Raw genomic sequence first — 279030 nt, forward strand, 5'->3', positions numbered from 1 at the left:
GTGTAGACTCTGGCTAACATGGCTGCAGGAGTCTGGGGAGGGCAGTTGCTTAGTTCAGGTTTGGGCACGTCGACCTGAGGCATCAGAAACAGCAGCCCATGGGAGGTTTCAGCAGAAGTCAGCTAGAGAGTAACTGAGTCCCGCTCGAAGAGGTGGAGGAGGCCGAGGAACCAGATGCTAGCAAGGGGTTGGGGAGTGAGGTTCCTGGAAGCCCAGGTGGGTCGAACAGGGCTTGCACAGAAAGTTCTGGACAGTTTTGGCATCAGTAAACCCACAGGCCACTGAGCCCCTGCAGGGTCAGGCATGTGGGGCTTGTTGGTGGGGTTGGGGGGGGTGCAGGCGTGGACAGGCAGGCTTGAGCCTGCAGCCCCCTTTAGAGACAAGAGTGTGTGTCCTTCCCTCAGCACAGTCCATGCCCCGGGATGGGGGTTGGGGTGCAAATGAGACTCAGCCTATTTCCCCTACCCTCTGAGGCTCCCAGACACCGCAGGGAATTACAAGGTGATGTGGTAAGTGCTTCCTTGGGCAGGGAGGTCAGCATGGTCAGGAGGGGGAGCACTTCAGACCTGTGGGCTGCTCACTGGGCAGGGGCAGAGCAGCTGCGGGCCTGGATGCTGGACTCAGGAGGGTTGGAGTCATGAGAGTGGCCAGCACTTACTGCAGCCCATGCACAACCATCTCAGTGAAGCTGCCCATAGCTGTTTTGATTATCCCTGCTCTCCAGGTAGAAAACAGAGGGCAGGAAAAGGAGACCCTGGGCAATCAGTGGCTGGGGTCAAATTTGAACTAGGGACCTAGAGCCCTTTCCCTTGGCCACCCTGCCATCCTGCCTCTGAGTCTGGGAATTGAACTTGGTCTACCAGGTGTCAGATCCGGCCCTGCTGCGAGACGTTCCCAGGTACTAATGAGCTGACATCTATGGAGGCCCACGCACTTGATGGTGCACCAGCTTCCACACTCACATCAAAGGCAGGTGCTGAAATGGGGGACCTGCAAATGGCTCCAGGGGATGTCAGCGAGGCTCTGCCTGTGCTGGCAATGGGCCAGAGCTCACTTCCCCAGCTCCTTCTAGGCAACACCAGCATATTTACTCAGCTGCCGGCTTTCTTCCTTCCCTACAATGGGGTCTGCGTAGCTCTGGCCAGGTAGCCTCAGGGCCTGGGGTGGCCCCTGCTCCTCCACTTTGTGGCCTCAAACAATGGGCAGGATGTGTGGCCAAGCCCACCTAAAGCAGGCCAACCCTCACAGCTCCAGAAGCTATATTGGAGCTTGACGTTGGGAAGAACTTGCCAAGCAATCAGTTTCGCTGTCTTTAAATGTAGTGAGTTCCCTGTCAGGGCAGGTGTACAGGCCAACCTTTTTAGGATGCTGGAGATGGGAGATCGGAGACCAAACATTTGAGATTCTGTGATCCTAAAGTTCATTAAGATTAAAGTTACGGTGCTTGGAGTCAAAGTCACTTTTGTTCAGCCCTTTTACCAAATGTCTCCTTGGTGCAAATAGCAGGGCACACAGAATGTTCTGGATATTCTCGGGTTTCCTGGCTGCCATTGGGCCCTGAGATCCTGTCCCAGGAGTTCTGATGATGCATCAGGTGCTGCCTGCATCCAGATCCCCTGTCCACCTGGCTCACTCCCTGTGAGGCTTGCGCCTGTTTTGGGATGTTGTGTCTCTGCCAGCGATGGCCCACCTAGGGCATGAGGCTCACCTGGCACTTCCTGGGGTTCAGGCACAGCCACTCCCAGGATAGCTGGGTGGGGCATGTCAGAGACTGCAACGAGGCACCACTTTCAGGAAGTGGACTGCAGGGCCTTCCCCAGGTCATGGGTCACTGTTCTGCCAAGTGGCTTTGAGCAAGTCCCTTCCCCTCTCAGACTGTGGTTTCCTGTGCCAGGAACACTCTTCTTGCCCCACCAGGTCCTGTTTTCCCAGTCACAGAGGTGGGGGTCGGCCTGACCCTCCAAGGACAGGAAGGGCCTCGGAGGACACTGTGGGCCCATTTCTCAGAGAGAAATGGGCCAGGTGCCCTGCCAGCCCCACCCCTGGACCAGCCCTTGAGCCTCCTGTCTGACCAAGGACCCTGGGCACTCTAGGTTGCTGGTGCCAGCATAGCAGGGGTGATTAGGAGATGAAAAGCTTCAGGATGGTGGGGAGACGCCTCCGTCTAAGGACACAGAGCACATCTCAGCCAGGCCCCAGCCACCAACGCTCCCTTCTTCCCACGCCCCAGCATGACTCCTGAACAGGTTGAGGAGCTAATGGTCACTCACCAGGGTCCTAATGAGTGAGCTGGGGTTAATGGGTTACCCAGCCCAGTGACACATTCACCACCTCCCCTCGCTCTCAAAGTCCAGACTCACTGGCCTGGTCTTCTGGGTCCGAATCCAGCCACTTTCCTTTCAAACGCTGATGCCTCAGGGCTCAGGAGGGCCCTGGGAGGTCAAAAAAGCTCCCGCACACCCACCCTGCTCCCGGGGTGCCTGCAGGACCCGGCCTCCAGCTCAGACAGTTCCCTCCACTTGGCGCCGTACGGCCCTTCCCAGTCCCTCCCATCCGGGCTCTGCTGGATGCCCAAGCTCTCCCCACCCACTCAGTGCCTGCTTCTCCCTAAGGGTCCTGCGCTCCTCCTTGGCCAATCACACTAGCTTATCTCCAATCTTGCCGGGGGCTCCTTGAGGGAAGAATCCAGATAGGCCAGGTTCCTGCTGGAAATGAATGAACGTAAGACAAGGCTATGATAGTGGTGGCAGATGTGTGGACCTCAGAGTCACAGGCAGGCTTGGGCCTGCCAGCCCTGTGGGGGCACCCACTCCATCTCATTCCATGGGGCAGAGCAGGTCGTGGCATGAGACAAAAGCCCCAACCCCTACCCTGGTTGCCCCATGTCCCCCATCAGCCTGCCTGCTTGTGACCCCAGAGAGCGAGGGGATGAAGGAAGGCTCCCCTGGGTCATGTGACCCCCTTCAGTCTTAGGGACCAGGGTCCTTGGAGTGACAACCTCCCAACACCCCACCCGTAGCCCCAACAGTCAGGGGGAAGGCAGGGTGGAGGGGGCACCTGTACCCTGGAGTCACAGGGAGAATCTGAGGCTTCTCGGGCATGGGGGAGCCTTAGGTGCTTACACTCCTGACTCCCAGCCCTCAGTGGTGCAGGCATCTGCCTGTGCCCCAGAGCTCTTTGGAAAGTTGGGAGAAACACACCTCTTCCCAGGGGATGCTCGGCCTGACCTGCTTCTGTCCAGAACTCAGCCTCATTCAGCCCCGCTGAGGCCCTCAAAACTCAGCTCTGTCGCTCAGGCTGTGGGACCCCAGTAGGCCCCAAGAGGCCAGCAGCTGTCCTGGGGCATGCAACCCTAGAGATGGCGCTAGGAGCCAGCCCTCTTCCCACCTGGAAAGGTTCCTGTGCCTTTAAAGCCTCCCCCACCCCAGGCTGGCAGGGGGAAAGAGGGGAGGAGCTGGATTCCCAGCTGGGCACTGGGAATCCAGCTCCTGCTGGAGAGCAGCAGGAGGGCCAGCCCTGGAGCCAGGTGAGCTGGGAGGGGAGTCTGGCTGTGCCCCAGTGCTGTGTGACCCCGAAGTGCAGCTAGCCCTCTCTGAGCTGCTGGTCGTCTTAGGTCAGGGGAACTCGGGTTTGGGGCCTCTCAGGAGTGTCTGGAGGGCAGGTTCCAGCCCCAGCTTGGCCGCGTGCTGGCTGTGGCTGGGGGAGTCCCAGCGTATGCACCTGTGTGATTGGGAGTGAGTTGCCCTTTGGGGTGAAGGGGGCGGGGCTTGTGTGGACGGATCCTGCCGCGAGGTTACACCGAAGGGCAGAGCCGCAGGCCCTTTGTCTGACCGGGTCTGGACCCGGGGCCCCTGTGGTTTTTGCCTGGTAAGTGGGTTGAACTGCCTGTCCAGGCTCACTGCCCCAGGTGTGGGGTGGGCGGAGGAGGGCTGGGTGGAGCTGCCTGACTTCTCCGAGGAAAACCTGGAGGGAGCCGCAGCCCCTCGGAAGTGGATTTCCTGGTATCAAGGAGAGCGGCAGGGAGAAACTGAGGCCCAGGGAGACCCGGCCGGCTGGGGCGGGAGGAGCCCCAGGGCAGCCCAGCCCTGGGGTGGGGCCGGAGCTGTGGTGGGGCCAAGGGCTCTGCCCTCTCAGGCCCTGCTCGCCCCTCCTGGGGCCCTGGTTTGCGGCTGTGGTGGGGGCGGGCCAGGGTCCATTTTGCAAGGAATCGTTGCACAACTCTAGGGGGCGCCCGCCACCTTGTGGTCACTACAGGCATATATAGCTATTTCGACAGGTTTCCTGCAGGTCGGGGCTATCAAGTTCTGGGGAAGGGGCCTTTTTCTAATTCTCAGCCATATGCCACCAAGGTGGGCAGCAAGAGAGACAGAGCCCAACTCCTGGTCTGGGTAGGGACAAGCTTCCCATCCGCGGGCGTGGGCAGGGCTGGGGGAAGCCTCGGGCAGCTGTGCGCTCACACCCAGGGGTGAATTCTCTCTGTGGGCTGGCAGTGGCAGGGCGGGAGGGGTGGGCCTGGGCCCTCCTGCTGTGCCTCCCGGGGTGGGGGGGCAGCTGAGCTCGGCCAAGTCGCTTCTACCTAAGCCTCAGTTTCCTGTCTGGGAATGGGTTTTGGGCTGTGTCCCAGTTTCACCCCTGTGGCTTTGGGGTTGTGGGGACACAGCCATTGAGCTGGGTTGGAGTATCAACTGAGAAGCTCCAGGCTGGCTGCTCTGACTTCTTGCCCATACGTCCCTCTCTGTTGCATCCTGGGAACCTGCTCCACTCAGCCTGAATCCAGCTTGTGTGTGCATGTGCGTGTGCGTGCGTGTGGGGGGGTGAGGGTAGTGCTGATGGCAGGGTCAGAATCTCTGGTGGGTGAGGCTGCATATTTCTGGGGATGGGGAGGTCACCACCTGTGTGCCTAGGACAGGAGCCCAGGGGCCCTGGAGGAGACCTCCAGCCCAGCTCGGCAGCCTTTCCAGGTGGGACGTGGCTTCCCAGGCCATGTGTGGGTGGGGGGCTGACCCGGGCAGAATGTGAAACGCTTAACACGTGAGGATGAGCCTTCTTTGTTCTGTACGTCATGCTTCCGTTGACACGGCCCTTGATGAGGTGCCTCCCTGCCTGTCCCTCTCCCTGGAACCTGCACTTGCTGCCGGGCTTTGTGCCCCGTAGAAGAAGCTCTCTGTCCTCCAGCCTGCCCCAGCCCGGGGCTCCACTGCGGGGGCCGCCCGTGGGGCCTGGGCCGTCCTCTGCCCATGCAGACATCCTCCCCCCCTGCTGCTGCTCATACCGCTGTCTCTCATGCCATCCTGGGCAGGCAGAAAACTGCTGAGCAGGCTCACCGTGGGGACAGAGCCCTGTGTCCCTGCGCTGCAGACCCTTCTGAGCTGACTGCCTTGCAAGGCTGCCACTAGGGGCCGGATCCCCCGATGATCCTGGCTAGCCTCCAGCCCCGGGGGGTAGGTGCCCAGCCTCTGGGCTGTGTCCAGGGAAAGAGCTCGGTTGTAGCGACCCCGTCCTGCGGCCTTCAAGGATTTCATGTGTGTGCCTCCGGTGGGTTCCATCCCGAGTCTGCTGCTCAAAGGCAGTGGGGGGACGGTTCAGGCCTGTTCTGGCTGTGTGAGCCAGGAGGGCCGCAATGGTCTAGTCAGCTGTGTCTCCTTGTGTCTATCAGACGGTGCAGCCTTACCGGGTGGCTGTGGATTCGGCGTTACCGATGGGGGTTTCGGGGACCCCAGGGCAGCTGAGACACAACTGGCCCTGGAGCAGGGGAGGGCGCCGCGACTCAAGAAGCAAGCGGCTGAACCTTGTTCTTGGCAGGCGAGGGCCAAGGGGCAGCGGGGAGCAGTGTCCAAGGTCCCGCCACACCTGCCGTTGCTCCCGCCCTGGTAGGCCGGTAGGTTGGGGACATGCAGTGACTGGGGGCAGGTGTGGGGGTCCAGCGTGCGCGGCTGGGCTGAGCTCTGGCCCACCCTGGGCCCAGCCTTTCCAGGCTGTTCACGTGGTTCCTTGGCCCTGGGGCATTAACATTCCCAGACAGGGGGTAGCTTGTTTGGATGTGAGGCTGCAGGCCCTGTTCCAGGGAGGGACCCTGAGGCCTCTCAGGTCCCGGTTTGGGTCCAGTCCTGGTAGCGCCTGTGCTGTACTGCCTCGGGAGCCTTCTCTGGGACACTGTCACTGGAGTTCAGATGCTCTGAGCAGCGCAGGGACAGCCAGTAAGGGACCCAGCCTGGGGCTTGCCAGAGGGGACCCCGCTCTTTGGACGGAACTGAGTCCCAGGAGGGGGACACTCTGCCCCTGTCCCACACCTCTCCTTCCCCATTGGGGTCACCCCCCTTGCCTGCTGCCACCTACATGGGGCACTGCTGCCACGTCCCACTCCTGCCCAGGGCCCTCCCAGGGCTGTGCAAACTTCAGTCACCTGCTGACAGGCCGCGTCACCGCGCCTCCTTGCTGCTGTGACGTCAGCCTCCGGGGCCGGCCTCCTGCCAGGCTGGACCTCTCTCAGAGGACTGCCTGCTCTCCACTCTTGTCAGACGCCTTCAACTGCCCCATGGGGATGCTGGGCACCCCCTGGCCAGCCTCTTGCCCCCTCTGGGACTAGGTGAGCATGTGAGTGCCTCCAGCCCCTTCTGGCCCTTTCCTGCCCTGCTCCCTGGTGCCCCCTTCCAGACCCCAATCCCAGTTCAGAGGTGCCCTGAGGTCTCTGTGGGGGGCACAGGCATGGCTCGGGGCCGCTCTGGGGTGGGGGCCCAGCGGCACTCTGGCTGAGGCTTTGCCAGGCACACTGGTCTGGCCATGCCTCGGCCCGGAGCTGTCCTCGATGAACAGTGGCTTTCTCGCACCCCTGCTGCCCTGGGGCCTCAGGTAGCCCGTCAGGGTCATGAGGAGTGGGGCTCGGATTTGAGGCCCAGCTCTGTGCCTGCCCCACCCTCTGGTCTTAGCTTCCTCTCCTGACACTGATTTGGGTGAGAGGCAGGCCTCCGAGTTTAGACATTGTTTTGGTGAGTCTTTGAGAAAAACATGGGGTGGGAGGCTGGGAAGCGGAAGCCCGGTCCCCAGCAGGGCGTCTTCCTCAGGCCTGGGGATGTCTGCCTGCGGGGGGCTGGGCCAGCACAGGCGGAGGGGACGTGGCCAGGCTGCATCCCTTACCCCACAGCCCCAGCCACCCGAGCCTCACCAGGTGCCCCTGCCCCTCGGGAGCCCTCCTGGGCCTCTGGGCGGATGGGTGGACAGACAGATGGACAGGCAGGGCAGGCTGGAGCGCCGACCTCGTGGGGTCACCGCTGGCTCGCCCCAGGGGCCGGAGGGGAGAGAGGAGGGCCCTGAGGGTGTCTCAGCTCATGGGACCAAGTCCAGGAGAGAGGGGCTATGCTCCCAAGGGGCCTGCGTGCCCTGGCCTGGCAGGTGGGAGCAGGGGCCTCCCTGGCAGGCGGGGCTTTGTCTGTGCCTGGCCAGGGACGCTGGCCCCTGTCCCGCCCTGCCCTGCACCACCTCTCCCTACCACACATGATGGAAAAGCTCTGCGTCTGGAGCAGACGCTGTGCATTGCTGGTCTCGGTCAGGAGGCCCTGCAGCCTCCCAGCACAGCTGCCTCCACCTGGGACACCGACCCACACCTGAGCTCCCTGCTCGGGCCCAGGGTGCGCCCCAAGGGCTGTCCTGCCCGGCCGGGGGCAGAGGGCAGGGGCTGTCCCCGCAGCGGTGGAGGGGGTGGGGCCTGGTTGGCACTCTGGAGAGAGCCCTCTGGCTGCTTCTCTGAGGACTGAAGAGCAGTCAGTGGGCAGTCAACTCCGGGAGGCAGGCAGAGGGCAGGGGGGCAGCTGTAGGAGTCCGGGGGGTGGCTGTGGGAGTCCAGTTGGAAACCGTGGCGCCTGGATTCGGTGAAGGTGGTCGCAGTGGACAGGAGGGGCCGGCTCGGGTCCCATGGGGTCATGGATCCTACTGCTGCCCAACCCCGCAGAGCCCTGGGAGGGGAGAGCCCTTCCCCACTGGGGTCTGGATGCCCCCCACACGGCCATGGGGTGGGGCTCCATTCCCAGACCATCTCAGGGACACTATGCAGGCCTGGAGTTCAGGTCCCCTGAATAGGCACAGGGTGGGCCAGAGGGGCTCCAGCCTGGAGCTCACTAGCAGACATCTGCCCTTGGAGGGAACTGCATCCTGGAGAGGGGGACCCCCTGCCTGTCACCACACTCTCCTTCCCCATCGGGGTCACACCCCTTGCCTCCTGCCACCATCATGGGGCCGCTGCTGTCCCTTCTTGCACAGCAGGGAAGGAGTGCACAGGAGCCCCGCCAGGTGCCCTGTGCCCCGAGTCCCCGAGCAGGGCATCTCCCTGCCAGCAGAGGTGACAATAGCCAACATTTGCCTAGCATTTCACGCTTTCCACCTCACCAAGTCTTCACAACATACCCAGCAGGGTGCCTCTGTCATTCCCACTGGACGAATGGTCAGCGACTTGCCAATGTCCACCCAGGTGAGGGGCAAGGCGGGGCCCAGTGGGGCCCCCCACCCCCTAGGCCCGGCTCACGCATGGGCCTCTCTGCTTTGTCACCTGAGCGCGTTTCTCCTCACCAACCCCGGGCTCGTGCGGGAACGCTGTGCCGGGCTTGGCCCTGCTCCGTGCAGATCCTCCCTGGGCTGTGCCCGGGGGAAGATCTGGAGAACTCCCACCAACACCAGCGGCTGGCAGCCTCCTCTTCAATTCCAGAGTTCCCGTGGAGGCAGAGAAACCTCGCAGCTCCCTGGGGAGGGCCGGCCAGCCTGCTTCAGGTGCACGCCCTCTCAGGTGCACCCCCTCTCAGGTGCACCCCTCTCAGGTGCACCCTCTCGATTTTCAGGAGAGCGAGGAGCGTGCTTCCCTCTGGAGCAGAGTCTGTCTGTGGTCACAGCCTCCTGCAGTGTGTGAGGGAGACTCCGCTTATTTTTCCAGCTGTTTCAGCCAAACACTCCCAGCTTTCGTGGCCACCTCCCCAGGCAAGGCTCAGGGCCCCCATCTGCTGAGGAAGGTAGGTCCCCACCGCATGGAGGCTGGCTTGATGATTTCAGCAGGGGACTGTGGGTGCCCCTCAGAGGGTACAATGGAAGCTGAACCCCGTGCTTTGCACAGGCCCCTCTGGGGGGACCCATGGACACTGCTGGGCTCTGGGCTGAGGGGGGGAACAGAAGGAATCAGCCAGGCTTGATCCTCCTGGGGCTCCCTGCCTGGCAGTGGAGGGTCCTCCCTAAGAGGAGATGGCTAAGCAGAGGGCATATGAAATCTGGGGCTGCGGGGGGCCCCTGCTGGAGGTGGGGTCCTCATTGGTGGGGTGGGGCCCCAAGAATAGGCAGGGAGATTTGGGGTGGCAGAGGTGGGGCCAGGAGCTCCTAGCAGAGGCAGCAGCCTGAGCACGTCTAGGGACTGAACAGCCTGCACGTTTTCCGGGTAGCTGGGAGGAGACACAGGGACACGTTTCTGAGGCTTGACTTTGGGGTGTGCCCTGTGGGGTGGGGAGTCCAGATGTGCCCAAGGCCAGGCCCGCAGCAGACCCTGGCCCTCGACCCCCTCCAGCAGAGCCATGAAGAAGTGGCACATGGCGGTGCTGGCCCTGGTGGCCGTGTCCCTCGTGCTCCTCATCGTCGGCCTCTGCTTCTGGCTGCCCGCGGCCTCCAAGACGCACAACCACGTGTACCCCAGGGCAGCTGTGGCCGCAGACGCCAAGCACTGCTCGGAGATTGGGAGGTAAGTGGCCAGGGCGTGGGGACACAGGCCTGGACAGTAAGCTGGCCCAGGCAAGACCCTTGCCACTCTGAGACTCAGTTTCCCCTCCTGTAAATGGGCTGCCTAGACAACGGGTAGCTGCTGTGTATGGAGCTGCCTGTTCTTTCCTCGGGGCTTCTCAGCAGCCTCTGGTGAGGGGACGAGGGCACAGCGACCCAGGCGCAGGCTGCAGGGCTCCCTGGGCCCGGCCTGGCCCCTGTGCCCCGTTGTAAGGGTGTCTGTCTCTTTGGATAAACTCTGCTCTTTTATGCTGTTTTAGAACCCTGTCTCATGTTACATACAAGATCAGGTTCCTGTAAAGACCAACAGAAAAGAAGTCACTAATAAAAAGTAACACTTCTTCATTTGTTTCTGTTATAAAAGTCACGTACATTTGTTTGCTTGAAAAAGAGGGACATCCGAGCCCATGGGTTTTAGAGTTAATTACATTTAAAAGAAACACGCCGTGGGCTCTGCTGCTGTCTTCCTCTGGCAGGGCAACCAGGCAGGGCGAGGTGGGCAGCAGGGTGCACGTGGGGGCTGGGAGCCACCTGTCTGCCCTCCTCACCGCGGGTCTCTGGCAGGGACGCGCTGCAGGACGGCGGCTCGGCGGTGGACGCTGCCATCGCGGCCCTGCTGTGTGTGGGGCTCATGAATGCCCACAGTATGGGCATTGGGGGCGGCCTGTTCCTCACCATCTACAACAGCACAACGAGTGAGCACCCATGGGGGTGGGCGGAGGGCTGGGGGTGCCCGTCCCATGCTGGGCTTGGGCTGGTGCAGGCCGACCTGGGGGGCCCCAGGTCCCCAAGGGGTGAGGGCTTGGCATTGGTCCAGCCTGCCCACCTGCTTCTGTTATCAAGCCGGCCAAACCCGGGTCTGCCAGCAAGTCAAATACTGGCATCGGGGTGAAGTGAAGGGAAGTAGGCGCCAGGAGAAGTGGGGAGAATGGCGGCTGACGCCCAGTCCCAAACTCTCCCACTGGCTTACAAGTGAGGGTTTTTAAAGGGAAAATTATGAGTGAGGGTCTCAGAACGTGTGATCGGCTCATGGGCATCTTTTGACTGGTTGAGCATTAGGCAGCCAGGAGGTGTTTTGGGGATCCGAATCATAAATCTTCCGGCTCCAGCTAGTCTGGAGTGTGTGCTAGGGTGAGTGTGTCTGTCCGGCGGGATCTCAGCTCCTGTAAAATGGCTCGAGGATGTGTGCCAAGACATCGTCTACAGCTCTTGAGGGGGAACTTCATCCTGTGCCCCTGATGACATCTGAGTGAACTGCTGTTACTCTTGCTGACCCTGCTTCCCCTTCATGCCCTCTGGTACCCATTCCCTGGTCATCACTGTCTCGTCCAAGCAGCACACTCTGGTTTGGGGGGCTCAGGGCCCGTGGTGGAAGGAAAGCCCGAGGGGCTTCGCCAAGGGGGCACCTGCTCAGTTTCACTTCTCCTTCCAGGAAAAGCTGAGGTCATCAACGCCCGCGAGGTGGCCCCTGGGCTGGCCTCTGCCCACATGTTCAACAGCTCAGAGCAGTCGGAGGAAGGTGAGGAGCCGGCCCAGGATGTGTGCGCAGCAAGGCTGCTGGGAGGGCGTGAGCGTGTGCCTGTCCTGGGCTGGGTCAGCTCTGCCCGTCGCCGGTGCCCGCCCCTCCCATTCCCTCCTGCCCAGGATACCCTCCCGTAGCAGACGGTCCCGTCCATCATCACAGAGGGTAACGGGATGGAGCTTCTGTCAGTTCTGCTCAGGCCCCTGGGGTCACCCCATGCACTAGCAGGCCCGCTGGGGCCGGCCCTCTCTCGGCCCTGCTCACGCGTGACGCTCTGAATCCTCCCTGTACTCGCAGCAGGGGGAATGCTGTGTTGATTTCTGTTTCACAGGTGGGAATGTTGAGGCCCAGAGAGGTCATACAAACTGGTTGAGGTCATACAGCTGGACTGGACGGTGGTGAGGACAGGATTGAGCCCAGGCCACCTAAAAACCCTGCTGAATTTAACAGACGTCCAAATCATTCATTCATTTGTTTGTCTATGGAGATATATCTCTGGAGTATGGGGTGGAGTCTCTCCTAACCTGGCCTCATGCTGAGAGGGGGCCCCCCAAAGTCTCCAGGCAGCTGAGGGGAAGCCAGTGGCCACCAGAGGGCGCCACTCCAAGGGCCCAAGTGGGCTACAGGAAGGGAGGCTGGAGGAAGGTGGTGAGGGTGCCTGCCACCCACTGCAGGCCTGACCCATCCTGCAGGCCCTGCCCCTCGGGCCGGGGCTTTGTGAGCCGCCCCTTGGGAACCCTTTCCGATGTACAGAGTCTTTGAAGTTTTGTACCCATTGGGAAACTCAGTATGCGTAGAAATGAAATGGTTCAGAGGCTGAGATTGCTAGAATCTGATAGACTTAACATCTTGCGAATGTTCTGGATTTGTTTCACCACGATTTACCGGGCACCTCCTAGAGTGTCAGGAGTTGTTCCCTAAGCTGGGGGACAAAACAAGGGCAACAGATGGAATCCGGGGCGCTGGTTTTCAGGTGGCACCTGTGGGGCAGACAGCTAGTCCTGTGATGGCAGAGGCCGGCGTGTACACTCCTCCCACCCTGCCGCATCCGCTCAGACATCTCCAGCCGATCACCCTCTCGTCTGCCTGGTCTGAAAATGACTCCGAAACTCCGTTTCCCTCCTAAGCCCATCTGCGGTCTGTGCCTGGCATGCCGCCCAGCGCAGCACCCCTCCTGAGGTCCCCTTCCTGAAGCCACTAGCCACGCCCCTCTCCCCCACAGGCGGGCTGTCAGTGGCGGTTCCTGGCGAGATTCGAGGCTATGAGCTGGCACACAGGCGGCACGGGCGGCTGCCCTGGGCTCGCCTCTTCCAGCCCAGCATCCAGCTAGCCCGCCAGGGCTTCCCTGTGGGGAAGGGCCTGGCAGCAGCCCTGGAGAGAAGCCAGGCTGCCATTGAGCGGCAGCCTGCACTGTGGTACGTGTGCGGGTGCTGGGTGGACATCGGGTGGACGGGCTTGAGGGCCCTGCAAGCTGTGAGGGGCTGGCAGTGCACCCAGGAAGCTGCTTTGATGGAGGGACAGGTCCCGGAGACAAAAACCCTCCCCACTGTGTGTGGGTGCACATTCTGAGCCTGAGGTGCAGGGTTCCTGCCCGAGCATCCTGAGTGGCAGGGGACCCTAGGAGGCATGGTCTGGACACCAGAGGACAAGCCCCGATGCCAGGGCCACCTGCCTGTGGACAGGCACCCACTATCCTTTGTCCTCCTGGGAAGGTGGGGGTAGCTGGCCAAGCCTGCCCTACCCCTGCCTCAGCGGAGGCCCCTCTGCCCCAGTGAGGTGTTCTGCCGGAATGGGAAGGTGCTGCGGCAGGGGGACAGAGTGACCATGCCACGGCTGGCCGACACGTACGAGACGCTGGCCTCCGAGGGCCCCCAGGCCTTCTACAATGGAAGCCTCACGGCCCAGATCGTCAAGGACATTCAGGCGGAGGGTGAGCTGGCTACCTTGGAGAGGCGCAGATGTGTTTGTAGTCAGTGACAGATGGCATGGATGCACAGTTCCTGGTTGGGGCAAAACCAAGGTAGCCCCAGAGGGAAAGCTCCCAGGGGGTACATGCAGGCATAGGCTGCAGAAACATGAAAATGCAGACCTGGGAGGACTTCCTGGAGGAGGTGGTCCCTGAGCTGAAAATAAGGTTGGATTTCACAGGCAGAGAGAAGAAGGGCATTCATTCCAAGAGAGTGGTTTTAATTCTCCACGAGGGCCCCAGGGGATGAGGTGGGTGGGCTTGGCGAGAGAGGCGTCAGAAGGGCTGCACGCAGGGTCCTGTAGTCAGGACCTTGTGCGACAGGTTCTGATGGACTCTGGCCTGGGAGCCCGGTGCTGCTGTCTCTCCCTGAGCTGTGGACTTGTTCATGCGTTACGTTTGTCAGTGCGTCTCAGAGGAGGGTGATGAGCATGTTGGCCTTTACCACTGACTCCAGAAATTCACCTGTAAATGTCTGGTCTGTCCGAAGCCATTTCCCTGGAGAGTTCCTCCTGGGAGGAGGGGGCTGAGTAGCAGGGAGATGGGAGCAGGTATTTCCGCTTAGAGAAGCCAAGGGGACGGAAGGCAGACCTGGAGGCCAGTGGAGCAAGTGGGTAGAGGGCTGCTGGCCTGGGCTTGGCCATGGGGAGATGGCGTCATCAGGAAGGACCGAGGGACTGGGGGTGGGCCAGTGGGGGGTGGAAGGGTGGGGGGCCCTCCAGAGAAGGCAGGGCTCCCAGCCTGGTGGCCCGTGCACCCCTCCAACTTTGCAGTCCTCACCCCATGTCCACCCACTGAGCTGCTGTCCCATCGCAGGGGGCATTATGACGGCCAAGGACCTGAACAACTACCGTGCCGAGCTGATCGAGGACCCGCTGAGCATCAGCCTTGGGGACGCGAAGCTGTACGTGCCCAGCGCCCCACTCAGCGGGCCCGTGCTGGCCCTCATCCTCAACATCCTCAAGGGTGAGCTGCCCCTCCATGGCCTGCAGGAGGCAGTGCACAGTGGCCAGGGCGTGAGGGGCGATGCTTAGGGGCTGCAGGACAAGAAGGAGCGGTTGGGCGGGGGAGAGGTGCAAAGCAGTGTCCCAGAGGTGGGCTGGGCTCAGGTGCAAGGGCTCAGGAGCTACCGGGTCTGGCTTGTCCCTGGCACCTGGTGCCAGAAGTTCATGTCCGGGGGCACCTGGCCCAGAGGGTCTAAGTTGTGTGCAACCATGTAGACTGGATAGCCTTCTAGCTGGGCATGTGAGGCCCAGGCCAGGGGTTCCCTTGCCTCATTCCAGCCTTACATTCCTCCGCCGTGACCACTGCTGCTAGGTATTAAATGTTCTTCTCAAGGTGGGCCAAGTGGCTCAGGCAGGGGTAAGCCCACACTGGGACAGCCAGCCATCTCCGCTGGGCTAGGATGTCCCAAGGGCCCTGGGGCCACCAATGTGTGCCTGGCTCTGCCCAACCAGGGTACAACTTCTCCCGGGCAAGTGTGGAGACACCTGAGCAGAAGGGCCTGACCTACCACCGCATTGTGGAGGCCTTCCGGTTTGCCTATGCCAAGAGGACCCTGCTTGGGGACCCCAAGTTTGTCAGTGTGACTGAGGTAAGGGGCAGGCACTGGCCTGTGATGGGTGGGGGGCGTTCCACAGAAGTGCCAGGAGGGTTCCTCGGGGCCACCCCAGCCTCATGTGTATTTTATTAATCCATCCCCACCACCTACTATGTGATGGGGTGGACTGGGGACCATGAATCTGGGCCTCTGCTCCAAGGAGCTCACAGTGTGACAGACTTGACAATGAATAATTAACACCCACCCCCCACACATACTCACTCCCACCTCAGGGCCTTTGCACGTGCTGTGCCCTGGGCCTAGAAGGTTCTGGACTGGTCAGTGCTGAGGTAAAGAATGCACAGGAGAATTGCAACCCTCAAAGGTGATGAGAAGGATGGGTATGGGTAGAGGAACAGTGTTCTACGTGGGCAGAGGCCTTGGCCACCTGCTCCTTGGCCACACCCGGAAGCTACTGTTCCCAAGATCTCCACCCACCTACTTACTGCCAGGCACTCCAGCTCCAGGCTGGGCCTCCATCAATAGCCCCATCATGTCCCTTCTTACCTGCTAGGATCCCCCATTTGGGGGTGGACCTGCAGGCCGCTCAGACTGACTTGTGCCTCCTGGAAGGGGCCGCAGCTGACCAGCAGCTTGTCTGCTTACTGGGTCTCTCTCTTCTCTTTTTCAATGACTGTTTTGTACCCACTCCCCACAGCAGCCAGTGACCTGCTGTCTTGTGTCCCCAAGGGGACAGAAGCCGTACACTGCACGCCTCACCCTCCCTCCTGGCTAAGGGTGACCCTGCGGCTGCTCCACCAGCTGCCTCAGTGCCCCTTCCTGCCATGCTGCTCCGCCTCCAGCGTTACCATTGTGCTGTTTCTGACGGGTCGTTCTCCAGAGGTGCGCTGGTGCCGGTCCAGAGCTTTCCAGCCGCTGCCCTTTCCTCTGTTACCTGTGGAGCAGCTTTGGCCGCCTCCGCTCTCTGCAGCCCTCACCCGTCAAGCCCCGCCCTCCTGCTCAGTTCACGCTGGGTCCCCCCCACCCTGCACCCAGCCTCCGCCTCCCCCTCGGGCCTGAGCGGCAGCAGGTCATAAAGTTCGCGGGCCCCTTCTTCCCTCCACTGCTTGTTTTGCAAAGTTGTGGGCATTTTGCCACATTTCGTTCCTCTTGCCCTGTCTCGGTTCATCTCTGTCAAGATGCACGTTTCTTTTCTGAATCGTTGGCCAGTAAGGTAGCAGATATTGCACTTTAGGTTGTATCTCCTGAGATTGAGGACCTCTACATGCTGACATCAAGGTGTCCTGACCCTTTAGGCCCCTGTGTCAGAATCTCCCCGAGGCTCCCTTAGGTCCAAGGGCCCACCCAGCTCACAGCTTGTGGTCGCTGCTATGTCTCTCCAGTCTCTTAACACCTTTGTTCTCTTGATCTTAAAGCCCAGGGCAGTTGTCTTGCAGAGCATCCCACACCCTGGATCTGAGGTTCTGTGTCCTTGGGAGTAGATTCAGGCTGAAAGGTCTCTGCTTGGAACCATCAGCGCATCCAAGGAGTGTTGCTGGGAATGGCCCATGTTCCCTTCGTGCGGCCCCCAGGGCCTTCCTCACCGGCTCCTCCTCTCCTCTCCCTCTGCGCCCTTACCGTCCTGGCCACCTGCTCAGGTCATGGCTTCAGGGAACCACCTGAGCCAGTCTCCCCATTTATCCCTCCGCCCAGCCTTGCCTATGACCCTCCCCCCACAACAGGCCCATCACCCACCTGTGACAGGTTCTTCAGTGTCCAAAGGGCACCTCTCCAAAATCAAGCTCCTGTCTCCAGCACCGCCCCTTCTGCAGAGTTCATCTTCCTGGTTAATGACTCCCCTGTACTCAAGATGTGGGGTCCATCGGTGCCTCTTCTCTCCCACCTGGGCCAGCCACCATCATCTCTCACCTGGTTCATGTCATAGCCTCCCAGCTGGGTTCTACTCTTCTCCTCCACATGGCCACCAGAGGGATCCTGTAACCCACCAGTGTGCGCATTTCTCTACCCCAGGCTGGGTAGCTCAGAGCAAAACCAAAGTCTTTAGGGGATTTATGAAGACCTATGGGCCTGGCCCCTGCCAATGTCTTCCACCTCCTCTCTCCTTAACCCCATTCATTCTGCCTGTCACTCAGACCTGCCTCAGGGCCTTTGCACTTACCATGTAGGCCTCACTGCAGATGTCACCTCCTCCCAGAAGCCCTCCCTGAACACTCCTTCCCATCCTCATCCCTCCTCATTCCCTTTGCCTGGCTTGTTCTTTCCAGCATGTCCCTGCTTGCCTTGGTCTTTCCTGCCATGAAGTCAGGGACATGCGTGTCTGTTCCCTGCTCATCCCATAGTGCTACGCATGTACTACAAGCTCCATGAATGAATGGCTGAATCCGACTAAAGTTAGGGTTTGGGGGACAGACAGACATTCAGAATTGCTGACTGCAACAGAAACGAAATCCAGAGAGAGGGGGTCAGCGGGCCCCTTGAGGTTTGGGGTGCAGGAGGGCTGTGGTCAGGGCCTCGGTTGGGAGCCTCCCGAGAGCTGCTCTCCCAAGCCTGTGCCCCTCCACACCTGCCCCCACCTCCTCAGGCCGGCTCTGGGGTCTCGGCAGGTGGTCCGCAACATGAGCTCGGAGTTCTTTGCTGCCCAGCTTCGGGCCCGGATCTCCGACGACACCACTCACCCGACCTCCTACTATGAGCCTGAGTTCTACACGCCCGACGACGGCGGCACCGCGCACCTGTCCGTGGTCTCGGAGGACGGCAGCGCCGTGTCGGCCACCAGCACCATCAACCTCTAGTAGGAGCTGCCAGCAGCCTGGGTGGGCCAGAGGGGGGCCCATACCCCCCTGCATGGTGGGAAACTGAGGCCCCATCTCGATAGAGTCCCTGGCCTCATGGGAGCAAGTTGGAGCTCCAGCTAGTGGGTGGGTGGGGGCCAGGTGGGGTGGGTACAGCGGCCTGACCAGGCTGGTCTGCAGCTTTGGTGCCAAGGTGCGGTCGTCAGTCAGTGGAATCCTGTTCAATGATGAGATGGACGACTTCAGTTCCCCCAACATCACCAACCAGTTTGGGGTGCCCCCCTCACCAGCCAACTTCATCAAGCCAGGTGTGGGGCATGGGGCTCAGGTGTGGAGAGGGCTGGTGTCCGGGGCAGCAGCTGACCCGCACCCCTGTCCCTGCCCAACTGCCGGCCACAGGAAAGCAGCCGCTCTCCTCCATGTGCCCGGCCATCATCGTGGGCCAGGACGGCCAGGTCCGCATGGCAGTGGGTGCCTCTGGGGGCACGCAGATCACCACGGCCACCGCGCTGGTATGCACCCCCGCTCCCACCCGGCCCAGTCCCCTCGGCCCCTGCCTGTCCCGCCCCTCACCCCGTGCTGACTCCGCCCCCAGGCCATCATCCACAGCCTGTGGTTTGGCTACGATGTGACGCGTGCAGTAGAGGAGCCCCGATTGCACAACCAGCTCCTGCCCAACGTCACGACGCTGGAGAAAGACATTGACCAGGTGGGGCTGGCAGGAGCGGGAAACCAAGTCACAGTTGGGGGTGCGGAAGCACAGGTTTCCTGGAATGGAGACTTAGGTTTCCTGAGTCCTCACGGAGTGGACGATAGCTGTTGTCCTCTGCCTAGGGCAGGTGCCCTCAGCCCCGCTGCCTGGGCCATCTTTAGTGCCGTGCACTGGGGGCCAGGCTACCTGCCCCAGGGACCCCCCTAGGCCCAGGTGCCCCCAATGTGCTCTTCTTGCCCACCCAGCCAGAAATGGCGCCACCTGGGTCTCTGAAGCCCATGACACTGGCGTGGCTTGGATGGTGTCCTGGGCCCCACTGAAGCCTTCCTCTCTTCTCCCGGAATCCAGGAGGTGGCCGCAGCCCTGAGGACCCGGCACCATGACACCCAGGTCACTTCCACCTACATCGCTGTGGTGCAGGCCATCGTTCGCACATCCAATGGCTGGGCAGCCGCCTCAGACCCCAGGAAAGGCGGGGAGCCTGCCGGCTACTGAGCCCTCAGGGTGCGCAGGCTGGGCAGCAGTCTGGGGATGAGACGCCCACTGGGGCCAGGAGCGGGACTTTGAGGGCTGTGTTTCCCTGTGAGTGGAAAAACAATGCAATAAATGAGGGCTGCAGGGCCAGGCTCTGGGCAGCCTTGCTGGCCTGGCTCCCAGCTCCCCGGCCTCAGCATCCTGTGTATGAAATGGAGCTGTCCGGCAGGGAATGGTGAATCTGGAGGTCTTCCCACCTTGGACACTGGCGAGAGCCCCAGCATTTTCATGGAGACCTGGCGGGTGGGAGGACCCAGGGTAGGTCCGTGCCAAGCACTGTCCTTCCCACCCTGAGCTCCAGGACCTGGGGCCAGGCCATCGCCTCCCTGGCTTGGGCAGTGGCACTTCCTAACGTTCGCCACCAGGGGGCGCCACGGCCCTGAGTTTACTTTCAGCGGGAGGCGGCGGAAGCTGGGAACCCCTGGAACCCCCCAAGACTGGCGGGTGTCTGGGCTCACACGCGGGACACAAAGAGGGAAACAGGTTTGGGAAGACTGGGATTGGGCAAGAGGCTGGAGCAAGACATCTTGGTCAGAGCCAGGCCTGGGGGCTTTCCTAGCACAAATCCCGGGAAACCCAAGCTGTGGGCGGCTCCAGGAGAGGCCAGTTCTCGGGGAACAGCGAGCTGGGAGAGGCCCCGGGTCCTTGGGGTCAGGGCTGGACCGGCAGGTGGCCGGGAACGTGGCCCAGTGGGGGGAGCTTGCGGGCAGGCAGCCCACAGGAGACACAGCACCCTGTCTCCTGCGCCCAGGCTGGGCCCTCCCGCGCTGGCCCAGGGCTGGATGGCTGCGCTCAGTTGAAGCGCCTGAAGTGAAGTGCTGGACTGGGCCAGGGAAGGCGGGTGGGGGTGTCACCCACGACCCATGGGCACGAGCTGGGGGCCCCTGAGGTAGGGGCCCAGAGGCCATGCGAGACCAGGCCTGGGCTCTCCTTCTTGAGGCTGGAGAACCTGGTGCTTCCAAAGTGCCCACGAGGAAATGGGGGTTTTGCGCTGGCAGGGTCTGAGGGAGGGCATGGCCTCTGGGCTCCCAGGCATAGGGGATGGAGACTGGGCTGTGGGGTGCGCGAGTCTCTCCTCACCCTCATATTGGCCCCAGAAGAAAGGCCATGGTCCCATTTGCAGGGGAGAAGACCGAGGCCCAAGGGGAGGGCCTCGTTCCAGCTGGAGGTGGGGCTGGTCACAAAGCTCCTCGGGCTTCAGGACATGGTCAGGGTGCACCCCAGGGCCCCGGGCCCATGGGGCTCACCAAGGGCTCCCTCGGCGTCCCGGGGGACAGGCTTTCCTCCCTCCTGCATCTCCTGGACGGGGGCGTTCAGGGCCCCCTGGGCTGGGTCTCTCCGGCCGGGCTCCTCTCCAGGGCCTCTGCTCTGGCAGTCCTTGCACCCCAGCATCAGCCCGACCAGCGTGGCTAGGAGAGGAGGGGCGCTGCCCAACCCTTGCCCCCCCCCCCCCGCCCGGCCCTGCTGTCCCTGCTTCCCTTGCCTTCCAGGGGGTGGGCGGGCCAGGCCCAGCCCGGGAATGCACTCTGATTCCTGGTTGAGCAATGTCACTGTGGCCGGGGGACAGTGGGGGGAGAGGCAGGCGCCCACAGCCCTCCCCACCCCATGAGGCAGCTCTGGTTACAGGCCTGCGGGATGGCCCGCCCCAGCCTCTCCTGCCCAGGCTGCCCAGGGACTTGGGTGGAGGGTGGTGTGGGCACAAGGGTCCTATCTGCATTCCTCACACAGACGTCCTAAAGTCCTCGGCATCTGAAGCAAACTGGGAAGCCAAGACCCCACCTGGTCACTCCTGGTGACCGACTAGGCCGCAGCTGAGCGGCGACTTGAACTCAGCTCCTGAGTGACCTCGCCTTGGGGCTCCCCTCCCGCTGTCTCTGCACCCTGAACACCCAGTGTCTGGCTCTGGCGGTGCTGAGGGGCACTGCTGCTGGCCAGGGCCCTGCCAAGAGGGCTGCCATTGCTGACCCCCCTTGCCTCTCTGCCCCTGACCTGGGGGCGGGGGCCAGGCGGGCCTCAGCCCTGCTGGCCTGGCTTTGTTGGGACCCAGGGGGCAGCCCTGGGGGCCCTGGGAATGCTGCCTCCCAGCTCCCCTGGGGACAGTGGACTCCACGTCCTCAAGCACTTGGGGTGGAGTAGCTCTGGTGTTTGTGGGTGGGGAAGGGGCTGTTGGCACATTCCAGGCTTGCAGGAGGTGGGCCTTGGCAGCAAGGAAGGAGTTAAGAGCTGAGGCTGGCTCCTCTCATGGGGAAAACTCCCCATGAACACGCTGCTTCTTGGCATCCTGCCGGAGCTGAGAGCAGGAGCTGGAAACTGGAAGTTCAGACATGTGGCCAGTCCTGCCTCCGTAACGGGCGCTCGCGGGGGACAGCGCTCCGATCACTGCTAGCCCGCCGCCTGCACACCCACGTGTCTGCCAGGTTGCGTGCTCTTCACCTGTAACCCATCTGTCTGTCCAGCATCGGTAATCCCGTCTCTGTCCAGTTGTCTGACCATCTTCTCTTACTCTCCTCTGTCCAGCAATCTGGCCCATCGGTCCTTTGCTTGTCTCCTGCTCCGTCTGTCTGTCTGTCTGTCCAGTCGTCTGTGAGTCACCGCACACCGTCTTGTGCACTGATCCTGCCTCCTGGACCCACCCGGTGGCAGCCATGGCCCGGAGCCGTGGGGTGGTGGTCGGTGCGGTCCTGCTGGGGCTGGGGCTGGCCCTGGCCGTCCTTGTGCCTGCTGTGCTCATCTCTCGCCACCAGGCCCGCTGCGGCCCCGCTGCCTTTGCCCACGCTGCAGTTGCCAGCGACTCCAAGGTCTGCTCAGATATTGGACGGTGAGTAAGAGGTGGGTGGGAGCTGGTGGTCCTCGGCAGCTGGGCCCTCCTGGGACTTCGTGACCGGTGTGGAGAGTGCGGAGGAGGTGCATGTGTGCGTGTGCATGTGAGCACCACGTGGGTTTGGGCTCCAGCAAGGAAGCAGCCCCAGGGCCCTTGCACAAAACAGGCAACAGGTGTGTGCATGGGGCAGACTGGGGTTTGGGGTGAGGACTGTGTGGGCTGAACAGAGGTGGTGTGTGTCCGGGAGTAGCTCCAGAGCTCAGGAGGCCCAGAGAGGGCACTGCCGCAATGTCACCAGTCTGGCCTCCACTGCCCCTGATGGGCAATGCTAACCCCTTCAGAGGGGCCTGTCAATTCTCTAAGGCCCCTCTGGTCTTCAACCAGAGGCCTGGGCAAGGGGGTTCAGGGGCTCTGAATGGGAGTCCCAGCCTGCCAGGGTGTACTTAGTGCTGCCTGAGACCCGTCTCCTACTTTGGCCCCTGCCTGGGCTGAGTCCCAACTTCTCCCCAACCCACCAGCTCCCCGGAGCCTGTGTCAGGGCCTGGGGCCAGCAGTGGGCAGAGTGACTGATGTCTGGCCGGTCAGAGCGAGGAGGGGTGGTTGAGGGTTGAGGTGGGCCCCAGCTGGCATTTCCTGGCCCTCTTCCAGGAAGCCCAGCCCACGGGAAGCTTCCCGGGCTGCCCGGCGGCACGTGGCGGGACGCCTCTGCCCCCTCCCCGCCTGGGCTTGTAGGAGCCTGAGCAAGCGCCCCGCCTTTGCTGCCAGCCTGGTCTGCTTCCCGGAGTATCTGCCTCTCTGACTGTCAGAATCAGAAATGCTGCCGAAGGGATCGGTCCCAGAGCAGGGGCAGTGTGGCCCCCCAGGGGCCGCTGGGCACCCGGTATCCCAGGCCCCTCACTGGGGCTTCCGCCTCCTGCGGGCTCTCCTGTTCCCGTCGGTCCTCTTTCTGTTCATTCTTCCTCCCTGCGTCTGCGAGCCTCTCCTTCCGGGACCCCTTCCCGACCTCGTTCCCTGGGCTGTTGCAGGGCTTCCTGCCCCTCCCTCCGGGCTCCTAGGATGGCAGTGGCCGACATGGCAGCCCAGGGACAGGTGGGGGGCTGGGGCTGGAGGACGGGTGGGTGAGCCCGCCCCTACCCCATGCCCTGGAGAACATGCAGAGGTGAGGGGTCAACCTGAACCCACAGTTGCAAAGATGTAAACAGGGCTGGGGGCTTCTGGCCCCAGAGACCAGAGGGGGACATGGACCCCGGAGCGGGAGGCTGTTCCCGTATGTCTCTGGGGAGCTCCCCGAGTCACTGTCGGGGTGGGGGGTCTCCGTGGTGTGCCCTGCTGTGTGCATGAGGGTCCCGGGTTGGGGCTCTGCTCCGAGCCCTCAGAGCTCCCTGCAAACCCCCTGGGTGAGGCTAGCGGATGTGGGATGTGGTTTCTCCCCAGGCTCCGTGTACTTGTCAGCCAGCACTCTCCACTTCCTGCTCTTGTTTTAAGAAGCCAGGAGTGGGAGGGGGCCTGGAGCTGTGGCCCCAGTTGCTGTGGAACGGGGGTCGCCTGACATGGGCTCAAGATCCCACCCTCGAGGGCCCCCGTCAGATTGCCGCGGATTCCGTGGGGGCTGCGTGCGTGCTGCCCACCCTCCCTCCCTCCCGTCTCCAGCTTCCCCGCCTTCTGCAGCCCCAGCCCCTGGGGAAGCGCTCCTGAGGTCTACACGGGAGACCCAGCACCAGGCTAGTGGACATACAGTGGATGCATGGAGGCAGTGAGGTCCCTTCCCCCCAGCCTGCCCTCTTGTGGGGGGATAGCCCAGTAGGCTAGGCTTGTGAGCAAACTGGGTGTTCTGAGGCCTGGAGTAAGTGCTTGCCGTCCAGGGAGACTGTGTGGGCTTCAGGGTCATTGGTGGCCTTTAGGCTTTGTGACATCTGTCTGCCGTGACCACGCAGAATGCCTGCCTCCCACGGGATCTTCAGTGGGATCCACTGTTCCACTTGATTTATGAGGAAACTAGGCCCGCACAAAGGGACCTCCCTAGAGTTGCAGAGTGGGCAGGCCCAGCTGGGGCCATGATTCTCCGCACCCCCTGCAGTGATGGAAACGCCCCAGGGCTGCTGGGGGGTCTTCCCAGAACCCTCACCCCGTGCCCGGGACCCCAGTGTCTGCCCAGCCTCTAGGCTCAGCCTGTAAAGGCCGGGGCTTTATTGGTCAAGCGCTTAGTTGAAGAGGAGGCTGGTGGGGCCTCAGAGCACTCCTGGGCGGGGGCGTCCAGGCTGGCACCGGGCTGCAGAGGCCAGGCTGGGGATGGGCCCCTAGAGAAGGGCCTTGTCAGCTGCCTCAGACGCACCCAGGGGTCTGTGGGTTGTGCTCTTGATGCAGAGGAGAGCAGGGACTCAGGATGGTCGCTGCACCTCGTAGGCCTCAGTTTCCCCCTCTGTGAAATGGGACTCGCATCAGCATTTCCCTCAGGGGGGTGCATGGGGCTCTCTGGGCGCATGGGACATGCTCCCTTGATGACAGCTATCTGCTCACCAACTGCCCCAGGGCTTGGAGCTGGCATCTCAGGACCTGCAGCTGGGTCCAGGGTCAGAGCAGGAACACTATTGGGGGAAGGTTCTTGGGGGGTTTGGGCATGCCCCCCCGCTCCTCCCAGTCCTTGTGGTTCTCTCTGTATTCCTGTCCAGCTTACCAGGGATTCCTCCTCTCTGGGGCTCAGGAGGAAACAGCCCATGTTCCTGGGCACTGAGCACCCCCATGTGTGAGCACCCCCATGTGTGAGCACCCCCATGTGTGAGCACATGTGTGCCTGTGCAGTCTGAGTGGGTGTGTGTGTGACAGCAGTGATGGTGACAGAAGCCTTCCAGCTCCTTGAGGAGAGGCACATTAGAAAGCGTGATTGTTCTACGCTGTGAGTGCTGCCAGAACTCTGCCAGTCACAGCCCAGGGGCCCAGGGAGCTCCCAGGCTCAGAGAGGCTGAGTTACATGCCTGGTGTCATGCAGCTGGTGAGCAGGAACTCCAGCCAGGTGGCCCTGAGCCCATGCCCTGTGCCTGTGCATGTGGGTGTGTACTGGGGTACAAGTCAGTGGATATCCTAGGTGTGTGAAGGCATAAGCATGCTTCTTTGCCTTCACCAAACAGGAGTGCAGCACCTGCTGGCTGTCAGCCATTGTCCTGGGGGCACAGTAGGAACACAGATGGCAAATCCTCGCCTTGGTTCGTGGGGGTGGGGGTGGGGGCCGAGAGACAATAAATAAATCCATACCTAATGCCATGGGGTTGGAAGTCTTCACTAATCATTCCCATATCCTCTTCTGTGAAGTTTCTATTAAAATCTTGCCCATTTTCCTACCAGATTATACATCAAAGACATGTTCTGCGTTATCACAACAATGAAATGAATTTTTCCTTTTAAGAAATGCAATGAATGTTAAACCGCCCTTGCATTCCTGCAACAAACTCCACTTGTTAACGATTTTAATATCATTTTTCTTTATCACTAGATTTGATTTGCTGATATTTTGTTTAGGATTTTTGTCTTTATAAGAGACATGCGAAATAATTGGTCTGTAATTTTCCTTTCTTGTAATATCCTCATCAGGTTTTGGTATCACAGTTACTCTGGTTTCATAAAAAGACGTGGGAAGTGTTCCTTCCTTTTCACGCTCTGGGAGAGCGGGTTCGGTCTTGTTGTTTCTAGTTTTTAAGATCGGTATTATTTTCTCCTTAAGTAACTGGAAGAATTTACTGTCTGTGCCTTCTGAGCGTGAACTATTTGTGCACATATGAAGGTCTTAACTAATGGATTCTATTTCTTTTATAAATCTAAGACAGTAACTTTTTATTTCTTCTTGTGTCAGTTTTAGTAAGTTCTTTCCAAGGAATTTGTATGGCTTCTACATATTGTCACATTTATTGTCATACTATTATTTATTGTCCTCTTAGTATCTTTTTGATGTCTGTAGGGTCTGTAATGAACCCTCTTTTTCATTCCTGGTATTGGCAATTAGTATTTTCTCTCTTTTGTCTTGATCCATCTTGATAGGAGTTTTTAAATCGATGTTACTGTCTTTTTGAAGAATCAATCAACTTTCGGCTTTGTTGGTTCTGTTTATTGTACATTTATTTCCTCTTTCATTAGTTTCTGCTTTTATCTTGATTCTTTTCTTCTACTTCCATTGAATTTAAGTTGCTTTTAAAAAAGAATTCATCTTGAGATATATCTTGGGAAGCACAAATTATAAGGTAGATACATAGTTTATTGATTTTTTTAATGAAAGTATCATTGACATACAATCTTCCGTTGATTTCAAATATATAACACACTCGTTAACAGTCACCCATATTATTAAATCCTCACCCCCTCTAGTGCCGTTGGTATCTATCAGTGTAGCAAGATGTCACAGAATCATTAACTGTATTCTCCGTGCTGTACTGCCATCCCCGTGACCACCCTACATTGTGATTGCAAATTATTGTGCCCCTTTATCCCCTTCCCTCTCCTCCACATCCTCCCCATCCTCTCCCCCGTGGCAACCACAAAAATAGGGAACACTTCACAAATCCGCATGCCGTCCTTGTGCAGGGGCCACACTGATCGTCTCTGTACCATTCCAATTTCAGTGTATGTGCTGCCAAAGCAAGCATGGGTTATTGATTTTTAAACTCTCTTTTCATCTATGAATTGAAAGCTATAATTTTCCCTCAAAGTTTGACTTAGCTGCATTCCACAAGTTTTTATTGTTATTGTTGCTGTTTTCCCCCTAAATGCTTTTCATTTTGAAAAAAATTTAAACCCACAGAAAAATGAAAAGAATACACATATACCCTTCACTTAGATTCACTAATTGTTGCTATTCTACCTCATTTTCTTTCTCTCTCTTCATATATTTATCTATCCACATTTTGGAAAGTAAGCTACATTCATCATGACATTTTACCCCTAAATTCTTTGGCATACATCTACTAAGAATAAGATAGTTCTCCTATATAACTTTAATTCCATTATCACACTGAAGAAATTAAACGTTGATATGATAATAGTGTCTAGTACCTAGTCCAATTCAAATTTTCCCAATTGAGCCAATAATTCTATCATCTATCTCTATCATCTGTCTCTATCTCTATCTATATCATTTATTATCATCTATGTTCTATCATCTATCTATCTAGTCACCTTTTTAGATCAAGTATCCGATCCATGATTGTCATGTTTCTTTAGTCTTATTTAATCTAGAACAATCCCCTATTTGGAAAAAAAATCAGTTGGGAGATGAATTTCTCTAGCCAGGTTGTTTCATCTCAGACAAACAACAGTTTTAAATATAGGCAGTCTTGCTCAGCATTAAAATCACACACATCTATTTGCACATGTATGCGTAAGTCTGAAGCGAAATACACTAAGATTATTAACAATGGTTATATCGGGTTGTGGGATTATGGGTAACTTTTAATATCTTTTCATTACTTTCTATGTATAGTTTTCAATAATACACTGAAGAATAACCTAAACCAGCACCAGCAGAACATGAGCTCCATGAGGCAGGTGCTCAAAAAAAAAAAAATCAGTTAGTCTTCTATGACATTAATGTTTTTAAAGAAGTCATTCCCATTTATCACAGCCTTTCTTCATCACAGTCTTGGTTTGTCTGGTTATTTGCGATCGGATTCCGGTTAAACAGAAGAGAGATGGTGGTCTGTCTGTTCCAGCTCATCAATAAGAGGGAGCAAAATGTTAGGTTCTTACGTTGTGGGGATGCTAGGCTGGCTCACTTCATAACGGTGGTGTCGTCCAGACCTCTCTTGTATAAGGGGTACCATTTTCCCTATTAAAACAGTAACACATGGTTGGATACTTTGAGAACAGGTGAATATTCTTGTCTCAAACAACATCATCCCATGTTTTGGCATCTGTTTTGATCCTTGTCTGAATAAATAAATCTGCGTCTGCAAAAAGGTGATTTCTAAACCTGTAATTTCTTCAACATTTGTGAGTTGACATTTGTCTGTCAAGAGGCCTCCCTCCCCACAACCCAGATATTTTTGAGTATCACTAGTGGCTCATGGGTTGTTTAAATTCAATATATTGAATATTATATTGAATCCACCAACATAATCCATCCTGATTATTTTTGATTCTCGAATTGTCACAAATTAAAGGGAGCCCTTTATGCCAACAACTATGTTCTTTTACATGAATCCAATAGTCTTAGAGAATTTTCTTGACTTCTCAGGCAAAATGTTCTGGAATCTACTTGTATATTCCCTCAGCTAGACCTGAAATCAAGAATTGGTAGACATTGGTATTTAGACACCAAGATCTGGGTGCAGAGAGTGCTCATTGCTACTGGAATGCCATCACTTCTACGTCGTGTCAATGCATAGAACCAGAAATGTTTAAATATCATGAGTCCACACTGATACCTCCAATTCAAATCCACCACCACAGAGGTCATCTCCGTTTTCTCCATCCCATCCTCGGATGTCTCGTCTGCCATGGTGAGAGAAATTCTCAACAGTGTCAAAATAGGTGGTGACTTCCACTATCCCCAAATATTCACAAAACAGTTCCAGAATTGCTCCCACAGTACTGCTATGAACAACAAATCTACTAAGTAAAACTCAAGATGTCTTTGCAGGGTTTTCATTTTGGTTTTGTTACGGTTTGTCCTTAGGATATATCCCACAAAAGATGTCCAGTAAATTAAATTCTTTTTCCTGGGAGGTCATGGTATCAGTTCACTATGCAATTAGCTTAGTTTTTTCAACTTGTATTCAATTTAGAGTTTTATTTTTTTCCTTTTTCTTTTAATTTTATTTTTGAATTCAAGTCAAAACTTGAATATATAAAAAAGTACTCAAAGGCCTCCCTCTCATTCTACAGAAAATCATTTTCATTTGTTTCTGATTAATTTTTTCCTGTGTCTTTTTTCATTTTAAAATGTATATATCTCTCCCCTTTATTTTCCTCCCCCACTTTATTTCTTATTTAGTAATTATTTCTGGGTTTCTTTGTGCAAAACAAGCAAATACATCACTTATTTTCTCTTCTTGGTATAGCTCTTTAGATCAAGAAAGGCTTGCATTTTTATTCTAATGATTATATTTATGTTAATATCTTTATTATGTTATATAGTATGTATATGTATGTACAATATGTACACATACATACAATATGTAAGTACAATATTAGATGTATAAGATACTGTACTCTTACTTTTTACTTTTATGGGATATTCTCTGTTGGCTCCTGTGGTGGTTGAATTTATATGTTAACTTGGCTATGTTGTGGGGTCCAGTTGTTTGGTTAAAAAATAGTCTCCATGTTGCTGTGAAGGTATTTTGTAGATGTGATTAACATTTACAATCAATCAACGTTTAGTAAAAGACATTATTCTCCAAAATGTGGGTGGGCCACACCCAATCAGTGGAGGGCCTAAAGAGCAAAACTGAGGTTTTCTGGAGAAGAAAGGACTCTGCCTCAAGATGATACATTAGAAATCCTGCCTGAGTTTCCAGTGCACTGGCCGGCCCTATAGATTTTGAACTTGGCAGCCTCCACAATAACATGAGATGATGCCTCACAATAAAAATCTCTCCGTGTCTAACCTATCGGTTCTGTTTCTCCGAGAACCCTGACCGATAGTTTCCTACTACAAGTAATGCCGACACTATCCGGCAGCCCCCTCTTCCTTCTGCCTTCCCCTCTCCCCGTGTGCGACCCAATGGGTTGTCATTTTACTCCCAGTTAATACGTATCACTCAATGGGCTTATTCTATTTCTCATATTTTCTCTCCATTCTCACCCCACCACCTCTTTTTACCCACATGACAGGCTCCACAGACCATAATAGTATTAGGAGTTTCCACCATTTTTCCAGTAAATTCTGCCTCTTCCCAGCAGATGATTTTCTGTCCACACAGCTAGTAAAAGGAAAATTTCTGCTGGTCCACGGGATGATCCTTAACATCCAAATTTGATGTGCAGTAACAGGCATCATTTACTTTTATCGGTACTGGGGCCCATAAAACCAAAGAGTGTTTTGTTTTTGTGTGTTTGTTTGCTTTTGTCATCTGGCTTGACCATAAGTAAAAGACAACAGCTGTGTCCTCGGAACAATATGCTCACCCCATTTGTAATGGTTGTACTGTACCTACATTTTCAGAACAGTGACCATAACGTTTCTGCACTATTTCCATTATAACCTTCACTTTTGGACTTTGTTCCACAGGTAAGTATAATTTTAATTCTTACTCCCACTCATGTCAATGTCTTTCCAGTTATTTTGATTGTCTGAAGTTTGTTTTTTATTGGATTCCTCAGGAAGTGTTTGTGGGGAAGATATTGATAGCTTTGTGGCCATTGTAGGTGAAGGTCAGTTTAGCTGCATATAAAATCCTTGGCTCACATTTTCTTCCCTTGAATATATTGATGATAACATTCCATTGTCCCTGGCATGAAACACTGATGTTGAAGTCTGATGACAATCTTCTTATTGAAGTCCAGTAGGCTTATTAGATTATGTCTCAGTATTGGCTGCTCTGAATTAATTTTCCCATGCAGTGGAATGCCCTTTCAATACAGAGTAAGTTTTTTTTTAATCAGAAAAATTATCTTGAGTTGTAGTTTTTCTTTATTATTCTATCCCAAAAATTTGGCTTTCCTCTTTGGGATTCTTATTTATTCGATCTTCTTTGCCTAACTTCTATATCTGCATTTTAAAAATCTCTTTCTTCATTTCTTTTTGATTAAAAATAAGTTCCCCCCTTTCATCTAATCTTTCTTTTAAGGAATCTCTGTAGGTATTTTTTCTGTGTTTATCCTTGGTTAGCCTTCATTTCTGGGAATTTTTTCCTTTATATTTCATTCTTTCCTGAGTTCTGTAATTTCATTTTTAAGTCTTCATTTTCTCCAGTTATTTCACTTTTTTTTTTTTTTGCAGTTTTTCTAATTCTGATGTAGGCTGTTGTTTCATAGCTTTTCTAATACTTGCAATTTATTCTAGCACATTTTGAAATATCAAGCTGCAGTTTACATCAGCTTTGTGGGCTTGTCTTTCTGGCACGCCTCTGTGGGACATTATTCTGCTCTTTAAAATCTGTTTTTTCCCTTATAACAACTCTAAATAGGGTGTGATTTCGACGTATTTTATTGTTCACGTTTAAGCAAGATGATTTTTCCTGTACTTTTAGGATGGACGGTGGGTCAAAATAGCTTTTATCGCTTCATGGCTCTTGGGTTCCTTCCACTGGTTTTATAAAATTATTTTAAAAATATACATGGTCTCCTATTTTCTGATATTTGTCCTCTCTTTCCTTTGCCTCTGTTGTTGCTGTCTTGTTCAATTCTAGAAACTTCTTGTCAGTGCAGGGCTCTGCCCTGAAGGAGAGCATTGCTCCTCTCCTTTCGAGAGTCCTCAGCATCCAGAACTCCTCAGCCTTCCCTGGGCCGCCGTCTATCCCCACACGCTGGAGACGCCAGACAGTCCTTGAGACTCGTCTGAGCGAAGGTTTCCAGGCCGACGGGCCTTCCAGGCGCCCCCGTGAGACCTGCAGCGGGAGTGGGCGGCCCCCAGAGCTGCTGCCTCCCCTCCCCTTCCTCCCGCACGGATCTGATGCCCCCACAGGGTTCGCTGTAGGGTATTTTCACGACACTTCGTTCAAAATACTTTCTAATTTCCACTGTAATGTTTTCTTTGTTTCGTGGATTTTTTTGTAATGGTTTTCTTGATTTCCAAATATATAGGAATTTTCTAATTAACTTCGATGATTTCCTTCTTTGAAACTTGTTGAGACGTGCTTTAAGGTCCAGCAAAAGATCAATGTTTATAAGTCTCTATGTGCTCTTGAGGAGGGTGTGTATTCAGCTGCGTGACTGTTGAGTACAGTGTTCCCTAAATGCCGCTTTGGTCCATTTATTCTAGTGATGTCACTCAAGTAGTCTGTAGCGTCATCCATTTTTTTCCTCCTTATTCTATCAGTTACTGAGAGAAGTGCATTGAAGTCTCCCAGTATATATATTTGTCTATTTCTTCTTTTTGTTTTGCCAATTTTTGCTTTGTATATTTTAAATCTGTTAAGTGATCACACATTCAGATTTTTGTATCTTCCTGTTGCTCTGGGCTTTGCATAATAATGCTCATTATTGCTAATAACACTTTTTTTTTCTTAAAGCCCACTTAGTCTGAAATTAATATAGTTATACAAGCTTGGTTGGTGTTTGCATGAAATCTTCGTTTTGTCATTTTTATCCCTATGTCTCTTAACCTATTTCTATATATTCCATTCTTTCTTCTCTCTGTGCTTAAATTTGGATATTCTGTATGGAATTCATCTTTTTAAAAAATTTGCATCTAATCTGTTGTTAATCTGCTGTCAGCACAGAGCTGCTAATTCCATGTTCTAGCTCTGCCAGTTCTCCTGAATTTATCTTGCCTTTTAGATCCTTGAACGTAGTTATTTAAAATCTGTGGTCTGACAATTTCATAATCTAGACATCCTATGGGTCTTTTTCTTCACTGTCTGTGATTTCTCTTGGGGTTTGTTTATGCTGTCTCAATTCCTAGTTTGCTTGTTTTTAAATTAGCACTGGAGAGTGTGTTTGAGAATTGTTAAAAAATAATTTTTAGAAAGAATTTGAGGCCTAGGCTACCAACATTCTGGGATCACCTTAATCCAATTTGATAATAGATTATTTGAAACTGGGCCACTGTTTCAAATCTGGGTGTAAGATGAATCCTAACTGCAGGACTGGCTGGTGAATGGGATATGGGCTGAAAGAACTTGACTGATCAAGGATGCTTTAAAGTTTACGGACCAAGCAAAGCGGTGGATGGTTGTGTTCTTTTCTAAGACAATGAGGACCAGGAGAGGAGCTGCTCTGGGGCAGAGGCGGGAGGGAAGTAAAAAGCACAGTTTATAAGAAATTCAGGTGGCCAGCAGGCACATGAAAAGATGCTCCACATCACTAGTCATCAGAGAAAAGCAAATTAAAACCACAATGAGATATCACCTCACACCAGTAAGGATGGCCACCATCCAGAAGACAAACAACAACAAATGTTGGTGAGGTTGTGGAGAAAGGGGAACCCTCCTACACTGTTGGTGGGAATGTAAACTAGTTCAACCATTGTGGAAAGCAGTATGGAGGTTCCTCAAAAAACCAAACAGAAATACCATTTGACCTGGGAATTCCACTCCTAGGAATTTACCCTAAGAATGCAGCAGCCCAGTTTGAAAAAGACATATGCACCCCTATGTTTATTGCAGCACTATTTACAATAGCCAAGAAATGGAAGCACCCTAAGAGTCTGTCAGTAGATGAATGGATAAAGAAGATGTGGTACATATACACAATGGAATATTATTCAGTCATAAGAAGAAAACAAATCCTACCATTTGCAACAACATGGATGGAGCTAGAGGGTATTATGCTCAGTGAAATACGCCAGGCGGAGAAAGACAAGTACCGAATGATTTCACTCATCTGTGGAGCATAAGAACAAAGAAAAAACTGAAGGAACAAAACAGCATCAGATGCACAGAACCTAAGAATGGACTAACAGTTACCAAAGGGAAAGGGACTGGGGAGGATGGGTGGGAAGGGAGGGATAAGGGGGAAAAAGGGGCATTATGATTAGCATGCATAATGTTGGGGGGGGCACGGGGAGGGCTGTGCAACTCAGAGAAGACAGTAGTGACTATAACATCTTACTATGCTGACGGACAGTGACTGTAATGGGGTATGTGCAGGGGACTTGATGATGGGAGGAGTCTAGTAACCACAATGTTGTTCAGGTAATCTTAGATTAATGATACAAAAAAACCCCAAAACGCCGTTTATGCCACGTCAGAAGGAAATGCCTCGTAGACATCCAGGGGAGGTATCTTGTGGATGGCCGGGGGTAAGGGTCTGGGGTTTGGGGGAGAGGGCCGGGCTGCAGACAAACGTCTGGCGGGCCTCAGCATGCAGTTGCACTTCAAGCCTGAATCAGCTCAGCTGGGAGCAGGTGCAGATGCCCACGGACCAAGGACTGAGCCTGGGAAGCAGGGCGAGGAGGGGAAAACCAGGGTTGGGGCGAGGGGGGGCCTCCTGGAGGCTGAGGGCACAAAGCACTGCCAGGAGCAGGGGGCAGTGGGCCAGGGGAGATAAGGCCTCTGTGATGGGGGTTTTTAAAACATTTCTTCTCCAGCTTGTCTTTTGTCTTTGTTCATGGTGTTTTATCTTCTTAACAATGTGCATTTCTCTATGCCTCAGTAGCAGTCTGGGTTCTCTCGGGCCTCTGGCTCCAAGCCCTGGTCCAGGGTTACATGGGCCCACGCGGAGCCCTTGGGTGCCCCCAGCAGGGACGCGCGCCTCAGGGGAGGGCGTGAGCCGAGGTGGAGCAGTCAGGCCAGGGTGCCTGAGCTGAGGGAGGGCACTGGGGTCAGAGGCCCCATGGGGCAGGGGAAGGGAGCCAAGGTCCACCTCCTTTGGGCCTCTGTTTCCCCATTTGTAACTGGGGTTTAAATTCTGGCTTCCTTGAGGTACTGGGGAGAATTTCTGGGTGGGAGGGGAGAGGCCACCTCCAGTGGGCTGTGCGGGGCTGGCCCGAGGACAGGGTCATTTCCCTGACCCAGGCCAGTGTGAGAAGCACCTCAGAGCCAAAGGGCCCGCCCCTCGCTGCCCATGGACAGATGTGGGATCTGAGGCCGGAGAGCTTCCCCATAGACACCGGGGCCCTGGGAGGGACTGTGGGACCCATCAGCCCACACCCCGAGCCCTGAGAGCAGGACAGGTGCCTGGGGTCACCTAAAATAGTCCAGTCTTTTTTAAATAATCATCTCTTTGTATTGAAATATAGTTTATATATAATATCATACTGGTTTCAGATGAACAACTTACTGATTCATCAATCATATACATTATTAAATGCTCACCCTGGTAAGTGCAGTTTGAAGAAGTCCAGTCTTAAAGGGGTTGGAGGCCAGTGTGTCCCCAGTGAGACGGGGAGTGGAGGGTACGCAGGGCTGGGTTCCTGGGGCTGCTGAGAGGGACGCGGGGCTGGCCGAGGCTTGGTTCTGCCTGTTGCAGATGAGCCTGGGCTGCTGACCTGGAAATAACGGCAGCAGAAACCATGCAAACTGAGAAGCAGCCTGTACGTATGGGGAGGTATAAATGGCATCACAATTTGCAGTGCAGAGAGTTGTGCACCTGTGAGCGGCTGGATGTGAGGGGGCAGCCCGGTGTTGTCTCCACCTAACCCGCGGCTGGTGGCTGCAGGTGGGCCAGTCATCTGTCCCCATTCCCCAGGGAATGCCAGGTTCAGGGCTGGGGCCGGGGAGCCGGGTCCCCCACTCTGTGCCGTGTTCCCTAGAGCCATCCTCCAGCAGCACGGCTCACCCGTGGATGCTGCCATCGCAGCTCTGGTCTGCACCGGGGCTGTCAACCCTCAGAGCATGGGCCTGGGCGGAGGCGTCATCTTCACCATCTACAACGTGACCACAGGTGAGCCCGATGTGCCCCCCTTGGGGGAGAGGGGCTCGTCCACAAGCGCTCACTGGTGATAGTGCTCATAAACGTCCTGAGTGCATGGCTGGGGCCACCCCGTCCACCTGGGCCCTCCCTGAGGCCTCCTGGGGCCCTCCCACCTCATCGGTGCAGAGCCTCCACAGCAGATGCCATCCCAGTGTTAGCACAGGCCAGTTCATGGGACAGACAGAGAAACTGAGGCCTGGGGAGGGGTCAGAGCTGTCGGAGGGCCGTGGTGTCAGATGAATCCTATTGGAGGCACCTGAACAAGTTTACACCCTGTCCTGACTCCAGGGAAGGTGGAGGTCATCAATGCCAGGGAGACGGTGCCCAACAGCTATGTCCCGGGTCTGCTGGACCAGTGCGAGCAGGCCCAGCCACTGGGCACAGGTGAGGCCCTGGGAGAGGCACCGCTCCCACCCCTCCAGGCCACTGGGGCTGACCAGAACACCCTCCTAGGGGGGCAGTGTGCCTCATGGACAGGCGGTGACACCCAGTGCCAGGGGAAAGCAGCAAGGGGATGCACAGCCCCCTTAGAGGTCCTGACCTGCTGAGGGAGTTTCCCGGGGAGAGGGGCTCCCTGAGTAAAGAGGGGTGATCCAGGCAGGGGGAGCAGCCTGGGCAAAGGCCATTGCCTTGGTGCAGGGGGTGGCGGTTCCTGGAGCCAGTTTTTGTGGGGGTCCCAAGGGCTGGGCCGTGAACTTGGTGTGGAGGGTGGTGGGAAGCCACAGGGGTTTTGAGCAGGGATGGGTGTGGTCGGGCTTGGCTCTAGAAAGCTCACTGCCAGGCTGGGGGCCACGTGTGGGGGTGATGGAGCAGGCCACAGGGCTGAGGACGGGGCCAGCGGAGGCAGGGGCATGATGCCACCACACATGCAGGGGCCCAGTGGGTCGGGGTACCCGGGGAGCTCCGTGGCTACGCCGAGGCCCACCGCCGCCACGGCCGCCTGCCCTGGGCACAGCTGTTCCAGCCCACCATCGCGCTGCTCCGAGGGGGCTACCGCATGCCCCCCATCCTCAGTCACTTCCTGCAGAATGACCTCCTGCGGCCTTCCTTGTATAAGTCGTCCTTGAGGTGAGTTCCACCTGTAGACCCCGGGCTGCCCCCCTCAGCTCCTGGGTTCAGGCCACGGCCTGTCTAGCCCAGCCCCCACCCTGACACCTCCTTGAGCTGGAGAGTTGACCCTGAGGGGTGTCAGGGGCCTGAAGCCAGCCGGTACTTTGCTGTCTCAGTTCACAGACTTCTGGGCTGTGCGGGGCAGAACCTGATCAGAACCTGATCAGAGGGGCGCAGGCCCAAGGGTGCTCACGCGAGTGACGGGGCTCCCAGGGCTTGAGCCTGGGCTCGGCTGCCCTCCGGTCCTGCTTGCTCCCTCCCTCCGGGCTGGCAGGAGGGCTCTGGCAGCCCACCCTGCCCACCCTGCTGGCCACTGCCCAGGTCCTCCCGGCGTGTCACAGGCCGCGCTTGGGAGCGTGCCCTCCCGGGGCAGGGTGGTGAGTGAGGGGAGGGTGTCAGGCCCACCCAGTCCCAGAGTCTGTCCCCACAGGCCCGCCCCTGCTGTCGGGACCTGGGCCAGGTGACCCCCTGTATCGCCCCAGGACCCCTGAGAGCCCTCCAGGGGGGTGGCTGCCCTCAGGACCTGATGCCACCCTGAGGCTGCCTGCATCCCCAGGCAGCTCTTCTTCAATGGGACAGAACCCCTGAGGCCTCAGGATCCATTCCCGTGGCCTGCGCTGGCCACGACCCTGGAGACTGTGGCCACAGAGGGCGCAGAGGCCTTCTACAGAGGGAAGCTGGGCCAGACACTGCTGGACGACATTGCCAGGGAAGGTCAGCCGTGCTGCGGTCCCAAAGCCCTGACCCTGCCAGAGAAAGAGCTGGGTTCTGGGCACCAGCCCCAAGGGCAGGCCCTGCAGGAGTGCGGCTGCCCCCAGGGTCGTGCACCCAGTCCTGAGGTCAAGGCCCCGGAGGCGCAGAGCCTCCTCCAGTTAGGGCCAGCAAAGGGGAGCCAGGTGGGCCATGGTGGGCTCTGGGCCTGGAGCTGGCCGCCCTCACAGTCCGCGAGAGGCCGGCTGGTCCTGCCTGTCCACCCCTCCTCTCCCCACCAACCTGCCTACCCCTGGCCTCTGAACCCATCCCTGCTTGGCTCCAGGCCCAGCCCTGAGACCACTGCCCGCAGACCCACTGTCACCCCTCCTGGTCTAGAAGGCTAAGGGGGTGAGGGGAGTCCTGCTGTGTGACCTGGGGTCAGCAGCTGTCACTCTCTGCCTCAGTTTCCCCCTCTGTACACGGCTGCCTCTGTCTCACCCCAGGCAGCCGGCTGACCCTGCAGGACCTGGCATCGTTCCAGCCAGAAGTGGTGGATGCCCTGGCAGTGCCCCTGGGAGACTATACCCTGTACTCACCACCACCGCCCGCGGGGGGCGCAATTCTCAGCTTCATCCTCAATGTCCTCAAAGGCAAGGCCCCTGGCCTCCCCCGGGAGTCCTGCCCTGCCGCGAACCAGCCGCTGCCTCTCCCAGCGTGGCTCGAGGTGCTGAAGCCAGGGCTGTGGGAACAGGTCAAGATGTGTTCTGGAGTCGGCCTCTGGCACGACCCACCCTGGCAGCTTTGCTGAGGGTCTGAGATCACCCAGCCCCTGAGTCCCCCCACCCTGGGGCCCAGGAGCAGGTGGGCTCTGCAGGTGGTGAGCTGCCCGTCCAGAGCGTGCATCCAGGGCTGAGGCCTGGCCCGCCTCTGGCAGCCTGCGGAGTGGTGAAGGGTTCCTGGCCTCGTCCGGGGCTGGGGCTGGGGCTGCGGCTGCCTGTGGCCAAGTGCATCTGCTCCCCACGGCTGCTGTAACAAATGACCACAAACCTGGAGGCTTAAAACAGAAATCTATTCTTTCATAGTTCTGGAGGTCAGAGGTCCAAATCAAATGGGCTGGGCCACACTGCTTCCAGGGGCTCTGGGGGAGAATCTGTTCTCTGCCTCTTGAACCAGGGTTCAACTTTTCCTCTGAGTCAGTGGCCAGGCCAGAGGGGAGCGTGAACTTGTACCATCACCTTGTGGAGACACTCAAGTTTGCCGGGGGACAGAGGTGGCGACTGTGGGACCCTCGCAGCCACCTGGAAGTGCAGGTGAGGCAGGCTGAGGCTGGTGGAGAGCTCCCTGCCCAGCCCCTGGTCAGCACAAAGGGAGGGCCAGGCCAGTAGCGCTCTGTCCTGGGACCCTAAGAGTCTGGCCAGGTGGGATAGAAGGATGTGTACATGGTTCTAGGGCAGTAGAGCTTGGCAGTGGCCCAGCACGGGGAGGGTACAGCGGGAATGGGGGGACAGTGGTAGCACATCTCAGAGGACCTGAAAGCGGGTGAGGTTTGGGCATAGCCTGGGCTCAAGGGAGGACAGATTGGGGAGGGGCCCCCAAGGGGACCCTCTGCTCCGTAGGCCCTGCCTGTCCCCTCCCTGACCCTGCCGCCTGCCCGCCCGCCCCAGAACGCCTCCCAGGACCTGCTGGGGGAGGCTCTAGCCCAGCACATCCGCCAGCAGATCGATGCCCGGGGTGACCACCAGCTTAGCCACTACAACCTGGCTGGGGCCGGGGGCCCCAGCACGGGCACAGCGCACGTGTCCGTGCTGGGGGAGGACGGCAGCGCTGTGGCCGCCACCAGCACCATCAACACGCCGTAGGTGCCTGCCTGGCCCTGGGTGCTACTTCTCCACGTGACCTACCAGCCCCGGCCTCCCGGGCTTGTCTCCACGGGGCGGCGCCTGGCTTCCCCTCCCCTTCTCCCTCGTCAGCAGGGGTCTAGACTCCCGACACCTCTGCCTGAAAGGGCTGCTGGCGGGTGGCCCTGAGCCCGACGCACCCGGGGACGGGCTTCACCCAGGAAGGCGCCCTGCCGGGGGCACGAGTGGAGCGCTGGGGGCGCTGCCCGGGAGAGGATGGGGCTCCAGCACGCTGGAGGGCAGCCACTGAGGTGGGGGGCTCCCCAAAGGCGGTGCGGGCGCCCCAGCCCAGGCTCTGCGTCCTGCCTACAGCTTCGGCGCGATGGTGTACTCGCCGCACACAGGCATCCTCCTCAACAACGAGCTCCTGGACCTGTGCTGGAGGCAGCGGCAGGGTTCTGGAGTGGCCCCGCCCCCCGGTGAGGCCTGGGCCCACCCCCGAGAGGAGGCCAGGGGGGCAGGCGGGGCACTCGCTGTCGCCCCCGGCCCGGCGCCCCACCTCGCCCAGCCCCAGTCTGTGCGCTGGTGCGTGGAGACAGAGGTGGAGGGCCGGCCCTGGAGGGCGCGGGGCTGCGGGTGACTCTTGCCCCATCCCCAGTTCCAGGTGAGCGGCCCCCATCGTCCATGGTCCCCTCCATCCTGGTCAATGCAGCCCAGGGGTCGAAGCTGGTGATTGGTGGGGCTGGGGGGGAGCTCATCACCTCTGCTGTGGCCCAGGTGAGTCTGGGGACTCCGGGCTGGAAGGGGCCCTCTCCGGGGAGCCCTGGGGTCCTGCTCCTGGGGCAGGGAAGGGGGTGGGGCAGTGGCTCCCTGAGGCCATCTCTCCCACAGGCCATTATAAACAAGCTGTGGCTGGGCTTTGACCTGCGAGCAGCCATTGTAGCCCCCATCCTGCATGTGGACGACAAGGGCCAGGTGGAATACGAGCCCGGCTTCAGCCAGGTGAGGCCCAGGCCCAGGCCACCACCAGGCGGGACACCCTGGTGGGTGCCGCTCAGAGCCCCTGCCGGCATCCCAGGCACTGAGTATCTCAGGCCAGGCACACCTCAGCTTTGGGACCATCAGTCCCGAAGCTCAGTGGGGGGGTCACCAGGCCAGCCTTGTGGCCTCCAAAGCAGAGAACAGGGTGATGCTTGTCCCAGGCAAAGTGCCTCTGCTCCTTGACCTCTGCACCTTGACCTGCCGCATCTGTGCTGTTCTCTCCGGGGCTGTTTTTCCTGGCTGTGGTCTCTCAGATTTCCCTCATGGTGGTATGTTTCCTTGTGTGATTTGCAGCTATTTTTATTTGCAAGTTTACTTGTAAAAGAGTTTATTATTCTTGGGAGAGTCTGCAGAGGGGCTTCCCTCGGGGGTTGGGGGTGCCCTGGCACTGGTTCTGATGAACCCTTTTTTCTGTTCTCCCACACACACAGGCCCAGGGAGCTGAATTCTCTCGTTGGCCCCCCTGCCCCCTGCACCCCACCCCACAGCTGGCCAGCTCCCTCTGGCTGCTCTGGCCTGGCAGATGCTCCCCTCTAGGACCTCACTGAAAAGACTGGCAGCTTTTCAAGGCTCTGAGCTTCGTGCCCAGGGCCAGTTCAGCCGGCTGGGCTTCAGGGTCCTCAGAGCCGCCTGTCCTCTTGTGGGCCTCTCTTGTCTCAAGGCCGCCTCCGTGGCCCGTAGCACTCTGAGGATCACAGGAGGGGCCGTCAGTCGAAACAGTCCCTGAGAACCTTGATCTTGGGACCTGGAGTCTAAGGGCTTCAGCCCATTGGCTCAAACTCTCAAGAGTCCGAGGCCCTGCCTCCCTGTACGGGCCGCCTTGGGGCAGGAGATGCCAAGCACCCCCTCGGGCCTCACCCTTCTCCTTGACCCTAGACTGCAGTTTCTTACTACGTGACATCCATTTTTCAAGGACTGTAGACACTGAAGGTTCAGAGATGACAGCCTGGAATCTACAGACCTAGGAGCTCAGGACCCTGGGAGATGTAGTGTTGGCCACGCAGGTCCAGGGCCTTGGAGAACATGCTAGACTCCAGGTGGAGATCTTGGGTCTCCAAGACCCAGGGATTGAGGTCAGAAGGGTCCTTGTTCCTCAGGGCCCTAGAGTGTGGCCACGGGACTGAGGAACAGACCCCAAGGCCTGCAGGTCCTGCTGTGGCCTCCACTGTGAGGACCTTGGTCTTCAAACCTAAGGACATCAGGCAATTAGTGCATCAGGTAGAGAAACTTATAACCCAGGGCACAGAGGTCCAGAGACCCCTGCCAGTGTGACCTCAGGTCAGGGGCCCTGGTTCTGGGGACTGCAGGGCATGGGGGTCTTTCTGCCTAAAGGTCTCTGGCATCTAGGGCCCTGAGGTCTACTGTCCTTGGGCTTGGTCCAAAATGCTATGTGGAAATGGGGGGCCCAGGGAGCACAGTTCCTGCACCCCAGGATCTGTGTAAAGGGTGTGGGCACCGTGCCCGAGGTAAGGCACTCAGTGTCTTAGAGGCCAGCCCTGGGGCCCTGACGCCATCAGGGCACCGTGTGCTGAGTGCCTCATGGCCAGGGCCACAGGTGCCTTCAGCCCGGAGCCAGTGTCCTTGGGCTCAAGGATATTCAGGGAAATGGGGTTTGAAGCCTTGGGTCTTTCTTCTAGCTGATTCCCCAACCAATGCGGCCCTAAGCTTCCAGGGCCTCTAGGGCCCCCAGTCTTCTCATGTGACTGTCAAAGTGGATGGTCCTATGCAGCCCGACAGTGCTGGCACCAGGGCCTGCCCTCCATGTCCCGGGGACCCTGGCCACCGAGCCCCCCGGCAGGTGGCCAGATGTTGACTGTGGCAGTTCCTATGTGTGGAGGACCTGGGGCTCCCCGCGGCCCAAGCCACCTTCTGAAAGACTTTACTTCCACGGTCCTCAGATTGCAGCCTCTAGGCTAAGTCCCCAGTAGCTCCCGTCTCCCCCAAAGCCCCTGGGTACCTCAGACGGCGCACTCGGACCCCCGGTGTCCGAGGACCCAGGGCAGGATGGGCTTGCATCTGGAGCTGCCGCCTGGGGAGTGGTCTCCCTGCAGGCTCCGGGGGGCCAGGCTTCTCCTCTAGGGTCCCTTGAGGGTGAGGCCCCCGACTCCATGCCCTGCGGACGGGGCCGCGTCCTCCTCTCCCGTCGTCAGCCCCCCTCGCCCAGCCCTGCCTTCTCAGTCCACTTCTCAGATCCCTGCCTGGGTCCCGGCCCCGTGCAGGCGGCCCTCACCTGGGCCTCTCTCCTCTCCAGGAGGTACAGAAGGGGCTCCAGGCCCGGGGCCAGAACCAGACCGGGAGGCTCTTCTTCCTGAACGTGGTCCAGGCCGTGTCCCAGGAGGGGGCCTGTGTGCATGCTGTGGCCGACCCCAGGAAGGGCGGCGAGGCCTCCGGCTACTGAGGTGCATGCCCGAGGGCCGGGGCCGGCCGCCAGCGCGCGTCCAGGCTAGCTTTGGCCATGAGATGAGGGTCTGGACCCTTTGCTGAGGGCCCCCCCCACTCGCTCTGTAGACCCTTGAGTCCACAATTAAAGAGAAGGCTGCAGCACAGCCTGCTTAGTGGGCTGGGTGGGGGAGGGGGGCAGCACAAGCCCGCAGCCCTGAGGTCCTGCCCAGGGAGCCGCCGCAGCCGGGGGACAGCAGGCCGGCCAGGGGCTATGCCCCCACTGCTTCTTTGGCTTGGCTGCATGGGGCTCACCCGTGGGTGGGGAGGCAGGAGTGTGGCTTGGGGGCCCCTGCCCCTGACTCACAGGGTGCTTGGCTGAGGCCTATCTCTGGACCTCGTCCTCCAGGCTAGGAGAAGGTTGGATGAAGGGGCACCTCAGCCCCCAGCCCCAACAACAGCCATGTTCTCGCTGTTGACCTTTGGGGTGGAACACCCATTGCTGGGGAGCTGTCCTCCCCCTGCAGGGTGCTGAGCAGCATCTCTGGCCTCTACCTGCGAGATGCAGCAGCCACCGCCCCCCCGCCCCCCGCCAGCAGCCACAGCACCCCAAGATGAGAACCACTGCTCTGGACCGACGAGCCTCCAACCACTGTGATGGGCTTTGCCAGCTCCTGCATGGGCCACCCTCCCTGGGCAGACCCCTCTGGACTGGCCTGGGCATCCTCGCCCACACTGGTTCCTGGGAGCATCTGATGTTCCCCAGACGTTCAGTGTCACAACGTCAGGATTCTGGGAGAAAGAGCCAGAAACATTCCCACTGCACGTGATGCTCCGACGGCTCGGCATCCCCAGGAGGGCTACACCTGGGGCGCTCGGCCTTCACCTTCCGACGCCAGCACTTCCCAGCGAGCTTTGTGGACTGTCTCGTACTGTAGCTTCTAGAGAAGAGAGAAGCACCGCTTAGCCAAGAACATCATGGCTCGTAAAATACACGTGGCCGGGTACTGCCTTCCATTCAACTATTTTAAGTTTGTTTTCTCACACTGAGTGCCTGCTGCTCCCAAATATGCAAGAATAACTTTTGCACTTTCCTCCTCCAACACTTGTTGATTGGCTTTGCAGAAATAAAGGTTTAAAATAAAATTAAAAACGAAAATTGAAATAATGAATAGTGAATGTATGGATGTGCCGTATCTGGCAGTGCTGAGAATTGGCTCCACTACTAAGCCACCGCCTCCCACTCTGCACAGGGGTTTGGCAAGCAGGATGCTGGCAGGTATTCATTTCCTATAGCTGCTGGACAAAATGCCATAAACTGCCTTAAAACAGCAGACACCTATACTGTCACAGACTAGGTCTTAAATCAGTGTCACTGGGCTGAAACCAAGATATAGGCAGGGCGGTGTTCCCTCCAGGGCCTCCCAGCCTCTGGTGGCTGCGGTTCCCGTGTGGTCACAGCCCTCCAACCCCTCCGTCTGTGGCCACACAGCCTTCTCCTCTGTGTGTGTGAAGCCTCCCAGTGCCCCGGGTGGGTCTGGGCGGCAGACACCCTCGGAGCATGTGTAAGGATGCTGTGGGCATGATCCGGGAGAACCGCCCCACCACAAGATCCTTCACTCAATCAGCCACTTTTGTCATATAAGGCAACATTCACAGGTTCCAGGGATCCAGGTGTGGGCACATTTGGGGACTGTTATTTAATGGGCCACATATAGGGAGACAGGTCCGCTTGGGGCCAGTCCCTGATCTGAGCTTGACCGGGAGGCGGAGGGGGCTATTCTGATGGCCTTCAAGGGAAATGCCTGGGGACAAAGGGCAGCCCACCTTGAAGTGGGGGGCTGCCTGCCCTCTTTGCCATGCTCCCCGGCTCTGGCTTTGGGAGGGAGCAGGCCGCAGGCTCTGGAAAGGGCAGGTGTGAGCTGGAGGTCAGAGATGCGGGGAAGGTAGGCTCACACAGACACGGGAGTGCGAGGGTTTCTGACCCAGCAGGCTGTGTGGCCAGAGAGGGCGTCGGATGGGGAGGGCTGCCTGGCACAGCTCTGTGGGGCCCATCCTGACGGCCGTCCCACACCCCATGGGGAGCAGGACGCTGCTTGGCACAAGCCTCAGCGCTCCTGCGTCAGGAGCCTGTTCCTGGGCTCCCAGACTGGCCCCGAGCCCCAGGAGGCTGCTGGAGCCAGCCAGGCCTGAGCAAGTCCCTCTACAGTGCTGCCCAGGGGCATCCATAGGTCACAGGGCATAACTGCCCCTGCACGCTGGCGGTGGGGGCCTTGGGGGCCCAGTCCCGACTCACCCTTGGCCATTCCTGGGGCTGTTACCCGAGGCTCGGTTACCGCAGTGAGCTGACTGGTCCCCACCCAGGCCCGGCCCAGGTTTCTGGAGCATCAGACCCACATACCACCTTCAGGGCATCTGGGATCCTCAGGCACCTTGGACTGAACACACCAAAACAGCAGCCAGCTCTGAGGCAGCCGGAAGCTCCCAGGTGCCCCCTCTACCCTCCCATTAGTTGCCCACGTGCGTGGCTCGGCCCTGCCTCCCCTCCTCATCTCCCCTCAGCTCCTTGCCGCCCCCACTGCCCCGATTCCTCCCCACCCACGGCGATGACAAGCACCGGCCTGTGCACAGGCTACTGCCCCGCAGCAGCACGGAGCCCCCTGGGGCCCCTGGAGGAAGCCCACTCCTCTGCCTCCGCTCATCCGCCCTGGGGGACTTGCCCAGCCCCTGCCCGCTTCCTGCCCGGACCCCCAGCAATGCCAGTCAACGTGCATTCCCAGCGCAGCCGGGGCCTCTTACAGCCGTCTCTTTATACATCTTGCCACACAGAGGAAATCAAAACCGAGACTGCACTACCTTCAAAATAACACTGACAGCAGTACAGATCAACCCCTGAGAACAGCTAACACAGGCCTCAAAAGAAAATTCATTGCCTTTAATAGGTCACTGAAGAATGCAGAGTAAGCGACAGAGGCGGACACTGGACAGACAGATGGACAATAGAATCATAAGAGTTAAAATTAATAAAGTATCTAACATAAGTTAGAAAAGGAATAATCGGAACAATCAGGAAAGTAGAAGCTTGCAGTAAAAACTGACCCAGAAATCAACAAATTTCAAATCAGAAAAATAGGTTTTTGAAAAAAATTAGAGAAGTCATTAAATAGCCAATGCAATACACCGAGAATTGCAGTACTCGGGACCCACTTATGCTCAAGACATGGTTGTTTATCTGAAATTCAGATTTAATTGGGCATCCCAATCCCATCTTTTTATTTATTAAATTGGAAAACTTAACTGTGAAGGACAAACAGATCCAAGAAGAGGCAAGGATCTAGACAGGTCAATGCTCATAGCCTACCTCAAACACCCTTCCAGAAAGTTCCACAGGTGACGCGTGTCCTGCCATTAAGACCGGAGGCCTCTGCGGCCGGTTAAGCTCCGACCGTGTAGGGCGAGGAAGAAAATGGCCACATTCGCGGTAGGAAGGTGGTGTAGCGCTGACTCTGAACCCGGCAGGGCGAACCACAGACCCGTTCTGTTTGTGCGACGATAGAAAACTCCTGAAAAAATTATCAGCAAGGAGAATCCAGCAACATATTTAAGAGAACAGCACGTCCTGCCTCCGCAAGCGGAGCCGACAGCAGCGCCGCAAGGCAGGGCTCCTCTTACTGTGCCCGTGAGGGCGCCTCTTACCTCTTCTACCAGAAGCGGTAAAAGCCACAGGGTCACCTCCACAGGGACTGAAGAGGCATTGGACAAAATTTAATAGCCATTCTTGATAAGAACAAAAAGACCAAAAAAAAAAAAAAACCCTAAATAAAATGGGTGAACGGATCCACGGGCTGGGTGCTATTATGTTGCTTTACACGTATCAACTCAGTGCATGTAATTCTCCCTAACGGGGTGGGGGGGGTGGGCGGTGAGTATCCCGATTTACAGACGAGAACACAGACGCGGACACTGAAGGGTGCAGAGTAAGCGCCAGAGGCGGACACTGGACAGACAGACGGACAAAAGGAGGCCTGACACCCTTCCTCACACTGGATACAAAAACGTGTTTGAGAGGAACCTCGGGCCTCAGTGGGGAAGCTGAAACAATTGCCTGGGTGACCGTTCCAGCATCATTTATTATAAAGACCTTTATTTTCCTCATTGAATTGCACTGGTGCCTTTGTGAAAAATAAAAAAAAGAACCAAAATCAAATAAACAAATCCATCAGATTTTAAAACAAAATATAAACTTGTATATAAACATATGTAGTTAAATAGCACATGAATAAACAAAAAAATCAATGACTGTACGAAATGTGCAAAGAGATGTAAACAAGCGTGGGGATTTTGTCTTTGCTAAAGGAGTATTGCAAGACAGCAGGACAGACGAATTGTTAACACTTGGCACTGGAACAAGTGAACGGCCCGCTGGAAAAATAATAAAATGGGATCTCTACCTTTTTATTTACATGAAGATAAATTGCAGTGGGATCAAAGAGTTAAGAGTTGAAACTGAAACCACATAAATATCAAAGTGAAACATGAGGAAAATTTATTTATAGCCTATTTGAAATAATTACTTATGTCTCTAATTATTTGTATACAAATTATTTACATTCTAAATTTTATTTTGACTGGGGAAGGCCTTTTTAGTCATGACATAAAATGAAGGAGCCATAAAAGGGAAAAAAATGAATACATCTGAACACACAAAAATTTCAATGTGGAAAATACCTTAAAGGACCAATGAAAAATTTGGGGGAAATAGTTTCAATATGTAATATGATATGGGCTGGTTTCTTTAATATTTAAGTACTTAAATATTTAATATCAGAGACCAAGCATCCACTAGAGAGAGGCACAGGGCCACGACTCATTAGCTCACAGAAAAAGAAACTACAAATGGCTGTTTTCAACATATAAGAAGTTGCACAACCTTAATTATAAATAAGCGTTGCCAATAAAAACAACAGTGAGACCCCCACAAGGACAAGTAAATAACCCCAGGCCTAGAAGGTCTTGCTTGGTGAATTCTTCCAAATGCTGGGGAGAGAAAAAACATCAGTCTCACACAAACTCCTCCAGAGAACAGAAAAGAAGAAACATTGCCCAATGCTTTTAATGAAGCTGGCACAATCTTTTGTTTTTTTTTGTTTTGTTTCTTCTAGGCTGACATAATCTTGCAAACAAAACCCAACAAAAGAAATTTCCAGAAGGAAAAGTAGAGGGTGATTTCCATTCATGTACAGAGACACAAAACTCCTAACCAAAAATACAAGCAAACTAAATCCAATGATACATAAAAAAGAGAAGTCATCACCACTAATGTGGGTTCGTTCTGAGCATGCCAGACAGGCTGAACAGTAGGAAACCAGGCAATGCAATTCCCCATGCTAACATCCTGGCAGAAGAAAGAAGAAAAATCACTGACAATTTTCAGTAAACACAGAAAAGCGCTTGATAAAATGTCCCAACTTTCACTCACAATAAAAATTCTCAGTAACTAGAAATGGAAGGAAACGTCCTTAATCTGATCATTGTGGCTACAAACCCTAGAGTTGACGTCATACCTCATGTCAAGAAAAGCACTGCTAGCTTTCATCATTTCCTTTCAGTAGCATAAGGTAAATCCTCTCCAGTGCAATTAGGTGAGAAAACAAAAGGCATAAGGTTGGAAAGGTGGGCATACATACAACTTTCGTTATTTGTAGCTACTCTACACATACACTGCTAGAAATAGGTGAATTTAATAAGATCACAAGAATCAAGGAAAATATAAAAAAAATCAATGCTATTTCCACATACCAGACACAAATAGAAAACACCTTTTTGAATTGAAATTATAATATCATAAAAAAAAATCAAACCCTAGAAGTAAAAAGTAACTCAGGTATGTTCATAGACTAGAAGCCTTAATATTGTGCAGATGCCAGTTCTCCCTCCATTCATCATCTACAGATTGAATGCAATCCTAATCAAAATCCTAACAAGTTTTTTTGTGTGTGGAAATTGGCAAGCTGATTCTAATTCATATGGGAACGCCAAGGACCAGGACTAGCCCAGGCAATCTTGAGGAAGAACATAATGGAGGACTCACAGTGCTAGATGCCAAGAACAAGCTATGGCAGTTAAGGCAATGCGGTGCAAAGATAAACAGACGATAGGGCAAGAATAGTGTCACCTGACCTCTAACGGGAGACACAGCAATGCAGTGCGCTGCCTTCAGCATGCTGAAGGTGCGCTATTTCAATAAACAGTCTGAGTCTATCACATATCCACATGCAAAATATGAATCTTGACCCCTACCTCACACAATGTGTAAAGATCTATTCCAGATGGTTTGCAGATCTAATGGTGAAATAATCAAGCAATAATACTTTTATAGGAAAACATAGAACAGCTTTGTGACTTTAGAGCGGGCGAGTGTTTCTCCAACAGGATACAAAAGAAAAAAATACATTGGACTATATTAAAATCAAGAACTTCTGTGCAACAAAAGACATCATTAAAACAGTAAAAAGGCAACTCACAGAATGGGAGAGTACTGGCAGTGCTTTCATGTGACCAAATTCTTAACCAGAATAAGGAACTTCTACAAATCATTTAGAGAGATCCAGATAGCCCAACAGAAAAGATCTGAATAGGCACCTCACAACAGAGGCACTCCAGATGGCCAATGCATATATGAAAAGGTGTACAGCTTCTCTAGTTGTCAGAAAAATGCAAAATAAGTCCACAGTCAGCCACTACTACACATCCATCAGAAGGGCCAAAATAAGAGACGGACAATACCAAGTATTGGCAAAGAGATGGCCAAGTGGAACTGTCAGACACTGCCCATGGGAATTGGTAGTCACTTCGGAAAACTGGGATTATCTCCTAAAGTTACCGCGCACAGTTCCCAGAAACGCTGCTCCTAGGAAATTACCCGACACAAAATCATGTATTTGTGCATCAAAAGACAAATCCAAGCATGCTTATGCACCAGCCATTATAGCTCCTAAGTGGAAACCACTCCAGTGCACCTCAGTAGGTAAATGGATAAACAAATTCTTTAGATGAAATAATACTCAGAAAAAAAGTAATTTACAGCCTCAATGTGGTTGAATCTCATAAAAATAATATGCGAAAGAAGCTAGACATGAGAGCTTCTATTCTACAATTCCATTGATGTAAAGTGCAAAACCAGGCAAAACTAATCTATGGTGTGAGAAATGAGTGGTTAACCTGGGGAGAAGGAGGGCAGGGATTGCTGGAGAAAATGGTGGGGGTGGTACTGCTCAGTTTCTTGACTTGAGTAGTGGCTCACCGGGCATGTTTGCTTTGAATTCATTCATTGAGCTGTGCCTTGAGCAGTGAACTTCCTTGCATACACCTTACATGTTCATTATTTATTGGTATTTCATCAGGCAAGCAGGACCTGCAACTGCGGGAGCTGGTCAAGGGGACTCTGAAGTCTGTTATCTTCCATCTGATGTTGCAACTTGAGATCCACGTGGCAGGGAGTTCAGAGGGAAGATGGTTATCAAACGGTGGGCAAGACCCAGGGCTGGCTGGAACCCCAAGCGTGAGTCGGAGCCCACGAGGATGGCCTGAAAACCGTGTGCCTTCTTGTTGCCAAGGGGACAAGGTCTGGCCTGGGAATCTGGGAATCTGGGGACCCTGAAGGTGGTGTAGAGGCAGGTGGGGGCCTGGCCATCACTGGTGCTGACCAGCTGGGTCAGCAGACATGCTACAATGAGTGAGTTAAAGAACAGACCACCGACTTACTTCCACCCAACAGATCTTGCACAGGAATCTCTTTCACAGCTCATTCTAACCTGAAACACACAGGGAGGGGAATTCTGGGAACATAGTTCATTCTGAGATGCAGGCCCCATGACATGTTTCATCTATCTGGCAAAATGCACAGAATTTGAAGGATCTTCATGCTGGCAAGGGTGTGGGGGACCAGGCTCTTTCAAAGGTTGGCGTAAACATCAATTGGTGCAACTCCAGGAGGAAAATGCATGTGCAGTTTAACCGATCCTATTGTGTGAATTTTTCCTGCACGTAAACCTGAACTTATCTACAAAGTGACGGTGTTTGTAGAAGTAAACCACTAAGTATAGCTTAATGTCCACCAGCCGGGGTCTAGTTAAGCAAATTCTTCTGTTTGAATTTTTTATTTTTATTTTTAATTGCAGTAAAATACATAACACATACCATCTTAACCATTTATAGTTATATACCGTTCAGTGTATTAAATACACTCACACTGTTGAGTGGCTATCGCCACCATCTGTTCCCAGAACTTTTTCATCTGGCAAAGTGGAAGTCTGTACCCATTAAACTACAACTCGCCATTTACCCCTCCGCCCAATCCTGGCAACCTCTGTTCTACTTTCTCTAGGAACGTGACTACTCTAGGTGCCTCATGTAAGCGGACTCCTACAGTATTGGTCTTTTGTGTCTGGCTTATTTCACTGAGAGGGACGTCCTCAAGGTTAATCCAATTGTAGCCTGTGTCAGGATTTCCTTCCCAGGCTGAATAATATTCCATTGTCTGGATGGACCACATTTGTGTATCCATTCATCCCTCCATGGACACGTGGGCTGCTTCCACCTCTTGGTTATTGTGAATAATGCAGCTCTGAATGTAAGTATATCTGTTTGAACATTTTAAAATCTTGGGTACATAGTATTCATTTTCAACGCTGTTGAAAAAAATGTTAGGCCATCTGTTTACATGTTCGCCTCTGGTGTAAGGTTAGGGGGCAGGACTGATGCAAGAAATAGACCCCACAATGCAGAAAGGCTTAATCACAAGGGTTTCCTTCTTGTTCCCGCAGCAGTACTGGATGGGTGAACGGGTCAGTGGGGTGTTTCCTGCTCACCTGCTCGGGACTCAGCTGATCCTTCCTTCTGTGGGAGCAGAGGAAAGGGTTTGGAGGGGTGATACGGGCCAGACCTGGAAGTGTCTCCACCCCACGCCACCCCATTGGTAGCTTTAATAGATAACCTGGGAGAAAATGGTGGTGGTGGTACTGCCCGGTTTCTTGGCCTGAGTGGTAGCCTACCAGGCATGTTGACTTTGGGTACATTCATTGAGCTGTGCCCTGAGCAGTGCACTTTCTTGCATACAACTTACATGTTATTTATCAGGATTCCATCAGGGAAGAGGGACCTGCAACTGTGGGAGCTGGTCAAGCGGGCTCTGAAGTCTACTGTCTTCATCTGATGCGGCAACCTGAGATCTGTGTGGCAGGGAGTCTGGAGGGAAGATGGCGAGAACATGTATGGGCTCACATCGTATTGGCTGGAACTCAGTCACATGACAGCCCCCAACCGCAAGGGAGCCTGGGAAATGTAGTCCAGTGTGCAGCCCCAAACAGGCTTTGGCGGGTGTGAGCTGCTGAATGCACTTCCAAGCACCTACCCGACCCGACTTCCCTAGTGGTTTTTATCTTCTGAATTTTTGCCGTAGCTGGACCCCTCCGCAAGCACCTCCTGACCTACTTCCCACAAGGTGCTGCACTGACCACCCTCTCCTACCTGGCCAGCATCCAGCTGAAAGCTGCCTGAGGACCAGGGTGGCTCAGGGTGGGCCCTCGGCTGCCTTGAAGCTTCTGGAGCTTCAGAAGGAACCAGGCTGGCTGAGGAGGGCTCTCTGCTCCCGCTGTGCCCTGCTGGCCCCTTGCCCTTGCGTTAGCCCTCCCCATGGCACTCAGCCAGCGGCAGGCCCCGGTGGGAAGAGGGGGCAGCAGGAGAAGGGAGTGCCTCCCCCACCCAGGGCCCGCGTGGGGGTCTGTGGCTTCCACTAGCACCCTGTGGGCCTGCGTGGTTCCTCCTGTTACGGGGACCTGGGCCCGACTCTCAGCCTCCTCCTCCTTTTGTCCCTCTGCCCGGGGCCGTTGCTGGGAACTCAGGGCTGCCCCACCAGCCCCTATTTGATTTCCCAGCTCTGCCATCACCTGTGTTTCCAAGTCTCTGGATCACCGTCCCCCAAGCCCCAAGTGGTACAAGGGGCAGGGTGTTGGATTCTCCCAGAGGAGGACGCCGCCCCAAATCACTCACGAAAGGCGTCTCTTGATGCAATAAGCAAGAGGAATTTATTCAGGAACCAGCTATGTGGGGTCCAAGTTAGCCCGACGCAGCGGGTCTCAACAAGGACCCTGAGCACACAAAGCCAGAAGGTTTTATAGCATTTTCAAAGGGGGCAACATTTTCCACAATCACAATACAGTGTTTTTTCATAGACACATAAATCTTTGCCTGGGGCCACATCCTGGGGTCTGGTTAGATAAGATTACCTTCGGAATGTTTAGGGTGGTTCTAGCAAGATAAGCTTGGTGTGTATGATTAACTGATTTGAGGTCAGCTAATTAAAGGTCACTACATTTAACACTGGCTGACTAACTTGTTTTTCAAGATTCTAATAATTTTCCTCCTTCTAGGTTAAGGGGTGGTATTTAAGCCTTTAAGATGGCTGTACTTATGCTAACTTTTGATTTTTCAGATCCTACAAGGGGACTGGCTATGGGGTTCGGAGGCCCTGCAACTGCACTTTGGAGAGACCGCCGCCTGAGGCAGAGGTGCCTGCCCTGGACGTCTCTAGGGAGTCCCTATGGGGCTCGAGGACCTTCACCCTCTCAAGGCCCAGCAGCACCCCTGACCCAGGGGCTCCTGGGATAACCCTGCCAGGTGTTGGGGCTTCCCAGCCTGGCCTGCCCCTGGCACAGGGAATGCCTGATATCTGGGGCCAGGGCACAGACAGTGCACTCCTTCTGCGGGGGAGGGGCGGGGGCAGCTCAAGGGCCAGGCTTGTAGGGACAGGGGTGGGGCGGGGAGGCCCGAGGGAGGCTGCGCTTTATTCTCAGAACGAGGCCTAACAACACGCGGCCACTCTCAGGCCTGCCCCGGACTGCGTTCCTCCTCCCCGAGCCTTTGCTCAGGGCGCTCCTCTACGTGGAACGTCCTCTGACCGACCACATCTCTGAGAATTTGACCTGTCCTTTGAGGCCTGGTCTGGGGGTCAGGAGCTACCCCGGCCCTCCTGGGCCCTGTGTGCCTGCCCCCACGTGTTCAGGCTGCCCTGGCCAGGAAGCGGACCTCTCGCCCACCGACCAGCCTCCAGTGCCCCGCCCAGTGCAGGGAGGCACTGAGCACCCAGGTCAGGTCAGTGGGAAGCGAGCCCTGCCTTACTTCATCTTCAGGGAGGAAAGTACCTGCCCAGGGGCCAGGGGGCCGTCCCTTAGCCCCACCCTGTCCTGAGCTGGAAGCCTAAGAAGTGGGGAAGCATGGGGAGGGGCCCGGAAGGGGAGGGGCATAACCCCATGCCCCTCTCTAGAGTCTGAACACCACCTTGGTGAGACCATCAACCCTCAGCTCTCAGCTCTGCTCCTTTGAACATACCTTATTGTGCATACTTGCCTCTTCCAGGGAGCCCTCAAGATTGGACCTGCCCCCCGCCACTCAGCTCTCCTGCCTCTGTCCAGGACGCTCAGCCAAGGGTGAGGCTGAAGGGGTGGGGAGGCCAGGAGCCTGACTCCACTGGTCCGAGACCTGTGCAATGTCTCCCTTGAGCTCCTGAGACTGAGGAATGACTCGTGGCCCTCCCAATGGAGAGGAGGTGCAGCGGTGGGTCTGCGTGAGTCTTGGCCAAGGTTGTGGCCACAAGGCTGCTGGCCCCGCTGCAAACAGGGGGGCTGACTGGCCTCCCAGATGGCCTGGGATCATGTGCAGCCCCACCTCTGATCTATTCCTAGTCTCTGTTGCCCCCCGCGTGGCCACCTTAGGTACTACAGGCTGTGCGGAGGCCCGTGGTGGCAGCCCATCACCTCTGACCTAAGGCTCTGCATTCCCTTGGGCAACCTCCCCACCCCCATCCCTGATGAGCTTCCCACTTGAGCCAGGGGGCACCAGTCTCCAACCCCGTGCTCCCCAGCATTTCCTCCATCTGAGACCTGCGATGCACATCTGCCCAGGCCCTCCCATGGCCCCTATTCAGCACCCCTGCCACAAAGGCATGGTAATGGCATGAGGCCGGAGCTCCTTACCGAGCTCTGGACACTCCTGGGTGAAGGGCCCAGGTACCCAGAACGTGGACCCAGAGACTGCCTTCACCGAGGCCCTGGGGCAGGATGGGGGCCCAAGGCCAGGCTGGGCCAACTGGCTTTAGGGTGCAAGAGCAGGTGGCTGTGCTGAGAAGGGCAGGCCGGCACTATCCCATCTCCTAGGTACCCAGCACAGCACCTCATGGTGAATCCTTCACAGCCAGAGCCATTTGTCTTCACCCCACAAAGCCATCACTGATTTCAACCCCACTGAAGAGACGAGGCTGGGGAGGAGCCTGTCCCAGGCGATGTGTCTGCGGATGGATACAGACCTAGGCTGCTCTGAGAGGTGTTGGACCCACAGGGCGATCGTGGAACTCTCCAGAATCAAGACACAGGACACCGGGAAGGGGCACCACAGGCAGGGAGGGGTTAGAGGTGATACTCCAAAGGAGTTAGAATCACAGCTGATCCTTGAACAGCTGCCAGCCTGCACACCATTGAAAATGCACATGACTTTTGACCCCCCAAAACTTAACTTCTAACAGCCTTACTGATGACATGAACAGTGAATTACTATGTATTTGTATGTTATTTTTATTATATACTGTGTTCTTAAGATAACATAAACAGAGAAAATAAAAATTTTCAAATTGCCACAAATCCTCAAAAAATTTTCTAGTATAGTTATTGAAAAAATTCCATGTGTAAGTGGACCCGTGCAATTCAAACCCGTATTGTTTAAGGGTCAACGTACATGCATGGAGCTCACAGGGTGATTCTCTGCTTTCGGGTCCTGTGGGCTGGGCTCAGGGTGGAGAATCAAGGCAGCTGGGGACTGGGGCTCCCCGACTACATCTCCTATGTCAGGGGTCAGGTCACAGTCACCAAACACTAGATCTGAGGCATCAGCGGTGTACGTTCTGGTGCAGGAGCATTAAATGCTTGGAAGACAGGCGTTACTATTCAAGAGTTTGGGGCCTCTGTCTGGGGGAAGCAGAGCTGCACGTATCTGGGGAACAGAGACAGCTGGTCTAGGGAACCGCACGGTTTAGAGCCGGAGGCCCAGGCTGAGGTGACAGTGCAAGGCGCCAGGCCTCGGGTCCTCAGGTATTAAAGGCTCAGGCATCAGGAATCTGGGTCCCAGGTGCATTGGTGCTGGGGACTTGGGGACCGAGGTACTGAAGTGTAGGCTTTCGGGAGTTGAGAGCGGTCTCCTGAGAGGTTGGGTGTGGCCCCCGGGGTTGCCCCTGTGCACTTTGGGCTGCCGGCCAAGCGCCCTCGCCTCAGGGCTGAGACCTCCAGGTGGACCTGCAACAGAGACGCACGTGGTCTAGAGCAGGCACCCCGTCCCACCCACACCCCAGAATCCCCGGGGAGCGGAGGAGGGGCACAGCCCCGGGTCCTGCTGGCGGGACCCTAGGTCAGGGTGGGCGGGGGTCTCACGTGTTGCCCTTCCTGAGGCGCAGCAGCACATAGACGAGTGCGACCACAGCCACGACCGCCAGGCCCCCGAAGATGACGCTCAGCAGCACCGCGTAGCTGCGCCCTGGAGAGGGGGCGGAGCTGTGAAGGCGGCTCGGCCGGGGCGGGGCCGCAGGGGGCGGGGCGAGAGGAGCGGGGCGGGGCAGGGGAGGGGTGCGCTGACGGGCAGGGCATCCTCACCCGGCTGGCAAGTCGGGGTGGACCCGGACCAGGTGCCGTCGGCCAGGCAGGTGCTGGCCTCCGCCCCGACTAGGCTGTAGCCGCTGTCGCAGTGGAAGTGGACGGTGGAGCCCATCAGGTACCGGATGCCCTCCTTGAACCCGTTTCGGGGCGGGGCCAGCCAGCCGCAGGACACCACTGGGGTGGGGGCAGGGCACAGGTGACAGACCCCAGCTGCTGGTTGCTGCCTGCAGCCTCTGGCCTGTGGGGCCCTGCCCCAGCACGAAGTGCCCAACCCCTGGCCCACCCTCCCGCCGCCCTCACCTGGCTGCAGGCTGTGCAGGTGGTGCAGATGCTGCTGGTGGGCTACCCTTGTGGCGTTGCCCACGCTCAGGTGCCCGGTGGCCGCCACGTCGAAGCTGCAGAATCGGTCCTCCCCACACAACTTGGCCACCTCGGCAGCCTGGCTGGGGCTGAGGGTGACCTCCTCCGGGAAGAGGGGCTGGAAGTTGCTGTCATGCTTGGGCAGGTACAAGAAGTTGTTGACCAGGAACGGGGAGTCATAGGTGAGCAGAGAGGAGTCATTCTTCACGGCCCCTGGGAGACACACAGGACTGGCTGGTGGTCAGGGGCCTGCGGTCTCCACCTTCACCTCCCCTGACCCATCCCTGCCATGACCCCAGCCCCCGCATGCTCCCCGTGGTCACTCACAGTCAGCCCCAAAGCGGAACAGCTCTCGGGAACTGGCGCTGGGGGGCAGGACCTCCCCACTGCGCAGAGCAAAGTCATCTGTAGGGTCCCCGGTGAGCGTCCCTAGAAGGCCTCGAGTGTGCGTAAGGAACTTCTCAGGGAGCAGGACCGCCACACTCAGGAATGGACCCCAGAGCCTGACCTGCAGGCCGGCCCCCGATGACAGCATGACAGATATGCTGTCCCCGGCGGCTGCCGACAGGAACATGCCTGGGCACAGGTGGAGGGGAAGCAGGGTTACCCCTGTGGGCAATGTGCCGTGGCCCCACAGTCCTAGGCTGGGTGGGCTGGTGCCCCTGGCTCAGGCGCAGGGGAGGGTGTCCTCAGGGCCGGCCTTTCCAACTGTGGTACTCCACCGTCCTGGCCCAGACCTGTGACTGCATCCGAGTGCCAGACCTGTGCCCGAAGGGACCCCTCCAAACTCTGAGGCTGCATATGGGGGTCACCCGTCAGCCCTAGCTCCCTGACTGGGAGGCAGCAGCCATGCCCGCCTCTTCCCTCCCAAGGATCCCTGCATGCTCAGGGCCGGTGGGCCCACCCCAGGTCCCCACCCGGCTGGCAATCATTTCATTGTTCAGCCCTGAGGCGGGAAGGGGTTCGGTCAGGGAGTGGCCACTCCTGAATCCTCAGGGCAGCTTCCTCCCAGCAGTGGGGAGGCCTTTCACGGCAGCCCCTGTCTCCTCTGGGCAGTGCTGAGGCCTTGTCCTGCTGGCCTGGCATTTTGGGGTTCAGGCCAGGCTGTGTCTGGGCTCCGTGGGTGTGAAGTCTCAAGATCAGACCAGGTCCCCTAGGCTGGACATCAATACTGGGGGGCCCAGACCATGCCACAGAGAGCCGGGGGCCAGGGGCATGTGTCCCCAGAGCTGGCCCCTCTGTGGTGGAGTGCAGGGGCGTGGGGCTGCCACCCTGCATGAGTCCCAGGAGGCCTCCACCTCTGCATCTGTGCCCTGGACACCAGCCTCTGCCCCCTGCCCAGGCTGGTGCCAGGTGAGGAGGCCCAGCAGGGCAGGAGGAGGGGCACAGGCAGCCTGCTGACCTTGCCTGGTCGTCCCACTCACCCCGCAGGTCCACCCAGCTCTGCTCGGCCAAGCTGAGCACCTCCTGGTTCAGCAGCACCTGCAGGGCCCCAGTCCCGTTGGCCAGCCGCACCTCCACCACATCTGAGTCGCCCTCCTGGACAGCCACGGCTGTCAGCCCCGTGCCTCGGTCCTGCGTGCCTGGGGTGGTGGGGGCAGAACAGGACCCGCTTGCTCCAGCCTCCACGCTGAGCTGACCTGAACTACCTGGGCTCCAGGCCCCAACTCACCGTCTGGCTGTGTCCTGGGCTGGGCGCGGGCCTGCACCATCAGGCCGGTCAGAGCCGCCTCCAGCAGCACGTACTCGCCGCGCCCGTTGAATGTGAAGTTGGCACCATCGAAGGTGACAAAGTGTGGGTCCCCAAAAGCAGAGGCTGGAGAGAGCAGAGGGTCAGGCAGGCCACTCTGGCCTGGCTCTGCCTGGCCCGCCCTATCTGGCACCTACCCAGGCGCGGAGGCCGGTAGCCACGGCAGTCACTGGAGGGACGCCGACTCATGTAGCGGGAGCACTCGGGCGCCCAGAGGCAGCAGTGGTAGAAACTGATGACGTCGTAGAGCCAGTGGGAGAGGCCAGGCACACGGGGCGGTGTCCGGAATGGGGGCGCTCCCCAGTCGTGGCCGCGGTCCGGGGTGCTTCCACTGGTGGAGTCTGCCGTCAGCAGCTGGGTGCCGGCCTCTGTGTAACAGCACTGCTGGCCTGAGGCATACCGGGGGCTGGGAGAGGGCATGGGTCAGAGGTGAGGACGGGTCAGGGGGCGGGAAGAGGCCAGGGCCGCGTTTGGGGTCCTGTCCCCAGCCCCGCCCTGAGCCCTGCCTGCCATCTCGGGGCTCACCTGGCTTGCACGGAGCGTACACAGTGCACAGCCCCTGGGTGGTAGGTGCACACGCTGCCATGCTCCACATCGCAGCCATAGTCCGTCTGCAGAGCGGCAGGTTGCTGTCACCCGTGCCAGTCTCAGGTGCTGCCATCCCCTCCCTGGGAGCCAGCGCTTCAGGGGCGCTTGTCTCCCAGGGGCCTCTGTCAGCCTCCCCCAGCGCTGTCCTGGGTGGGGCTGCTGTGCGCAGCTGGCCCCACCTGCTCCCTCCCCGGTGCCTGGGCCCTGACTGGGGCGGGTGGCTCACATGGAAGCGGCCGGAGTCAGCCCGGGCCTGGGCCAGGGTACAGGGGCAATCGGGGAGGTCCTCCAGGAAGTTTGGCAGCTGGTCCTCCAGCTCCACCCAGGCCAGGCATTGAGCCTGGGCCCAGGCCACAGGGTCTGCCCGGAAGTCATCACCCAGGTGCCAGGCCAGCGCGTGCTCGTTGCTCCAGAGCGCGTGTACATCCCTGTGGGGGCCGTGCACATACTGAGGCTGCGCCCACCCTCCCTACCACAGCTCCTGGCTGCCCTGCCAAGCATGGTGGGCAGCAGGTGGGCAGCCCCTCTGGCCCTCTTCCTCCTTACTTCTCCCCTGAGCCATAGTTGCTGCTGATGATCCGGAGCGCACCCACTTTCCATCTCTGGTAGTTCTGAGGTGCAGGTTTTGGAGTGAAGGTGAAGAAGCCAGAGTTGGGGATGTTTGTGTCCAAGGGGTACAGGTATGACCACCTTGCTGTCCACTCCTCAGAGTATGGCCTCCCTAGGGTAGGGACCCCCGGTCAGCCCTAGGACCTCTCCAAAGACCCCCAGGGGGCAGAGGAGGGGCTAGTGCCAGTTTGGGTGCTCAGAGCAGCCTGATGGGTGGACAGGTGATTCCACAGGAGGGCCTGCCCTACTGCTCTAGCGACAACCTTGGCTTGAGTGACTGCCACCTCCTCCCCCAACAGTCTAGGGTCACAGCCTCTGTTGGAGGGTAGGCCCAAGGCCATGCCAGCTGTGCAGGGGCTCAGAGACAGAGCAGGGCAAGCCTTTTCTGTTTCCAGGATGAACTTTTCACCCAAGGGCTGAGAATGCCCACACCTCCTCTTGGAGCTGGGTCCTACGTGCCAGGGGTCCACCATCGCCCTGTGCTGCTCCCAGCCCGCACCCCAGCTTCCTGCCAGTCCCCTTCCTTCCTGCGCTCTCCTCTCCCACAGTCTCTGCCTGGGATTTCTCCCATCTCTGCAGGCCCAGAACTCCTGAGCCACAGGCAGCCCGCAGAGTTCCTGCGTCGGCCCAGCCTTCCACTGGCCTCACCTGTCTCCTCGTAGCCCCACAGCTCGATGCCAACAGACCGTGTGGGCAGAGCTGATGCATTCCAGGTCATGGTGAGGTTGCCCTCGGAGCCGGCAGTGCCGTAGTATTGCCAGTGTGTCTCGTTGACCAGCTGGCTCTTCTCTGCCTCGGACACCTTGCTGGGGTGCACTGGGCGGTGGGGGTAAGCACTGAGCCAAGGCCTAGGGTCCTGGGACCCTGGGGAGGAGGCCCTGGGGCTTCCCAAGGACAAAGCAAGGCCTCTCCCTCGGAACATCTCCCCCAGACCCTCGCTGCAGGGCAGGACGGAGGCTGGGAGAGGCCGCGCTCTGGCCCCTGTGTCCCTGGTCACTGGCCTCCCACCCGACTCCTCCCAGCCCCCGGCCTGCTGAACTGAGCCAGGAGGCACTGGCCCACCTTGCTGGGGGACCTCTGCAGCCCCCACGCTCTCTGGGGGGGGGTCTCCTGTTGCCAGGGAGTGGGGAAAGGAGCTTCAGGAACCCACGCCCAGAGTGGGAAGGGCCTCCCGAGGGACTGGTTTGGCCAGAGCGGCGGGGCACAGCTGGCAGGCCAGGTGTGCATAGATTAGTGCCGGGGAAGCCCCGTGAGGGCCAGGCCCAGGAGCAGGCGGCTGGTGCCCATGGCCTGGATTAGCATGGAGGGGCTCACCAGCCAGCCAGGTCCCCGAACGAGGGAAGGAGCGGCCATTGTCCATGGAGAGCGTGAACGGGATGCGGCCAGTCTCGTAGAGCAAGGGCGACACACAGTGCACACGTCCAAGAGCGTCCACGTGGCCACGGGTCTGGATGCCCTCCTTAAAGCTGTCGGGGCCGGAGGGGGCAAGAGAGGCCGGGCCAGGGTGGGCTGACCCTCTCGCCGGCCTGGGCCCCAAGCGCTTCCCTGGGGACCCCACTGGTCAGCCGTCCCTGTTCTTGGTCTGAGGGGCTCCCCCCAGCCATCCAGTGGGTCTGGGCCCCTGGCAGGCACAGATCTGTGGTGGCCCAGCCCCTTGGACCACCTACCTGCAGATCACGCCATCCGTGGGTTTGAGCCAATTGAGATGCTGCACCACGAAGTCCTTGCCGCCCATCATGGAGCCTGAGTAGGGCGAGACCTCCAGGCAAAAGTCCCGCAAGTCTGAGCAGCAGGTGCTCAGGCCCAAGCAGGTGGGGTGGCAGGAGCATGGCCCGGCCCGGTCCCCGCAGCGCTGGGAGCAGCTCCCCTGGGCACCTGGAGGAGAGGGTCCTGAGCATCCAACCTGTGCAGCACCCGCGTCTATCTCCCCGGGCCCATCAGAGGGAGACATCCCCAGGAGAGGACGGACATTCCCAGCAGAGGGCCTGGCAGAGCCAGGTTGGAGGAGTGGGGGTTGGTGGGAGGGCTGTGGGCATCAGAACCCAGCCTTTTCTGCCATGGCGACCTGTGTCACAGCCATGTTTTGGGGATCTATCCCTCTGGAGTAGGCATGGCCAGGAGTGCTGGAGGGTAGAGGCCGGGGTGTGGTACAGACACTGAGGTTGGCATCACATGTCCCACCTGGCCCTTCCCTGCCGCACACCATGAAGGGAGCCAGTCGAGGGCCAGGCCTGAGCCACACCGGCGGCCTCACTTCATCCAGTGCAGGACGTAGCCCTCACGAGTGTCCATAAGTATTTATTGACTGAGGATGTGATGGCTCAGAGGCTGAGGGAGGAGACTGAGTGGTGCCAGCAGGTGAGACAAGCAGCAGGAGGGTGGCTGCGCCTCCCTGGGAGGGGGCGAGGTGGGACCTGGGGGCCTGCCCCGCCCAGCTAGGCCCTGCTCAGCCCTCAGGGCCGGGGTCAGAGCTCCGGGGTATGAGACTTCCCCCGAGGTTCCGCCCCGCCCCGATAAGGACCCACCGTCCTGCCTTTCTCAGGACAGGGGGCCCGGGGGGCTAGGGGGCTCCCCCATGTGTGGGCACACCCTCCGTCAGACTGAGCATACAGGTCAAGGGCTCTGCTGAGCCTGCCACCTCCCTCCTAGACAGCCGCTGCCTGCCGGCTCCGAGTAGGTTTAGAGTGGGCATGGCCCAGACTCCCCGATCCTTGCCGGCAGCCCACCCACCCCTGGCCCCAGGCTCCCCAGAATTCCTTCTCACCACCCCCAGTACAGCCCCGAATGGCTTGACAGAGGACAGAGGCTAAGCCCAGACAGAGAGGGGTCTGCCCCAGCCTACTGCAGCAGGCAGACGGAGACAGGGGGCAGCAGGGCAGGGTGGGGCATACCTGCTGCGAGCCAGGGGCCGGGGCTGGGGGCTGTCGCGAGCAGCAGCAGGGCCCAGCATAGGAGGTGCAGCTTCATGGTGCAGCCCGAGCCTGCGAGCCTGCGGCGGCGCCCTGCAGTGGCTGCGAGGGGGAGGAAGGCTCACTCCCCACCGCCTGGCCCCGCCTGCCCCACACGCAGCGCCACCACCAGCCCCGCCCAGTCCCCTCTCAAAGTCCACAGGTGCCCTTGCAGCCAGCAGTGTCCGACGTGCCCAGTTAGCACATTCCTGGCCCGCTGGCCTGGGATACGGGGGAGGGAGCCTGAGCCTGCAGCTGCAGAACCTCTGGCTCTCAAGAGGCCGGACACGCAGAGGCTGCCGCTCAGACTTGCGGATTCCAGCCGGGGCCCTGTCCCTGACGCAGGGCGGGGGCTCCTGCAGGAAACAGAAGGCTATGGGGTGAGGGCTAGGGCGGGGTCGCCCTTGCAACACTAGATTCTAGCCCCTGGGGCTCTCAGCTACAGGCCTCCGGTGTCTAGTCCCAGTTCCTCCCCGTAGCCTGGTGGCGGGGGACGGGGGGTGGGGGAGCAAGTAACTTCATGGTGGAGGCACCCAGAACTGCCTGCGTGCGTGTGCGCCCAGACAGCTCTGCAGGGATCCCCTCTGGATGGAGGAGAGGGGTGAGGGACGGGCCCAGCCCCTGGCGGGTTGGCCCAGGGTGAGATCAGAACCTGCAGCCCCCACCTTGCTGCCCAGCTTGGCTGGGGCCCTGGGGTGGTGCTCACACATGAAACTGGCCTCTGGCCCTGGGCAGGACCGAGAGAGGATGGGCCCAGCCCCACCCACCCCTGCAGTGTCACTCATGATTATGCATTATCTCTGCAGTGTTCCCTCCCTTCTCATTGTGCGATTGTGTAGGTGGGGAAACTGAGGCCCAGATGGGGGCAGGTGGGGCTGATGAGGTCACTGGGAGAGGCAGCAATGCTGGACCAGGCCCCTGGCAGTTTCTGGGAGGTCCCACAGCCAGGATGGGCGGGGACGGCCCAGGCCTGGGACTCACTAGGGCCCTGCGCTTCTGCCACGTGACTGGACAGGCAGATAGTCCTCCCCGGGCGGCCACTCTCAAGGCATCAGACAGGGACAAGACCTCACTCCTGCACAGGGGGCTGGAGGGCTGTGACCTGCCTCGGCCAGCCTGCCCCCTGGCACGCCCTTCTCACCTGGTGGGTGTGCCTGTACCTGCTCCAGAGAGGAGGGATCCTGCAGGCGTCAGGGAAGTCAGCTGGGAGTGGGGAGCCACCAGTCCGTTGCTGGGGACTCCCTGCAGGCCTGGGGGGCTGGGGCTGGGCGTTCCCCATGCAGCCAGCACTGGCCCTGGGAGACTGCGGGGTTGCCCCCAGGAGGGACCCCGTGGCCTGGAGGAAGGAAGGTGGCTGCTTCCTCTTTCCAGCCTGGGAGTTCTGGCCAAGTGTCAAGAGTCCGGTGTGGGGGCTCCGCACACAGGTCCTGTGGGTTCGGGGGCGACCAGCTGACTGACTTCTGGCCCCTCAGCTTCTGGCCCCCTGCAAAGGGCCTGAATCCAGCCCAGCTCAGAAGGCCCGTGCAAGGCTGCCAAGCCTCTGGGTCTCCACGGAGGCTGTCAGGCTTGGGCTGGGGAGCCTGGCAGTGCCCAGCCGCTTGTCGTCCTTCTTGCACAGGAGACCCTGGCCAGAGAGCCTTCCAGGGGAGACCCCAGGCCAAGGCGCCCAAGGCACTGGGGGCATGACAGTGAAGGGCAGGTTGGGGGTCCCTGAAACCTATGCCGCCCCAAAGGCCAGCAGGGCCAGCATCGTGGGCTTGTTTAATGATATGCCGTCACCTTTAAACAATTCTAGTTTCTGAACAAGGAGCTCTGCAGTTGTATCTCACATCCCCCCCACAGCGGCAGGTCCTATGGGGCAAGTGTGGTGGTGGTAAGTGCCCCCCACCCCGCCCCCCCAGCTCCCCTTCCTGACACAGACCCCACCTCTCAGGACCTCCAGGATCCCTACCACATTGGGGTGCAAGCCAGCTCCCAGGTGTGGCCTCCCCCGGCTCCCACACTCTGAAAGGGCCCCAGGCGTGTCCCTCAGGCCGTGTGCATCCCACCCGGGAGGCCCTGCTGTGCTTGGCTCCCGCTGTGCCCACCACTCCCTGGTCCAGCCTCTGTCCTGTTAGGCAGGAAAACAGATACGAGCGGGGTGGGAAGAGAACAAGGTCAGTAATGCCCACTAGAAAGGACTAAAAATTAACCAGCTAAAACTAGAAATCCAGAAAAGACTCAGAGTTAGAGTTAATTCGTTAAAGCTCAAAAGGTCAGAAGCAACTTGGCCTTGAATGTTTGACTATTCCCCAGATAAAGAGAAGTGTCTGAGCACAGCCCATGTCTTCATTCTGTCAATCAGATCATTGTGAGATTTACTCTAGCCTGCTAAAGGCCCACCTACACAGCATAATAAAGACAGGAAGATTCCATCTTAAAGCTAAAATTGCATTTTAAAATCCAAGAAATGAAGAAGTAAGATTTTTAACACACTCTTAAGCAAACAGATAACTCGGCCCACCGTGGAGGATGGGCAGGCAGTCTTGACTGATATGCTCCCAAACCGGGAAGCTGCTATCCGGAGAGGGAACCGGAGCCGTAAATTTCTCGTGTTAAGCCAATTTTGCAGAATTACCTAGAGGACTGATAAGAAACTTAATGTGTCATCAAACACCTTGAGACCACTTAACAAGTGCACACCCCTAGCCCTTTGCCACACACTTGAAAAACCCTTAGAAGGGGGAACCCCCAGCCTTTCAGGGCGCTCCTCTGAGGTGGCCTGCACTTTCTAAGTGTGTGACTTTAACTTTTCCCCAATCTTTCAGTGTGCTTCTCTCTGAAGTAGCCCATGCTTCCCTTTCTGAGTGCGCACTTTCTCTCCTGAAATAAAACTTAAACCTTTCAAGGTGCCTCTCCTCCCTGAGGTCGCCTGTACATTTTCTCTAAGTAACTTTAAATAAAACTTTTACTTCGCTTCACTACTGTGTCTTTGCCCCTCAATTCTGTTGCGGCGGGGACAAGACCGAGGGAAATACACAACACAACCCCCAGCATCCCTGCCTGCTCTCTGGGGTTCCTGAGGGGCCCAGAAACCCCAGACAGCAATCCACTGAAGGGTCCTGGGTGAACAAAGAAGAAAAGAAAACTGTTCCATCTTTATTAGAAAAGAAACCAAAAAAAAAGGAGTGGGGTAAGCCCAACCCTAAATGACCCCCTCACTGTGACACAGGCAGAGCCCGGCTCATCCGGGTTTCCAGGTGTGGACATGGCCACCTGGGCTGGGCGTGGGCATGTTTACAAAGTCAACATTTCATAGAAAAGGATGCTGGCACCGCTGCGCAAACCTCGGCTGCCCATCTTCCCAGCTAATCTTGGCCTCCTCTGGGCCCATGTGGTGGGGATGTGGCTGCGCAGGCAGGGAGGGGGGCTGTGGGTGGGGGGCCCCTCAGATGTCCATGTAGTCGTCCTCCTCATCTGTCTCACTCTCCAGCGAAGACTCCTGGCTCGATGTCTCCAGCACCTCCAGGGCCGGCTGACACAGGCTCTCCTTCCTCACGTTGGCGGCCGACTGGGCAGACAGGATGGCTGACTGCACAGACCGGGTGGGGCACTGGTCAGGGGCAGCCCAGCCCACCCAGGGCCCCCAGGGCCCATGAGCCCCATAACCCCTGCCCCAACCCACACCTCCAGCCGGGAACCCACGGTCACCTTCAGCTTCTGCTTGGTCTCCTCCGAGATGCCGCCTTTGGGTGAGAGCAGGGTTGGGGTGGGCGGCGTGACGGTGATCTCAGGGGGGAACTTGGTGGTGGCCGAGGGGATGACCAGCTTTGGCATGTTGGGCAGGAGGCGTGACTTGGCCCGGCCAGGCTCTGCCTTGCCTGGGGGGCCCTCGGGTGGCTGGGCACTCCCACTGCTGGGCACCTTGGAGCTGACAACTGTGGGTTGGACATTGGGGGCTGAGCCTTGCTTGCAGCTTCCTAGGCCTGACTGCCCCAACCCCACTTGGGCCAGCAGGGCCAGCATCATGGGCTTGTTTAATGATCTGCTGTCACCTTTAAACAATTCTAGTTCCTGAACAAGGAGCTCTGCAGTTGTATCTTGCACTGAGCCCTACAGCAGCAGGTCCTGTCGGGGCAAGTGTGGTGGCGGTAAGTGCCCCCCGCCCCCCCCAGCTCCCCTTCCTGACACAGACTGCCTCCTCCCGCCGCATCAGACCGAGTGTGTGTTCTCTCCATTTTTTTACCTGTGCTGGCCGGCAGGCTCCACGCCTCCTTCTGTCTCTGCCTCCCTGACTGCCGGCTCTGGCTCTGGGCCGTGGGGCATGGGGCATAGGGACTGGGACCCCCCTCCCTCCAGGAGCACAGTGCACGCTGGGAACCCAGGGCCTGGGACACAGGCAGGCCCTGTGGGCCATGTGCATGCATTAACTGCTGCATCCGGTGGCCATCCCAGGAGGCATGTCCTGTTGGTGCCCAGGGAGGATGCTAGGGCCCAGAGCAGGTCACTCAGCCAGCTGGGGGCGTCCATTCCTGTCCCGCTCCTGGGAGCTGCAGTTCTGGGGCTGGCAGCCTTTGGGGAGCTGCGTGAGCCGGGAGCCACCCACAGTCTGGCTGGTCTCCACATCCCTCTGCAGCCCCATGGCTTTAAAAGGAGTGGGGCTCACTCAGAGCACATGCTTGCTCCCCCTGGGCTGGCACCAGGCCCTGCTGTCCTAAGTGGGGTCCCCAAGGGCCCTGGCTGGTCGGGGCTGCTGGTGGGAACAGGCTGACTCCACAAGGAAGTGGTTCAGCCCAGCCAACCACTCCGCAGGCCCGACTCCTCCCCCAGCTAAGCAGCCTCACCCGGGCCGCCTGCCTACTCCTCCGTGGAGCCGGGGTGGACTCCCAGGCACGTCTCCCACCCTTCTCTACCCACCTCCAAAGCTCTCAGCCGGGCCTCCCCTTTCTGCTCTGCCCCTCCGCCACTGAGTCCTCCCCAGACCCTGCCCGACAGCCTCTCACCCTGGGGTACCCTCCCCTCTTCCAGGTGAAGCCCGCCCTGGCTGCTCCCTACTCCCCTTACCCTGGCTGCAGGCGGGCTCAGTGCCAGGCTGGGGCGTGGCCTCTGTGGGCCAGCAGTGTGGCTCTGCCGGGGGGCCCTCGGGGGCTGCCTTCACCTGCTCACCGTGCAGTGGCTCCTGAGGCGGGAGGCTGGTGCCCTCTGCCCCTCCTGCCAGCTCTTCTCCCTCTGTGGGAACAAAGGACAGCTGCGGGGCCCTGAGATGCCCAGCAGGGGACCGGGCTGAGGAGGCTCTCCACGTCTGCCTGGGGACCAGGAGAGGCGCCTCTGGAACCACCGCCTACATGGGCCGGGTGGTGCCGGTGGGAAGTACACACCCACTCAGCCCTGGGTAGACAGCTCCTGCACCCTGGGACTGATCTGTGCCCGACAGTTGGAATGACGATCAGAACACAATCAGGACCCAAAGGCAAACAAACCAGCTAAGACCAAAGTGGATGGAATGGCGCATTAGCATGGTGCCCTCCTGTCAGGCCACAGCTTTCCTGGCACGAGACAGGGGCCAGGAATTGGCCTCAGTAGTGCCAAGGCGGGGATGGGCCTGAGGAGTGAAGGCTGAGCCTGTGGCTGCCAGCCAGGCTGTTAGTCATCGCCGACTGGCTCACTTTGGGCCCGCAGGCCCAGCTCCCAAGGGCCCCCCGGCCTCTCTGGGCCCGGGCTCCTCACTCTTCCTTACACTGGTCTCCTCCTCCTCTCTCTGGGGGCCTTGAATCTCCCGCCACACAGGCCGTCACCTTGCAGCCCCCCCCACTTTCCTGTCAAGGCCCTCAGGCCAGGAGCGACCCCTCTTCTCCAGCAGGTGAGGCGGCCCCCGTCCTTGGGACGGGGACAGACATGGGCCTGAGGTCCAGAGGACGGAGCCTCCCCTGGCTGTGGGGGCCACAGGCCACCCCCTCCCTTCCTCGGGTCTCACCGCCTCTTTGCCCCCAGGGTCCGGCCCCATCCCCCGGGGCGGGCAGGAGCCAGTGGCCTGGACGGCTCCTCTGGCCGCCCTCCTGCGCCCGTGGAGCAAGGAGACCAGCCCAGACCTGGTGCCATTACGGAAGGACTCGGATTACTGCGGCGGGACGCGCAGCCACGAAGCAGGCCGGCGGGCGTCTGGGCCAGGCCTTCCCGCAGGCAGCACTGCCCCGGCTACCTGGGCCCAGCCTCTCCCCGAGCCCTTCATTCTCAGTGGGCAGTCAGGAGGAGAGGGAACACTCGGGCAGAGGGAGTGGGGCAGAGGCCCTCCCAGGGCCTCCAGGGCCTGGCGGCCGGCAGGGCAGGGGGCTGCCCTGGCCTGGGGAGGCCTACAGGTAGGTCTGGGCAGAGCGGAACTGCCTGGGGGCCTAGCCACCTGGGGCTCTGCGGACCCCTCCCAAGGCCTCAGGCTCTGTGGGAAGCCGGCGGCCAGGCAGGAACCCTGTGCCACTGGGGCGACCTTCCCGGCTCCTCAGGGCAGACTCACGGCCTGGGTACTGGGTCCCCGAGGACCGGTGTCCTGGAGACCTTGGGCCCAGCCCTAGCTCAGACTCCCCCTGGCTTCTCAGGCCTGACATGAGGCCAGCATTCCGGCCCTCGAAACCCCACTGGCGGGTGGTGCCCTGCATGGGCAGGTGCTTTTGCCACCACGCTGGCCCTGCGGCCTGGAGCGCCCTCCCGCCTCCTCTCCCTGCTCTGCCCTCCCTTGCCCCTGGAGGCTCACCCTCAGCAAGAGGGGCCAGCCCCAAGCCAGGTCCTGGCCTGCAGTGTGCACACACTCAACCAACCCGGAGCCGAGCCTGCACTCGGTACAGACCCGGGGGCAGAGGCTGGTAGGTCACTCGGAATGGCGAGCGTGGAGGTGTGGAGACGGCTGGGGCTGGGGTGGGGCGAGCAGGACAGGCCGGCAGCCGGGGCAGCCCAACGGCCCCGCCTCCCGGCACTCGGCGCCCTGAGGAAGCTTGCCCCAGGCTGTGCGTGGCCAAGACCAGGGAGCGGCGGTCACTTCTGAGAGTAGGTTGTGACGGACACTGTGGCCTCCTCTGAGCTTCCTCCTCTGTCTCTCCCTCCCAGATCCTGGGCTCTTGGGAAGCCAGCAGCCATGACACAGAGACACTCAGCAACCTAGAGAGAGGCCCGCAGTGGCGGGCCCGAGGCCTGCAGCCAACAGCTGGCAAGGGCCCGAGGCCTGCGCATGGCCTGGGTGGACTCAGACCAGCTGACGGCCTGACGCGCTCGAATCCCCGGTCCTCAGGGACTACAGGACCACGAGTCAGGTGGAGGGCAAGATGACCTGAGGTGGCGAGACAAGAGGGGGACAAGTGCTGGTCTCCCTGCCAGGGAGTGACTTCTCTGGGCCATGATGCCCACCACCGAAGCCCCTTGAAATCCCCACCGCCAACCCCCGTGGCTGTGTCTGCGAGCTGCCAAGCACTGTTCTGGACCCTACAGTGCTGTCACCTCCGTCTTACACGGCGTGCGCTGGAAACTGAGCCAGTGAGACAGAGAGGAACGTGGGCAGCCAAGGCGACGGCGCTTACAGGTCTCCAGCTACCCTTTGCCCTGGAGCCTCGAGAGGCTCCTCTCAAAACGAGAGGCCGCAGGAACTGACCCAAGGGGAAGAGAGGGCACCCTTGGCAGCAGGGTCCGAGGAGGCAGAGGGTCCCTGCGCTTCCACAGTCTCCAAGCAAAATGGGGACGGCATAGGGGGCAACATCAGCGCCTGCGCTGAGAGGGACGACCGCCCCTCCTGGGCCTCCACCCAGGTAGGCAGCCGTCCCATCACTCAGGGTCAGGAAAGGACAGAGCCGGGCTTGCATGGCTGAAGGAGCAGCCCGGATGTGGCCCTCCAAGGGCACTGACCGGGAGGGCCACACGCCTTCAGAGACGAGGGCTGCTAGCAGCAGCGGGGCCTCAGCGGGGGCGCAGGCTGGTCCGAGGAGCAGGCAGGAGACGCGGGGAGGGCCTGGGACCTGGGGTCAGGATGGCGCCTGGCCACTCCTGTCTCGGCCTTTGATGCCGCTTCGTGGCCCATCCCAGCAAAGCCACAGGCCTGTGTGTCCCCAGGTCTGCCGGCTGCCCCTGCCCAGGCTGCCACTTCCAGGGCATCCTGGATTTTAGGAGGAACAGGGCGCCTTCCTGCTGATAGGGCCTGTTTCCTTCACAAGCCCACTGACCGGCCCTGGCCCTGGCCCGTGGCTTGTCCACCCTGCCCATGCGGCGGCCCTGGCAGGAATGCCCCCCACCGCAGCAGGCCTGCAGAGGCTCGTGTGCACCTGGGGTCAGGGCCCTCTGCCCCAACTCCTCGCTGGCTGACCCTAAGGCTTTGTGGGAGAGGAAACAAGGGCGGCGGTCGGTGCGTCGGGCGGTGCTCCTTCCCACTCGCCATGCCCGCGTGAGGGCACCGTTGCCACCCTCCTTCGAAGACAGGGACAGGGGCACCAGAGGCCGGGTTAAGAGTGCTGGGCGCCCGCCTGGGGTGAGGCCGGCAAGAGGACCAGCACGGCGCCCCCCAGCCTCCATCGTATGATGTGCTTCCCAAGGGTCACCGGGCTAGAGGTCACCCTGCAGCCCCCCGTCTCCACATACGGAGGACTCACTGCTGAATGCTGGACTCACCTGGGCCCAGAGAGGCCATGCTTGGGGTGGCCTCGGGCCTGGGTGGCTGGGGAGGCCCGGGGTCCTTGGCCAGGTCTGGAATGGAGGCTGATGCCATGGGAGGGCAGGTGGTGAGGGCTATGGTGGCAGCCGGTGTAGGGCAAGGCTTGGCGTGGGTCTCACTGGGCCGTAGGAGAGCATCAGCTGGCATGGGATCAGGGGCTGTGGGAGCCACAGCTGTAGGGAAGAAGTTCTCTCGGCTGTCTTTGGGGTGTTTGGGGGTGGTGGGTGTGTCCCCTGCGGCCTGTAAGGACAAAAGGGGGGATGAGGAAGGCTGGCCGGGCAGCCCTGAGACCACACTGTCTCACAGAATGCTGTCTGGGCCCAGGACTGCCAACACGGCCCTCAGGGTGCCATGCTCTGGCCCCAGTGCTGCCAACGAGGCCCATCAGCAGTCCTTCGGGGTCCTGTGAATGCTAGGACACTGCAGGGGACCCAGAGTCTCCCGGGAGGACGTCCAGGCTGGGCTGGTGAGGACTCAGCGGAGGGACCTCAGACTGGGTGGACTCTCCATCCAATCTCACCCTCCTCTCCTGGGTGCTAGGCTGGGTGCTGTTGGCCATGACCTGGGGCATGGGGTCATAGTGGCCGAGCAGGGACTGCAGTGACGGGAGATTTGTTGTGGAGAGCAACTTCCTGTGGGCAACTGGTGGAGAATTCCAGGGGAACTGGGGTGAGAGGTGACACCCCAAGAGTCAGCTGCAAGGTCCAAGGCTTTAGCCCCAAAGTCATGATGCCTGATGCTACCCCAGCCGGGCCACCAGGCTCTCTGCCTACAGCCTGGCCTCAGCTGCCCCAGCTCGAGCACCTCGGGCTTCAGGACTCGTGGCGGGCTGGGTCCCCTGGGTCCTTCCTGTCACCCTCCACACCTTCCCTCTGCCACCAGGCTCCCCACAAAGCCCACCCTCCTCGGACGGTGTGATGTGCAGCTCCCCGGGGTTGTGCCGGAAGGTGGGGAGGGCGCCAGAGCATGAGCCCCTGCCCTCAGGGCCCCAGCCCCAGGTCTACCGTGCCACCTGAGCTGGCCCACAGCGGCAGGGCCTCCCGGTGGCTGCCAGCTGGGAGCCTCATGCCTGCGGGGGGCACCTGAGCACTCGGGAGAGCTGCTCCCCATAACTACCCTCCCTTCTGGCATTCGCTCCGCTTGAGATGCCCTGTCCCCGGCTCCCTGTGGGACAGGACAGCCATGCCTCTGCCTGCAGCGGGTGTCTGGGGGCACCTGGGCCTCTGCGGTGCGGTGGGCAGACACACTGAGGGGGAGGTGAGTGCTGTGTCCCCGCCTGGCAGGTGCGGCCTCGGCAGCAGGGGACCGCGTGCACCTCTGATTCTGTCCAGTGCGCCCTCCAGGCGTGCACCAGCTGGCCCAGGCGACTGGGACTTGCCTCCAGCCAAATGGACACCCCCTGAGGGGTGGGCGCCGGGCGCAGCAAGCCGGGCCCCAGCTGGGTGCTGGTCCTTTTGAGGCCTCCATCTCCTCGTCTAAGAAATGGGCCGCCGCCCTGGCCCTGGGCCCCGTCAGCTCAGCACCTCTTTTGCCTCAGGCCAGGGAAGGGTTGGGGGGGGTTCCTGTGTGGTTCTAGCATTTAAAGCACCTTAAAAAACCTGCATCGGAGACAACCCTGCTCTCCCCAGGGCGGTCAGCGTTCACCTGCCCTCGTCTGGACTGACAGAGGAGACAGGCGGAACCCCAGGGCCCAAGCGCTGCCCTGGGGTCCCAGGCAGTTACTCTGGTCCCACAGAGCAGAGGCTGTGGTGAGGGCCACGCAGGCCATGGGAGCCACTGGGGCCGCGCTGTGAGCACCGGCCACCTGGCAGTGACAGTGGTGGGGACTGCCGCGGGGCAGCGCGGGGTGGGGTGGGTGTGTCTCTCCAGGATCGCGGCCCTCAGCTGGGGAGTGGGGCCCCACCTGTGCGGCCTGGCCGCAGCTGCCTGGTCAAGGTTGAACCTCTGGGTGTCCTCAGACATGGAACCCAGGAAGGGCTGGTGGCCTGATGCCCCATTCCAGGGAGAGGAAGCCCGTCTGGACATTGAGAGTGGCCACCAGCTGGCTGCTGGGGGACCAGAGACACAGCTCCCCAGGCTACCGGTGGACACCCGCCACCCACGGCTCCTGCCTTGGGACCCCCTCATGACGCCCGTCCCTGGGGGAGACGCTGAGGGAGGGCCGAGGTGTGGGCGAGGGTGGGGGGCAAGGCCCACTCATTCGCTGCTGGGATACTCCTGGGGGACGAGAGGCAGCACCTATTCAAATGGCAAGTCCTGCCCTTTGGCCCAGAACCCCTGCTCTGGGGGGCACCCCTGCAGAGATGCCTGGGGGGAGAAGATGTGTACTGAGCAAGACTGCACCCATCCCTGGCTTTGGACAGGGTGCCCCCCTCATCACTGGTCAGACCCTGCCCCTGGGCCCTCGCCCGAGGGGGGGCCTCTCCCTGGGAGAGCCCCCTCCTTCAGTCCCGCCAGGCAGGTGGGCCCCTGGGCACTCTCCCTCCCGGACATCACCCCACCCTGTCCTGCTTTTCCTGGGGCCAGGTGTCTGGCCCTGGGGCTTGGCCCCGCCTGCCCTCCTCGGGGGTGCCTGCACCCGGGGCCCCTGCCTCGATGTCCCTCGGGGTCCAGGCCCCTGGCCTTTCTGCCTGCTCAGCCTGTGCCTTGGGAGAGGCTTGGCCTCAGCCGGAACCCGGTCTCCCCAGCCTGGGGCCCCACAAGGGTCCCATCTGCCGGCCAGAGCCCGGCCCGGAGCCCACCCTCCCCTGCCGCATGGCACCACTTCCCTGTCCCCAGTCATGCCTGCCAGCCCACCTCTCACAGCCCCCGGACCTGCCTGTCGCCCACCTGGCCCTGTAGCGGCCATCCTCTGCCCAGCAGCGGGGAGTCTTTCATCAGTACGAGACCCCAGCCCTGCCCTGGCCCTCCTCCCTGCTGGGTACACCCCTGGCCCCCCACCGCCCAGCCCCAGCCTCACTCTGCCCCCTTTGTCCCAGCGGAACAACCTTTCCAGGTGAGGTCAGCTGCACAGGGACCGTCATCTCCGCTTCCAGAAAAGATAGTTAAGGTTGAGGGTACCCCTCAGATCATACACTGGGAGCTGGGGTCTGAGCCTGCCAAGGCCTCACCCACCACACAAGGGCGCCCCACCCTGGCCAGGGGTCAGAGGCCCAGGGGCCTGCTCTGTCTCTCCCCGGCCCACCCTGACCACAGGAGAAGCCCCTGCCTGGGGTGTACCTTCTTCCTGGCCCACAGCCTGTGTGGTCTCAGCATTGGGGGGGCCTTGCATGGCAAGGCTGGCACAGGCTGGGTCAGGCTTACCTGTCTCTGGGCTGCAGCCCCGAGGTGGACCTGACAGAACTTCACGGCCTGCTCCAGCGCAGCCTCCTCATCCACCTGAGCAAGGAGATGCCTGCGGTCAGAGGGCCCAGGCCGTGGTGGCTGGCCTCCTCCCGGTCCCTGGCATGCCCTGGGTCAGTGGCTGTGAAAAGCCCTCCCACTGTGGGCCCTCTGGGACCCCAGCCCTGCCCAGGAAGCATGGACAGGGGCACATCCATCTCCCGGGCCCATCCCCAGGGCCACAGCTCTGGGCCTGTCTGGCCATGCCAAGTTCATCTCTGTGGCCATGTTATTTCATCTTCAGGGGCTGAGGCTGGCAGGATCGGAGCCTGCCTCAAGTGGGCAAGATGCCAGGCCTTCTGGAATCCGAGGTCTGGGGTGGAGGGCAGGTCTGACTGGCCTGGAGACCAAGGGCCAAGGCATGGAAGGTAGGCACAAGGCTGGGAAGGAACCGGCCGTGGGCAGAGTGTACGGGAGACAGCCCACGTGGAGGCGGGCAGTGTGGGGAAAGGGCCTGCCCCACCAGCAGGGGGACACGGGGCTTGTTTTTCTCCCAATTAATCGGCAGCAAAACAAAAGTTAATATCGGCTGCTGGTGAGGAGGTGGTAAAACAGGCACTTAGAAGCCGCACTGCAAACAGACACGACTTGGGAAGAGACCACATCTCAGAATGGTCACCCTGTTTGCACCAGCCGTTTCTGGGGGCTCCTCCTGTGGACATCATTTTTAATAGAGAAAAAGCTATGTGCCTAATGCATTAAAAAAAAAAACAGGCAAAATCAGAAGGGTGGCAGAGCCTCCTCACACACTCAGGCACGCTTCAGATGGCACCACGATGGTCTAGAATGTGCCCCAGTGCCTGTCACGGCCACGGGCTCAGGGCTCCCGTCTCCCCGTGTGGGTTTGATGAGATTTCTGCAAAGTGGTTTCGGCTCCTTTAAGACTTTCTAAAACTCATTGTTTCTCCTTTTTCTCTTCTCTTTTGTGTATTTTCACCAGTTTTATCAAGCTACAGCTGACAACACGGTCAGCATTCCCAGCATATAACGTGGTGATCTGATGCACTCCTGTCTGTCTGACTCTAGGCCTACTTGCGCTCACTGCAGAAAACCTCAGCTGCTGCTAAGCAACCAGCAGGGGTGGGGCTGGCATGACCCGGACGTCTGGCCCCGTGGCCACCCACCTGCCTGATGAGCATGTAGGTCTCAGACATGATCCTCTCGATGCGGCCCAGGTCATAGGCCATGCCCTTCTGGCCCTGCTGCCACACGCGGTAGGCGTCCAGCAGGAGGGTCCTGCCCGGCTCTGAGTCCTCCAGGAGCTTCCTCTTGCGGCCGGGCCGTGGGGCCGGCTCCTCGGGGCGGCTGCCCGCTCTGGCCCCGGTGGCGGTGGCAGTGCCGTCAGGGGCCGGCTGGACTGGCAGGAGCGGGCCAGGCTGCTGCCGGGCACTGATGCTCAGCTCCTCAAGGGACAGCTCAGGGGGTCGGCTCTCAGGGCCCCGGTCCCTTGGGGGGCGACCTGGCTGCAGGGGCAGCACCTGCTCCGCGTCCAAACGGCGAGTGGTGGCCTCGCCCGTGTCCATAGGCTCCACGGGCCCCGCCCGCGAGCTCTCCTTGTCCTTCTGCTCCCCTCTCTGAGCTGCACTATCTCCTGCGTCCATGGCCACAGGCTGGCGGTTGAGGGGGCCCACTTTGCCCCCTGGCTCGGCTCCTGGCCCTGAGCCATCAGCCAGAGGGGGCTTCTTGGGGTGAGGGAGGCCCTCCTGGTCATCCTCAGGACTGGCCTTGTGGGGGACATCAGTGGTCATCCTGGCTCCCGGGAGGCCACAGGCCTTGGGCCCTGGGTGTTCTGACCCCTATGAGCAAACCAAAGATAAAAGATTCTGTGTCTTTGGTATTTCCACCACCACAAAGCATCCCTGGGTGCCAGGTGTGCCCACCCCAGGCCTCTCCCATCCCAGGCTGCTCTGGCTCTACCCATCTGTTCACTGGCCAGGGCTGGGCCTGGGGACCTGCCTGAGGAAGGCCTGTGCTGGGACGGCCTTTCTCCAAGTGTGGCCCTCAGGGCTGTCCTGGGCGTCTCACTGGGGGGATGCCTGACAGGCGTCAAGTGCACTTGCTGCTGAGCTGAGTCCTGTTCCGGGCTCTCATGTGCCCAATGCACAGAGGCCAGGGGAGGGTCTCGGAGTGCTGCCCTGAGCCCCAGCACCAGGACCAGCTAGTCTTGACTGGGCAGGGGGCATCGCAGCTGACTTCCCTGGCTGTGCCCCAACCACCTTTCCTGCTAGGCTGGTCACCTAAGCCCCTGGGCCCCAGGGTGCTCAATTGTGAAACGGGGTGAGGGCTGCACCTGCCTTGGAGTGTAGGAAAGGACCATGTGTGCACGGTGCTCTCAGCCCACAGGAGCTGGCAGGGCAGGGGCGAGGGGATGCCAGCCTGGCTCTCTGTTCCCTTATCAGAGCTGCTGTCATCCTCAGTCTGTCCTGCGGGGGAGGTGCTGCTCGGGAGGGTCACTGTCATCACTATCCTCATTGGCCTTGGGGCCACTCGCCAAGCACGGCGGTGCCTCAGTAAATATCTGTGAATTTGTTACTGCACTGGCATTACCCACCCAAGGAGGCAGGGAGTGCTACTCCATAGACGGGGACACAGGGACCTGCCCAGGGGCATGGGAGTGGTGGGCTGGGGCTGCCACCTGGGAGCGGAGAGGGCAGTGGGCCGCGTACCTCCGCAAGCTCGCTCAGCGTGTCCTCCAGCACCTTCACGGTGAGGATGAAGGCCCGCTGCGCCAGGACCTGGCGGTCAGCATCTCGCAGGTACTTCCTGTGGGTACACGGGGAGGACAAGAGCATCAGAGCCATACAGCATGGCCAGACGGTGGCCCTCACCCTGCCCCGACCCAGGAACACCTGCCAGTCCCTCAGCGGCCCACCTGCCCACTGCCTGGGGTCCACTCCCCAGAAGCTTGCCCTAAGCCTCTTCCCTCCACACCCAGCACAGGCTGCCCAGGACCCTTTGGGCCTGCCATGTGCCCTGGGACAGGGTGGGCAGGGCTGGGCTCAGTGAAAGCTGGGGGCCTCTGGCTTCTCTCCCCCAAGCCTGTCTCCAGGCTCCCAGCTCCCCAGCCCTTGGCACAGCACAGGTGAGTAAGACAGTGAGGGCTACGGTGGAGCAGGGAAGGTGAGCTGCTGGCCCAGCAGCAGCCCCAGGCCCCCTAGCTGGGCCACACCACACCTGAGCGCGTCTTTCCCAGGAATCTCCCCACCCCAGTCCCAGTGAGTGGCAGCTGCCATAGATGCCCCTTGGTCTGTCTCTTCCTTTCTGGCAGGGGATCCCTGGTTACCTCTGATGCCTAGTCCCTGCTGCCCAGAGCGTTATTACTGGCCTTCACCTGGCTACCCAGTCATCACCTGGGCACCTGCTTTCCCCATGACTTGACAGCATCCTTGAGAGCCCCAGGCAAGGGTGGGCTTGTCCAGGGTCTCGATGGAGACACCCAAACCAGCGAGGAAGCTTGTGTTCAGCCAGGGGGATGCCATTTGGCTTCTAGACACCAGGACCGAGAGGACCCTGGGAAGGGCTGGGCTGGGCTGGGCTCCCCGACCAGTGGAGACGCCCTGGGTGGATGGGGCTGAGGGGCTCCAGCCGTGTGTGCACTCATGCGCTCACCCACAGCAGGGCCAGCCGCCCCACGTGGGGCTGCATGTATGCCCGGTGGGGCCCTGCCGCGACAGGCGCTACACTCACTTGCCCTGGTCTGGCGTCCGCTGCAGCATGGAGGACACCTTCAGCAGGGTGCTGTGGTCCCGGAGCTGGGCCAGCACCTTGAGCAGCAGCACGATGGAGCGGTTCATGTGCCAGGCAAAGCTGCCCGGCCGGTCAATCTCATCCACAGGTATCCGCCAGATGCCCTGTGTGACAGACAAGGCGAGTGTTTGAGGGAGCCTGCTGCCTCTGGAACCTGCCAGAGAGGACTCTGACCCAGGCCACCTGAGATCCTTCTTGCCGTCCTGAAGGGCACAGGACTGCAGCCACCCCCACCTCTTCCTCCTACAAACAGCAGCAAAGGAGATGCGCTGCTCTGCGTCCTCCTCTTCTGCATGGCTCTGAGGCACCTTTACGTGCTCTGTCCCCTAGAGGAAGCACAGAGGCCGTGACCGATCACAGCACGGAGAAGCCCAAAGCCCACGCATCTCCACACAGCACGGGACTGAGCAATTCCTAGAGACGAACTGATGAGTCACAGGGTGGCCACCCTGAACTTCTGGCAGCTGCTGCGGGCCAGGAAGGCTCTGGCCTGGGCCCCGCCCAAGCGCACGCCCTTCAGCAGCACCCAGAGAGTCAAGGGCTGGGCCAAATGACCTGCAGCTCCCAGGGGGCCTGGGTTCCCTCCAACCCCTTTGTCCAGCAATTTGCCCTGCAGGACCCCCTTCCCCACTCTTCCTGGTCCAACGCTGATGTCTGAAGGCCAGGCTGGGGCAGGGCAGGCTCTGGGGAGCCCCGCCACCATCCCCCTCAGCCCTGTGGCTAGCTGCTGCACTAGGCACGCGGCCCAGCAGGGGCCAGACAAAGCGTGGTGATGGAAAGGATGGCAGAGGGAATGAATGGCAAGTGCAGAGCGAATGAATGGCAAGTGAACAGAAGCTCACACCTGAGCAGGCCTATGGCTGCGGGTGGGGACACTGGGAGACATGCCTGTCACTGGGGCAGGAGCTGGGGGGGCCTGGAAGGAGTGGGCTCCCAGATGGGTCTCTTCAGCCGGCACCCTAGAGACATTCCTGCCCACAACGGACCAGCACTGTGAGCAATGCTGCCTCCTCCACGCGGGGTCCCTCCCAGGCCCGGTTTCCACGGGAGCTTGATGGTTCAGGACAGCCAGCTTGCTCCAGTCCTGGGACGGGGCCAGGGCACCCTCAGCCCTGAGCCAGTCAGGCAAGAGACGAGCTTAACACCCTCTGCTCCGAGTCCTTGGAGCCTGCACACTGGACATGGAGGGCCCACCAGGCAGGCCAGTGGCAGGGCATGGAGGCTGGCAGTCACCCTCCATTCTTGGCAGTGCCGAACAAGGCACCATCAGACAAAACCTGGGGGCTGTGGCCACCCTGGCCCAGGGCACTGACACAGATGCTGGCTCTTCCTGCCAGGAAGCTCAGGAAAAGCCTGAGGGGAAGAGGGACAGCCTCAAGCAGCTGCCCTGGCCGGTGGGCCCCGAACCCACCCCAGGTGTGAGACAGTGGCCAGGAGGGTGCTGTCTCTGTCACCAGCCACATTCGGCCGTGAGAGACTAAGGAAGGGCCTGACCCTTTGAGGCACCACAGCCTCACACAGTGGTGGCGCTGGAAAGGGGCAGCACAGAGCCCAGGACAGACTCCCTCAGGGTCACATGGCAGCTCCAAGGACAGGGAGGAGGAGCCCTGAGGGGCCAGCGGGAAGCCTCCACCACCTCTTCCTCCTCGCACCTAACAGGAGTGGGAGAGGCCAGAAGCACTGCTTGACTGCTTGCCAAGACATGCAGGTGGGCACCAGGGCTGGCAGGTCCACAAGGCGAGTCGGGGATCTGGGAGAGACCCACTCCTCCTCGGGGAATGGGGGCACGCTCTGCTCCAGTCAACCCCAGGGGTCCAAAAACCCAAAGGACCCGCGGGGATTACTTCTGCCAGTGCCCTGGTACAGGGCACAAGGCTGCCCCCAGCGGCCCTTACCAACAGCTGGGGGTAGAGTGTCCCCAGCTCTCCTTGATGGACTCTCAGGGAGGATGAATTCAATCACATTTGCTCCTCCAAACTGTGTTTGGGAGCGTGCATGCGCGGAGAGGGGTGCTGACTTTCCTGAACCCTCCCCCGGGAAGCGGCTGTGCCTCCCATGCTGTGTCTACCAAAGACAGGCTGCCAGGGACCTGGGGTCAGGGTGGTGGAGGGGTGGGCAGAGGCCTGGGTCAGGGGGGCCTCAGAACATGGCACAGTGCCTCAACAGGCTCCGGGCAAGTTAGGTGCCTGGGCCCCCCCTGTACACCCCACCAGGTGGGTGCCCAGCATGAACACATGGGGAGCTCTAGAGGTGAACCATTTCATCTTACGTTAATTACTATAAAGAGACTTGTCTCTTCTTCACACTCTGCTGGCACCCCTGGCATCTGAGTCTGCACCTGGGGCCCCTGAGGTCCCTACCCCAGCCTAGGGCTCATCCTCTTTCTCCCACTCTTGCCCTCAAATCCAAGCACCCCCACCTGGGCCAGGACAAGTCTGGACAAGGACAATGTGGTCGCATCCCTCCCGACTCGACAGACAGCAACCTTCACTGCCTGAGCTGGAGCCGGGAGCCACGCTGGCCCCTGCAGCACTTCTCCGGCTCCAGAAGCTCACTACCCACTTGCACAGCCATGAATTTCATGCTTCCTGCCTTTTCAGGTACCCATCCACCTCCTTTGCCAGTAAGCTCTCCTGGGTCCTCCTAGGCCTGGCTGCAACGTCACCTCCTCTTTGAAGCCCTCCTGGCTTGCTGCTCCCTAGACTCATTCAGGACCACTCAAGGTCGGCCCCTCAGTCAGGGGTGGAGTCTATAGCTGGGAACGTGTCCTAGGTGGGAGTGGGTCTTCATCAGCTCTGGGTCCCCAGGGGCCTGATACAAACCTGGCAGAGCAGGTGGGGCGCCCAGCTTGAGAAGGACTTTCTGCCCAGGTAAGCCGAGGTTCATCTCTCTGCCAGCCCCTCACCCTAGAGACTTCCAAGGCAGGTGGGAGTCCATTCTGCTCACAGAACAAATGGGTGTGCGGGTGAACCCTACAGTGCGGGTGGCGACGGGGGTGGCGGCATGCCTTCTTGCCAAAAAGGCCCTGACAACACGTCACCAGCACAGCTGCAGGGAGCAGCATGTTCACTGGGGGCGGGGGGGGGCCTCAGGCTGCCAGGGGCGCCCCTGGCCAGGCTCTCGGTCAGTCCTGGGCTGGCTCTCCTCTCTCCCCAGAAAAGGGGGGCCCAAGAAGGTACTGCCAGAAGTTAAATACATTTGGCCCTCTGTAAAAAGAGACCCCAAACACCTGCTCTTACTCCTAAGCTCTGGGACCAAAGGCACGGGGCATTGCGTGGGGGGCTGTCAGGGGTACATGCCAAGTCAAGCCAATAAGCATGCTGAGAACTCCCTGAGGCGGGCTGACCTGGCCTGTGGGGGGGCCCATGCCGCGGGCCCACCAAGAACTGGGCACAGGCAGGGGGTGCGGTCTGCTCACCAAAGCAAGGTACTGCCTTCCACATGGACACTGAGGTGGGTCTGCCTGCCACCACTCCCCGTTATGCCACAGCACGGCTCGCCTGCCTGTCTTACCCTTTGTGACTGCCCTCCCTGCCCCCTCTTTCCTCCTACACCCCTTCTGATTTCCAGGACACTGTTCCCAGCTGGGCACTGATGAATCTGGTGGCATCAGTTACACAACTACAGGCATTTTCAAGCACACTTAGCTGGGTGAACCTGCTCGCTGTACAGGTGGGAACCCCAGGCCCGTGAGGGGCAGCCTGCCCCGGCCACACAGCTGGACCGCAGCTGAGCACAGAGTGCCCGCGGGGTCCCTCCTCGCGTCTGGGGCCAGCTGGGCCACCTTCCACCTCAGCACTGACTGAGTGCCTGGCTGAGCGGCCTCCCCACCGGCCAGGCATGTCTGCCGTGATCACTGCGGGGAGACACGGGGTCCCTAAGGCCGGAAGCCAGAACCTGAGGGGCTTTTGGCCAATCCCCAACGAGGGCCAAGACCAGGACACAGCCCGTGAGGACAAGTCTAGTTCGCATCGCGTTTTGGGGCTCAGTTTGGATCCTGTCCATGAGGGCTCCCCATTAATCCATTTCCTTTCTAGACATGCACACATGGGCGGAACAGAGCCCCACCCACTTCAGTAAGGACAGAAGACCAAACAATCAGGCAGAGCCGGCAGAGAGCCAGACGGCAGCCACAGGCACCCGAAGCCCTAGGAGGTTCCTGCAGACAGGAGGCTGGCCTCCAGGGAAGGACAGCTGGCTTGAGGGCGGGAGCCACAGGCAGAGCCACACACTGGCAGGGTGACAAGCAGGCCAACAACCTGCCTCTGCCTGAGCAGGCAGTGCTGGGCTTCTGGGTCTGCAGCACCCCCGAGACAGGGAAACCAACGCACATCCCAGCCCTCAGCAAAGATGTGCCTGTGGAGGGTATGAAGCCCCCCAGCAAATCAGGGGGCTCCCAGGGGAGAGACAGGTGCTGGGCGAGAGACTGCCACACAGGGGAAGAAGGTACCCAGGCCAGGTCTCTCCTGCTCTCGCCGAAGCCCCAGAGCACCCACCCCAGAGGGCACACATGCAGACCTCAGGAAGGGTGCAGGAGATGTGCAGCAGGTGGCGAGGGAGAGCAAGCTGGGCTGGAGCATTGGCAGGGAGCGGGCAGCCGTGCCTGAGAAGAGGCCTGCTGACAGCAGATGGGGGAGGCCAGCCTGGGCGGCCTGGAGGACAGGGGCAGCAGGGACCCCACCAGGAGGAGGGTCTGCGGTGGGGCTCACCCTTGAGGGAAGAAAGTAGCACTGGTGCCAGGTGGGGCCTAGGGGACCACAAGTCAGGCCGTCTTAGTTCCCTCCCTGCACCCCGGCCCAGCTGCCCTCCTGCCTTGCTCTTCTGGATTTCCCTCAAAATCTGCACCCCCCACCCCCACCCCCAGGTCTGCAGGCATGATGCCTGAGGGCATGATGCCTGCCTGGAGAGCTGTGCATGGCTGGGAGCATACACAGCAGCCTCAGAGCACTTAGAAGCGTTGGGACTGTGCCCACAGCTATGCCCATGTGCAAGTGTCTCACCCAGAGCATATCAGCTGACCCCCAACCCAGCAGAGTGGCTCCTGGCTGGCATATTAGGTCACCGACACAGACCAACCACCTGAATAATTCACAGAGCCCCATCAGGCTGAATGCTTGACGCAAGTTACCAGACCCTCCCTGCGGCTTGGAGACTTGGGCCTCCTCCTGCCGCTCTTGAGAAACAGCTTCAGAAGCTAAGCCCCAGGCGGCGTGAGCCTAGAGGTCTGTGGAGGGTAGGGCCAGCCCCATAGCTGGGGCCCTTGGAGACTAGCCCAGCAGAGCTGAGAGCTGGGGCACTGCTGGGCCAGCCTGTGTTCTTACCCACAAATACACTGTCCACTTACAAGGGGGTGCTGGGAAGTAGGGCAAGGCTGGGGCCTGAGCAAGGGGGCCACGAGGCTTTGGCATCCAGGCACCACAATATTGGCAGGTGGCACCCCGGAGAGATGACGGACAACAGATGGCCCCGCTGGCTTCGAGCACTGCTTCTGGCTGCCAGGCCAAGGCTGTGCTCAGGCCCATGGCTCATGCTGTCTCCACACACTGTGGTCTTCCTGGAGGAGGGGACTCTTCTCTCCCCAGAGTCCTGACTGGCTGGCCAGTCCATACCTCCCTAACTGCCTCAGTGTAGGCCACAAGGACCCCTGGCTGCAGGCATAGCCTGTTCACCCAGCCCAGGGCCAAATCTGAGCTTGGCAGCCCAAGGCCACAGGCCCAGACAGTTTGAGTTTTTAGCTCAACCACTTCGGCTGGGTGGCTGCTCAGGTCATCCTTGACAGCACAACCCAATCCCCACCTTTTCATGGGGCATGGGCCCCAATTTTCAGTCATGGCTCCTCCTGGAGCCTCCCCCACTCCAAGGGCACAGGCGAAGTCCCTCCAGGAAAACAAGTGGCTTGGTAATGCCAGTGCAAGAAAGAAGGCAGGCAAGAAGGTGTGGCCCAGCCGGACTCTGCTCTGTGCAAGCCACACTCAGACCCGGAGTATGGGCTTGTCACAGGGTGGTCAAGGCTCAGGGACTCGGAATCACCCCACACCCACACTGGCAGGGGCAGTCCGAGCCTGTCATCAACCCACCCCTCAGTTTCCAGGGGCTGCCCAGTGACCCCGGGGTGGGACCAGGATGCAGGGGCAAGGTTCTTCCTCCCTGGCTCTCTCCCAGCCCCCGACCCTGAATGCTTGCGAAGGAACACGACGTCAGCAATGCACTCTGACTCGCAGTCACAGAAACAGAGGCACAGAGAGCCGGGCAGTGATTCTGAATCACTCTGGTTTGGGGCCAGGGCTGTTGAAGACCTCAGAATATGCCCTTGGAGTGGCAGGCAGAGACTGGAGCATCTGCATCCTCCAGCGCCCGGCTGCCTCAGGGCCTTCGTAATCAAGTATCCTGCACCCCTGTTGTGGGAACAGCCCGCGGCCCTGGTCTCCCAGAACTCTCCTGGGCTCCTCCCACTGTTCCGTGCAGCCACGCCCACAGGACTCAAGCGTGGGCCCTTCCCAGTCTGCTGGTACTGCGCCATGCCCAGCTGGGGCACCAGGAGAGGCTCAACAGGTGGACAGAGGAGAGAGCAACACCTGAGAGCACCCAGGAAGGCTGCAAAGCAGCCAGGCCAGGCACCCTGCGGAGGCACCGTGGAGGGAGAGGCGAGGAGGAAACAGCACTCTGAGGAGACCCCGGGGGCTCGATTTGATGAGGTGACGGGTGGGCAGGCAGCAGGCCGGGTGGCTGTCAGCCACGTGCAGGGGACCCTCTCCCCTCCAGCTCACACCAGGCTTCCCCATCCAGAGAGGCCTTTCTGCACGGGGGCCCTCCCAGGCCTGGCCCTGACCGAGGGCTGATCTAGCTTTGGAGGCCAGCAGCCAGTCCCATGGGCCTGAATCCCGGCTTGCCATGCCATGGACCCCTGGACCCGGAGCTGCCCAGCGGTAGGCACGGGGGCTGCATATATCCTGCTCACGGGCACCCCCAGCCCCCTGGGAAGCTTCTGACCTGGGATGAGAGCAAGTCTCAGGGAGCTCCTTGGGGGCGGGCAGCACCCATGGGAGAGGCAGGCCAGGCAGACAGGGATACGGGCCCACTAGGCCTGCCTGCGGACCCTCCAGGAAAGGAATGTTCCGGGTTAAAACCACCAGCCCCGGCTTCTGAGCCCCCTCAACCTCAGTGCAGCTCTGGAGTGGCTCCGAGTAGCTCCCTGTGCCGTGTGGGCCAAGGCGTGAACAGGTAGGTCCTGGGGAGTTCATGCCCCAGATGAACCCCCTTCAGAAGCTGGGGAGGCCCAACACAGGGTCTACTCTGGAGTGGCTCCTGGGTACCCCAGGGCACGTCACTGTACAGAGAGCCAAGTGCATCGCAGGGGTGGGGGATTATGTGGATAGGCCAGGCACCCCCTCCAAAGGGGGTCCCTGCTAGTGGGACAGACAGACACATGGGGTTGTCAGGCAGGGAGTGCGGCAGAAGAGAGGCTGGTACAGGGAGGAATGAGCTCAGACAACAAGGGCTTCAGGGAAGGGGTGTTTAGGGAAGGCCAGGGAGAAGCCAGGGAGGAACAAAGCCAGCAAGGGGGGAGCCTCTGCCAAATGTGGAGGAAAAGCACAGGCCCCTAGGATTTACCTGCCACCTGGGGTGTCCTGAGCAGAGGGGACCAAAGAATGTGTAATTTTTATCTCAATTTTCAACTCAGTAAATACAGAACACATAAAACTCCCCATCATTTAAAGTAACCACAGTGTCACCCCACCGGTGTGTCATGACTCATCCAGTCCCCCACTGGTGGGTATCTGGGGCTGGGTCTTCAGGATCATTATAAAGACTGCTGGCTGAAGAGCCTTCTCCACAGACCCTTCTCCCTGCCTCTGGGATGGAGCCCCCCGAGGGGACAGAGGCTGGGCATGCAGCAGCAGGCGCTCTCCTAGGGCTGGCCCAAGACAGTGGGTGAGGGGCCCTTCCAGTCCCCAGCTAGCGCCACATGCCACAATATGACACGTGAGCACCCTACAGTGTTCCTGTTCACAGAGAACCCAGTGCTGCGAGCACCCAAGGGAGAACCTGTTCCCCGCAGAGGGATTCCCATAGCACCCCCTGGCGTGGGTACAGCGGTGACTCAGTGCTTCACCAGGCGAGGGTGGGGAACCTGCTGGCATCCCATTCCCAGGAGGCGGGCGTGGGGGTGCTGCAGGACCAGCTGCTGCACAGGTGCTGTGAGCTGGAGAGAGTGAGGAGGCCCTGCAGGAGGGGTGCTGGGTGGGTTAGGCGCTCCCCAGCACCCAGACACAAAGACTTTCTGCTGTTTCCAGAAAACACTTGGTGCTGCACCCTGACCCCAAAATGCGATGCAATCTGGACTGTAAGGCCCTGGTGTTAGGAGCAGCCTTGGGGTGGATACCAGCATCCTCCAGTCTTGGGGAGACACCCGTCACCTGAAAACCCACATAAACCTCCTGAACAGCCAGATCACTCGGAGAAGGGCAGGGGAGGGTATGTAGGGCTGCACTTGGTGCCTGAGAGCCCCTGAGGCGCTCACAGGGTGCCTGCCCAGCCTCCCCGACATGATTTCAGTTACTCATTACTGGGGGAGACTTGCTCCACGACACACAGCCAGCAGGGAGCTGAGACTAGAGCAGAACTCAGCCTACCTGGCTCTTCCCACTCCACCCCACTAGCCTCCAACCAAGGCAAGCAGCACAACGCCACACCTGCAGGGCAGCGCCTCTGACCCCTGGCCCAGATGGCTCGTCTCCTTCAGGAGCCACCCTGCTCAGGGGTCCTGAGGCCTTTGGGGCCAGGACTGAGTTTCCAAGTGGTCACTTTCCCATCTTCCTGACGCCCTGGGGAGTTAAGAGCACTGCCCCTCCCACAGCACTCTAAGACATGCTCCTGCTCCAGTCCCTAAGGTGTCCCCCCATTCCCAAGCATAACGCGGCGGCAGGAAGTCCTGCAGCTTCCACGCAAACCCAGCAGGGCCGGCCAGAGAGGCCGCCAGGGGCGCCGTTGCCCCCCCCTCCCCTGGCTGGAGCGGTCCTGGCTGGACTGCCGAGGGCAGGGGATTCCCCGCGCCATCCACAGGTAAGTTCCCAGTGCAGGCAGCGGCTGGGGAAACCTGCAATTTGCCCACAGCCGGCAGCCGCCCGTTTCCAGCCTCGTCTACCAAATGAGACGCCGCAAACTAGGTCCCCAGAACTGCCGGGCTGTCCCTCCCCTCCCCCTCCCGGGGAAACCAGGAACGGCAAACAACTAAGTGCGTGGGGAAGCCCGGGCTGGCAGCTCCACGGCGGCCCCGTCTGCGTGTGCCGTGCCCCCACCCGCGCCGCTCTACTCCCCCTCCCTGCCCCCCTCTGACGCGGGGCAAGGTCCTGTCCTAGCTCAGGGCTCCCGAGCAGGCCGGTTGCTCCTAAGGCGCTGGCACCATCTTCCCGCCCCCGCACGGCAGCTATTTATAGCCGGAGAAACGCTGCGCCCGGGCTCCGCTGCCCACCCGGCCGGCCCGCTCACCATCCCCGGCAGCGGCCCAGGACAGCTCCGTGTCGGCGCCACCCGCCGCGAAGTTGCCCGGGCCGATGGCCCGGGGCGCGGCTTTCGCTTTGGCGCAGCGCAGCGCACATCCCCGCGCGCCGGCTCGCGGCCCCGGGCTAGGTCGGGCTGGGCTCGCCCAGGGCTCCGCGCGCGGGCTTCCCCCCCGGCGGCGCGGGCTCCAGTGCGGGCTCCGCCGGTGCCCGCCCCCGCGCGCCGCCGCCCGGGTCCGCCCGGCCGCCCACCTGACGCTGTGCAGGGCGCCGTCCCGGGGGCATGGGGGCGTCACGGCCCCGCGGCCGGCCGACTTCCTCCGCAGCGGCGCCCGGGAAACCACTGCCCGCGAGCTTCCTGCCGCGCCTGGCGGGGGCCAGGGGCTGAGGCGGGGGGCGGCCGCCCCGGGGAGGCCCGAGTCAAAGCCCCGGACGGGGAGCCGGCGGGCTGAGGAGGACAGGCAGCCGTGGCGCAGACCCCCGCCCCGCCCCCCGGCCCCGAGCAAGTTCCTACCCGCCGGCTCCCCCGTGGCATCTGTGCAGCGAAGCTAGGGCAGGCGCCGGGCCATGGCCGCGGAGGCTCGCTCGCGGCGGGCCGGGGCGGGGCGGGCAGAGCCGGACGGGGCGCGGGCTCTCGCTCGCTCGCTCGCTCGGCCTGGAAGCGGGCCCAGCAACACAACTGACTTTTGCCGGCCAATCCTCGCGGGTTCCCTGGCCCGGCAGCCGGGGGTGGTGGGGTTGCCGACCGGCCGGGGGGGCGCAACCCTCGCCGCGGAAGGCTGTCCTCACCCTGCAGGCAACAGCTATACGAACGGCGCCCCCTGGAGTTGTGCCACGCGAGGGCCCTGTGGAGGGCAAGGTGTGGGTGTGGGGGACACGCAGCCACGGCGAGCTGTCCTTGCTGATCCTACGGGGCAGTGGGAGATGAAGTGATGACTTTCCCAGTAACATCGTCAGCGGGGGAGAGAAGAACACGGATGCCCGGGCAAATGGGAAGGGCCTCATCTTCCAGTTGGGGTGTGAGGGCCAGCGGGAGAAGGCCCTGGGCCGAGGGACGGGAGTGGCAGGGCTGGGAGAGCCAGGTAGGCTCCGGATTCCCCTTCAGCCTCTGCAACCCAAGAGCAGCGGCAGAGCTCTGGGAGGGGCTGCTCTGCTGGGGCCTGGAAGTAGGTGCTGCATTCATTCTTCAGGTGGGGACTGGGCTCAGAGGGGAAGAGCCTCCCCTGAGAGCACCCTGCCGTGGCCCCGACGCCCACGGGTCCAGTGTGCACACAGCGCATCCCTCCCCAATTCCTGTGGGCCAGGCTGCCCCGGACTGCCCACCACTACTAGCTGCTCCTCCCGTGCCATCTGAGGAAAGGCCGGCTGAGCAAAGGCAGGCACAGGATTGGATGCAGAGGTTCTACCCCAAGCCCTGGGCTGGCCTCCACCCCCAGACAAGTTTCTCTCTCACCACCACCTCAGCACCAGGAGTTCCTCATCCCCTCCTCCCTCCCCACATACCCAGAGGACTCAGATCCACCTGCCCCCTGCCCTGGGACATGTCCCTGAGCAGGCTGTTTCCACCTATTTATATTCAGGATGGCTATTTACATTCAGGATGGCACCTGCCCACTAGCGTTCCAGGCTTCCCACGTGCCCACCAGGTGCCCCTAGTCCAAAATACAAGGGTTCCACCTATCCCTTCAGTCAGGGTGATGTCACACTGTCTGTCCCCTTCCCTCCTGGAGGCACAGAAACAGTGTCTGGCACCCCCTGAAGATTACTATTCCCTGCCAGGTGCTGGAAGAACCAGGCCTTGGCTCCTAGAGGTCACTCACCTGCAGGGAGAGAGGCCTGAGCACAAGCCTCCCCAAGCCTGTGTAAGGACAAGGGGTTCCCAACTGAGTGTCCACAACAGGTTGAGTTTCAGGTAGGGTGTTCTAAATCTGCACGTCACTCAAGTCTTAACAGCCCCTTACCATCTACTGGCATATTGTCATTTGACACTCACGTGTGGGGATAGGTTCATTGAGGTTGGGGACTGGCTGGTTCAGAGTCACACAGTAATGGCTCCCCAGGCCTGGACTGCTCCACGGCTGGTTGGGCCACTCCTCCCAGCTATACCAAAGGCTGGAACAGACAAGTGAGGCTTGCACCTTGCACAGCACATGAACTCACTTCGTACCTTGTCTACTTCCTGTAAGATCAAGTCAGCCCAAAGGGGGCTGAGGACAGGAGCTCTTCACACCTAGGCCAGGAAGAAATGCTCAGTGTTGAGCATGTGGTTCTGATGCCAGCCCATGTCTGGACCTCTGGATCTGGTCATTGCCGGCACCCAGCTCTCCCTGGCACTCGTGCCCTCCCACACAGAGCTTGGAAGGGGTGCTCTCATGGGCACACTGAGGCCCAGGGTGGGCTGTGGCAGCAGGGCTGTCCCAGCAGGAGGGAGGCCTGTGGTGGGTGAAGGGATCTCGGGGTCTGTCCTGGGCCCCTGCCAAGAAAAGCCTGTGGGGAGACTTCCTGAGATAATGTCTGCTCTCAGTGGTCTCCAGTTCCTCAGTCTTGCTTACTGCACTCCAAGCCATGGTTTGTGCCAGCCCTCTTCAGAGCCCCATGAGATGGGCATCCATCAACTCAAGCTGACAGGCCACGGCACTGAGGCCCATGACAGGGAGTTGAGTCACCCTCCCCAGGCCCCCAGGAGGATGCACACCTGTGCACACTGGAGCCTCCTGGGGCTTCGTGTGAAAGTGCTGCGACAGTGGACATTGGTGGGCATGCCCAAACCAGGTCCTTGAAAATTCTTAGGCATGAAGGCGCCTTGGGCCCCTCCTGGGGTTTGTCAGCACCCTATACAGGAGAGCCCCGTGGGTCCCAATTGCCCATAAAGCACCTGGATGTGCAGGGCACAGGCCTCTGACCACTGCCCAGGAGAGACTGTTGCTCACTCATCTCAAGGCCACTCCTGAAGGCCTAAGAGATTGGGGGTTCCTACTGCACTCTGCCAGCCTCAGGGGCCCTGGAGGCCAGGCCACCCAGACCATGCTCACACTCACCCACAGGCCAGCAGGACCCCCAGCAAGCAGGGAGGATGGGGGTGTCCCTGGCCACCTGTCTGGTGCTGAAGGGTGTGTTCCAGCCTGTCCCCGGAATGTCACTCTTACTCACTGGCCTAGTCACAGTAAGTTCCGAGGGACTCCCTGAGCCTAGGGGGGCCTTTATCCTAAGAGCAGCGGGCAGTTCCTCTAACCTGTGAGCGGGAACCTTCTCTAACCGTGAGAAGGAGTGATGTTAGAAGTGGGCATGTGGCCCTGGGCTACAGACAGGCCTGGACCTCTAGGAAGCTCCCTTACCCTCAGCGCAGGAGGGGCCCCAATTATCAGGAAGCCTCACTGCCTTTCCAAGAGATGTCCGACCTCCAACCTCCAGAACAGACTTCAATAATCCTAAGAAGATAACAAACATCCTGAGGATGTGACTTGGTCCCTAAAGGGCTTTTCCAGGCCCTCTCCCACTCCCACTCTAGGACAAGCGGGTCACCAGGGAGAGGGCAACAGGCAGTTGGCTCTGGGAGCCACCTCCCCACCCCCTGCCCACAGCTCCCTGCTGGGGCCTTGCCAGGGAAGGGAACGGCCTGTACCCAGGCTCCTCCTCCTGCCCTCTGCCTAGACCTGGGCCTTCCCCTCTCACCCTCGCCCACCAGGAGGCCCTCACCCACCTTGCACAGCCCTGCTCTCTCTTTTCCTCATCCTCCTCTTTGGCCCTAAGGGAGAGGTTCCGGGCCAGCTCTGGAAAGTCCTGACCCTTCACTCTCCAGCTGCTGCCCACCCAGTGGCCCTGGCAGCCAGCAGGGCGGCAGGCAGGCCAGGACTTCAGCCATCTCCGTGCTGGCAAGTTGGGTAGCCAGCATTCCTCCTGCAGCGCCCACCTGGTCTCCCTCCTGCAGCACTACACTGGCTGGCCCTGTTTATTCTCCTCCTTACCACAGCCGTTTCTGAAGTGTGAACTGCCCACCGCTCTTAGGATGAAGGCCTCCCGAAGCCCATGGGTGGCCGCAGAGAGGGAGGCGAGCTGCAATCCGCAAGCCCAGGGATGGTCATCAAAGCCAGAAGGAACCAGAGAAAGTGGGACCAAATGTCCACGGCCTTGTTCGTGTAGTAGCCCCCGGCAGGGCAGATGGGGGCGAGGAGGGTGAATGGAGTCAGAGAGCTAAGTTGGAAGGTGTTAGGGCGGAGCAGCAGAAAGAGATGACCAAGGGCCTTTGGGGTAGATACTGTCATCCTGTGCTGCCAAATAGGAAGGAAGACTTCAAGATCAAGAGGCATGCTGGGGACCTGGGTATGGAGCCCAGATTAACGGTGAATGTGTGCATGTCTCCAAGCCTCTGCTCCAGCACATCCCCACCCTGGGGCAGGCCATCAGGCTGGGCACACGGGCACTGCCACCCTCTCCTCACCTTCTGGCCACCCAGGCAGCGCAGCCTCCAAGGGACCATAGCCCTCCTTGGAAATACGTGCTTGGCCTTTGGCTCACATGGCCAGTGAGGGTAAGCACCCATGTGCCTCCACTCCTGGCGGAGGTGGGTGAGGGTAAGCACCCACGGGCCTCCACCCCTGGCAGAGGCGGGCTCCTGGCCTTGCAAAGCAAGGCCGGACCCCACAGTAGGGCCGCTGGCTGAGCTGCCCAGGGGCCCATACAGCCATCCCTTCTCAAAACCTGAGCCAGCACAGACCTGCAGGCCGCTCCTGGTTCCTTTCTGCAGGCTGCTTCCTTAGTCCCCACCTGACCTCGCCTGAGTCCTCCTCCCTGGCTGCGTCCAGTGATGCCTTTCACGGGGCAGGAATGCTTCTTGGAGTTAACAACCTGACTTCTCAGCCGTGGAGTTTTGAGCTGCCAACCGGTGCAGGGGCACAGGCTTCCTGCTGTGGGATACTGGCTTATGTGACATGTGCCTAGGCAGCCTCTCTGCCAAAAGCATGCCAGTAGAAGACTGCTGGGCCTTACAGTCCCTGCCAGCCAGCTTCCTCTCCCTTGCCAGACAACCAGGACAGTGAGATGTACCTCCTCCCCCACTCACGCAGACCCCAGCCAGAAGCATGCTTCATTCTCAGGCTAGAGCTTCTGGTACTCAGAGATTGTTCGGACAATTGCAAGGTGTGTCTGACGTCCCTGAGTCCAGCCGTTTTGCCTGTTTGACCCATGAGTGAGGACACAGAGGTAGGGGGCAGGGAAGCGACCTGCCCAGTGAGACATGGCCCAGCAGCTGTGGGCAGGGCTCGATGCAAGGACCCCTGTCCCTCCATCTAGGGCTGTGTCCACGCCATGCTCGGCTCCACAGGGACCAGCACGGAACCCCCTAGTGTGCATGTGTTCCCACCATACCAAGAGGCAATGGCTGCCTTGGGAGACCACGCCCACATCCCTAGTCACTGTGAGGAACACCTGGGGCCTCAGTCACGGATGCCTGTGGGCTTGTGGGCTGACACTGACAGTCATGGCCTGTATCAGCTCAGCTTGGAGCCCAGGAACAGAGCTGGCCACAGAGAGAGAGAAACAGGGATGGGGAGGGGACCAGGGCGGCTTCCTGGGGAGGATGTGGCAGGCATCTGGGCTGGGTGCTGATGGCTAGGGATCTCCCCGTGCAGGGGTACAGACTGGAGGAGGAGAGACAAGGACGGGGCCTGGGACAATAGGGACAGCCAATGGGAACATGTGGAGAGCAAGGGGTGCTCAGTGTGTGCATGTGGCCTCTGTGGAGGGAGAGGGTGTGCCAGGGGTCTAGGGAATGGGCAGGCAGGGAAGGGAGGCCAGCAGGCTCTGAGGCCTCCTAGGGTGAGCTTGGACTCGGGGTGTGATTGATGGGACCCTTGAGACCTCCTTGGAGCGAGAGGATACTTACACTGGGCTCCTCTGAGCCTGCCCCCGTATCAGGGCTGGAAATGAGAGCTGCTGTCTAGGCTTCTAGAATAGCCCAGTCTTTGGAGGACTGCTGAGCTGCTTCCGTTTCATCTCAGGAGGGGAGCCCACATCCTCGAAAAGCCATGTCTGACAGGCACACCGAGGAAACTAGGACAGCCCCATCCATCGTCTGACCCTCGTTCCTAATGCCTTTATGGGTCGGAAGGCTCTGGCTCCTCTGCCTGGACTATGAAGTGAGGCAGGAGTGAGGGGAACCCGAGCAGGGCCAGGCCTGCGCCTCAAGGGGCAGCAGGGGCCGTGGTCTGTGCCAGGTATGGCCCCTGAATGGCCCACACAGGATCCTCATGGGGGGCGCTGGGGCTGAACAGGTAGTGGCGAGCAGGCACCAGCCACAGGCCAGAGGCGCCGTCCCAGGCAGAGCTGGTGCCTCCACAGGCACTCGGGGTCCCAAGCAGGCTCATGCCCACCATGTCCTCCTCGCCATGACAGCCACAGTGTGGAGCCCTTCAGATCTCAGGTACGGCACTGCAAGGGGAGCCCACCTGTCCAAGCTTGCCCTGCAGAGCAGGGCTCAGTCCCCCATCTGCGGACGTGCCCTAAACCAGAACTACAAACACATGATGTAACCAGAATGTGTGACCCGACACAGCACCCCTCCCCTCTCTAGAGCAACGTGCAGCCTGGGTCACCGCAACAGGGCCTCCCACCCGTGCTGTGAGGGAAGGGCACAAGGCTCCCTCCCTAAGAGTGGGTTCAGAGTGGCTCCCACTTTTGCAGGATTCTCCTTCTGGCCACACTCCCAAAAACACAAAAGTCTAACTCCAAACACAGTGCTCTTACATGCTCCAAGCCACGCCAAGCTGCAGCGCACGCATGTGATTACTCGGTGGCCAAAACACACCCTCCCCAGACTCCCTTGTCACTCAGGCACCAGGTCCCACCCCAACACTCTCCCTAATCCCTCTAGCCCTCAGGGCCTGCTCCAGGCCTGCCCCCCAAGTTACTGTTGCTCTGAGGGCTCCCTCTCAACCATAGCGCTCCAGCTCAGATACCCAGGACGGGGCCGGCCTGCTGACTGTGGATGCAGTGGCCCTCGGGGTGGGCCCAGTCTAACTCCTTACTGCCCACGGTCCTCAGCCCAGGGATGACCCTCACACACACCCCTGCCTCCCTCGGTTCTCCTGGAATGCGTTTGCCCTGAGTTTGGCCAACTTCAAGGTCAGCCAGGCCTCTGGAAGCATTCCTGACCACCTGTTCCCCTTCCACTTGCTGAGGCCAGCAGACACCCCTCTCCCATACCCACGGCACCTTGGAACTCAGCAAGTACTATACTTGGGGTGTTTCGCCTGAGCGCTGGGGATGGGTGCTCACCCCCAAACTTGACAAGGAAGTGAAGCTAAGGGGAGTAGGCTTCCAGCTGAGCCAGAGTCCTCTCTGTGCCCCTGAGCACAGCTATCACCTGTCTCCCAGGAGAGGCTGTCTCTCTTGCAGCCATTGCAGGCCAACCTTCCATGTCAAAGGCTTGCACAGCACCACCTCCATGGGCTTCCCATGCTCCTGAGGCAGGGCCAGGGGTATTACCTACCAGGTAGGGAGCTAGGGATGTGTGTGTGGCTGGAGAGAATCAGCAAGTTCCACACAGGGAAGTTTCACCTGCTCTGACATACCTTAACTTTACAGACTTCTTACACATATTTAGAAATGAGCATTTCAAACTATGTATTTCTAATGAAACAGATTCCTGCACTTTCTTCAAGGGGCCGTCCTAATTGGGCCCAATCCACCTCACCTTCTGCTCCTTAGAGCCCAGGGAGCCCTATCACCCCTGTGCCCTTTCCCCAGCACCCCCTGCTCCTGCAGGGGCCTTCCCAGACCCTCTCCTGGATACAGTGGCCCCAGGGCGCACAGCAATACTGTAGCCCCGTGAGGCTGGGCTCATCAACCACACTTTGCAGAGGAAGAAACCGAGCTGTATACTGATCAGCTTGCCCAAAGCCACCTGGCTGTATGGGTGGAGCTCGGCGGGGCACAGGGCCTGGGGCTGGCCAGGCTGGGCCAAGCTGGGTAGAGCAGGGCGTGGGAGGCCCACGTGTGAAAGAATTGTTGCTGTCTGTCCATGGCACTCTGTGGCCACAGCCTGTCACCATGGAGACGAGGCAGGGGCTCTGGGAGCTGGAGCTCTGGTTTGGATTTCAAACGCAATGCTGCTATGTCAGAAGCAACTTGGTCAAACTTTCCAAATAGGAAAAGTGGAAAAAGAGAGAGAGAGAGAAATTCCCAGATTGAAGGTACACCAGAAAGAAAGCCTGGCCACTGAGCTTGGGAAGCCTTGTCTGGGTCAGCAGAGAGGTGGCAGGGCAGAGACCCTGCGGTCTCTGCAGGGTTCATGTCCCTTATCCGGGAGCCCAGGCGGGCGAGGATGCAGCCAAGCAGGTGGGGCCCAGCCCTTTCTGTCCCTGCTGCAGTGGCTGCCCTTTCACATTTTCCAGCAGGGCACGTGGGGAAAGGTTCTTTTGGGAAAAGGGCAGTAACACCACTGACCTCATCTAACTGGTCCAGCTTTGGGGATGGGTAAACTGAGGTCAGAGGGGCCAGGACCAGAAAGTCAACAGCAGGACTAAACACTGAGGACAAGGTGTGCAGGGAAGATGTATGTATCGGGCCCAAATCGGACCAGGTGCGGTAGCATCCCCAGGCCCAGCCGCGCTCTGGGCCGTGCCTCCTGTCCACAAGCCCAGCTCTGCCAGCAGGAGGCGCCTGGTTGGAGGCACCCACATGGGGCAACTCCAGGATCACACGCAGCACACGATGGGCGCCCTCAGGCCACTGTAACCTTCCGCCCTGGGGCTCAAGGCAGCTGGGGGCCCCAGAGAGCCTCAGCACCCCCAGGCTCACAAGATGGCATCACAAGTGAGACCTGGTAGTCCTGCCCTAGGAGATGGCCTTGGACTGGAGTAACTGCAGCAGTGCCCATCTCTGGGCAACAGGAGGGACTGTCTGGGCCCCCATTCAAGCTCCACGGCCAATGCCCACTGCCTCAAGAAACCCAGCCTCCCTTGGGAGCTTCCATCTAGCGTAGGGTGGTCTCTGGGCTGGGTATGGCTTGGCCCCCTCCCCTCTCTGAGCTCCCCTGAGGGTACCACTGACCTGCCTAGAGGGGGACACCAGGAAGTCTTGGCAAGGAAGGGGAGGGATGGGTAGGAGGGGGACACCAGAAGGCAGAGGCCCAGGAGGGGAGCAGCAAGCAAACAGCAAACCCCCCCTGCCCCCCTCTGTCACCGCCCCTGCTGCTAGACCCCTTCGGGACTTTCGGCTGCTCCCCACCCATGCCACCTCCCACACCCAGAACCCTCCTGATGGGGATGCCACTGCTCCCCGTTGTTATTATCCAGGCAGGTTTTTGGGAGACAGAATGGGAATGTTAAATGGGGACGACAGCCTCCCAGTCACCAGGGCTGTGGTGAGGGCCAGGCAGGGCAGGGTGGGTCCGTCCGAGCACCTGAGTCCACTGCCCACCTTCCCAGGACCCTGGCAAGGGTAGGCCTGGAGCAGGCCATGCCCTGGTTGCACCAGACTGCTCTTGGGGGCTCAAATGTGTGGCCAGTGGCCACCTCAACACAATGTTGGGACCACAGGGCTTCCAAGTGTCAAGTGCCAGGTGCTCCCATCTCCCAGATGAGAAGACTGTCTGAGTGGTCACGTGGCATCCTGCTGCCAACACGGCCCTTGCACGCCTTGGCTTAGTGGGTGTGCCAGGCCCATGGGGAGGCAGGGCACAGCACTGCGGCAGGAAGCAGGGAGCCTCGGACTTGGCTCCTACCCCACTGCCCCCTGGCTCTGTAGCCTGGGGCTTGCCACCTCAGGTTCCTTGTCTACAAACAGGGTAACACAGTGCCCCCCTTTCTGCTGGGTTTAGATGGGGCCAGCAGTTGGAGCCAACAAGCAGAACAAAGCCCAGGGCAGAGGCGGGCAGTCATGGCAGTGTCTGCAGGCCCTCAGGCCACACAGCATGGGCTCTGCTTGGGTTCTAGCTTCGAATCCTGGCAGGCGGGTGCAGGCTGGGTGCAGGGGTGGGCAGTGGGGCAGGGAGAAGCCTGAGTGCTCTGTAGCCAGGCTGTGGGACAGGAACCCCAGCTTTGCTCCTCACAGGCTGAGCAATGTGAGGCCCGTGCTGCAGTTACCCTCAACTTGCTCATCAGGAGATGGGGGTCACGGGGCCACAGGAGTGAATGGGGAGTGTCTGGGAGGTCCCTGCTGCCCTCCCAGATCCTCTGCACCCCATGGAAGCAAGCCTTGTGCTCCCCTCCCCTCCCGCACAACCAGGCAGAGGCCCACTGACATTCTTCTGCACCTCAGCTCAGGAGTCAGCCCACACGCACAGCCTGCCCATGCCTCAGGCTGGGCGTGGGGCACAGAGGGATGGGCACCCAGCAGAGTGAACAAAGCAGAGGCTGCCACGTCCCAGAGGTCATGTTCTCAGGGACTCTGCCAGGGAGCCCCTCTTCCTCCTGACCCAGAGATGGGGCGCCCACAGCTCCTGCCCCCGCGGGTTCTGCAGCCTGAGCAGTCGCAGCCACCCCCCGCCCGGCTCCCCCCTCCCTCCCAGACACCCTCAGCGCCTTCGCTGGGTGGGCTGCTTGCCTGCTCCACTCCCAAAGCCTTGCCACCGGCTCCAGGACTCCTCCTGGAACTGCATCTCCCCGGGCAGCCCTCAGCAGCAGGGCTCCTGGGCCTGGGAAAGTGGTCTGCCCACGCTGAGATGGTCTGTGCCTGCCTCAGAAAGAAATGGCAGGGGCGCGCATTCCAAGAGCAAACCTCTAAAAAATAAGCTGCAGTGGGAAAAGAAGTCTACCCTGGAAAATGTTCTTCTTGTCAGGAATGTTAAACGGCGAGCTCCTGACTGAGCACCCCCAGCGGAGGGGGCTGTGGGATGAGGTCAGTTCTGGACGGGTACTCAAATGCTACTGTCCCCCCTGGGCTGGCCGGAAACTCCGGCATGGAGGCCGGCCCACAGGATGTGGGTCCCAGGCCTGGGCTCCAGGCAGGGCGCTCCCATTTACTGACTGTGTGACGCAGGGTAAGTCACAGCTGTGCAGGCTGCAGGGCTTTCCACGCCCTGCTGGGTGGACGTGGTGGTGGGGGGGCAGATCCTGAGCCGTAAGGGCTTAAGCACATCACAGCCCTCTGCCCAAGCGCCCTGGCTCTGCCAATCTGTGAAGCTACATCTGGAGATGGAACTGTCTCTAGTGGCCAGCAAAGAATGCACACCAGGTGATAGCCATCTAAATCTCAATGTTGCTTACATTTGATTTTTTTTTTTTTTTTAATTCTAGCTGTGAATGGGGCCGGCTTGGCTTGGGCAGGGATTTATGACTGTGCTGTGGTCCTGCAAGGGCACGGGCCTGGATACTCTGTGGTCTTGTCCCGCCTTGTCCCAATGCACCACTGTGTGCCAGCCCTTCGGGGGGAGGACCCTTTGCAGCATCTCAGGCAAGAATGAGCCCCTCCCTATCTGCCTCCTCTTGGGCTCACACTGTCCTCCCAGACAGGGTGGTGCAGATGCAGATGGCAAAGCCTTTGGCACCTACACCAGCTTGAACCTGGGCCCAGAAAGCCAGAAGCTACGAAGTTCGATGAAGTCTACAGAGCCCAAGACGTGGGAAGGAAGGAAAGCTAGCAGATAGAAGCTAAGAAGCCACATGAGTTTGCTAACCTTTTTAAGACTCTTAAAAGCTGGACCTTTTTTCCCTGGAGAACTTGAAATTATTCTTTTGTTTACTTTTGCAACTGGCCCACACATCATCTCAGCAATGCTAAAAATAGCGCCATTACAGCAATTCTACTACAGCCAAGGAGCTCATATTTCCTCCATTTAAACTTTTCCCTTCTTTTCTGTTCTCTAATTCCCACTTTAATGTGCCTGGGTTTCCTTTAACACTGTTGTTAGAACGGTGCTGCTGTTCAACTCCAGTGACCTTAGTGGGAGGCAGGGGAGGCCGGGTGACCTGGCAGCACCTCCCTGGGGGCAGGGTAAGAAGCCTGAGTGCAGCCGCCTTCCTCACTGGCTGGGCAGGAGGTCCGCAGCCCTTGCTAACGTAGAATTGTGAAGGGAGAGGAAAACCACGGTGGGTCCCAGAGAGTTTCTCCTGAGAATCAGCCGACACTGGTACCTAGAAGCTGTTTTCCCCTTGTGGGAGCAGAGGGCAATGAGCAGCAGCGCTTCATTGGTGTCCTGGTGCCCCCCACCCACACACAGCCCCTCTGCCCTACGAGAAGCTGGCTCCTGCTGCTCCCTCCGCTCAGAAGCCCATCATGTGGGCACTCCTTCCCACATACTCCCCTTACCCTCAGCTTCCCAGGTCTCAGCTCCACAAGGGATGGGGGCTCATTCAGACTGGGGGTTCTCAAAGAGCATGTGTACAAAAGCGACCGCGACGGGAGGACTCAGGCAGAGCCCGACGCTCGCTGGAGGACGTCAGCCTTGGGCAGGGCTGGGGGGGCCCAAAGGAGCCGGGCGAGTTGGTGAGGGCTGACTCACACAGCGACACTGGGCAAGGAAAAGCCTGTGAGGGGACCACAGAGGGAAGCCCCTACTGTAGAAGTGGCCCCAACTAGCATGTTTGGAAGGCACTGAGAGAGCTTGCCAAAGGCCAAAGGCCTGTGGGCAGGAGGGGTGCAAGCCAAGTGAGGTTCCAGAAGGGAGGCCACAGCGTGGAGGGACAGACCCACACCCAGCCCCACGATCCTTCCCCAGCCACCCAGCCCTACCCAAAACCTTGAGCGCTGCGCTCCCACAGTCATGTTTAACTGATCACCCCCAACCCAGGCACCTGGGTGCCCTCAGGAGTGGGCCTAATGGCTTGATGGAAGACAAATGGGCTGTAAGGTGACCAAGAGCCATGCAGAGACTGCTTTAGCACCAGGAGGTCTCAGAGCAACGGAGGGGCAAGGGATTGCAGCCCCTGGATGAGGGCGACACGGGCACAGGACACAGATGCACTCTCCTTCTCCCTCTGCCATCCCCAGCAGACGTTGCTAGCGGAACAGAGACAGTGCCCAGATGTGGCCACTGAATGCCCCACAGCCGGGCTGCTAAGGGAGCAGGCCCTGGAGTGGGGCAGACCTGGACGTGAATCCCTGCCTAGCCACTTGCTGGCTGTGTGATCTTGGGCCACTCCCCGGGCTTCTGCACACCCTTCAAGGAGGTAAGACAACTGGCTCCCAGAGGGCCCTGGTGGCCAGGTCACCGCTGCCGGCAGCTGCTGCTGCAGAAGCACCTCGATAAGTGCCCCTCTTGTAGCTTCTGTCCCAGCACCCAGAGTGACCAAGTCAGCCGGGGGAGGCCTGTGAACAAGGTCTGGAAACAGGGCCACAAGCTCTGCCGTCCACGGGGAGGAGCCAGGCCTCTGGTCAGCCTGGTGGGCAGAGGGCAGAAAAGGGATTTAGGTTTTGACAGCTGTGGCGCCTTTTGGTCATCAAATTCCCCACCTGTGTGAGGGTCCTACCAGTACCTAAGCCCCACAGATCTGCTGGCAGGCCCCAGTGAATGCCCAGAAATGGGGCCAGTCCTGCCGTTGCTGCTGTGGGCCAGGCTAGGCACAGATGCCCTGGCACAGTGCGCACGGGTGGCAGTCTTCACTGTTGCTGTGCTCCGCCTCTGGAACCCCAGGCCTTACACCATAGAGAGGTGGCCCAACCTAGCTGGCCAGCTACTTGAGGCCATGTCCACACAGGCCAGCACCCAAGACAGCCAACAGTGTGGTCCCAGCCCCCAGGGGCAGCCCTGGTGTATACAATAGCCCGGCTATTAACCCAGCCCCCATGGACCTGGAATCCCATCCTCACCTCCTGGTGCAGGGCTGTATGTCCATGTTCCCCTGCCCACTGCAACCCCAGCCTCCCCACCCAGCCAATGGGTCACTCGGGCAATACTCCCACTTGGCAGCACCTGGGCCAGTTCCGGTGTGGGAGCCAGCAGGTCCCTGGCTTTCCGCCCCTCCTCCTTCACGGGCAGCTCTGGCCACCACCCACAAGCTTAAGCACGAGACAGAGTGAGGTTCACACCCATCCTCCAGCACCGGCCGGTCATGGGACCTTGGCCAAGGGAACCCTACCTCCTGGCACCTCCAGGAAACGGAAGTAATCATCAACCCTGTGGATCTGCTGGACCCTGGACCTGGCTGACAACAGCTGGCTTAGGGCCTGGCACACAGCAGTTTTAACAGCAGAGCAATACCTCCTTGAGGTGGAGGCAGAGGGACAATCAGGGAAATGTGACCCCATCACAACTGGTCCTGAGTAGAGAGGAGGTGACATGGGTAGGACCATCTTTGGGAATGGGGAGGACTCTTGTTGACCAGGTGTTTCCTATCCTGACGTTTGCTGACCCTGACCAGAGGGCGGGCAGAGCTCAGTGCGGGAGAAGCTGGAATACCCCTGCGGTGACGCTCCTGGCCTTGTTTACTGCTGGGACGCAACACAAATCTGCCACTGCAGGGGGTGGTGTGGGGTATAATTAACTGGGTAGAGGTCACCACCTCATCCCTGGTTGCGCCTTGGTCTTTGCTGATGTCTGCCTACAAAAGGCTCTCAGCTTGGGGCTGGCGTCTGGGGGCGGGTGTCCGTGACTCAGCTCCAGGGGTGGATGTGAGTGAGGCAAGGGCCGCCCCCAGGCCCATCGGGCACAGTGCCTCTCGGGAGCCACAAGGGTGGTGGCTACAAAGAAGAGCCAATGTGGCCCTGGAACGGGAGGTAGACGTACCAGGGCCTGGCCACGGCTGGGTTCCCCAGCACTCAAGCCGGGATGGTGTCTATTCCCCCTTGCTCTGAGGGTAAAGCCCCAGGGAACTCCAGAGGGTGGGAGGAATTCAGAGTCGCAGGCACACCCTGCCTGCTGGGTCCTGTGCCAGGGGGATGTGTCGGAGGGTGATGGCAATGCTATTCTAGATGAGGTCCCCACGCGGGGGCTGGGTGTGCTGGGCTCCAGAGGCTGTGCCCTGTCCGGGCAGCCCCACTGGCTCCCCGATACCCCCTGCCCCGAGGAGGGGCACTGTCTCAGGCTGGGCTGCCACTGGTCTCTGAGAAGTCCCTGGCCTGAGAGGTTGGCCCGCTGTGCCGACCCCTCCCTAACGCCTGGCATCTGCTCACTGGCTGGGGCGAGAGGACTCCCCCAGCTAACTGGTGGCAAGTTGCTGACTTGCTGATTCTATGCTTAGAATGATTCTTACCAAGAAAGGTAGGGTGCTGGAGGCTTCAGAGACCTCCTCTCCTGCCCCCAGCTCCAGCAGGTGGCTCTCCCTCAGGCTGGCCACCGGACCAGCAGGGGCCCTGGGTGAGTACTCAGGCTCCAGGGCTGCGGACAAGAGCATCTGGACACGAGCGTACAAACGCTTCAAGAAATAAAGATGGCTCCTGATGACTGTGTCTCCTGTCAGTCTAAGCAATGCGGAGGCAGGACACAAGGAAGCACCGGGCCCCTGTGGTGGTTGCCAGGTAGGAGTACATTCCAGAACTCAGGCAGACAGAAGGACCGGCCACAGCTGCGGGAGGGAGCTCAGCCTCTCCGGCCACTCCACAGACGGACCAGACTGAAGGTCACTGCGGTTCTGAGCGCCAGGAGGGGCAGAGCAGTGGCTGGAGGGGGAGAACCTGGTCTGGCTCTGCAGACCCATCTGGCCCCGAGTGGAGGCGCTCGGTGTGGAGGGCCTGGGACCTGGCCTCTGCCCCTGGGTGCTTGTCCTGGAGACTCTTGCCCAGGTGAGGAAGGGACCAGGAAAGGCAGCATTTCTTACTAGTGGACAACTGAAAGCCACCTGTCTGCTGGAAGGCCACCCTGCCAAGGGGCAGCCCTGTGTCCTGTGTGGGGCTGAGGAAGGGGTGGGGTGGCCAGGGGCTCAGCCAACCTGAGTCTCAAAGCCTGTGCCTTCCCCAGTGACCCCAGGGCCCAGGGCCCTGGCCCGGGTGACACAGGCAGACCCCTCCATGGGGCGGAAGAAGCTCTAGGGGAGGCACTGCGGCAGGCCAGCACCTCCCTTCCACCCCCTCGAAGTCAGGGCACAGCCTCTGCCCGCCTGCACAGCCTCGGAAGCAGGAAGAAATGCCAGCCGGGCCCTCAGCTCCCTTTGCTTCTTTCACAGTGGCTGGAAACTGGGTTGAAACAAGAAAACACCCTGCCTGCTAAAATAAGCAAACATTTGGGGGAAGGAGGGCGAGCCATCTCTGGCTTGGTTACTATAGGAACGTTTCTGAATCAACTACAAGAGAGAAGTTCACACTGGACAGAGCAACCCAACTCCGGCCTACACGGGCCCACCTGCCCAGAGGGGCGGGCACACACCAGCAGGGGAAGCGGCGGAGGCTTCTCGGCCCTCGGACGCGAGCCCTCGGCCTCCGTGGCGTATTGGGTGCCTGCCTGCTTGGCCCTCCCTGTCCAGGGACAGGCAGCCCCTTGGCCCCCAGTCTCTGCAGCCCTGTCAGGTCTGGCACTGGCTCAGAGGGCCCCTACGACCCTAGACCCGACCCCTAACTCACTGCTCTCACCCAACTGCCTCCCCCCTCAGGCCTGCATGTCTTCGCTGGCCCCCCTACTCTGCAGAGCCAGTCTGAGAAGCCACCCCTGAATCACACAGCCACACCTCTGCCAGTCCCTCCCTCCTGGAGCTGTGAAAGGACAGGCCCCAGGTCCGGTGGGCACAGGACCTCAGCCAACATCCAACAACCCTGGCTCTGTTCTGGTGAAGGCCAGGCTGTCCTGCCCGTGGGGGAGGGCTGGGGCCACGGCGCCCTCAGCTAGGGCTCCAGCCTGCTCTGGAGCAGAAGCCAGGGTCCCGGTGGTCCGACCTGCTTGGCAGATTTTCCACGACAAAGGAAAGGGTGGGTCGGGAGCTGTTCCCTCTAAATTGTGGCACAGTGGGAGTGGACATGGGCCAAGTACGTTCCTTTCTCTGTCAAATGCTCATCCAGCCCCACTGATGGCCCTGCTCCACACCAAGTGTGTACAGCTGTGGGGTCCCAGCCAGCTGGGCAGTAGGCCCCTGTGCAAGCAACCCCATCAGGGAAGCTGCCACTTGGAGCCCAGGTCACCCTCAGCAGCCCTTCAGCACCCATCCCTTGCCTGGCTCATCACGCTCCTCATGAAGGTGTGGCCCAGCCCCCAGGAGCTCCCCTGAAGTGCCTCTAACCCTGGCCTCCCTCTTTTACCCACCTCCTGGCTGAGCAGTACCTACCCCACCAGTGGGAACCCTGCCTCCAGGCTCCTTGAGGATTCTCCATCGCTCCCACATGCCTCCCAGTGTCCTACAGAGGCCCCGCACAAAGGGACATGCAAGTGGGGCTCTACTGCAAGCCCGCAAGCATCCGGTGGCAGGGACACTACAGCAGCCAGCACTGGCTGGGCCAGGAGAATGTGCTTGAGGACCACCTGTCATGGGGAAAGGCATGAAGGGAATCAGCTCACAGACGGGGCTCACAAACCTCCTCCGGGCCAGGCTGGGGTGGCCAGGGACTCACAGAGGAACATGGCGACAGCACAAAGACTGGACCACATAAGTGCCAGCCCAAGGAGACTGTGGCCCTGCACATGACCCAGTACTGGGTGGTAGCTCGCAAACAAAAGCAAGTTCACCAGTGCACACATGCACACGTGTATTTTTTAATGCTGCATGACTGATATCATACACACACACCTGGAAAAGGAGAATAGCTTAGCCACTCACGGAAGAGTGCCTGAGGGCGAGCAGGCCAGTGGGTCTGGGCTCTGCTGTGTGTCTGAACTGTTTGCAGTGACAATGTGGTCCTATGTGAGTTGCATAATTTTCAGAAATTGTCATTAAAAATTAACAGGAAGGTCCCCTAGCCTGGGCCCTGAGGGGCTGACCAGCTGGGTGAGTGACATCAAGACTGGGCCGGGTGGGTGGTCCAGGACAGCTGGGGCTCCGGAGAACGGCCAGCAGGGTCCCTGGTGACCCTGTCTTCCCCCTCCCTGCACCTCTTCACAAGGGCCAGCACCCACTGAGCCTCTGCCCCACCCCAAGCCAAGGCAATAAACCCAGTGCATGACAGACAGGGAGGGGAGCCGGCCTGGTCGTCCGCATCCACAGCCCCAGGGCAGCAGAGCTGGCAGAGGGCCACCCACAGGGCTCGTCTGCACAGATGGTGGGAAACAGTTTCCTCACACGTGGTCAGGGTGCTGAGAGCACCCAGGGTCAGCACTGCATGACGTGTTGGGTGTGAGCCTTGGCTGGAGGAGGAGTCCACCCTGGGGATCCCCTCACAGTGGCAGCAAGGACAGGGCAGGGCGGCGTCAGCAAGGGCTACCCTGCCACCAACCCGCTGGGAGCCCCGTCTCTTGAGTGTAGGCATGAGGTCTGTCTGGCCTCTGCCCAGAGGTTAACCTTCTGGGCTCCAGAAGCAAGAGGAGCCCCAACCCACCTCCGAAGAGAAGAGCTGCAAGAGGAGAGGCAGCCGGGGTCAGGCTGGCTGAGCGCCCGAGGGTGTCGGAGCAGCGGCTCACCGGGAAGCACAGAGGAGCAAGCAGCTGATCAGAGGAGGCAAAAGCAGTCAAAACCTCCGGTCCAGACTGGGGCCTGGATCTGCAGGGGCCCCCAGTGCCGGGGAGCCGCTGCCCCTGTGCCAGGCCCGCTTGGGGCTCTGCCGGCTTTCTCTCCCGTAGGCGCAGCCTGATGGCCCTTCTGCGGGACTCATCTGCTCTGGGGCATGACGCCAGTGAGAGAGGCCCGGGGCGCCCAGCTGACGGCTCGGATGCACTCTGGGCTTGCAGGCGTCTGAGGGACTGGCCTCTTGAACCCCCTTCCTAGGGAGGCCGGGCGCTTCGCACATGAGGAAGAAAGGGAAGCTGGGTCTCCTTCCAACATGACCACAGAGCCCGAGAGGGCACCAACAGTGGGGGAGGGACGAAGAGGGCACCTATCCCCTTGGGCGCCCGTCAGGTGCCAGATCCCAAGCCAGGGACATTGCCCCATCGTCTGACTTGATCCTTACAACTGCTCTTCAAGGTAGGTGATAGAAGCCCATTTTATACGGCAAGCAACCCAAGAGCTCAGGGAAACTAAGTCACTTACCTGGCTCTAATTTTGGTTTAGCAACTACAGAAAAAAAGGTTTGTAAAACAGTAACAAAGGGCCCATTTCATTAATATATAAAGAGCTCTTGAAAATCAGTAAGGACCAATAATCCAATAGGAAAATGAATGAGTAGAAACTGCACAGAAGAAATTAAAACGACTAACATGGTATCACAGTCAATCTCAAAATAAATAAAACACAGTAGTATTTTTCACCTACTGAAGATCAAATATGAAACAGTTCAGTAACATAGTGTTAAAAAGGTCTGAAAAAATAAGTCTAGGACTGGTATTGAAGGGTAGTAGCTATTAAAACTTAAAGACACTGCAAACACTTTGATCAAGGAATCAAGGAATTGTTTCTCAGAATTTATCCTATAGGTGGACTCCCACATATGTGCAAAGATGTATGTATAAAGCATTATTTGCAATAACAAAAGACTGGAAACCACCTAAATGCCCACCAATAAGGGATGGGTAGGTAAACTGTGGGACAACCAGGTGGTAGGAGTATTATGCAGCTATTAAAAAGGATGCTTGAATTCTAAAACATTCTCAAAATATACTCTTAAGTGAAAAATAAAGCAAGAGGTCACAGCACATGTACTCTGTCCTTTGTGCCTATCTCGGTGCACTAACTACTAAATGGGCAAAGACCCTCTGGAGGGACACATGCAGGATAAGGAACAGTGGCTGCTGTGGGGCAGTGCCAGGACACCTGGGTAGGAGGGAGTTTCCCTTTCACCACAAACCCCTTGGTACCATGTGAATTGATCAAGGATTACATCTACTATCTGTCTATAAAGTATCCACAGAAAGACGGCAGGCAATGCAGGGCTCCCGGGATCTGAAGCCACTGGAAGAAGACACGTACCATGGACCCAGCTACCCCCCACCTAGCCAGTTCTCAATGGGAGGTCCCCACTGCCCGCCCATGCCCCTTAAGAACCAGCCTCTGCTGTACCCCTCTAGCCCTGAGACCTGCCCTCTACAGCATCTGTTCAGGCCAACCCTGTCCTTCAGTTCCCCTGCATGTAACAGGGAACCAGGGAAATACAAAAGAAACCGAAGCTCAGAGGGTCTGTGTGATGTGCTGAAGCCACCCAGTCAGGAGCTGGCTGTTCTGAGAGGAGTGGTGGGAGTAGGGTGAGGACCAGAGGGCCTGGGTGTGGAGTAGAGTGAGGGGTGCTGTCTCTGTGCAGGACAGATCAAATGGGGTAGGTCTGGGTCCAAGGTGGCAAGGAGGGGCAGAGGGGCCCTCGGAGGCCTTAGGTGGCCAGCCACGTCCTGCCCATGGGGTAGGCCTCTGTCTCACAAAGAATGTCAAGGCTGGAAGGACAATGAAAACTCAGCACTGGCCAAACTTCTTGTTTTTTAAGCAGTAGACCCAGCTTCACTCAGAACCTCCTGCCTGGTGCCCAGGACCAGATGGGCATGTGAAGCTGCTCTAGGGGAAGCAGGGTCCTGGGCCTGGGGCACCCTCGCCACTGCCTGCCCCAGAACACCGAGGACTCCAGAGAACATGCCAAGCTTGTCCATGCCTTTCCCCACAGATGGGAAAGCCGGTGACTGGAGGGGACAGCGACTGGCCAGAAGTCACTGGGCAAGCAGAGCCCCACTCCCAAGTCTGGCTCACTCTTGACTGCGCCACCCTGCCTGCCCTCTGAGGATGCCGCAGACCCGTGGTCCTGGGAACGCCCGCCCAGGGGGTCCATGCGCACGCCCTCAGTGAAAAGCAGCGGCAGCAAGCAGCCTCGGAAATCAACAAGGCAAAGTACTCACGTTGAAGAAATTGGTCTTGTTCCTCTCGCAGAAGAGCCCCTGTGCCGGCATGTGCTGCAGCTGTTGCCACGGGATACTGCTGCCTAGCAACACGTCGCGGGCCCACTGGAGGTTCTGGGGAAACAAGAAGTAGGTTGGAAGTGAGTGTGTGGGCAGCTCACGGCGCCCACGGGGAAGCGAGGCAGTCCCCTCCTTCCTGGCTGCACTGGCAACGCGGTGACGAGCAGCAGCTCCTGCAGACATCGATCCCGCAGCCCCAGGCAGCTCTGGCTGCTGGCTTTGATCATCTGGCTGTGGGGTGCATTTTGGAAATGGGTTTCTTGCCTGGCACAGCTGACTTAGGAGAGCGTGGCCTCAGACTGCCAAGCAGAGCACACACAGGGACCCCTCACCCTGACCAACCTTGCAAAGCTGCTGCATGGACCCAGAGCCCCACCTTCTGTCCAGGGGACCCCCAGTAGCCCAAACGGTTAGCCCTGGCTTCTCGTCAGGATGTGAGCGGTGCTACCGATCACAGCCAGGAACAGAGCCACCCTAGGCTTGGGAGAGTGAGACTCTGCGACTCTGCAGGATGCCAGGGGTCTGAGTGCTTGAGGGGAGGGGACTCTGCCTGCAGTGCTCAGGCCAGTACTCTCTGGGCAATGGTGTCTCTTGGGGGAACCCAGGCCCAGAGGGCCTGACAGGGCAGGAACGAGGGATAGGGGCACAGGGGGAGAGGCCGGGCGTGGGTCTGGCTGTCCTGCCCTTCTCACTGACCCAGAGAGCAGCCCTGCCTGACCAGGGCCTGACCTGACGCCTTCCCCTCTCAGCTCTTTACCTGGTGGCTCCCGAGGACAGGACCAGCGCTAAGCAGAGCTATTCCACGGGGGAGAAGCCAGCAGGGGCAGGGCTGGACCTGGAGCCCAGGGCTGCACACCCTCAGCCTCGTCTTTCCCACGGTGCCCGGGCTCCTGGTCGTCAGCCCTCCTTCCCCGACCTTCACCTCCCCACCCCTACCCCGGGGGTCAGGCGTTCACACTTCGTGTCCCAATTGCTGTGAACACCCTTTATTAGCCTGCAAGCTAGGCCCATCTGCTTATTATTAGTCAGAGGACTTGTGAAACAGTCCCCTTCATCACAACTTTAGGCAAAAGTACAAATCCCAGCTCCCTAGCTTGCTGGCTAGGGGCCCCCACTGGCCTGCCTTTGCGCCTCTGTTCCCACCTCTGCACAGAGGGACATGCCCCAGAGGCTGCCCTGCACCCAGCACCAGGCGGGCCCCTGCAGCTGCGTGGGGCTCAGGCACAGGAATGAGGGTCCCTCTGGGATGGGGCAGGAGAGGTTCCAAGAATGCATCTCCTGGATGACACACTCCCAGCAGACAGAGCTAGCTGCTCTGTGGATGCCTGAGGGAGGGAGTTGTCTCCTGAGGGAAGCCCGGATGATGAAGACTGGCCAGTTTCTACAGGGACACGCCTGGCTCTGAGGGGGCCGAAGGCTGAGGATCCATCAAGTCAAGGCTGCCCCTACCCAGCAGGGCTGCAGCCCAGCCTGGTCAGAGCAGGCTCAGTGTGGGGCTGGGGGCTACGGGGCTGTGGGCGGCCCAGCACACCAGGAGAGCAGGGGCCGGCCCTGATGGGAGGAGAGGGCGCGTGCTGCCCACGCCCCTGGGCGGCAGGCCGCTCCCGCTCGCGCTCGGGTGGCTAGCTCTCTTGCTCAGAGCCCGCCTCGGGCCCAGATTTCCACTCAGACACATCTCAGGAGTGGAGACCAGGAACAGATCGAGACTGCCTATCCTATGGACTCCAACCCGACAGTGAGGGCAGCCCGAAGGAGTCCCACCGCAGGCCACGTTAGGGGCTGCTCGCCCTGAGGCCAGTGGCTGTCAAGGAGTGGCAGGCGCGGCTGCATCTCCTGAGACACATTTTCTCCAGGACTCACAGGCCTTTCCAGGGCCTTTGGGACAGACACCACAGCCTTTCACGGAGAGTGATGAGGCTTTCTGCTGCCTGAGGCGCCTCCTCTCTGCCCCCACATGTCGGGAAGCACAGTGGGCAGAGGAGAAGGGTCCTCGACCTCAACCAGAGCTGCCTACACCACCGATCAGAAGCACAGGGCCCGCTCTGCTCCACACTCACAGAGACTGAACTGACCGTCTAGTCCCAGCCTTCACCTTTTGAGCTCCAGTGCACCAGGGGAATCACCATGCAGTTCCTGTTAAAATGCCCCAGCAGTGCCCAGGACGCTGGCTCAGAGAACCCACATCCCAGATCAGTCCGTTAAGTAAGAAGTCTCCTGAGGCCAGTTACAAGTCCAGCCCCGGCCTGATGCCCCCTCTCCCCACCACCCTACCTGCTCTGCCCCCACACCCCTCCCCCACAGCCGGAGGAGGGGAGTGGGATTTGGGGTGGGGTGGGGGAGGTCCACAGCAGAGACACTGAGCACACAGGGTCAGACGTGCTTCATTACAAGGAATAAAATCCACCTCAGATGAGCGTATGCTGGCTCTTCAGAGCCCCAGAAAGAGAAGGCAAAGCCTCCACCTCCAGCAGGGAGGGTCGCAGCCCAGGGAGCCCACAGGAGAGGCTCATGACCCGTGTCAGGGCTTGGCCATGGTCTCTTGTCTCAGTGCCACTTGGCCCAAAGTCTCTCCTAAGGGATATCAGAGCGGCTTAGTTCAGGCAGGTGGCCAATGCCAGTCTAATCAGCCCTGGCAGGACCCTCACAGAAGGGGACATGATATGGAAGGTCAATACCTGCACTTCAAGTATGCCAGGTGGGGTCCCCTGCCCATGACCATGGCAGCAGGGCACCAAGGAGGCACACCTCAGGTCTGGTCTGAGTAGGTCAAGAGGTTCCCGGAGAAGTGACACCGAAGCTGTGGTGTGCACACAGCTGGCACGGGGTTGGAGGGCTTACTGGGCAAGAGCCCAAATAAGCAGGGCAGCCTGGGCCGTGCCAAGGAGCTGGAGGACTCCCGAGGTGGCCTCTGGGAGGCCAGTGGGGAGCCGGGGGGCTGTGAGGCAGGGGAGGACCTGCTCCCTGCGTCGTGGGGCTGCCCAGGGACCCTGAGTCTGTGCATGCCCTTACCCTCCTCTGGGACCCCAGGCCAACCTCTCCTCTAGCCAGGTGACCCCGGGAAGCCCAGGACACAGGCCTGGCCTGTACTGGGCAGGAGGCCTAAGACAACTTACTCCAGAGTCATGACCCTAAAGCCTCTTCTGGGGCTACTTTGGGGCACTCCTTTGTAAGTGTCTGGGCGACCCCGTTAAGTAGCAGTGGTTTGGCAGGGGGTGTGGGGATACGGGGCTTGAAGAAGCATCTCCACAGTGGCCATCGTTTTCATAAAAACACCAAGAAAATAAAACCCAACAACAATGTGCATGTGGCTAGGGGCTCATGAGAGCAGCAGGGGGCCAGGGCAGGGGGTGCCCGACCCAGGCCCTGGCGGCTGTGGGTCAGTAACACCCATCCTTCTATGTATGGCTTCTGTTTCTGCCACCACGCTGCAGCTTCTCAGGGACACACGCACCAAGGCGGCCTTTCTGGGCTGGCGGCCTGGCAGAACATTGAGGACCGGGAGGGAGGAGGCCAGTCCCTCGGCTCTTGGGGGCCTCAGAAGAGCGCAGAAAGCCCTGGCCTGCCAAGCCCAATCGGGACTGTCAATTAGCCTCCTGCAGACCCGGCCGCAGCACGCAGGGCTCCCAGCCATCTCCCAGGCCTGCCAGAGAGAGGCGATCAAGGGCTAAGGCACAAGGTATCCATGGTGGGCTTCAGCTAATTCACGTCCTGGGCCCCAGGTGGGAGCTGACAGGGACAAGGAAGCCTGCCTAGGGAAATGACAGGTGCCAGGCTGGTGGAGTGAGGGCGGGGAGATGGCTGGGCGCCTGCCGGGCCTCTTTGAGGGGCAGGGGAAGTGAACTAGCCCGCCCAGCTGCCCTGCAGGGCCTGCCCTGCAGCCTCATGCTGAGGCAAGATCCGATGCCACACGGGCTGAGCCATGACTCCTCACTCTGCGTAATGGCCAATTCATCAACTAGGACACGGAGGCTCAGAGTGGTTCAACAGCCGGGTCAACGTCCCAGAGCCAGAGAGTGGCAGGGCCAGGCGTGTGCTGCAGTCCAGGCCAGAGGCACTTCCCGGCCTGGGCTCTTCCCCTCCCCCTACAGGGTGGGCAAGTCACTTTACAAATCTGCCTGGGTGTGGACTGTATGCTCAGAGCAGAGCCGGCCGCCGGGGGCAGCTCCCACTGCAGCCATCTCAGGCCTCAGGCCTCAGGCAGCCCCTTCCTAGGCCTCCTACAACCCGTCACCTGGCCACTGGCCTGGAGCCTCTGGCTTACCACACCTTTGGGAATGGAAGAAACACCAGAGCTGCCTGCCAGATAATAGCCCTATTTTTTTCTGGGATCCCTGGGGCCCTGAGGCTTGTGCACCAACCACATTTGAACAGGGGGCAGGATGCACTGAGTGCCCTCAAGAGAGGGCAGAGGGGTCCTGATGACAGGCGGTAAGAAGGGTTCCCGAAGCACAGAGCACCCTGATGTCCTCTGCCACCTGTCGCCTGGACATCGCTGTGCCGGCACGAGGCAGAGGGACTCTTGTAATCCTGTGTTTCCTGGCCTCACCTCCTCAGAGCAAGGGCCAGCTCCACACCTGTTTACCCATGCGCAGGCACCTGTCTCCTCCCCTCTCCCCTTGTGCACAGCTCTGCAGCCACGCTGGCCTCTGACAGCACCTTCATCCCTGCAGGGGTCTCAGCCTGGCACCATCTCCTCCCACCCCCACATGCCACCTACTACTGTCCCTGCAGCCCCATGGCCACCTTAAATAGCCTGACTTGCCAACAGCGTTGCTGTCTGCCCCCATTTGTCTGGAAGCTCCCTGAGGGCAGGGACACCATTGGACTTCTTCACTGAGGGCTCCTCAGGGGCTAGACCAGCATGGGGTCCACGGGGATGTGACAGATATTTGGGGAAAGAATGAAAGGAAGACAGGCAAGGTGTGAGCCTGAAGAGAACAAGCAGCCCCAAAGACGGGGAGGGGGCGGCCGGGGGCACGCGGCAGAGAGGCGCTGGAAGTACAGGCGGGGCCTGGCAGGGAAGCGGGATGCTGGAGGAGGGGGTGCTGGGGACAGAGCCTCCCCCCTGGGGAGCTGTGGGGAAAAGGGACTGCTCGGGAGCACGCGTGTGGCGGGAGACTGGAGCATGAACTCTGTCTCTTTAAAACACCCTTTACTATTCTTTCTCCAAAACAGTAATTCAGAAGCCCCAGGCTTGCCTCTCAGTTCCCCATGAAGGGATGGAGTGGTACACGTGTAAGTTCTGGTGAAGGACAAACTAAATGTGTGCCTACAGCACTGGAGAGTCAGAACCTCTTGGGGCCTTGGCTGCCCACGGGAGGATGCAAGCTACTGTGCGGCTTTAGCAAGAAGCTGGACATCCACCTGCCTGCCCAGTAAAGGATCTGGGCCAGAAGGCCTCAGTCCTCTCCTTCTGGAAAGTAAAGGCAGAGTACAGATCTGAGCCCTAGAGGCCCTCATCAGCCTGGCTACCAGGAAGGCAGAGTCCAAGGCCCGCCACTTCCTCGCCAAGGGGTTCCAGACCAGCTGTTGTCTCCTCTGAGCCTCAGCTTCCTGCTTGCCCTTCCAGGCGGGGCGCTACGAGAGGCAGCACTGGGGCGCTGGGCCTAGGCCGGGCCGTCTCGGTGCCCCGCTGGACTCTGCTTCTTGGCCTGTTTCTCTTCAGATATCGAGCGGCCTGTGAGGACCAGAGAGAGCATCCTCCGAGATGGGGCTGAGCAATAACCACGACACAAAGTGGGCTAGAGGAGTCAGTAACGCATTTAAGAGGCCCCCCCAAGAGGAAACTAGTTCTGGAAAGCACGGCCAGTGTTTGCAGACGCTGGTGTCCACGCAGGAGGCATGAGGCTCTGGTGCGTCCAATCCCTCGGCCCCAAGGACCGCCGGCAGGGCATGGCTTCTCAGGCACGTCCGGGCCCAGCACCACCCAGGCACCCGAAAGGAAAGGCCCGAGTCGTCTTTATTCTGGTGGTCCTAGTGGGTGTGAAATGGTAGCTCAGTGTGGTTTTCATCTGCATTTCCCTGACGGTTAATGGTGTTGAGCACCTTCTCCTGCACTTATTGGCCATTGTATATCTTTGGAAAACTGTCTGTTCAGATTCTTTGCCCATGTTTACATTAGGCTGTCTCTTAATTATCAAGCTGAAAGAGTTCTTCATATATTCTAGATTCAGGTCCCTTACCACATATATGACTTGTAAGTACTTCTCCCATCTGTGAACTGTCTTTTCACTTGGATAGTGCCCTCTGAAGGACAAAAGTTTTTTATTTTGATGGAGTCTAGCTTATCTTTTTGGTCACCTGTGCTTTTGGTGTCGTATCTAAGAAACTGTTCCCTAATTCCAGGTCATGAGTATTTACACGTATGTTTTCTTCTAACAGTCTTATAAGATTAGCTCTGAAATTTAGGTCTTTGACCCATTTTGAGTTAATTTTTGTACATGCTGTAAGACAGGGGTCGAACTTCATCCTTTTGCACATGGATATCCAGCTACCCCAGCGACATTTGTGGAAGAGACTGTCCTTCCCCCACTGAAGTATCTTGGCAACCCTGTTGGCAATCAATTGACAGGTGTACGCGTTTACTTCTGGACTCCCAGTTCTATTCCATCACTCTACGTAGCTATCCTTAGGCCAACACTAGACTGTTCTGGTTTTTAAGTGTGGTACAAAACACACAACATAAAATTTACCGTCTTAACCATTTCTAAGTGCACAGTGCATAAGCGGTAAGTATATCCACACTGTTGTGCAACAGGTCTCCAGAACTTTTTCATTTTGCAAACTGAAATTCTATACCTGTTCGATAAATAATTTCCCCCTCTCCCCAGGCCCTGGCACCCACGATTTTGCTTTCTGTCTCTATGGTTTTGACTACTTTAGATATCTCAATGTCATGGAATCATACAGTATCTGTCTTTTTGTGTCTGGCTTCTTTCACTGAGCATAACGTCCTCACAGTTCACCCATGTTGTAGCATGTCAGAATTTCCTTCCTTTTTAAGACTAAATAATATCCATACTGTTTTAATTAGTATAGATTTGTAGTAAATTTTGAAATTGGGAAATTGGGAAGTGTGAGTCCTTCATGTTTCTTCTTTTTCAAGACTGGCCCCGGAGGTCATCCTATAACCCACTCTGTCCTAGACCCCTTGTTGCAGGAAGTGGGGGGAGTTCAATTCTGCAACTGAGACAGAGGCCATGGGTGCGGGGAGTCAGAGCAGGGGAGGCCGTGGGTGTGGGGAGTCAGAGCAGGGGTGCCCGTGCCTCAGCCTTCCTCCCAGATCCCATCAGTGAAGGCCAGAACCCTCAGGACAAAAGATGTCCCAACACCACGTGGTCTCTTCTCCTGGGCTCCTCATGCGGGCTCAAGGAGCCAGGTTTTCACGGGCAGGGACTGACAATCCAGGGCTCAAAATCCTGAGGACTGTGGTCATAGAGACTTTAAGTGACACAATAGCTAGACTTAGGGACCCTGTGGCCACTGGCATGAGCAATCTTCCCTACGGGGTGGAAAGTACGAGGGGTCCTGCTTCCTTCAATGCTCCCGGCCCTCAGGGGAGGCCAGCAGAAGGTTTGCCTTGGGGGGCCTAGGGGCTGGCCAGTTTGCAGCAAAGGCGACGCTGTGCAAGAGGGTGCCAAGGGGCTCCTGGGGACAGACCCAACCCTCAGAGGGACTGGCGGTGGGGCTCGGAGCCATGCGGGATGATGACACTGAGGAACGGGCCCTGGGTTCCTGGTGTGAAGCTCAGTGGGAGGAGGGAGGGGAGAGAGGACTCTTGGCTGAGGGGCGGGGTGTGCCATGCTGGGCACATGATGTACTGTGGCCACAGTGACTCTGGGAGCATCACGGGGGAAGAGCCCTGAGCTCTCAGAGACCCCACGCAGAGCCAGGACCTGAACCCAGGCGAGGCGGGCCTCAGAATCCCCACTCTCCCCTTCGCCCCAATCCTTGCTGCCGGCAGCTGAGTGAGGAGCGCCCTGTACTCTGAGGGCAATTTCTCTGCAGAGGCCTAGGAGGCTCTGAGCTGAGCAGAGCTCCACCTGGGGGCCTGTGGAACACCTGGGGGATCTACAGTCAACCCACACAGCTCCTGGGGCCTCTCTGAAAACACAGGTGAGGATGCCCCTGCCCTTGGCCACGGAACCATGAGATTGCAGCAGGAAAATGCTACTGCCAACCCCATAGGCAGATTTTATGAAGAAATGTGCTGCTGTTAAATACACACAGCGGGAAGTGTTTGTTACCAAACAGCTGTGTTTGGCAAGCAGTCCCTGCTTGTCAGCTAATTGTTTCACATTAGTCACTGAGAGTACTAGTGGTGTCCCCATTTCTGTGGACAAGCTGACACCCAGCCTGTGCAGAGCCACGCCCAGTCCCCAGGACAGTGGTTCGCCCAGAGAGGGTCAGCCTTAACTCAGGCTCTCAGTGCAGCGAGCCATGCAAGCTCAGGCGACAACTGCTGCTCAGCAAAGGGGTCTGAGTGAAATAGAACAAAGCAGCTGGTGGAGCCCCACATGGCGCCCTCACACAATGGTGCGTAAGAAAGGTGGTCTCTCTTGGAATCCAACCTGGGACTGCAACTAACAGAAGAACCAGGAGAAGCAAACCATGACGGCTGTCGGGGGGTGTTCTGGGACACGGACAGCCATGGTGCAGACAGCCAAGGCGGCCTCTGCCCCACCCACCCCAAAGACCATCACAGGATGACCTAAATGACCTGGAAATGAACGCACATTCATGGAAAGAGCAAAATGGAAAGCTGTGGGCGTGGGTGTTCTAACAGTGTTCGGGGGAAGGGCAGTGGAGCCACTGGGCCTGGGTGAGGCTGCCTGGGCCAATGCCAGACTGTTACCCACCCCTGTGCAACCCTGAGCCAGGTGCCCAGATGTAAAGTAGAGAGGATGCGGTCCCCACATCCTGGATATGAAGTACCTGGAGGTTGGGGAGTGACAGTTAACAGTATGTATACACGGAGCTAGGAAGAAATAAACACATGAAATATTTGTGGATATCCCCTCTCCAATTTTAATGGATATGAATACTGTTTTCCACTTTTAAAAACCTCACCCACTGAGGGGATGGTTGTGGTAACAGCAGCCTGTGCCTGGCATGTGTGGAGCCCTTTACAAGCACTGGCTCCTCTGCACTCAGATGAAAGCCAACGGGGGCTGGGCACTAGGCACTCTGTGGGCCTGCCTGCAACTCTCCCTCCAACCAGCCCTGCACTGTGCCCCCCCTTCCATAGAGGAGGGTCTCTCATAGGCATTCTGCATCCTACATTCCGTCTCAGCATCTGCTTCTGGAGGGGGCAACCTGCCACCGTGCGGGGAAGGTTTGGGCTCAGCACAGAAAGCTCTGGGTCCTGCTCAGAGCTGACCGCAGCTGGCTGGGGCTGCATGGCTTACTGGGGGACCATCGGAAGAGGGAAGGTCAGGATGGTGGTGTTAGTGCCCCTTTCACCCCTTCCACTGAGACCCAGGAGCGCTCCTGTGCTGGTGTCTGCAGCTCTCAGAGGAGGAATGTTCCCAAAGCAGCACTGGAGCCTGGAGAGGGGGGGCAAGCGGGGGCATATCACCGTGATTGTGATATGACTGTGACCCTGAAGACTGCTGCCGAGGGGTGTGTCATTAAAACCCAGGTATGCCTCGTCCAGAAGACCCAGGGCACCGGAGGTTAAGGCCCACGGTGAAGTGCAGGCTGGGCAGGGGAGCAGGCCCAGCTCAGATGTGGCCCAGCAGCAGTGACCGGCAGAAGCGGCCAGGTAAGCCAAACGCCCTGCAACAGCAATGAAGCCCCAGGTGAGATCCCTTGCCTCCCCAGGCCTCACTGTTCTTCTCGGCAAAAGTCAACCAAGTATGTGAGCATGCTAGGCAGTTACTGCAGAGGTAGGGCACTTATCTGTGCCTAGTCCCCAAACAGAATTCTGCCAAGCAACAACTTCCGGTCACATAACCTGCACCAAGCCAGGGTTTCCCTCTCTGGCCAACTGCCCTTCCTGGTTTTTCAACATCCCACACAGGCTGCTGAGGGGAGGGAGCAGGGAGCCTCTGGGAGACGGAAGTTCCTGAGCCCAGGCCTTACTGAGCCACGGGGAGGCAGACAAAAGCAGGGACCACAGTCAGATTCCGAAGTCCGTCCCGGTCTGCCCTGGCGCTCTCTGCCCTCGCCCACACTGGCACTGCCGCCTCAAGAAGGCCACATGCCCGGGCCGCTGGCCTAGTCTGGGCGCTCTCCCTCTCATCCAGCCTGCCACTGACCCCTCCACCATGGCCGTCTTACAGGCTCAGCATGATGGGAACCCTCACAGAGCCACAGCAGCACCCCACTCCTGTGTGTACCCTATTATCTTCTCTGTGGCATTTGTCACAGTGGGACTTGCCTCGTTCGTTTGCTCCGTTCATGATTTTCATCTGCTTGCCCCTTAGAATGTAGCTCCATGGGGCAGCGCCACCGGGCGAGTGAGGGGTGACTGGAAGATCTCCTAAGAGGCCACGCTCTCCCTGCAAGTGCTAAATGGCAGCAGAGCTCTGGCCAGGAAGCTGCTGGGAGCTCTTAAGCCTGGGGCACAGCTCCTGAGAATCCCTACATCATCTGCTTTCCAACAGAGTTGGAGGAGGCTGTCAGCACCCGACCCCCAGGCAGCAGAGGCCATGAAGGCAGCTCTGGCAGCTGCGCCCCAGGGGAGAGCCCAAAGGCCTCGGCGAGATTCAGCCAGGGGGCAGGGCCTGGGGCAAGCAAGGCCCTGGGGGGTAGGCTGGGTGGGTGTCAGGGCATCTGGAAGACGTGTGTGCTGGGCCACACTGAGGAAGACAGGCAAACAACACGGGTGAGGAGCAGCAGTGGAATACGAGCTGCTACCCCAGCCTCCCAAGCCAGAGTGACGAGCCTACTGGCTCCCATCCGTCACCCCACAGCCGGTACCCAAGTCTGTGGTCCCACTGTGGAACACACTGGATTCTCCCTCCTTCCCTCACTGCAACCTGTGACCCTCGCCATCTTTTGCCTGGAAAGCTGGACCATTCTTTGTACCCCCTGCCCGCTTCTCTCCTCTCCCAACACCCCACTCACACCCACAAACTGCAGCCCAAGACCTTCAGCAGCTGCAGTGTGTCTGTTCTGCTGTCAGTCCTCGAAGATGCCTGCAGGCGATGGGAAGAGCACACCTCCCCTGCCCCACGTGGCCCGGCAGCCCACTCACCCGGTGGGTCCTGCTGTAGGTGTAGAGGAAGGCCAGCCGGTAGAGGCTCTTGTAGTGCTGGGGGAAGCGGCTGAGACACAGGCGGAAGGCGGCGATGCACTGCTCCGTGAGGAACTGGCGCTGCTCCTCTGCGCCAGCCGGCAGCCCCTGGGGGAAGGCTGCTGGCTCCCCTGTAGCGTCCCCTCTCTTCCTTCCGTCCCCCAGGGTGGGTGCAGATGCTGGGGGTTTGACAGGGATGCAGGCGGAGGTCGCGGGGTCTGCAGGAGGCTTCTGGCTGCCTTGCTCCGTGGCCCGAAAGCCTTCCGTGCTCTCCAAGGACTCCTCTGTTTTTCCCACTGTTGAGAAGGAAAAGCAAGTCACCTCGGCTGCAGGCCCTGCACCTGGTGGTCTGCTACCAGCAACAAAGGCACCTTAGTGAGGCAACTGGCAAAGGTGGATCTGTGCCCTTGCTGGACGGGCAGCAGTGGGAGGCCTGGGGCCTGGGGCCTGCTCTGCCCCCACTGGCTGAGGGCTCCCTAGCCTACTGGTCTCCCCCGTGCAGCGGCCCAGCTGAGGGGCCCTGGGGCTGTGGAAAGCGGAGGCTAGGAGCAGGGCTCTGACTGGCAGACAAGGCTGTCCTGCCTCCCGGGCCTGCACAGGTGCCTGCGGAAGCAGCCCACAGAGGGGAAGCCACCACCACCACGCACTGAAACAGCTGGGGCGGTGCGCAAAGGACTGCACCTGCTCCGCCCCGCAGCCCCTCAGCCCCTCAGCCCTCAGCCCACCCAGCGTCCTTCTCCAGGCTCTGCTGCTGCTGTGTGGGAACCACGGGCTCACACTCGGGCCCTCCCCACGCGAGCCCAGTACTGGACCCACAGGCCTGCTCCACCAGGGACCGTGGGGCAGGCAGCATGGGCAGCAGAGCTGCAGAAGGAGGAGACTGCCCAAGAGGATGGGGGCAGGGCCAGGTGTCAAGGGCAAGGTGGCTCGTGGGCACCCAGCCCTTTGGGACCGCCTGCCTGGAGGGGGGCAGAGAAGCAGCCTGGCATCAATTCTGAAGCCCTTCTGAAACTGTGGGTTGAGCCCATCCCTGCCTACTGCAGCAGCAGCCAGGAAGGCTAGGGCCTGCTAGGCAGGGCAGAGTGGGCAAGGGCCACAGCCCCAAGTTCCCCCACACCAAGTTCCAGCAAAGCCGTGAGGTCATCAGGTTCGCGTCAAGCTTCCCCACCGTTGCTCTTCTTGCTAAGAATCTGAGTGGTGACTCCCTGTGCCCTCCTGGGCTGCCAAGACAAAGCCAAGTTCCTTGGCAGAGCACGTGAAGCCACTGCCCACAGTCCTGCCGACCCTCCCAGCTCCCCTCCCGGCCTCACACCCATGACTGGCCACTAGGAACAGCTCACTCCGTGTCCTTGCCTTTCAGCTGTCGCTCCTTCTGGACACATTCCCTGCCTCCTCCTCCTCCCCCTGCCTCGCTCACTTGCTCTCAGCCATCAGGACTCTATGCAGTGTCACCTCCTCTCTCGGGCCTCCCCAGCCCCAGGGTGGCGTCTGCAGAGCGCCTCGTGGACCCACCTGTCTGATGTCACTGGTCCCACAGCATTTATGCACGTGTGCCCCCCCCTCCCCCATTGCCTAGTGCGGGGCTTGGCCACTCCTGCCATTTGCAGCTGACTGAATGACTGAGTGGCAGGTCACATCCGATCACAGCCCTCCTCTCCCAGGGGCTCAGGAAACCACTTAGGTCCCACACACACCCACTCACAGCCCCAGACGGCAACCGGGATGCTGCTTAGGGCTGGCCCCATCTTGTAGCAGTACCATCGTTTTACTCAAAAATATGCCATGCTTCTAATTCAAAGGACACATTTCCAATGTGGCCCAACAAATACAGTCTGAACGATGACTCTGGGCCCAGCCTTGTGCTAAACACAAGGAGACAGGGAAATGGATGAGGACATGGGCCTCCAAGGGGTTCAAAGAAGGTGCTACACTCAAATGCAGGCACACAGGAAAATACTTCTTAGGGAAAGTGGGCAGAGGGTAAAGAATTCATCCAAAGAATATTCAAGAATGCATGTGTAAAGACAATGAAGAGAGGAAAGAAAGAAAAACAAGTGATGCTAGAAGGAGTTAAAAACCCAGTTGCTCAGGGATCTGGGTGGCCTGAAGAGGCCCAGGAAAGATGGGTGACATGCCTCACCCACAGTGTCCACTGCCACTGATGAATGAGCCTCAAAGGTCACGTCAGTGGACGGCAAAGGGTCAGAGATGTCGATAAGCCCATACAACACCTCCCAGCCACGATGCCCAGTGTTAATCCTGGCAGCATGTAGGTGGGAGGACCTCCTCCTCCTGAGAGGGAGCATGCCGAACGAACACTCTGGCCAGGCTGGCCTAGTCGAGTGCCTGCTGCTGGCAATGAGGACTGGCTTAGGATGCCCCCGGTGCATGGGCCGGGTGAGCAGCAGCCAGGAGCCATCGGACCCACTTTACTCCACCTCCCAACCAGCCCCACTCTGCTCTGTGCCGGGGACTCAGACATGACCAGAAAGGGGTAGGTGCAGCCACAGGATGGCAGTCCCTGGATAGGTGCCTGGTGCCTGTAACCAGCATCCTCAGCCCAATTCCTGCCATGGGCCCAGCTGGCAGGGAGGGCCCAGGTCAGGCACCTGTGTCCATGGCCTAGACCACACAGGTTGTTAACAATTCTGCTGCCTTAGAGTAACAGAATGGGCTTGTGTGTAGGTGGTGAAACTGTAGGTAGCTTTATTCTCTATTGAAAAAATTAATATTTACTGTTACATCCACATTTTAGACACTTTTTAAAGCTCTGATCCCTGAAAAGGTGAGCTTCAACTAGTTACTCCTCACCTACGGGGAAACCTCTTTCCTAGAAGCACCTTGGCACAACCCAGAGTGGAGAATTAAAGAAGGGAGATGAGTCCTTGGGAAGCAGGACAGCCTCTGCCTGCTGGACACTATAGGTGGGACTGCACCCCAGTGCCAGGCAGAGTGGCCATCAGACCCATTCCTGCTTCCCCTTGGCACAGACCTGGGCCCTGTCATGTCCTGCTATTCAACAATGGACACAAAATCTCAGAGTGAACAGTGCGGCTGTGCAAGGAGCAGCGGGCCGGGGGCAGGGCTGCATCGGAGGGTGTTCCCGGAGGGCTGGGGTGTTGGGCACACTCAGTGCTGGCCTAGCACCACACCCTGGCTTTCTGCCTGGGGCTGAAACCTGCTGAAGCCCTGGTGGCCAGGGCTCCTAGCCACTGGAAATCCAGAGGAGTGCGTGCCAGAGACTGCCGCTGGCCAGGGCATGGGCTCAGAACACATTCCCTACTCTCCTGACAGGAAGCTCACCAACTTCACCACTGTGGTTACCGGGAAGAGCCAGGCTTAGAGGTGAAGAATGTGTCCACAGAGGCAAGACGCTTCCTTTTAAGCCCACTGGCTACTGAGGTAACATAGGTTCTATCCTAACTTTCTCTACTTTCTTCCCTTCTGTTCAACACACTGTCTGCTTAGTTGGCTTGGAATGGAAGGCGCGAAGAGGTGGGATGTCCCTCGTGTGTCTGGGAAGCCCTGCACAAGCTGGGCTGTACCACAGCTGACCCTCTCTCAGCTCAGTGCCACTCCCGGCATCCCCCACTTACAAGCAAGGTGGAGAGAGGCCACGACACCCACAGCACTGGTGGCATTGTAGCACCCACCGCTTTTTGGGCCACACAGCACAGATAACAGGTCTACTTGTCCAATAGTACAAATAATCTTATTTTTAAGACTGGATGTGAACAACAGTTGCTGTGTTAGCAGATTGAGAGTACAGGTTCCTTCTTCCTTCCCCTTCTAAACCCTCTACAGGGTGTTTGTATCAGCTGGTTTGGGACTGGGACAGCCTAAGAACTACCTGGTGAGAAAGTGGGGCCCTGGGCTCTCCCTTCAACAGGCAAATCCATGGCTCCCGTTCTGTGTGCCCTTACCTGACTCTAATGGGGACACCTTTTCCAGCCTCCGAGGCATGCAGCCTCAGCCCCTTTTAAGGCCAGCTAGGGGAGGCTGGCGGGGAGCAGAGGGCCTGGAGAGGCTTTCCCTAGCAGGAATGGCTCTGGCCCCGCGGGCATGCCCACACGTGAGCTCCTGAACCTTAACTGTCCCATCCAGGGCCTGTGCAGTGCCTACCTAGGCTGGACCCGGGCCCCTGGGGTAGGCAGGCTATCACCAGCCCCACCTGCCCCTTACCTCCCTCCTGGAGAGGGAGCACAGGGTAGCGTATAAGGCTGCGGACTGACTGCAGGCACAGTGCTGGCCTCCCTGAAGCTCGGGCTCTTCTCCTGTGAAGCGAGAAGTCACAGCGCTTTCCCCTAGGGTGGCTGAGGGGACCACAGAGTTAAACAGTGCCTGGCACCGCACCGTGGAACATGAGTCTGGGCAGTGGTTGGTACTGTGTGCCCTGGTGGTTGGTATTGGGTACCTGTGTGCCCTGGTGCTGACCAGAGGGAGAAAGCTTTCAAAATCCATGGCTGACAGACCAGCTACAGCCTCTGAGCCATGCCAGGGGTGCCCAGCCTGCCTGTGGTCTTCCAGCAAGCACAGGTGTGCAGCCCTGCCCACAGATTTCTACAAAGGGGGTCTGGGGCCCCACAGGAGCTGAGCATACCCTGGGATTAGATCAGGGCCCCCTGTCAAAAAGTTTCTTTTTCCCTAAAGGCCTGATGTGATTCAGACTAAAAAGAAAACACATTTGTGATATTCAGGATCCTAAGACTTTTAATAACCACTTATCAAGAAAAAAAAACCAGGGTGCTCACACGGCAGACATGCTTTGCCACACTGGGTTGTGGTGGGGTCGAACAATGACACACATACTGTGTACCAGGCATCATGCGAGCACCTTCCTGAGCCCGCGTCCTTCACCACTGCCCAGACCGCCACAGGACATCAGAGCAGATCTAATTCACCAAGTCAGGTCTTCATACCTCTTTCCTCTGTGGCCCCCTGGAGGTCTTTACTGGTCAGTCCTGTTTGGGAACTGGGAACAGGAGGCTTCTTCTCCACATAGGGCTTCCGGGAGCCCTCCAATGAGTTGGCGGGCTCGTTAAAGAAGTCCTGCGTCGAGCTGGAGTCTGAGAGCGCGACGGCCGTGCTATCCTGGCTGCGTTCTGAGGGGAGAAGGAGGGAGAGAGAGTGGCAGCATGAGCCCATACTGCCCCCAACGTGCAGGGGCCTCGCCAGGTTAGTCTCCCTGCAGAGGAGACGGCCTGAGCACAGCCACTCGGACACTGCTGAGCCTAACCTGTCCTGGGGGCACTGAGCCACTTGCCAAAGGCATCAATATCCATGGCCAAATCTCTGGGGTTTTCCCCAACAGTGGTGTTCTTATGTTTAAAATTGGCTGGGGATGGGGGTGCTCATTTGCAGCATTTACAGATTTCTGTGATGTAAATACTCCCACCATGGCTGATTTCAAACTACCAACGTGATGTTGCTGCATATGGAATTGGAAAGAGATCACAGTAGTATACCATTATATAGTATTTACACCATATAGATATAATAATAGGCATGCATAATTGAAGTGGGTAAGAATTCAGCAAAATTTTAACCATTTGCTAAGGGCCAAGTGTGGTCCAAAGTAAAAGAACAGATCCCTGGGATTTGCAGACCCAGGGAAGGTTGGTACCCGCTCATTGGCTCCTCTCCAGACCTCCACAAGGGCCCCTGAGAAAGACCAGGGGCAGGGCCTGGAGAGGGGGGGTGGCTGCGGCTGTGGGGACGCTTGAGGCCCCATGGGACCTTTTCTCTGCAGAACAAAAACCTGACACCAGCTGGGCAGCAAGTCTTTTTGCCTCAAAGGTACAGGTGAAGACCCACGGCTGGCCGCTGGGGGAAGGGAAAAGAGAAACCTCCCCTGGGGGAGGAAAAGCCCCACCCCTGGGCCACAGGGCCACAGCCCACCTCAGCAGAGGCTGGGTCAAGATAACAGAGCACCAACCCAGCCCACGCCCAGGGGCTAGGAGTGCAAGGAAACCACGAAGGGCAAAGCGGTCACTACAGGACATGGGGCAGGTCCGCGAAGGGACACAGGGCAGCCACAGGGAGAGAGACTCACAAAAGGCCTGAAGCTGATGGTGGAAACAGAACATTGAGAAAACCTGGTAGCAAAAGTGCCCTCACTCTAAGGCACCATCACAGGAATCCGGAGCCAGCGGAACACTGAAGGTAACCCCAGCAACAGAAAAACCAACCACGCAACCAAGCAAGCCAGACACCTTTGAAATGCTGAAGGAAAAAAGAAGCCGCCCCAGAACCCTGTGTTCCATGACAGTGCCTCTCGAAACTGAAGAAGAAATAAGTAAGAGTTTTTTTCAAGAGTTAGTAAATGAGAGGATTCCTTACTATCAGATCTGAGGTACAAGAAATACTTAAGTTCTTCAGGCAGAACGAATTCAAACCAGATAGACACTTGGATCTACAGAAAGAAATGAAGTTCCTTGTAAGTGGTTAAAGATAAATATAAAAGAAGTTCTTCTTCTCATTTTAAGTTTCTCTTAAAAATTATTGGCTACCATCTGAAGCAAAGTAGTTGCAATGCACTGTGAGTTTACAGGATACACAAAAGTACAATGAATGAAAAGAGCACAAGAGGTGGGAGGTTCTCGCACTGAACATGAAGCAGCGTGTTATTTGAAGGTGGACGGTGATCACTTAAAGAGGCCTGTTGTTAATCCTAAGGCAGTCACTACAATTTTTAAAAAAAGAGATAAAATCACAAACCAATAGTAGAGATAAAATGCAAGTGTTAAACAATAAAGCTTTGTTTTGTCTTGTACTTTGTATACCTGAGGGTGAAGCTCAGTCCGGGAATCCAGAGCGCTAACTTCAAGTTCCTCTTGGGCCACTCACTAGCGGTGTGACCCTCACCAGGTTAAGTCCCTTCCCCACCCACAAACTGCCACCACATATCATCTCAGTGAGGTCCATGCCGCAGTGACTTCTGGGGACACAGGGAGAGAGGCAGACATGGCCCCCAAGACCCTCCAGCCCTTTGCTCAGCTATCTTAAAAACCTGGCATTGGATGATGCATTAGGGCTACCAGGCCATTACTGAGGAACCACGGGGAGGGCCGACGAGCTATCTGGTGGACAAACTTGCAACAAAATGTAGTTGTTTCAAAATCAAAAGCCGGAGATCCCAGCTGCCTGAATTCAAATTCTGCTCTGTCACTTACTAGGTCAGAGAGCTTATGCAATTTCCATAATTTCTTTACACTTCAGGCACTAAAATTGTGAAAATACAAGTGTCTACTTCATAGAATTGTTATGAAAATTAAATAGGTTAATACACATAAGTACTTGAAACAGGGCCTACACAGTAAGGGTTCATGAAATGTCAGCTCAATTATTAATATTATTATTTCAATGAATGCAGACCGATTCTTTCACCAACATCTCAAGCTTGACATTAGAGATTTCACGCTCAGTGGGCAGAGTTTTGTTTATGCCCTACTGAAGACGATGCCTGAGGCGCACCTGTCCACGGGGCGGTAACCACATCTCACTAACACAACAGGCCCCTCTGCTGCTCTGGTGTCATTACCCATGTCAGATCAAAGACCAGGGTCTGGGGACAGAGCCCTCTCCGGCAGCCCCATAGCACCTGCTGCAGCCCTTCCTCCCCGGCTGTCTCTGGAATGTTCACTGCCCAGTACCTCGTGGGTCATGAGCATCAGCTAGGGTGATGGGACATGTGGTGGGTGTGAGATGCCCCCATCACTGACACAGAAGCTCTGCAGGTCCCCAATGTGCAAGCGGGGACCTGCTGGACCCTCTGCCTCACACTCAGCGAGGAGCTCTCCCCTGACCTGCAAGGCCAGACCCCAGGATTCCATGACCACTGAATGGGGATTATGGGCAGGACTGCAGCCCCCACAAGGAGTCCTGAACCCAAGTTCCCGGTGTGAGGGGATCACTTCTCCCAGAGAAGAGGATGGGAAAGCTCATTTGCTGTCCACGTGGAAAGGGGACCCTTGACTCCAGAAGCCGCAGAGGGTCACTGCAGGAGCTCAGGACCCAGGAGTCCCAGACTTGCATTCCAGTCCCAGTCTGCCACTCAGGTTGCTCCAGGCCTCTACTTCCTGCTTCTTAGCATGTTTGTCATTGCTTTCCTTGCCTCTGTCCCAAACACATACACGGGGTCCTCACAGGGGCCCCGCCCAGCACCTGGCACATGGAGTGACAGCCCTGACCCATTCTGTTGTGGGCAAAATTGTAACATTTCCAGAATATCTTGCCAGGCTTTAGTGCATTTGCATATCCTCGGGGGTGGAGAGAAGTCCATCTCCGTATCAGTGGGTAATTATCTGGGCAACCGAGGGTGTGTCTGAACCTGAGAGCTTTAGGGGAGGTCCTTGCTTGCTTCCTTCTGTCAGAGCAGGAGAGACGGCCCCAGACTGCAGTTTGTAAGCAGCAATAAATAGGTTTTAAACTTTATTTCCCCCTTTGACTGGTTTTAGGGGTATTTTGCCCTGGGATTTCCTCTCCCCGGACTTACATCTGGTGTAGTTAGCAGGATTCCTCTGAACCCAAAATCCGTCATAATGGGTGCGACCTTTGGGAGGGCCACCCTAGAAATGATGGGGAGAAGTGGCACTCACACTGAGGGACATGTGTCTACACTTGTGTGGTCGTGAAGGCACCATTATCGCTGCTGGCTGTGCTGACCCCGGCCCGTGGCCCGAGCCTAAGGCTACTGCTGCTGCCCCTGCTGCCCCTGCTGCCGCCGGAGCCTGGTCACAGCTATCCACAGGAGCAGAGGTCCGGGTCACCCCGACAGAGAAGCACATGGCTGCTGTGTACCACGCCTTGCTGGCTATGGAGCCCATTGCCAGAACGGCTCTGACCAAGGTGATAACCAGCTGTCCCATCTTGGGATGGGTGAGAGACTAGACCCAAAGGCCACGGAGTGGTGTGGCACAGACACCTACCATATATCCTGTGACTGGCTGTTTGCCTTTGGCATCCCCAGGGAATGATGAAGCAGACACAGTGGCCCAGATGCACTGGGTAAAAGGAAAACCTGCCTTTGATGTGGCCCAATGGCATGTGTTTGTGGCATGCGAGGCAAAAGACAATGTGGGCTGTAGCTGTCAGTGGGGCTTGCCACTGACCTTTGAAGAAGTTAGCCAAGCCAGGAAGGAGTGCCCTGCATGCTGTGCAGATCAGCAAACCACCATGAGGGGCCTAGAGAGTCTCTTTGCAGCCTATTGCTGGTTGCCAGTGATTAAGGCACCCACTTTTTTGGACATGCGTTGCAAGGATGGGTGCAGCAATTAGAAATAAAATGGACATGGCCCTGGACATTTTGACACATGGACCAGCGATTGGTGGCCCTTCTGGCACCTTAGGGGAAAGGCCTGGAAGCTAGCCTCCGGTGTATTTTTGGAACAACAGCTGAATGACCCCCAAAGGTCACAACGGTGTACCCAAAATGTCCAGGAGGTTATTTTCTCCTACAGTCCTTGTGGCCTGAATGCGCCCCCTGGCTGCAGCTGCCATATGATGACTGCTCTGAACCCTCAGCTACTGCCTGCCTAGGGAATGGACAAGCTATGGACTTAATCTGCATAGACTATGAACCTAGCTGAATCTTCCAGGTTGAGGATTGTCATGATTTTATTGCTGTTGCTAATGTTATGTCATTAGTCTGGTCACAATGCTCCAGTTTTCTTGCTGAGGGACCACTGAGGAAGAAGGGCAACAAGTAGATTGTAAGGCGAGATTTCTGGAGGGGTGGCCTGTGGGTAAAATTGTAATATTTCCAGAATATCGCGCCTGGCTTTAGTGCATTTGCATATCCTCTGGGGTGGAGAGAAGTTCACCTCCATATCAATGGGTTATTACCTGGGCAATCGAGGGTGTGTCTGAACCTGAGAGGTTAAGGGGAGGTCCTTGCTTGCTTATTTCTGCAGAGCAGGAGAGAGAGATGGCCCCACACTGCAGTTTGTAAGCACTAAATAGGTTTTTAAATTTATTTCTCCCTTTGACTGATTTCGGTTTTAGAGGTATTTGCCCGAGGATTTCCTCTCCCCGGACTTACCCTGTCCTGTCGCACCTTCTCTGGCCCTGACAAACAGAGCGCCGATGGCTCAGGTAAGATGGCAGGCCATCCTCCATAGGTTAGGAGGTCCTTCTGGACGGCACTCCTCAGCCAGCACCCGACCAGCTGAAACCCCGCACAGCTGAGCAGCACATTGTGCAGCAAACCTCCCAGAAGTGAGCCCAGCCGGAGGGCCTCGCAAGAACTGGCCTGCTGCCCAATGAGCTCACATGCTCACAAGCTGTTGGGCTTTGGGCCTGAAAGAATCACTAATTTGCTGGAATCCTAGTTGTGATCATTATAAGAACCAAGAACAGCCTTAAGCAAATGGATGTTTACTTCCAATGTGCTAATGCGCTGGGGACGCTGCCTGGGGAGGGATACTCCCCAGCACTAGAGTGCGCAGACACCACTGAATGCGCCAAGAATGCCGTGGCCAGGAAAGGGCAGCGCTACACTTCAAAGGCATCTGCTCCCCTGAACAACTATGGGCAGGTGGCTGAGTTTTAAAATAACAGCCACAGCAGCAAAAGCCCTGGCACAGGAGCAGGACAAAGGCAAGCAAGCTATGGGACTAGCGGGGACGGGGATAGTGACCGGGCTTCCTCTGAGCCTCGCAGACAGGGACAAGGGCACCTAGGAGCCAGCCCTCTGAAAGGGCCGAGAGCAGAGGCCAATACGGGCTACACATGGCGATTCTGGGCAAGCCGTGGCCTCGGGCATCATCACAGGCAGCTAAGGAGCCCTGAGGAAGGTGGACACCAGGCAGGGAAGTGGAAAGGGTCTGGGGCCCCCACAGGCGGCAGTGTGCAGCGCCCCCTGGGCCAGAGCGGGAGAGGCAGGGCTGTGCACACTGAGGTGTCCCGGCTGGAGCTGCGCCCCTTGCTTCACCAGGCCTGGGAAGCAGGCAGCAGCGGGATGCTTGAAAAGGTTCCTGCCACCTCTGAGGAAAGAGGACAAGTGCATTGCCGCAGTGAGAGCCACCAACAGGGACTGGAACGCCTGGGGCCGAGCTTCTCTCTGATCCTTTCAGAGAAGATCGGCACAAGGATATGTGAAATAATCCCGATTTTAAGTACTATGAAGCAACTCAAAGTTTCACACCAAGAGACAAGTTAGATCAAAAGGAAAGTTACGTCAGTATGGCAACAGAGAAACAAAGAAGCTCTTAAAGAATGGCCCTCCTGACCTGGGCAGTGATGCCGGGCAAATCCTCCGAGCCACACCTCGCGTGCCTCCTGGCCAGCTGGCTTCAGCACCGGCTCAGGACGGCCGCGCACAGCCCGCACACGGCCAGCACACCCTGACAGGGGGGCGCGGGGGCCTGCATGTGTGGGGGGGGTGGGGCAGCTCTGGCTGGGGGAACACAGGCAGCTTCCTCCAGAGGAGAACCGGGCGGGTCTGCTGACGCTCTGCGGGCCAGGCTCCTGGGCCTGGAGGCAGCGGCTATTCGCTCTCTCGCTCGCCTGGTGGAGGAAGGCCGGTGGGAGGCAGAGGTGGGTGGGCCCGCTGCCACTCCGCCTCAGCCCTACCTGGAGGGGGTGGAGGGGCTGGGCAGGGGCTTTCCCAGCCCCCTGGGCCTGAGGCAGAGGAGACAGGCGGAAACCTCCTGTGCTTCCCACTGGGCTGAATGGGCCCCTGGGGCCTGCCTGCAGCCCAGGCTCCTGAGGTCCTGAAGGAGCAGCCTGGAGGCCAACAGGAAAGGTGACGGGCACGAGTGAGTGGGCAGGCTGCCTAGGCTGGCCCTGCTCTTCTTTCAGAATGTTCTTTTAAAAGTCTGCCCACACAAAACCTGCTCACACTAATATTCATGGCAAAGTTATAAATATTTTATTCTCTTACTGTTAACCTCTGAATGTTTCCGGTCAACGCCTCGGGGTCACTCCGGCCCCTCTGAACCCTCAGAGGGATGTCTGACTGCCAGCCAACTGCTGATGACACAGCCTGCTGCTAAGTCCTGGCAACCCTCCACTCCAAAGGTGGGACCCTCAGGGCCAACTACAAGGAACAAGGGCTGGGGACGCAGAGGGAACAGTATCTGGCTTGGTGACAGAAGGCTGTCCCACTCGGTGGGAGAGCTGACTGTATTTCCAGGACTTTTTGCTCAGGTCTGACTCAGTTCAAATCCTCCCAGGATTCCTGCCAGCCTAGAAGAGTTCTTTAGTTATAAGACATGTTTCCTGACATGTTTCCTCCACTTGTTCCAGCAGTAGGGCTAGAAACAGCTCATAGCCTTTTATTCCATCAGTTCAGCTCAGTGAAGATTTGAAGGAAAAGAGATGGTTGTGCCATCAAAAATGGCAGCCACTCTGACTAGTCAGCACTGAAGAAATCACAAATGTTCTGCCAACTAGAAAACAACAGGCTTCCAAGAATAGTAAACTTGGGTGGAATCAGTGTTTTGAGAAACCTTCAACTGGACAAAATCCACCCCAGCTGGTCCCTGATGACCACCAGGAAAGGCCATGTCCACCGGGAGTGGGGCTTCTGTGTAGGATGGGGCACCTTCCTGGAGGTGGAGGAGACTGGTCACCCAAGAGAAGAGACACCAGAAACCTGGTGGCCCCCGTCATGGCAGCAGCAGGTGGGTGGTCTCAGGGGCATCACTGTGGCAGCTGGCCTCACCCTGTGCCCTCCTGAGCACCCTGTGCTCAATCATGGCGCTGCCCTGCCAGGACACCAATGCTCAGAGCAGGGACAAGCCTTGGCCTCATGCGCATCTCTCACAGTGCGCCCCTCAGCCTGTATCACTCTGCTCCCCACGTGGGCATGGCACTGACCAGGGAGGCCCTGAGGCAGCTTAAAGCATTTTCCTAACCAAAGGCAAGTACGCAGCCCCCTCTTGACATAAATGTCAGGGGAAGAGAAGTAACCACATCAGGTGAGAGCCTGGCGCCCCCACAGGCTCCCAGGAAGGCTCTTCAAACAAAGGATGACTGGGAGAAAGAATCTGTCTTAAAAAGAGAGATGCTGTTGACCACATACTCTCTACAGCCAATAGGAAGGAGCCCTGCCCACCCCCCCGATCTGGGGTCCCACTGTTCTCCCAAGCCCTCTCCCCTCAAGGGCTCCTTTCCACTCACCCCAGTCGGCTCCGTATCCAATCGCCATAGGCCTCTCCAACTTCCATGTCTTTGTTGCCATTGCCCCTCACCTGAAATGGCCCTGCAGGTCTCTCTGGAGGCCCACTCCTCCAGGAAGTCCTCCCAGCCCACCAAGCACCACAGCCAGCTCACTGCACTCCCTCTTGGCATCAACCACAGCTCATGACACCACATAGGGACACAGAGACCCAACCAGGCACCAGGGATCACGGTGCCCTCTTTCAGGCCTATCATAAAGCAGGCAATGCCATGACCAGCTATGAAAAACAAGTTTTTCAAAGGGTAAAACTATAGAAGAGGAGAACAAAGGAGGTAACAGGCTCTGTCCTTTGATAGCTTCCCTGCCCCAGTGCCATGTCCACCCTGCAGGGGACATGCAGGACAACCTACGCTCCACTGGGAGCCTCCTTCCGCTGAAGGTTTACTCACAGGAACACAGCTCGCCTACCGTAAGCTGACCTCCCTTTGGCCCTGCGAAGGGAGGCTGGTGAGCAGAGACCAGGCTGGGCCTGCCCTCTAGGACTGGCTGCCACAGAGCCCCTACCCTGAGCCTGAACACCATGGCTACAGACACAGGGCCCTCCTCAGAGCATCTGTCTACGGTGCACAATTATTCTTACAAAGATAACATAGTATCTTAGAGTCTGTTGACTTTGTTTTTTTTTTAAGCAAGGAAGAGCAAAGCAACGGAAATCCAGGACTGAGCCCCCTGCCAGGCAGGTGGGCAATGGGGGAAGGCCACCACTGCACCTGCAACTGGCCAGAACTGGGAAGCTGGGCCGTGGGCAGAAGCCAAGCACATCAGACACACACTCTCCAAATCACAGGACTAGCAGATTGGAGGTGCCCCTGGGCACAGGGAGCCGGACTGAGGGTAAGCATGCGGTCTGCGCTGTCCCCTGAAGCGAGCCGTGACAGTGCAAGCAGAAAGACAAAGCCTGGAGAACAGAGTGTGGTCAGGGCTAGGGGAAGCACGGGCAATATTGGTGGAGGCCATGTGGGTGAGCAGGCAAGGATGAGCACAGGTGGGACACGACACAGATGGTGACAGTATGGTGAGTGAGGATGGATGGCCCCAGGGCACCCCGGCTCTCCTGGAAGGCCTACGCCCTACACCAGGAGGCTCGAGGCAGCCACGGACACCAGCCCCAGTGGTGCCCACTCTTCTGACCCCCGGCTTGTCATCTCTCTTCCTCCCCATCAGGGTGAACACCGACATGCCCCTGAGATCTTGGCTAAGCTCTGCCACCTCAGGAAGGTCTCCCACCCACCAAGAGGCTAGGATCGGTCTCTTTGGGGCAGTTTCAGTTGTACCCCAACCCTCAGCTGATTCACTGAGTCACACCTGCCTTCCCTAAGAGCCTGCAGCAGGGACCAGGACTGTCCCGTATACCTGGCCCAGTGCTGATGGAACGTCTGGATGGGCATGGCCACAGACTGGCCGAAGAACCCTACAGAAGGCTCAGCCTCAGACTGACCACGAGGCAAGGCCATTAACCACTGAGGCCCTTTCTGCCTCCAGCATTCTGAGGTGACATGGAGCATGGCAGGCAGACACTGGGAGTCCTGGCCAGTCCAGCAAAGCCATGGGACACATCCTAAAGGTGGCCGAGCCAGGCCAAGTTATGGACCAAGGTGTTCTGTAATGGCCCTGCCACCAACACATCTCCAGCAAAGAGGGGCACATACACAGACCCATTCTCCGTCAGGTCAGGGAGCACAGGGCCCTTCAGCGTTAGCCTCACCCCTGCACCCCTGGCCTCAGGGGAAGGAGACTTAAATCCCAGTCTCCCCTGTCTCCTCCCCGACTAGCTAGGCAGCCCGGGATGAGTGTAAGTGCCCTCAGCTTGGCTTCCTCACAGGGAAACAGGCCAAGACTACAGGGTGACTGTTTAAGGAGGGGAACGTGCTACTACCACAGGCACCCAGCCTGGAGCCCAGCACAGAGCAAGTGCACGCTGCCAGGTGGTGGGGTCCAATTAGACACACACACGCGTGCGTACAGACACACACACTTGCACACGAGTACACAGATGCTTACACACTCCATGCAGATGAGGGGTACAGATTTTGTTCAAAAATCTCACTATGCTGTGTTTGAACATTACATCGATGGTAAACAACAATCACTGGGAGCCCCTTGAAGATCACAACATGCCCCCAACTGACGTTTCTTCCAGGTCAAGGAGCTTCAGCTCTAGGGTTCAACTAGGGTTCAGTGCTGTGGGCAAATTCCCAGACGGATGGAAGGGAGAAGCCGGGCAGGCAGGGAGCTCGGGTCAGCTATGGACACCCTCCCAGCTGCCCCAGAAGGGCCAGCTTTGACAACCGGCTGTGGTGGGGGTACAGAGCAACCTGAGGGCCAGTTTCAAGGGCTTTTTTTTTTCCTTTAGTTGGTAATTAACATTTCTTTTCTTTTTTTTTATTTTGGTATCATTAATGTACAATTACATGAGCAACATTACGGTTACTAGACTCCCCCCATCACCAAGTCCCCCCCACATACCCCATTACAGTCAGTGTCCATCAGCATAGTAAGATGCTGTAGAGTCCCTACTTGTCTTCTCTGTGTTATACTACCTCCCCGTGCCCACTGTGTGCTAATTATGTGTGCTAATCATAATGCCCGTTTTTCCCCCTTGTCCCTCCCTTCCCACCCACCCTCCCCAGTCCCTTTCCCTTTGGTAACTGTTAGTCCATTCTTGGGTTCTGTGATTCTGCTGCTGTTTTGTTCCTTCAGTTTTCCTTTGTTCTCATACTCCACAGATGAATGAAATAATTTGGTACTTGTCTCTCTCCACCTGGTTTATTTCACTGAGCATAATACCCTCTACCTCCACCCATGTTGCTGCACATGGTAGAATTTGTTTTTTTCTTATGGCTGAATAATATTCCATTGTGTATATGTACCACCTCTTTATCCATTCATCTACTGATGGACACTTAGGTTGCTTCCATTTATTGACTATTGTAAACAGTGCTGCAATAAACATAGGGGTGCATCTGTCTTTTTCAAACTGGGCTACTGCGTTCTTAGGGTAAATTCCTAGGAGTGGAATTCCTGGGTTAAATGGTATTTCTATTTTTAGTTTTTTGAAGAACCTCCATACTGCTTTCCACAATGGTTGAGCTAGTTTACATTCCCACCAGCAGTGTAGGAGGGTTCCCCTTTCTCTGCATCCTCACCAACATTTGTTGTTCTTTGTCTTTTGGATGGTGGCCATCCTTACTGGTGTGAGGTGATATCTCATTGTGGTTTTAATTTGCATTTGTCTGATGACTAGTGATGTAGAGGATCTTTTCATGTGTCTGTTGGCCATCTGAATTTCTTCTTTGGGGAACTGTCTGTTCAGCTGGCCTGCCAATTTTTTAATTGGATTATTTGCTTTTTGTTTGTTGAGGTGCGTGAGCTCTTTATGTATTTTGGATGTCAACCCTTTATCAGATATGTCATTTATGAATATATTCTCCCATACTGCAGGGTGCCTTTTTATTTTATTGATGGTGTCCTTTGTTGTACAGAAGCTTTTCAGCTTGATATAGTCCCACTTGTTCATTTTTGCTTTTGTTTCCCTGGCCCGGGGAGATATGTTCATGAAGAAGTTGCTCATGTTTATGTCCAAGAGATTTTTGCCTAAGTTTTTTTCTAAGAGTTTTATGGTTTCATGACTTATATTCAGGTCTCTGATTCATTTTGAATTTAATTTTGTGTATGGGGTTTAGACAATGATGCAGTTACACATGTAGCTGTCAGTTTTGCCAACACCAGCTGTTGAAGAGGCTGTCATTTCCCCACTGTATGTCCATAACTCCTTTATCATATATTAATTGACCATATATGTTTGGGTTAATATCTGGACTCTCTATTCTGTTCCACTGGTTGGTGGGTCTGTTCTTGTGTCAGTACCAAATTGTCTTGATTACTGTGGCTTTGTAGTAGAGCTTGAAGTTGGGAAGTAAGATCCCCCTGCTTTATTCTTCCTTCTCAGGATTGCTTTGGCTATTTGGGGTCTTTTGTGGTTCCATATGGATTGTAGAATTATTTTTTACAGTTTGCTGAAGAATGCTGTTGGTGTTTTGATAGTGATTGCATTGAATCTGTAGATTGCTTTAGGCAGGACGGCCATTTTGATAATATTAATTCTTCCTAGCCAAGAGCATGGGGTGAATTTCCATTTGTTAGTGTCCTCTTTAATTTCTCTTAAGAGTGTCTTGTAGTTTTCAGGATATAGGTCTTTCACTTCCCTGGTTAGGTTTATTCCAGGTATTTTATTCTTTTTGATGCAATTGTGAATGGAATTGTTTTCCTGATTTCTCTTTTTGCTAGTTCATTGTTAGTGCATAGGAAAGCAACAGATTTCTGTGTATTAATTTTGTATCCTGCAACATTGCTGAATTCAGGTATTAGTTCTAGTAGTTTTGGAGTGGAGTCTTTAGGGTTTTTTATGCACTATTATGTCATCTGCACACAGTGACAGTTTGACCTCTTCCTTATCAGTCTGGATAACTTTTATTTCTTTGTTTTGTCTGATTGCCATGGCTAGGACCTCCAGTACTATGTTGAATAACAGTGGGAAGAGTGGGCATCCCTGTCTTGTTCCTGATCTTAGGTGAAAAGCTTTCAGCTTCTCGCTGTTAAGTATGTTGGCTGTGGGTTTGTCATATATGGCCTTTATGATGTTGAGGTACCTGTCATCTATACCTATTTTGTTGAGAGTTTTTATCATGAATGGATGTTGAATTTTGTCCAATGCTTTTTCAGCGTCTTTGGAGATGATCGTGTGGTTTTTGTCCTTCTTTTTGTTGATGTGGTGGATGATGTTGATGGATTTTTGAATGTTGTACCATCCTTGCATCCCTGGGATGAATCCCACTTGATCATAGTGTATGATCCTCTTGATGTATTTTTGAATTCAGTTTGCTAATATTTTGTTGAGTATTTTTGCATCTATGTTCATCAAGGATATTGGTCTGTAATTTTTTGGTGTGGGGTCTTTGCCTGGTTTTGGTATTAGAGTGATGCTGGCTTCATAGAATGAGTTTGGAAGTATTCCCTCCTCTTCTACTTTTTGGAAAACTTTAAGGAGAATGGGTATCATGTCTTCTCTAAATGTCTGATAAAATTCAGTGGTGAATCCATCTGGTCCGGACATTTTGTTTTTGGGTAGTTTTTTGATTATCGATTCAATTTCGTGGCTGGTAATTGGTCTGTTTAAATTTTCTGTTTCTTCCTTGGTCAGTCTTGGAAGGTTGTATGTTTCTAGAAAGTTGTCCATTTCTTCTAGGTTATCCAGTCTGTTAGCATATAGATTTTCATAATACTTTATAATTCTTTATATTTATAATTCTTTATATTTATGTGGTATCTGTCGTGATTGTTCCTTTCTCATTTCTGATTCTGTTTATGTGTGTAGATTCTCCTTTTCTCTTAATAAGTCTGCCTAGGGGTTTATCTATTTTGTTTATTTTCTCAAAGAACCAGCTCTTGGTTTCATTGTTTTTTTCTATTGTTTAATTCTTCTCAATTTTATTTATTTCTTCTCTGATCTTTATTATGTCCCTCCTTCTGCTGACTTTGGGCCTCATTTGTTCTTCTTTTTCCAGTTTCAATAATTGTGACTTCAGCCTATTCATTTGGGATTGTTCTTCCTTCTTTAAATAGGCCTGGATTGCTATACACTTTCCTCTTAGAGCTGCCTTCGCTGCGTCCCACAGAAGTTGGGGCTTTGTACTGTTGTTGTCACTTGTCTCCATATATTACTTGATCTCTGTTTTAATTTGGTCATTGATCCATTGATTATTTAGGATCATGTGTTTGTGAGCCTTTTTGTTTTCTTTGTACAATTTATTTCTAGTTTTATATCTTGGTGATCTGAGAAGTTGGCTGGTAGAATTTCAATCTTTTGGAATTTACTGAGGCTCTTTTTGTGGCCTAGTATGTGGTCTATTCTGGAAAATGTTCCATGTGCACTTGAGAAAAATGTGTATGCTGCTGCTTTTGGTGTAGAGTTCTGTAGATGTCTGTTAGGTCCATCTGTTCTAGGGTGTTGTTCAGTGCCTCTGTGTCCTTACTTATTTTCTGTCTGGTTGATCTGTCCTGTGGAGTGAGTGGTGTGTTCAAGTCTCCTAAAATTGACTGCATTGCATTCTATTTCCTCCTTTAATTGTGTTAGTATTTGTTTAACATATGTTGGTGCTCCTGTGTTCAGTGCATAGATATTTATAATGGTTATATCCTCTTGTTGGACTGACCCCTTTATCATTATGTAATGTCCTTCTTTATCTATTACTTTCTTTGTTTTGAAGTCTATTTTGTCTGATACAAGTACTGCAACACCTGCTTTTTTCTCCCTATTGTTTGCATGAATTATCTTTTTCCATCCTACGTCTGTGTGTCTTTGTGTTTGAGGTAAGTCTCTTGTAAGCAGCATATAGATAGGTCTTGCTTTTTTATCCATTCTATTACTCTGTGTCTTTTGATTGGTGCATTCAGTCCATTTACATTTAGGGTGATTATCGATAGGTATGTACTTATTGCCATTGCAGGCTTTGGATTCATGGTTACCAAAGGTTCAAGGGTAGCTTCTTCTACTTTCTAACCATCTAACTTTAACTCACTTACTACACTGTTATAAACACAGTGTGATGATTCTTTATTTCTCTCCCTTCTTATTCTTCCTCCTCCATTCTTTATATGTTAGGTGTTTTATTCTGTACTCTTCTGTGTTTCCCTTGACTGCTTTTGTGGATAGTTGATTTTATTTTTTGCCTTTAGTTAGTATTTGGTTGGTCTGCTTTCTTGGCTGCGATTTTATTTTCCAAAGGGATTTTTTTAAAAATATTTTTTTGTTGTTGTTGTTACCATTAATCTACAATTACATGAACAACATTATGTTTACTAGGATCCCCTCATCACCAAGTCCCCCCAACAAACCGCACGACAGTCACTGTCCATCAGTGTAGCAAGATGTTGCAGAATCACTGCTTGTCTTCTCTGTGTTGCACAGCCCTCCCCATGCCCCACCCCACACCATACATGCCAATCGTAACACCCCCTTCCTCTTCCCTGCCTCTATCCCTCCCTTCCCACCCATCCTCCCCAGTCCCTTTCCCCATGGTAACTGATAGTCCGTTCTTGGGTTCTGTGATTCTGCTGCTGCTCTGCTCCTTCAGTTTTTCTTTGTTCTTATACTCCACATATGAGTGAAATCATCTGGCACCTGTCTCTCTCCACCCAGCCTACTTCACTGAGCACAATACTGTCCAGCTCCATCCATGTTGTTGCAAATCGTAGGATTTGTTTTCTTCTTATGGTTGAATAATATTCCACTGTGTATATGTACCACCTCTCCTTTATCCATTCATCCACTGATGGACATTTAGGTTGCTTCCATTTCTTGGCTATTGTAAATAGTGCTGCAATAAACATAGGGGTGCATCTGTCTCTCTCAAACTGGGCTGCTGCATTCTTAGGGTAAATTCCTAGAAGTGGAATTCCTGGGTCAAATGGCATCTCTATTTTGAGCATTCTGAGGAGCCTCCATACTGCTTTCCACAATGGTTGAACTAATTTACATTCCCACCAGCAGTGTAGGAGGGTTCCCCTTTCTCCACAGCCTCGCCAACATTTGTTGTTGTTTGTCTTTTGGATGGTGGCGATCCTTACTGGTGTGAGGTGATATCTCATTGTGGTTTTAATTTGCATTTCTCTGATGACTAGCGATGTGGAGCGTCTTTTCATGTGTCTGTTGGCCATCCGAATCTCCTCCTTGGAGAACTGTCTGTTCAGCTCCTCTGCCCATTTTTTAATTGGATTATTTGCTTTTTGTTTGTTGAGGTGTGTGAGCTCTTTATATATTTTGGATGTCAAGCCTTTATCGGATCTGTCATTTAAGAAAATATTCTCCCATACTGTAGGGTATCTTTTTGTTCTACTGATGGTGTCCTTTGCTGTACAGAAGCTTTTCAGCTTATAGTCCCACTTGTTCATTTTTGCTTTTGTTTCCCTTGCCCGGGGAGATATGTTCATGAAGAAGTTGCTCATGTTTATGTCCAAGAGATTTTTGCCTATGTTTTTTTCTAAGAGTTTTATGGTTTCATGACTTACATTCAGGTCTTTGATCCATTTTGAATTTACTTTTGTGTATGGGGTTAGACAGTGATCCAGTTTCATTCTCTTACATGTAGCTGTCCAGTTTTGCCAACACCAGCTGTTGAAGAGACTGTCCTTTCCCCATTGTATGTCCATGGCTCCTTTATCATGTATTAATTGACCATATATGTTTGGGTTAATGTCTGGAGTCTCTATTCTCTTCCACTGGTCTGTGGCTCTGCTCTTGTGCCAGTACCAAACTGTTCCGACCACTGTGGCCTTGTAGTAGAGCCTGAAGTTGGGGAGCAAGATCCCCCCACTTTATTCTTCCTTCTCAGGACTGCCCTGGCCATTTGGGGTCTTTGTTGTTTCCCTATGAATTTTTGAACTATTTGTTCCAGTTCGTTGAAGAATACTGTTGGTATTTTGAAAGAGATTGCATCAAATCTGTATATTGTTTTGGGCAGGATGGCCATTTTGATGATATTAGTTCTTCCTAGCCAGGAGCATGGGATGAGTTTCCATTTGTTAGTGTCCTATTTAATTTCTCTTAAGAGTGTCTTATAGTTTTCAGGGTATAGGTCTTTCACTTCCTTGGTTAGGTTTATTCTTAGGTATTTTATTCTTTTTGATGCAATTGTGAATGGAATTGTTTTCCTGCAAAGGGCTTTTAACCAGAGTTGTAGGCAGGTTGTAGGTATCTTCCAACCCTAGTGTGGGGTGGGATGGCACAGGGGTGCAGGAGGGGCCAGTTTACAGAGGAAATCTGAGTTCTACTAAGAAACCATTATCAAATGTTTAGTTACATGCACATACCTGGAGCTATTTTTCTAAATCTCTTCTAAAAAATCTTACACCAAGTAAGAATTGACCCCCACTTGATTTCTGGTTTTGAAGGAAAAGCATACTAAAGTAGAGAGGCAATTCTAAGGCAGGGTGTCCTAACCATGCCCAAGGGAAGTCCTAGTGCTTGGCTCCCTGTCCAGCTGGTAGCAAATTAGCCTTGGACAGGTTCCATGGCGCAAGAGACAAGGGCCCAGAAACCCCAGGGCCCAGGCCCACTCAGGAGCTGTTGCTTCTGAGAATGCGTCCTGCCCCTATTCTAAGGCTGTACCACTAGCTGGAGAGAGGCCAGCTGTAAATTGAGGATGACGGCTCCTGATCAGGATTCCCCTTATTGTGAAGTGCCACCTGGCCCCTGAGTCAGCTCTGCTGACCTGGGGATGACTGCAGCTGGCAGGGAGCTACACTGTGCAAGCACCTTCCATTTTACAGCTGAGGAAACTGAGGCTCGGGAAAGTAAAGTCCCTTACCCAAGGTTGCCAGACAAGGAAGTGGTGGCGCTGGGATCTGATCCCCTGACTCCAAGGCCATCTCTGCCCTGGCCTCCCTGTCTGACCTCAAGTGGGTCCCTAAATGGCTTCTCTTCGTCTGTACCAGGGCTAGAAGCACCTGTTATGCTTCTTGTCGCAGAATGGCTTGGCTGTGGCCCAGAGTTAACACTAATGCCCTGTCCTCCCACAAAAGGAGACGCGAGGCTGTTCTCAGGCCAAGGAGTTGGGTGCAAAGTGTAAGGCCACATTTTCTCCTCCCAGGACCTGGTCAGCCCGCCTGGCTGGGTCACAGGAGGCAGAAGTAGAGGCGAACAGTGCAGCCCTTTGGGGCCACAGCATATGCATGACAGCTTCTGCTGGAGCCAGGACTCTACCTTGGAGGTAGTACAGCAGCTGAAAGGGCCACTTGAACATTAAGATCATGGCTAGTTTAGAGACCAAAACATTTTCAGAAATGTGAGACACTGCTTTCTCTCTGAGATGAGGCAGGTGAGAGTTCTGAGAGCACCAAGCAGCTAGGCCTGGGCAGAACACAGCATGGCCAGGGTGGGGCTTCCTAGCACACCAGGCTGGGGCTGGCCAAAGGTGGGCCATGGGATCTTGATGGCTCCCTATCACTGAGAGGAATCAGTTAAAAAAATTTTACAATCATTCCAAAAGGTACAACCACTGAAATGGTATGTGAGCCTATTTGTATGGTTCCCTCTGCAAACTCCCAGAGCAAACAACCATTACGCTGGCACCCAGTGCATGTCACGCCAGCACCTGCCCTCAGCAGTGTGCATCCCCACAGCTCATGCACGTGTGGGCACTGGAATGGAACGGCTGGGCTGCGGTGCCACGTGGCATCATGGCCCCTTTCTAAGACAGTCATGCCTCCCTCCTTCTCTGCTACTGGGGGGAGCCCATGCCAGGGGACGCTTACCCAGCTCTGTGGGCTGACAGAACAAGCAGGGCTGCTGTTGCCTGAGCTGGGCTCGAGCCTGCAAGGCTAGGACGGGGGTAGCCACAGGCCCTCGGACAACTGTGCAAGGCATTCTTCCTCCTGAAAATGGGCATGGTGCTAGATCCTTAAAGCATGTACCTGCCAGAAACGAATTCCCAGAGCAGTGTTTTATTTCCAGTGTGTTTTCTCAATATTCTCAAGAGTAAAAGGTTGGCAACAGGGTAACCTGAGTTCAGTAAGAAGGGGAAGAACTTTGTTTCAAGAATATCTGCAAGACTGAAGTGTGGAAGCGCAGGCCAGCCAGCAACTCCAGTCTCTGCCCAGCCCTGTGGGGCTTCCCAGCTCACCAGGCTGGGCTGGCAGGCAGAGAGGAGCCAACAGCTGGGACCCAAGGGAGGTGATGGAATCACACAGCACACACTCAGATCCACAGCCTCTCTCAACGCACTTACGTAGGCCAAACCAGACCAGGAGGGGACACTGCAATTCTCCTCCTGTCAGGTCACCATATCCCTCCCACCCTCCCCACAAGTTGAGCACTGTCACCTTGTTGTCCTTCACCAGCTTTTCTCTAAGCCTGCTCTCAAACCCTACCCACTGGCCAACAATGTGCACTCTGGGACCCAGAGGACAGGAGGCTAGGGGTGTGCCATTGCCCTGGGGAAGGCGGAGCTAGGCCTGTTCCACACAAGCCCTGATGAGATAAAGGACTGTAAGGGCCTGGGTGGCTTTCAGCATTGTCACTATCTCCCCAGGGCCCTCTAAGTCCACCAATTTGGATCATTCATGCCAGCAAATACTTCATCACCAGCTTATCACTGTAAAGGTGAGAACATGAAGAAACTGAGCTACGAGGTCAGCATGCGAGCCTCCTAATGTTAGTAAGGAATGTGGTTGAAGGGTCGCCACTTGCCCCATCCCATGTGGGATGGCCTTGCACATGGTCCCAGCTGACTCCCACCACCCAACTGTCTGAATTCCCAGGGTGATAGACTCAGCGCTTGTCAAGGCCTTCCCATGACTGTCACAAGGACGTGCTGTAATATCGCAGGCAGGATCCCGACCCCAGTAAGTTAACTGCACAGAGGCTGTTCTAGGCAGCCTGAAGACAGCTGGTTCCAGGGGTCTTTCAACTGCCCTTCAACACCCCCATGTTTCAGTGGGAAAATGCAGGCTCCAAAGGGTGAGGTACCTTAGCTCACCCTGCCCCTCCCCAGCTCCCATGTGGGCAACTGGCAGGTGGCGACCCTGAGCATGTCTTAGAAGCACAGAATCACCGTGAGTCCATGAAGTTAATGAACAGCCACAACATTGCCCGTGTCACCCCAGACCCAGCACCCACCCTCACCAAAACAAAGCAACTCATCACCCAAAGCACCCTCCCCCATGGTTGGCGTGCCGCCCTGGGCTGGCAGTAGGGAGAACAGGGACTGTACCGTCCGGCGTCGCCTGCTGGTGGGATTTTTTACATTTGACGTAATCGTGGTCAATCGGAGTAGCTGTGTAAGGTGGGGATGTCAGACCTGGGCCAGAGGAGGAGGGGAGGGAGGCTCCGGGGCCCGGCAGTGTCCCAGCTGAAGAGTGGGAGTCCTCGTCCACCAGGCAGGCCTTCTCCCTGTGGGGAAGAGAGTTGGGGTGCAGGTCAGAATCCCCACATCACATGGAACAAAAGTGCTGGTCTGGGACAATGCCCTTCCTGGCTGCTGGTCCCCACTTTACCCTTCTTAGGGCCTGTGCTCCCATGCACTTTAGGTGACCTCTTCTGGATGGTGTTTGGGGGTGAAGCAGCCACCCCAGAGCACCCACTTGGGCTCTGGCCCCTGACTGGACACTGCTCAATCTTGGGTCAGGCTCTGCCAGTGTCTCAGGCCTCAGGCCCTGGGAGACTGCAGGGGAGCTGACAAGCCCTTCCTGTGAAGCGCCCATCGCCGCACCCCTCCACGCCAAGCCAGCACGCTTCTCTGGGATACCTGAGACCTGACAGAATTAATCCCCAATGAGTGTGTCGACAGAGAAAACTCTGAATTTACTGCATGCTCACATGTGTACAAGGAGATCTGCTACACTGCTGAGCAAAGACGTTAGAAACACCCGAAATGTCCATCAGAATGATTACAGAAAACATGGTGTTTCCAAGCTATGGAACAATACACACCTAGAGACCACTGGTAGCCTCTGGAAAGAACGGGGGAAATGGGGTAGTATTTCTGTGGCCTGGGTCCCAGGTCATTGTCAGGGGAAAGGCAAACTCTGGAACAACACCTTCAACAGTTGATTTTTATCAAATAAAAGAAAACCTATAATTGTATGTCTGCATATAAATGCACACATGTACAGAAAATGATCTGAGCAACCAAATTGTGAATAGTGGCTAATTCTGGGGAGGAGAGGGGATTTGTCACATTTTGGTCTATGTGTTTGTATACTTCCAGAATTTTCTGTAACTAGAATATATTCCTGTATTATTTGTATACTGTAATATTTTTTTTAAGAGTTATGATCAATAGAAGACACCATCACTGTACCCTGGGGGCCCTCTGTGACTAAAATACATACTTCTGCAATTTCTGGGCCACTGAACCCACCTGTGCAACCTGCCACATGTGTGTTTCTCTCGCCTGTAAGTCTGGGCTCAGGTCTCTCTGGCATCTGGCTGGGCCCTGGATAGTCCCCGGCCAGGCAGGGGCTCTGAGATAGGGCGAGCGGAGCCAAAGCTCCAGGTTGTAGACACTGGGGTAAAAGAAGTCTGGGCCACAGAGATGACCCACATTTGAGAGGAGGCCTTTGGTAGGGGTGGGTGTCTATCACAGGCCTAAAGAGGGGAAACCATCAGGGCCCCAGCGTCCCCGAGCTCTCTGGCACTGCAGGAGGAGCCCAGGCCTCCCATGCCCCCACTGCTTCTTGGCAGAATGGGCAGCATACAGGCCTTCAGAGGGTGCCCACCCTTAGGAGAAGCCCTGGAAGAGGACCCAAGAGCAAGTGTCCCACGCAGGACAGGGCTGCACCCCAACAGGAAGGGGAGGGAATCAGCTTGTCTCCAGGAGCTGCCCCCGAGGCTGGGGCGGCAGTGGGCAGGGCCACAGGGGCAGGGCCACAGGGACTGCAGACTCAGCTGCTCCTTCTCAGAGCCGACATAAACACCTCAGCCCATAGGCAGGAGTCTCCGCGAGCTCGGGTTCAGCAGCAGCAAGCCCGAATGCCAGGGTGCTGTGAATGAGCCCATGGGGCACAGAGGGTATGCCGCGAGTGCGCATGCTACTCACTTCTCTGAAGCTTTGGGGGTGTTCTTCTCCTCACCCCTTGCAAAGGGTCCTTCTGCAGCCTCCTTCATGAAGTTGACCAGGACCTCGGCACTGACCCCAGAATCCGGCTTCCCCAGGAGCTTCAGGATGGAGGCGTGCAGCCGAAAGTACACCTACGAGAACGACAGCCGGGTGTGAGCCATCTCCCCAGTTGCTGACGTTTGTTCCACAGGTCAGTGAGCCACACTGGAAATGGCCCCGAACCAGGGACACAGGCCGCCATGTACTTTTCACTAGCTTTTAAACCAGCCAACCTATAATTCACTCAAAGCCAGCCCCGACAATCAAAACAGACACAAACTCAGCATCCCAGCTTAATTGCTTACCCAGTAGCCCAGGCACACAGTGTAAGAACAAGGGGACCAACCCTGCGCTCCACTCCCTGGGCATCTCCTCCCTCCAAGGGGCCCACTGCCCCCTGTGTGCCCCTCTGCGGCACCCACAGAAATGGAGCCTCCACATCTCTCTCCCCACTGGGCTGTGGACTCTCTGAGGCAAGGGGCACAATGAATTTCTGCCCATGTCCCCACACCTGGGCAAGTCAGGTGCTGCAGGCCTCAAGAGGCTCTGCCCAGTGGGCACAGGCTGGTGGGAGGCTATGAGGGCCCGTACTTTCCTTCATTTCCTCGAGTCCTCAGCACATTCCTGGCCCACAGCCAGGAAAGCCGAGGGCCAGGTGAAACCCAGGCCCGTCCTGTTCCCTGCCTTCTGCCACCCCCAAATAAATGCCACACTGAACACAGACAGCTCTGCAGACAACCCGGCCTGAACTCACACCCAGGAGTGGGTGAAAAGCAGGCTCCCACCTGTGGCACAAAAGGTACCCCTAGGGCTAAGAAGTGCTGTGGCTGCAGCCCCTGATTAACCAGGGGCAGTTCTCAAGAGAGGGCACCAAGGACCCTCCCAGGGGAGGGATGGGGTGGTCTGGCCTGGGCAGCACTCTCATGGGAGCGCCCTCACACCCAGAGCCCCTCCAGCTACAGCCACAGACACCCAGAGAAACTGGCCCAGCAACTCCATTTTTAGATGTAGAGAACCGAGGCGCCCTGCACGCTCTGGCAGCCACATGGAGGGGGCAAATGTTCAACTGGCAAAGTTTCTTCAAGCGGCAGGTAAACCATTTTGAATGAAGGCTCAACAGCAAAGGGGAGTTGTCACCAGGGCAGGGTTAAATTCTTAAGAGAAATGTCATTTTAAAGATATACACCCATTCCAGCTGAGCACTTGCTCTTCTGAGAGGCAGCACGGTGTGCTGGGGGAGGGCAGTGGACACTTTTGAGGCCTCAGTTCCCCGTCTGGAAGTCCCTGGGCCCCAGAGGGACACCATCCTACCTGCTCATTTGTTTTATCAGGCATCAGCAGACAGCAAAAACCAAAGTAAAATCATGCAGGAAAATCAGAGCTGTCATTTTTCAGAGGGCCAGGCCACTTCCCACCGCATGCAGGTTCCACATGTGCAGAGGTGCCATGTGAAGGCCCCAGGCCACGTGGGACTTGGTTCCGACCGCCCTCGCCTCCTGCTGCTGAGTCAGGACAGCTCCCGTCAGCCCTCTGGGCCTCAGCCCTGCCTTCCCCAAGGTGGAAGGAAGTCCCAGGAACGGCACAGGAGCCCCGGTGGAAAGCATGAAAGAACCGTGACAGGGAAGGACGTGGGCCCAGGGGCTGGGAATGACAGCAACCAGGAAGCTGCTGACAACGTGCTCGGTAGAAAGCTGTGCTTCCACACTTTATGACGAACCCCATGAATGGGGCCCTAAGACAGCTGCTATAAACCACTCAGCATGAATTATTTTCAAAAGGCAATTTCTAAAAATGACACTTTTTTGCTTGCTCACACTAGTAGCAAATGTTAAAAAGAAGATACTAGCATGACTGAGGGAAAACAGTCAGGTTCATAGATCAGTACAACCTTTCTGGGCAAATGGACGTTTTTGATCCAATGTTTAATGGCCCTTTGAAATGTCACATATGTGTCCCCTGATACACATGCAAGGCCATACCCTACCTGCACCTTGTCACTGAAGAAGTGGACAAGAAGGCCAACCCATGAAGAGGCCAGGCAAATAAATGGATGCCCAGCCAGACTAGAGGGCACAACAGGGAAGGAGCCCACAACTCCTCCCACTACATCTTGTCCAATGAAAAAAGCAAGTTGCAAAATGGTAAGAAAATGTTACTATGTACCTATATGTTAATAGGGGGAAAAGTCTAGAAAGATAAGGACACGCACAAAATTGTTAATACAGATTACTGGGGTGGGGGACTAGGGTCACAGGGAACTTTAATTTTTCAGTTTAGGCACTTTTTAACTGATTCTTACATAGTTTTAACTAAGAATCTGTGCTAATTTTGTGATCAGAAAAAGTACTTACTAAAGGCAGAAAAGGCACAAGCAAGCAGATTCTGCCAGACTCCAAGAAGCTTGCTGGGCATACAGCCTGGCAGGGGCCGGGCACACAGCCTCAGAAAGGGTGAAACTCAAGTCCAGGGCCAGGCCAAGCTGTCTGGACCCTCACCCACATTCTCAGTTCCCTTCCTACAACACAGCCCCCCAGCCTGCCTCACAGGACTGCTACAGGCATCAGTGACAGCTCTGTGTGAAATGCTCCAGAAATCACAGAAGCAAATACAAGCAGTGAACAGCTACTCTTCTCCTGAGAAGCAGGGGGAGATCCCAGATCTGGGGTCAAGGGAACAGGCCGCTCCCTGGCTGTGTCCTGCCAAGCTGGGTGCTTGGGCGCATTTTTGGCCTTGCTGGGTCTTGGATGTCTCATGTGCCCATCCTCCTCCTGCCAGGCTGCAGTGTGTGACTGCGCTGGGTACCAGGACATGCTGCACTGCGCTGATGCCATCCTCAGGCCAGTTCCTGGAACCTGCATGTACTAATGAGAGGCGATCTCCTGGGGGGTAAGAACAAGCACTCGCTCTACCAGAAAGGATGGTAAGCACCCTCAGAAAGAGACACGAAAGGCTGCTTTAATTTAGTTGCACACAAAGCTGCTAAACACAGAGAAACTTCCAGAGGGCTGCAGGGAGTCACTGGGACCTTGTGCCCCATGTCCAAGGAGACAGAGAGACCGGCCTGCCCCTGCCCTGTGCTCCCACCGCAGGCCAGCACGGTGTCACCTCCAAGGCCTCCATAGCCAGCCCGGGCGGGTTGTGGTAGTGGATCTTCTTGGGGTAGCGAGCAGCCTCCTCGTGCAGGTAGTGGCCGGCCTGTCTGTAGTGCAGCAGGTAGACGGCTGGCGGCTGCTGCTGCTTCTCAGCGACCTTGCCCAGCATGTAGTGGATGAGCCACTCCTCCTCGTCGCCATCACCCTCGCAGCGGGCCGCAGACGAGAAACAGTGCCTGGCGGTCTCCAGCATGCTGTCACGCCGGCCCTCCATCTGTAAGGAGACCACAGATGGGGCCGTCTTAGGCCCATGGCCTGAACCTGCACAGGATCATGCCTTAGCCTGGAGGAAGCCTTGCTGCCTTCTTAGCAAATTTATAATCCTCCCACAACCCTGACACCCAGAAGTGCTATCATCATCTCACAGCTGGGGACACCGGGTGCGGAGAGGCCTGGCACCCCTCAGAGACACGTCAAACAAGACACAGAGCTGGAGTGAAACCCAGGTTGCCTCGTGCCAACGCCAATCTTCTTCTCCTGTCTCCTATGGTACCTGACACAGTCCACCAGTTTGTGAAGTAGCCACTGCCCCGCCTGAAGTCCCAACTACAACCCTCACGGTGTCTGCAGGAGGCCCCGTTTGGGAGTCAGCATAAGCAGGGGCTGCCAGCCATCCCCGCAGGAGGACCAGGCCGACAGCTCTCCCACGTCAGTCTGAGAATGCCAGGCAGCAGGTGAACCTCCACTGCAGGCAGGGAGCACCGCGTTCTCTCACCCTCTCACCTGGGGGGCCAAGCAGACTCGGAGGACATGTGCACCCAGCACCCAGCTCCACGGCACCCCTGGAGTTCAACAGGACTCCTCCAACTCCCATGCCCCCTTCCAGAGGGATGTAGGGTGCTTGTAAAAACGCAATTCCTGAGCCCCACCAAGACCCACTGACAGAGCCTGTTTGTAGCCGTGGCTGCAGCCACGCTCCCCTAAGCTGAAGGGTGGAAATAGCTAAGACACAGGGTCAGCTTCTAAGAGACTTTCCAACTTGGAGAACCACTTCTTCCAGTCCCTCTGCGAGGGGCTATGGGCTAGCATACTGAGTGCTATCCACGCAAGATGTCAGCTATCAAGGGCACACACATCCCTTCATGGGAGCTCCTGGCTTGGGAGCTGGAGTGGAGAGACCACTGTTCCGAGCCCCCTGGGTCTCTGGCCTCTTCTCTCTAAGGTCCTGGCGTAACGGCAGGGAGGCTGCAGCCACTTCTCTTCTCATCTCAGGATCCTGTTCTCCTGGGACACCTTCTGGGTCATGGTGTCTTCCTGCCACACCAGCCTAGATATGCCAGTGTGGCTCCTTCACTTCCATCTCCAGGAGCCAAGGGTGCCCTGCTAACACAGGCCTCGTGCCAAGTACCCAGCAACCCATACTGGGGGAACACCCTACCAAAAAGAGACTTCAAACTTCCTACAAGAACTCCAAACTTTCCAAGGACTTCACAAGTTCTCTGAGAGGAACAGGGAAGAGTGGCTACTTCGAGCAGCCGACACACCTCCCAAGCCTCCCAGGCCTCTCAACTGCCCTGAAACTGATGGCTGACCAGCTTGAGTCACGAGAGCCTGGCCCTGAATTTGCCCACAGCAGATGGGTGTCCAAAACCAGGGGCCAAGTCATCACTGGTCACAGTGTGGCCTGAGTCTCAGAGTGAACCATCCACGGCTCCCAGCATGGTCGTGAGCACAAGAGCAGAGAACGGACAGGACAGAGCTTTGCCAACTGAGGGTGCCCCAGTCAGAGAGCCCCTCACCTGCTGCACAAGCTCAGGAGGCAGCTCCACTCTCCACTGCTTCAGCTGGCGCGAGGCGAAGGAGTGCAAGGCATAGGACATGGTGCCGTACTCGATCCACAGGGACAGGTTGGAGCTGCCAATCTCCAGTGCCCGCTGGAAGCAGTTCAGGACAGGAGTGGCGTGCTTCCAGATGGGCCCGTCGCTCTTCAGCTCATTGGAGTTCAGCTTATCCTGAATGCGACTGGCCCGGGCCAGGGCCATGCCTGCCCAGGAATCAAACCTGAGGCATGACAAAAACACCAGTAAGCATGCTGCTACCCTTACAGCACTGCAGACACAACAGCCTGAAGGGCAAGGCAGACAGGCACTGGGGGAGCCTGCACCCCAGACCAGGGCCCGGAGCCCATCACTCACTCCATGCCCATGGCCTGCCCAGCCGTGTCTCTGGGCCTCAGCTCCTGACCCAGGAAATACAGCTAAGACCTACCTCAAGAGCAGAGCTGCTGGGGCACAAGACATATCACCCAGCACTTCCCATGGGAGCCAGTGACTGGTCTGAGAGAACCGCCCCCAGCCCAGGCCAGGCTGCTCACTGGCACAGACGGGCTCCAGGACTGGCCCCGCTGTCTGCAGGGGTCACCCACACAATGCCTCTGGTGGAAAGGAAAAGGGATGCTCGACAAGGCATCACAGTAACGGCCCAGCCTCAGGGACTGGGAAGCTCCTACCCAGCTGCAGCTTTACTTACCTGCACTGGCAGGGCCTGCCACCCACACCCTCACTGACCTCAAGCACAGGCAGCCCAGGTCCCCGAGCTGGCTGCCACCTAGCTTCTACCTGGCTCTCCCTCCAGGACCCTGAGCAGATCCCCTTCCACCTCAGTTATCAGAACAAGATGGACAGCAAGGGGACCACACAGTGGCCAAGACCCAACCATTCTGACACCACCTGAAAGGAACTGACGGGGTGAATGCAGGAACGCCTCTGAGAGGTGACAGTCACAGAGACACCAAGACTAAGATGATTTCAGGGCACTTGAGAGAGTCTGGAATTTTCTGGGAGCTTGTGCAGAGATCAGAAAAGGCAGCAATCAAATGACAGATGCTACCCACCACATGCCGACAATTCTTCTGGTTTTTTTAAAATTAGTATTTTATTAAGGTATTATGGATATACACTCTTATGAAGGTTTCACATGAAAAAACAATGTGGTTACTACATTTAACCATATTATCAAGTCCCTACCCACACCCCAATGCAGTCAGTGTCCATCAGTTAGTAAGATGCCACGGATTCACTGTTTGCTTTCTCTGTGCTACACTGTTTTCCCTGTGACCCCCCACAGCATGTGTGGTAAACGTAATACCCCTCAATCCCCTTCTCCCTCCCTCCCCCACCCCTCCCCTTTGGTAACCACCAGTCCCTTCTTGGGTTCTGTGAGTCTGCTGCTGTTTTGTTCCTTCAGGTTTGCTTTGTTCTTATACTCCACAAATGAGGGAAATCATTTGGCACTTGTCTTTCTCCACCTGGCTTATTTCACTGAACATAATACCCTCCAGTGTGAGTTTATATATTTTTGGATGTTAACCCTTGTCAGATATGTCATTTACAAATATATTCTCCTATACTGTAGGACGCCTTTTTGTTGTGTTGATGGTGCCCTTTGCCATATAGAAACTTTTTAGTTTGATATAGTTGTATGCGTTCATTTTTGCTTTTGTTTCCCTTGCTCAAGGAGATGGGTTCAGGAAGAAGTTGCTCCTGCTTATATTCAGGAGATGTTTGCCTATGTTGTCTTCTAAGAGTTTTATGGTTTCATGACTTACATTCAAGTCTTTGATCCATTTTGACTTTACTTTTGTGTATGGGGTTAAACAATAATCCAGTTTCATTCTCTTGCATGTAGCTGTCCAGTTTTGCCAACACCAGCTGTTGAAGAGGCTGTCATTTCCCCACTGTATGTCCATGGCTCCTTTATCATATATTAATTGACCATATATGCTTGGGTTTATATCTGGGCTCTCTAGTCTGTTCCATTGGTCTATGGGTCTGTTCTTGTGCCAGTACCAAATTGTCTTGATTACTGTGGCTTTGTAGTTGAGCTTGAAGTTGGGGAGAATAATCCCCCCTGCTTTATTCTTCCTTCTCAGGATTGCTTTGGCTATTTAGGGTCTTTTGTGGTTCCATGTGAATTTTAGAACTACTTGCTCTAGTTCGTTGAAGAATGCTGTCGGCATTTTGATAGAGATTGCATTGAATCTGTAGATTGCTTTAGGCAGGATGGCCATTTGTCAAAATATTAATTCTTCCTATCCATGAGCATGGAATGTGTTTCCATTTATTGGTATCTTCTTTAATTTCTCTCATGAGTGGCTTGTAGTTTTTGGAGTATAGGTCTTTCACTTCCTTGGTTAGGTTTATTCCCAGGTAGTTTATTCTTTTTGATGCAACTCTGAATGACTTTGTTTTCCTGATTTCTCTCTCTGCTAGTTCATTGTTAGCATATAGGAATGTCACAGATTTCTGAGTATTAATTTTGTATCTGGCAACTTTGCTGATTTCAGGTATTAGATCTAGTAGTTTTGGAGTGGATTATTCAGGGTTTTTTATGTACAATATCATGTCATCCGCAAACAGGGACAGTTTAACTTCTTCGTTGCCAATCTGGATGCCTTTTATTTCTTTGTGTTGTCTGATTGCTGTGGCTAGGGCCTCCAACACTATGTTGAATAGAAGTGGGGAGAGTGGGCATCCTTGTCTTGTTCCTGATCTTAAGGGAAAAGCTTTCAGCCTCTCACTGTTCAGTATGATGTTGGCTGTGGGTTTATCATATATGGCTTTTATTATGCTGAGGTACTTGCCCTCTATACCCATTTTGTTGAGAGTTTTTATCATGAATGGATGTTGAATTTTGTCAAATACTTTTTCAGCATCTATGGAGATGATCTTGTGGTTTTTATCCTTCTTTTTGTTGATATGGTGGCTGATGTTGATGGATTTTCAAATATTGTACCATCCTTTCATCCCTGGAATAAATCCTACTTGATCAGGATGGATGATCTTCTTGATGTATTTTTTAATTTGGTTTGCTAATATTTTGTTCAGTATTTTTGCATCTATGTTCATCAGGAATATTGGTCTGTAATTTTCTTTTTTTGTGGTGTCTTTGCCTGGTTTTGGTATTAAGAGTGATGCTGCACATGCCGACAATCCTAACCCACTGCTTCACTAACTTAAAAACTGGCTAACTGGCTAACTGGCTTCCTGCCTATCTGACAGTCCCTGAAATGGGGTGAGGGCCTGGGAAAACTGATATCCTCCAGGCACCCGAGGATGACAAAGTGCAAACCGAGGAGTGATAAAGAGCCCTGAAGGTGTGAGTGTTAACAGGAGGAGAGCAAAAAAAACCAAAGCTGCACCCCTCATGCCAGGTCCGAGGGCATTTTCCTCCTCAGGGCCTGGGGACTCGGGACAATGGAGTTTTCCCAGCTCTGCTCAGGGGACCCTGGGGGAGGGCACATGGAGCAAGCTGTGCCTCAGACAGAGGGAACCCCGTCAGGGACTTCCCACCAGGCCAGCTCCCTTCATGCTGAGGAGTTCCTGTTTTACGTTCTCTCCCAGTAGCTTCAGCAACTCCCTTTGCCCTCACCTGGAGGGAAGGGACCACATCAGGGTGTGTGCCCATGTGCCTGCATGAGCGCCAAAATGGAGACAGCCCTCTCCTGTCACAAATGCAAGTAACCGAGAGCACAGACAAATACACCATTACAAAAACTTAAAATGCTCCTTTATTAAGCAAGAGCCATGTCTGATGTGGGTCCCTGACACTAGCAGAACAGTGCACAGCCCACACTCAAGGAGTGCGGGCCTACAGGGTTGCCGGGTGGCCCAAGGGCTGGCGATGACATGCTCTCAGAGGGACGATGAGTCCAGAGCCTGTGCATGGGGCTCATGCACATGGAGGGCTGGCCTAATCCCAGCACTGGGCTTAAAGTCATTTCGTTGGTAGATGAACAAGGTGTATTGGGGCCTATTCCCATTTTCCCCCCCAAATGCCACTCGTAATGCCTGCTCAGCCAAGTTAGTCTAATTCCAACTCAGCAAGAGCAGAAGGTGGGAGGAAAACCTGTCACTAGCGTCCTCACAGACAGTTTTCCCGTAGGAACCACCAACAAATACCACAGCCAAAACACTCTGCCATTCACCCAGCCATCTGTCATGGGTCACCTGTACCCAGTAGGCTCCCAAAATTTAAGGGAAAAAACCCAGTACCTAACTTCCATTTTAGCTAGCACAGAAAATGAGACAGAGGCCATCTCCGCTGATGTCTGCCTGTTGGGGCCACAATGAAGGGGGCCCAGGCCAGGGCCACTAAGGCCCTCCTGGCCCTGGGGCCAGTCCTCAAGGAGACCCTGCCCCCCGGCAGGGCTGCCAGCAGGCCGGGCCTGGCAGATTGACGCCTCTGAACAGGTGCACATGCAGGCTGTTAAGCTGTCATGACCCTCACTTTTTTGACTAAGGGGCCATCATGAGACAGGTACCACCCCAGGCTCCCAACTCCCTGTAGACAGAGAGGTTTACCACTCCCACTTTTCCGACACAGAGGCAGACGTACAGAGGAGGTGATTCCTCACTGTCCTGCACAGTGAGCCCTAGTCCGCCCGAGCACAGGGCTGTTCCACCACAGCAGTCCACAGTGGCCCCAGAGGGGACAGCCAGGGCCACTGGCAGGTGGCTGTCTGCCTGGAGTAAACCACAGGCTGAGCAAAACAGGGTCTGGGAGAACCTCACCCAAACGCTATGTAAATGCCACCTGGCCTCTGCTCACAGATCCCAGCCCCAAACCCCCACCTTGGCCCAGTGGATCTGGACAAGGCGGAGCTCTGTTTCCCGGAAGGAAGGCAGCCACCCTGGGCTGGCCCCTGAGTACTAAAGGAAGGCTGCCTATAGATCCTACTCTGTACCCCTCACATACAGGTCAGCCACACAGTGTGGCCTCATTTTGACCCTGACCCGAGGCTTACCTCCTAGGTATGGCAGAAATGTTTCCTCTCAGTTAAGTAAATCAGACTTTATGAGCTTTAGCAGGGCCCTTCAGGCTGAGCAAGCCATCAGCACATTTAAAGAAAAAGCCCCCAGGACTCCACAGGAAGAAAGCATGAGCCTTACAGCGGGACAGTGGGGCAGTGGGGTCTCTTACGTTCACCGCCACAACAACCCCTACTGCCAACAGCACAGCGCATCGAGCAAGGAAAGCCTTTCTGCCTGGAGAGATTTGATTCCCCCTCCCTGCCACCAAAATAAGAAAACAGCCGTAATTAAAGACACTGCAGTGGAAGAAGCAAGAGTGCACAACGGCTGACTTCCCGGGGCCAAGAGCCAGAAAAGGGGGCAGCACACACCCAACAGGACGGGGCCAGACAGCCGCATGTGCCCTCTCTGGCCCCAGTGCCCATCCCAGGCGTCTTCTAGTAGGAGGTCTTCTCCACTGCCCCTTTTATGCAGAACCTGCCTTTCCTACTGGCTGCAGTGCTGAACCACTCGCTCAGCCCTTTTTCCCTGGTCTCTCTGCCACGGGACCAGTGAACAGCCTGCTAAGCTCCAGTCACCCCAGCCCTCCCTGGCTGGCCCCACGCCCAGGTCACTGACCGGTTGGGGCAGATGCAGATGTCATGCATGTAGAACTTGATGGCCTTGGACTGCTCCTTGTTTTTGAAATGGTAATCGGCCAGGAGGTAGTAGAGCTCATTCACCACTGGAGGGGAGGGGTCAGCCCCTTCTGGGAGGCAGGGCACCTGGCAGGCGAGGGAGTAAGGATAGGGACAGGCAGAGTCAGGGTCTCAGATGTGACCGGTAGTGCTGCAAACCCTTTGCATCAGCACAGGACAGACCCCCGGCTTTTCATGGCCCTGACCTGAGGTGCAGAAAGAGCCAATGAACCACAGGAGTGGCGCTGGGGGAGAGGGTGATAGACACAACGCAGCCCTGCTGCACTCAGCTCCTACCTCAGCCGAGGTCCCCTCAATGTAGGTGGATACTTTGTCCAGGCTCAGGGCTGGCCTCTCGGTACGGGGCACAATGGTGGCAATTCTCTTCAGGAGATTGGCCAAGTCAGCAGACACGGTGCTGGTCTTGTAGCTGTCAAATTCAGGAAGGGTCTTGGGTTTAAAATAGTCAAACATAAATAGTGCATCCTCCCATATGAGGTCCACCTTAAAAAAAGACAGAAGGCAGATCATAGAGTAGTCAGGGTAAAACACAAAGGGAAAAGTTCTTCCGTGGAAACAACATAGACAAGGTTACAGTTTATTAGCGAGCCTAAAACAAGTCCCACATACTTCTAAAAATCTGCACGCCCACTGTAATCCCCAAACCCAAGTGTCTGGAGAGCAGAGAAGTGCACAGCACAAACCTGGTCTTTATACAGACAGATGTTGGAAGCAGAGGGCTGCACTCTTTGAGTCCACATGGCCAAGCCAGAGGTTGTGTCCCATCTCAAGCAGAGACCCTGCACAGGCCACTGACTCTCTCCTCAAACCTCAGCTACCTCACTGGTCACTTGGTTGACAAATAGCGCCCAAGGGTTCTGGGCCAGGGTGGCTCTGCACTCTGTACGGGGCCCAGAAGGGGTCCTGCCCAAAGGAGCTTACGCTCAGGGGATAGAATCCGTTAAGACAGAAGAATGACTGACAATACTGATGAGCCATGAGACACTACACCTGACAGTGCTCTGAAAACCAAACAACAACAAATGAAAAACCTCTGATGAATTATTCATATTATCCAGACTGGAAAAAAAAAAAATCTCTTAAGAATTTGCCATGCTGCATTTCTGAATGCTTAGCCGACATTTATGAAGCTAGTTTTTGCAAGGAAAACCTTTTCCCTCTGATCAGACTACTGGTCAGACTACCGACGAGAACATCGCCACATCCTCCTGATGCAAGGCCACGCAGGTCTGCAGAGCTACATGTCGCCAGCCTCCTGTCCTTCGGGCGCTCAGAGCCCCTGCTTCTCCGGGCAGCCCTCCTGCAGGCAGAGGAGGGGGCGGCGGCCCCTGTGGCGCCCTCACCTGCGGGGCGGAGTGCTCCTCCAGGTACCTGGCCTTGCTCTTCTTGCTGGGGAAGCCGTACAGGCAGTAGAAGCACTGCTCCAAGGCTGTTTCCAGCTCCTCCTTGTAGGGGTGTGTGTCTTCGGAGGCGGGTGCGGCAAGTTCCTTCTGGAGAACTCGTACCTGCAACAGGCAGAACAGACACCTGCTGAGAGGGCCCACAGCCTCCCTGGCAGTGGGGCCCCAGGAACATCGCCTCCCATCTATCAACTGGTAACCTGGGGAGGCTGCATCTGTTGGGCCTGTTTCCTGGAAAAGGCCTGTTACCTCATACCCATTCCGGGCACAGCTCTGGCACAGCAGCCTCCTGAGGGACTTGCCAAGCTGCCTTCCTTCAAGTACACCCAGTCAGTTTCTACCTGCCACTTGAAGGGGATATTACATGCCCTTTGGAAATGCCTTTACTCATTTATTTAGCCATTCATTTGTTCCCCAAATATTTACAGGGCCCCTCCTATTGCCAGGCACGGTATGACATATGCCTTACTTTGAAGAGTCTCAGCCTCCAACAGGGCAGCAGTTAATGCTAGAGTTGTAATGTAAGATGGCAAATCCCATTAGGGCTGAGGAAGTCTCTCTCAGACAAAACATCAATGAGGAACACAGGGGATGTGAATGAACATCACAGTTAACAAGTGTCATCTATGGAGATTAGATCCAGTGGCTTTTATTACGCCCAACTTTCAGCAAATACACATTCTTTTCAAACATTCATGGGATTTTACCAAAACTAGATAAAAAGCAAGTCTCTACAAATACCAAAGACAAGATATACAGACCACATCTTCTGAATTTAATTCAGTAAAATTAGAAATCAATACATAAAGATAACAAATACCAAAGGTCAAAACTTATGGCATAAAGTTGAAATGTCCTCGAGAAAAACCTGTAACCTTTAACACATGTATTAGAAGAGTAAACACTGAAATTAGCTTTTTCCTCAATAAGTTGGAAAAAACACAGTAAATCCAAAGAAATAATAAATTCTAAAGGGGCAATTAATGAACAAGAAAGCAAATTAAAAAATCAACAAACCAATAGCTGCTAGTTTAAAACACTAACTTAAATAAACCTCAAGAAAGACTGATTTACAAGAAAGTGGGAGAGGAAACACAGATAAATTATTTTAGCAATGAAAAGGGGCATAACTAGAGGTACCACAGGGACTTTTAAAACCACAGGCAAACATCATGAACAAATTCATGCTTATGTGGACACTATCCCAAAAATATAATTGATTTAAGAAGAGAAAATCTAAACGGACCTATATTCACCAAAGGAACAGAGTCAACAGTTCAAACCAGTAGAAAGAACTGAATCCAAAGACAAACCCTCATGCAGACGAACAGAAGATGGAGGCGACCTTACAAATCCGTGCAGGGAGAAGCCTCGCCAGTGACTGGTGTGAGTCAACTGGGCACCCACATGGGATGTAAGATGGATCCCTGCCTCACCACGAGGAAAAATAAAATCCAGATGGAATGAAGACCAGATGTGAAAAATGAGAGTGAACTTACAGGTTAACAGAGAATATCTTTATAATCTGTGGGAGGAGAGAATTTCTTTAAAAAGTACTAAAAAAAAAATCACAAACCATAAAGGAACGGACTGATAAATTTGACATCAAAATTTTTTAATTCTGTAAAAATGCTCTAACAAAGCTAAAAGATATGCCTTATAAAATTGAAGTAGAACTAAATACACAAACGTACATATACACAAGTGCATATCAAAGTGATGACAAATATATATCAGACGAAAGATTGGAAATCAGAGTACATAAAGAACTCCACAAATCAATAGGAAAATGAAAAATAACCTAGTAGAAAAAAGCAAATTATATAAACAGGCAAATCACCAAAGAGGAAACCCACAGGGCCAATAAACATAAAAGATACTCAACGTCATTAATAATCATGAAGTATTAAAAAGAAATTCAGCACAATGAAATACCCCTTCACCCTCTCAGACGGGCATCAGCGCTTGTCAGCAGCATCTAGGGCTGACAGTGATAGGAGGGAGTTCCCATATTGCCCTCAAAAGTATAAAATTAGTTCAACTATTTGGAGAACAATTTGAAAATCGTTTTTAAAGTTGAAAATATGCAAACTCTGTGACCTAGTAATTCCTTTTATAGGAATCCACTCACAAGTACCCATAAAACAACTTGGTGGTAGACATCAACCATAATACTGTTTATAACAGACAAAAAAATGGATAAACACCCTTAATGCCATTAAGAGAATGGATTTTAAAAATCATGGTAATACTTACAGCTGAGTGATGTAATGTCTAGGATTTGCTTCAAAATAATGTGGTATGGATGGGGGAGGGCTACAAGGGGAGCAGCTATGCATCGTGAATTAATAATTATTAATCAATGCTCACTGTATGGACTTACTATACTATTATTCCTACTTTAATATATAATTGGACTTTTCCATACTAAAAAGTTGACAATTTTGATATACTCACACAATATCCTCTAAGCAATTAAAATGAATGAACCAGATTTGTATCATTATGACTATATCTCCGTGAATCAAAATGAATAAAAGAAAGCTGCAAGAGGTTACATACTATAAGATATTCTGCATGTAAAATTAAAAAACTCATACAACTATATATTGTTTACTGATGCACAGTTTGTAATAGCCAGGTAGAAAAACATGGACAAAAAGACACCAAATTCAAGGGAGGGAGAGAAAGTAATAAAAAAAACATGTTATCTTTCCTGTAATAGTTTATTTCTACTAGAAGACAAGTTTGCAACAAAAACAGCTGATGGTTAATGTGAACACAATCTGGGTGGTAGTACACTGGACACGGTGTAGGAGGGACTGTCCAGAAGTTAGTAAAGCCTCCCCAGGAGAGTCATGCACATCCTAGGGAAAAGGGTGGCCAGGTCCTGAGCCATCTGAGTCAAGTGTGGATGGAGTATAAGGATTCATCAGCCTGAACAGAACATGTGAAAGAAACACTAACTGAAGAAGAGACAAGATCCAAGAGGATTGCCCTTGGAGAAGACTCCCACTCCACCCAAGAAGAGGAAACAACCCACACAGAAACATGTGTCTCCCTTGTGTGGGTCACAAAGCTCTCTCAAGACACAGCCCTTGACGTGCAGACCACGATCTGGGGCCACAAGTAGAGGTGGTAATAAAGTATTCACCAACACAGGAGCCTCCACTGCACCCAGAACGATGAGTGCCCAGCAAGCATTTCCGGATCAATGAATGAATGTCTTCATGTTTCAAGAAACATGTCTTCATTCACTCAAGAAACATCAATTGGGCAGTAATCTATGTCACACACTGCTTAGGGCGCTAGGGATGCTTCAGCCAGCAATACAGAAGAGGTCCGTGGTCTCGGGAATGCTATCAAATGGAGGAGGGGCACATGACACAATAAGAAATAGCAGGGCTGCCCAGCAATAGATGGGACAGAGAGTGTCAGGGCCAAGGAAGACCTCTTTGAGAAGGTGCCTTCTGAGCTGAGACCTGCACCAGCAGGAAGGAAAGGAAAAGCCAGCCATGCACATCCTAGGGAAAAGGGTGGCCAGGTCCTGAGCAGAGAGTCAGTCACCAAGCAGCAGCTCTATCCTCAAAGGTAAAATTGTTACAAGAATAGGAGGAATGGAAAGGCTGGGCCTGGAGCAGCGAATTAGGAGCTATGAAATGGAACACAGCAGTACCCATATCACTTCTATACCTTCAACTTCAACTGGCAGGTCCTGGCAGCTAGGATTCATGCTCCAAAGAAGCAGCAGACTTAAAAACACCAGGTGCAGGCAATCCCATCATGCCCCTGCAGCCGCCCGTCCCTCTCAGTGCCACTCCTGCCTGGCCCTAGCTCGCAAAGGTGCTAACCCATTCCTGACTCCCCCCAGTCAGCCTAAGGGTGACTGCCTGGTGGAGGTGATCCTATAGAAACTGACACTGTCCCCACACTCCCTAATTGGGAGAGGGAAGGCAGAAGGGAGTTCCTGATTCTGGTAGCAATACACTCAGCTGGCACGACTCCTTGAAAAATGCTCCTGGAGCATGGAATTGACCCAGGGTGAGCACCCTGGAGGTCCTCAGAGCCCACAGGGTGGACCACACACTTAGGCATCCACAGCTGGGGGCTGGAGCTCACCTCAGACACTAACCAGTTCCAGGGCCCTGAGCCAGGCAGCCTGGTCTCCTGGCCAAGTCTCCAACATCCTCAGCACAAGTGCTTTGCAAACTGCCGAGCCCTACACATACAGGAGCTCTATAAATACTCAATCCCATTTATTCATTCATTCAACCCATATTTATGAAGCCTTTATAAGGGCTAGGTGCTGTGCTTGGATCCAGCAGGGAACAAAACTAACAAAAATCCCTTCACGGAAGTTACATTTCAATGGAAAAGGCACACGATAAAAATAAGTAAGTCATGCAGCATGGGCATGCTAGAAGACGGTAGGAGCCGTGGGAGAGTAGAGGAGGAGGACGGAGAGGACTGGGGAGGGAGGTCACGTTGCAGGGAGAGCGCTCACTGAAAAGGTAGAGAACAAGGTCAGCAAAGCTTTTCCCAAAGGGCCAGATACTAAATATTTTAAGTTTCAAAAGCCATGTGGACTCTATCGGAGCTACTCACCCCTGCCACTGCATTGCAAAAACAGCCGGAGTTAATATGTAAATTCTGAAGGTGGCTGTGTTCCACGCAAACATTTATTCATAGACACTGCAGGTTGGGCTGGGTGCCCCTCCTAAGCTCTGTAACCTGCCTGTGTCCTACTGGGCCTCAACCTCAACAGTGAGGTTTGGGACCGGAATCATGCTGCTTGCCCCCAGTAAGCCCAGTCAGTCACAGCTGGCAAGTGAGAGGAAGCCTATTGTGCTAAATATTTACTGACTGACTGAATACAACAGCTACTCACTGAGCAACTACTACTTAGTACAATGAGTGGTTCTTGGCAAACAGGACTCGATAAGCAGTGGTGACTGAAGTTAGGACCCTGCTGGAGGGCCCGGCCCTATGCCTGACACAGAAGAGACTCCATAAGGACTAGCGGATTTAAGTTCATCTGCAGTTCAAGGCCAGGTCCAGATTCCCCTGAGCCGCATGCACACAAGGGAACCAAGTCCTGATATGCTGGCAACTTTCGGTAGCCACATACACTTTGTGAGTGAATGTGTCACATACACCCTGACTCGTACAGTGAGTCAAAGCACAGTGGACCCCAGTGCACGGGGAGGCCACACAAGGCTCAGGGTGCCAGCCACGCCCAGCCCCCACCAGCAGCCCTGGCCAGGTGGCCAGCACTTACGTAGAATCGCAGCAGAGCCCCATCTGAATTGCAGCACCAGGACCTCCTGCCCAGATACTCATGGGCTGTGTTGAGCAGCATGAGAGAGGACGGGAGCATGGGGGTCTCAGCCATCACTGGGGAAAGACCAGACCAACAGACACAGACTTAGTGTGGTGACATGGGTGGGGGCTGCGGGGCTCAGTCTCTCCTCTGTGGGCTTTTCTGTCTTTACCAAGGTGGCCACATGCTTCTTTCTTCCCTTTTTTATCTTTTTGTCTTTTTAAATAAGTAATGACTTGAGTGGCTTTACCAAAGCATACATGTTTACCCCAAAACAACTCAAATCATACAGGAAAACAAAGAAGAATGCCTCATTCACCAAGTATCAGCTCCTAGAGATAACCGACACTGACATCTGGGGGACATCACTGTACTCCTCTTTCTGGGCATATATGAGACATTTTGAAAGAAATGTTCTAATTTGTTATAATTTATAACAATGGAACCCATACTGCATCTACCAGTGCTTAAAGATTCTTATAGTTAGGTCTACTTGAATATTATAGAAGAAAAAAAGAACATCTAAATTTCAGTTACATATTTTGTCACCACTAGCACCATTACTAGTTCCTTAAAGAGCCTTCAGTGTGTTTGAAAAACTGGGCCATAACCCATTAATAACCTTGTAACTGGCATTTTAAAACAGGCTTAGAATGGAACACATTAGAACAGAAAATACAAATAGGGACCACACCCCAGTAGAATAAGGATTCTTTCATGAAAGTTGTTTTGTACTTTTTACTATTGGTCAGTACCAATCATAAATGTATGAAAGGCACTGGTTTAAAAAAAGTCAGAAAATCATTAAGTTCAAGCCTTTCCTGTTTTTTATGGTTTTTAAAATTAGTTTCCACTTCAAGAACATCAAGTGCCTCCCTATTGTACATACAAATGACAGCTTTGTAACATTCCTTCTTTCTCACCATATCCCAGTTTGTTGTGCATATTATTTGTAGTGCCTCAAGGATTATAACATTTATACTTTATTCTGCAACCACAGTTAGCACAGTTGCTTTCTCCCGATTCCACTTTAAATGGATTCCACTTCTTTAAAAGAAATTCGACTTCAAATTCTTCTCCATGCTTCTCCATTCCTCAGGAGCTGCACTCTGACCCAGGCTGGTTTCCTGACTTCATCCCCCAGCGGTGTTCCTAAGAAGCAGGACTTGCTGCCTGGAGAGAAGAGTGCAGCCAGCAGCCAGCCTCCAGCCCCCAGCTGCCGGTTCCTTCACGGTCTGCCTGCCCCGCAGCTGCATGCTCACCTCACCCGAGGTCACGGGCTTCCTGGGGCAGCTCACAGGGACTGACTAGGCAACGGGGGAGTGTAAAGCCCTGCCTGCTTCAGTCCAAACAGGGCATCAGCTCTGATGGGAACTCTGGCTCCAGAGCAGCCTGCCACGTTGGCCAAGGCTTTGTCAGGCCTGCACCACAGTTCAACTTGTCTCTCTGGCCCCTCTTGGCTCCCTCCTTCCTTCCCCAAGCACTGACCCTGATAAACCATCTCGGTGTCCACTTCCAGAGAGCTCAGTATGTGTCAGTGTCCTACACCAGGCTCCTCACCATCCGTCAGAAGTGTGTTTTTTCCCTGGGCCCCTTTCCTCACCAGAAGGCAGCGAGACTCAGCAGCCCTTCCCACCCCTGCTAGGGACCAGGGCAATATGGGGGGCTTCCCCACCAACCCACTCTCTATAAGTGAGAGGATACTAGTACTTCCCAGGACTCTGTCAACTTACCATCCTCCCTAAGCTTTCCTACTGGGGCTGGAGGAGGAGCCAAGAGCCGTGCCGTGGCTGCCGGTCCACCAAAATCTTTGATTTCTTTCGTGGCCTACCCTTTCTCCTTTACTTGTTTGCTTACTGGCAGGTTCCTTTAAATCGTATTTTGTTTACATAATTCATTTTGGAGAAAAAGAGACTCTTAACCCAAGAGTCTTTGTATTTTTTCCTAAGAAAAACCATAAACATTTGTAGTTGTAAACCTCAGTCTTTTTTCATCACTAAGACCCTTTTAGAAAATACAAAGGTGATATTTGTCAAGAGCTCTAAAGATATTCATCCTAAAAATTTATCCAAAATAATCAATTTGACAAAAGCAAAAATATACGCATGAGGTGTTCACTGAAGTATGACCCATAAGAAATACTGCAGCCATCCTGAGGGTTCTGGGGGGTGTTCAGTAAAGCAGGGCACCTCTCATCAGCATTATAAAGACTATGGAGCTAAACAGAAACAGCTTTACAAATTAAGATACAAAAACCTTTCTCGGTCTGGCCCTTCTCATGTCTGACCAACGTGGCCCGGCCCCTCTCCGTGCCACAATGCTCCATCTGCCAGTGCCTTCCTTCGCCCAAGCTCTTCCATTAGGCCTCAAACCAGCCCGCGCCCAGCAGCAAGAGGTGCCCTCCTCTTAGCAGGCCACACTGGCTGTGGTGTTTCGGTCTGTCTCCTCCCACCATGAACCTGCCGGGCCAGAGGCATCTTGCTCAACAGAGGCCTGACATGCAGTGAGCAGCTGCTAAGTGTCCGGGAGGTAAACGAAGCCAGAGGGAATGACTGTAAGGAAACACACCACATGTTGACTCTGGTCTTCCCTAGGTCACTGGAACAGGGATGACTTCCTTTGCTTTCTACTTTTCTATTTTTCAAATTACTGAGGAAAAATCCCCAGTAAGTTTAATTTTAAACTAATTGAATAAATATATGAATGTGTGTTTTATAATTACAGTTTTATAAAAAGTTTATGTCATTGGCCAAGTCTAGACAGAAAATGCAGAAACACCAAAAAGGAAATCCATTTGTTAAATTACAGGCAATCTTGGCTTAAATGTTATTTAGCTGTTACTGTTATGTAATTTCTTCAATTAACCACATTTCCTACCACTGCCTTGACCTGGCTCAGGTGTCAGCTCCAGGAAAAGTCCTGGGCTCACCCCATCTGGCCTCTCCATTCACAAGGACCACACATCACTTAGCATGCCCATGTGCCAGGCACTGATTGGCCTTCAGCTATTGTTCCATTTTGCCCTCAGAACAACCCTCTGAGGCAGGTACCATTATTGCCGACAAGTATAAGGGGAACAGAGGCTGAGAGGTTGTATGACTTGCCCAAGGTCACACACCCACTAAGTGACAGTGGAACCCGTGCTTGCTCCACACTGCCCTCCAGCTGCCCACATCCCCCCTCACTGGCTCACACCAAGGAGGGGCCATGGGCGGTGGGTAAATGCAAGGGCCAGGGCCAGGCTGTTGTCGCCTAGGTGGGTGGTGGGGATCAAAGGAGCTAGACCTCTGGGAGCAGTGAGCGCTCTCTGTAAGCACTCACCATGCCATCATGCTGCGTTGCCACCTATACCAGATGACGTACTTCTACACACCCGCTGCCTCTAGGCCCTACTGCACAGTGAGCTCCCTGAAGGCCCCTCTGCCTCTGTCTGGGAGCCACACCCACTCAGAGCACATGGATGGAGACTGAGGCAATAGGCAAGGACACGGGGTCAGGGCCCAGCCCTACCTCCACCCTCACCCCGACCCACACCCGCTTCCCACACCTTCATCTGCCGGGTTCTGGAGCTGCTGCTGGTGGCAGAGGGAGCGGAAAGTGTCCTCTTCCTGCCAGATGACCCGGTGCAGGATGATCCAAGGCAGCACAGAGGAGACGTGAGGCTCCCTGGGCTCCTCCTGCACAGCCATGCTGCAGTCGATGACCTGGGGGAGCGAGCAGCACAGTGGGTGTCACAGGAGGGCCAGCCCTGGAGAGGTTTCCAGGTGTGTGGCTGTGCTGTGCCCAGCACGTAGACAGGGCAGGGACTGGGTGCAGAGAATGGACATGCGGACAAAGGCCCCAGAGGCAGCCAAAGAAGCAAAAGATGAGAGCGGAGAGGAAGGCCGGGTGTTAGATCAGTGTTGCCACCTTGGGCGACAGGTGACCTGGAGAGAATGTGAAGGGTTGAAGCAAGCAAGGGGCACGTTCACACTGCCATTTGGAAAGGTGCCTCCATGGCATGGCGGTGGCCGGACTGGAAGGGTAGAGGGGACAAGGAGGGCTGCAGGGAGAATGCTGCCTCAGTCAAAGCAAGAGATGGTGAGGGCCTGGGCTAGGGCAGAGCCGCAGGGAGAACCAAAGGGTGGGGCTTTAGGATGTGGACGCGGTAGGAGTTGCTGATGGCCTGAGTGGGGGTTGTTAGGAGAGAGCTGAGGGTGACTCAGAGGATGGTTCCCTGCCATGAAGGCCGCCTGGATGTTTTGGAGTGCCATGACTACCTCTCAGCTCCAAGTGCCAGGCCGACATGGGGCGGTGGAGAGCCCTGGCAGGGAGACAGGAGGCCCAGGCTCCGGCTCCAGCTCTGCCTCGGCTCGCTGCACACAGGTCAGGACTCCCTGCTCTGGTCCGCTTCCTCCCCTCTGGGACAGGCCATCTGGTGCCAAGTGCTACACCTTCTCTAACCCTCAGACTGACCAGCCCCAGGAAGGCCTGAAGCCAGGGCACAACCTCCAATGCCTGAGGTCCTGCCCCCTCAAGTGAGAGAAGCCCACACATTCCCTTGGGGTGCCTAACGTGCCCTGAAAGCCAGGGAACTATGAAGAAGGGGATGAGGAGCCGGGCTCACCTGAATGAGGTTACTGGCAAGCCGGCTGAGGCCGGGGGCAGAGGATGATTCCTTCAGGATACAGCCACCTCTGTCTGCCGAGAGCGCCTGCTCGATGCCCAGGAGCAGCTGGGTCACTGTGGCCACCCACTCCTCCTTGGCTGCCGCCTCACTCGCGTTCACCATCTGCTGGACTGCCTCGTTCAGAGCCACATCGGAGCACTCGAAACACTGCTGGTGGTCCTTCAGCCGGAGCAAGGAGTCCTGACACCAGAAGGGGCGAGGAGGAGGGCGCGCTATGAGACCACTGTGACAGTACTCGTCACACCTGGTCCTCAGGACCGAGGTGCAGGTAACGGGACAAGAACCTGAGGGCCAACCCAAAAGAAAGGGGAAGCGTGGGCTCCCACAGCCTTGAGGCATCTGTGAAAGGGTGCGGTGATCTGTGTGCAATCACAGCATGGCATGCTGCCCACGACGGGGGCTTGCAGAAAGATGCTTAACCCCTGTGCCTCAGTTTCCATGTCTATAAAGCTAGGACACTGGGATGAGGCCAAAGAACCAGCAGGCAGCCAAGGTGAGGCTGAGAGGACCCACCACCTCTGCCGGCTCTCACCCAGGCCCCGTGCCCCAGGCCACTCTGCCATGCCTTCATCCAGTGCTGTGCCTCTGCAAGGTCTCAGCAGGGGAGGGCAGACTGCCAGGGAGGAACATCTCTGCAGCAGGGGGCCTGAGCCAAGGCCACCACAACAGGGGCACCTGACCAGGCAGCACAGAAGTCATCGCTCTCTGAGTCCTATCCTCTCCAGGTGCTCCAGTGGAACAAGGCACTGAGCCCCTCCGACGCACTGTGCGCATGGCACGAGCTGCTGCACACACCACACTCAGCACGGAGCCTGGCACAAGGAGCCCTCAGTCCACCACACAGAGCTTTTACTTCCATGTTTAAAAATCCTCTTTGGGAGCCATTGCTTTTTGTGAAGCTCTTTCTCCTTTTATTCTAGAACACAACCCATTAAACACCTCGGATCTCTGTTTTTCACCACCATGCCAGTGTGATGGCCATGAATTTGCAGGTCTGGCAGGCAGCCTGTTAGACCAGCAGGAAGCACCTGCTGCCTGGCACCCCACCAGGGTCTGACCTTGCTGCAGCTGTGGCCTGCACAGCTGCCACTCTCCAAAGTGACATAGATCGGTGGGAAGGTGGGGGGTGGAGGCAGAAATGCCCAAAGCTGCCTTTGGGATGTGCTGCACTGTCTGAACACAGATCAAAACCACCCCCAATTTAAAAGCCCTAATTGCTAGGAAAATGGGGCCTATGCTTCTTTGGAGAAAGCAAGCGGTCTTCAGCAGGAGACCAATGAGGCATGAAGGAGCCTATGGCGGTGCAGACACAGAGCCAAAAGGCCTGAGCTGACACCTCCTGATCAGAAGCCTAACATGCAAGAGGCGGGGGCTTATTTTCTAGCAGAATAAAGACTATCAACCTTAAACTGCAGCCACAGTCGCCGAGAAAGTCAGGGGCACAGCAGGACCTGCCGGCAGCACTCACGTGACACCATCCCCGGTGTCACAGCCAGAAAGAGCCAAAAAGCAGAAGAATAACTAACAACAAATGAGGAGACAGCTACCACGGACAGGGGGCAACACGGGCATCTGCCCCAAACAAAACAAAACAAAGACTATCGGAAATAACAGGAATTCAGTGAAGTACCTAGATTTAAAATAAACATGCAAAAATCAATACGGTTCCTATAAACCAGAAATGTACAGTTGGAAAACATAATGACCAACAAGAAAATCCTGCTCAAAACAGTAACGCAAAATATTAAGGACTAAAATAAACTCAACCAGAAAAAACGATACAATCACAAGAACATTAGAAGCAGCTTGCCTAAATGGCGGGAGGGCACCAGCACACTCCTGAAGGGGAGGACTCCGAAGCAGACCCCACTCTGTAAACGCAAGGTGAAGCACTTTAAATCCAAAACACAGAACATTCGTAGTGCTAGAAGAACCCAGAGGCAAATGCTTTCTACTATTTGTTGACATGCTTCTTCTCTGCCTCCCTTCCAGAACATAGGCTCTGTCAGAGGGGGCCTCTCCTGTCCAGTGCCAGGCACCCTGTAGGAACTCAATCCATGTGTGTAGAATGAGTGGATTTCTTTCCAGTCTTGGAAAGATTATCTAAGCATGATGAACAAAATCACAAATGTTTGAAAATGCCAAAAGATTTGATGACATAAAAATTCAAAACTTCAGTATGTCAACAAAAAAATAAGCCACAATGTAAAAGCAAGTAACTAGGAAAGGATACTTGCAACATTTGATGAGAAAAAGATTAGTATCTTTAATATATAAAAAGCACTCTGGTGAGAAAACACATACTTTCAATAGGAAATTGAGGGGAGAAAACAGGAGTCACTCATCCGCAGAAAAACCCAGAAGCTTCCAGAGGACCTGGTGGAGACCTCACCACAGCCCATGTACTGCTCAGTGCCCGGCCATGGGCTGCTCCTGCCTCACCAGTGGGGCACCCTGCACACACATGGAGGAGCTTAGAGGATTCTAGAGGGCAGGGGCAAGCTGGCATCTGAACCACTGGGGCCATCTTACAGGCGCAGAGAGGGCTGGCCTCTCCCCTCTCCTCACCCAGGGGCCCCCCTGGGTACCACCAGCTGTCCCTCCCACACACAGCCATGCTGGACACCCCGGCCCCCTGGCCTGCCATGTAACAGGTCAGATACCGCTCGTCCCTTGCTCTCAGCACGGGCCTGCCTAACACCCCCCTACCAGGAGCTGTAACATCCTTCCCCCCTGCCCTCCCTCCCTCCTTTCCTCCCCAAAACCAACGACTTCCTTTACTAGGGTGGAGATGTCTCCTTTTGTTCCCACAGTCACACCTCTTGAGTCTTTCACAGTCCAAGAAAGTTAATAATTAAAATATGTCTCATGTAATCTCAGCAAAAAGCCTGGGAGAAGATTGGGCTCTCTTTCCAAGCTGAAGGGGAAGGACCCAGTGAGATAACAAATACAGTGTAATCAGTGTGAACCATAAGGGGCAGGACACCAGAGCACCCACTGCACTAAGCATGTCGTGGTTATCACATTTGTCAACTCCCATGCTTATCATCTGACTCCAAGCTTCCTGAGGATGGCAGCAACGCCAGCCAGCACCCATAAAGCACCTGCCACATGCCAGGCATGGTGCCAACACAAACTTGTCTAATCCCCACAACAGGCCTCTGAAGTAGGAACAATGATCATCCGCATTCTAGAGATGACGAGCTAAGGCACAGAGAGGTTGAGGAACTGGCAATGCCCAGCAGATCCTGGTACCCAGTGAGCTCTCAGTGAGGGTTTCCTCCCTTGAAGAATGGAGGCATGGAGGAGCTTAGAGGGCACATGGGTTCAAAACACCACGGTGGTGTCCTTTTTCTTCAACTACATGATCATACATGGGTATATATTTTCTCTTGGTGCTTTACATTCTACAGATATTGTATCCATTTAAAAATCTACTCAATAGTTAATAAAAAGTAATCAAAAAAGACAAGCAGACAGAAAAATGGCTGGCTGGCTGGCTGACATCCAACTACTCTTCTTTCTTGTCTGTCATGCAGGAGCTCAGCGTCTGGAACCCCGGAGCCTGCAGAACTAGGTTCCGACTGATCTGCGCCGTATCTTCTGACTGGCATCATCCACCAGGTTAGCAGTTTTTACTCCCGTGTTTCTCTTCTAAGTGCATGTTCTCAAGGGCTACCTCAATGCCTCCATATAACAAAACGACAACCATGCAAAGAAGGTACAAGGAGCAAGGTGGGTGGGGGCAGCACACACCTGCAGCAGCAGCAGCTGGGCTGGCCTCTCAGGAATGGATGTCATGAACTCCAGGTGTTTGGCCCGGTTAAATCCACTGGTACACAAGGTGGGGAGGAGCAGGTGCACTACAGCCTTGTAGTCACCAGCCTCGTACAGTCGTTGAATCTCCTCCAGGGACTGGCACCGCTCCAGTGACTTCAGGTTCTTATCAATCTGGTAAAGGCCCAGAAATGCTGCCCAAAGACAAACCCCTCACACCTTCTCTCAATCTGGCCAGTGTTCGCATTTATCAGACCCAGATGAGAAGCACAAAATTAAGACTCCTATCAGCATTCAAATTAAATGAATACTTTATAAAAAATACTTCTATTAAGGTCAAGGCATTCAATTCTTTAAAAAATAAGCACACCAAAAACTGAAAACCATCCCAGAAGCAGAGGTTTCAGAAAAGTATCTGCCAAAATAGTTGGACAGCCTAGTGGCCACTGTTCAGAAAACTAGACGCGTGCAAGCATAGAGCAGCAGGCCCCCAGGGACTCAGCAAGCCCTGGACCACAGGCTGCCACATGCCACTGACCCCTAGAACCCACTCCTCACAGGTCTGCCATGCAGCAGGGGCACTGCACTTGGCCTTGCCCAGAAACAGCCCTGCAAGAGTCGGAAGACCACTTTCAGCCAATGTGGACACACACAGCTGAGGAGCTGAGGCGGGGTGAGAACGGGAGCAGAACCCGACAGAGCCCAGCACACATACCACATATCGCTGACCCGACCCCACAGCCAGACCGGCACCGGTCTGCTTCTGCTGGAGTCTCCCTCTAACTCCCCTGGGGCTGTGTCACACACAGCCTGGAAAGCGAAGCAAAAATCACTCTAAATCATGCCAGTGAGTGTCTCCAGTCCCGCCCCATCACCTGGACAAGCTCTCCATCAGGGGCTGTGCTGCAAGTCCGAGGGGCCCCTGGTTGCCCGAGCTGCCTCTCCCAGGCCCCTCTGCCCTCCCAATGGAGGAAGGAGCCCTGCTCAGGTCAGGCCTGGTCTAACTGGGACAACCCAGAATGAATCTCTGACCAAGAAAATACCATTAGAAAAACTCCCACTCACCTCCTCAAGGGAAACGACAGAGTCATTGCAGAGGTTGGGCAGGCGGATAACAATGTCTCTTTGCTCAGCCCCTGCCTCAGCCCGGATGGCAGTGGAGCTCTGGAGCATTTCTGTGCATATGTCATAGTTCTCCAGGGCCTGCTCCATGTCTCCCTGGTCAGAGGAAAAGCAGTCAAGGGACAGGGGCAGAAGGAAAGGACCTCTCTGTGCTGGGCCAGGTAACTTACCTTCCCGACCCCACAGTGTGGGGCTTTATCCAGTCACGGCTACCCCCTCTACAGAGGGACCTGGCACACGCCGGGGCTCACTAAGCATTTGCTGAGTGGCTGACTGACTGACTGACTGATTTATACCGCAACTCTAAGGACAGATATCATGAACTGCATGTCGCAGGTGAGGACACCAAGGACACTTGAGCAAGGCTGAGTCTCTTGTTCAAGATGATGAGATAATAAATGATAGACTCAGGATCAGAACCTAGGCCTATCCTAACTCCAGAACCAACCATGGCAATCTTTCACTCTTTCTACCATAATGTGCAAGGTGCCGCCATATGCAACGTGCTGGGTAACAGGCAGTTCACCCTGGCCACCCAGACCGGGCTCCAAGGGAAACTTTCTGATAATTCACACAAGATAGTTGGCTAATTCCTTTCTGGAAAGTTCTGTATTCAGTTGTGCACTCACTCAAGCTCTCTCAGGAAGACAGAAGCCAAGGGTCAAGACCTCAAGGCAATCCTGAGTGGGGGGCTTTGAGGGACACAGGAGAACCCTTCCAGAGCTCTGTGGTATGTGCTTTACAGACTGGTGGCCATGCTGATACCTGGAATGCTAAAAACTCCCCACCACATCCCACTTCCTCACCCTGAGCCCAGTGCCAAGCAGGTGCCACACATGCACACACACACATGCAGCTCTCTCCCCTCCCTCTGCTGGGTGCCAGCACGTGCTCGCCAAGCAACCAACAACAGAACCAACCTGCAGTGCCAGGAACCGAGCCTTCAGCCAATAAACGCGGACCACAAACTCCAGCCAGCCATCCTCAAACAGGTCCCGCTGGGATGATGCAAATGACAGCTGCAGGAGGTCACCCAGGAAGTGAGTTCCTGGGAAATCAGGCCCAAATCTGCCATTCACTACCCCAGCAGGGCAATTCCGAGGAGATACTGAAAAACCAGTCAGGCCAGAAAGAGTCAGCTGCAAGTGCAGGTTCCGAACACCCTTCTGCTCCCCAGAGGTCACCTTCAGCCTTTTCCATACTGCCTCGGTGCCCTGAGTCCCACAGAGCCTTACAGCCCCTGCGTGGCAGAGAAGTCAGACAGATGCAGAGACTCCAAGAGCTGGAGGGCCCTCACGGTACAGACTGAACTTGAGCACATCTCTAAACCAGGTAATGGTTTAAAAATCAGAATGATCCACATGATTTGGGAAAATTATTGAGGATACATATAGTGTCAAGTGATAACTTAAGAAAACAGTCCCCACTTCCTTCAATTCTGAGTAACAGAAAAAGCAGGCAGGTGGCTCCCTCGGGGGCTCAGCTGCTGCTAACTACTTCTCAGGTGTCCTTCAGGGGACTTCTGGGACCCTGGCTTTTCCCTGGCTTGACAAGTCAACCCAGGAAATGTCCCCATGCAGATATAAGTCTGAATTCCATGATTCAGCCTCCCCACTCCCACCTTCTCTTGGCTGCCAAGGGTTCAGAAAATTACTCCTGCCACAGAACACAGAACGCCTCCTACCCGCACAGCTTCTGCCCTTGGTCAGCAGCCACTGGTCCAACTGGAGCTCCATGCAGGAGAGAGACATCAGCATCATATCCTGCAGGACAGGCACCAGAAGGTCAGGAAGGGCATCACAAAGAGTCACCACACAGTGGGGGATGGAATAAACTAAAATAAAATTTACTTTGATGAAAATATAATTCTTCCTCCAATCTTTTTTCCATTGTATAAATAATAATCAGTGGCTACCTGTCAGGACATAAAAAGAGGCATGTGGACCTCCATTTGACGAGACTTGGGAGGAGCGGGAAACCTGTCTTCAGGCCTGAGGGGCTGCCCTACGGAAGACGCAGCTCTGTCACCAGCCAGGTACCAGCCATATGCTGCATCCACATGACGGCACTCAACCCTTCAAAGTGCCAGGCTCAGCACACTGCTCCCAGGGTAGGCATGGGAGCTAGAGCTGGGAAATGACCAACCTGGCTTACTGGGGACCGAAGCCTTGGCTGCTTTGGCCACTCCACACTACCCGCAGGAGCAAGCCTGGCGGGCAGAGGCTGCCAGGAAGGAAGCACGCCCTGAGCTGTGGAGGCCGCAAGGCCAGGGAGCACTGACCCACAGGGCCCTAAGGGACCTGTCAGCCTCGAGCTCCACCTCTGAGCCACCAATGAGAAAGACCACCCAGGGGGCCCTGTGAGCTCCCAGGGCCCCTCCCAGCATTTAGCCTTCCTCTTCCAAGGGGACAAGGGGGCCAGAGGACCCTTCTGAGCCTCGGAAGATGCCAAGTGAAGGAGCCTGGACTGGAGTGCAGCAGCAGGTGGGCTGAGCTGGACTTGGCTCCCTGCTGGCGGCGCCCCACCTCCCCCCACACACCCCACTTCCCTTAACAACCTACTTAGCCTCTGCACTTACATCTTCTCACCTGGCTGAAAACTGGGCAAGTCCATGACACCCTGAATGCAGCCAAATGCTTCACTCTCCCCACCCTCACCACTGGCTTTCCTCCATCTCAGGACACCACCTCCCTCACCAGCCTGGCTGGCCCCCGAAGCCTCTTCATCTCGTTCCCTTGCCTCCATGTGCAGGTCCCCTGTCAGCAGTGGTCCAGGACCCTTCACCACCACTCACCTGGCAACAGCCTCCTAACGGCCCTCTGCCCACTCTCACCCCAAGTGGGTCCTCCGCTCAGAACAAGGGATCTCTCTAGGCACAGAGCAGGTGTCATGACGTCCTGCTTCAAACTCCCCCAGGGCTCAGGTTCCAGGCTCACAAGCAGATGCAGCTGAGCAGGCTCTACGTGACTGTGTCCCCCGCCCCGCCCCCCAGAGGGCCCCCACACCTGCCCTGGCCCTCAGGAGGACCCCACCCGCCTGACCTTGATGTGCCTGCTGCTGCAGTCCCTCAGCAGTGGGTTGGGCAGGCTGGCGCTGTGCCTCCTCCAGCTGTGATAGATGCTGAGCACAACCTCGGCCAGGCCTGGTGGCCACGTCAGCAGGAACTTGAGGCCCATGCTCTTCAGGTAGCGCATCATGAGCTCCAGGATGCCCCCGTTGGTCAGGTTCTCTAGCAGGAAGGCGTGCACATCCTGCCTCTCTGCCCAGGAGGAGAGAAACAACCTGACTTAGACAGACAACCCTCCACGCCAGGGTCTCCCCCATTTCCTCTGGGGGTAGGGGGAGGCGGAGGCAGAAGAGAGTCTGTGCCCTCCCACCACCGGGCGGCACTGCCAGGTTCCAACCCTGGCTCCAGCCCTCACTAGCTGCGAGCCAGCTTCTCTGAATTCCCAGGTCTAAGGCGGGTATCAAAGCGCTGATCTCCAAGTGCTGCCACAAGCCAGAACACACAATATGCACTCAACAGCTGGCCATACACACTGGACTTGCCCCGCCCCACCCTGGCTTTGGCCTACTCCACACTCAGGCAGCATAGTCAAGTATGAACCCAGACATTTCAGAGGACCCCCCCGCCCCGCCAGCCGACCATGAGGCTCAGGCCCAGGACAAATCCAGGCAAACCTTTGACCACACTTTAAAAAACATCCCAGAACCATTCTCCCAGAACAAAATCTAAGATTATAGGATCATGGGAGGAAGAATTCCCAACAGTGAATGATCATGTTGCTCAATTCCTACCAGATTCCATGAACGTGGCTGAGTCGAATGACAGTCTGTGAGGCCCAATGCTAGGGAAGCTCTGCAGTTTGGCTTCTGACTGGACTTCATAGTTACTAAAGGGGTCATCATCTTCCTCGGGGTCCAGCTTCCTTAACCTGCATGGAACATACCAAACTCACAAAAGCCACAGCACACATTCTGACACAAGCACCTGAATTCCTCCTCTGAGAGAAACAAAAGATGGAGCCAGACAGAAGACTACAACAAGCAGGCAGCCAGGTCCAGAACCCAGGCCTTTGGGAGCTGGCGTCTCGTCTGTACTCACTTGTTCATTCGTCCCGTCCGACAGGACTACTGAGCACTGGGCATGTGCGACACTATGCTAGGCGCTGGAATTGGGCTGTAAGTGTGGCAGACCTGACCAGAGTAAGCTTACCTTCTAAGGGGAGAGACAGACAGTAAGCAGAGACACACAAAAAAAGAACCCAAGGAAGGACCCACCACCACACACTTAAGCTAGAGGCCACAGGACCGTCAGAAAGGCCTCTCAGGCGTTCATGCCAACCCTGGAGGAGACAGGGTCAGCTGGACCCCAGCAGCAGCACAAGGACAGGCCCAGAGAGCACCTGGTGTGCTCCAGACCTGATGGGAGCCCGGCAGGCAAGAAGAAAGTGGCCAGGAGGGTGGCATTTGGGGGCACAGCAGGCCTTTCTGAACTTGGTCCTCCACGGCTCCTCACGACGCCTTGGGACTTGGGGGGGTCCCTCTTGAGCGAGCCCCATTCTTTCAAACACCCCCTAAGGACCACCTTGGGCCAGCCTTGCAGCTTCCTCTCAACCAAGCAGTCCTGCAGCATAAACGCACAGGGCACCTCTCGGTGTCAACGTTCACTTATTACACGACCCCCCAGGTGACTACTCCAGACAAGACATCATGTTGCTCTTGCCTGACTGCTGAAAGAAGCAGACGTGGAAACCGGCAATTAAAATAAAGATTCAAAAGAAAGCAGACACCATTTTACATAAAGAGGGCTAGGGGAAACTGAGGAAATGGGTCCCTCGGACCTCTCGGCCTCATCAAGCACGGCATCGTCCTGCAGCTTTCCCGAAGGGAAGCCTGTTCCTGAGGCTGTGCCTAGGAGGGATTTATCAGGAAGTATTGCACCCACAGAAAGAATGGCAACAAATTAGGCAAACTGGGACTCTTGCTGTAACACAGAGTCACAGTGCACCTAAAGCCTCTGGCTCTTCTTCCTCCTCCACTTAGATGTCGTCACCGCTGAAATAAACTGTCACCAGCCAAAACGCCAGCTGAGGACTCCGAGTCAAAGATGCACGTTGGGCACACACGGTCACCTCCCAAACTGCACTCCAGTAATCGTGGAGGAATAAAAAGGTATAAGCTCACAAGATCAGGGGGTAGGAGAGGAGGCCTCCGAAAGCAAGAAATGTACCCACCAAATGTCAGAAGGCAGAAAGATGATGAACCAGTAGAAAGGGAACTGCTCTCTCCACTCGGTTAGGAGTGGCAGGAGGCCGACATCAAGAAGCGCCCACCCCGGCACCCTGAACTGCAGCGCCTTGAGAGGCTCAGGAATCGAGAGCCCTGGGGCCTCTGCAGGAGATGCAAAGGCAAAGACAGACTGGAGCACTGGTGACGATCTGTGAAAGGGGCACTGGGTCCAGGCCTGTCCCAGCTTGCGCAGCCTGGCCCCCTCCCCTGTGAGGCCTCTCTGAGAGACGTTAAGAACCAGTGAGACCAAGGAAGGATTTACAAGCTGGTCCTCATCCCCCTCAGAATGCGAGGGGGTCCTGCCGAGCCTGGAGAAGCCAAGCAGGCACCCTCTCCCTGCAAGCAGAAGTGCGCCCCCCTCTGTGGGGTTTCCTGAGTCTGCCTCCATGGAGCAGCAGCCCCAGGCCTCCCAGCAAGTGGGTGTCTGTGTTTACGCGCTTGCCAGTGTGTCGCCTCCAGCACATGGACCATTCAGCTCCTGAGGGCCCAGGAAGTACCTGGTCCTCTGAAAGAATGCACAACTCAAAGCGCTGTTAGAAAACCCAAGATCCCAATCCAGGGAGACCTGTGCCTTGCCGTTTGCACAGACATTATGGGAAAACAAGGAGGCGCCCAGAGGAGGGGGCAGCAATGGAAGGAGAAGCATTATTGGTGATGTATGCTGCTGTTTTATATTTGCTTGTTTTTGCAAATCTGAAAAAGTGTGCACAGTACCTGGATGGCAAGAACTTCATCAGAAGCTCCTGGAAGTCAACTTTCTCTTCTTTTTTGCACTTGGTGTTTCGGACGCGGGCAGACCGCCGCTTTGCCGTCTCTCCACTCTCTTCTGAAATCTTCTTCCGCTTTACTCCCTTCTTGGATTTATCTCCCCCAGAAATGTCACCTTCACAAAGAGTGCAAACTAAAATCTTACAAGGGGCAGGGACAGGAAAATGCACAAAAGGGCACATCAGTGCCCCTCTTTTCTAATTCTACCAATACATTTGACTGTTATCTTCTTTGGCATTCAGGAAATCTCCCATCTCTTCTTTAACAACAGAGTCCTAAGTTCATTTCAAATTCCTTAACTCTTACATCTTTCCTGAATTTACAGAACCCACAAGCCAGATTTCAGGTTACTTTTCATGGCTACAGAACACCAGGCTCCCAGAGTCAATGCTCCTGTCCCTCTGACCCTCCGCTGGTGGCTGTGAAAGCCTCTAGGGCCTCAGTGAATGCACCCGAGATGGGACAGAGTGCGTAGCAGTGACACTGACCCTGTTCATCCCCCAGGATCCTCTGAGCACCCAAGGATATGAAAGTAGGAGAATCACATGAATCATACAGACAGCTTCTGTAAAATTGAAGAGAAGTGTCATGTATGATTAAGTAAAAAAATTTAGAACCACACAGATGTTCATTCAGAAATCTCTTTATAACTGACAGATATTCTTTTCTCGGTGGCACAGAAACCAAGAAAAGGCTTGTTAACTGTTGTCTGAAATTTTTTACAACTCCAGTGAAAATAAAAAACAAGAAAACCATTCAAAAATATACTACCATATATGGTGGGGGCATTGCTGAGTGTTTTTTAAGGTCAAAGAACTCAGAATAGGGTCAGCACAAGCAGCACGCAGTGCTGCAGCACGCGGCCAGCAGCAGAGCAGAGCCAGCACAGGGACCTGCCAGCTCGCACATGACAGGCAGGAAGAGTCCTTTCGGTCAGGACTTACCTGGGGCAGGGAGCCACCCCCGAGCCCCGCCCTCTCCCACGGGACTTCGCTGCTGAAGCGGCTCCTGGCCAGCCACGCCAAGGCTCCCCTGTGGAGCCAGGGGCGTTCGCTTAAACCTCAGGCCAAGAGCACCAGCAGGACCCACCCTCTGGAGGCCAAGGAACCCCAACTCTCATTCCTGCTCAGCAAAAGGGGTCTCCCTGGAAGGTGACCCCAGAAGGCCTGCTCACCTGCAGTGACACCTGCATCCAGGAGGCTGGGCCTGTGCAGTGGGAAGTTGGTCGCGGCCACAGGGGGACAGGAGAGCATGGGCTCTGCCACTGTCACAGCCGGGCTGGCACTGACAGGGCTGGACTGGATCACGCTGACAGGTGCCACCACCACAGAGGACACCAGAGGCTGGCTAGGGTCCTTGTAATCAGATAGGTCGATCCTCTTGCCGAGGCTGGGCCGCAAGGGCTCACAGCTGGTGAGGTGGTTGTACATGGCCAGCAAACTCTCTCCGAGGCACTTCCAGCTGCAAAGACAGGGTCACCGTACCTACTCAGCTCCCCACCGTAGCATGCTCCGAGCAGAGCGCCAGCTGGCCTGGAGAGGGGCAGCAGCGCTGGCTCCCGGGCTACCATCCCACAAGGCAGGGGAGCCCTCATGGCAGTGCTGCTACTGACGAAATCGGGAGTCCAACACCACTGAGGGGGAGCAGCCGAGCTGGAGCCGGAGCGAAGGGGGGCCCGGCACCCTTCTCCCTGCCCCCTGGCAAGCACCCCGAAGCATCTCAGCCTCAGGCACCTGCAGCTTCTACCAGGCAGTCAATGGAAACCACTGACTCTTCAACAACTCCTCCCCTAAAGGCTGAACCCTAAAACTATCAGTGGCTTTCTCTGCTGCCACTGACCTGGTTTTCTGAGGGGAGGACTGCCGAGAGGGATATGGTCTAAGGGGATAAACAGGCCGTTGGGCAGGGCCTCTCAGGAGCAGCATCTCAGTGGGCCCCCAAATCGGATGGCAAACCAGGGCCATTGTGTGTGTTGTGTTGTGCGTGTATTTTACTGTGGTACTGCATGCTATGTTGTAAGCTGCCATTTTGAGTTTTATGTTATGCGTTATGTACTGTTGTGTGTTGTGGGGTATGACATGTTGTAGTTTGCAGCCTGGTATGACATACCCACCCACCCATCCATCCCTGAATGGCATCCCACGCTCTCAGGCTAATGACCACATCCTTGGCCTCAGGGTGCCGCACAGCCTGGCCCAGCCGACCAACACCTTCTCTTTTCACCCCCGCCCTGACCCCTGTATTCCCTGCCATGCTAGCTTTCTTTCAGTTCTGAAAACAAAACCACACTCCCAAATACCTAGGGCCTTCACGGAGGCTTCCCTTTAGCCAAAATCAAGGGCCCTACCCACGCCCATGGCCCTCTGCCTGCTCAGTGCCACTCCTCTGTCAGATTCCAGCTACAGCATCCAAGCCCTCGGGACCCCCAGGGCCGTGTGGACCCCATTAGGAGCTCCCCCAGCGCTGTGCTTCTCTCTCATGAGGCCCCCAGCCTGTGGCATATACTCCTTCTTTTGGGTGACTGGCTGCCCCTGGGATTGGCTCCAGTGAGGGTCCAGGCCCCACCACGTGGAGGAGTCCCCAGCACAGAGCACAGTGCCTGGCATGAAGCTAGTATCCAGTAAATGTTGCGAAAAGAATGAAAAAGACAGTGCTTCAAAATCCAGAACCTAATCAAATGGAGCCCCCGGGATTGGGGGGGATTTCTCACCTATTCTTTTCCTGTCTCCCTTAAGGGCTAGATTCGGACAGGAATGACCCCTCTCCAGCTGCATTTCATCAAATGCCTTGTAAATACAGTTTCATTTCCTCACGTCTTGCTCATGTCTACTAGGCACAGAAGAGGCCAGGAGAGAGCAAATTGCGGCCCACAGTCTGTTTTGTGCAGCCCACAGGCTAAGAATGTTTTTCACATTTGTGAAGGATTATTACACACACACACACAGAGTATACAACAGAGATGGTTGTACCTGGCCTACAAAGACTAAAGTATTTACCATTTGGTCCTTTACAGGTGAAGTGTGGCGAGCCCTGGAATAGACGGTGGTTATATCAAGGGCCCCATACCCTCTGCTTCCACAGGGGAATCCCTACCCTCTTCCCTAATACCCCAACCCCATACGTAACTACCAAGCAACGCTTCCTTCAGCCCAGCCTGTCTTCCTCATGCTCCGTCTGGCTGTCACCCTGCACCAGGGAGGGAGGCCAGGCACCAGCCCACAGCTTCTCTCCTCCAGTCACACTGCCTATGTCCTCAGGCCTGCTGCTCCTCACTGCAACGGGCAGGCATCCATGACCCTTCCAAACTCCCACATTTCTTGACTGAGGAGCCCACACGCAGAAGGGATGGAGCTCCTGACCCATGTGATGAAACAGTGGGCAGGGCACCTGATAGGAGTCCAAGAGCAGCCTGAAGAGTGACCCCAACTTCCTGACCATACCGGCACCTGGTGGGACATGTCCTGGGAGACTGGCATGTGGAAACAAGCAGTCGCAATGTGGGTCAGAGCCAGGGCTTCCTGGGAACACTGACTGCTGGCTCTGAGCTAGCCACCCTCTCGCCCCCGTGCTCCTTTTAGTTATCATGACAACCCTGCAAGACAGGGATGTTGCGTAGAGTGGCACATAGTGTCCCCAAGCTCACCCCCTAGTGGTGCCAGCCTTGGCCCAGGTCTGTCCAATGCAGGGCAGGAGCTGTGGGCCACTATCTGATGGTGCCTCTGAGTTCAAGAAGTGGGGAAAAGATCACTGCTGCCAAGACATGCTAAATGTAAAGATTCAAGATTTGATGCTAGAATTTTAAAAACAGAAACTGCACACCAGATCTCACTCAAGGGCTAAATTACCCCAACTCCAGCAGGCTACCAATACCAGCCTTCCCATCCTCTCACACAGTTCGGGACCCACAAGGGCTGTGCTGCGGCCCATCCTCCAAGGAGCCCCGTGAGACCCTAGAGGGAGAGCACGGCCTCAAGAGCCAGAAGACCTAGACCTGGAATCCACTCCAGGCGCCCCACTCACCATCTGCCTGCTCTTAACTCAGTTTCCTCCCCTCAAGTGCTTCCCAATGTCAGTTCCCTTTTCTCCTCTTGGTAGGGCAGACCGAGAGGGGGCTTCCAGGAATGGGGTAGGTGGATGGGCTCAAGAAGAGCAATAGCAAAGAGGGACTAAGACAGGGCACACTTGGGGGGCCCGGTGTGCCTCTTGGCAATCCATGAGCGCACACCTCCAGCCATCTGTCCAGTGTGTACCCAGCCCAGGGCCAGGCCTCTGGGTTTCTCTCCTGTGCAGGGCCCACCAGCTGACTCTGCAGCCCCAGAGAGCTGGGTGACCTACGTGAAGAAGGGGATGGGTTGCACCAGCCTCAGGTCCGGCTCCTTCTCCCGCACGGTCAGCGCTTGCCTCTTCTTCCGCAGCCCCAGGGCCTCGTCTACGATGGCCTGTGTCTCAGCCGCGCTCACTGACACATCATGGATTGACATGTCACTAAAGCATGTAAGACAAGGAGAAATTACAAACTAGAGCCAAGGCTTACATTTTACAGACAGGGATGCAGTTAAGTTAATACCCTTTAATCTGTATTAATTCTTCCTACAAATAACCACTTTGAGTCTGGCCTCGAAAGGGCAGTAATTAGTATTCTTGTACCCACATACACTAGAAATGACTAATACCCTTTGTTCTTTCTACAATTCAAAATCAAACACAGGTTTTCATATGTATTAACAGTATCAGAGTAATGTCAGAAAAGCCACAGAAAAATAAAATCTTGCTCTCAATTATTTACAGAAAATGTTTAGAGAATTTAATCCATCCTGCTCATCTCCAAAAAAAGTCATCAAGACAACTCAGCTCACCCATGTCCAGTGTCTCCAAACTAGAGAAAGGGCAGGGGATCTGAGGCCTGAGCCGTGCCCCCACGGCCACCTCTGCCTGAGGCAGCCCAGGCTCTACCTGCCCTCCGCTCCAGACCGTCCCCATGCCTCCCAGCAGGGCTCCACCACAAGGCCACTCGCTTATGGACTCCCAAGTTTCATTTATGTCTCCAAAGAATATTAGCTCCCTCAGACCAGATACAAACAAGAGGCACAGACGCCAAAATAAGTAACAACCAATCCCCAGCAGGTGAGCCCAAGGGGCCAGGGAAGTACCAGAGAACAGGGCACCTGGTTCAGCTGGAGCTGGGAGGGAGGCAACCAGCATTTGGGAAGCTGCCGAGAGGTAAGCTGTGAGCCAGGGTGCAGGGACAGGACAGTGCCCAGTGGGGCCAGGCCTGGAGTCTGTCAGGGGCCAAGGGCAGCTGTCCTCCAGGGGACGGAGAGACAGGAGGCAAAGAGGAGACCTAAGCGGGCACAGAGTGTAAAGTTAAAGGACCCGCCAGGTGATACTCCTGGGCATGAGATTTGTCCTGGAGGCAAACAGGGCACAGACAGGATCAGGGTCATGTTTGGGACACTGAATGTGGGCAGTACTGGGAGCAAGGCCCTGGAAAGGGGAATGGAAAGTGGCAAGAAGACAAGGTGTACAGCAAGCTGCTGCTAGTGTCCAGAGGAGGGCCGGCAGGGCAGAGGAGAAGGAGGGCAACAGACAGCCACGGAAGCACTGCCAAGATTAGGCAGAGCTGAGTGATAAACACAGCCGATCAAAGCCAGTTCCCAGATGGGGGCGCTGCGGTGGGGACGAAGTGCGGGGCTCATCCCCCAGGTCAGCACCTGCAAGAACAAGGGGCAAGTGCCTCCTGATATTCACCGACCACATGGTGCCGGAGGAGAAGTGGGGGGTCTGACTCGCGTGAGAAGAGGCAGGACCCACCATTTAAGAAACATTCGAAGAGAGTCCTTCCGGAGGCAAGGCTGCTCCTCAAAGATCTTCTCCTTGAGAACTAGCCCTTTGCTGTACCGGCAATCCTTCTCCAAAGCTTTGCAGATGAAGTACAGGCATGCTGGCAGGGAAAGAAACAGGACGACTCTGAGAGTGCGCTCCAAACTTCTGGCCTTACCGATGACACCAAGAAAATGTCCCCACTTCAGAATCTAAGGAATGCATAGTGAACGATAATGAGGTGCTACTTTGATTCCATCAGGAAAGTTTTCTGAAAATAACACAACCCACAGTAGATGGGGCAAACCCAGATGCTGCCGGGATAGACGGCATGACCTTTCTGGAGAACCACAGGTATGACACACGGACCCCTGACCCAGCAATCCACTTCTAGAAGGTGCTACAAAAAACCCGCAGGGCCCACAGTGATTATTAGCTATTGGCTAACTGGAAAACAACCTTCAAAAATTCAGGAAACCACTCAGTGCCCCACCCTGGGGCCTAGCTAAGGCAGGTTTCTCCAATCCACACACTAGGATGTTGAGCAGATGCCATGCAGATGCCTGAGGGATGTGCTCACTGACCAGAAGGGAGGCCGCAAGACGGCATGGGGAAGACGCAGGGCACCAAATGGGCCACACGGTGTGGCTCCATTCATACACACAAAACCAGTTTGTGTTCCTTTAGTTTACCTGTATTTTCCTATTTTTCTCCTTTTTTGTTGTTTTAAACTGTCCTTGCCATGAAAAGTTATTGTCGGCTATAGAAGACATGTGTGCATCATTCATGTCAACAAGCCTTCTCAAATCAGTGATCTGGAAAGCCTGTGATGACTCCAGCTCCTCCAGGAGTAGAGACAGTAACACACAAACTAACGCAAAAAATGGGATGACATGGACTCACAAGGCAGAGCTTCAATGTGAATCATGAAAGCCTTCAGTGTCCTAAGTGGGAAGAGCCCCTGACCACTGCGACGGCTACGAGTCCCTAACAGGCTCGGTGCTGCCAGGCGCACACGGGAACTGGCACAGACTGCAGAGTGCTGGCTCTGCCCTGCCTAAGCACCGGGACTGCTACCATGCTACTCCTGTCAAGAATGACTGGACAAAGGAGCCAGGGGCAAGGAGGAAGGAAAGCCAGGGCAGAAGCCAAGACCCTTTGGAAGAGAAAAGAAGTGGTATCCTTCTAGAACACTGTGGTGGAGAGAGCAGAGACCACCACAAAGCTCCACAGCGACCACACAACTCAAGGCACGCGAAGGCCTAGCAACCTGTGGGCAGGAAGGGGTCCATACAGCCCCGGCACAGCCCAGCAAGCTGCTAACTGCTCAGCGCACACAATCTTCCTGCCTCATGGACAAGGCCATGGTGGCACGAGAGTGGCCATCAGTGCTGGCCAGAGAGGAAGCCAGGGAAGCACCCAGCTGCCTTCAGAAGATGCTCATTCTCAGCAGGCATTCTAGCTGCACTACACTCTCTCTCCTGCACAGGGAAGGCCTGAGAAGTCTCAAGGAAACAAAAGGTGGTTGGTAGACATTACCCTGAGGCACCCCCGACTATTCAGCTTAAATGCACAAATGCCACTGGGAGGCCACTCAACAAGGTGCTTTAACTTTGGGGTCTAAATGAGCGTATCTACCAGGGCTCTCATAGACCTATGCATCAGTTCATTCCCCCAAACCTATTTTTCAAACAAGGACTTAAGTTTACCAAGCATAACTTATAATCCAGAGAAGGGTGCAAACTAGATAGCCAGGGACAGAAGACGGAACACAAGGCTGTTCACCTCAAGCCGGCACCCAAGCCAAGGGACAAGCTCCCAGGAAGAGCCCAGTGCCTCTGAAAGCAGCAGCTGTGAGAGCAAAACGGCACCCCAAGGGAACCATCCCATTCTGCCGGAGAGAAAGAAAATGGAGCAACCAACAGAACAAGTGCCGGTGCGCACCAGAGGGGAACAAGCACATTCACAGCAGCATTACGCAGGGGTTGGAATAACCCAACTGCGCTGGCACAGCACGGTCATACCGTGTACCACACAGAACAGACAACTGCAGTACAAAGGCCTAGTGAGTGCCGGGCCCCACACAGGTGTGCTCGCGACAGGACAGCCACAGCCGAGGGTGCCAGGCTGAGAAGAGGACACCCCCCACCTGACTCCACTAGAGGAGGCCTGACCCCGGGCAGGCAGACCGCATCTCTAGTGACAAAAGGGAGAAATTAAGGTCACCTCAGGGGGTGTTAATGGCTGCAGCCTGCCTTCTGGGGCTTCACAAACATTCAGCATCTTGACATGTTTCATGTATACAAACTGAATGCACAGACCTCAAACCTGTGCACTTCATTCCATGTGTGTATGTTTACCTCAATTAAAAAGATTTAAAAAGTGGCTGTAGAAGACTGGAGATGGGGAAGGGTGAGCAGGGCCTTGTTCTTCTCAACACACTCCGTTCTAGTGCCATCTGTGTTCTAAAAAGGGACAGAGAAAGCCCCTGCAAGTCAGCCTTCCAGGAGGGGCCCTTCAGAGCAGCCAGTGGTCACCAGCGTGTCTGTCCTATTAAGCACAGCTGGGCTCCACACCTCCATGGTAAGCTCAGAGCCCTGGGCTTGCTGCACTCAGCCCTGCTCAGAGTGCCCCTGGAGAGGCTCCCTCCACTCTGGCCTCAAGGGGCTGATGCCCATGGGAGGCCCAGAACACCCAATCAGCGTCTGCCTTGGGACCAGCCACATAAGGGGCAGATGTGTCCTCTGCAGAGCAGAGGGCAAGGCCAGAGCCAGGTAGCTGAAGCCAGACTGGGCATCCACCTGGTAGAAAGCATCCCAGTAGCCCTGCTGCTCTGCAAAGGAATGGGCCACCTCAAGAGGTCCCCAACCACAGACTGGGTCAAACTGCAGTTGCAAGGCCATCTGTCAGCAAGTTACAGAAACGGGTTGTGGCACAGGATGGGACAATGATGGTGTGAAATGAGATAACTGAGGGGAACCCACTCAGAGACCATCCTACTTATTATTATTATAGTGCACTCAATCCATCTCGCTTGAGTAAGAAAGAAAGCCAAACAAAGCAGGCATGCAAAACCATCTCCACCTTCCCTGACAGTTGGTCAGAAAGCCCCTCAGTGTTAACTGGCCCCCAACCTACCCAAGCCACCCTCCCTCCTTTGTCCCAAAAACCCGAGCACATGGGAGAAAGCCATCAAAGGCCGACTCACTTGTATAATCGCTGAGGGTGTACAGAACAGTGATGAGGTTGTCCAGGCAGGGCCAGTGGTCAGGATTGCACCGCAGCCCTTCTTCAAAAGCATGGCGAGCCAGGGGCACCCGGACGAGCCTCAGGGCTACGTGTCCGATTTTGTACCAGAGGTTGACATCCGTGGAGTCCAGCATGACTGCCTGGAGGCAGCACAAGCAGAGGGCACCCACACTCAGCTGGCTCTCCTGCTGAGCAGGAGCCCACGGTGACCGGAGGGCCCAGCACCAGCCCAGCCGTTCAAACCACCAGGGAAAGCGGCAAACAGAAGTTACACGGACTGACTTACCTAATTCAGACCATTTTCCTGACATATTTTGTCACTCTAAACATATACATTCCTTACACATTTGGGAGGTAAAAGAAGTGGAAGGAAGTACAATTAAAAGTAAATAGAGGGATTCTAGAAAGGTTGCGGCCTCGAGGCAGCCTTTGGTTCATATTCCCGCTCCCACACTGACTAGCAGTGATCCTGAGCCCCCGTCTCCTCGTGAAGACACCTACCTTGCAAGATGGCATGAGGATTAGCACAGTGTCTGGCACATCAGAGGTGCCCACAGAGATGGTGATGGTAGTATAGAAATAATGGCAATACTACAATGAACAGGCTCGGAGGGGGGCAGGTGTCAGGCTCTATTCTTAGCACTTGTATATGTACCAATGCATTTCTTTTTCACAACCACCCTCTTTCCTATTACTGTATTGGTGTGGACCTAGAGGCCCAGAGAAATTAAGCAGCTCACCAACGGTCACGTGCCTTGAGTGGCAGAGGAAGAATGCAGACCCAGGCCCCTACTCTCCAGGCCACCTGAACTCACTACTGTCACCCACTAAACAGGGCCTCGGGCACTACAGCTCGGTGACACACCACTACAGCCAACAAGACCACAGCCTCACCCCTCCACCAAGGGCTCTCAGACACGAGGAGGCAGCCAAGCATTGCCAAGACTGTACCTCCAAGTAGAATCCCATGGCTGTCTCCAGGTCCTCTCGCTGGGCTGCCAGCTGGGCCAGGTTCTTATACGTGGAATATTTCAGCATTAGCCCAGGGTGTTTCAACCCCTCTTTCTCATCACCCGACGAAACTGCCTGTGAACAAAGACAGAAAAGCAGAAGTGATACCTAGGCCCTAAAGCCTCAGTAGGACACCCAGCTCCAGGCTGGCCTCTGCGGCAAGCCTTTGAGGCAGCCTGGTGCCACCCTCCAAGGGACAATGAAAGCACTATACCAGATGTTCTTAGAGGACCCCTCCAGCTCTGAGCAGACAGAAGAAAGGCCAGACCACCATGAGGCAGTGTGCAGGCAGTCGACACCGAAAGAGAAAAGGGAACCCTCCCCATGACTACTGCCGCGCCTGAGAGTTCAAGCCGGGAGCCTCCTGTCAGTGCCAGGCCTACCCAGCAACAACTCTGTTCTTAGACTGCCAGCTTGGTGCTGTGTTCACCTGCTCACATCTGTGAGGTGAACTCCACCATGGGCCGAGAGGAAGACCCACTCCTAAAACATGCCCGGCACCTGGCCCATAGCTGAAGCTCATGTAAGTGGAATATAGTCGTTTTCCCTCTCTAGGCCCTCGCTTACTTCCTACTAATTGGGGAGGAGGGTCACAGTTCCCACAGCCATAACTCCAAGACACCATGACTAGCACCAAAGAATCTCGACAATCTGCACAGCAGGGCGCATGAGTGAGGCATCTGGGGTGGGAGAAGGGACAGACACTTTCTGCTGACAATTAGAGCTCAGTTCACATTCTGCCTCCTCAGTGGTAGAAACTATTGGGGGGGTGGGACTTGAGATACGGTGTCTGCCTTCCGAGACTGCTTAACCGAAGGACTCTGTTTCAGAAAATGCTCATGGACAGTCTGTCTGCTTCCCTACTGCACACCATCTCTATGCTTGCTATTTGGATACTGGAAAACAAAAGGCTTTTCTCCTAATGAAATACAATTCTTTCTTAAATCGATTTCAGGTTGAGACCCATCCCCATACCTCCAGGCAACTTCTCCAGGGCAGAGCCAACTCAGGCTTAACTCATTCACCACCAGCAAGACCCTGGAGCTGAATCCCAGTCCTGACCTGCCTGCGGTCTACACCACACCCTGTGCTCTCAGTGTGGCTCTGTGGTGTTTGCCCAGGCCTTTCCTCTGATTCCAAAAGCCCTTGGTGCTCACTGAGCTCATAGGCTATCACCCAAATGGCATTTGCCAAAATGCTGCCAATGGGATCATTAGGTATCAGAAAACCAAGAGCTCCAATCCTGGCTCTAATGCTTCATTCACTGGGTGGTTTTGAGCCATCAACACCTCACTAAGCCTCCACTCCCACAACTGTAAAATGGGGATAATTCACCCCCACACACACACAGTGTGTGTCGGCAGAGTGGTTGTCAAGATGAAGTACTAATAATAGCTGACACTTATGGAGCTCCTACTACACACCAAGAACCATTCTATGTGTTTCACTAGATTTACTCAACCCTCACAGCAACCCAATGAGGCTGACACTCTACAGGTGGGGAAGCTGAGGGGCAGAGAGGGGAAATAACATGTCTAAGACTACCCAACTAAGAAGAGGGAAGGCAGAGGTCAGACCCAGGCTGCCTGGTTCTAGGGCCCGCCGTCTGGACCGCTGGCAGCTCACCTCTCGCAGCAGGCGTGCCTCCAGGAGCTCGTGATAGGCCTTGGCAGACTCCTCAAACCGGTCATGCTTCTGCAGATCCAGGGCCTTGTGATACAAGGCAAAAGCCTCTGCTTCCTGTGAACCAAGACAGGAGATGTTTTCAGCCAGTGCAAAGGTCTGTCTCTTTCAAGCCAAAAGTATGTGTAGGGTCGAGGGTTGGCTACAGTTGAGACCACGTTAACTGTCAGCTGTACCCTCTATAGTGGAAATAATCCTAACACCCCAACCTCCCAGGACTTCAACCCTGGGAAAAGAACCCCTCAGGAGCCCCCCAGGGAGATGTGAACAACCAGGCTCAACTGAGTCTAAGCAACAGCAAAAACACAGAGACCCAGGGCACACAGTCAGAGTAATACCAAGGTTATGAGCCCACCTGGCCCTTTCTGGATAAAGCCAGGAGAGTGGCCAGAAACCCAATGATCCCTAAAGGATACGGATGGTTTCCAGTGCTTTCTGCCCACCACTGTGCCCTAGCCTGATAACTGCCAGGGAGGGTGACAACCTCCTCTGGGACAAAGCAGGCACTGGGAAGGCCAAGACCCACTGACATTCCTTGAGGACCAGACACCTCTGACTAGCAGACCTTTGAGAGGGCTCCAGACTGTCTTGGTTTCTCCTGTGATGGGGGAGGTGAAACACACACAGGAGCAAACACTTGCACTAAGGCAGGACATGGGTGGAGAGATAAGGAAGGCAGGCAGGCTGAAACGGAAGTGATACCAGGCCTCGTGATAGGAAAAAACAAGACTCCAAAGAGCGTAAGTCAAATCTGGCACCCCCACTGACCTTCAGCAACGCACAGACAAGGCAGCTCCCCTCAGGAGCCTCCTCACACTGGAACGCGAGGACAAGGCATTGGGGAAAAAATGGGGCACCAGCTACAGAAAGGAGGATCTAGGTCTGCCTACAAAGGATGACTATGGATCACATACCTGGGCCTCCTTAGTCTGTGTTTTGTGACTTTTAAAGCTTCCTTCATGATCATCCTCAACAGTGGAGCTGGCATTTAAGGCTGCAATTCGAATCTAGAAACAGGGGTTTGAGGGAAGAGGAGAGTTGCTTTTAGTTGAGATGTCACTTGTCTCTTTAATAACTGACAATAAATAGAACCCTGGTCCAGTATGCAATCTATTCCGCCTCGAACAAGCAGCCACAGCCCACTCAGAATGTACAGATGACAACAAATGGTAACTGAGGAAAGAATTGAGGATCAGAACACGTCTAGGAGGACCACGCCAGTCTGTTCGGGTACTGTCCATTGCAAAAGGGACAGGCTGGGGACAGCCAGCAGTGGCCCACCACAGCAGGAGGCGGGGGCAGCAGAGTAACCCATTCCAGCTACCCTGCTACCTCTACCTCCTAGCAGTTACCTCTACCTACCTCCAAGGTCAGGCTTCCCACCCACGAATGTGCCAACAGCTCTCCCAGGAGGAAGGCTGCCCCATAATGACAGCCTTCAGGGTCCACCCAGGAAAATGCCCCTCACCCCCAGAAGTGAAGTAATAAAATACACTGATGCCAGCAAAATAGGTAAGCATCAGTCCTTACCATACTCAGAGAGCTTCAGCGCTGCTGCTGAGCAGCGCGTCCCATCACTGGCAGGGACTATGCCAGTCCACCAGTCCTGGACAGAGAAGAGCAGAGACTGAGAGAGGGTCCATGCAGAGTCCAGAACATCACAGGGCCAGGGACCCACCGGGAAACACTCCCCAACCCATGGGCTTCCCCAGCTCTAGGCAGACAGGCTGGTGAGCAACTTCCTCAGGATGACTGGGTGGTCTGTCACCCAGGGTGCCTCTCAGTCCCTTGGCCAGAGCATCTGTCCTTTCCCAGCAAGGTACCAGGCACCAGAGACACAGGAGAGTGAGACCAACCCCTGCCCCCAGGGCTCACTACTCAGCACAGGCAATAAACCTATAAACACTTTTCAGAAGTTGAATGAAAGAAAGAAACACAGCATCATCTAAAGGTAGAGAACAATTCACCAAGGGATCAAGGAAGCCCAGGTGCTAAGCTTTGAGGAAAGGACAGCACTGCAGTGGTGGGTGGTGAACAGAAGCAGGGAGTGTGTGGCACAATGGAGAAACAGGAACAAGTGAGAGCCAACAGTGCCCGCTGCGCGGCCTCGGAGCGGGCAGGGAGGGTGCAAGAGTGCCAGGCCAGGGGATTGAAAACTCAAGTCTATAGGCAACAGGGAAGCCATTCTGAGTTTTCAGGGGAACGAAACTTAGAAGGATAAAGGAAAAAAAATTAGAGGTAGTAAGACCAGTCTGAAGTTTGCGAAAAATGGCAGAATTGGTAAGGATGTGGAGAAATCAGAATCTCATACATTACTGATGGGAATGTTAAATGGGGCAGCTGCTGTGCAAACCAGTCTGACAGTTGCTTAAAATGTTAAACACAGTTACTATATGACCCAGAATTCTACTCCTCGGTATCTACCCAAGAGAAATGAAAGCATATTCTCCACTAACACTTGTTTGTGAATATTCATAGAAGCATTATTCATAACAGCTTAAAGGGAGAAACACAAGTGTATGTCAATTGATGAATGGATAAATAAAATATAGTATGGCCACATGATGGATTATTATTAAGTCATAAAATAAAGTACTGACACATGGTACGACAGGGATGAACCTTGAAAACATTATGCTAAGTGAGAGAAGCCAGTCACAGAAGGCATACAGTCTGATTCCATGTATATGAAATGTCCAGATTAGACAAATCTATAGAGACAGAAAGTATTAGTGGACTTAAGAAAGAGGGACAAATGGGGAATGACTGCTAAGGCGTACAGGGTTTCTTCATGAAAATGTTCTAAAACTGGTTATGGTGATGGTTAACGCAGCTCTGCAAATACACTGGAAACCACTGACTTGTATACCTCACACTGGTAAACTGCATGATACGTGAATTATGTGCTGTTATTAAACAAAGAGATGCCAGAAGCCCAGACAGACAGTAGCAGTGGGGATGAGGGGACATACTCCAGGAGGCAGACCCACAGGACCGGCACCTGGGAAGCTGGATGGAGCAGCAGGGGTTCCGGCCTAAAGGGCTGAGCTGGGATGGTAAGGGAGCACCACCAAACAAGCCAGTGAGGACAGGAGAAGCCAGAAAAAGTCCCAGCTGAGAGATGGGCAGAAGGCCTGGAAGGGCCCAGAAGGAGCCGTGGCAGACAGAGTGAACACATGCTACATTTATATACAATACAATGACCACTACTGCCAACAGCACTAACAGCCATGATGGACTTCCACACAGGCTCTGAGGTCTCTTACAAGGATGGAAGTAGGCTTTTTCCCACACAAGGAAGTCTCAAATCTCCCTTAGGCTGACAGCTATTTTATCTCCTGGGTTCTACATATAGAAAAGAAGAATGCTGGTGATGAAGTGTGGAAACTTCTCCATGAGCTATGCCGTGATGGACTCTGACCACCAAACAGTGTGGGGGAAAAAAAAGATAAAAGTAGAAACAATAGCATTAAAACCCTGAATCTAGGCTACTATTTAAACACACATGCATGGAAAATAACAAGTGTTAGCAAGGATGTAGAGAAATCAGAGCCTTCATGCACTGCCAGTGGAAATATAAAATGGTGCAGCTCCTATGGAAAACAGGCCAATGGTTCCTCAAAAAATTAAACATAAAGTTACCATATGACCCAGCAATTCCACTACTAGGTATATGCCCAAAAAAACCTGAAAGCAGGGGTAAAGAGTACAGGAGAGAAGGCACAGGGTGGTGCTGACACCTAACTACAAGCCTGTCCACCTGCTCTCCGCAGGGTAGGTGCTAGCTCCAGGTCCCAGCAAGTCTTCCCAGATGCCATCAGAATTCTCACTGGAGAGAAAAACACAAGGAGGACCCAGGGACGACAGAGAGATCTGGCTTCTGTGCGGTGGCAGCAGGATCCTTGTGCACGGGTAGGAGAGCATCAATACAGCTGTCACACCCAAGGACGACCTACTCCCCAAGAAAGAGAGCTCACCTGCTTCCTGCCTCCGCAGCACATTGCAGGAAGGCACCGAACAACCACAGGGACTATGCAAGGTGGGCCTGCGCCTTCCCCAAGGTTCATGTTCCCCAGGACCAGCTGGGTTCAGGTTCAGCCTCAGAGCTGACAGGAGATACTCCCTTAGGATAGATTGGAAGAATGACCAGCCAAGGCAGAGGAAACACAGTGAGCTCCAAGTAGGGAGAGGGGTTTCTGGCTTTACATGGTGCCCAAGTCCCTGTCCACCCTTCCACCTGCTCATCTCCATAAAGTAGGGGCCTCAACTGCTCAAAACAAAAGCTCCTTGAGCACTACGATCAGCAGCGCCAGAAGATTCTGGTACAAAAGAGAAAATAGGACTTTCAAGCTTACTAATTATTTTCAAAAGTGTTTCATGCCTCTACACCCAAAAGCAGCAGGATACACATTCTTCTCAAGTGCACATGGAACATTCTCCAGAACAGACCACATACTAGGCCACAAAAAGAGCCTCAGTAAATTCACAAAGATTGAAATTCTACCAACCAACTTCTCAGACCACAAAGGTATAAAACTAGAAATTAATTGTACAAAGAAAACAAAAAGGCTCACAAACACATGGAGGCTTAACAACATGCTCCTAAATAATTAATGGATCAATGACCAAATTAAAGCAGAGATCAAGCAATATATGGAGACAAATGAAAACAACAGCACAAAAACCCCAACTTCCGTGGGACGCAGCGAAGGCAGTTCTAAGAGAAAAGTATATAGCAATCCAGGCCTATTTAAAGAAGGAAAAACAATCCCAAATGAATAGTCTAAGGTCACAATTATTGAAACTGGAAAAAGAAGAACAAATGAGGCCCAAAGTCAACAGAAGGAGGGACATAATAAAGATCAGAGAAGAAATAAATAAAATTGAGAAGAATAAAACAATAGAAAAAAACAATGAAACCAAGAGCTGGTTCTTTGAGAAAATAAACAAAATAGATAAACCCATAGCCAGACTTATTAAGAGAAAAAGAATCTACACACATAAACAGAATCAGAAATAAGAAAGAAAAAATCACAACAGACCCCACAGAAATACAAAGAATTATTAGAGAATACTATGAAAATCTATATGCTAACAAACTGGATAACCTAGAAGAAATGGACAACTTCCTAGAAAAATACAACCTTCCAAGACTGACCAAGGAAGAAACAGAAAATCTAAACAAACCAATTACCAGCAATGAAATTGAATCAGTAATCAAAAAACTACCCAAGAACAAAACTCCCGGGCCAGATGAATTCACCGTTGAATTTTATCAGACATATAGAGAAGATATAGTATCCATTCTCCTTAAAGTTTTCCAAAAAGTAGAAGAGGAGGGAATACTTCCAAACTCATTCTATGAAGCCAACATCACTCTAATATCAAAACCAGGCAAAGACCCCACAAAAAAAAAAAAAATTACAGATCAATATCCCTGATGAACATAGATGCAAAATACACAACAAAATAATAGCAAACCGAATTCAAAAATACATTAAGAGGATCATACACCATGATCAAGTGGGATTCATCTCAGGGATGCAAGGATGGTACAACATTTGAAAATTCATCAACATCATCTACCACATCAACAAAAAGAAAGACAAAAACCACATGATCATCTCCATAGACACTGAAAAAGCATTCGATAAAATTCAATATCCATTCATGATAAAAACTCCCAACAAAATGGGTATAGAGGGCAAGTACCTCAACATCATAAAGGCCATATATGACAAACCCACAGCCAACATCATACTTAACAGTGAGAAGCTGAAAGCTTTTCACCTAAGATCAGGAACAAGACAGGGATGCCCACTCTCCACACTGTTATTCAACATAGTACTGGAGGTCCTAGACATGGCAATCAGACAAAACAATGAAATAAAAGGCATCCAGGCTGGTAAAGAGGAAGTCAAACTGTCACTATTTGCAGATGACATGATATTGTACATAAAAAACCCTAAAGACTCCACTCCAAAACTACTAGAACCAATATATGAATTAAGCAAAGTTGCAGGATACAAAATTAATACACAGAAATCTGTTGCTTTCCTATGCACTAACAATGAACTAGCAAAAAGAGAAATCAGGAAAACAATTCCATTCACAATTGCATCAAAAAGAATAAAATACCTAGGAATAAACCTAACCAAAGAAGTGAAAGACCTATACCCTGAAAACTACAAGACACTCTTAAGAGAAATTAAAGAGGACACTAACAAATGGAAATTCATCCCATGCTCTTGGCTAGGAAGAATTAATATTATCAAAATGGCCATCCTGCCTAAAGCAATCTACAGATTCAATGCAATCCCTATCAAAATACCAACACCATTCTTCAACGAACTGGAACAAATAGTTCAAAAATTCATTTGGAACCACAAAAGACTCCGAATAGCCAATGCAATCCTGAGAAGGAATAATAAAGCAGGGGGGATCACGCTTCCCAACTTCAAGCTCTATTACAAAGCCACAGTAATCAAGACAATTTGGTACTGGCACAAGAACAGACCCACGAACCAGTGGAACAGAATAGAGAGTCCAAATATTAACCCAAACATATATGGTCAATTAGTATATGATAAAGGAGCCATAGACATACAGTGGGGAAATAACAGCCTCTTCAACAGCTGGTGTTGGCAAAACTGGACAGCTGCATGTAAGAGAATAAAACTGGATCACTGTCTAACCCCATACACAAAAGTAAATTCAAAATGGATCAAAGACCTAAATGTAAGTCATGAAACCATAAAACTCTCAGAAAAAAATTTAGGCAAAAATCTCTTGGACATAAACATGAGCAACTTCTTCATGAACATATCTCCCCGGACAAGGGAAACAAAAGCAAAAATGAACAAGTGGGACTATATCAAACTGAAAAGTTTCTGGACAACAAAGACACCATCAATAGAACAAAAAGGCATCCTACAGTATGAGAGAATGACATATTCATAAATGACATATCCGATAAAGGGGTGACATCCAAAATACATAAAGAGCTCATGCACCTCAACAAACAAAAAGCAAATAATCCAATTAAAAAATTCGCACAGGATCTAAACAGACACTTCTCCAAAGAAGAAATTCAGATGGCCAACAGACACATGAAAAGATACTCCACATCGCTAATCATCAGAGAAATGCAAATTAAAACCACAATGAGGTATCACCTCACACCAGTAAGGATGGCCACCATCCAAAAGACAAACAACAACAAATGCTGCCAAGGTTGTGGAGAAAGGGGAACCCTCCTACACTGCTGGTGGGAATGTAAATTAGTTCAAGCATTGTAGAAAGCAATATGGAGGTTCCTCAAAAAACTAAAAATAGAAATACCATTTGACCCAGGAATTCTACTCCTAGGAATTTACCCTAAGAAATGCAGCAGCCCAGTTTGAAAAAGATATATGCACCCCTATGTTTATTGCAGTCCTGTTTACAATAGCCAAGAAATGGAAGCAATCTAAATTTCCATCAGTAGATGAATGGATAAAGAAGAGGTGATACATACACACAATGTAATACTACTCAGCCATAAGAAGAAAACAAATCCTACCATTTGCAACAACATGGATGGAGCTAGAGGGTATTATGCTCAGTGAAATAAGCCAGGTGGAGAAAGACAAGTATCAAATAATTTCATTCATTCATCTGTGGAGTATAAGAACAAAGAAAAAAACTGAAAGAATAAAACAGCAGCAGACTCACAGAACCCAAGAATGGATTAACAGTTACCAAAGGGAAAGGGACTGGGGAGGATGGGTGGAAGGGAGGGAAAAAAGGGGGAGTATTACTATTAGCAAACATAATGTAGGAGGAGGGGCACAGGGAGGGCTGTACAACACAGGGAAGACAAATAGTGATTCTACAGCATCTTACTACACTGATGGACAGTGACTGTAATGGGGTATGTGGGGGGGAACTTGATGATGTGGGGAGTCTAATAACATAATGTTCCTCATGTAATTGTAGATTAATGATACCAAAATAAAAAATAATAAAAACACATTTTTAAAAAGTGTTTCATACTAAAACTCAAGCCAATTCTCCCCACTGAAAATAGCATCTGTGCTAATTGTAATTTAAAAATGTCAGTATCTTCCACGCTTATACTTCTACAGTCCCTCCCAGACATTAACAAGGTGATGTTCACATTATCTCACCTGAAGTTGGAACAGACTCTGGAAAGAGTACTGAGCTTAGGGCCATATTTTCGTCACTTGCTAGTATTGTGAATTTGGACAAGTCAGTCAGTCCCCTAAAGCCTGTTTCCTAATCTGGAAAATGGGGATAATAATGCTTATCTCATAACGCTGGCAGTCAGAAGAGATAGATACATACTCATGAGTATCCATACACTTCATCAGGGGGGAACCTGAAAAATGATCCTCACAGACTCATCATACACACTAAGCCCAAGAGACCACCACCCCTTCTGTGCATGGCCCCCCAGTTCTACCCTATCATTGCCACTCTTTCTCAGCATCTTCTAATTCCCAGTAGAAAAATAAAGAATGAGCCAGAATAGTGCATTCTAATACACACTGAGAGGACTGTGGGGCTGTGTGATGTGGACTTACAACCCCCTTTACCTTTGCCAAAGTAGTATATAGCAAGCACTATCTTAAAACTGGCTTTGGACTTTTAAAGGTCAGCATATACAGGAATTTTTGCCTATGATAAAAAAATAAAACAGCTTTTAAAACTGAAAATTTTATATTGACTTAATATAGTAAGACTGTTCTTTGTAAATTTCCCCTCTACACACTCCCACCTCTGCACTGGAATCGTCCTGTCTTTGGGTCTGTCCCACCCACTAGTCTGTACACTCCTAAATGGTCCTTATTTACCTTTGCACCCCATGTTGCCCAAAACAGGTGTTCTATGAAGGAAGGAATAAGCGAGCAGATGAGTGGTACCTAGGCAGCTTGTCTGTTTTACTGGAAGACATACTTAACTTTTCAGTTGAATCTTTCTCTTAAGAGCAACCACCTGGCATTCACGGGATGCCCCTCTCAAGACCCGCCAAGCTGCAGAAACCATGCAGAGGTAGCTGCCAAGGAACAGCTGGCCGAAGATGTTGGTGACACCATGGACTATGGCACTCCTGAGTAAGGAGAAGCATTCCTGCGGGACTTTATCAAGGAGCTTCCCTGACCCCCAGCCCTCTGATGTGTCCCTCACTGCACATGGTCATCACACACTGTGTCCTCCATTAATGGGACAGAAAAAGCTCTCAGAAAACCAGGAATAGAAGGAAACTTTCTCAATCTGATAGAGGACATTTACCAAAAATGCTAAGCTAACATCATACTAAAGAGTAAAACACTGAATATTTCCCCCCTTAAAATCAGGAACAAGGCAAGGATATCTACTCTCATTACTCCTATTCAGCAATGTCCTGGAAGTCCTAGCCACTACAGTAAGGCGAGAAATACAAAGGTAAAGAGATTGGAAAGGAAGAAATGAGCTGTCCATATTCACCGATGACATAATTGTCCATACAGAAATCCCAAAGAATCTACAAAATAAAGCCCTAGAAGTATCAAGTGAGTTTAACAAAGGCACAGGGTAAAGCTGAACACACAAAAAGTGACTGTATTTCTATACACTAGCAATAAACAATTGGAAATCAAAATTGAAAAATTATCATTTACAGTAGCTCCAAAAAAATAAAATAGGTACAGACTCTGTATTCTGAAATTTAGAAAACAATGGAAGAATTCAAAGACCTAAATAAGCAGGGAGATGTACCATATTCATAAACTGGAAGAATCAACATAATAAAATGTCAATTGTCCCAAAATGTATCCATATATATATATACATATATATATACTGCAATTTCAATAAAAATCACAGTTTTTTATAGTTATAGACAAGCTGATTCTAAAATGTAGATGACAAGACAGAGATACTACAAGAACCCAAGCAGTTTTGAACAGAAAAAAGTTAGAAGAAACACACTACCCAACTTTAAGACTTACAATAAAGCTGCAATAATCCAGACAGGGTGTAGACCCAAACAAATATGGCCAGTTGATCACCCACAACAGTGCAAAGGCAATTCAATTATACAAGAATGAAAAGGAAAGCTACAGACTGAAAGAAAATAATTGCAAATCACAGATACAACGAAGGACTTACATCCAGAATATATGAAGAACTCTAAAAACTCACCAGTACGAAAAATCAGTTGACACAAAACAGCAGCGTGGGAAACTCTAGGAGTCCATTCCTCAACCACAACAAAACAAAAAATATCAGAATCAACTATTTCATACTCTGGAACCTGACCAGACACTTAAACAACCAGAGTGGTGCTTGGTGAAGACAGAAGCTGCTGATCTTGGGTAAGAGAATAACAGGTAAAAACCAGCCACAATCCCCTTCCTGCCCCACCATGGTGACAGTGAGGAGACCCCATGTTCCTGGAGCAGCCAGCTTGTGCCAGGATGGGCAGTAGGGGTTTCCCCTCCACAAGTCTGGGGTGTGCACTCTGGTTGGTCTGGAGGGCCCCTGTGGGAGCAGGGTAGACACTGGCCTTGGCTGTGGCCCTGTCAGGCCACAGTGGTTTTCACAGGTGGCATCTATTGGAAGATTTAAAGGGAGAAGAACACCTTGTTACCCCCTTTTGGAGCCACACATGTAAGGAAATCTTTGTGAGGTCACTAACTAACCAAAAATAATGGAACAGAATCAACAGTGACCACACACAACAAAGAATACATTTTGCAAAAATAGCTCAGAAAACTCACATATGGACAGTGCAGCCCTCAACAGGAAAACTTCAGCAACCCCTGGGGAGTGAGGGAACCTGATTTCCAGAGTTACATTATGATACTTAGAATGTACAATTCTCAACAAGAAATTACAAAACACTAAAAGAAACAGCAAAGTATAGCTCCTCGGAGGATAAACAAAATTTGAGAGAAACCATCCCTAAGGAACCCAGACATTTGAATTATTCATCAAAAATGTTAATCCAACTGCCCTAAATATGCTTCATCAGCTATAGGAAACCCTGGGTGAAGTACTAAAGGAAATCAGGAAAACAATGTAAGAACAAAATGAAAACATCAATAATGAGATAGAAATTATAAAAAGGAATCAAACAGAGAAATCTGGAGCTGAAAAGTACCGTAACTGAAATGAAAAATTCGCTAGAAGGGCTCAACAACAGATTTAAGCAGGTAGAAGAAAGAATCAGCAAACCTGAAGGGAAGGCAAGCAAAATCATCCAGCCGAAGGGGCAGAAGAGCAAATAAAGAAGAAAAATTGACAGAGCCTGAGCGACATATGGGAAAAGATCTAGAGGACCAACACTGGCATCAGAGGTGTAATGCCTCAGACCAAGCTTTCATTGCCAAGGCATCCATTTCAGACATCCTGAATAACCACGTTGCTAGCTGTGGAGAGCTGCAAGCAAGACAACTAGGTAAGAATCCTGGCCACTCCGCCCATTACATTCCCCCGCTCGGAAGCCCTGGGTAACCTAGATAACTGACTGCTGGAGTGACCCCAACTTTCCCTTCCTATGCCCTAATCCCCACTCTTATGTTTTAAATTCACCAATACAGAGTGAACTTGTAAAACCCTATGCCCCCACCCTCAGACTTCAATAAAGGCCAAGGTCCAAACTCCCTCCCTCTCTCTCTACCCAGCCTTATTATGTGGCCCTCAGATACATCATGTACTCTCTAGGACCTGTAAGTAGTAAATCTTGTTCTGAAAAGTGCCCTGACGGTTTTTGCTTAAGTGCATCTTGAAATCATAAGAACCACAAGGGCCAATCGAGCTGCAACACAGGCTCTGCTTGGGGGGAAACGTCTGTGGGGGCTTGCCACAAACAGCTCGGGCACCCCTGCCAGTGCCTCAGGCACTCCTAGCAAATAATAAGGCTATCAATAGGGGGAGACCAACAAGAACAATAGGAGTCTTAGGAGAGAGAAATGGGCAAAAGAAAGTATTTTAAGGACAATAACTAAAACAAATCCAATGAAAGATATGAATATAGACATCCAAGAAGCTCAACGAATTTCAAGCAGAAACACACTGAGAAAGATTACTATCAATTATCAAAATCCAAAGAGAATCCTGAAAGCAGCAAGGAGCCACCCTTTCAAAGAAAATATAAGGGAAAATCTTCATGACCTTTGATTTGGCAGTGGTTTCTTGTATGACATCTAAAGCACAGGCAATAAGGTGAAGAAAGACAAATACCAAAAGATTTCACTAATTTGGAGTATAAAAACAAAGCAAAACAGAAGGAACAAAATAGCAGTAGACTCACAGACACAGAGACTGGACTAGTAGTGGTTAGGGGGAGGGGTGGGGGGCTGGAGACAGGGGGAAGGGGATTAAGAGGCACAATAATTTGCAATCACAGTGTAGGTTGGTCACGGGGACGATAGTACAGCACGAAGAATACAATTAAGGGTTCCACACATCTTACTACGTTGATGGACAGTGACTGCACTGGAGGAGATAAGGACTTGATAATATGGGTAAATGCTGAATCACTGTGTTGTGTATTTGAAACCAACATAAGATTGTATATCAGTGATACTTTAATTTAATTAATAAATACATATATACATACATACATAAAATAAAGTACAGACAATAAAAGAAAAAATAAACTGGACTTCTATAAAATTCAAGACTTTGATGCAAAGGACACTATCAAAAGAGTGAAAAGAACCCACAGAATTTAAGAAAATATTAGTAAATCATATATCTGATAAGAAACTAATGTCTAGAATACATAAAGAACTTTACAACTCAAAAACAAAAAGACAACACAATTTAAAAATGTGCAAAGGCTTTCAAGACACTTCTCCAAAGAAAATAAACAAATGCTAATAAGCACAAGACAAGATGTTCAACATCATTAGTCATTAGGAAATCAAATGCAAATCAAAACCAGAATGAGATACCACTTCACACCCACTAGGATGGCTAATATGAAAAAAAAAGGAAAATAACAAATGTTGACAAGGATTAGACACTGGAACCCTCATGCACTGCTGGTGGGAATGGCGCAGCCACTGTGGAAAACAGTTCGGCAGTTCCTCAAAAAGTTGAACACAGAACTGTCATATGATCCAGCAATTCCATTCCTAGGTATATATGCAAAAGAACTGAAAACAGGGACTCAAACCAGATGCTTGTACACCTGTGCTCAGTAATAATAACCAAGAGATGGAAACAACCCCAATGTCCAGCAATAGATGAATTGATAAACAAAATGTGGTACACACATAAAATAGAATACTATTTAGCCATAAAAAGGAATAAAATTCTGATATATGCTACAACATGATGAACCTTGAAAACATTATGTTAAGTGAAATAAACCATTCACAAAATGACAAATACTTGTGATTCCACGTGTATGAGGTACCTAGAGTAGTCAAATTCATAGAGACAGAAAATAAAGTAGAGGTTATCAGGGACTGGAAGAAGGAGGGAACAGAAGTTATTGCTTAATGGGTATAGTTTCTACTTCAGACAATGAAAATTTTCAGGAACTAGACAACGAACAGTTATACAATATTTTGAACATACTTAATGCCACTAAATTGTACATTTTCAATGGTCAAAATGGTAAGTTTTATGTTATATATATTTTACAATTTAAGAAAACATCCAATTAAAAATTGAGCAAAAGACTTAAACAGATACCTCACCAAAGAAGATTTATAGATTGCAGGTAACATTAAAAGATGTTCAGTATCAGTTATTAGAGATGTACAAATTAGAACCACAGTGAGATACTAGTACATACCTATTAGAATAACCAATTTTTAAAAAATAATTGATAATGGCAAGTCCCAAGGAGGATACAGAGCAACGGAACTCTCATACATTGCTGACAGGAATGCAAAATGGCACAAAGATGCTGGAAAACAATTTCTTACAAAGTTAAACACACATTGTATGACACAACAATCTCACTCCTATTTACCCTAGAGAAATGTTCACACAAGACCTATATGTAAATGTTTATAGCAGCTCCATTCAAATTACCAAAAACCAGGAACAAACCAAATATCATTCAATATGTGAATGGATAAACTGCTGTGATATGCCAAACCAAGGAATATTGCTCAGTAAGAACTCTACTTACACATTGGCATACCACTAACAATTAAAAGGAACAAACAACTGATATATGTAAAAGCTGGAGGAAGCTCAAAGGCCCTGTGAAAGAGGTCAGTCTCAAAGCCAATCTCAAAAGAAAAAATAAACTGGACTTCTACAGAATTTAAAACTTTTATGCAAAGGACACTATCAAAAGAGTGAAAAGAACCCACAGAAAGGATGCATACTGTATGCTTTTCCATTTACATGACATTCTTGGAGAGACAAAACTACGACGATAGAGAACATATCAGTGGTAGCCAGGGGTAAGGAAGGGAAGGACGTCTCCAAAGGGGTAACATAAGGCATTTTTGGGGTAATGAAACTGTTCTGTATACTGATGGTGGTAATGGTTACCAAAATCTATACATGTGTTAAAAGTCACAGAAATGTACACTCCAAAATAGGTCAAAAAATTTAACTTACTGAATTAAATGTAACAGATATAAATATATTTTAATAAAAATAAACACAATTTTTTAAAAGAATACAGGGGGGGGCGGAGCCAAGATGGCGGCGTGAGTAGAGCAGTGGAAATCTCCTCCCAAAAACACATAGAGCTATGAAAATATAACAAAGAAAAATCTTCCTAAAATAGAGACCACAGGACACAGGACAACATCCAGACTACATCCACACCTGCAAGAACCCAGCGCCTTGTGAAGGGGGTAAGATACAAGCCCCAGCCCGGCGGGACCCGAGCGCCCCTCCCCCCGGCTCCCGGCGGGTGGAGAGAAACCGGAGCGGTTTTTTTTTTTTTTTGGCGAGCGCTTTTTGGAAGCCTTAGAGGGACGGGCCCCCGTTGCTGGGGAGGCAGGGTGGCGGGACCGGTGAGGAGGTGCCTGGGAACGGCGCCGGAGGACAAAGAATATCCTGCGTTTCTCCCTGCGAGACCTGGGGGCGGGTGCCTGAGACCGGTGCCTGAGGACGGAGGAGGTCGCGCGTTTTTCCCCTTTTTTTTTTTTTCTCTTTTTGGCGAGCGCTTTTTGGAAGCCTTGAAGGGACGGGGACCCCAGTGCTAGGGAGGCACGGTGGCGGGACTGGTGAGCGGGTGGCTGGGACCGGCGCCTGAGGACAAAGAATATCCCCCGTTTTTCCCTGCGGGACCGGTGGGCGGGTGCCTGAGACCGGCACTTGAGGACAGAGGAAATCGCGCGTTTTTCCCCTTTTTTTTTTCTCTTTTCTGTGAGTGCTTTTTGGAAGCCTAAAAGGGACAGGGACCCCGGTGCTAGGGAGGCAGGGCGGCGGGACTGGTGAGCGGGTGCCTGGGACCGGCACCTGAGGACAAAGAATATCCCGCATTTTTCCCTGTGGGACCGGTGGGTGGGTGCCTGAGACCAGCACCTGAGGACGGAAGAAATCGCGCGTTTTTCCCCTTTTTTTTCTCTCTTTTTGCCGAGTGCTTTTTGGAAGCCTTGAAGGGACAGGGACCCCGGTGCTAGGGAGGCAGGGCGGCGGGACTGGTGAGCGGGTGCGTGGGACCAGTGCCTGAGGACAAAGAATATTGAGCGTTCCTTCCCTGAGGGACCGGTGGGTGGGTGCTTTTTGGAAGCCTTGAAAGGACAGGGACCCTGGTGCTAGGGAGACAGGGCAGCAGGACCAGAGAGCCGGTGCCTGGGACCGGCACCTGAGGACAAAAAAAAAAAAAAAAAAAAAAATCGCTTGTTTTTCCCCTTTTTTTCCTTTTTTTTTCTCTTTCTTTCTGTTCCCTCTCTCATTGTTGCTGCTGTTGTTTTGGTTTGGAGAGTGCTTTTTGGAAATCTTAAAGGGGCAGGACAGGTCACTTAGACCAGAAGCAGGGAATCTGGGGATCTCTGGGCACTCTAACCCCCTGGGCAACAGGGAGCACAGAGGCCCCTTACGGAGATAAATAGTCTCCTGGCTGCTCCCCCTCCAACGGGGCTCCACCATTTTGGAGGAACAGCCCCAGCCAGGCCAAGCCCACAGCAACAGCGGAGATAAACCCCAAAGCAACTGGGCAGGAAGCAGAAGCCCTGTCTGCGCGCAGCTGCCCAGCACAAGCCACTAGAGGTCGCTATTCTCCCAGGAAAAGGCTACAAACCAACAAGAAGGGAAGCTCTTCCAGCGGTCACTTGTACCAGCTCTGCAAACTATCTCTATCACCATGAAAAGGCAAAACTACAGGCAGACAAAGATCACAGAGACAACACCTGAGAAGGAGACAGACCTAACTAGTCCTCCTGAAAAAGAATTCAAAATAAAAATCATGAACATGCTGACAGAGATGCAGAAAAAAATGCAAGAGCAATGGGATGAGATGCAGAGAAAAATGCAAGAGCAGTGGGATGAGATGCAGAGAAAAATGCAAGAGCAGTGGGATGAAGTCCGGAAGGAGATCACAGATGTCAGGAAAGAGATCACAGAAGTGAAACAATCCCTGGAAGGATTTATAAGCAGAATGGATAAGATGCAAGAGGCCATTGAAGGAATAGAAGCCAGAGAACAGGAACGTATAGAAGCTGACAGAGAGAGAGATAAAAGGATCTCCAGGAATGAAACAACACTAAGAGAAATATGTGACCAATACAAAAGGAAAAACATTCGTATTATAGGGATACCAGAAGAGGAAGAAAGAGGAAAATGGATAGAAAGTGTCTTTGAAGAAATAACTGCTGAAAACTTTCCCAAACTGGGGGAGGAAATAATCGAACAGACCATGGAATTATACAGAACCCCCAACAGAAAGGATCCAAGGAGGACAACACCAAGACACATAATAATTAAAATGGCAAGGATCAAGGACAAGGAAAGAGTTTTAAAGGCAGCTAGAGAGAAAAAGGTCACCTATAAAGGAAAACCAATCAGGCTAACATCAGACTTCTCAACAGAAACCCTACAGGCCAGAAGAGAATGGCATGATATACTTAATGCAATGAAACAGAAGGGCCTTGAACCAAGGATACTGTATCCAGCACGACTATCATTTAAATATGATGGTGGGATCAAACAATTCCCAGACAAGCAAAAGCTGAGGGAATTTGCTTCCCACAAACCACCTCTACAGGGCATCCTACAGGGACTGCTCTAGATGGGAGCACCCCTAAAAAGAGCACAGAACAAAACACACAACATATGAAGAATGGAGGAGGAGGAATAAGAAGGGAGAGAAGAAAAGACTCTCCAGACAGTGTATATAACAGCTCAATAAGCGAGCTAAGTTAGGCAGTAAGATACTAAAGAAGCTAACCTTGAACCTTTGGTAACCACGAATCTAAAGCCTGCAATGGCAATAAGTACATATCTTTCAATAGTCACCCTAAATGTAAATGGACTTAATGCACCAATCAAAAGACATAGAGTAATAGAATGGATAAAAAAGCAAGACCCATCTATATGCTGCTTACAAGAAACTCACCTTAAACCCAAAGATAAGCATAGACTAAAAGTCAAGGGATGGAAAAACATATTTCAGGCAAACAACAGTGAGAAGAAAGCAGGGGTTGCAGTACTAATATCAGACAAAATAGACTTCAAAACAAAGAAAGTAACAAGAGATAAAGAAGGCCACTACATAATGATAAAGGGCTTAGTCCAACAAGAGGATATAACCATTCTAAATATATATGCACCCAATACAGGAGCACCAGCATATGTGAAGCAAATACTAACAGAACTAAAGAGGGAAATAGACTGCAATGCATTCATTGTAGGAGACTTCAACACACCACTCACCCCAAAGGATAGATCCACCGGGCAGAAAATAAGTAAAGACACACAGGCACTGAACAACACACTAGAACAGATGGACCTAATAGACATCTATAGAACTTTACATCCAAAAGCAACAGGATATACATTCTTCTCAAGTGCACATGGAACATTCTCCAGAATAGACCACATACTAGCTCACAAAAAGAGCCTGAGTAAATTCCACAATATTGAAATTCTACCAGCCAATTTTTCAGACCACAAAGGTATGAAAGTAGAAATAAATTCTACAAAGAAAACAAAAAGGCTCACAAACACATGGAGGCTTAACAACATGCTACTAAATAATCAATGGATCAATGAACAAATCAAAATAGAGATCAAGGAATATATAGAAACAAATGACAACAACAACACTAAGCCCCAACTTCTGTGGGATGCAGCGAAAGCAGTCTTAAGAGGAAAGTATATAGCAATCCAGGCACACTTGAAGAAGGAAGAACAATCCCAAATGAATAGTCTAACATCACAATTATTAAAACTGGAAAAAGAAGAACAAATGAGGCCTAAAGTCAGCAGAAGGAGGGACATAATAAAGATCAGAGAAGAAATAAACAAAATTGAGAAGAATAAAACAATAGCAAAAATCAACGAAACCAAGAACTGGTTCTTTGAGAAAATAAACAAAATAGATAAGCCTCTAGCCCAACTTATTAAGAGAAAAAGAGAGTCAACACAAATCAACATAATCAGAAATGAGAATGGAAAAATCACGACAGACTCCACAGAAATACAAAGAATTATTAAAGACTACTATGAAAACCTATATGCCAACAAGCTGGAAAACCTAGAAGAAATGGACAACTTCCTAGAAAAATACAACCTCCCAAGACTGACCAAGGAAGAAACACAAAAGTTAAACAAACCAATTACAAGCAAAGAAATTGAAACAGTAATCAAAAAACTACCCAAGAACAAAACCCCGGGGCCGGACGGATTTACCTCGGAATTTTATCAGACACACAGAGAAGACATAATACCCATTCTCCTTAAAGTGTTCCACAAAATAGAAGAAGAGGGAATACTCCCAAACTCATTCTATGAAGCCAACATCACCCTAATACCAAAACCAGGAAAAGACCCCACCAAAAAAGAAAATTACAGACCAATATCCCTGATGAATGTAGATGCAAAAATACTCAATAAAATATTAGCAAACAGAATTCAACAGTATATCAAAAGGATCATACACCATGACCAAGTGGGGTTCATCCCAGGGATGCAAGGATGGTACAACATTCGAAAATCCATCAACATCATCCACCACATCAACAAAAAGAAAGACAAAAACCACATGATCATCTCCATAGATGCTGAAAAAGCATTTGACAAAATTCAACATCCATTCATGATAAAAACTCTCAGCAAAATGGGAATAGAGGGCAAGTACCTCAACATAATAAAGGCCATATATGATAAACCCACAGCCAGCATTATACTGAACAGCGAGAAGCTGAAAGCATTTCCACTGAGATCGGGAACCAGACAGGGATGCCCACTCTCCCCACTGTTATTCAACATAGTACTGGAGGTCCTAGCCACGGCAATCAGACAAAACAAAGAAATACAAGGAATCCAGATTGGTAAAGAAGAAGTTAAACTGTCACTATTTGCAGATGATATGATACTGTACATAAAAAACCCTAAAGACTCCACTCCAAAACTACTGGAACTGATATCGGAATACAGCAAAGTTGCAGGATACAAAATCAACACACAGAAATCTGTAGCTTTCCTATACACTAACAACGAATCAATAGAAAGAGAAATCAGGAAAACAATTCCATTCACCATTGCATCAAAAAGAATAAAATACCTAGGAATAAACCTAACCAAGGAAGTGAAAGACTTATACTCTGAAAACTACAAGTCACTCTTAAGAGAAATTAAAGGGGACACTAATAAATGGAAACTCATCCCATGCTCATGGCTAGGAAGAATTAATATCGTCAAAATGGCCATCCTGCCGAAAGCAATATACAAATTTGATGCAATCCCTCTCAAATTACCAGCAACATTCTTCAATGAATTGGAACAAATAATTCAAAAATTCATATGGAAACACCAAAGACCCCGAATAGCCAAAGCAATCCTGAAAAAGAAGAATAAAGTAGGGGGGATCTCACTCCCCAACTTCAAGCTCTACTACAAAGCCATAGTAATCAAGACAATTTGGTACTGGCACAAGAACAGAGCCACAGACCAGTGGAACAGATTAGAGACCCCAGAAATTAACCCAAACATATATGGTCAATTAATATTTGATAAAGGAGCCATGGACATACAATGGCAAAATGACAGTCTCTTCAACAGATGGTGCTGGCAAAACTGGACAGCTACATGTAGGAGAATGAAACTGGACCATTGTCTAACCCCATATACAAAGGTAAACTCAAAATGGATCAAAGACCTGAATGTAAGTCACGAAACCATTAAACTCTTGGAAAAAAACATAGGCAAAAACCTCTTAGACATAAACATGAGTGATCTCTTCTTGAACATATCTCCCCGGGCAAGGAAAACAACAGCAAAAATGAGCAAGTGGGACTACATTAAGCTGAAAAGCTTCTGTACAGCGAAAGACACCATCAATAGAACAAAAAGGAACCCTACAGTATGGGAGAATATATTTGAAAATGACAGATCTGATAAAGGCTTGACGTCCAGAATATATAAAGAGCTCACACGCCTCAACAAACAAAAAACAAATAACCCAATTAAAAAATGGGCAGAGGAACTGAACAGACAGTTCTCCAAAAAAGAAATACAGATGGCCAAGAGACACATGAAAAGATGCTCCACATCGCTAATTATCAGAGAAATGCAAATTAAAACTACAATGAGGTATCACCTCACACCAGTAAGGATAGCTGCCATCCAAAAGACAAACAACAAAAAATGTTGGCGAGGCTGTGGAGAAAGGGGAACCCTCCTACACTGCTGGTGGGAATGTAAATTAGTTCAACCATTGTGGAAAGCAGTATGGAGGTGCATCAAAATGCTCAAAACAGACCTACCATTTGACCCAGGAATTCCACTCCTAGGAATTTACCCTAAGAACGCAGCAATCAAGTTTGAGAAAGACAGATGCACTCCTATGTTTATCGCAGCACTATTTACAATAGCCAAGAATTGGAAGCAACCTAAATGTCCATCTGTAGATGAATGGATAAAGAAGATGTGGTACATATACACAATGGAATACTACTCAGCCATAAGAAGTGGAAAAATCCAACCATTTGCAGCAACATGGATGGAGCTGGAGAGTATTATGCTCAGTGAAATAAGCCAAGCGGAGAAAGAGAAATACCAAATGATTTCACTCATCTGAGGAGTATAGGAACAAAGGAAAAACTGAAGGAACAAAACAGCAGCAGAATTACAGAACCCAAAAATGGACTAACAGGTACCAAAGGGAAAGGAACTGGGGAGGATGGGTGGGCAGGGAGGGATAAGGGGGGGGAAGAAGAAGAGGGGTATTAAGATTAGCATGCATGGGGGGGAGGGAGAAAGGGGAGGGTGGGCTGCACAACACAGAGAGGACAAGTAGTGACTCTACCACATTTTGCTAAGCTGATGGACAGTAACCGTAATGTGGTTGTTAGGGGGGACCTGATATAGGGGAGAGCATAGTAAACATAGTATTCTTCAGGTAAGTGTAGATTAAAAATTTAAAAAAAAAAAAAGAAAGAAAGAAAGAAAAGGGGGATTACTCCTTAACAGGATAAAACTATTGGTAAATCAAAGATCAACGCATGCTTTAAATATCCTTAATGTTGATCACTTAAAGGGTGTCAGATGATCAGCTATGGAGGTACTCTTTTCTGATAATATTCCTTTCTCTTAATTAAAAAAAAAAAAAAAAAAAGCAGTTACTGTGTGCTGACCTCCAATGAGTTCTGCACAGTGGTATAGAGGGCATGTCAAAGTGTGGGCAAAGGGTCTGTTTGTTTCTAGGCAGAAGATCAAGGCCTAGCTTGGATACCCAGAAAATGAACTAAGATACGATATGAGGAGGAGCTTCCGGCATCAGCACTCTCTGGAGGACTCGTGCCGGGGGATGATCATCAAAAAGCCTCCACAGGGATCCGGACGATGCTGCGGTTGTGGCTGCATCCAGCCCACCGTCTCCTGGACTTGCCATAAGAAGGAGGAGGGAGATGTCTAGGCTGGCATGTGCATACAGTGAGACAACGAATTTGACTGGATCTGTACTGTTGGAACTCAACCAGGAGTTGGGAGGGGTGCAAGTTGTAGCACCCCAAAATCTCATGACTATAGACTATCTATGGTTAAAAGAACATATGGGATGTGAACAGATCCCAGAAATGGGCTGCTTTAATTTGTCTGATGGTTCAAGTACAGTTCGAAAATATCCATCATATCATAGATAAATTTTCACAAATGCCTAGGGTGCCTAAATGGTTTTCTTGGCTTCACTGGAGATGGCTGGTAATTATAGATTTGCTTTGTTTATGTCACCGTATTCCTATTATGTTAATATGTGTGTGCAAATTAGTTAGTAGTTTAAAACCTGTACATACTTAAGGTACTATACAAGAAGATATGTCAAAGAAATAATCAATCCTCCCAAGTTTCCTTCATATGCTACATCTATAGCTTTTCTTCTTCCTTCCTAATTACAAACCTTAAATAGAATTCGTGCCTCATATCGAATTTACCGAGTATCATAATTCCTCCAGGTGGTAAAGATACCTCGAGACAAGTGCTGGGCATAGAAGCCACAGGGCATAAATCTGCAAAGAAGTTAAAAGCTAACCTTTGCAAACAATATGGCTTCTCTCTCACTTACCAACTTTACATTTCCCTGTATGGCCCCGGAAGATGACTGGTTAGCCAGAGACGGGTAAGATTCCTCAAGGGAGGAACAACCTAAGACAGGCACAGTCGCAGGGGGGCCATCAGGTGAGAATTTGGGGATCAACAGAGGTGAGGCTCAGAACCTCACCCCCCCTGCTTTGAGAGAAATCTTCTGCATCCGTGGATGTCTTGCTGCCCTTGTCTAGCCTGGATTAATACTTAGTCCATAGGCACACACCTGATCATCTGATCATCTACATTTGCCTTCTTACAGCACTAAACTATGTTTTCTACCTTTATCTTGCATCTACCTACCACTTCAGCATTTTATTAAAAATAAAAATAATAATAATAATAGGAGAAATGTGGGATCAACATATAAATCAAGTACAAAAATCAAACGAATATTCATATTTGACCTGATGGTTTATAGGTCATATTGCATGATCAAAACCGAAAGTTTCTGTGATGAATGCCCTTGTACTGTTCACCATGTAAGAATTTATTCACTCTGTAAGAATTCGTTCACCATGTAAGAACTTGTTCGTTATGCTTCAGAAGATTGGAGACTGACGAGAATTAGGCTTGAGATGGATTAATGATTGTACATTGAGCATTGACCCCCCTATACTGAATTTTATTGTTGTTAACAACCATTTGATCAATAAATATGAGAGATGCCCTCTCAAAGAAAAAAAAAAAAAAAAAAAAAAAAAAAAAAACTACATGGGCCTAAGATACAACCAATTAAAAAAAAAAAAAAAAAAAAAAAAAAGAATACAGGGGAGCAATCCAGCTATCAAAGTATAATTCAAGCCCACAAGTACTAAATGTGACAAAAGTTACAATTCACACCGATCATATAAACACCTAAGAATATATGCCAATAACACAGCAACCAACTTTAAGAAACAAAAACCACAAAAGAGGCAAGGACACATAAAACAGAAACACATTAATAATATGAGACTCTCATTCATCACTCTCAGTAAAAGACAGATCAAGTGGAGAAAAAGTAAGGAAGGAGATAGAAGATCTAAACAACAAAACGAATATCGGAGGCCTTCCAGATGAACATCAAACTCTACGCCTTGATAACAGAGACTATGTATTCTTCTCTAGTGCTCACAGCACACAACACACTTACCAAAAAAAGCTAATATATTAGGGCACAAAGAAAATACCTTCTATAATAAAGATATTAAAACAACATACTCTGATCACAATATATTAAAACTAAAATTTACTAACATCAACACCAACAAAAGAAAAAGGAACATGCTTCTATCTAAAAATTTAAGAACCTCCTATTAAACAACTTCTAGATGAAAGGAAACACAACTAAAATTGGAAAAACGTAAAGAAATGCTAACAATGAAAATACATACCACATGTGTGAAAACACAATGGAATCATCGAAGGGGAAAAAAATCATATTGTCTCCATAAAGGAAAAGCCTTTCAGTAAAGCACAGAGAAGACAAGTAATGAGTCTACAGCATCTTACTACGTTGACAAACAGTGACTGCAATGGGGGATGAATGTTGAAACCACAGTGTTGCTCATGTGAAACCTTCATAAGATTGCCTATCAGTGATACTTTAATTTTTAAAAAATTAATGTGGAAAACAAAAAAGCCCTTGACAAATTCAATACCCATTGTGATTAAAAACATTGAAGAAAATAGTAATTTCAGGATACCTTCTTAACATAGCAAAATATATATACCTTAGTCCTAAAACCAAAGTCTTATTTAATGGAGAAACACTAGAGGCATATCCATTAATATCAGTAACAGAGCAAGGATGTCCATTATGTCTGCTACTATCCACCGTTGTATTAGGATTATTAGCAATGCAATTAGAAAAGAAAAGCCAATTAAAGGTCTAAGAATGGGTGAAGAAGTAAAACTATCATTAATTGCAGGTAATATGATAGAATACCTGGAAAACCCTAAAATCAATGATAAAAATTTTATTTATAATAAAAGAACTCAGTGAAGTAGCATGATACAAAATTAACATTCAAAAATCAATATCCTTCACATACAATAAACAGAAGACATAATGATAGAGAAAAATCCTGTTTGCAATAGCAATACAATGATTAAATATTTAGAATTAAAGTTAACAAGAAATGTGCAACCTATGCAAAGAAAATTTTAAAACACACTAACAAAATTGGTAGTGTTTTTTAAATTTGAATGAATGGAAAAGACGACTTCTGTTCTTGGACAGGACTCAACACTATAAAGATGTCAGTTCTCCCTAAGTTAATTTAAATTAAATGCAATCCTAATAAAATACCAACAAGACACTGAACAAGTTGATACTAAAGTCCATAAGGAAAAAACTACATATGAGAATAGCTAGCACACAGTGAAAAAGAAAAGAGCCCTGCCAGACACTAAAATATACTATATAAGGCCTTAATAATTTTAAAACAGTGGTACTGGTACATTCGTAGACAAAGAGACCGGGTCAAGTATATGGGATTAAAATATGGCAAAGGTGGCATCTCAAATCACAAGATGAACTTTGTAATAAGTGATGCTGGGACAAATTGGTAACCATTTAGAAAAAGAATATTAGGTCCTTACCGCACACCATATATATAAATTCCAAATGTGTCAGAGAAATGAAACCATATAAATACCAGAAGAAAATATGGATAAATTCCTTTTTAACAATATATAGGGAAAGGCTTTCTCACTACGATTTCAAGTCCGGAGGCAGTAAAAGAAAAGATTGATAAACTACATAAAAATGTTTTAAATTTGCATGACAAAAAAATCAACACAAGCAAAAAGAACAAAACTAAGCAAGTGGGACTACATTAAACTAAAAAGCTTCTGCACGGCAAAAAAGAAAACAAAACAAAACGAAAACACACAAAGATCAACAACATGAAAAAACAACCTATGGAATAGTAAAAATATTTGCAGATGAGTTATCTGCTAAAGGGTTAATACTCAAAATATGTAAGAACTCATAGAACTCAACAGTAAAAAAAAAACAAAAACACAAATAGTCCAATTTTAAAACGGGCAAAAAACCTGATTAGACATTTTTCCAAAGAAGATATACAAATGAATGGCCAATAGGCACAACATGGAAATACAAACCAAAATCACAGTATCACCTCATGTCTGTTAGAATAGTTATCATCAAAAAGATGAGAGATAAATGCTGGTAAGGATGTGGAGAAAAGAGAATCCCTGTGCACTATTGGTGAGACTGTGAATTGGAACAGACCCTATAGTAAATAGTATGGAGGTTCCTCAAAAAATAAAAAATGGAACTACTATATGATCCAGCAATTCTACTTTGGGGAATGTATCTAAAGGAAATGGAAACACTATGTTGAAGAGATATCTGCATCCCCACATTCACAGAAGCATTATTTACAATAGCCAAGACATGGAAACAACCTAAGTGCCCACTGATGGATGAAAGGATAAAGAAGTTGTGTATGTACACAATGAAATATTATTCAGCCAGAAAAAAGAAAGAAATCCTGCCATTGGATGGAACATGAATGGAATTTTAGGGCATTATGCTAAGAGAAATGAGTCAGACAGAGATTGTATGGTCTCACATGTGAAATATAAACAAACCAATTTCACAGGAAATGAGATCAGATTTGGAAGAGGGAGGGTGGGTATTTGGGGGAGGGAAGGTGGATAAAGGTGGTCAAAAGGTACAAACTTCCAGTTATAAGCATGAGGGATGTATGTACATGATGACTATAGTTAACACTGCTGTATTGTGAATTTGAAAGTTGTTGGGAGTAGATCTTGAGTTCTCATCACAAGCAAAAAACTGTTTTTAAATCTACATAAAATGACAGATGACTAAACTTCTTATGGCAGTCATTTCACAATACGTGTAAGTCAAATCATTATGCTGTATACCTTAAACCTACACAGTACTTTGTCAGTCAATTATATCTCGATAAAACTGGAAAAAGTTTTAATTAGAAAGACAACAAAATCAGAAAGTCAAAAGACAATTCCTCAACTGGGAGAAAATATTTACAACATATACCACGAAGTTAATATTCCTAATATATAAAGAGCTTTTAAAAACTGAGGGACACAGCACTATTCAATAACCAAAAGGTAGAAGCAACCCAAGTATCCACTGACAAATAAATGCATGGATAAAGAAAAGATGGTATATACATGGAATGGAATATTACTCAGCCTTAAAAAGGAAAGACATTCTGGCACATGCTACACCATAGATGAACTTTGAAGATACTGTGCTGGGAAATATGCCAATCACAAAAGGACAAATACTGTAGGATTCCACTTATGTGAGGTACCTACAGTAATCAAGTTCATAGAGACAGAAAGTAGAATGGTGGCTGCCAACAGCTGGGGGAGGGAAGAAAAGGAAGTTATTGTTTTAACTCATTTAAATATAGTTAAAATGGTACATTTCATATTAAGTATATCTTACCACACTTAAAAAAATATCCTGAGGAACAGAAAAGCAAAAACCTGATAGACAAATGGGGAAAAGATATGAACAGGCAATTCTGCCATGCCTAGGTCTGAAGCTGAGCTGTGGCACTACCTGGCTGTGTGACTAACTTGGCATAAGATGCCCCTCTCTGGGTGCCAGTTTTCCCTCTGGTATCAGGCTTTGGACTGTCAGATGAGGGATCCACAAGTAATCAGCCCAGTTTCTGTACAGCCCAGGAGCAAAAAACTGCTTTTACATTTTTTAATGGTTGAAAAAAATTCGTGACACATAGTAATCATATAAAAATTATATAAAATTCGTTTGTGTCCATAAATAAAATGTTACTGGAACACTGCCACTCACTTACCTACTGCCTCTGTACCCACAGTACAATGCCAGACTGAGTAGACAGACTATGGCTCCCAAAACCTAAAATGCTATTTAAAGTGTAACTATACCTGTTATATTCACCACATAATAATATTATAAATATTACTACATGACAACAAAAGTTTGCCGACCGCTGAGGGAGATCTCTGTAAGGATAGTTCTAACCACAGTTCTGAATCCCACAGAAGGTACCTTAGCCGCAAGGAATGACCCGTAGGAACCCGGGCCCTGAAGACTTAAGTGGCTCCCAAAGCCACCCGCGAGACACCGGCCGGTGTCAGTTAACTCAGCCAGTCAAGATTTTCGGTCTGGAGTTGGGCTGACCCACTGGCTAGCTGGGTGACTTTGGACCAGTCACTTCACCTTTCAGCCCTTTGCACTCCCCGGGAAGGGCGCCAACACCAGCTCTCACCTCACCGTGCAGGGCTGCTGGGAAGGTGACGTCCAAGGGCTCCCAGCAGGGGTTAGCACCTGGCTGTGCACCCAGCAGACGCAAATCAACGGTGGCTCCTGCTGGGGTCGCTGTGAGCCACTCCCGAGCCCGGAGCCGGTCCCCGGCGGCCCAGGGAGGCGGCAGGAGGCACGAACAGGCCCGCGGGGCAGCCCGGAGGCCCGGCCTCGTAGCTCCCGCTCTCCGGCCTCTGTTTCCCCGACTGGGTTACTAGGACTGCCGGAGGAGTTCCCCGCATCCGCACCGGCCTCGGCCCGCGCCAGCTGCCCCTGAGGCCCCCGCTCCCGCTCTCACCTCGGCTCAGTAGAGCGCCGCGCCCCCATCCGGGGTTGCAACCGAACCGGCGACCCGGGACCTCTCCAGGAGTCTCCACGGCAACGGCCTGCCCGCCGCGACCCCCCGCGCCGGCCCACTGGGCGCCTGACAACAAGGCGCGCTCCCATTGGCTCCGGTGCCGGCTCGGCCACCCAATCAGCAAGGGCGCACGCAGCGCTCGCCCCCACGGCCTGCGCTCCGCCACTGCGGCCGGCGTCCCGTGCGGCCCCGCGGCGTGGCACGTGTCCGTGAACCTTCCTGGGCCTGGCTTCGGAGCCTCGCGTGTTGTGAGCTTGGCCCTCTAGCTGGCAGTCGGACTCCCAGCCCCACCACTTATTACACTTGGGAAGCGCAGGGCTCGGTGCCTGGCCGAGTTAGTTAGAACCCGGGACAGGTGCTACCCAAGGCAATGGAAACTTGGGGAACCCTTAAAGGGAACAAGAGGAGGAAGAGCATCGCCCTCCATGTTACCCGTGCCTCACCTCTCTCTGAAAAGGATTTGAAGCCCAAAAGGCACAGATACAACTATTGCAAGTGACAGAGAGAGAAGAAAAAGAAAGAAAAAAGACCCGGTAAATGAGCGGTCCTGGAAGATAGTGACAATTCCAGAGCCGAAAACCCAGCTTTGCAGGGTTTGTGACGACAGCCTCTGCTGAGGGAGGTTAGTCTTAGGAGGGTTTTAGGGAAGGCTCCACGCTGGCTGAGATTGACAGCCGAATCCAGCAAGAATTATTTAAATTTGAATGTTATGGACTTCTCTTTGACCTTAAAGACAGTAAAATAATGGTGAATAACTTAAGAGTCACTTCAGAACAATAAAGCCTTTACTGATATGCCAGGAGTTATAAAAATAATTGAGTCACCAACCTTAATTTTGAGAGTACAGCCTTGGTGAGAGGGGCAGGGAACAGAAACAGAAACAGATGGTTTCAGAGTTCCACGGATAACATGCAGCCTTGGATGCAGTTCCCACCTGAGTTTGACCTTGAAAGATGCTCTGGAGTGAAATACTTGGTGGTGGGGGGTTGGTCCAAGCAGCAGGGAGCTATGTGGCAAGGGTTTGGAGGTGAGAAACAGTACCAGCCACGCTTACCTCAGATAACATGGTATTACCAAGGGGCAAAGCTCAAGGCCACCGTGGAGGGGGAAGGGGCCAGTCCCCACAGCAAACAAAAGACATCACTCTAACTACAGTAGGGTTAAGGGGGGGAGACCAGACAGGAGGTCCCAGCAGGAATTAGGCCTGAATCTCCTTGGGCACTTCAACCATTCTCCTTCAACCCACAAAGGTTCCCTGAGCTCGTGTGGGCAACCGCACACCCCTATTGGCAGAAGGAATGAGTGTAGAGGCAGCTGGGACAGGAAGCTAGGGAAAGGAACTCCAAGCTCTAGCTTTTAATGGGTCCTCAGCAACTGTCAGGTACAAACACAGCAGACACAGGCACATTCCATTGGAAACTAACTTTATTAACCAGATGGACTTCATAGACTGAAAAATCTCAATCTGATATTACACTGGTGCACTAAAGACAAAGATGATCAAACCTTTAACTGTGCAGGGAAACACAGCACCCACCACAGTGTCTAAGTGAAGCAAACTTTGCTTCAAATATCTAGAAGGAAACTGAAAAGGAGACCTATGGGATTCCCCCACCCCACCTGTATAGCCTCTGAAATGCAAAAACATGGTAAGAGTAATTTAGATAGGGTATAGGGGGAGGCAGGGATCCCATCTGCTCAGTTTCTAGTGGCAGACATTGCATTTCCAGGTTTGCCAATTCTAGGACTAAGGTTTTCACCAGGTGCTCAGAGCATTCTCAGCAAGACTCATGGGAGAAGATGGACTTTAGGAATGCCCAGGAGAGGTCCCCTGAAGCTCAGCTCTCCCTAGGCACAGCAGTCTGTAGGCAGGGAACACCCAGGCGAGCCCAGGCTGAGGACAGGGACATCTGGTCAGCAGAATCTGTAGGAAGGTCCAGGATAGACCAGCTGCCAACCCCTCCCTCCCAGCCTGCACACAGGCACAGACAGCAAGGGCCTCCGGGCTGAGCCCTCCACCCTTGGATTTGAGCAGCCTAAATACAATATGTGAAACAGCAGCCCTGAGAACAGGAAACATCCTACCTCTCAGGATCCCAAAGTATCCACCTCATAAACCAAGCCCGCTGCCCAGAGTGGCCCAGAATGCCAGGGAGGGAGGGGCAAAGGAAGGTAAAGAAGTCATATTTGAAAGATGAGGCTCTCTTCATTTATTTGGCATGAGGATGGGGAAGATAACAACTGTGAGGTACTGCGCATGTCTGTGGGGATGAGGGGGCAGGGGGGACCAGAGCTGGTATCCACCAGACCATTACCCTGCCAGGTGGCCTCTCTGAAAGGGGTGGCCAGCTTACAGACACCCTGGTTGCTCTCCATGCCATTCATAAAAAAGTCATGACTGTCCCCTTCTTGCCAATCTGCCAGGGCTCCAGGGGGAAAAAGCGGATAATTATCCTTCAGGAAAGAGAAAAAGATGTCATCAGCTCCTTGGCTAATACCTCATCTTCTAACACCCCTAGCCAGGCACTCCCCCATCAGCTCCCAGGCCAGCCTACCTAAGCCCACTGGGCATTTTGCAAGCTGCCTCATCTCATGAATGCTCTCCCCCAGTGGGCTTTAACCCTGTGAGGAGTAGGGTAGTGGCTGCCCCTGGATAGACATGCAACACAGCTGCCTCTGTGGTCACTGTGCACTCTGTCTGTGGGCTCAGAGGGGCAGCCTGCCCTCTTCCAGACTGCCAGCTCCCAGGAGGCATGTGCAGTGCTCCAGCTGCCTTTGTTTTCTCAAAGCCTGGCTCACAACCAGATACAGAGTGACCCCCACTGATGTCCACAGAGTGACCAAATGTGCCTCTCTCACAGAAGTGATGGGAAGTTCTTGGTAAAGAGCGCCAGGATACTTGGGATAGCCTGGGGGAGTGGAGAAGGGTTGTGTGTGACAGCCTCAGTTTTCCCATCTGTAAATAGGCATAATGGAGGCATCTACTTCTCCAGGTATGGCATGTCTACAAGAGGGAGTAAGGACAGGGCGATCATGTATGTAAGGCACCTGTAGAGTATGTGGCACAGTACGTACTGTTAGTATTATTTCTTCCCAGCTTGAGGATCAGGCTGAGCACACCCCAGGAGTGACCATCCCTCACCAATCTAACTGGGCCAACAAAGGCTCCATTCTGGAAGGTTCTTGAGCTGCTCATGCCCTTTGTGCCTCCTAGGCATGGACTTGGTTCAGCAGTATTTTTTACTGAGGGAGAAAATTTAATCCTGCCACAGAATCCCAGGTCTGGGGGCTGAAGGGGCTTCTTGGGAGATCATTTAATACATGCCCCTCTATTCACAGAAGAGAAGGCTACAAACCAGAGATAGTTCACTTCCACATTTGTCTGGGGGGCCCCAGCTGTGCTGGACCCAGGACTCATGTCTCCAAACATCTCAGCCAATGTTTCCACCATTCTGTGACCCTCCCTGGGATGTCACCTGGGATTTGGTTGGGCCACAGGCCCACAGGTCACAGCCTCAAGACATACCCATAATTCTTCCTGACCAGCCTCCCCAAATTCTCCTAGAAAATTACTCTTTATTTTCTAAGATGTGGAGAAGGCTGGAGGCAGATGATAAATGGCTATGGCTTTGTCAGGGTAACGGCACCCTAGCCTGCAGGGTGCCAAGGCAGGTATACTGCACTGTCATCCCACGTGACCCTTGCAGTTCCCCCGGGAGTGATTGAAGGAGAGTCTTGCCACTTCAAAGATGGTAGCAGAGAGGTCTGAGAGGTCCAGGCACCACAGGGACCAGTGTAGTGCCAGGAATTCATTCAATTCCACTACCACCCTGCACGTGGACCTATCACCCCGGGGCCTGTCATGGGTCCCAGGGGAAATAGGCCCTTCCTGGGCAGCGTAAGAGGAATGTGATTTTTTCCCCACAACCTTTGGGGGGGCTCTGAGGTGGGTGGGAATCACTGTCCAGTTCACGCAGCAGTCCCGGGAGCATATTCTCCCTGACCCCACGCACCGATCCTGGCCCAGGTCCAACTCCTTGGTGAGGAACTCGAAGAAGCGGGCACTGTGGCCACGGTTCTCCTCGGCCGTGCCCACCACACCGATGGAGGAGACCAGCATCTGCGCGCAGGGCTCATTCGAGCCATTCACCACCATGGCCAGGCCGGACCTCACGGTCACCGTCACGCGCTGCGAGAAACACTACGTTTCATCTGAAGCCGGGGCAGGCCAGGGTCGCACTGAGGGAAGCCGGGTCGCCTTCCTCGCCCACAACCAGTAAGTAAATTTCAGATGCCAAAAGGCTAGGAGGGGCATCAGGCAGAGGGTGAGGAGGAGCCCTGTAAGCGGCAAGGCCAGGAGGCCGAGGTGGGGGCTGGGAGCGGGGAGAGGGGGTCTGCAGATGATGGACTACTGTGGGCAACCAGAAGGGGGGTATCCTTGGAGGGGTGGGAGCAAGGCTTTAAACGCAGTCGGGCTCCGGCCGGGGTCCTTGGAGGTCACGGCGGGGTCACGGCGACACAGAGCAGGAGCAGACGGGGGGGTGTGGACGCGGGTCACGGAGACCTTGAAGTCAGAGCTGGGAAGGTGGGCGGGAGGGGGTCCTTGGGAGGAAGCGGCAGGGTCTCGGAGGGGGAGCTGGGGCGTAGACAGAGCCGCCTCCCTGGTCCACCAACCTCCTCCCGCCGCGCTCCCCGGCCCACGCTCACGTCCTCGGGTTTCTTCAGGATGGCTGCGGTGGCCGCACAGAGCCGCTTCTCCAATCCCGCAGGCACACGGCCGGTGGGCAAGTTCGTGTCCAGCTCAACGAAAGGCATGGCCGGCGGAAAACGCGTAAGCGGTCACGGCAGAGTGAACGCGAAATGTCATGGTAGGTGTCCCAAGGTCCGGAATGGGGAGCAGGGGTGGGGCGACACAAACCAGGCTTCTCACTGGCTGGGCAGGCACGCAGCGCCCTCCGCAATTGGCTGGTTGGGCTGCACTCCCGGCCGACAGCTTGCGTGTGCGCGGGCGCTGGTTTCCGGAAGTCCTAAGGCCCGGCCCGCTCCTTATAACCCCACCCACAACGAGACATTGGCGGAGCCGTGGCCCCGCCCCAGCTCCAGCCACACTTTCTCCTATGGTCTTATAGGGCTGCCGTGGTCTCCGCAGCTTATATTTATTTACATGGAGGTCTAAACACCCCCAAAACACACACACTTGTGGGGGGCCTTCCCCAGGCTCGACGTTACATCGTCACTGAGGCTTAGAGTTGTTTTGAATGAGTTGCCACTATTTCAAAATCAAGCAACTTCGCCTAATGTGGGAACCTGCGCTACTCTTAATCAGACCTAGTGACACGTGTGGACTTGGGTGGGGCCGAGCAGAGACCCTGGGGCTCACTGCATCTCTACCTGGCCCCCAGAGCCATCTGCCTCATAGTGAAGTACTATCCACCAGGGGTGAGAGCCAGGTCCCAGATAAATTGCCAGCCATGTTTATGGCACCCTGTATTTTTAGAGGCAAAACAAAAGGTGTTATTTAAAACGTGATTATTTGTTAATATGGCTAAACATGGTATTCTCATCAGTGTTGTGAAGTTGTCTGAAACACAAATGAAAAATATAATTGAAATTGTGTGGGTGTATATGAACAATTACACATCTAAAACTCTATAAAAGTGTGCATATAAAAGGAGCTTCTATGGGAAAGCACGAAGGTCAAGAAGCTCTCTCTGCTCATGACCCTGTCCCAGTAACAGGTTATCAGATGACTCAGATATCTGAGGGTCTAAGACACAAGACAAAAAGATTGTGACAGTCCTGAGGGGAAAGGTCAGGGATAGAAGGCAAGTCTGGGACCCAGAAGGGGCATGGAGAAGACAGTGGCTGGGGTTATGAGTAGATGCAGGATGGCAAGGTCTCAGCAACACCTGGAGGGCAGGGTCTGACCTGGGACTTTTCTCCCTGCAAGGAAGTTCATGAACCGGTCCTGCACACCACCTTGGGAGACAAGCACCTCTTCCACAGGTCAGCCTTCACCTGTAACATGTGCTCGGCCCAGGGGGCGTCGAACCAGCTCCCTGACAGGACTGAGGGAAGGAAGCAGTGGGGCTAAGGGACCCTAACTCAGCCCGGGGCCGGGGACATCAAGGAAGTACACAGTGACAAACACCAACAGACCAGGATGGGCACCAACCAGAGGGCACCCTCACCAAAGAGGGTGCGGAGGGGCCCTTTAAGCAGTGGGAACACAGCCTGAGCCAAGGCCAGGAGGCCAAGGTGGAAGCTGGGAGAGCGGATCTCTGCAAATTATGGACTACCATATGCGACCAGAAGGGGGTGCCCTGGAGGGGTGGGGACAAGGCCTTGAGTGCAAAGTTCAGTGACTCAGACTTTAGCCCCAGAGCACTGAGGAACTTTGAAAGGTTTCAAACGGAGGAGGGACTGGTCAAATTTGTGTTTACTAAAGCTCTTTACAGAGGTCACATGGAAATCAGAGTAGAAGGGGAAGGGGTAAAATAAGCAGACAGATGAGAGAAGGCTAATGAAGGGCTAATGCATGGAGGAAACTGTGGGCCAGGGCCTGCGCAGGGTGTCTTGCTCACAGCCAAGGACAGGCAGCTCCATCTCTTTATTCTGACAACAGAGTCTCCACTGTCAGTGGCTCTGCAGGCCCCACACTGCAACTCACTGCAACAAAACCTGTACCAAGGGCTTCAGCTTCTCCTTCACAGCACTGTCTGCTGGAGGCAGGTCCTTGGCCTTCATGACAGCTGCATGGGCCTCCTGAAAGAGGTCCTCTCCCACTGCGGCCTCCACACGCTGGCACCATGCAGCCAGTTTGGGTCTGCTTTTGAAGACTTGGCAGCCAGCACTGACAGGCTATGGAGAGAGAGTGCCAGGTAGAGGGACTAGGCACAATCAAGCACAAGGCAGTGTGACCTGGCTTAGGGATGCCCTGGGTAGATTTTCCCTCCTCTGCCACATGTGACAGGCTGAAGGTTCTCTCCCAGGAGATACTGGGAAGCTCCTCACTATCACTGCAGGGTGGGGTTCTGAAGCCCCATTTTACAGATCAGAACACTGAGGCGCAGAGAGGTAAGTGATTTTCCCAGAGTCCCACAGCTAGAAAGGGCAATGTGAGCTGGAACACTGGCTCCCTCCAGGACACCTCATTGCCCGGTGGGCCACCCTCCTCCATGACACTCACATGCATCAGCTCTGTGATGGCCACCAAGTCAGCCACTGAGATGTGGGACCCAGCAAGGAAGTCCTGGTCCTTCAGAAATTTGTCCTCAAGCAGCTGCAGACACCTGTCCAGCTCAGCCAAAGTAGATGCCAGGGTCTTGGGGGGCACCCGTTCACCCAGGAACACAGGGAACATCAGCTGGTGGGTAGGCAAACAGACCAGAGGGCTTGGGGTCTGCCCAAAGCCCAGGCTAGTTCCTGCTGTCATCAAATCTATCCCCAATCCTTTGGATTTCTCAATACCACACCCCTTTCCACTCACTGCCACAGCCAGCCCAGGCCTCATCTACTCCAACACAAACTGCTTCTGTCTCTCCCTGAGTCCTCACAGCTGGCAGTCAGCGGGATCCTTCTGCAATCCCCGTCTGCCCATATCTTCTCCCTGCATATAGCATTCTGTGGCTCCCCACTGCCCTCACAAAGGCCCTCACGAGTGCAGCAGCAACCTCTCCCCACTCCCCACCTCCTCTCCATTCTGCCCTCAAATGCACTGGGCTCCATCCCTGCCTCACCACCAAGCTTGAGGAGGCCCCTCCCCCAGCCCCATGAGGCTCAAGGAAGACACTTTAAGGTTATGGAAACCTACTTTCTGTCAAATGGCCCTTCAGAACAGTGGCAACCCTCCTGCACTAAAGTATGAGCATGCCCATCTCACATTTCCTCACGCCCATGGCACCCACCCCATGTGCTGTTTTAAGTTTTCTACAAATAAAAACTCAAGAGTACACCTGCATATTCAGTAGGTAAAAATGGTGTGTACATGCTCTTTTAACATGCATTTACTTGATTTTTACTGAGGTTAAATGTGTTTCCATCTATTTATTGACCATATCTTTCTGTCCTTCAACTAAATCTGCCGGTTTCCTTTGCCCAGTTTTTTGCTTGTTTTAAGTTTAATCCTTTTTCCTCACACAGAATTTCATTGTCTGTGTAAAGTCTAAGAGGCTTTTCTTTAAATCTTCCACTGTTCTTAGGGTTAGAAATCCTTGCATATCCAGAAATCAGACTAACATTCATCAAAATATCTCCTATCTTTTTCCTGTTTTTGTCACTAAATACCTCTTTACCTAGAAAGTATGTGTGTAGCAAAGTGAATATTGGATTTTTTTTCTCCCGCGAAAGGCAGTATTTTCAGGCAGCCAGGAGTGTGCAAAGAGCATAGGATTAATTTGAGCAGCTGAGGAGTCAAGGCCCATTGGAGGAGTCACAGCCTGGCTCTGCCTTGGCATTCCCACTGGGAAACAAGCTGGCTGGACAATAAGTCTCTGGCAATATAGAATTTGGTATTCTTAGGCCTTAGATCTTCACTAAATTCTTGAAGCAGAAAGCACTGTCCCTCGAGCAGCCTGGGAGTGGTCCCATCTCCCCGTGGCTCACCTTCTGCCACATGGCTCGGGTACAGCAACTCCGCAGGGTCGTGTGCTGCCAAGCCAGGTACTCATCCACACGGGCACGGGCCTGGAGGTCCTGTGGGTACCAGTGGTCAGGGGCCTCATACTTGCGACTCAGGTAGAGCAGGATGGCCACACTGGGGGACATGATGGGGACAAGGGTCACATACCTGCCACTTTTCAGCCATTCCACAGGAGCTGGCCCTGGTGGGGGCAGGGCAGGCACCCCACTGCTCACATTTCCCCAACTCCTATGGGTGGAGCATTTCACTATCTCCATGGTGCAAGGTAGGAAGGTGAGGCTCAGAAAGGTCAAGTGACTGCCCAGGATCACACAGCTTTACACTGAGTCATCCTGTCATCTGAACTAAGGGTACCAAATGAAAAACAAAATTTGGGATTTCAAAAGTGGGGAAGGGTGCTCAGGGAGGGCTTCCGTGAGGAACGGGCACCCAGCATGGGTGTCGAAGGACAGGGGCAACTCGGCTACTACTCCCCAACACATCCAAAGCATGGACGTGCCAAGAGCACGGTGGCCAGCTACCTGCTCACACACTCCTGGAGCTAGGACAAGACCCCCCAGGTGAGAGGAGGCACTGCTTCCTGCCCTGTCCCACCCCCTCTGCACCTGACCAGAGCCTCTAGCCCCCTCCCCTAGAAAGCCCTCCCTGACTCCTGTTCAGCCTGAACCCCCGAGTAATGCCTCCGTGGCATGTGAATCTGGCTCTACCATGGAGGTACTCTGCAGTCTCAGTAAAGGGTACCGCTGTTCAGCCACCAACCTGGAGGCTGGCCTGGGCTCTCATCTCTCCCAACTACCTCCAACCCCTCAACAAACCCTTTGGCTTAACCTCCAAGAACAGTCAGAACTGACCACTGCCTCTGCCTGCACCAGTACCCTCTTGGTCTGGGGCCCAGCACCTCTCTCCTGGATTAGCTTCCTCACCCTAGCTAGAGGGAGCCCTTAAAACATAAGTCGGATCACTGCTTACAATCCCCCAATGGTCCCATCTCACCTACAGCAAAAGGCAGTCTTCCCCAGTCCCACAGGCTACCCTCCAACCTCACCCCCTGCTCTCTCTGTGCCCACCCCAGCCATGCTGGCTCCTCGCTCTTCTGCCCGTGCCTCAAGCCTCGCTGTTCCCTCCGGCCGGAACCCTCCTCTCCACACACACTGCACCTTATTCCTGCAGGTCTCTGCCCAGATGCCTCCCCTTAAAGGGGGCCTCCACTGAACAACCTACTCAAAATCACCCCCACCCCGCCCCACTCACCCTATTCATTTCCTCCTTGGCATTCGTGCCTACCTGATATGTTACAGGTTTACCCAGATTATTGTCAGTGCCGCCCTTCTGGAATGAGAGCTCCACGAGGGCAAGGGCTTCGACGGCTCCTGGCCCTGGTGGAGGCTCAGCAAGCAGCCACTGGAGCTCTCTGGATGTTCCCCTGACTCCCACAGGACTGGTACTTGCCCTCAGCATTTGCAGAAGTGGCAGCTCTAAAGTGCACAGGGAAGCTGCTGCTCGGTGCTTAGCCCTCGTGGCTCTCCTTCCATCCGAGGGCTGGGTTGGCAGAGAGGGGGCCTGCGGGTAGGCTAGGCCCTATGACCTTGGGCAGGTCCCTCTCCTCTCCTGGCCTAAGTTTCTTCACTGTATCATGCAGGGGGGAGTGGGGATGTCAGGACATCATCAGCTCCTCCCAGCCCTGGGCACCTCTGCCCAACTCAGCCCACCCTCCACCCTGGGGCTGGCACAAATGCTCAGGGCACCAAGACTGCAATCCAGGTCACCAAAGCAGACACACAGACAGCTGACTGGCCCCCCAAGGGTGGTAGCAGCCCAGGGAACAGTTACCTCTCAGCCAAGGTGAAGTCCCCGTCCTTCAAGGCTGGCACCTTCCTCAGGGGGTTCACCTGGGCAAAGGCATCGCTGTGGTGCTGGCCTGTGGGAGACCAGTGAGGCGGGTGGGCAGACATGGCAGACACTCCAGCCTCTTCCGTGGGCCCTAGGCTTGCCCCCTGCAATCCACTTTCCTGTGCCTGCTGGGTGACCGGCCACACCTGCTCCCAGCCCTCAGTCCAACCTGGCTCTCGCCAGGAGCTCCTGCCACATTCAGCCACCCAGCCTCCAGCAGCTCAGCTCTTCTTTCTTTCTTTACACCAACCCTCAAGGCCCCTCCCCACTGGAGGACCCCAGGTCTGGCTCACTTCTGAGTACCTCCCTACCCAGGCCAGTGCTGGAGGACACACCAAGCCGTGTGTGGGGGTCAGAGGGCTGCACACAGGGGGTCCAGACCCCTGGCGCGCCTGCGAGGGGCGGGGAGGGCCCACCTTTGAGCAGCTCCACCGTGCGCAGCTCGAAAGGGATGCCGTTCTTCTTGGCGAAGATGTAGACGGCGCGGCAGGGCTGGGACAGCAGGTCCAGGTACAGCTCCAGGCTCATGGCGGTGAGACCCGGTGAACAGGACCGCGACGAGGATTGCGGGTAGGAACCGCCAAGACGCGGAGCCCAAAGCGGCGCGCGCACAGCCAAGGACCCGTGCCCGGCCCCGCCCCTCCCGCGCCCATTGGATGGCTCTGAGAACCTTGGGCCAATCAGCGCCCGCTTTCCTTTCCACGGTTCAGGCTGCAGGTGTCAAGGTGCGAAAGGCACTGGGGGACTGGAACTCTGACCTGGGGGTGGTTCGCTGCCAGGCCGTAACTCTTTCTGGGACCTCAGTGTCTACCTTTGTCAATGGGGCAGGAGGGGTGGTAATGGGAAACGAGACGCCAAGGGCGCTTGCGGCACAGATGTTCGAAAGGGCTGAGCGGTCTACAGTGGCCCAAACCACCTCCCCGTATCCAGGGAAGGGGCTGAGAGAGGAGAGGCTTTGGAGTCCCCGGGGTGCGGCGGCCGCCCTCTGTGCCCAGAGCCCAGAGCCCAGTCCAGGAAGGAATGAGCTGCCCCTCCCAAATCGCTGGGGTCGTTTTCATTCCACTCCAGCTAATCCTCCTGCAAAAGGCAAAAGCACTGTAGGGCCATTCAGCGTTTGCAGTGGGTGGTCCTGGAACTTCCTCACTTCCTTTGCAGGGCCCGTTTCCTGCAACTGCAACCCTGGTGTTAGGCAGAAAGACAGGATTTGAGCGGGTGGAGGGAGAATAAGGCCAGTGGAGCCCATTAAAAGGGACTCAAAGAGTTAACCACATAAAACCAGAGAGCCAGAAAGGGCTCACAGAGTTAATAAGTTAATTTTATTAACTAATGAGTTGAAGTTTCAAAGGCCAGAAGTGCCTTGGAATGTCCGGATATTCCCAAGATAAAGAAAAGTAACAGAGTGCAGCCCATGTCTTCATTGTACCAAGTAGACCATGCCACTGTAAAGGCCCAGCTTATGCTTGAACTTAAGCTGTATGCTGTTCTTCTTCTAGCCCCTTTATCAAGTAACTTTGTAACCAGGGCAATAGACAGACATCTGAGGTGTAAACAAACCTATGTGGATAAAGAATGCCGAAATCCAGACCAACACGGTCACCTAAATAACCCTATTTTTAAGACAGAACTTCAAAGAATTTATAAATCACCTCTATACATCATGCTTTAGGCTGACCCTTACCAAAAAGGCCCTATAAACCCCAGACCCTAAACCCTTAATTGGGCCTCCTCTTTGAGGCTGCCCTCACTCCCCTTTCTTCGAGTGTGTCACTCTCTCTGTTCTACCCCAGATAAGTAGGAAGGGGCCGCTGAGAGCTCTGATTTGGTCTTACAAGTTCCTGCAGCCTGGGTGACCCCGACAGGACTGCAGCTGTACTATCACACTCTTTAGTAGCCTGCCTAAAATATCTCCTTTCTTTGCCTTGGGAAGTTCTCAGAATATAACCTCACTCCATCCAGTGCTCTGTGGCTCCCCCAAATCCTGGGGTGGTGGGGGCTTAGTTCCCACACTGTGCAGATTCAAGCAGGCACTGGACTCGGGAGTTGGGAAGGGGGTTGCCCCATGCTGAGCAGGAGTTCAATGAGCTTCCCTTTCCTGCCTTTGTCTGCCTTGACTCTGGCCCTCTCCTCCTCTGGAATGTAGTCAAATAAAACTTTCATTCTGCTTTGCTACTGTGTCTCTGCCTTTCAATTCTTCGTTGCAGCAGGGACAAGAACCAAGGAGAATAAACCCAACCCACAACACTGGGGCTCCTGAGGTCTGTGGCTAGGACACCCCCCATTCCCTCATCCAGTAAGAAGACCCTGCCCCCGAATTTGAGATTCAGAGAAAGTCCCTTGGCAAGAGGATCTGTTATTAGAAAACTTAATAGTTTGGCCTCCCTGGTCCTCCACGCTCCTTGTTTAAGGAAGACCTAACTTCCCTCCCCCAAGGAGAGAACCTTCCTGACCAGATGCAGCCGCCCTCTCTAGGCAGAGAGAAGCCATGCTCTCCACCCACTTCAGTGACCCACCCTCCCCAAAAAATCACCTTTGGTAGCATTACTGCAATATCCAATCTCCCTGGTCAGCAGCCAGATTATTATTCTAAAATGCAATCTTAGCACACCATCCCTGTTCGTGGTGAGCAGATCCTGGGAATGGCACTTAAGACTCTGCAGGACTGAGTCCTGACCAGAGAGCAGTTGTTCGGATTTTCCCCTCATGACCAATTCCTTAGAATATAACAGAAAAAGCTCGGCATCTCTGCCTCCATGATTGTATTTGTCTTCTTTGCTGCCTCAGCCTTTGGGCCAAAAGGCAAAAAAAAAGGAAAAGGGCTTCAGCTCAGTCCTGCAGCCCTGCACACAGGCTTGTTGATTATCAAAGGCAATTTTGCTTACAGTTTGAGATTTCTACAATTAGCTCCTCACCCAAAGGTTGCCCCCTCCAGGAGATAGGGAAATATGTATGCAAATAATGATTACTTTGTCAAAGAGCTGTAGGAATGTCGGGACCAGACCTAGGTGGGAGAGAGTCAGCTAACCAAGGACAGGGAGCTTCTCAGCTCTCCTTGGACCCTCACTGGTGCCCATATGTCTGCAGCCTTCAGTCACTCCCTAACCTGTGCCCCCTGCTGCTCCCCATTTCCCTAGCATAAAAGAAGCTCACAGTCAACCCTGAGTTAAGATGGTGCTTTAGAACAGGAGTCCTCCATCTTCCTGGTCTGTTTGCTTTCCAAATAAAGCCTCTTTCCTTGCCCCAACACCTTGTCTCTCTACTTACTGGCATGAGTAGTTAAAAATGAATAAATTAGGCCCATCCATGGCAATATGGAAAAAATGCAAGTTACAGAATGGCACAAGAGATTTCTATAAAATTTTAAACACTCAAAGCAAAACTGTATTTTGCTTATAACTATACACAAATGTAAGAATGTGTAAGTTCATGAGCTGGAAGGACTCCTACCAGATCCCAGACCAGGGCGCCCACCCAGGAACGAGTGAGGGCAGCCATGAGATCTTTTGGCCTTTGTCCCCTAATGTTTCTTTTTTATAGGAGACAGAACAAGAAAGCCCATGACCCATAATTAGCTGTATACTTTAACAAATGAGGAGTTCCACTTCTGCTGGAGATATCAAAGTCACAAAAACCATTACTCCCAGTATAGCCCAGAGAAGATAGGTAATGATTCTACAGCATCTTACTATACTGATGGACAGTGACTGTGATGGGACAGGCAGCGGGGGGGACTGGGTAATGTGGGTGAATGTTATAACCACAATGTTGCTCATGTGAAACCTTCATAAGATTATATATCAATGATACCTTAATTTAAAAAAAAAACCACTGCTCTCACCATAACAGTAACACTGAAAAGAAAGTAATCTTGTTTTTCTTTGAAGCCAACAAAGAATTATAGGACTTTTTAAAAAGAAAAATAAAGAAAGAAAAAAGCCTAAACCCGTGCAGTCCTACCCACAAGCGGTTATGAAGTTCTTGAAATGTGACTGAGATATGCTGTCCACGGAAAATACACACCAGATTCTGGGGACTTAGTACAAAAAAAGAAAGCAAAATATTTTAGTAATAATTTTTCTGTTGATTACATGTTAATAAGTTTTTTTAGTTTTAATTATGGCAAAAAATATATAACAAAATTAACCATCATAACCATTTTTACATGCACAGTTCCATGGCATTAAGTATTTTCACACTGTTGTGCAACCGTCACCATCACTGTTTTCATGTTGCAAAACTAAAACTTTGTCCTCGTTAAACAACTGCCCATTCTCCCCTTCCTGACAACCATTCAATTTTCTGTCTCTATGAATTTGACTACACTGAGGAATTCATATGCGTGGAATCATACAATATTTGTCCTTTTGTGACTGGCTTATTCCACTTAGCATAATGTTTTCAAGTTTCATCCATTTTGTGGCATACTGCGGAATTATATTCCTTTTTTCTGACTGACTAATATTCCGTGGTATATACCACAGTATATGAGAATATACACCATTCATCATCCCAATGGATATTGGGGGTTGCTTCCATCTTTTAGCTATTGTAAATAATGCTGCTATGAACATGAACAAACATTTCTTTGAGACCCTGCTTTCAATCACTTGGGGTATATACCCAGAAGTGGAATTGCTGGATCATTTCATTATTGTTTTTTTAATTTTTGGAGGAACTATCATACTGTTTTCCATAGCAGCTGCACCATTTTGTATTCCCATCAATGATGTACAACAGTTCCGATTTCTCCATATTTCACCAACACTGGTTATTGTTTTTACACATATGATAGCCAACCTAATTAGATGTGAAGTGGCATCCCATTGTAGTTTTACTTTACACTTCCCTTATTGTTAGGCTGGAGAAAGGAAAAACAAGGACATGCACACAGAACAGAGAGATGCCATAGGGGGAGAACAGACCAGACCCCAAAGTCCGTGCCGTATATGGAAAGGGGACAGGTCTCCCTGAATTCCATCCTGATGTGCCAACTAAGACCCGGATGTCAGCCTCCTCCCTCATGGAAAGAAAAATGTTTCTAGTTGACTATAATGTCACCTTTAGCCAATCATACCTCTCCACGCCCCCTAGGATAGCTTGCCCACTCCTCCCCCTCCTAACCCCTTATAAGCACCCCACCTCCCTAACTGGGTGTGACTTCTCTGGCCTCTGACAAGGCCACAGAACCTCACCCGGGGGTATTTAAATAAATTACCTGGCCCTTTGTTGCCCCTCTTTGCCTGCTTATTTCGGCTAGAATTTATCTTACATATGGTGCCGAAACCCGGGAGGAGTGTGAGCGCGGGGCCCCGACCGGCCACCGGCGGCCCCGCCCCCTCCTTCCCCGACCCAGGACCTCAGCCTGCTCTCCGCTGCGTAGATTATTTTCCGGTGAGTCCCTCAGTTTCCCCCAGTCTGCTTCCCTTCCTAACTCCGTTTCACCTGCTCCGTCCTAAATCGTAGCTACGACCAGGTCTGGGCATTCAGCCCATCTATTGCAAGTATGTGGGATACTCGCCCCTGGCCCTGCGGTGGGGGAGACGTCCCTCACCCAGGCTCCCAGGCCGTCTCCCCTGACTTGGTGCACTTGGGACGCTGGGCGCTTCTCTCAGCGGGATTTTTTTTTTTTTTTTTAGGAAGTGAACGCAGACATGGGAAACCAGCCCATGAACGCACAGGCTCAGACCCGCTGCGGTGTCTCATTTCTGATCTGGCTGCTCTATGTTTGTCCCCGGAAGTCCACTAACGGAAGTTAGTCTTCCTTAGCTCTGAGGCCGGCCTCAGTATCCCTTGACAACCCATCTCGCTGGCCCCCTGAGGGAACTTTTGATTTTAGCCTCCTCACCGACTTAACTAATTATTGCCACCTGTGCGGAAAGTAGAATGAAATCCCATACGTGCAGGCTTTTTGGACTTTGCATTCCCGCCCAGACCTTTATGTTAAGTGTTCTATAGCGCAGGTTCTCCTGGCCTGATCTCCAGTTAAGGATTGTCAGCCTCTTACTCTGCCCAGTCCTTCCTTTTCAGATTCGCCAGAACCTCAGTCGCCCGCCTCCCTCAGCTCGCAATCCCCTCCCCCTCTCTCCACCACCATCTCTAAGTCCCTTGTCTTCGCACGTGTCGCCTCCATCTTGAAGTCCTGCATTCCCAGCCACGCCGCCTTCCCGCTCTCCTCTTCCGGGGGCTGCGCCACCCCCTCCCCCTCTCCCTCCGCCTTCACCGCCCTCTTCCCCCACCGGAACACGCCCCTCCCGCCCTCTGGTTCCAGAAGCCACGGACAAGAAGCTAAGAAGAAAGAAGGCAATTGACTATTAGAAACTCAAATCTTTATGTCAGTTTGTCTGTGTATATGTTTTTATATGAAAAGTGTTGCTGACTGTAGTTGTTATATCTCAGTTTGTACGTTTGTGTGTCTAAGTGTATGAATGAAAAATACTTTATTTAAAAACAAGCGCTTGTGAAGATTGAACTTCTAGAACTTCCAGAGAATCTAGTAAAAAATGTTAAGCATGAATGCTAATTTGAGTTTAGCTGCGGCGGGCATGGCCTTGTTATCAGCTGCCTAAGTTTACCTAAAGTCATTTAAGTCAATGTTATCTGCTAAATCTTTTAAGAATCAGTAAAGGTTTTGTAAGTAATCTAGCATAGTTGCTAAAAATAAGTAAGCAAGCCTAGCAAATAAATATCTTAATAATAATACTGTATTAATGTATAACAGTATATATATATGCAAACAGCCTGAGAATTTTTGTAGTAACCAAAATTCTTAGTTTGCTAAGTTACATAGACATATTTTGTGCCTAATAAGAAACTGTGCTATAAAGCACATTTCCAAAAAGGATAATATACGTTCATAAATGTATCAATTTGAAGAATGCTACTGTAACAGTTTACAGTAGCCTATTTTTCAGTGTTCACTGAAGGTTAAAGTAATAGTTTTAAGTTCTGATCAAAACTACTTAAAGTAGTAAGGAAAACATTTCTGCATGCTAAAAAACATGTCTTTTCATAAAAGAAAGTTGTGAAAAGTTTGTAGAAGAATTTAATATGGTCATGCTATATAAAATTAAAGCAAATGAGTCTCAGTTTCAAGTACACAGCAAAATTACAATTTTGTTTTCAGTTAAAAAGACAAAGTTTTCTTAACTCTGCTCTTAATATTGAAAGATTGCAGAAAGTTCTTCTAATTGTTTTATCAAAGCGGTTTCTTATGCTTAAAGTCTCAGTGAGTTGTTGAGTCTTTTAAGAAAATGAGATCTTAATATTAAGAGGACTCAAAGCTAAACTTTGATAACAACTGTGTAACCTTTATTTGCCTTTGAAATACTTTGTTGTCATTCTAGTTAATTAGGTAAGTGTTGCTTCATAGCAACCTATGGTCCTATTTAAGCAAGTGTCTTAAAAGTTTTAACAATTTCCCAAAATCAAATTCAAAAAAGTGCTTTTGCCTCTAGTTAACTCTAGTATTTTCCAGAGAACCCCTAGAACATGTCAGAAAAACTTTTTCTCATTAGAGAAAGTATTTAGCTAATTTAGCTTATTTATCTGGTATATAATTAACTGCTTAATTGCCTGGAGGGCACTGTCAAAAGGAATGATGCTGAACTTTGTTACTGAATGTTTTGTATTACAGAAATATCAGAATTTCCTTATGTCAACTGTCCTGCAGTAAGCTCTCATCAGATCTTTAACCACGGTCATTTGTAAGTCTTTTGCCATTTATAGTCACTGTTTTATTACTCCTACACTAGTAAAGAACTAGATTTCAGCAGAACAGGTATTAGTTACATAAGATTAAGTGAACTAAAGAAGATAGTTTTGTGACTTTTTGTTTCAGATGTTGCTGATAAAGTTTTAAGCTTTTTCTCTTAAGCTGAGAACAGTTTCATGAATGACAATACCTTTATAAGCAGAACTGAAACATTTATCTTCCTCTCTACCTGACCCCTCAAGAATTTAAAAGCTTTCAGTATTTTTATGTTTCATGGCAGTATGTTTATTTGCATAAGTTCAATAAGAACCTGCTTTCCTTGTAAGAGGACCAATTAAAAACACGTTATACTACCAAGGCTTTGACTGGAATGTCATACCTGAGACACGTGCATTAACTCAGATACGGACAGACAGCTTTAAGGAACTAAGGTTGACTTTATAGAGCCAACAAAGCCCGTTGAAAGAACTGGCCTGGTACCTTGCTTACAGGGTTCCGAACAGCCTTACCAGGTGAGTAAGGAAGGTCACTGCCTGGCAGGTGCAGGAACCTCAAGAAGAGAGGAATTCACCCAAATCTACAGGTACTGCAGGCACAACCTGATGGCAAGTCTGGCTTAGCTTTCTAACCTCAAAAAGCCCTTAAAAGTTCAATCTGAAATTCCTTACAAAAAGTTCCAGCAAAGCATATTTAAAAGAGCCTGTGTAATCAATTGCTCTTCTTGCTGCACTTGTGCAAATAATCAAGCCAACTGTTAATTATTTTCTTAATCTAACTACTTCTAATAAAAATAAGGGTGATTTTAGAGAAAAGTATTGTTTCAATAATGCAGTCTTATCTATACTAAATCCTAATACTAGTCATTGAAATGTAAACTCGATCCAGAATTTCATTCCCCCATAATGGCCTGGCTAATGCCCCTACTGGGCCCCTTAATAACAGTTTGTGGTTTACTTAGTTGCCCCTTGTGTCCTCAAGTTCCTCCAACAGCAGCTAACCCAGATGACCCAAGTCGCCACCAACCAGATGTTACTTCACCGTTACGCACCTCTTTCCACCGAACCCCCTCCTTCAGCCTAATACCAGCCTCAAACCCCCACAACACCCCTTGTCAGCCGGAAGTAGCCAGACTGAGTCGTTGCCCATTATGACCAAAAGGCTGGAATGTTAGGCTGGAGAAAGGAAAAACAAGGACATGCACACAGAACAGAGAGATGCCACAGGGGGAGAACAGACCAGACCCCAAAGTCCGTGCTGTATATGGAAAGGGGACAGCTCTCCCTGAATTCCATCCTGATGTGCCAACTAAGACCCGGATGTCAGCCTCCTCCCTCTTGGAAGGAAAAAAGTTTCTAGTTGTCTATTATGTCACCTTAAGCCAATCATACCTCTCCACGCCCCCTAGGATAGCTTGCCCACTCCTCCCCCTCCTAACCCCTTATAAGCGCCCCACCTCCCTAACCGGGTGTGACTTCTCTGGCCTCTGACAAGAAAGCCACAGAACCTCACCCGGGGGTATTTAAATAAACTACCTGGCCCTTTATTGCCTCTCTTTGCCTGCTTATTTCGGCTAGAATTTACCTTACACTTATGATTAGTGATGCTGAGCAATTTTTCATGTGTTTACTGGCCAAAATCAAAATATTTTTAATGTGCTAAGTGAAGTGAAATATATTCGTTTCATCTGTTTATTTTTACTTTTTAAAAATGGCTACTAGCAAATTTAAAACTACATATGTGACTCACTTCTCTTGTAAAGCACTAGACAAAATGAACCGAATTCCTTTCCTAGGTAAGCCACTCTCATTCCTGGTGTCCGAGCAGACAGGGCTCGAAGCTTGCCATCAGCAGGGGACCGTTCTGACCAAGCAGCAATGTGGGGAACTGAGAGCAGGGCCAGAAAGCAGAGATCTCATGGTGATAGGCAGTGCTTAGATCCTAAGTCCCTGCCGCAGCAAGTGAACAAGGCTATTATCATGTACTGTGACCTCACCCTTCCTTTATGCCCAATGTCTAGCACACAATAATGAATCACAAATGCAAAGAAAGAGGAGCCTGTGACCCATCATCAAGACGGTGAAAGAACGATCAACAGAAACAGACCCCCCGAGGACTCAAGTGTTGAAATTAGCTGACAAAGATACACTGTTAAGTAATTATTATAAATACGGTAAATAATTTAGGAGAAAAGATGGACCAGATGGGTGGACACATGTTGAATTTCAGCACAGAAATGGAAACTCTAAAAAAGAACCAAATGGAACTTCTAGAACATCTCAAATAAAGAGGGTATCAGATAGGCATAACAGTGACTTGGGCACCACAGAAGGAAGAATTAGGGAAGTCAAGGTCACATCAATACAAACTCTCTGAACTGAAAAGAACGCGACTGTGCCTGAGCCCCTCTGGGGAGACGGCTTCCCTGCTCTCCCCTCAGGGTCTCACCTTAGGCCACAGGGCCCAGAGGCAGTTTCTCCACAGGGCCGTGTGCTGCCACGCCAGGTACTCATCCACACGGGCAGGGCCTGCAGGTCGTGAGGGTACCAGTGGTCGGGGACCCTATACTTGCGGGTCAGGTACCAGGGCAGATGGCTGTGGGGGAGGGGAGGGGATGATGGGCTAGGGATTTACACAGAGTCCTTTCTTCAGTCTTCCTGACTAGATTATCTGTCAGGTATCTGCCTGTCAAAAAACAAGGACAAGATACCTGTCCAAGGGATCTGTCTCATTTTCCAGACAAGGCAGCCAGGCTTGGAAGAGTGAAGGGACTTGCCCAGCACACAGCCTTTGGTGGCAGAGCTGAGAGTCATTTTGAGGCCTTTCTCCAAGCTCATCCCCCAGCAGTGTCCTGCCCAGTGTTCAGAGTCAGTTCTGATGGGACAGCCAGAGACAGTGTCCTGGAGCAGGTGCCATCAAAGCGGAGCCTTACAGAGGCTCAGTTCTTTTTGGTCTGCATCCACTCTTCTCATCTGACACCCAGACTGGCCTCGGGTGGCCTGATGACCCGCAGAGCCTTTCCTCTCATGCCTTTGTTCTCTGCTCCTTGTCATCCTTTTGCTCTCCCTGAAGCATCCTGTAGGAAGGCTGGAGGTGCCACCGGATCATGGGACTGCAGGACAGACGAGGGCCCTGGCGCTCTCCTCCGCCCTGGGTGAGGACGGCCTCCACGGTACGGGGACAAAGACGAGCACCGAGGACATGTGAAGCTGGGGCCACAGGAAGGCATCCAGGAACTTGGGGTGTCCCAAGGACTGGGCACCCCAACCAAAAGGGCAGAAAATCTGTATCTGCCACTGGACCAGGCTCCTATTAGGAATCCTGTACCCATGTCCTCTCTCTTTTTTTTTCTTTATTAAGGTATCATTGATAAACAATTATCAATGTATGAAGGTTTCACATGTGGTTACATTGTGGTTACATCATTCACCCATATTATCAAGTCCCCACACACACCCCATTGCAGTCACTGTCCATCAGCGTAGTAAGATGCTGTAGAGTCTCTACTTGTCTTCTCTGTGCTGTACTGCCTTCCCTGTGACCCCCCTACATTATGTGTGCTAATCATAATGTCCCTTAATCTCCTTCTCCCTCCCTCCCCACCCACCCTCCCCACCCCTCCCCTTTGGTAACCACTAGTCCCTTCTTGGAGTGTCTGAGTCTGGTGCTGTTTTGTTCCTTCAATTTTGCTTTGTTCTTATACTCCACAGATGAGTGAAATCATTTGGTACTTGTCTTTCTCTGCCTGGCTTATTTCACTGAGCATAATACCCTCTAGCTCCATCCATGTTGTTGCAAATGGTAGGATTTGTTTTCTTCTTATGGCTGAGTAGTATTCCATTGTGTATATGTACCACCTCTTCTTTATCTATTCATCTACTGATGAACCCTTAGGTTGCTTCCATATCTTGGCTACAGTACATAGTGCTGTACCCATGTCCTGTCTCAACACCACTCCCTAGCCTAGCTCCTTCTGCTCCCAGGTAATTGTTCAAGCCACCCCTGCAGAGGGCTGCAGGTCCCTGGAAGCCACAGACCTCCAGAGGGTGAGAGAAGACACAGAGAGATGCAAAAGCTGCACCCTGCCCCAGGAATTACCTGTGGGTGCTCGACACTGAGTGCCACAGGACTCGGGACAGTAGGGGCAGCAGGAAGGAAGAATAGCACTGGCCAAATGACAGAAGAATTCTTTGGGGGTGCATCCAGTTGGAGATTCCAGGGATGAGTTCTAAAGCTCCAGTTTCTTCTTCTGTGGGAGGAGGACTTAGGTGACAAAAGGGGTACAACAGGGAAAAGGTTTGACCTTCCCTAAAGAGGTTTCCACTTCTTGGGACCTGTTGTGATGTAAAGCATCCTTTGTCCTGGGGCCCTCCAATGGGTGAGGCCTACCCAGGGAATCTGCAGCCCAAACATGGAGCCATTGTGGAGCCCAGATACCCATGGGCCATCTGGATGCAAGTTGGGCCAGATGACTGCCCCTGGGGGACGCAGCTGTGTCCCCGGCCCTGCCCTGCACCCAGCTTGGGCTACTCTCCCCAACAACCACAGGAGGTAAGGCAGACACTTGCTCTTCCAGCCACACCTGTGACTTGCACACACCGACCGGTAGGGGCCTGGGTTCCAGCCCTGACTCTGTGGGATGTTGGGCAAAGGAGCCTTCAGCTCTGAGGATTTTAATTTTTTTTGTTTATAAAATAGAGGATTAGGACAAGATGGTTCCAGTGAGGTCTGGTACCAGCCCCAGGACCCCAGTTACGTCTCAGTCAAGGTGAAGTCCCTGTCCTTCAAGGCAGGCACCTTTTTCAGGGGGTTCACCTGGGTGAAGGCATCACTGAGGTGCTACCCTGCAGGGAGCCCACTGTGGTGGGTGGTGACGGGAAAACACTGAACACCTGCCCCCCTGTGCCCACTTCCTGCAACGCCCAGGCCCCAATTCTATGGCTCTTCTGCAGCCCCAGCTGTTCTCTTTTACAGCAAAGGCTGGTGGGGGCACTGTGAGAGGAGAGGTAGGCTGCTCTGCCAGATGGTACAAAATAGACCTCGATACCCTTTGCCCAAGTTCCCAGGAGCATAGCCGACTCCCCTGCAACAGAGCCCAAGGTGCCAGGAGGACATGGTGCTCCAGCAGGGCCTTCACACACAACCCACCCACCACCTCTGCACCATCACCAGTTTAATGAGCTCACGCGCAGGGTGTCCCAAGCTCTAGGGGCAGGTCGCTAGCCATGGGAATGGAGCTCTGACCCTGCAATGCCCCCTTCCCTGTGGACTCTAAGGTCGGGTCAGCACACACAGAGAAGTGCCCTTTTCCTGGTATCTCTTTACTTCCAACCAGCTTCTATTGGGTCCTCTGTGTCCCCTTGCTCACCCTGTCCGGGGCCCTGGGGACATAGAGCTAGCCCCATCTTCTACCAGGGACACCCTGCTCTCCTCTCCTGGGGAAAAACATCTCCCACTTCACCCCTCTATTTAACAGCCCAGCTGGGATGTCCCCTCATCCCCATGCCCCATGCCCTCCCCCCTGTCCCACACTCTGCAGAGGCCACCCCTGGGCAGAACGAGTGGGCAGTCCCCAGGGGAGGCTGGGAGGAGATGATGATTCAGGCAGAGGGACAGGCCAGTGCAAAAGGCGGGTGAGGACCTACCACAGTTGGGGAGTGCTGGGTGGAAGGCTCCGCCACGCAGTGGCCCTGCTTGCCCACCCAGCAACACGCGGGTTCTGCTTCCCTGCATTGCCATGGGGGTCTGCCGGGGAAACACCCTGGTGCTCGGCATGCAGGGTTCACCAAGCTCCCACAGTGCCCTCCTGCTTCTTGCACACCCCGTGGGGTGCCTCCGCCCAGCAGGAACAAGAAAGGCAGAAGACGAGGTAAGTAAAGGCAGAGCAAAACAAGAGGCAGTAAGGGTCAGAGGGGGACCCCAGTGCAGACTGGGCGAGCGCAGAGAGCAGGGCTGGGAAGTCGGGGCCCTGGAGTAGTTGGTCCTGCTGGAGCAAAATTTCAGCAGTTAGGGGCCACAACGGAGGGGCTCGGCTCTGTCCCGTCTCTCAGCTCTGCCCCTGAACCCCGCTCCTTCCTCCCCGGTCTCTTTTCCGGAGGCCCTCTATCCCTGGGGCCCCACTGTTCGCGAGGGCGCTCTTCCTTCCTCCGAGCCCTGCCCTCGGCCCCTGTTCTCGCCTTCAGCTAAGCCCCTTCCTGCGTCTACTCCGCGGGGCGGAGCGGAGCGGGGCGGACACTCGGGTCCAGGATCCCCCCGCGGGCTGATCTTTCTCGGCGTTGGCCCCGGGTTGAGGTTCCCCTAGGCGATTTAATCTCCCTGTTCCTCCCCTACCTCTCGGTTCCCCCAAACCCCGGCCGGGGCCAACCTTTGCGCAGCTCGAAGGGGGTGCCGTCTTCTTGGCGAAGATGTAAGACGGCGCAGCAGGGCTGGGGCAGCAGGTCCAGGTAGGGCTCCGGGCTAGCGGCGGCGCGGCGGGGCCAGACGCCGCAAAGCTAAGCGGCCCATGAGGCACGTGATCGGGGCACGGCCACGCCCCCCGCTCCCCATTGGGCGGTACCTGCACTTAGGCCCAGTCGCGTGGTGGGGGGAGTGTCTGAGGGGCCGGGCCAGGCACTGGGGGCCCACACTGCCGCGGCACAGGGATGGTCATCTCTGGGAGGGTCCAGCCGAGGGGCCCCCAGTCCTTTGCGTCTGATTTATTTCACTTAGCATGATGTCTTCTAGGTTCATCCATGTAGTAGCGTGTGTCAGAATTCCTTCCTGTCCCCATTTTACAGATGAAGAAATTGAGGCTTGGAGTGATTAGGGACCCAGGCAGCCTGGCTCCGGAGTCCACGCTCTTCGCTCCAGGCTCTAGGGATCCTGGTGCCAGCAAATGGCGAAGCCTCAGGGCTTATGTTCAGCGTTTTGCCGGTAGCTCACTTCACTTGCAGTCCCCAGAATCTGACAGCCTTGGTCTTCCTGTCCTGCCAGCACAGGGCCTCACGTACCTTGAGTTTGTTTCTTCCCTGCTTTGGGCCTCAGTTTCTCCATCTTTAAAATGATGGGGAGACATATAGCAATCTCACTTCTGGGCATAGATCCAAGGGTATGAAAACAGGGTATGGAAAAGATATTTGCACCCCATGTTGGTCACAGCATTATATGACTCCATCGTGGTGACAGACCGGCTCTAGAGACACCTTCCCTTGCTGACTTCGAAGAAGTAAGTACCCTTTCAGGAGGTTCGTGTGGCAAGGAGCTGAAAGTGGCCTCCCGCTGACAGCCAGTAAGAAATCCAGGACCCCTAGTCCTACCACTGCCAGGAAATGAATGCTGCCCACAACCTGCGCACTTCCGGAAGTGGATCCTTCCCCAGTGGAACCTCAGATGAGAACCCAGCTCGGGCTGGTACTTGGATTGCAGCCTTGCTGAAGACCCAGCTATGCCCACACTCCTGAGACAAAGAAAGTGGATAATAAATGTGTATTGTCGTAAGCCACTAAATTTGTGGTGATTTGTTATGTAGCAATAGCTAACAAATTCAGAAGGTCTTCTCCTTTTTTCTTTTATGTTTCATTAAAAGTATCGTTAATATACAATCTTATGTTGGTTTCAAATGTACATCACAGTGGTTCAACAGTCCCTGTGATCAACTTATATTGTGATCGCAAATTATTGGGCCCCTTTATCCCCCTCCCCCGCCACACCCCTGGTCACCACTAGTCACTCACAGAAGGTCTTCTTGAGTCTCCCAAGCTTTCTGTTGGAAGGGGCCTCACAGCAGTCTGGCACCCTTTGCTCTCACTCTGCCACATCCTCACTAACACTTGTTATTATCCGACTTTTTAATTATAATCATTTAGTGTGCTAAAGTGGTATTTTATTGTACTTTGCAGTGTCTTGATTATAGTAGCATTGTACTGTTTCACAATTGGGAAGTATGAGTCCTACAACTTTTTCAAAACTGTTTTGGTTATTCTGCATCCCTTGAATTTCCATATGAACTTTAGGATCAATTTCAATTTTTGCAGAGAAGTCAACTGGAATTTTGATGGGGATAGTGTTGAGTTCGTGGGTCCATGCGGATAGTACTGACATGTTAACAATACTAAGTTGTGAACATATAATCCGTGAATGTGAAATGCCTTTCCATTTATTTAGGTTGCCTTTAATTCTTTTCCCCCTAATTTTTCAAATATAAAAATGCTTAAAATGTAGAAAATGGAAGAACTAGTACAGCAGAACTCAGATATACTATCTTCATATACATAATGCACAGTCAACACAACGTCTTTAGAAGGTAAGATACGAACATCGTGACACCTCACCAAGAAGACCTTAGCAAGACACTCTGAGTCTCCGGTTTACTTACTGTCTCTTTCCCTGCAAGAATGGGAGCACTGTGACGGCAGAGGTTTTTGTCTGTTTTGTTTGCTGCAGCTTCCTCAACACCAAGAATATTGCCTGGCACATGGTGGGTGCTCCTCCCGTTTGGGGATGGAAAAGACAGGATGTGGATTCTGAATCCTGCTCTGCCTGTCACTGATGTGAGACATGGGATCGTTTCTCCTCACAAAACTTGTTTCTTCATCTACAAAGTGGAAATAATATTACTAACTTCTCAGGCTGTTGCAAAGACCAAACAGGGTAGGAGGTAAGCTGCATTATTAGTGTCTTGAAGAAATATCTTCACTGTTATGGTCATTGCAGCATTATTCACAATAGCAAATATATAGAAACAAGTATCTGTTAAGAGATGAACAGGTAAAGAAGGTGTGGATATATCTATATGTCTATCTATACGATGGAATATTATTCAGCCATTTATTAAAAAAGAAGGTAATCTTGTCACTTGCAAGAACAGGGATGAACCTGGAGATCATTATGCCAAGTAAAATAAGCCAGACACAGACAAATACTGCATAACCTCACTTATAGGTGGAATCTAAAAATGTGGAACTCTTAGAAGCCGAGAGTAGAATGTTGGATTACTAAGGGATGAGGAATGGAAGAAATGGGGAGATGTCAATCAAAGGGTACAGAGCTTTAGATATGCAGGATGAGTAAGTTCTGGAGATCTAATGTACAGCATGGTGACTATAGTTAACAATACTGAATGGTATACTTGAAACTTGCTAACAGAGTAGATCTGAGTCATTCTCAACAACCAAATAAATGGTAACTATGTGAGGCAATGGATATGTTACTTAGCTTGATTGTGGTAAATGTTTCATGATATATATGTATATCAAAACATCACTGTGTACACTTAAATATATACAATTTTTGTCAATTATTCTCCAAAAAGAGTGGAAAAACAAATAAATCTGTGAGGGAGGAAATCACACTGTTAGCAGGTTAGATATCAGGTAGTTTAATTTCCTACCTAGCTCCATGAGGGAAGGTACTTGATCTAGTCTGTCCCTCTGGTGAGAGTGAACAATTCTTTTGTTCCTGATGTTAGGAGGAAAGCTCCCAGTCTTTCACCATTAAATATGATGTTCACAGAATAGAGGCTATTCAATTTTCTTATTCTTGAGTCCACTTTGGTAGATACGTATTTCTAGGAATTTTCCCATAATCTCTGTTATCTAATTTGTTCATATACAATTGCTCCCAATATTTCCTTATATTCCCTTGTACTTCTGTAAAATCAGTAGTGATGTTTCCACTTCCATTCCCGATCTGAGTAATTCAAGTCTAATTTTTTCTTAGTCATTCTAGCTAAAGGTTTGTCCATTTTGTTAATCTTTGCAGAAATCCAATTTTTTGTTTCATTGATCTTCTCTATTATTTTTCAATTCTCTATTTCATTTATCTCCACTCTAGTCTTTATTATTTCCTTTCTTCTTCTGGTATCGGGTTTAGTTTGCTCTTCTTTTTCTAGTTCCTTAAGGTGTAAAGTTAGGCTATTGACTTGAAGTCTTCTTTAACACATGCTGTGAACTTCCTCTTAGCACTGCTGCTGCTGCATCCCATAAATCATAATATGTCGTGTTTTCATGCTTATTTGTTCAAGGTGCTTTCCAATTTCCCTTGTGATTTCTTCTTTGACCCAGTTGTTGTTTGCGTGTATTGTTTAATTTCCAGATATTTGTGAATTTTCTAGTCTTCTAAGTGTGTTGATTTCTAATTTCATTCCATATTGTTCAAATAACATATCCTGTATGATTTCCATCTGTTAAAACTTTTCGAGATGTATTTTATGGCCTAACATACGGTCAATCCTGGATTATATTCCACGTGCACTTGAGAAGAATGCTTATGCAGCGGTCGCTTGGCGGAGTGTTCTGTGCATTTATCTGGTAGGTCCATTTGGTTTATAGTGTCGCTCAAGTCCTCTTATTTCCTTGATGATCTTCTGTTTTATTCTATCCACTATTGAAAGTGAAGTATTGAACTCATCACTACTCCACTTAATAACTATTATTATAATAATAACTATTATTTTTGACAGTTGAATCACATTTAACCTTTAATTTCTAAATTATTTTTGGAAGCTGAGGGGACCCATGGCCACCAGACCCTATGCTCACACCGACTACACCAGCTTCAGCAGCCGTGGTGGTCGGTCCAGGTCTTTATTATTAGGCAAAGAGATGGAATTGCTTTCAGCATCTCCCCTAAGAAAGGAGGCTCAGAGGGCTGGGCTGGCCAGGCCCTGCAGGGTGGGCTGCTTCTAGTTGTACTTCTGTAGCCACTCGCAGATCCTCTCCTTGACTACCGGATCCAGGGTGGAACAGTCCCACTCTGCCAACTTCACCAGCCGGTCATGGGCCTCCCAGAAAAGGCCAGAGCCAATGGCCAGCTCCACCCTCATGCGCCACTCAGCCAGCTTGGAGCTGTTGAGGAAGACATTATGGTTGCCCCCCATGGGCTATGGATAGACAGAGAGGAAAGAGTGGTCAGCCTGGGGACCAGCCCCACCTGGGTCCCCTCCTACAGCCTCAGGCTTTCCCTACATGCCTCCCCAAAGAGTGAGTCTGCTGACCCTGAGGCCTGGGCAAGGGGTCAGAGGCCAAGTAACAGATGTGGAGTGGGGGGGGGAAGATCTGGAATTCCCCATGGTTCTTGGTCACTGGTCTTGCTCCAAGGCTCCTGAATCCCTCTCTGCAATGACAACTGGCCTAGATGGTTCCAACTCTCTGGGGTGAAGTCTCCCATGGGTCCTACCTTCTTCTTCCAGGGAAACCCCTTGTCCTTAGATGTGAGCGGGGAGAATTCAGTTCTTTCCTCCCCTCTATGTTGAACCTTCCTCTATGAACAAGTGCAGGAGCTTGGAATGGGACCCAACAGGCAGCCTATGAAACATATACCCAAGGTTTTGGGATGCCCAAAATGGGGTGGTGGTTGGTGAAATGTAAGGCATAGGGTGTGAAACATAGGAGGCTGCACCTGGGACAAAAAACCCAGAATGGTTGTTCCTGGTGCTGGTCTGCACTACATACTGACCAGAGACCTAACTGGCCAATTTGCATATTGGCCAAAGATGATGCTGGTCTCTGAAGCTGTTGACCAGTGTCTAAACTGGCCATCCTGCACACCAGCAACGTCAGTACTGGCCACCACCACCCCTGCATCTAGAAACCACATAAATGCCCCACACGCAGGTATACCCCCAAATGCATGGTGGGTGCCCTCAGGCCCAGAGCCAGGGGAGCTGCTCTGTACAGTTGGAGCTCTGAAAAAGACGCACTTCGGCCAGAAGGGCACTTTGGAAGCCACTGGACACTTCCTGGGGAATCTAGTGGGAAGACTAGGCACCCGGGATCCTGGCTGAGAGACTGAGAAATGCTGCCTTCTTCTCCCATCCCAGGCTCACCTGCTAGCTCTTCCCCACACTGAGGAATCTTGGTGAAGCATGGATGACTGCGAACCTCCCTAGTTCAAAATCTATTTCCTGTCACTCCCACATGGAGTCCAGGCACCTAGACCTGACTCCCACAGCCCCCATGACTCCCCCTTCACCAGCCCATCTTCCAGTTTGCCCCCAAGGTCAGAGAGGAGTCCCCCCTCTCCCAGGCTCTGTCCCCATACCATCCCACTGCACACCTGCATCATCTCCACCGAGGCCACCAGGTCAGCCAGTGAGACGTAGTCCGCAGTGATGAACATCTTGTCCTGCAGAAACTTCTCCTCAAAGAGCTGCACGTTCTTTGTCACCTCTATCAGCATCTCCTCCATTTTCTCGGCTGGAACCTCCTCACCTGTGATCTTCGGGATCAGCAGCTGCCCAGGGTGGGGGAGAGGAGGGAAGAGGAGGCTGCACCCCACTCTCATTTGACCCTCCAGTCCTCAGTGCCCTTGTCTGCTACAGAGGTGTTAGAACCAAGGATGTAAAGTAGGTTCTCCTGTTTTGGCAGTTCTGGTTGGTAGAAGTTGCCTGGGGCCAACTGCTAGGAGCGTTTGGAGATCCCAGCAGGAAGGAATCTGTGGTTGATTAGTCTAGATGTCTGTCAGAGGTTTAGGACTACAAGCAGGGGTACATCTTGTCATCTTCAGATTTGTTGGTCTCTATGAACCCTTTGATATTTCTACTTCAGAATGAAATTTCTTTAATCTTATCCTGTCTTGAGATATATAATATCTCAATTTATATTAATAAAAGCCCCTCGTCCATGTGCTTCTCCTTGTCTTTACAAGGCTTTTCGATACTAATTGGCTTGTTCCACACTCCCAAGAGTTCTGTAAAGGCAGGCAGCAGAGGGAGCCGAGGAAACGAAACTCATGGAGGGATGAGGAACTTGCTTGAGCTCACCAGCCCTGAGCCCCATCCCTGAGCCCCAGCCGCGAGCCCCAGCCCTGAGACCCAGCCCCGGGCCCCAGCCCTGAGCCCCAGCCGCGAGCCCCAGCCCTGAGACCCAGCCCCGGGCCCCAGCCCTGAGCCCCAGCCGCAAGCCCCAGCCCTGAGACCCAGCCCCGGGCCCCAGCCCTGAGCCCCAGCCGCGAGACCCAGCCCTGAGACCCAGCCCTGAGCCCCAGCCCCGAGCCCCACCCCGGGCCCCAGCCCTGAGCCCCAGCCCCGGGCCCCAGCCGCGAGACCCAGCCCTGAGACCCAGCCCTGAGACCCAGCCCCGGGCCCCAGCCGCGAGCCCCAGCCGCGAGCCCCAGCCCCGGGCCCCAGCCGCGAGCCCCAGCCGCGAGCCCCAGCCCTGAGACCCAGCCCCGGGCCCCAGCCGCGAGCCCCAGCCGCGAGCCCCAGCCCCGGGCCCCAGCCGCGAGCCCCAGCCGCGAGCCCCAGCCCCGGGCCCCAGCCGCGAGACCCAGCCCTGAGACCCAGCCCCGGGCCCCAGCCGCGAGCCCCAGCCGCGAGCCCCAGCCCTGAGACCCAGCCCCGGGCCCCAGCCCCGAGCCCCAGCGCCGAGCCCCAGCCCCGGGCCCCAGCCGCGAGCCCCAGCCGCGAGCCCCAGCCCCGGGCCCCAGCCCTGAGACCCAGCCGCGAGCCCCAGCCCTGAACCCCAGCCCTAGGCCCCAGCCGCGAGCCCCAGCCCTGAGCTGCAGCCGTGGCCCTGCTCACCTTGATCCAGAGCATCTTGCTCATGGGCAGCTGAATGGCTGTGTGCTGCCATGCCATGAACTCGTCCACACAGGCGCGCGTGTGCAGCTCCGGCGGGTACCAGTGAGAGGGGGCGCTGTACTTCCAGCACAGGTAGCAAAGGATGGCCACGCTGCAGAAAGGGCGGGTGCTCTTGCCTTCCCCAAGCCCGCTATACCCATCACCCCAGCGTGGCCGGGGCCCATTGCCGGGCCTCTAGCCACAGGTGGACTCTAGGTGCTGACATCTTCCTGGGGTGATGGGAAAGGCAATCAATCAATCGATAGGTCAGTGAGGGCAGTCTGCAGGGAGAACTGCAGGGTAAGTGGAGTAGGCAGGTGGCATCAGGAAGGGCTGTCCAGACAGGGAACAGCAGGTGAGTAAATTCAGGGGTGAGAGGAAGAAAAGAGCTGTGCCTGTGATTGCAGAAGGGTGGGGCCAGGTGGAGGGGGCCAGAGATACAGGAGGATATAGATTTAATCCTTAAAGTTATGTGTTATGTAAGCAGAGGGATGGAAAGATCCACTTCGAATTTTAAAAAGATCCCTCTGTCATACAACTCAACAGCAAAAAAAGGGCAAAGGACATGAATAGACATTTTTCCAAAGATGATACACAAATGGCCAACAGGAAGTGAGAAAGTACTCAACAGCCCTACCTGTGAGGGAGATGCAGGTCGAAACCAAGTGAGATACCACCTCGCACCTGTTAGGATGACTAATACCAAAAAGACAAGAAATAACAAGTGTTGGTGCGGATGTGGAGGAAGGGGAGCCCTTGTGCCCTGTTTGGTGGTAATGCCAGTTGGTGCAGCCACTGTGGAAAGCAGTAGGGAGGTTCCTCAAAAATTAAAATAGAAATACCATAGGATCCAGCAACTCCACTTCTGGGTATTTATCCAAAAGAAAGAAAATGACTGTGGCAGAAAGATACCCGCACCATGTCACTGCAGCATTACTTAGAATAGCCAAGACATGGAAACAACCTAAGTGTCCATCGATGGATGAATGGATAAAGACGATGGGGTATATGCATACATGGAATCTTACTCAGCCATAAAAAAATCCTGCATTATACTCGGTGAAATAAGTCAGACAAATACAGTATGGAATCTGAAAAACAAAGCAAGACAAAAAGCAAAGTCATAGATACAGAAACAGATGGGTGGTTGTGGAGGTTGGGGAGCAGGCGAAATGGGTGACAGTGAGCAAAAGGCACAAACGTCCAGTTATAAAAGTCCCGGGGATGTAACGTACAGCATGATGACTATGGTTAATGATACTGCGTCGTCATTTGAAAGTTGCTAACAGAGTAGATGTTAAAAGTTCTCACCGTAAAGCAAAAACATTTGCAATTACCTGTGATGATGAATGGATGTTAATTAGACTTACTGTGGTGATCAATTCTCGATAAATACATCTATTGAATCATTATATTGTACACCTGACACAAATATGTTATATGTCAATTATACTGCAATTTTTCAATAAAAAGAAAGACCCCTCTGGTGCTGGACGGACGGAGTGTGAGGAGGGCATGGGGAAGGTACAGACTGGAGCACATTTTGCGGGGGTTGTCCCAGGCCTTCCCGCTGGCTGGGGAGGGGAGGGAAGGGGGGAGCTCAAGGCAGACACTGGTGTTTGAGGTGTCCTGGACATCTGGAGCCCCAGAGGGTCCTGAGCCGGACTCTGATATGCCATCAAATTCTGAGGAGCAGGTAGCAGGAGCAGGGCAGAGCCAGCAGGTGAGAAGTGCAGAGATGGGTGGAGGGAAAGGCCAAAGAGGGGCAGCCCAGGAGGGAGTGGGGAGGCCCCGGGACCCAGCTCCGTAAGAAGTGGGGAGTACAGCTGAGAGGTCAGAGGGAAATCCAAAATCCTGCATCACCTCAGCTGGTCTCAAATAACCCTGCAAGATGGGTACGGTGTATTTCCTACTCAGATTCCCGGAAGCTGAGGGTCAGAAATACAAGTAACTATCGAAACACACAGCTTATTGGTGGCAGAATTGAGGTTTGACCCCAGTGGCCCCAGCCCTGAGCCTGGGCCCTGCTGCTGTCGCCACTGTTCTCGGCCATCCGGCATAGCTGGTGACTCAGCCAGGCAGCCCAGGGAACAGAGGACATGGGGGCGCAGAGGGAGGACAGTGAACCGGCAGCAAAGGGGATGAAAAGGTCTCTAGGTGTCTTGGGAGGTTTGAGCGGTGAGCAGACGCTTGCCTCACCTGCCTGACACCTCTGCCCATTCTGTGACCTCTGGGAGCACCTGCCTTGGTGGCCGGTCCCTGGGTCGCAATGCTCTGGGCGTCAGCTCCCAGCTTTGATGGGTTCCTTCCAGCTTGTCTGCAGCCTGTGCCCCTCTGTCCAAGTCCGCTGCCCACACCACTACCCTTTTTGTTTCTATTTGTCCTGTACCTTGACGTCGGGGAGCCCCAGTGCTTATTCCCTGACATCCACCCTCCAGGGCCCCGCACTGGAGCGCTGGGGCAGAAGGGCCCAACCACAGCAGCATGTTCTCAAACGCCTCCTGCCCAGAGCTTGCTGTGACTGGACACGCTGGGAAGCAGGCACCCCCGCTAGCAGCTCGGCCCCTGGGTGGCCCTGGAGTGGGCCCCTGGCCTTCTGTCTGCCCAGCATCCTTTCCCCCAGGGACCTGCTCCGCCCTGTTTAACCCAGGGTCCTGGTGGGGGAGGCCGTCAGTCATGTGTCCCAGGGTCCCAGCCAGTGAGTGGCCCAGGCGTCATCATGGTATGGTAGTGATGCTTTTTGTAAGAAGAGCCCTTACCTCTCAGGAGTATGTGCCTAAACATTTACGGATGGAATGATGGGTGGCTGGGATGCTGGGGGACAATGGTGCAACACCCGCCCCGGCAGACAGCTGCCCCAGCTGGGTGACAGATATCATGGGAGGGGGGGATCCCTAACACTCTTCATTGGTTAGCACTTGTTCTGCTACCCCGTATGTGTGAAATTGTCCACAATAAGTAGACTATCAATGCTAGCGGGTCGACTCCAGATGAATGTGAAGTAGCAGAGACAACGGGTGACTGTTACCTTTCAGATAAGATAAACGTTCCATCTTTGAGGCTGGGCAGCCTCCTCAGGGGGTTGATCTGGATGTATTCCTTGCTGTGGTGGTGACCTGAGAGGGGCAGGGAAGATATGAGGCTGCTGGGACCCCAGGGAAGAGAAAACCAGTCTGCCAGAGGTAGAAACGCCTTCCTCTTCATTTTCTCAAGAAGGGGAAACTGAGGCCCAGAGGCACACTGTATCTCACCCCAAGTAAGAGGGCAAGTCAGTGGCAGAAGAGGGACCAGGATCAGGACCCATGCTCCCGCCCCAGGCCCGGTGACCCTCACAACCCTTTGCCTCTCAGAAGCTCGAGGCCTTCAGCGCCCAGCTGTGGGCCTGAAGCCACAGGCTGGGAATGAGTGGAAGGCCTTGGGGCCCGGATCTCACCCCGACTCCCGGAGCCCCTCTGAGGGCGCAGGGCAGCTGGCAGTATGGGAAGTCCCCAGCTCACAGCCGGGATGGCCTCTCCCAGGCAGCCATGGGCCGTTTGAACAGGGAGCCCCGTGCCGGGCACAGGGGTTTGAACTCTTCCTTGACCAGCTGCCTCGGGCTGGGGACAGTGCCAGGCACTGGACTCACACCTCACTCCAGAGCTCCCTTGTCCCCTTCTCCGTGTTCCAGAGGTTTCTGCCTCTGTGAGCGGAGCTTTCAGAACCCCCTCCATGCTGGGGTGGTGTTGGAGACCAGTGACCCGAACCTCATCCTGGGTCTGGGTCCCCCTGAGCAGGTTGGACACGGGGGGCAGGGGTGTGGACAGAAGCAGCGGCTTGGCTTAGACATAGGATGACCACACACTCTGGCGGCCTTTGTCAACTTCATCAGCAGGTGCTGCAGCCAGCACTGGAGTCCCACAGGAAAAGGAGAGAGGCTGTGCGTGACAGCGCGGCAGAATGCGTGGGGGCCAGTGAAGGGAGGCCGGGTGGCCTGCAGTTCCCCCTGGGAAGCTCTTCTCCCCCTGTGCACTTTGGGCAGTAGTCAGGGCGTCTCCTCCACCTCAGTCTCCACTTCTCAGAAATGCCCTGACCGTCTGCCTGGCCTCCCCGCAGGGCCAAGCCTGCCCAGGGAGCAGTGCGCACCAACCCTTCAACACATCCACAGATCGGAATTCAAAGCGGATGCTGTTCTTCCTGGAGAAGATGTAGACAGCCCGGCAGGGTGCTGACAGCAGGTCCCCGTAGAGCTCCAGGACCAGGCTGGCACACGCTGTGGGCCCCAAACGTGAGCCTACGTGCAGCCCGCACCCTTGTCTGCCAGCCCGCAGCTCGCCCTCTCTAACCCCAGCCTAGGGCCCCACATTCTGGAACTTCTTGTTTCACTTGCTATTGACATGAGGCTGGGAAGCCCGGAATTCTCACAGCAGCAAGGATTCTGAGACCAAGGGGTAGGCTGGGGACAGGCCCCTCAGGGCCAGGGGGGGAGGCAGCTACGACCCTGTCCTTTCTCTTCCTCATGCCACACAAGTGCACCCGTGGCCTGCATCTGAGAAGGGTTTATACACAGGAATTCCTAGAGCCAAACTTTCACTGCGGAAGGTGACCAAGGGGCTTTGCAGGGACCAGAATGAGGGCAAGTTGATGAGAACTAAGCCTGGACTGGGCGTTTCCACAGGTCAGTCTAGCTTGAGCTACAACTAGAAAAGGATTGGGAGAAATAAAAACAGGAGCCAGGGCACTGGGGACAACACCACAGGGAAGTCAAGGGGTGGCCAGCCAGGCAGTGCCATGTACAGGAGCCCAGAAACTCCCAGCCTGCCTTGGGGCTGGCAGTGGCCAGCTTGTGCCCCTGGAACTCAGTTCCTGGCAGCTGGGGAAGGTAACCGGACACCCATGGGGAGGCCGGAGAGCTGCTTCATCTGGGCCAGGTAATCTCAGGAGATCCCCTGTCTTTCTAGGCTTTGGCTTGGAAATGAGTCGACCCCGCTTCCCGAGGCAGAGTGAGACGGAGGCCAGTGGAGGGCACACAGCATGTTTATTGCTAGCAGGAGAGTGCAGCTCCCTCTCAGCAGAGCCGCTCCTGCAGCCGCTGCACCAACTCCTGGGCCAGCTGGGGGTCCTGCTGGACCAATTGGGGGTCCCGCGGCTGTAGCACGAGCCTGTGAGCCTCCTGGACAAGCTGAGGGCCCAGTGCAGCCTCCACACGGGCCCGCCACGCTGCCAGACGGGGCCTGTCTTGGAAGACGTCGCAGCCGACAGCAGTGGGCTGGGGAGACAGGGCAGCTGGGGTGGGGGGCTCATCTCTGCACCCAGAGCCCCCAAGAGGGCAAGCCAGCACAGAACCTCACCTGCATCAGGTCCGTGAATGCTATTAGGTCTGCCAAGGAGAGCTGCTCAGAGGCTAGGAAGGGCCTGGCTACCAGGACTTTCTGATCCAGGTGCTGCAGTGAAGGAGTGAGCTTCCCCAGCAGCTGTTCCAGCTTTGTGGTGTCCACAGGTTGCCCCGAGAAGTAGGGCAGGAGAGACTGGGCCCGGAGGAAAGGGGGAAGTTATCCCAGGCCCCTCCAAACTCCTCGGCCTCCTCTCTACCCTTCCCTGGACACCGTCCATTAGTGAAGCCCATGGGGGCTCTGCGTTTAGAAGGATTCTGAGGACTCATTCAGGCTCAGGGGAAACAGTGCTGCATAGATTAGTTATGTCTGATTCAGGCAGTGGAAGGGAGGTGGTATGTGTGCCAAATGGTCCTTTCCAGCTCTGGGGGTCCTGGCTCCTGGCCAGGCATGCATGATAGGGAGGCTCACCTTACACAGGTAGACGTTGGCAGCAGGCAGCTGGATGGCAGCGTGCTGCCACGCCAGGTACTCGTCCACACGGGCACGGGCCTGCAGTTCAGGTGGGTACCAGTGGGCCGCTGTCTGGTACTTGCGGCTCAGGTATAAAAGGATGGCCACACTGCGGGCAGGCGGTATCAGAGATCTCCTTGCCCCGCCAGGGCTGAGCAGCTCCATCTCCCACAGCAGGGTGATTTGACTGGCTTTCTCTGACCTCCCCCTCCAGGGAAGGACATCCTCTCCCCCAAGCGGCATCTCACCCCTATCAAACTGCTCCATTCCTCAGCTGCCCCTTCCTAGACTCCTCCCCATTGTTACCCCAGCCTGCCCTCTGCCTCTATACCCAGCTTTCTGGTATCAGGGTCCTATCAAGCATGAGGAGGCAGACCTGGCCTGGACACCTGCCCAAGGGGTCTCCAAGCTCCCTTCCTGGCCAGTTCTCCCTGGGCACCCGGCTCTGGGTGTGAGTCTGAGAGAGGCCCCCTCTCTTGATCCCCCTTGGGCTCCTGGCACTTGGTGCCCAGTTTCCATCCTTGGGCAAGCCCTGGGAGGTGGTTATGTGAGGATGTGAGAGTCTGGGGTTCGGAGCCCAGTGTAGCCCTGGGGCTGCCAAGCTCCTGTGACGCTGAGAGGACATGCTTGGGACATGTGGGCAGGGCTAACCTCAAGCCTGGGTCTTCCCTGCTGCCTCCACGGGCCCAGGCCTGGCTGGGTCGGTGACGTCGGTCCCCACGCCGAGGCTCCCAGCCTAGGCGCTGCGGCGGCCCAGCCCCCTGGTCCAGCCCCGCCTTGGAGCAGAGGCGGGAGGGGCCGGCCGTTCCGTGGGGCCGCGAGCCAGGGCGCTCGCCTCTCCGCCTGCCTCCTCCCCGCGCCCGGCCCGCAGCCCGGGCAGCCCCCGGGCCCTTACCTCTCAGACAGCAGGAAGTCCCCGTCCCTGAGGGCGGGCACCTTCCCCAGGGGGTTCACCTTCAGGAATTCGGGCTTCAGGTGCTCCCCTGGGGCGAGAGGCGGGGAGGCTCAGCAGGGTGCGGCCCCGGACACCCCCTCCCCGGTCCAGCCACCCGGCTCACCCCGTCCCAGCTCCACCGGCCGCAGCGCAAAGGGGATGCCGTTCTTCCTGGCGAAAATGTAGACGGCACGGCAGGGGGGCGAGTACAGGTCCAGAAAGAGCTCCGGCGCCATCGCCGCGCCCGCCGCCTGCCCCGCGCGCCTGCGCCCGGGCCTGCCTCCGGCGCGGTTGCCGGCCCATCCAGAATGGGGCCCGAGGTCTCTGCCCCTCCCTGAGGCCTCCTTGCGCGCCGGCTGTCGGCGCCCCGCCAAGATGCCGCCCCTCCGGGCCTTTGGCCTGGAGGAGGAGCGGACTGTGCCCCCGCTGGCGGCTGGCCTCTGGTTGTCGGGAAGCCCAGCCTCCCCTCCTTGGTGCAGCTGCAAGCGTCTGGGCACTCCCACCCGCCGCCCCTTCCCTCCGCCTGCACCCTGGCTGCCTGGGGGGCCTTCACATTCCTCCGAGCTGCTTGGGGCAGGCCGGCGGGCACACCCTCTGGGCGTTTAAGGCCTTCTGCATCTTTCCTCCCACCACGCCTGGGCCACACACACACACACACACACACACACACACACACCCCTCTCCCGCAGACCACGCCTGGGCCACACACACACACACACACACACACACACACACACACACACACACACACACACACACACACACACACACACACACACACACACACACACACACACACACCCTCTCTCCCGCAGACCAGGCCTAAGGCAGTTCCTTGTAACTGTCCCCCTCCAGCGCCCTCCTACCTGACGCCCTGCTCTGGCCAGACCCCTGAGTGTCTTCCGTCTTCCTCACACCAACCTGGTCCAATTTTCATGCCCAGCTTTAGCTTGGGCCCAAACCTCTGCCCAGGACACCAGTTCTGGACTCAAGGTCAATTCCAGGGAGTCTTTTCTGTCACTCCTCCTGCCGGGCCACCTGGGGGCCCCACTGCCCCCCTCCTTGCACTGCTGCACAGCATGGCTAGTTCAGCTGCAGCCGCCCTCTAGGACGTCCCCATCAACTTCACTGTGCTTAGAGTGACAGTTTAACTTTATTGTTTATTTACTTGCATACTTTGTTGAAGTGTTGGTTGAAAGCAAAACCATCCAGTTGTGAACAATGAAAAAGCAGCCAGAGGTGGGGGTGATCGGGAGGGCACAGGCTGCCACCACCCACCCCTCTGGAGGGAGACAGAAAAGGCCCAGGAAAGCAAGCTGGCATGAGGGATCTGTGAAAGGGGGGCAGCCAGAACAAGACCTCAGAGGGGAGACGCCCACCGGGCAGGGCAGGCGGACACTGGGGCTTAGGGCGTCGACACATAGATTTGGCAGGGGGATGCTTCAGTCCATAATAACAGTGAACCTGACCTGTGGTCCCTCCACACGCACACCCACATGCTGTGCTGAGAAGCCTGACCTCTCAGAGAGGGACAGGTATAGTATGGGGCCACCTGGGGTCCTCCAGGCTGGGAATGGCACAGGTTGACCATGGGAGGGCATGGAGAGGTAGGCTTACAAAATGATGTTAAGAACTCCATTTATTGGTTGGCAGTGACAAATACTGTCCCATCCAAGAACTGTGGCTGTGTGAGGCGCGTGGTGTCCACTGGGGAGCCCCTGGCCCTCCCATCAGAAAGCAATGTGTCAAATGAAAACGGAGCGTCGGTAAGGGGAACTGTGAATGGCGCGTCCTTTGACTGGTGGTGTCTGTGCTGCTCACGTGCAGTTGCCTAAGTGTTTTGCGATTGGTCACGGAACAGTTGGCTGAGGAGCCCTTGATTATGAAACAGGCCTTGTGGTGATTAACAGACGCTGCGGTGTTTCCTCCAGAGCTCCTGCTAAGATGCTAGTCACAGAATAAAAAGGTGTAAAGTCATGAGGGAAAGAACAGGATGAGGCTTCTGTGGGCAGGACTTTAACCACTTCCCGTGAAAAAGGACAGCCGGAGCAGGGTAGGAAGGAGCCCCACCCCCTGGGCCCACAGAGAGGGTCAGAAGGGCAGGGTACAGAAGGTGAGGTAACAGGACTTTAGTCCCCCTGGGCTCAGATCTCAGTGAAGCCGGCGACAGCTGGGTGGACTCGGGCATTCGCTGCTGTGCTCACATAGACCTCAGTAAGGACCACAGGTATGAAGATGATTAGCCATCCTTATCCCAAATACCTGCCTTAGTCAACATACCAGGGCCCTTCACAAATGATGTGAAAAGGTCACAGGAACCTAACCAAGGAGGTGAAAGACCTATATCCTGAAAACTACAAGACACTCATGAGGCAAATTAAAGAAGGCACCAATAAATGGAAGCACATCCTGTGTTTATAGATAGGAAGAATTAACATTGTCAAAATGGCCATCCTGCCTAAAGCAATCTAAAGATTCAATGCAATCCCTATCAAAATACCAACAGCATTCTTCACCAAACTAGAGAAAATAGTTCTAAAATTCATATGGAACAAAAGACCCCGAATAGCCAAAGCAGTCCTGAGAAGGAAGAATAAAGCAGAGGGGATTATGCTCCCCAACTTCAAGCTCTACTACAAAGCCACAGTAATCAAGACAATTTGGTACTGGGACGAGAACAGACCCACAGACCAGTGGAACAAAATAGAGAGCCCTGATATAAACCCAAACATATACAGCCAATTAATATACGATAAAGGAGCCATGGACATACAATGGGGAAATGACAGACTCCTCAACAGCTGGTGTTGGCAAAACTGGACAGCTACATGCAAGAGAATGAAACTGGATGATTGTCTAACCCCATACACAAAAGTAAATTCAAAATGGATCAAAGACCTGAATGTAAGTCATGAAACCATAAAACTCTTAGAAGAAAACATAGGCAAACACTCTTGAATATAAACATGAGCAATTTTTTCCTGAACACATCTTGTCAGGCAAAGGAAACAAAAGCAAAAATAAACAAATAGGACTACTAACTATTCAACTAAAAAGCTTCTGTACAGCAAAAGACACCATCAGTAGAATAAAAAGGCATCCTAGATTATGGGAGGATATATTCCTAAATGACATCTGATAAGGGGTTAACATCCAAAATATATAAAGAACTCACATACCTCAACGCCCAAAAAGCAAATAACCTAATTTGAAAAATGGGTAGAGGATCTGAACAGACACTTCTCCAAAGAAGAAATTCAGATGGCCAACAGACACATGAAAAGATGCTCCATATCGCTAGTCATCAGAGAAATGCAAATTAAAACCACAATGAGACATCACCTCACACCAGTTAGGATGGCCACCATCCAAAAGACAAACAACAAATGCTGACGAGGATGTGGAGAAAGGGGAACCCTCCTACACTGCTGGTGGGAATGTAAACTAGTTCAACCTTTGTGGAAAGCAGTATGAAGGAACAAAACAAGATCCCAGATTCAAAAAGACATATGCACCCCTATGTTTATCACAGAACTATTTACAATAGCCAAGAAATGGAAACAACCTAAGTGTCCATTAGTAGATGAATGGATGAAGAAAAGGTGGTACATATACACAATGGAATATTATTCAGCCATAAGAAGAAAACAAATCCTACCATTTGCAACAACATAGATGGAGCTAGAGGGTATTATGCTCAGTCAAACAAGCCAGGCGGAGAAAGACAAGTACCAAGTGATTTCCCTCATTTGTGGAGTGTAACACTGAAGCAAAACTGAAGGAACAAAACAGCAGCAGACTCACAGACTCCAAGAAGGGACTAGTGGTTACCAGAGGGGAGGGAGGGAGAAGGGGATTAAGGGGCATTACGATTAGCACACATAATGTAGGGGGGGCATGAGGAAGACAGTATAGCACAGAGAAGACAAGCAGTGACTCTATAACATGTTAGTACACTGATGGACAGTGACTGCAATGGGGTGTGGGGGGTAACTTGATAATATGAGAGGATGTAATAACCACAATGCTGCTCGTGTGAAATCTTTATAAAATCGTATGTTAATGATACCTTAATCAAAAAAGTTCACAGGAGAGGAAATGCAAACAGCTCCTAAACACTTGAAAAGTACCCAGTTTTATTCCTAAAAAGTAAATCCCCAGTGAAGCCAGCCTGAGAATCAGCTCTCACTGTTGAACCATCAACTTGTCAAAGGTCAAGCTTCTCAGCACAGCGTGTGGGTGTGTGTGGGGGGACCATAGGCAGACTCTGCTTTTGTTATGGATTAAAGTACCTCCCCCCAAAATCCATGTGCTAAAACCTTACTTAACCCCCAGTGCCTCAGAATGCAACTGCTTTGGAAATAAGACCTGTGAAAAGGTAATTAAGTTAAAATGAGGCCACTGGGGTGCTCTCTAATCCAAATCGACTAGTGTCCCTAGTAGAGGAAATCTGGACCCTCAGAGAGGCAGCAGGGACACGGTGCACAGAGGAAAGACACCACGAGGGCAGAGGGGGAAGGTGGCCGCCTGCAGGCGAAGGAGAGGCCTCCGGAGATACCACCCCTGCTGACACCTTGACCTTGGACTTCCAGCCTGCAGAATTTGAAAAATCAGTTTCCACTGCTTAAATCCCCTAATCTGCGGTGCTTCATTATGGCAACCTGAGCAAATTAGGACAGATGTCAGTCAGACAAACCCTGCAGACAGTGGTGCAGCAGTATCTCTCCAAAAAGACATGTGATGCCATTTGTGGGCGTGTCCTACACCCGGACTCAGCAGTGACCCACTGGGGCCCTCATTGTAACAGTCACAGACTGCTCATCTGGCAGCAGGACCCGAATGATGGTCTGTGGGTGCAGCGACTGCTGTGCCCTTTAGGAAAGGCACACATGCTGTGCTGGGCTCTTGAGGGAATGCAACAAGTTCAAGTGTACAAAGTGCTTGGAGAAGCACCTGGCACATGGGGCACATGCTATATGACTTAGCTGTCTCAATTCTTCAAAACAAAATGTTCTCTGATGAAACAGCCACATATCAAAATATTTTCCAGTATCTCCCTGACACCAGTGTCTCCCAGTTTATCACGCCAGTATCTTGACAGATCAATATTTCAGTGATGTTTTCCAACTCAAATACAATTGCAACTCTCTCCAAAGATGCAGGATTTCACAAGCTAATGGGAGTGATGGTTTGATCTGCAGCTTTGCAGGAGGCCACAGACAGGCCTGTGAACCCTGTTTGGAAACCAGTATGACATAGATTTCACTGTGGAGAGCCTTTAGGCAGCTTTCACGAAACTGAGTATGCAGTGCAAGTTTTCAGACAAAGTTCAGCTACGGTTGATCTGAAATCGGAAACACGTGTGGTAATGGTGGCTTTGAAGAGCTTATTGTTCTCCAGAAATAAATTCTCCATGTTGACAGCCACAGTGGTATCTCAATTGCAGGACTGACTTCCCTGTTAGCCTGTTGTGTAATATTATGCGCCTGGAGTCTTTGGAGTCCAGATTTGCTTTGGATGCCCTCTCCCTGTGTCTTGTCTTGTATCTCTAATTGCAAGCAAGACCCAGATACCAGTGCAACAATGTGGCTGGAAACCATATGGTGTAGGGCTGCTTATTGCTGCATATGATGATACGGGCCTTCACATTTTTCAAACCTGTCCTCCTGCTACCCATTTTGACTGCAGAGCTACACACCCTGCAGCCTATTCTCAACCAGCCTGTACTGACTTGGGGGCACATATATCTGAGTTTATGGAGTGCAAGTCGAATGAACTGGCTAAGCATGGTGTGCATGCCTTCTGAGAGACACTCCCTGCAGAAAAATCACCTAAGTACAAAGAATATGTCCACTGGACTTGCTGGCAGAGATGTGAAGTTTGCAATTTATGGTGAGGATGACATGTCTCGGTTCCTTGAAGTTCTTGAAGAAAGGCCACAGAGAAAGGCCCAGCCGTCCCAATCTGCTGGTGGGCCAATGGAACATTAGGTGATAAGCTGGTCCATGCGTGTGCTATCCAGTGTGCAAAGATGCCAGAACAGATAGTGAGGACAAGAACCGATACTTTGAGCCCAAAGATGCAGAGTGGCGGGTATGGTTTAGAAATCAGTCTTGATGTGAGTTTTTTTTTTTTTTTTTTGAGAGGGCATCTCTCATATTTATTGATCAAATGGTTGTTAACAACAATAAAATTCAGTATAGGGGGGTCAACGCTCAATGTACAATCATTAATCCATCTCAAGCCTAATTCTCGTCAGTCTCCAATCTTCTGAAGCATAACGAACAAGTTCTTACATGGTGAACGAATTCTTACATAGTGAATAAATTCTTACATGGTGAACAGTACAAGGGCAGTCATCACAGAAACTTTCAGTTTTGATCATGCAATATGACCTATAAACAATCAGGTCAAATATGAATATTCGTTTGATTTTTGTACTTGATTTATATGTTGATCCCATATTTCTCCCTTTATTATTATTATTATTATTATTTTTAATAAAATGCTGAAGTGGTAGGTAGATGCAAGATCAAGGTAGAAAACATAGTTTAGTGCTGTAAGAGGGCAAATGTAGATGATCAGATGATCAGGTGTGTGCCTATGGACTAAGTATTAATCCAGGCTAGACAAGGGCAGCAAGACATCCACGGATACAGAAGATTTCTCTCAAAGCAGGGGGGGTGAGGTTCTGAGCCTCACCTCTGTTGATCCCCAATTTCTCACCTGATGGCCCCCTTGCGACTGTGCCTGTCTTAGGTTGTTCCTCCCTTGAGGAATCTTACCCGTCTCTGGCTAACCAGTCATCTTCCGGGGCCATACAGGGAAATGTAAAGTTGGTAAGTGAGAGAGAAGCCATGTTGTTTGCAAAGGTTAGCTTTTTACTTCTTTGCAGATTTATGCCCTGTGGCTTCTATGCCCAGCACTTGTCTCGAGGTATCTTTACCACCTGGAGGAATTATGATGCTCGGTAAATTCGATATGAGGCACGAATTCTATTTAAGGGTTGTAATTAGGAAGGAAGAAGAAAAGCTATAGATGTAGCATATGAAGGAAACATGGGAGGATTGATTATTTCTTTGACATATCTTCTTGTATAGTACCTTAAGTATGTATAGGTTTTAAACTACTAATTTGCACACACATATTAACATAATAGGAATACGGTGACATAAACAAAGCAAATCTATAATTACCATCCATCTCCAGTGAAGCCAAGAAAACCATTTAGGCACCCTAGGCATTTGTGAAAATTTATCTATGATATGATGGATATTGTCCAACTGTACTTGAACCATCAGACAAATTAAAGCAGCCCATTTCTGGGATCTGTTCACATCCCATATGTTCTTTTAACCATAGATAGTCTATAGTCGTAAGATTTTGGAGAGCTACAACTTGCACCCCTCCCAACTCCTGGTTGAGTTCCAACAGTACAGATCCGGTCAAATTCGTTGTCTCACTGTATGCACATGCCAGCCTAGACATCTCCCTCCTCATTCTTATGGCAAGTCCAGGAGACGGTGGGCTGGATGCAGCCACAACCGCAGCATCGTCCGGATCCCTGTGGAGGCTTTTTGATGATCATCCCACAGCACGAGTCCTCCAGAGAGTGCTGATGCCGGAAGCTCCTCCTCATATCGTATCTTAGTTCATTTTCCTGATGTGAGTTTTTTTCAAGTAGCCTCACTAAAACCATCTCATGGGGTGCATGTTTTTTTGAGAGGGTCTATATAATGATTTTCCAGAAAGGATGCACATCTGTACCAAGGTTTCTGTATGAACAACATAGTGCTTTTGTGCTTTTAAAGACAACCATGCAATGAAATTCTTTCACCTACTGGTGAAAAAAAAAAGACAGTGGGAGTGATGACCCTCAGGGGCTGGGAGAGCAGACCGAGCCACTGGTACCCAGACAGGGCCTCGGCTCAGACCGGGCGCTGCCGGAGTCCAGGACCAGCAGGGGCCTGAGGAGCCCCCCAGTGGGGGAAGGGGGCGCGGGCGGAACTGCAGGTATCTTTCAACCAAATCAAAGTTGCCATCCTACAGGACAAACACCCTCCTCGGTTTGTCACCAGGGCGAAATGCTCCTTCAAATTATGCCCTAGGGCAGGGGATTAGGACACAGGCAGCTGAATGGGACCAGGGCCAGGAAGCCGCTGCTCCTCTCCTCCACCCGGGCAGGCCCTCTCAGCTGCCCAGATCGCCACGCTGGCAAGGCTTGGGGGCCTGCCTGTACGCTGCGGGGGGCCCCTCCCCCAGCCAAACTGCACGTGATGAAACCCCACCCCCAGGTGACAGTGTCAGGAGGCGGGGCCTTCGGGAGGTGGTCAGGCCGTGCGTGCAGTGGAGGTTTCACGAATGGGATCAGTGCCCTTATGGAGGACACCCCAGAGAGCTCCCTTGCCCCTCATCTATGAACCAGAAGTGTTCTCTCAGACACCAAATTTACTAGCACCTTCATCTTGCCCTTCCTGACCTCCAGAATGTGAGAAATAAATGTTGGCTGTTTAAGCCACCCAGTCTATGGTATTTTTGTTAGAGCGACCTAAGGTGTCTAAGACGCTGACCAAGGTCCACAGGGAAGGGGCGTGGGGTGGTGCCTGTGCTCGCACGTGACCGCCTTCCCCTCGGGGTAAGGGAGCCTGCCCGGCACAGAGACAGACAGAAGAGAACCCAACAGTTCTGGGCTCAGAGAAAGGGAACAGGGTTAAGGTGGGGGTGGCTTGGGAGGGACGGGGCCTCTGAGCAGCCCCACTGTGTCCAGCTCCGAGGGGACGCCATTCCTTCTTCAGAAGATGACAGTGCAGCTGAACCGGGACCGCAGGTCCAGGCTGACTGCAGGGCAGAGCAGGGTGGCTGCGGCAGAGGTCAGAGGCAGGGAGAGATGTCACCTTGGAGCATGACCCGGGGCAATGGAAAGCTTCCCGGTCCTCAGAGCTCAGGGTTCAGCAGGAGGACAGCCAAAAGCTGACTCTTCCACTGCCTGGAAGGAGATGCCAAAATCAGATCGCTGGAGATTAAAAAATACATAAATAAATCAAAACAAACCCAGCAATGAGCCCCAGGATTAGGAGCTGGAACCATGGAATAAAGAAGAAAGGTCAAAGCATCTGCTACAGCTCGTCTACGTCACGGACTGGAACGCAGAAGTCTCTCACCCAGCCTGTCTGTATTGCTTCTGGACTTAATGATCATAAACCCCACCTCCCATCATTGCCAAGGCTGTCACCACAGTTCGTTGAGGGTGGCTCCCCCTGGAATTGAGCCCATCACTTCTGACCCAGTTCCAGATGCCAGTGTGGTCTTGAGGCCAATGTCTTCTGTCTTCGGTTGGTCAAACTCCCTCCTTCTGGCACACCTGCGTTCGTTAGGTAGGCGAGGAGAAGGGCACAGCTGACATTTTCCTATCTTCTTAAAGGAGTATTTTGATTGGGTATAAAATCTGATATGAGGAAATCTGTTTTCCTCAGAATTGTTTTTCTCTTAGCATTCCTGTTCAAATAAGCGGAGCCATTCTGATTTCCAGGCAGAAACAGCCCCAGGCTTGAAATGGGCCACCAGATTCTCTGACAGAGGGATTTAACCCCTCTGTGGGTTACAAGGAATTTCAGGATGGCTGGACACATTTGGGATTCAGATGAAGGTACTGGAGTTGCCAGACACAGTGGATATTACAGAAGGTATTAACCCTGCCCTGAAAACAGCAGGTACCATAAACTGAGTGGGGGACTGGACAAGGTGGAAGGCTCTTGACACTGTTCACATCACACCAATGGTCTTTGCTCAGGCAGCAGATTTTACAGTAACTGCAGTTGAACTTGGTTTGCAGTTTTCCCAACACTCCCAGGACCAGTTTGATCACTCACGCTGTGAGATACCAGTACCATCTGGTGCCCCCTCACCAAGGCCTGACTTCAGCCCCACAGGGCCCTCCATGGAGTTCAGGAAGCAGCAGCCCCCTCCTCAGAGGTGAGCTCCATGGGGCCTCTCCTCTGGCACCTAGATTTTAATGCAGATTTCTTCCCTTGGTCCCCCAGCCCTAGAAGCGGCGGCCACCTCTCTGATAATCTGGGTTTTCTCTGCCATTGGATTTCTCTAGTGCCTGTCACCAATTATTTATATTAAATTCTGTTAAAATATTTGATGTGGGCTCCGTGCCATGGATAGCCTCCGACTGATACCCATGGAGGTTTGCATGACAGTCTATAACCCCACTGTTTGCTGTTATTCTGAAACTACTGGAAGACAGGAGTGCTGATTAAAAGAAGTCCTTTTGTAAGTCCTTTTTTGTAAGTTTCCCAGACTTCAAAAAGTGTTACTATGTCCTGTGAAACATAATCTATATCCTTTAATAGTTTGTAATTCTAATTTGTCTTACTTAATATTTTGTTGCCCTGGTAATAATGTTATAGTGACTTAGTATCTGTGCAGTTGCTTTGGGATATACTTTACTCCATATATATGACAATGTGATAAAGCCAGTAATTTTTGGTTCCTTACTCACATATCTCACATATTCTGAATCTTCATTATACCTAAAAGACCAATGACATGTACTAATTTTTAGTTGTTGTTTTTTCCTTCATGTTATTGAATTTTAGGAGCTCTTTATATATGGTAGATTTTAGTGTTCTACTGACTGTATCTGCTGCACCTGAGAAGCAACACTGCTGAGGACCTCTTGTGTCCTGCCTGGCAGAGCTCCTCCTGGAGTCAGAGACAAGAGACAGACAAGATGAAAAGGGGCACGTAAGCAATACAGCAAATCTTTATTGCTAATCTCCGAGCCTCCCAACTATCGGTCTCCTGCTAAGACCCTTCAGGGGATCTTGGAAATACGAAGCAGCATAAATGGATAGGCTTCTGGCAGGGGTTCCAGGAATGTTTTGTTGGCCACACGTTCCATGACGTTCAAGATAGAGCTGTGGGCCTCCTGGAGTAGATCGGTACCCAGGAAAGTCTCCACTCGCTCACGCCATGCTGTCAGTTGTGGCCGTCCCTCAAACAGGTCATAGCCAATAGCCACGGGCTGTGGGAACAAGGATAGGAAAGTTAAGGGGATACTGAAGCCCCAGTGCGGGAGCATTGGCACAGCTGTCAGGTCCCTTCCCCAGCCCCCATGTGAGGCCCAGGGCAATGTGGCCAGCCTCAGGGCCCAAGGGCACCAGGATGAAACCCACACCACAGGAGAGAAGCAGGAGGCCAGGGTTCCAGCACCAGTTTAGCCAGAAACTTTCTTTGTGATTCCGGGCAAGTTCCTAGTTTTCTCTAGGCTTCAGCAACAGGTGGGATGCAGCCCTCAGATGCCGCTCCACGGGCTAAGCTCATACCTGCATCAGTTCCTCCAGCACCAGGAGGTCAGCTAATGCCACCTGCTGGCCGGTGAGGAAGGCCCTGTCCCCCAGGAACTTGTCCTGCAGCACCTGCAGTGCCTGGTCCATGGCGATCCTGTTGTGCTGCACCTTCTCCTCAGGCACTTGAACCCCAATGAGTGGCGCCAGGACCTGATGCGGGCGAAGGGTGGTCTTAGTCTACGGCCCTGCCTCCTACCAGGTCTCTGATATCAGCCACTCTCTGGATGGTTCTCCTCACCTTGGTCCACAGGGGCACACCAAACACGCCACGGATGCAGTCAGCGTGCCAGCCCAGGTACTCGTGGATGCGGGCACGGGCCTGCAGGTCAGGGGGGTACCAGTGCTCCGCCGTCTGGTACTTAAAGCTCAGGTAAATCATAATGGCCACACTGCGGACAGGGCAGGAAGAGTGCCCGTAAGGCCCCTGGCTCATGGCCTGCATCCCTGGCTGCTCCCGTCCTGCGGTGGGGCTCTGGGGCTTCTCTGCACTTGATGGCCTCCTCCCCTGACCACCCCCTGCATCCCCAGCTCCAGGGCCCTGCCTCCTCCCCCCCTCCCACTGTACCCTGCCGAGTCCCTTCTTCACTTGGCTGCCTCAGGCACTGACTCCTGGCCAGACCTCTGCTTTGCACCTTAAGAACTTCATCTCTGTGATATCCCAGAAGCCACATATGAGGTAGAGACTCTTACCTTGTTTGCACATGAGGAAAATAAGGCTCAGAATAGTTAAGTGACTTGGCCAAGGCTGCACAGTGCAGAAAAGATTTCCTGGGTGTCTGAAACCCTGCCTGGGGCTAGCACACAGGAGACGCTCCACTGAGTACCTTGCATGGGTCAGAGACCAGGACGGGCAGCATGTCCTCAGACCTGCAGCGGGTCCCCTCTAACCGGTTCTCCGGGCCCCACTCCTGGAGCTTCCTGACCTCCTGTCCTCTTCCTACCTGGGGGCTGGTCCTCACCATGATGGTCCTGGCAGGCTCTGGGGAGCAGCCCGTGTGGAGGCTGGAGAGGCCCTTACAGCTTCTACCTGCTGCACCTATTCTCTGTTCAACACCGGGAGAAGGAATCCTCTCACGCCCCCACGTCTGCGGTAGACAGACACCCCCGGGCGCCAGAGGAGGTGGCTGAAGACAAGAGAGGTGCTGCGTGAAGCCCTGGCCTTCCGGGCCGGGCCTGGCTGCTCCCTCCCACCTCTACCCTCCCTGCCTAGTGGGCGAGCCAGGGGCCACTGCGCTGGGGGCTTAGGAGTAGGAAGGGGAGAAGAGCACCTTTCGGTCAAGACGAAGTCGCCGTCCTTGAGGGTGGGCAGCCGCCTCAGGCTGCTGCTCTTCTGGAAGAGGGCCCCGGTCAGGTGCTGCCCTGTGGACGAGGGCGTCAGGGAGGGCCTGCGGAGCAACTGCAGGGACCGCACCAGCTCTGCCTTCCCTCTTCCTCCCCAACCAGAGCCCCTGGCTGGCTGGCTGAGAGGCAGCAGGGGCTGGGGGTCCGCCTGAAGCCGCCCCACTCTCTGTGTGGGCCCCCCTGCCCCGCCGTGCAGTGGGGAGGGCGTGATGCTTTGCAGCAGCCAAGGGGCTGCAGGGGGACAGAGCTGTTATCTAGGCAGGCCTGGGGAGGGGAGGGGAGGGGAGAGGAGGCGGAGAGGGGGGCACGGCTACTCCCATCTCTTCACTCTCACAACAGGGCAGCAGACTCCCCGCATCTTCAGGGTTTTTATGAATGTAAACATGTACATGCTTTCAAGGCAGGAACTCTGGAAACGCGTTTAAATATTTCCCCCCACCCCACAAGTAGAAGGTAACATTATTCTCCTTTTCAGAGGGGAAAGCCTGTGACACTCGGGAGGGGGCTGGCCAGGGCCCACCTTTGAGCAGCTCCACAGGGCGCAGCTCGAAGGGGATGCCGTTCTTCTTGGCGAAGATGTAGACGGCGCGGCAGGGCTGGGACAGCAGGTCCAGGTAGAGCTCCAGGCCCATGGCGGTGTGCAGCGGGGGACGGACCGCGCAGCGTCTGTGCCTGGGCGCCTGGAGGCTCCGGAAGTAGGGCTCAGGCTCCACCCCTCTGGGACCTCAACACTAAAGCTGTTGGACCGGCTCCCAACCCCGCCCCCATCCCCACCGCAACCTCCTCCGAGCAGAACCTGGTCGGCCCCTGCCCAGACCCCGACCCCACCCCACCAACGCCTGGTGATGCCCTTGGATGCCAGGCGGTGCGCAGGAGAACTCTGCGGGTCAGTGGGGACCGCTTGCCCAACCACATCTTACCAGGGTCCCGTGCACGGCCGGGAGGGGGGCGCGGGGAGCAGGGTGTTGGGCCGGCAGGTGCAGGCATGCTTTCCCAGCCGGCGCCCGACGTCCTGCGGGGTCCCAGGCCTGGCCCTGACCCGGGAACAGACAGGCTCGCGGTCCTGGAAGGCAGAGCAGTGAGAGGGTGCGGAGGGCGGGTTACCAGGGTCCGGGGTCAGGGGGACGACAGGGCCTCAGGGCCGCTCCAGACCCTCCTTATTCTCACTCTGCCCACCCCGCTCTGTATCTTCCCAGGAGCCACAGCGGTGGTCCAGGGCTGGGCGCCCCGCTCCAGACAAACCTTTCCCAGTAGCCAAGCCCTCTGACGGGTGACCCAAGCAGGTGAAGCGAATGGTTCTTTGATCTTTTGGAAATTGTATCAGGAGAGGAGGACCTTCTGGGGAGGTAAATGTGGGTACCACTAGCTGGGGCCACCGGTGTGGTCGCATTTGCAGAGCTGGCTAAACAGGCTGCCCTGAAAGAAAGAATCTTCTAATTATTTACTCATAGAATTAAAAAAAAAGGAGAGTTAGAGAGCAGCGGGTTCTGCTCCCAGGTCCCCCTGCCCACCAGTTCACCTCCCCTCTCCTCCAGTTCTATCAGTGTTCCAGGAAATGCCTCTTTTTGCCTAAACCAGCGGAGTTTCTGCCCTTCTCAAGAAAAAGTTATACTAAACAGCTAGGAGGGTCCAGGGGATCCAGTTCCATAGTGACAGAAACTTTGCTAAGTCGTGTCCTCTGGGTCTGTGGAAGGCAAAGCTTATAAACCACGAACTTGGACATGTAGTTGAGATTCCAGGCCAAGTGCTGAAGGTGTGGCCTGGTTTCTTCTTCCTGCCTACAGTAAACTATGTGAGGAGAAGGGAGAAGTGAGGGGAGAATTGTCAGGCAAAAATGAACCCGGACTTATTTAGGAAATTCTCAGCCTATCCAGATTGCAAAAGTCCCTAAAATTAGGAGATTCACTGTCAGGAAAGCACAACTCCATCCCTGTCCTGGAGGGGTCTCTGAGAACTTCCATCCACACACACCTAGGCTTGAATGGGTTTGCTGGTCACAAGACCGATGGGGAAGCACCGGAGAGACTTTCCAGTGACTGGGACTGGGTACAGGGGTTGCATGAGGCTGCACGCTGCTCTCTGGGCAGGAAGGAACTGCATCTATGGGGTGAGGGGACAGACTATGTGGGTGCCAAAGAGTATGTAGTCGGCATGCCAGCCCAGATACTCACGGATGCGGGCATGGGCCAGACTATGTGGGTGCCATGATATATGACTATACTGTGTTTTGCCAGAAGGAATCATTTTTGTGCAACCAGTGCCCCCAGGGCAAAACCTTTGCAAGAGGGGTCTGTTTCCCAACAAGATATTTCTATCGGTAAGGCGACCTGGATGTGGCCAGTGCCAGGCCATTAACACACCACATACCTAACTGGGGGTGGGGTGGGTGGGTGGGCATGTGGTTATTATTGGACCAGAGGTTACAAATAGGCAGTGCTTGTCCCAACAGTATTGGAAGAGTGTGTGTGGGTGTGTGTGCGGAGTAAGGGTAAGGTGTCTAGTGTGGGTGTGGGTGTTTTTTAACCTTAAAAAAGTTTTTTTATCAGCAAAAACGGGTTTATTCAGGAAGAGCAGAGAGTTGCAATCTGGGACATGCAGGCTGTGACAGAATCACAGGCTAGTGTAGGGAGCAAAGGAGAGGGGCACCCGTGTAAAGGCGCCGAGGTGGGAGGCCTATTCTAAGCACACAGTCCAGTGAAGTGACCTGGGAGTCCCGCATATCGTTGCCTCTCACTGGCCGGGCTGCAGTGGGGAGGCGGAAGGTGGAAGCCATCTTCTGTCTCTTCTTATGTAGTTGCAGTGGGCGTGAGAGCTTCTCTGCGAGCCTCCCAACTCCAGGTCAGGGAGGTTCCCCTTAATTAATTTTCACAGTGCACATGAAGGGTGTGTGTGGTGTGTGGTGTGGGGATGTGTGTATGCTGGGAGCTTGGAAGGCACAGTAGGAAAAAACCTGGGTTTAGATCCTGACTCTGTCACTCGTAAGCTACATGATCTCAGGCATTTTATTAACCTCTTTGTGTACTGGTGTCTTTTGCTGTCAAATGAGGATAATTTCTCCAAACACAGGTGTGTTGTAAGGCATAATTGTGAAAATATCTGTAAAAATCACTGCACCCTGCAAGTACCTCATCATAATAAAGACCATATATGACAAACTCACAGCCAACATCATACTTAACAGTGAGAAGCTGAAAGCTTTTCCTCTAAGATCGGGAACAAGACAGGGATGCCCACTCTCCCTACTGTTATTCAGCATAGTACTGGAGATCCCAGCCATGGCATCAGACAACACAAAGAAATAAAAGGCATCCAGATTGGTAAAGAAGAACTCAAACTATCACTATTTACAGATGACAGGATATCATACATAAAAAACCCTAAAGACTCCACTCCAAAACTATTAGAACTAATATCTGAATTCAGCAAAGTTGCAGGATACAAAATTAATACACAGAAATCTGTAGCTTTCCTATACACTAACGATGAACTAACAGAAAGAGAAATCAGGAAAACAATTCCATTCACAATTGCATCAAAAAGAATAAAATAGCTAGGAACAAACCTAACCAAGGAAATGAAAGACCTATACCCTGAAAACTACAAGACACCCTTAAGAGAAATTGAAGAGGTCACTAACAAATGGAAACTTATCCCACACTCTTGGCTAGAAAGAATTAATATTGCCAAAATGGCCATCCTGCCTAAAGCAATCTACAGATTCAATGCAATCCTACCAAAATACCAACAGCATTCTTCAGTGAACTGGAACAAATAGTTGTAAAATTCATATGGAACCACCAAAGACCCCAAATAGCCAAAGCAATCCGGAGAAGGAAGAATAAAGCAGGGGGGATCACGCTTCCCAACTTCAAACTTTACTACAAAGCCACAGTAATCAAGACAATTTGATACTGGCACAAGAACAGACCCACAGACCAGAGGAACAGAATAGAGAGTCCAGATATTAACCCAAACATATATGGTCAATTAATATACGATAAAGGAGCCATGGACATACAATGGGGAAATGACAGCCTCTTCAACAGCTGGTGTTGGCAAAACTGGACAGCTACATGTAAGAGAATGAAACTGAGTCATTGTCTAAACCCCATACACAAAAGTAAATTCAAAATGGATCAAAGACCTGAATGTAAGTCATGAAATCTTAAAACTCTTAGAAAAAATCATAGGCAAAAATCTCTTGGACATAAACATGAGCGACCTCTTCATGAACATATCTCCCCAGGCAAGGGAAACAAAAGCAAAAATGAACAAGTGGGACTACATCAAGCTGAAAAGCTTCTGTACATCAAAGACACCAACAATAGAACAAAAAGGTACCCTACAGTATGGGAGAATATATTCATAAATGACAGATCTGATAAAGGGCTGACATCCAAAATATATAAAGAGCTCACACACCTCAACAAACAAAAGGCAAATAATACAATTAAAAAATGGGCAGAGGAGCTGAATAGATAGTTCTCTAAAGAAGAAATTCATATGGCCAACAGACACATGAAAAGATGCTCCACATTGCTTGTCATCAGAGAAATACAAATTAAAACCACAAGGAGATACCACCTCACACCAGTAAGGATGGCTACCATCCAAAAGACAAACAACAACAAATGTTGGCAAGGTTGTGGAGAATGGAGAACCCTCCTACACTGCTGGTGGGAATGTAAATTAGTTCAATCATTGTGGAAAGCAGTATGTAGGTTCCTCAAAAAACTAAAAATAGAAATACCATTTAACCCAGGAATTCCACTCCTAGGAATTTACCCTAAGAATGCAGCAGCCCAGTTTGAAAAGGACATATGCACCCCTATGTTTATTGCAGCACTATTTACAATAGCAAGAAATGGGAGCAACCTAAGTGTCCATCAGTAGATGAATGGATAAAGAAGAGGTGGTACATATACACAATGGAATATTATGCAGCCATAAGAAGAAAACAAATCCTACCATTCGCAACAACATGGATGGAGCTAGAGGGTATTATGCTCAGTGAAATAAGCCAGGTGGAGAAAGACAAGTACCAAATGATTTCACTCATATGTGGAGTATAAGAACAAAGAAAAACTGAAGGAACAAAACAGCAGCAGAATCACAGAATCCAAGAATGGACTAACAGTTACCAAAGGGAAAGGGACTGGGGAGGATGGGAGGGAAGGGAGGGATAAGGGTGGGGAAGAAGAAAGGGGGCATGATGATTAGGATGTATAGTGTTGTGGGGGGGTATGGGGAGGGCTGTGCAACACAGAGAAGACAGGTGGTGATTATACAGCATCTTGCTACACTGATGGACAGTGACTGTAGTGGGGTGTATCGGGGGGACTTGGTGAGGGGTGGAGCCTGGTGAACATAGTGTTCTTCAAGTAATTGTAGATTAATGATACCAAAATTTAAAAAATTATAATAATTAAAAATAAAATGGGCAGAGGAGCCGAACAGTACTTCTCCAAAGAAGAAATTCAGATGGCCAACAGACACATGAAAAGATGCTCCACATCGCTAATAATCATAGAAATGCAAATTAAAACCACAATGAGCTATCACCTCACACCAGTTAGGATGGTCACCATCCAAAAGACAAACAACAACAAATGTTGGCGAGGATGCAGAGAAAGGGGAATCCTCCTACACTGTCAGTGGGAATGTAAATTAGTTCAACCATTGTGGAAAGCAGTATGGAGGTTCCTCAAAAAGCTCAAAATAGAAATACCATTTGACCCAGGAATTCCACTTCTAGGAATTTCCCCTATGAATACAGCAGCCCAGTTTGAAAAAGACAGATGTACCCCTATGTTTATCACAGCATTATTTACAATAGCTAAGAAAATAAGTGTCTATCAGTAGATGAAATGGATAAAGAAGACGTGGTACATAACACACAATGGAATACTATTCAGCCATAAGAAGAAAACAAATCCTATCATTTGCAACAACATGGATGGAACTAGAGGGTATTATGCTCAGTGAAATAAGCCAGGCAGAAAAAGACAAGTATCAAATGATTTCACTCATCTGTGGAGTATAAGAATAAAGAAAAACTGAAGGAACAAAACAGCAGCAGACTCACAGAACCCAAGAATGGACTACAGTTACCAAAGGGAAAGGAACTGGGGAGGGTGGGTGGGAAGGCAGAGATAAGGGGGAAAAAGGGGCATTACGATTAGCACACATAATGTAGTGGGGGGGTGGGCACGGGGAGGGCAGTGCAACACAGAGAAGACAAGCAGTGATTCTATAGCATCTTACTATGCTGATGGACAGTGACTGTAATGGAGTATGTCAGGGGGATTTGGTGAAGGGGGGAGCCTAGTAAACATAATGTTCCTCATGTAATTGTAGATTAATGATACCAAAAAAAAAATCACTGTGCCCTGTGCCAGATGCTAGCTTCTTTCTTTCTAGTTATATTTTTATCACTGTTTTTTGTGCACATTTTCACATTGCTGCGAAGTCCACCTATCTGTAATTTGAGTGACTGTATAATGGTCCATCAAGTTGATACACAGGTGCTATACTGGCCTGATACAGTGGTATTTGCTATGTCACTAGATGCAACTTCCCAAATAGGCACATACATCAATATCTGTGCCTTTGCCTATGACGCACCCTCTGCCTGCAGACCCCTTGCCCCACTCTCCTGTCCTCCAAACCACCGGGGAACCTCAGACACCCTCTGTGGCAGCATCCTGTCTGAGCCTTGAGGTTGGGACCTGGTAGCATCCATTCTGTGATGGCTGTTTAACAGGGCAGTTGAGGGGCTGAAGACAGGAGACGCCCAGGGTCTGGACAGGATGGGCCTGCAGACAAGGGTCATTTTTAGTCTCTGCATTGGGGATATCCATGAAGCAAAGTCTGGGTGAACTAGACACAAGTTCCTAGAATCCCCTCCCATTGCAGGCACACAGGGCACGATTAACTCCCCCCTTCCAATGATGAACTGTGACAACACGTGTGAAATGTTCCAACCAGGAAACTCATCAGACACTCAGCACCCACGGGTTTCCTGGAGGGAGATCCCATGCCTGACACGTGTCCACATTCCAGATTCTTGGAAGGAAAGCAGGTGGTCAGTATAAACCATACTGTTTGTATCCCTGGTTTCAGCACAGTGAGCCATTCCTGATGGTCTGAGGTTAATGGTGGGAAGCCTCCTGAAATCCAAGCCAGCCAAGGACCAACCCTGGAAGCAGGCCTTTCAGAGAGGAGTGGTCAGGCCTGTTAACTCTTTTCTGTACCGTCCACCCCTTAGTCCTTGGCTAAGGCGTCTTTACAGCAACATTATTATCAGTAGGACCCCACAAAGCTGGGTGAGACCCATCTGCAGTCCTGATGTCGGTTATGCCGTCGAGGGATCCTAGACTTGGCCAGCAAACATGGCCCATTAACCACAAAGCCCATCTCTGAAAGCCCGGTAGTTCTCTCCTGCAGTTTCTGTATGAGCGCTTTTTAAAATCTGGCCCAAAGCCTCAATTCAAGCACAGAACCGCTCCAGCTATAGACTGAAGCTAACCTGAACACCTTCCAGGGCTGTCAGTAAAGGGAGGGCACTCCACAGCACAACCCCGGAGGGCACCCACAGTCCCCCAGGAAACCAGCAGCTTACAGTGTTCGTGCGCCCCAGCAGAACCTTCATTAGGTAGTCGGGTTAACGGGGTGCCTGGCCTCCCACTTTGGGGTTCTCAATCCACCCATGTGACTCAGCTCAGCCCCAGGTTTCAGAGGGCGCACCCAAGACGGTTGGCTCCCAGCGGGCCGGCTTGGCGTGACTCTAGTGCATCCACCTCACGCTGGAAGTGTCGTGTGTGGAGGTGCAGGGCTGGGACCATCCGACCTGCCAAGGTCATCACTCGTCGTACGTGACGCTAGGCTCACTGTGAATTCAGAGCCCTCACAGCAGCTTGGAAGTCTCCAGGAAGAGAAACAAAAACCACCAACACCTGCCTGCTCATCCCCACCTCACTCCCCCTCAGGTGCCTGGTTTGGGTTTTTTCTCTCATTATGAAATCAGGGTGTCCTATTAACATATTATGAGTTATAAAAAACACATAATTGGTCATTCAGATGACCAAAATACATAAAATTTGGTCTTTATCCACAGTTCCCAAAACCACTTCAGAGCCAGAGAGGCCCAACGGGTGTCTTGTTACTGGACAGTCTTTGGGGCCCCACCCAAGGGGGCTGGCTGCCAGGGGACCAAGTATGTCATCAGCGGGCAGGAACTCTCAGCTCCCAGCCCCAAGCCCCAGGAGGCGAGAGGGCAGAGGGGTTGGGGGTGACTCAGCCGATGGCCCACACTTAGTCTATGCAAGCAGCCCCCACAAAACCCCAAGAAAAGCATTTTGCTCTCTCTCC

The 279030-nt window shown here is 53.5% G+C and overlaps 9 protein-coding genes, 1 non-coding gene and 1 pseudogene across 27 annotated transcripts; 3 read left to right on the forward strand and 8 right to left on the reverse strand.

Moving 5' to 3' along the window:
- Positions 1-3758: 3758 nt before the first annotated feature.
- Positions 3759-18970, forward strand: GGT1 (gamma-glutamyltransferase 1). Its single transcript, XM_017641061.3, has 14 exons — positions 3759-3867; positions 8826-8993; positions 9536-9706; positions 10309-10439; positions 11177-11263; positions 12489-12681; positions 13039-13196; positions 14049-14198; positions 14690-14826; positions 17397-17584; positions 17766-17893; positions 17985-18097; positions 18181-18294; positions 18646-18970. Exons 3-14 carry the CDS (start codon positions 9543-9545, stop codon positions 18790-18792), a joined length of 1710 nt encoding a protein of 569 aa, XP_017496550.2. The 5' UTR covers positions 3759-3867; positions 8826-8993; positions 9536-9542; the 3' UTR covers positions 18793-18970.
- Positions 18971-21060: 2090 nt separating this feature from the next.
- On the forward strand, positions 21061-43204 carry GGT5 (gamma-glutamyltransferase 5). Of its 2 annotated transcripts, none has more exons than XM_073222818.1 (14): positions 21061-21248; positions 21349-21649; positions 34992-35122; positions 35441-35536; positions 36025-36220; positions 36819-36976; positions 37459-37605; positions 38129-38265; positions 38620-38810; positions 39166-39272; positions 39452-39570; positions 39685-39795; positions 42086-42233; positions 42810-43204. In XM_073222818.1, exons 2-13 carry the CDS (start codon positions 21477-21479, stop codon positions 42230-42232), a joined length of 1713 nt encoding a protein of 570 aa, XP_073078919.1. In that variant the 5' UTR covers positions 21061-21248; positions 21349-21476; the 3' UTR covers position 42233; positions 42810-43204. The 2 variants fall into 2 exon arrangements, with proteins under 2 accessions (XP_073078919.1, XP_017496548.1); XM_017641059.3 differs by having other exon boundaries at positions 21063-21248; positions 42623-43204.
- Positions 26177-26279, reverse strand: LOC118967490 (U6 spliceosomal RNA). The gene has a single exon (XR_005054580.2). It is a non-coding gene; the product is annotated as a U6 spliceosomal RNA (small nuclear RNA).
- An 11619-nt stretch (positions 43205-54823) lies between the features above and the next one.
- Positions 54824-62287, reverse strand: SUSD2 (sushi domain containing 2). 2 transcript variants are annotated; one of them, XM_017646203.3, is made up of 16 exons: positions 62109-62287; positions 61399-61558; positions 60885-61092; positions 60532-60683; positions 59866-60033; positions 59155-59329; positions 58835-59036; positions 58546-58631; positions 58158-58426; positions 57943-58086; positions 57695-57853; positions 56598-56846; positions 56211-56483; positions 55908-56084; positions 55689-55791; positions 54824-55553 (listed from the first exon to the last, which is right to left on the reverse strand). In XM_017646203.3, exons 2-16 carry the CDS (start codon positions 61421-61423, stop codon positions 55529-55531), a joined length of 2415 nt encoding a protein of 804 aa, XP_017501692.3. In that variant the 5' UTR covers positions 61424-61558; positions 62109-62287; the 3' UTR covers positions 54824-55528. The 2 variants fall into 2 exon arrangements, with proteins under 2 accessions (XP_017501692.3, XP_017501690.3); XM_017646201.3 differs by lacking the exon at positions 61399-61558 and having other exon boundaries at positions 62109-62263.
- Positions 62288-65290: 3003 nt separating this feature from the next.
- On the reverse strand, positions 65291-220096 carry CABIN1 (calcineurin binding protein 1). Of its 11 annotated transcripts, none has more exons than XM_036993213.2 (37): positions 219374-220084; positions 192600-192675; positions 191984-192076; positions 191013-191126; positions 189327-189461; positions 188335-188515; positions 185118-185247; positions 183642-183791; positions 180481-180767; positions 179253-179421; positions 177045-177181; positions 176288-176505; positions 174931-175009; positions 174167-174354; positions 173190-173342; positions 172104-172298; positions 168285-168527; positions 167226-167382; positions 163637-163752; positions 158302-158463; positions 157235-157441; positions 156879-157024; positions 151248-151509; positions 149462-149722; positions 146297-146448; positions 144470-144648; positions 124438-124620; positions 119480-119814; positions 108220-108333; positions 77896-78059; positions 76875-76971; positions 75333-76004; positions 74131-74205; positions 70785-71067; positions 67311-67402; positions 65856-66082; positions 65291-65736 (listed from the first exon to the last, which is right to left on the reverse strand). In XM_036993213.2, exons 2-36 carry the CDS (start codon positions 192600-192602, stop codon positions 65858-65860), a joined length of 6357 nt encoding a protein of 2118 aa, XP_036849108.2. In that variant the 5' UTR covers positions 192603-192675; positions 219374-220084; the 3' UTR covers positions 65291-65736; positions 65856-65857. The 11 variants fall into 11 exon arrangements, 8 of the variants coding, with proteins under 8 accessions (XP_036849108.2, XP_036849106.2, XP_036849105.2 ...); XM_036993211.2 differs by having other exon boundaries at positions 67311-67373; positions 219374-220077; XM_036993210.2 differs by having other exon boundaries at positions 67209-67373; positions 144557-144648; positions 219374-219765.
- Positions 220097-220840: 744 nt separating this feature from the next.
- Positions 220841-225710, reverse strand: DDT (D-dopachrome tautomerase). Of its 4 annotated transcripts, none has more exons than XM_036993217.2 (3): positions 224141-225710; positions 223362-223622; positions 220841-221887 (listed from the first exon to the last, which is right to left on the reverse strand). In XM_036993217.2, exons 1-3 carry the CDS (start codon positions 224246-224248, stop codon positions 221615-221617), a joined length of 642 nt encoding a protein of 213 aa, XP_036849112.1. In that variant the 5' UTR covers positions 224249-225710; the 3' UTR covers positions 220841-221614. The 4 variants fall into 4 exon arrangements, with proteins under 4 accessions (XP_036849112.1, XP_036849111.1, XP_017500861.1 ...); XM_036993216.2 differs by having other exon boundaries at positions 224108-225710; XM_017645372.3 differs by having other exon boundaries at positions 221620-221887; positions 223447-223622; positions 224108-225710.
- A 318-nt stretch (positions 225711-226028) lies between these two features.
- LOC108387168 (glutathione S-transferase theta-3-like) lies at positions 226029-235051 on the reverse strand. Of its 2 annotated transcripts, XM_017645369.3 has the most exons (5): positions 230381-232435; positions 229905-229992; positions 228038-228188; positions 226623-226799; positions 226029-226294 (listed from the first exon to the last, which is right to left on the reverse strand). In XM_017645369.3, the coding sequence occupies exons 1-5, from the start codon at positions 230490-230492 to the stop codon at positions 226100-226102; spliced, it is 723 nt and encodes a 240-aa protein (XP_017500858.1). In that variant the 5' UTR covers positions 230493-232435; the 3' UTR covers positions 226029-226099. The 2 variants fall into 2 exon arrangements, with proteins under 2 accessions (XP_017500858.1, XP_036849110.1); XM_036993215.2 differs by lacking the exons at positions 226623-226799; positions 228038-228188 and adding an exon at positions 227341-227348 and having other exon boundaries at positions 226029-226286; positions 230381-235051.
- Positions 235052-248112: 13061 nt separating this feature from the next.
- LOC108389679 (glutathione S-transferase theta-4) lies at positions 248113-255703 on the reverse strand. Its single transcript, XM_073222412.1, has 6 exons — positions 255608-255703; positions 255333-255534; positions 254235-254322; positions 251168-251318; positions 249703-249879; positions 248113-248527 (listed from the first exon to the last, which is right to left on the reverse strand). The coding sequence occupies exons 1-6, from the start codon at positions 255701-255703 to the stop codon at positions 248330-248332; spliced, it is 912 nt and encodes a 303-aa protein (XP_073078513.1). The 3' UTR covers positions 248113-248329.
- A 498-nt stretch (positions 255704-256201) lies between these two features.
- LOC140846371 (glutathione S-transferase theta-1-like) lies at positions 256202-258957 on the reverse strand. The gene is made up of 6 exons (XM_073222376.1): positions 258829-258957; positions 258087-258361; positions 257924-258011; positions 256987-257137; positions 256534-256710; positions 256202-256451 (listed from the first exon to the last, which is right to left on the reverse strand). Exons 1-6 carry the CDS (start codon positions 258897-258899, stop codon positions 256251-256253), a joined length of 963 nt encoding a protein of 320 aa, XP_073078477.1. The 5' UTR covers positions 258900-258957; the 3' UTR covers positions 256202-256250.
- A 4242-nt stretch (positions 258958-263199) lies between these two features.
- Positions 263200-263952, forward strand: LOC108388982 (proteasome subunit alpha type-1 pseudogene; annotated as a pseudogene).
- Positions 263953-268715: 4763 nt separating this feature from the next.
- LOC108389550 (glutathione S-transferase theta-2B) lies at positions 268716-272053 on the reverse strand. 2 transcript variants are annotated; one of them, XM_017648010.3, is made up of 5 exons: positions 271181-271340; positions 270588-270678; positions 269558-269708; positions 269296-269469; positions 268716-268994 (listed from the first exon to the last, which is right to left on the reverse strand). In XM_017648010.3, the coding sequence occupies exons 1-5, from the start codon at positions 271290-271292 to the stop codon at positions 268785-268787; spliced, it is 738 nt and encodes a 245-aa protein (XP_017503499.1). In that variant the 5' UTR covers positions 271293-271340; the 3' UTR covers positions 268716-268784. The 2 variants fall into 2 exon arrangements, with proteins under 2 accessions (XP_017503499.1, XP_073078476.1); XM_073222375.1 differs by lacking the exons at positions 268716-268994; positions 269296-269469; positions 269558-269708 and adding exons at positions 269715-270443; positions 271581-271723; positions 271903-272053.
- Positions 272054-279030: the final 6977 nt, after the last annotated feature.

Source organism: Manis javanica, chromosome 15, assembly GCF_040802235.1.
Source record: "Manis javanica isolate MJ-LG chromosome 15, MJ_LKY, whole genome shotgun sequence".
NCBI classification, from domain to species: Eukaryota; Metazoa; Chordata; class Mammalia; order Pholidota; family Manidae; genus Manis; species Manis javanica.

Bases quoted from the DNA above. Each gene is read 5' to 3' on its own strand.
- GGT1 (XM_017641061.3), top strand. From the start codon at position 9,543: ATGAAGAAGTGGCACATGGCGGTGCTGGCCCTGGTGGCCGTGTCCCTC. The intron at 9,707-10,308 runs GTAAGTGGCCAG...GGTCTCTGGCAG, and splicing joins CACTGCTCGGAGATTGGGAG to GGACGCGCTGCAGGACGGCG. The intron at 18,098-18,180 runs GTATGCACCCCC...CTCCGCCCCCAG, and splicing joins TCACCACGGCCACCGCGCTG to GCCATCATCCACAGCCTGTG.
- GGT5 (XM_073222818.1), top strand. From the start codon at position 21,477: ATGGCCCGGAGCCGTGGGGTGGTGGTCGGTGCGGTCCTGCTGGGGCTG. The intron at 38,266-38,619 runs GTGAGGCAGGCT...CGCCCGCCCCAG, and splicing joins GCAGCCACCTGGAAGTGCAG to AACGCCTCCCAGGACCTGCT. The intron at 39,796-42,085 runs GTGAGGCCCAGG...TCTCCTCTCCAG, and splicing joins ACGAGCCCGGCTTCAGCCAG to GAGGTACAGAAGGGGCTCCA.
- SUSD2 (XM_017646201.3), bottom strand. From the start codon at position 62,184: ATGAAGCTGCACCTCCTATGCTGGGCCCTGCTGCTGCTCGCGACAGCC. The intron at 59,330-59,865 runs GTGAGGCCAGTG...TCCCTACCCTAG, and splicing joins GTGGGGCTACGAGGAGACAG to GGAGGCCATACTCTGAGGAG. The intron at 57,854-57,942 runs GTGAGTTGGGGC...CCACCACCCCAG, and splicing joins GCCCAGGACACAGCCAGACG to GCACGCAGGACCGAGGCACG.
- CABIN1 (XM_036993208.2), bottom strand. The intron at 157,025-157,234 runs GTAGGAGCTGAG...CTCGCCTGCCAG, and splicing joins TTGAGGGGACCTCGGCTGAG to GTGCCCTGCCTCCCAGAAGG. The intron at 65,737-65,855 runs GTGACCGTGGGT...CGGTCTGTGCAG, and splicing joins AGACCAAGCAGAAGCTGAAG to TCAGCCATCCTGTCTGCCCA.
- DDT (XM_036993216.2), bottom strand. From the start codon at position 224,248: ATGCCTTTCGTTGAGCTGGACACGAACTTGCCCACCGGCCGTGTGCCT. The intron at 223,623-224,107 runs GTTGGTGGACCA...TGTTTCTCGCAG, and splicing joins GGGGAGCGCGGCGGGAGGAG to CGCGTGACGGTGACCGTGAG. The intron at 221,888-223,361 runs GTTGTGGGGAAA...TCTTTCCTGAAG, and splicing joins ACCTCAGAGCCCCCCCAAAG to GATAATTATCCGCTTTTTCC.
- LOC108387168 (XM_017645369.3), bottom strand. From the start codon at position 230,492: ATGAGCCTGGAGCTGTACCTGGACCTGCTGTCCCAGCCCTGCCGCGCC. The intron at 228,189-229,904 runs GTAACTGTTCCC...CATGTCCCCCAG, and splicing joins GACTTCACCTTGGCTGAGAG to TGTGGCCATCCTGCTCTACC. The intron at 226,295-226,622 runs GTGAGTGTCATG...CTCTCTCCATAG, and splicing joins CCATCACAGAGCTGATGCAT to CCTGTCAGTGCTGGCTGCCA.
- LOC108389679 (XM_073222412.1), bottom strand. From the start codon at position 255,703: ATGAGGAAGAGAAAGGACAGGGTCGTAGCTGCCTCCCCCCCTGGCCCT. The intron at 255,535-255,607 runs GTGAGAATTCCG...GTGGGGCCCTAG, and splicing joins GTCTCAGAATCCTTGCTGCT to GCTGGGGTTAGAGAGGGCGA. The intron at 251,319-254,234 runs GTAACAGTCACC...CCCTTTCTGCAG, and splicing joins ACGTTTATCTTATCTGAAAG to CGTGGCCATCCTTTGCTACC.
- LOC140846371 (XM_073222376.1), bottom strand. From the start codon at position 258,899: ATGAAAATTGGACCAGGTTGGTGTGAGGAAGACGGAAGACACTCAGGG. The intron at 258,362-258,828 runs GTAGGAGGGCGC...CTCCTCCTCCAG, and splicing joins TGGCCAGAGCAGGGCGTCAG to GCCAAAGGCCCGGAGGGGCG. The intron at 256,452-256,533 runs GTGAGGTTCTGT...CTGTCTCCCCAG, and splicing joins CATTCACGGACCTGATGCAG to CCCACTGCTGTCGGCTGCGA.
- LOC108389550 (XM_017648010.3), bottom strand. From the start codon at position 271,292: ATGGGCCTGGAGCTCTACCTGGACCTGCTGTCCCAGCCCTGCCGCGCC. The intron at 270,679-271,180 runs GTGGGCCCTGGC...CCTCGTCCACAG, and splicing joins CCCTGTGGAGCTGCTCAAAG to GGCAGCACCTGACCGGGGCC. The intron at 269,470-269,557 runs GTGAGGAGAACC...CGCCCGCATCAG, and splicing joins GTGTGCCCCTGTGGACCAAG to GTCCTGGCGCCACTCATTGG.